This window comes from Hyperolius riggenbachi, chromosome 1 (genome assembly GCF_040937935.1).
Source record: "Hyperolius riggenbachi isolate aHypRig1 chromosome 1, aHypRig1.pri, whole genome shotgun sequence".
Lineage (NCBI taxonomy): Eukaryota > Metazoa > Chordata > Amphibia > Anura > Hyperoliidae > Hyperolius > Hyperolius riggenbachi.
The window spans coordinates 295,602,871-295,891,228 of record NC_090646.1 but is presented as its reverse complement, the minus strand read 5'-3'; the positions used below and the strand labels follow the sequence as shown (position 1 = coordinate 295,891,228).

Genomic DNA, 288,358 nt, shown 5'->3' with positions numbered 1-288,358 from the left:
CTCCAAGTCGCTCTGAAGTCATCGCCAGGAACCGGGACGGACCTGCGGGGAGAGCTGCAGCGAGGGACATCCTTGGAGCTGGAGGAAGCCCCCGGTAAGTACCACTCATTTTACTTTACGTTGCCTGATGACTCCTTTAAGGTAGTGATAAATACCGACCAAAATATCTCCATTTTGAAATTCACAATTTTTTTTTCTCCCTAAATTACTTCTTGTGGTATAAGTGTGGTAATTTCCTCAAACTGTATCTCCAATTTGAGATTCTCAATTGAATAGTTGCGGTTAATCAGGGCTGTGGAGTCCTCGGACTCCGACGACTCCAGGTTGGATTCCACCGACTTTGACTCAGACTCCTCTAATTTGCATATAACAATTTTGTTGATTGAAAGTATGTAACAGGAAATGCATCTCTTAACTGCCAATGCTTAGGAATTTTAAAATATGACTGAAGTGAGAGGGATATGGAGGCTGACATATTTATTCCCTTTTAAACAATACCAGTTACCTGGCTAGCCAGCTGATCTTCTGCCTCTAATACTTTTAGTCATAGACTAAAACTAGTCCTTGGTAAGAGTACTTGTAGAAGACAGGAACAAAAAACATCTATCAGGCCCTAAAGCGATGTAACTGTGGTTACATGTAATGCTAGGTACACATCATACAATTTTCTGTTAGATTCTTCTGTTAGCTTTTTTTCATGTTTTAGGTAAATCTACCTGGCAGGTAAATCTAAGAGAAAATCTAACAGAAAATTGTATGGTGTGTACCTAGCATTAGAGTGATGTGCAGGTACTCTGCAGGGGAATGAGGGGATTCTTCCTCTATTACACATTCTTCATGTACAATCTGAACGAGGTTTATGGGTGATAAACACCTCTGTGTTCAATGTGCACAACATTCTCAGTGGATTCCCTGCGGTTCTGTGGAGAGTGCATATGTAGAGTATAGTTCTACTGTGTAACAAAGAAAACCTGAGACAGATAAAATTAACGTTTATATACATACCTGGGGCTTCCTCCAGCCCCCTTCAGGCTAATCAGTCCCTTGCAGTCCTTCTCCGCAACCTGGATCTTCTGCTATGGGTCCAGGTACTTGAGCAAGTCTGGCGTAGAGCGCATGCACACACTCTGCCGCTGGAAGCTTACTACACTTGCGCAGCACTGTTGCGCAGGTGCAGAATGCTCCTGGCTGTGGGAGCGGCATGCATCCGGGCTGTGCTGACTGGCTGAATTACCAGGTCTCCTAGCATAAGATCCCGGTGGCGGAGGAGGACAGTGAGGGACTGATTAGCTTGAAGGGGGCTGGAGGGAAGACCCAGGTATGTATAAAACTCTTCTTTTCATCCATCTCAGGTACCCTTTAATTCGTAATCGCCAAACCAAATTTTAACGTATCAAATTATATTTAATGAGCAAAGGGAGTGCATAAATTTGCATAAACCAGCATCAACGCAGAATTTTCCCTTCTCATTGATCATCTCTATTAGGGCCTGTTTCCACTATCGCGTAAACGGCCGCGAATCTGCAGAGTTTACCCGCAGGCAAATCGTGCGGGGAAACTGCCATAGGGGATAACTGCGCCGCCGGCCGAATCGATTGCAGTAGCGATTCGGCCGGAACCCCCTACAGAATTCGCGGCGAAGGCTGCGATTCCCACAGCTCATGGGATTCGCCTGCGATCCCGCTCCACGAGAAGCATGCCGCACTAGTGGAAACAAGCCCTTAGTGACACAGCTACACATCGGGCTTTATTCTTACAGTATAGATGTTATTTAGTGTGTATGTATGTATGTATATGTGTGTGTATATATCTATCTATATCTATCATATATACAATCGCAATCAGATATGTATATCTGACTTTAAAAATACCGGGACTGCTTTATTGTAGTAACTAATTTTGATTGGTTTATTTCATTTTTGTGGACTAAGCACAACTATTACTGTTTATATAAATTATTTTTGATGACTATTTGAGAAATAGAACATTTTATCATATTTTCTCTTTTAATTAGTTTAAATTCATTAGGAGTCAGTGCATTGTTTCCCAACTCCGATTCCAGGTACCCAAAAATTACTCCAACTCCACAGCCCTGTTAATTAAGGAATTCTTTATCACCTACAAATGGTAGATGATAATTTTCACTTCTCTGCTGTTGGCGTTTAGGATGGAGCCTTTTGAGCTTTGTTTGCTTGAGTGTATGTCAATTTTACATAGAGGGCAGAGAAGAGGAGTGTGTCTAATCTCAAGGCGCACTTTCAGACCTTCTACAGTCTTTAAGATGATTTTATAGATGCCGAGGAGGAAATTCCTCTCTGCACTAAAAGATAACCAAACAGCATAATAACCTTTTAAAGAAAAACATTTCTTTGTAACTGCTGATACAAATCCAACAAAAAATCTCCAGTGTGTACTTCCTGCTTTCATGGAAGCAGACATAGGGATAACATCCTGTGTTTACAAATTAGCTGCTCTGCTGAGGCAGCCAGCTGGCACAGCTGAGAGCTCAAATCACAGTTGTGATTATTCACAGAGGAAGGAAAATTAGACAGCATAAATTATATACATACGGGGTGCATTTCTATAGGTTTTCCTTCTGTCCTGCGCAAGAGTTCAGGTCCCACTTTAAATGTGACAGGCTTTCCTTGGTCATCTCTGTCATATGAACGTATTCTTTTGGCACTGCTATTTGCCTGAGGAAGCGGGCACAGACCCGCGAAAACTCGTTGCCTGTGCTAAAATAAAAAATCTTTTGCATAAATTAGAGATTTCGTCATTGAGGTAAGCTACCTCATATCCTTTATCGTTTTAAGCTGTTTTTAGATGCTTTTATCAAATCGGGGCGCCTCTTTCCTCCAATTTTGCATAGTATACCCCCGTACTGCTACGGTTCGAGGGGTGGGTACAGACTGCCGGTGGTCCACACCCCGGAGGACATCTGTTCCCGTTGTTTTTCCTAAGAACGACCACCTCCAGGTCCTGGTCAGGACCACCCCGAGTGGAGTCAGGTTCATTGTCTCCACCTGCTTCCTGTAGTCAGTTGCCCCATGTAAACCCACCTTTGTGAGTAGTTATCTTACCATCTTCTCCAATTTACGTACTAAACATATTGCACTACTGGGCTCCCGTTTTTTGCCCCCTGTGTTTTTTCCTATAGGGTGCTGAGACACCCCACCATAGTTTCAATCTCTGTGTAATGGCTGGCAAACATATGGGCTGCCCTACAGTGGTCAAAAAAGCTTTTCCGTACATATTACGGTTTTATCACCTGGTTTTCTGTACTTTTATCAAACATTTATCACACTCAGTAAATTTTTAGTGAATACGGAAAAAAATCGGTCATCACTGGAGGTAATTTTCCACCCAAAAAAGTTACCACACATGTTGTTGTAATTAGAGCCCATTGTGACCAAACAGTTCCATTTTTGTTTCATCTGACCATAACACAGAAGGCCAGAAGTCTTCTTTGTCCAGATGAGCATATTTGCAAAGGCCAAGCCAGCTCTAGGCTTCCTCATCTTTAGAAGTGACGTCCTCCTGCAGATCTGCAGAACCCAGCAGTGTGCAGTGTCCGTTGGCTTGTCTACCTTAAGATATTGCCACTAGCAGAGCCCAGATTCACCAGGATGGCCTTGGTGGTGATCCTTTGATCCCTTTTCACCTCTTTCACTGTCCTCCTCGCCAGCACAGGTGTCGCTTTTGCCTTCCGACCATCTCCTCTAAGATTTTCCTCAGTGCGCACATCTTGTATTTTTTTTTTAAATACTTTACACTGTAGCCACTTGAACTTGAAAACATTTAGAAATGGCCTTGTAGCCTTTCCTGACTTGTGAGCAGCCACAATGCGCAGCCGCAGGTCCTCCTCACTGAGCTCCTTTGTATTAGCCATGACTGTCCACAAACCAACTGCAGAGAGCTGCTGGTTTTTCACCTGTTGAGTTGATTAAAACAGTTATTCTCAATAATAGGGTAATTAGGATGCTTTAGAACAGCTTGGACTATTTGGAATGGTATAAAACTTTGGATTTTCTCAGACTGTGACAGTTTGTGAAGTGTATCAATTTGGACCGGACAATTTTTGCTCAAATGTACATAAAAGCTGAGAATTTTTTCTTCTCAAAAATGCTTTTTGAACATAATCTTATTATCTTTTGGCAGACATCTATATAATTTCCCGTCATGTAATTGCTTGTTGGTTGAATAAAAGTAACTTTAAGGTGGACCCAAATTAAAAATACAAGATTTCAGAAATAAAATCTATTTTCTAAATTATAATAGCAGCCTTTTTTCAGCTGCATGATGACAAATATAAAATATTTTACATTTATTGGAGGAGCCCCTCCCTTCCTTTCAAATTGCCGGGACAAAATCCGGCAAACTGGTGGAGTAGGTGGTGTCAAGCAATGGAGGAATTGCTAATGGCTGCCCCCAGTATAATCCTAGTAATGAAAAGAGAAGGGTGAAAAGCATGCATTGAAATGATCATCGTTTTGAAGGAGTGTTTGTTTATCTTTGCATGTGTCAGTGGTGCAACTAAATATTTTTAATTAAAAAATAAAAAAAAAGTTTGGTTTGGGTCCACTTTAAGTCAAAATTTGCAAGGGGTATGAAAAAAATGTGGGCAGCACCTGCTGGGTGGCATGAGAAAGTAGCGGGGTCGGGCGAGATGAGAGAATGCAGTGCTGTTGCGTCTGTGCACAACTCTGCTTATAGAAGAAAAGGAGGGGAGCCGATGATAGCCGGGTGCTCACCAAAACTAGCCGGGTGAAGCACCCGGCTAAAAAGAGCCTGGGGAGAACACTGCTATATAGAGATAGATATATGTATGTCCCTAATTTTCTGAATCGTTGGACATTGTCCTGAGCATTGGCCATTGCACTGTATTGCTGTACCCAGCAAGAGGAGCTGTATATTGCTGAGACCTCTGACAGCCCCCTCACTGCCTGCACTGCCAGTACATTCACCTACTTGTGGCCGTGTCTATGTCCAGTTTCACTTTTTCCTGTGGCCCCGAGTGACTGGACATCCCCCATCCTCCCTGGCAGTGGTGCGGTGTGTTCCAGTCCTGACTCCTACTTGTGTGGCTGCCTGGCTCTCCCGTCATGTACTTTCACTCGCCACCCACATACTTGCCCACATCCACGGACCTGGTCTACGACAAGTTGGCACTGCTGCCACTTCCTGACAGCCCCCCTCACAGCCTACACTGCCTGGCATATAGTTAGACTTGAGATCAGTAATGGCCGGGGCTCAGTGTTGCGAGTGAGAGGTGCCATGCACAGGGCAGCGTGGTATATTTCAAAAACAGGAAGTGAGTGATGAAGTCACTTCCTGTTTACCCCACTGCCCTGTGCATGGCACATCTAGCTCGCAACACTGAGCCACGTCCACTGCTGATCTAAAGTCTGACCATGGGTGGATGTCTGGTCACACGGGGCTACAGGAAGAGGTGAGACTGGACACAGACACTGCCACAAGTAGGTGACTTGCCCCCCCCCCCCCCCCAATTTCTGTTTTAGGAAATAGAAGAATGTGAAAGTTGATTTGGTTACATGAAGTAAAAAAGATTGTTGGTGTAGAGGGCTTGTTTGTAATGACGCTCCACCTGCCACTGCAAAATGTTCCATACTAAGAATGTAGAGAATTGGGGACAGTGTCTTCTGAGCCATGTTCATCAGGGATATTGTTTTGAGGGTGTTAATAATAATAATAATAATAATAATAATAATAATAATAATATTATTATTATTATTTAATTATTAGATTTATATAGCGCCAGCATATTACGCAGCACTGTACAATGAATAGGTTATCCCTTGCCTCTTTAAATGGCACAAAACCTGCTTGATCATTTACTATATGGGGATATGCTCCTTTTTAAATTCTTTTGCTATCATTTTGGATATAATCAGAATTAGTTTATTCACCAAGTATAACAAACCCTGTACCTGGAATTGCTTGTGGTACACATGGCATTGGTAATGATTGCAAGGACAGACATTGCATTGACATTTCACAGGACATAGCATTGATTAAAGCATAGACACACAACTTCAAGCCTGGCATAGACGTTTATGTTGGGGGCAAGGTAACAGTCAGAGAGCACTTTCGACTGTTAGGGTGTCAAGCAGTTCTTAATGACCGGTAAGTGTTCAGTGGGCAGCGAGGAGATTATCGCTGTCTAGTGGTTTGAGTTCTGTGGGTGCAGATGATCATAGATGGCTGGAGGAGTTCAATTTGTGTACTGCTTGGGGAGAGAGTGTGGAAGGGTGTTTCCTATCTGCAACCAACTCAACAGTTTTTGCTGCTGAGGATGAGCTTATTATCCCTGCACCAACTGCTGATTCGCTTAATCTCGCTGTGGTAAGTGTGCTTGCCGTTGCTACCGATGAGGCCTATAATGGTTATGCCATCTGCAAATTTGGTGACCTTGACAGTCATCAGATGAGGTACAGTTCTTGGTGTACAGGGAGAACAGAAGCAGGAATGGTACGCACCCTTGCAGATAGTATTTTTATGTTAAGATTGATTAGTTGCCACAGTTCATGGGGACCTTAGCTTCTTTTGGAATTACTAATATTTTTACTAATATTTGAGCTTGCACAGCTTGAGGGGATAATAGTCATCAGAAATGGCATTGAATAAGGCTGTAAAGCTGGCCACTAATGGTCCAATTTGTAGCGAAAAATCGTTTGAGCGATCAGAAATTCTGATCGGACGAAAAATCGTTCACTACACCATCATTTAACCAAAAATCGTTCACTACACCATCATTTAACCAATCATTGCTTCCTATCTATCACGACCACCAAGAAAATCTAAATTTTCTTTCGACGAAATTTAATTTGGGCGACTTTTTTTTTTCACTTGTTCATAATCTATTGTTTCCACCAATGGAGATTATTTACAACCAATCCGATCAGAATTTCTGATCTCTTGAACGATTTTTCGCTAGAAATTGGACCGTTAGTGGCCAGCTTAAGAAATGAAGAAAGTTCTAGGGACAAGGTTTTATAAAATGCCTCTGTAAACCTGTTGAGTCCTGGGCTTTTTCCTGGTTTTAAAAATATACCAGCTGTAATTTTTAATGAGTTATGACTACATTGCTCCTTGGATTTCTCCAGCCCTGGTTTCATTATAAAGGCCTGTACACGCTAAAAACATTGTTGCCCAAAAAGATCATATGTAATAGTTTAGTGTGCTTTTTCAGTTTGTCTACAGGCATCCCCTGACTGTTAGCAATTCAGCATGCTTGGAAACTATACCTGACTATTAGGACCTGTTTACAGTGACTGTGCTGCGCCAGCGGATACATTGCTGAGCAGATTCTGTGCCTTTCTCAGTGTAACAGCAGTGGATGCACTGCTTGCAAGAAATGCATGCAGCAGTCCATGTGCTGCAACAGATACATTACCATAACTTATCAGCAACACGTGGCTAGCAACTGATGTGGACATTGACTGTAAACCTAGCCTTATTATTGTTCCCCACCACTGATACCAGTAACCGTTTTCTGCTCATCCTTTTTTACTGCGTAGAGCAAAACTTTGTTTGTTTTTGTATATTAGATGTATAGGTACAAGAAAGATAATGGCCTCGTTCACATCATTCAGCGCAGATGGCTGTGTGATAGGAACCAACGCGTACAATCACACTCAATCTGCGCTACTATGTGCTGCACTGCTGATCCCATTCACTACAATGAATGGGATCTGCGATGCGATTCCTGAAAATGCATGCAGCAGTGCGATAGCGCATCACACTACTGGGCAGCGCATATGATGAGCACAGTAGAAGGGCTGTCTTTTTTCCCTTCTACCGTTCTTGTGTGTCGCACAGTATGCACGCTGCCAAAATGCGCACTGAACGGGCCCAGGCAATCTGTATTGTCACTTTGTACCTAGTTTTTTGTTATTGGAACTGGCAAAGAGGAAGAAACGCATGCCTGACAAAACCATACAAAAGTATCTCCAGACCTGATACATTGGTTGTTTACATTTAGCTGTCTATGTGCTGCCAACTGTATCTTGCGTTTTAGTTTAACTGAAGAGTAACGCAATGCTTCTTTTTTAGAAGCATAATTTATTCTTATACTGCCAAAGTCTTAAGTGGCGCTTTAGAAATGAATCTATAGTACAACAATATAAAATGTTAACATGGGCATTACAGATGATATGGTTATATTGCAAACCTTTTAAAATGTTAGTAAATGATAAAGCAAGTTGATAGGGGGTTACCAGAATACCATAAGAAAATGAGCCCTGTCCATGCAAATATATTCTATCATGGGCTAATGGTAATGCTAGCCATAAACTACTGTATATGCAGTAGATAAGGGAGACCATTGGCACTGATCTCCACTTCGCAACAGTTGATATTACAATGGATGTCTTATCTGCTAGCTTTGAACTAACTGATCCATGACATCAGTTATGCTGGGAATACACCATGAGAAAATCGAGCGGACACTAAATCTGCTGAAAAATCTCAGTGTATTCCCAATGTTACATGCAACTGACCACATAAGCCTGCGGCTGCTTGATTTTGAGAACACCTTGGCCTTAATTCACATTTTTTTTCCCACAATCCTTCAGGGCAAGGTGAGACGCAGCACTTCCCCTATAAAACAATCACATGGTTAGTCCACCCTCAGTGCTGTTTGTTCCTGCGTCCAGGCAGGTCAGCATCTCCCCTGGGAGTTGGATCTGTGTGCTGGGCTGCAGGTTAAATTCCTTAAGGGTGGCTGAGACTGTGGAACCGAGGCAGTCTGGCCGTTTACCCCATGCTGGAATCTATGCGGGTAACCTACCTTTCTTTCCCAGATGGTTGGGAGGCAAGTGTGGAAGGCGCAAGGTCTCCGGGTCTATCGGTTGTCGGAGGTGGCGGGGATAAAAGGTGAGCGGCAAGCTGAGAGCGGTTCTGGGGCGGTGTTCATGCGACCTCGTGGTCGCGTTCCTCTTCCGCATTGCGTAACTTCCGGCGGGTATGCTGGTGTACGCTCTTTATGCCGATCGTCTCCATGATCTTTGCTCCCCGCCCACCGTAGACGTCATAGGCGGTATAAGGGAGAAGCGCGGGCTGTAATGGCGGCTGTAGAGGAGACGGCGTTTTGTGTTGCACATAAATATGTCAACAACAGACAAGACGGACAGCGCCTCAGCTGCCCAGAAGGTGAGATAGCTGGGTTAATCTCTTTCTGTGGCACCTTATGCTTTTTACTGTGGGTATGCAAGATACGAGGTTTGGTTAAAAGCAGATGTTATAATGTTACTTTTTAAACAGTATGTTCTTTCTGTGCATAGAATATGTTTGTGTTTATATTGCAGGCAAAAACAGGAGAGTCTTCAGACAGACCTAAGCCTCCTATATACAAAAGATGCCCTGTTTGTAACATTAAGATCCCTTTGCCATATGCAAAAACTTTGTCAATTATGTATGGAAAAGGTGTTAGGCGAACAGCCTAGTTCCTCTATTCAGGACACTTTGCAGGCTTTCAGAGAAGAAATCAATGCATCTCTGGCCTCATTTAAATCCTCCCTGACAGAGGCTGGTACATCTACTGCAAAAGAGGTTTCTATACCTACTTTGCCAGAGAAAGACGGGCAGGATCAGATAGGTCAGAATAGTTCAGAGGAATCTGATTCCAGGGAACTAGAGTCTGACATATCTTCAAGGTTTAAGTTCCGCATTGAAGATACTGAGACACTAATTGCAGCAATTAATGATACTTTAGAGTTAAATAAAGAGGTAGCTTCCACATTGTCACTACATGATCAATTGTACAAGGGTATGGAAGAGAAGGATGGTCTAGTGTTTCCGGTTCACAAATCGATTACTCAATCAATTGTGAAAGAATGGAATGAGCCCGAGAAGAGATTATTACTGTCAAAAGCTGTTAAAAGGAGGTTTCCGTTTGCAGCTAATGATACGATTCTTTGGGATAAATGCCCAAAACTGAATACTCCCTTTTTCTCAAGTAACTAAACAAGGGGATTTAGCTTTTGAGGATTTAGGGGATTTAAAGGATCCAATCGATAAAAAAATCGATGCTTATTTAAAAAGATCTTGGGAAGCCAGTGCGGCTACATTTAGACCAGCGGTCGCATCCACGTGTGTGTCCAGGACACTTGAACTGTGGATAAACCAGTTGAAAGCCAGTATCTTGGCGGAAGCTCCTATGGAACAGCTATTGAATTCCATTACTATATTGACAAAGGCTGCTGCTTATTTGGCAGATGCCTCGGCGGAGATTGTTAGGTTCACGGCAAGGACAACAGCCTTGGTGAATGTAGGCTGCAGGGCTTTATCGTTAAAGACCTGGACGGGAATCTAACATCAAAAAATAGGCTTTGTGGGGTTCCGTTTTCAGGTGATCTTTGTTTGGACCAGAGCTGGATTCAGCGCTGGAAAGAACGGCTAACAAAAAGGTTTTTCCGAAAAAACAGAAAACGACTCCTAAAAAGAGGTTTTTTCCGTAAACCAGGCAATGATCAGAAAGAATCCTTTAAGGATCAGAGAAGGGGCAGGAAATGGACGTTTGATAAATCAGGGAAAGGGGGTTTTAAAGGAAAACTTCTGCCTAAATAAACATACTGTCATTAAGTTACATTAGTTATGTTAATTAGAATAGATAGGTAATATAATTTTTTACCCACCCTGTTTTAAAAGAACAGGCAAATGTTTGTGATTCATGTGGGTTGCCATCTTTGTCATGGGGGCAGCCATCTTTTTGGTTGAAAGGAGGTGACAAGGAGCAGGAGACACAGTTCCAACTGTCCTGTGTCCTGATCATTCCTCCCAGCTGCACACGCTAGGCTTCAAATGTCAAATTCAAAATGTAACAAAAAAAAATTTGCACCAAAACAGCAGAATGAGAGCAACAACATCAGAAATCCCATCATGCTTTGCACAGCATCAGGGGAAATAAGCCCGGGCAGTTTTCTTCTGTGCAGCTAAAAATGAGGCTTGGATAAGAGAAACAAAGTTCTGATGCTGTGAAACTGTTAAAGAAACACCAGGCCTTTTTAGTGCTGCTGAGTCGCTTTTTAGTCCGGAGGTTCACTTTAAGTCTAAAATTCCCGAGACACAGTCCAAGCCACAATGACTCGTTCTTGGCGGTAGGAGCGAGATTAAAGTTCTTTGCTCAAAAATGGTCTCTGATGTCAGAGAGTCCATTTTATCAGACAACTGATAAGATTCGGTTATCGGATAGAATTTGCGACTCCTCCTCCGTCAAGATTTGTTATAACAAAAAATCCAAGAGACCCAGGTCTACTTCCAGAGATTCTCAAAATCCTAGAGAACATGTTAAGTCAGAAAGTGATTCGAAAGGTTCCAAAAGCGGAACAAAAAAAAGGGTTTTTACTTAACAGTGTTTGTTGTAAAGAAACCATCGGGCAAGTACAGACTGATTTTAAATTTGAAAAGTCTAAACCCGTTTATGAAAAAGAAAAAATTCAGAATGGAGTCAATTTTTTCAATAAGGGATCTTTTGTTTCCAGGAGCCTTTATGGCGTCTCTAGATCTCAGAGACACATATTGGCATGTTCCAATTCACTCGCAATCTCAGAGGTTTCTAAGGTTTGCGGTAAAGGTAAACGGAGTTGTAACACATTACCAATTCGTTTGCCTCCCGTTTGGGATCACATCTGCCCCAAGAATCTTTACAAAGGTTCTGGGAGAGGCATTAATCCCGTTGAGACAAAGAGCAGTGCAAATCATCCCTTATCTGGATGACTTATTGATCTTGGGAAGTTCAGTTCAACAACTGAAGGATCATTTAGAAATCGTCTCAGATCATCTAAAATCTCTTGGATGGATTATAAATTCGGAAAAATCCATGTTGGTACCAAACCAGGAGACTTTGTTTTTAGGAATGATTGTAAATTCAATAAAACAAATGATTTTTCTGCCTCCAGAAAAAGTAATGAATCTAGGATTGGCGGTCCAGTCCTTAATAAAGAATCCAGAAGTATCTCTACGAGAGATTTCTCGAGTATTGGGTATGATGTCATCAACAATTGTGGCAGTACCTTGGGCTTTGACACATATCAGACCTCTGCAGAAGTGTCTGTTGGAAAATTGGGACGGTCGTCCTCAAACATTGGATTTCAGGATTACAATTCCACAAATGGTTGTGTCATCTCTGCCTTGGTGGTTGGAGGAATCCAATCTGAGGAAGGGCAGGCTTTGGAAGGAACCTGTAGAGAAAGTCCTAACCACGGATGAAAGTGCGTGGGGATGGGGAGCTCATATAGGTCACAGAGCATTACAGGGAAGGTGGACCAAGTGGGAATCCCAAAAATCATCAAATTTGAGAGAATTAAGAGCAGTGAAACTAGCTCTAATTCAGAACCAGGACGAGATTGCACAGAGTCATGTATTGGTCCAATCGGACAACGTGACAGCTGTGGCGTTTATAAACAAGCAGGGAGGTACAAGATCCCAGTTATTACAGGAAGAGGCAGAACAGATTTTTTTCATGGGCAGAAAAGAACATATTGTCATTGAAAGCAGTACACCTCAAGGGTACTTTGAATGTGGAAGCAGACAAGCTGAGTCGGAACCAAGTGTTCTCCTCAGAGTGGTCTCTCAACAAGGAGATCTTTGCTCAGATAATAGGGAAGTGGGGGCTTCCGGATGTGGACCTGCTAGCCACAGAAGAGAATACTCAGGTTCAGAAGTTCTTTTCCCTGAATCCAATGGATCACTGTCTAGCAGTAAATGCTTTCAATCAGAGCTGGGATTTCCCGCTTCTATACGCATTTCCTCCACTGAAGCTGATATCAGCGGTACTCAGCAAATGGAGATCCTGTCGAAACCGGCTACTAGTGATTGCTCCCTTTTGGCCAAGGAGGAGTTGGTTCGCAACATTGAAATCCTTGGCAGTGGAAGATCCGTGGATACTTCCGAGCAGACCGGATTTGTTGTGTCAGGGTCAGCTTTGGCATCCGAATCCGGATCATTTGAAACTAGCAGTATGGATCCTGAATTGAAGTTGCTGAGAGGTTTGGGAGTATCAGACAAGGTAGCGTCTACTTTGATCAGTAGTCGCAAGGAGGTGACAAGAAAGATATATCTTAAGTATTGGAGAACATTCCATTCTTGGCTGAGAGGTTCAAGATTTAAAAGTTTGTCGGTCCCTGCTGTCTTGGAGTTCCTTCAAGACGGATGGGATAAGAGTATTTCTATCAGTACATTGAAAGTACAGATTGCAGCGCTATCTGCTTTTTCAGGTTGGCCGTTATCTTCGTCTCCATTGATTATAAGATTTTTCAAGGCCTTGTCTAGGAAGTCTCCAATTTTTAAACCTTATGTATCCCCATGGGATTTATCTACAGTACTTAAGGGGTTATGTAAGGAACCCTTTGAACCCTTAGGGGATTGTTCTCTTAAATTGCTCACATTGAAAACAGTGTTTTTAGTGGAAATTACGTTGGCTAGAAGAATTAGTGAAATTCAAGCTTTGTCGGTGAAAAGTCCATATTTTCAGGATTTCCAAGATAGAATAGTATTACAAACATATCCTAAGTTCTGTCCAAAGGTTATGACGAAATTTCATAGATCTCAAGAAATTGTGCTTCCTACGTTCTGTGTTAATCCGGGTTGTGAAAAAGAAAAGATTTTTCACACCTTGGATGTTAGGAGGTGTGTTTTGGAGTATTTAAAAAAGACATCAGAGATTAGGAAGTCTGATTCCTTATTTATTTTATTTTCTGGTAAGACAGCGGGTCAGAGAGCTTCAAAGTCTTCTATTGCTAATTGGATAAAGTTAGCTGTTAGCGAAGCATATAAGGCAAGGCAGTTAGATGCGCCAGCCTCATTTAAGGCCCATTCAACCAGAGCAGTGGCATCATCATGGGCAAATAATGCAGGGGCCTCGCCAGAGCAAATCTGCAAAGCGGCAACGTGGTCAAGTTTCTCAACTTTTATTCGCCATTACCGAATTGATGCAATGTCGGCTCATGACCAAGCGTTTGGAAGAAAGATTCGCCAAGCGGTGGTCCCACCCTAAGGTTGTATTACTTGTTAATCGTCTCACCTTGCCCTGAAGGATTGTGGGGAAAAATCAGTTAGTACCTGCTAACGCTGTTTTGAACAATCCTTCAGGGCAACGATCCCACCCGGGTGTTATTGTCTGTCAGATAGTGGCACGTATGTGGGTTAGTGGAGGTTCACCTGTCGGGTACTTGGTATAAAAGCACTGAGGGTGGACTAACCATGTGATTGTTTTATAGGGGAAGTGCTGCTTGTTCCTGCGTTGGGTGGAGCTGCGTCTCACCTTGCCCTGAAGGATTGTTCAAAACAGCGTTAGCAGATACTAACTTTTTTTTTTTTAAAGCGGATCAAGTAGACTAAAACGCTGCTCCTGTGGACCGTAATGGCCCACTTTCACTTTTGTGACCTCTGGGTCACGACACTGGAAAGAGAGATTCATTCTCTCACCAGCACGCAGGAAGGAGAGGGAGCAGCAGGAGGCGTGGCTAGCAAAAGCTGCCCAACGGCAGCTCTGAAGACCCTTTAGGAACGCCCCTGGCGGGTGTTTTGAACAGGGAATCCCTCACAGCCATAGACCCTGAACAAGCATGTAGCAGATCAGGTGTTTCTGACATTAGCTGCATGCTTGTTTCTGGTGTTATTCAGACACCACTGCAGGCAAATAAATCAGCAGGACGCCAGGCAAATGGTATTACTTAAAGGAATACTGTAGGGGGGTCAGGGGAAAATGAGTTGAACTTACCTGGAGCTTCTAATGGTCCCCCACAGACATCCTGTGCCCGCACAGCCACTCACCGATGCTCTGGCCCCGCCTCCGCTTCACTTCTGGAATTTCAGACTTTAACCACCCTGGCGTTCTGATTAAATCGCCAGGGTGGCTGCGGGAGGGTTTTTTTTAAATTAAAAAAAAACTATTTCATGCAGCCAACTGAAAGTTGGCTGCATGAAAGCCCACTAGAGGGCGCTCCGGAGGCGATCTTCCGATCGCCTCCGGCGGCAAGGAATAACACGGAAGGCCGCAATGAGCGGCCCTCCGTGTTTCGCTTCCCTCGTCGCCATGGCGACGAGCGGAGTGACGTCATGGACGTCAGCCGACGTCCTGACGTCAGCCGCCTCCGATCCAGCCCTTAGCGCTGGCCGGAACTGTTTGTTCCGGCTACGCTGGGCTCGGGCGGCTGGGGGGACCCTCTTTCGCCGCTGCACGCGGCGAATCGCCGCGCTGCAGCGGCGATCAGGCAGCACACGCGGCTGGCAAAGTGCCGGCTGCGTGTGCTGCTTTTTATTTGGTGGAAATCGGCCCAGCAGGGCCTGAGCGGCAGCCTCTGGCGGTGTTGGACGAGCTGAGCTCGTCCAGACCGCTCAGCAGGTTAAAGTCTGAAAACCACTGCGCCTGCGTTGCCGTGTCCTCGCTCCCTTTGACGTCTTCAGGAGTGTACTGCGCAGTCCCAGTATGGTCTGCCTCTATGCAGTACGCTCCTGGTGAAATCAGCGAAAGCAAGGACACGGCAACGCAGGCTCAGTGGTTTTCAGACTTTAAAGTCTGAAATTCCAGAAGTGAACCAGAGACGGGGCCGGAGCATCGGCAAGTGGCTGCGCGGGTACAGAAGGTCTGCTGGAGACCATTAGAAGCCCCAGGTAAGTTCAACTCATTCCCCCCCCCCCCCCTACAGTATTCCTTAAAATGGAAATAAGTATGGCAGCCTCCATATACCTTTCACTTCAGTTGTCCTTTAACTTCTTGCCGAATGTGGCGGTAGCCCCAGGACCGATCCATGCCAATTGGCGTGAACGGCTTTCTATGGGGCTAGCAGGAGAGCGCAAGTGCCGATGCGCCGACTAATATACCTGTACAGTGCTGCGATCTAAGGCACTGCTGTACCGGGGACAGCCATGCGTCGTGACTGTCCCCCTAGGGGACACAGAAGCAATTGGCTGTGATAGGCTACAGCCTATCACCACCGGTGGCAGCGATAGGCTGATGGAGGAAAAAAAAAACACATTGGGGGAGCGATCAGACCCCAACAACAGAGCTCTGTTGGTGGGTAGAAGTGTGGGGGGGGGGGTCGGGGGTAAATCACTTGTATGCTGAGTTGTGCGGCCCTGCAGCAAGCCCTTAAAGCTGCAGTAGCCCAATTTATGAAAAATTGGCCTGGTCTTTAGGGGGGTTTAACACCGCGGTTCTCAAGTGGTTAAAGCAGCAGGGTCAGTCATACTATCCCAGGGGAAAAAAAAACACACACACATAAGTAGATACTTACATAAGTATTGTACTGTGTACATTTTTGATTTCAGTGAATCGTATATAGTAAATAGTAAACTGTTCATGGCATTTTCCATTTTTACTTCTTCTGACTGAAACCGATCCTGATGTAATTTTCTCTTAGAAACTACACTGTCATATCTAGCTTGCTTTATAAACACGTGAGCACAGCATAGATATTATTTCAGCAGCTTTTCCCTTCTCAGCCTCGTGTCACACTGAATTGCCCTCAGCCAGTCATTGAGGAGCAGGTATGTGAGAGGGGAGATGGATGACAAGTTTCCATCTGGTTGGCAATGTACCAAATAGAGCCAGGCTGACTGAGATAGATTTATTATAGCATAAACATTTATGATTCGATTAGAATGCTTGCTATGCAGGGTTAGTTTTCAGGCTGCTTAATAACCACAGAAAAGTGGGTAAATGTTTTGTTGTGGCTGACAATCCCGCTTTTAAAAGGAGTTACGAGGTAAAAAAATTATTCACCTGTGGTTTCTTCCAGCCCCTAGAAGTCTGTGTGGTCTTTAGCTGCCCTACCTATTTCCTCAGTGTCACTTTTGGAAGGCTTCTGACCTAGGCCTGGGTTGTGAGCTTCTGCACATGTATAGAACACTCCTGGTGACAAGTGCATGATCGTGGCAGCTGCAGAAGCTCACGACCGGGGCCTGGGTTAGAGACCTTCCGAAACTGACAGTGGGACCCTTAGATGGGATCGGGAGGACAGTAAGGAACTCAAGGTGTGAAAGTATCACCTAGGAGAAAAAGTGAATTGAATAAGGGAGCGCATATCAATTGATGATCATTTAATAAAATAGTTAAACATTTCAATCTTTAGAAAATCTGGGCCATATGCAATTCACTTTTTTTTCTCCTAGGAGATACTTTTTCATCTTCAATTTACATTACATTTTTATCACTATGCAATGGAAAAAGTACTGTCAAAATTATTTTGAGTATTTTCTTGCTTACTGGTGGTATAAAAGGTATTTTATTTACAAGTTGTGAAAATATCACCTAGGAGAAAACACAGGAGAAAAAGTGAATTGCATATGGCCCCATGTGTGCAATGTATGGAGGATTTCGATCAGATAATGATCTGTGGGTGATCTATCAGTTGGCCACATCAACCAGTGTATGGCCAACTTTGGAGCTCACATTTTTATCTCTTTGAATGTCTAGTCTACTAAAAATGTTGTAAAGTGTATAGCCCCCTCAGTCTGGTACACTCACTGGAGTGTTGTTGGTCGGTGTCATTACTGACAAGAATTTGGCGCAAGTACGGCTGTCCTGATGCATCACTGAAAAATCTGTATTTTCTTAGGCGCCTTTCACACCAGACAAAGCATGAAGGACCTATTTTCCTACACGTGTTGATGGCCTGCGTCGTGTTAGCAGGTATCTGCGGTTGCGACGCAATCAGCGGCGGTAGCTATTGAACCCAACGGACCGAAACGCAGCGTCGGGTGTAAAAGGTAAAATGAAAGTCTATGGACTTTCATTTTTACCTTGGTTAACGCAAAGAACTGCCTTTGCGTTACAACACAGAAAAGGGCTCTGGTGTGAAAGAGCCCTTAGCCAAGGACATTTTCTCTTCCCTGCCTCTCCATCATGCTGTTGGGCCACCTACCCCCTCCATAGCAACAGCACTCATCCCCAAACTGTCAACTAAGGGATCATGTCACACATCCCATGATTGCGTCACGTGCAGGTTGCATGCTGTATATTTTATTTATTTATTGTATTTATAAAGCGACAACATATTACGCAGCGCTGAACATTAATTTAGGCTACAGACAATATTTAGGGGTGACATACAGCAATATGACAATACAGGAATACAAGAAAACCAGATCACACACCATAGTATGAGTACCAGGTAATGCTTAGTCATTCACTGGATGGAGCATGGAGATTAGGCAAGTTAGGTTCACTCAGATGCATAGCATGGGTTCACAGTAATGGAGGTGCATGATCAGGTAGGACACAAAAGGAGGAGGACCCTACCCAAAGGCTTACAATCTAGAGGGAGAGGTAAGGACACGAATGGTAGGGGACCAGAGTTCAGCTGTAGGTTTAGAGCACTTGTGAGGGGTAGTGGGCCAGAGTGAAAAGATGAGTTTTGAGGGCTTTCTTGAAGATGTTGAAGGAGGGGGCTGCCCTAATGGGTGGAGGTAGGGAGTTCCATAGTGTTGGAGCAGCTCTTGAGAAGTCCTGGAGGCGTACATGGGACTGGGTGATGCGGGGGGGGGGGGGGGGGCGGTTAGGCGAAGTTCATTGGAAGAGCGGAGTGAGCGGCTAGGTGTGTACCTCTGAGCAAGATCGGAAATGTAGGTTGGACAGGTTTTGTGGACAGATTTGTAGGTCAGACACAGTATCTTGAATCTAATTCTGGACTGGATAGGAAGCCAGTGGAGGGATTCTAGGAGGGGATCTGCCGTGGTGGAGCGATGGGAGCAGTGGATAATTCTGGCTGCCGCATTCATGATGGACTGCAGTGGGGCTGTTCGGGTCATAGGGAGACCAGACAGCAGGGCATTGCAGTAGTCAAGGCGGGAAATTATGAGGGCATGGATGAGGAGTTTGGTGGTGGCAGAGGTCAGGAAAGGGCGAATCTTACAGATGTTACGAAGGTGGAAGTTGCAGGACTTTGTGAGGTTTTGGATGTGGGAAGTGAAGGAGAGTGCGGAGTCCAGGGTGACACCCAGACAGCGGGCTTGAGAGGTAGGGCGAATGGTAGTGTGGTTAACAGTGACATGCACATCTGGGAGGTTTGTGGATGGCCGGGGAGAAGATCATAAATTCCGTTTTGTCTAGATTTAGTTTCAGGAACCTAGCGGACATCCAGGAGGAGATGGCTGATAGGCAGGAGGAGACCTTGTCCATGGTAGTGGTGGATCTGTCAGGGGGGTGGAGGTAGATCTGGGTGTCATCTGCATACAGGTACCTGCGTATAGGTACCTTTAAACTGAACCCGAGGTGAGGGGTATGGAGGCTGCCATATTTCTTTCTTTTTATGCAATAACCGTTGCCTGGTAGTCCTCCTGATCCCGTGTCTCTAATACTTTTAGCCATAAACCCTGAACAAGCATGCAGCAAATCAGGTACTCTGACTCAGGTTTTCCCGAATTAGCCATATGCTTGTTCCAAGGTTTTGGCTTATGCTAGGTGTTCACTTTGCGCGGGGGGGGGGGGGGGGGGGTTTGTCAATTTTTCGTCCGAAAGATTTTGCGATTGATTTTTTTTTTTTCCCGCTCAATTTCTTGCTAGATTCTTATCTTTTCTTATGAATTTCCATTTACTTCTATGAGAAATCAACCAGAAAAATGATCGGAAATATCAGACATGACGGAAATTATCTATAGAACCATCTTGCACTTAAACAACAAAAACAAAAGACCGAGAGCCCAAAATTGTGTGGTATTTTCAAGAAATTCAAATAATTAATTTAAAAATAGTTATACTCACAAACATGGGTTGCCCCTAGGCAACCACTCCATATGCAGGTGGGGAGAATTAGAACCTGACCCCACTCAGGTATAAGATGTCGCTCTCTGTAGAAGAAATGCAGGAAAGATCCTTGCCACCGTAGGGGGATCACTTTGTTAGGAGGATACGGACCAGAGGCGCCAAGAGTAAAAGCATAATGAATATAAAAATGGGGGGAGACTATAGTCACAACTCGCCACCCATAAAGAACCAGAAACCAACAGAACTTTCAATGTTCAGTAAGAACAAAAACAATTTAACCTGGGAGTACCATTAAATTGTTTTTGTTCTTACTGAACATTGAAAGTTCTGTTGGTTTCTGGTTCTTTATGGGTGGCGAGTTGTGACTATAGTCTCCCCCCATTTTTATATTCATTATGCTTTTACTCTTTTGGCGCCTCTGGTCCGTATCCTCCTAATAGAACCATCTGTCTAACACACAATTGTATGGCCTATGTACCTAGCATCAGACACTACTTATGCCGGAAGATCAATAGGGCTGCCAGGCAACTTGTATTGTCTACAGGTAAATAAATAAGACTGCCTCCATATCCCTCTCACCTCAGATTTCCTTTAAAGTTAAAGTGCTTCTGCCTGTAGCCCTGTACCATAGCAGAAGAGGTCACAGGTGCTTCTCTGGTTGGAGCTAGAGAAGTACCTATGACATCATCTTCTAGAGGGTGGGGCAATGGCCGGAAGGTGGACTTCAGGACACCCAGTAAGTTTATTAAACTTTATTCCCACAGCAAATTGAAAGCACTTTCCCTCACCATCTTCCTGATTCTTCTCCATTGTCCCAGTGGCAATCTGGCCGCTCCTGTGGCCGGCACCCCTTGGCCTACATGGGGCTTGAGGAAGCCCCATGTAACTATAAATGGTGCACTACTGTTTTATCTCAGTTGCACTTGAGGACCTTTTCCACTAGCTGTGATAATCCACTTCAAAAAGCGAATTGATGATCTCAGCACCGCAATAACATGTACAGTCCTGGCCAAAAGTTTTGAGACTCAAATATTAGTTTTCACAAAGTTTGTTGCTAAACTACTTTTAGATCTGTTTCAGTTGTTTACGTGATGTACCGAAATATAATTATAAGCACTTCATACATTTCAAAGGCTTTTATTGACAAATAACTTTGAGTTTCTCAGAATTAGTTGGTTTTTGTTTGTCCACCCGCCTCTTGAGGAATGACCACAAGCTCTCAATGGGATTAAGATCTGGGGAGTTTCCAGGCCATGGACCCAAAATTTCAACGTTTTGGTCCCCGAGCCACTTGGTTATCACTTTTGCCTTATGACACGGTGCTTCATTGTGCTGGACAATGCATTGTTCTTCACCAAACTGTTGTAGGATTGTTGGAAGAAGTTGCTGTTGGGAGGGTGTTTTGGTACCATTCTTTATTCATGGCTTTGTTTTTGGCAAAATTGTGAGTGAGCCCACTCCCTTGGATGAGAAGCAACCCCACACATGAATGGTCTCAGGATGCTTTACTGTTGGCATGACACAGGACTGATGGTAGCGCTCACCTTTTCTTCTCCCGACAAGCCTTTTTCCAGATTCCCCAAACTATCGGAAAAGGGCTTCATCGGAGAATATGACTTTGCCCCAGTCCTCATCCGTCCATTCACCATACGTTCTGCAGAAGATCAATATTCCCTGATGTTTTTTGGGAGAGAAGTGGCTTCTTTGCTGCCCTTCTTGACTTCCAAAAGTCTTTGCCTCACTGTGTGTGCAGATGTGCTTACACCTGCCTGCTGCCATTCCTCAACAACCTCTGCACTGGTTGCACTCCGATCCCACAGGTGAATCCTCATTCTGGCGCTTGCTGGACTTTCTTGGACGCCCTGAAGCTTTCTTAACAAGAATTGAACCTCTTTCCTTGAAGTTCTTGATGATCCTATACATTGTTGATTTAGGTGCAATCTTAAGGCTCATACACACATCGGATTTTAGCGAACGACCCGTCGTTTGAACGCTCCGTCGTTCGGACGTTTTCGCGTCAAATCCGACGTGTGTACAAACTATCGTTCGGGTGATAAGACTGGTTACCAGCAATCCGCCCGGCGGATCGTTGGTAACCAGTCTTATCACCCGAACGATAGTCTGTACACACGTCTGATTTGACGCGAAAACGTCCGAACGACGGAACGTTCAAACGACGGGTCGTTCGCTAAAATCCGACGTGTGTATGGGCCTTTAGTAGCCACAATATCCTTGCCTGTGAAGCCATTTTTATGCAATGCAATGATGGCTGTATGCGTTTCTTTGCTGGTCACCATGGTTAGCAATGGTAGATCAATGATTTCAAGCATCACTCTCCTTTTAACATGTTAAGTCTGCCATTCTAACCCAATTAGCCTGACATAATGATCTCCAGCCTTGTGCTCATCAACATTCTTACCTGGGTTAATGAGACGATTACTGAAATGATCTCAGCAGGTCCTTTAACCCTTTATACTCTGAGTTTTTTCCTAAAAGGAGTCGTTTCTGCTCTGAGGTTTTTTGTTTTTTTTACAGAATTGCACTCTCCCTCTTACTCTCTTTCCCATTATAACATGGAACATAACCTAGTAATATGGTATATCTTATTTTAAAGAACACATAACGTTTAATTTAATATCTTATTTGGACAGTTTTGGCATCTTCTATTGGCTGGTAGCAGAGAAGAAAGCAAAGGTATTGTAAATTTTACAGCAATTTCCTGGGTGTAATCCTGGCTTGCGTGAGCAAGTTTCGCAATAATAGGTGGTTTTATACCTGCCACCCGGTGTCTTCATGTCTCTACACACGATGCAATCTTTAGTATTTCGATTGGGATTTAGAGCAATGAAATTCTGGCTACTATTTAGACACTCCTCAACGTCCATTGCATAGGATGCCATTGATCCTCTATGCAACTTTGCAAGAAATCTGCAATGGAATCGGTAAGGAATAAGCAAGGAATCAGCAAGGAAAATTCAATGCATTGCGCACTTCCAGTTTGCGGCGGGGGGGGGGGGGGGGGGGTTACCACTTGTGTGGGCATGTACTCTTACATGCCCACTATACAAGGGGAGAGAGATCGGACTGTGCCCCGCAGATGTGCATGCAAACCGCCTCAGAAATTATGTCCCGCACAGCGGGACATACAAGTGCAATGGGAAATTTGCGATGTCCCGCCATGCGGCATACGAGTGGAATGGGTTAATGACAGCATTGAAATGCAGTGGAAGGGTTTTTTGGGGATTCCGTTTTTCATGGCCAAGACGGACTATGCAATTCATCTGAACACATCTGATTCATCTTCATAACATTCTGGAGTACTGTATATGCAAATTGCTATTATAAAAACTTAAGCACCAACTTTTCTAATTTTCCTGGCCAGGACTGTACTGTATTTTTCTGACCAATATTTGGTGGGTAAACGTGGGGGCATCTTATAGGGAACCTTAACTGAGAGGGATATGGATGCTTCCTTTTAAACTATACCAGTTGCCTGGGAGTCCTGCTGACCTCTTTGGCTGCAGTAGTGGCTGGATCACAGACCTGGAACAAGCATGCAGCTAATCCAGTCTGACTTCAGTCAGAGCACCTGATCTGCATGCTTGTTGAGGGGCTGTGGCTAAAAGTATTAAGAGACACAGGATCAGCAGGAGAGTCAGGCAATTGGTATTATTGTAAAAGGAAAAATCCATATCTTTCTCAGTTTAGGTTCCCTTTATGGTCCAAAGGTAAATTAATAAGTGTAAAGTGTGCAGAGAGCAACTTACCCATCCAGTGCCATGCTCTTCTCCCGCTTGTCTTTGCGTCTCTCTTCTCCTGCATCTTGGGCGTCTGTCTTCTCCTCAATGTCCATCTTCTGGCTTTGCTGTAAAGCGCCTGCTACTGTACAGCTCCGGGTCCCCCGTTCTCTTCCGCATGACCTCTGCAATGCAGCCTTTGTCCGGCTAATACTGGAGCACGAGTATTTCAAGCGTGACCCTGGCGCACATGCGCCGCTCATGTACCAGCAGGACCGGAGCGAGGTGGGAGGAGCGTGGCGGCAGAATCAGGTGAGATCTAAAGTTAGGTGAGGGCCCTTAATGTAGTGTATTGTAGCTTAGTCGGGAGGGCAGCAGGGGATTAGTGTAGTGTCTAGTGTGTAGTGTAAGTGGAAGATTGCGGCAGGGCTTAGTGTAGTGTAGCTTAGAGGCAGTTTATGGGGTAAACTGTCCATAACGCGCCCCTGCGCCATAGAGGCACCTAGGTTTTAATGGTTTTTGTCCCCAAAATTGCTCCGACTCCTCGACTCAGACTCCACAGTCCTGCTCTGTTCTCTTAAGGCTTCGGCACAAACGCGGTGAGTGGAAATTGTGGGCTGTGTGATCGCAGCGCGATTGCTGTTGCGATTATGCTTCCCAGTGGAAAATTGCCCTAAGAGGAAACCCAATAAATGCACTACCTTGTTAACCAAGAGGCCTGGGACCCACTAGCAGCACTTTGCGATTGATTGAAGTCTGTGATTCCTGAAGTAGTCTAGAAACCAAATGCCTCAAAATGACCTGTGAATAGGACGTTGGGCCCCTTAGCCTACACGTAGGCTGCAAAAAAGTGTCACATGTGGTATCGCTGTACTCAGGAGAAGCAGTATGTGTTTTGGGGTGTATTTTTACACATACCCATGCTGGGTGGGAGAAATCTCTCTGTAAATGGACAATTGTGGGTGAAAAAAATCAAATCTCATTTACAGAGATATTTCTCCCACCCAGCATGGGTATATGTAAAAATACACTCCAAAACACATTATACTACTTCTCCTGAGTATGGCGATACCACGTGTGACCCCTTTTTGCAGCCTAGGTGCGCTAAGGGGCTCAAAGTCCTATGAGCACCGTTAGGCTTTACAGGGGTGCTTACAATTTAGCACCCCCCAAAATGCCAGGTCAGTACACACACCCCACAAATGAGCCCATTTTGGAAAGTAGACACCCCAAAGTATCCAGAGAGGGGCATGGTGAGTCGTGGCAGATTTCATTTTTTGTTTTGTCACAAGTTAGCAGAAATGGAAACTTTTTTTTTTTTTTTGTCAGTGTCATTTTCCGTTAACTTGTGACAAAAAATAAAATCTTCTATGAACTCACCATTCATCTTAGTGAATACTTTGGGCTGTTTTCTTTCCAAAATGGGGTCATTTGGGGGGTATTTATACTATCCTGGAATTTTAGCACCTTATGAAACATGGCAGGTGCTCAGAAAAGTCAGACGCTTCAAAATGGGAAAATACACTTTTGGCACCATAGTTTGTAAACGCTATAACTTTTACCCAAACCAATAAATGTACACAATGTTTTTTTTGTTTTTTTTTTATCAAAGACATGTAGCACAATAAATTTGGACAAAAATGTATGTATATAGAAATTTTACTTTATTTGAAAAATGTCAGCACAGAAAGTTAAAAAAAAAACTTTTTTGACAAAATTCATGTCTTTTGATGAATATAATAAAAACTAAAAATCGCAGCAGCAATCAAATGGCACCAAAAGAAAGCTTTATTAGTGACAAGAAAAGGAGGTAAAATTCATTTCGATAGTAGAATGTATATTCGAGCAATAAACCGTTAAAGCTGCAGTGGTCTGAATGGGAAAAAAAAAGCTCTGGTCCAAAAGGGGCAAAAAGACTGTGGTCCTTAAGTGGTTAAAGCAGGGCTGTGGAGTCGGTACAAAACACAAGAACACCCGCCGCGATTACGTCACACTGCCGGGGACTACCTCTTCTGCTGCCATTTTTAATGCAGAGTTGGCGCAGCGGAAGGTAAATAGAGGACATCTAACCTATTCCATGGCTGTAGAAGGTCCCAGCGTGCTGCCTGGAAACTACGCAGCCCGTCTTCTCGCTCCGTCCACTGTCCTCCCGGCGGCTTCACATGTGTTGCATAATGGCGCAATCAGGAGAAGCCCCCTAGTGGCGGCGCCTGCTAATTCATCATTATGCGACATGTGAAGCCGCCGGGAGGACAGTGGATGAAGCGAGAAGACGGGCTGCACAGTTTCTACGCAGCACGCTGGGACCTTCTACAGCCATGGAACAGGTTAGATGTCCTCTATTTACCTTCCGCTGCGCCAACTCTGCATTAAAAATGGCAGCAGAACAGGTAGTCCTGATTTTTAAGGACGGATTCAGGTTAAGAACGAGCCGACAGTCCCTATCTCGTTCGTTAACCGAGGACTACCTGTACTTTTTAGTCATAGACTTGGGCCTCGATCACCTCATAGTGCTTCCGTGCACATTTGGAAGCATGTATGACGCGGTAACATGCAAGAATGGCAGAAGGGTATAGACAGCCCTTCTGCCGTTCACATCAAATGTGCTGCGCAGCAGTATGATTCGCTTGCGTACTGTATGCATTCTGCCCGCAAGCGCAGAGCTGACCCATTAAATGTCAATGGATGGGATCAGCAGTGCAGTGGGTAGCAGCGCAGATGGTGTGCGATCGTATGCGTTGCGTTCCAATCGCACGGCGCTGCATAGATGTGAACCAGGCCTAAAACTAGTACTTGGTAAGAGTACTTGTAGAAGGTACAGACAGGAACAAAGAACATTTATCAGGCCAGTGCAGGTACTCTGCAGGAGAATGAGGGGATTATTTCTCCATTACACATTCTTAATGTACAATCTGAACCAGGTTTATAGGTGATAGACAACACCACTGTGTTCAATGTGCACAACATTCTCAGTTGATTCCCTGCAGCTCTGTGGGGAGTGCATATGTAAGTTACACAGTAGTGCTATACTCTAAATTAAACCTGAGACAGATGAGTTTTATACATACATGGGGCTTTCTTCAGGCTAATCAGTCCCTCGCTGTTCTCCTCCGCCACCTGGATCTTCTGCTATGGGTCCGGGCACTTGAGCCAGTTGGGTGTAGTGAGCCTGCACACACTCCACCGCCAGGAACGTACTACACCTACGCAGCACTATTGCGCAGATGCAGAACACTCGTGGCACGTGGCCGGACTGCGCTGACTGGCTGAATTACCGGGACTCATAGCGGAAGATCCAGGTGGTGGAGGACGGCAGCGAGGGACTAATTAGCCTGAAGTGGGCTGGAGAAGGCCCCGGGTATGTATAAAACTCTTCTTTTCATTCGTCTTGGGTACCCTTTAGTCACCAAACCAAATTTTACATTTCAAATTATTTGATTTCATGAGCAAAAGGAGTTTATTCTTACAGCATAGATGTTTAGTGTGTATATATAAAAGATTCCTGTGTATATGTTACGGCCAAAACCAGAAATCGGCCAATTCTAGAATTGGCCGGCCGTTTCTAGAACTGGCCGATTTGACATCGGCCAAAGTCCAAAATGCTGGGAATTTCTGACATTGGCCGGCCAGTTTGCAAAGTGGCCAAAGTCAACTGGCCAAAGCCCAAAATGTAAAAGTCCCAGGTCCTTTCCAATAGCACGAAAGGCACTCAGAATTTTGTCTTGCTCTGAAAGATACAAAATAGCATAATAACCTTAAGGCTCAGGCACACTATAAACGCTTTTCTGAGAGCTGGCGATTGATTAGCGTTTTCTGAGCGCTTTTTAAAAATAGCTCCCATTCACTGTCACTAAAATTGCTGTAAAAATCGCCACGATTGCTTATGCGTTTTTACGCGTATGCATCCATTTTTTCTGCGATTTTAATGAAAGTGAATGGGAGCTATTTTTAAAAAGCCTCAAAGCGCTAATCAATCGCAAGCTCTTAGAAAAGCGCTTATAGTGTGTCTGAGCCCTTAAAGAAAAAACATTTGTTACAGCCGATACAAATCCTACAATTAATCTGCAGTGTGACTACTTTTTTCTTTCATGGAAGTAGACATATTGTTAACATCCTGTGTTTACCAATTACATCCCCTAGCCCAGTGTTTCTCAACATTTTATTGGTGTGTACCCCCTTTAAAACCCGTGTACTCATCAAGTACCCCCCTAGCATAATAACCATTATGAGAAGTACCCCTTAACAAATATATATTGAATCGTAGTGCATGATAATGGTTCTAAACAACTTCCAAGTATTTACTATTGCTTTTAATTAGCAAAACTACTAATTTGGCATTGTTTAAATAAGATTTATAATTTTCTAAAACTCTAAATTGGTTATTCTTGGTTAAGTGTATCAAGCCCAAGTAACCCCTGGAACCATCAGAAGTACCCCCTGGGGTACGCGTACCGCATATTGAGAACCTAGGCCCTAGCCGACCCAGCTGAGACATCAATTTTGAATGGTGATTAGTCACAGATAAGGAGGAGTTAGACAGATTAAACTGTAATACATACAGGGTGCACTTCTCTCTGTTTTCCGTTTGTCCTGTGCAAGAGTTCAGGTCCACTTAAATGAGGTGGCAGGGAGCAGCCGAAATGGGAAGGCAGACAGGTGGCAGAGAGGTGGTGCATCGTCAGGGAAACAGATGCAGACAAGCCGGGGAGCTGCTGAATGGTAGGGCAGGGAGCCGAACAGCCACGGAGACGGCGAGGAGATGGAAGGGGGCGGGGCTAGCTGACAGGAGGGGCGGGGACTTAGAACGTTGCAGCTGCAGTGCACATTGGTAGGGGAGACTGAGAGTGGGGAGCCGAACAGCCACGGAGACTGCAAGGAGACGGAAGGGGGGCGGGGGTGAGCTAACAGGAGGGACGGGGAGTCAGAACGTCGGGAAGACAAGCTGCAGTGCTCAGCGGTAGGGGAGACTGAGGGCGGGGAGCTGAACAGCTGGGGAGACTGCGAGGAGACGGAAGGGGGCGGGGGCGAGCTGACAGGAGGCTGCGGGGGGCTCAGCACTTCGGGACTTGGCCGGCCACATCTAGCCAGAATGCGTTCTGGCCGGCCAAAGTCCGCAAAAAGCCTCAGTTTCCCAAACTGGCCGCTTCAGCTGGCCATTTCTAGCTTTGACCGGCCAGAAACCGAAGTGGCCAGACTTCGGGTTCTGGCCGTAACATATATATCATATACAGTCACAATCAGATATGTATATCTGACTTTAAAAATACGGGAACTGCTTTATTGAAGCAGCACAAGTAACTATTTTTTGATTGGTTTATTTCATTTTTGTGGACTAAGCACAGCTATTACTGTATATATAATTGACTATTATCTGAGAAATAGAACATTTTATCATATTTTCTATTTTAATTAGTTTAAATTCATTCAGAGTCGGTGCATTTTTTCCTGACTATGACTCCAGGTACCCAAAAATTGCTCCGACTCCTCGACTTTGACTCCGCAGCCCTTGGTTAAAAAGGAACTCCAGTGAAAATAATGTAGTAAAAAAAAAGCTTTATTTTTACAATCATGTGAAAATTATTTAGTCAGTGATTACCCATTGTAAAATCTTTTAAATCCCTGATTTACTATGACATTAATTACATGGTGACCTTTTTACTGTTGGCAGGTGAAGTAGCTGCTGCATGATTTTTTGGCAGTTGGAAACCGCTGTAAACAGCTATTTCCCACAATGCAGCAAGGTTCACAGATGGGAAACTTCCAGGAGTACGTGCTCTAGTTTCTTGTGGGAGGGGTTTTACCACAATATCAGTCATACAGCGCACCCTGATGGTCTGTTTATGAAAAGGAATAGATTTCTCATGTAAAAGGGGTATCAGCTACTGATTGGGATAAAGTTCAATTCTTGGTCGGAGTTTCTCCTTAAAGTACCCCTGAATTGCAGGTGGGGGGAATTTATTAAACCCACTGGGATCGATTCATCATAAAAGGCTGTGCGGAAGAAAAAAAATCTGGTCGGGAAAATGGCGACAATGAACAGCACTAGGCTTCTCTAGAAAAGGTAATCTAGCCTTCTGTGTGCTTAACCACTTCACCTTCAAGGGTTTTTCTCCTTAAAGGACTTACGAAGGACGCCATCTGCTCCCTCCGTGCAGTTCCGCCGGGTCCCCGCAGGGCAATCTCCCCCTAAACCCCCCCCCCCCCCCCGTGCCGCTCCCGACCTCTCCTGCCTCTCCTATTTACACCGGCATTCCACAAAATAGTCAACGGCTCCTTACAAGAAGGGTGGTTTCCCTCTACTCTGAAAGAAGCAATAGTCAGGCCTCTACTCAAGAAACCATCCTTAGACCCAGATGCTCTAAACAGCTACAGACCTATCTCTAACCTCCCCTTTCTGGGAAAAGTTATTGAAAAGGCTGTCTACCTCCAACTTGAAGCCAGGCTCTCCAGAAACAACATCCTTGACCCTCTTCAATCTGGTTTCAGGAAATATCACAGCTGTGAAACAGCCCTCACCCATATTTGCAATGATCTGCTCATTGCAAGAGACACGGGTCAATGTTCCATCCTGATTTTGCTCGACCTCTCAGCGGCTTTTGACACAGTCAATCATGAAATCTTACTCAACAGGCTACAAGAGTACTGTGGCATAGATGGCATTGTTCTCCGGTGGTTCAACTCCTTCCTGGCTGGCAGACCACAAAGGGTAGCCTTAGGGCCCTTCCTCTCCAACCCTGTACCACTAAAATACGGTGTACCTCAGGGCGCAATATTATCCCCTTTACTGTTCACCATATACATGCTGCCACTTGGAGAAATCATACAAAAACATGGCCTGACATATCATTGCTATGCTGATGACACCCAGCTATATTTGTCATTCAAACCTGATGTCACAGACCCTACTCCACAAATAAACGCATGCTTAGCTGAGCTTCAGGAGTGGATGAATAATAATTGGCTAAAACTTAATGCTGACAAAACTGAGGTTCTTGTTATCGAGGGCCAGGGCTCAACAGCAAAGCAGCTCCAGTCTCAACCAACACCGCTAAGGATAGGGAGCTCAGACCTGAACAACTCAGACTGTGTGCGCAGCCTGGGAGTACTGATTGATGGGAAATTAAGCTTCAGGAATCAAATCTCAGCTGTTGTGAAACATTCCTTCTTTCACCTAAGGAATATTGCAAGGATTAAACACCTAAATCCTTCAGAGGATCTTCCAACCCTAGTTCATGCCTTCGTCACATCAAGGTTAGACTACTGCAACGTCCTCTACACAGGCCTGCATAAGAAAGACTTACGCCGCCTGCAATTAGTACAGAATGCCGCCGCAAGGCTGTTAACGAGCCAACCCCGCCATTGCCACATAACACCAACCCTGAGCTCACTCCGCTGGCTACCGATAAAATGGAGAATTCTGTTTAAGATTGGCTTACTGACATTCAAATCCTTGCACAATCTGGGCTCTGGATACCTGAAGGACTTGTTGCAACTACATCACACCCCCCACAATCTTAGATCAAAAGGACGTAACACCTTGGTCACCCCCAGAGTCCACCTCAAAACCTTTGGAGACAGAGCCTTTTGTCATGCTGCCCCTACACTTTGGAACTCCCTGCCGCACCCAATCAGGACAGCCCCATCCCTGGAAGCATTTAAGTCTAAACTGAAAACCTACCTTTTCAGTCTGGCATTCATGAACATCTGACTATCTCCTCTGTAACACAACCCAGCCTGAAACCCTGTATTAATCTGAGACACAGCTATGCGCTTTGAGTCCTATGGGAGAAAAGCGCTTTACAAATGTTATTGTATTGTATTGTAATATGGCCGCCGGAGCATAGACAGCTCTAGGGCCTCCACCATCCATGCTACCGGCTGTCTCCTGTGCGTGGATCGGGGGGGGGGGGGGGGGGAGGCTCAAGAGCTGCACAGCCGCACTCGCTTCTATGCGGACTACAGCTCCGGCGGCCATATTAGGAGAGGCAGGAGATCCCGATCAGGAGCGGCACGCGGATGGGGGGGGGGGGGGGGGGGGGAGATTGCACTGCGGGGACCTGCCGGAACTGCACGGAGGGCGCGGATGGCGTCCTCCGTGCATTTAAGCATGATGCAGGTACTTCACTTTTTTTTTTTTTTTATTGGCCTTGTAAGTCCTTTAAAAAAAACAGAGCAATTTTCACCTGTCAGTGCCCCTTCCATTCATACGCCTATAATGTATCACCATGAAACAACCTATATCTTGTTTTTGTCGCCACCAATTAGGTTTTCTTTGGGGGGTACTTTTTTGCTAAGAATAATTTTTTTCAAACTACATTTAACAAGAAAAAAAAATAGAAAAAACTAATTTCTCAGTTTTCGGACATTTATAGTTTTTAAAATACATGCTTCCGTAAATAAAACCCACACATTTTATTTGCCAATTTGTCCCGGTTATTGCAACATTTAAAATATTTCCCTAGTAAAATGTATGTCACCAATCTTTTATTTAGAAATAAAGGTGCATTTTTTTTCAGTTTTGCGTCAGTCACTATTTACAAGCCTATCATTTCATAATTAACAGTAATCTACCCTCTTGACATACATATTAAAAAAGTTCAGTCCCTAAGGTAACTATGTAATTTTTTTTTTAATACACCCCCCAAAATGGTTTGTTATGGGATAGTGTGGGAGGTAATGTGTTAATTTTAAAATGTATTTGTGGGTCTTTTTTTACTATTTGATCACACGATGTCCTTGCGCATTACTTCCTATTGCATCTCTATAGTACGCTAAATAGGAAGTAATGCGTGCATAGGTTCAGTCGGAAGTAAAGAAATGATCGCGGCATCTCTTTGACGCCTGCGTCCATTCATACCGGGACTTAGATTGATGATTGGGGACTGCAATCCCATTCATTCTTCTCCTGTTTAGCGATGTGCGGCGATAATGAGCGTGCGTATGTGGCGGTAAAGGAGGTAGTAGCTCTATCCCGGGGGAGGGCAAGTGGTTAATTTTTTTTTATTTTTTTTCTGTTTCAGGGGAACTTTAGAGTACTGTATAACAAAATAAAAAATGTTTTTTTTGTTTTTTAATACAACATTAATATAAATTATTTTATGATCTAAATTAATCAGTGTTTGCCCATTTTGAAATCTTTTCTCACCCTGATTTCAATTTCAGAATTTCTCAGGTGGTGACATCTTGGCATCTTCACTGCTGGCAAGGTGCATCAATGGGGAAAGTATGTTTTTTGTGTGGTCCAATTAATTCAGGAATAGCGCCTGGTCTCCCAGAGTGCACTGGAGCAGAAGGCTGCATATTAAACAGCCTAGGCTAAACCTCACTGGGAGGGTGGGAATACATACCAGTATATTGATATGGGAAGTGTTTCTGATGCGGAATCAGGAAAAATAACTTAGAAGTGGTTATCCTAAGTAATTTACTACATTCTACTATATGTCATTAGTTTCTCTTTTTAACTACCGTATATACTGGCGTATAAGCCGAGGTACCCACTTTTCCTTTTCCTTTAAAAAAAAAAAAAAAACACAGGAAAAAGTCATTGACTCGCACATAAGCCCCCTCCTGAGTATAACACACACACACACACACACACACACACACACACACACACACACACACACACACACACACACACACACACACACACACACACACACACACTATAAATAGCCATATGTGCCCCATTATGAGGTATCCCCCTCCCCTGTACAGTCAATCAATACTGGGAGCAGTATAGAGACACACTTGCATTGTCCCCCCAGTGCCCTCCCGACTAGTTATAGTGCCCCTCCGCTGTGTCCGTGCACCCCCGCGGTAAGAGTTTGTGGCCAGCACTTGGAGGACTGACCTGAGGTGCATCAGAGTGAAGAGAGCAACATCGTCACTGCCCTATGTGCTGGATGCACATGCAGTTCCAAACGGAGATCCCATTTCCTCATGGGCTCCCCGCTGTGACTATTTCCATGCTGGCTGCTGTTTCCTCATGGGCTCCCCACTGTTCTGTGCCACCATAGGGCGTAATAGGAATTATGGCTATAGCGGCACACCAGGAGTAACTTCGGCGCCGTCAGAAGACAGAGCTGAAGTTACTTTTAAAACCACTATAATTCGGCCTCAAGCAATTGCTGGAAGCCGAATGATTCCATTCCCCACTATCAATTGCGGCCTGGAAGGGGAATAGTATTTTACACAGCCGGGAACTTGTGCAGCAGCAGGATCAGCCATACCGGCTGTATCCTGCGCCCCGCGCCAATTTCTCTTGTACGCATTCTGTGCTGGCTGCGGTGTAGAAGAGCGGGGGCTGCCCGTTGTGACTTAATTCCGTTCTGGCTTGTGTGACAGAGTGTAGAGAGGGGCGGCATCACGTGCAGCTTTGGGGATTCCCTTGTCTCTCTCACAGTTCGCTGTGTCTCATATGACCCCCTCTAGTGGCACCTTGCGACATAGGGTAGGAATTCCTAAAGCTGCACGTGATGCCACTGCTCATAACACTCTGCTACACCGCCCAGCACAGAAATGGTCACAGCAGGCAGCCCCCGCTCTTCTACATCGCAGCCAGCACGGAACAGCTGGGAGCCCATGAGGAAATGGCATCTGTGTTTGGAACTGCGTGTGCATACAGCACACGGGGAAGTGACGATGTTGCTCTCTCTGCTCGATGCACCTCAGGTCAGTCCTAGTGCTGGCCACACAATCTCTTACCGTGGAAGTGCACGGACACAGCAGGGGGCACTATAACTAGTCAGGAGGGCACTCGTGGGACAGTGACTCGCATATAAGCCGAGGGGGAGACTTTTTAGCACCTTTTTTGTGCTCAAAAATCCGGCTGATATGTGACTATATACGGTAGTTCCATTTCTATGGCGTGTCTCGCATCCAAATTACTTATTCTTAGACGCGTCACTTTATAAAGTGTTAAAGGGAAGGTCCAAGCAAAATAAAAAAATGAGTTTCACTTACCTGGGGCTTCTACCAGCCCCCTGCAGCCATCCTGTGCCCTCGTAGTCACTCACTGCTGCTCCAGTCCCCTGCTGGCAGCTTTCCCACCTCGGAGGTCGACGGGCCGCAATGCGTACATTTTTACGCATTCCCGCTAGTGCAGGAACATTAACACATACATTTTTACGCGTTAGTGGTTCAACGCGTAAAAATTTACGCATTAAACCAGTACGTCGTAAAAATGTATGTGTTAATGTTCCTGCACTAGCGGGTATGCGTAAAAATGTACGCATTGCGGCCCGTCGACCTCCGAGGTCGGCAAGCTGCCAGCAGGGGACTGGAGCAGCAGTGAGTGACTACGAGGGCACAGGATGGCTGCATGGGGCTGGTAGAAGCCCCAGGTAAGTGAAACTCATTTTTTTTATTTTGCTTGGACCTTCCCTTTAACCACTTTACCTCCCTTGCTACGCTTATCTACTCCCCACAAAACTTTACTTGAATCTCAGGGGAGTAGATAGGCGTACTTGTGGTAAACAGTGTGATGTATGCCCAATAAGCTATCTGATTATGTATATAGGGTATCATTTTAACCGTGACAAGTGAGAGAATAGATTTTGTGGTGTTTGACAACTGAGGGATAAGTCATGTGATTATTTTTTTTTACCGGAAAACTGAATGAAAAGCAATAAAACTGTTATTTACATGTACTCTATACCCCTAAATAAATACTAGTAAAAAAAAACAAGTGACAGCATTGAAAAGAGAATACATAGTTACCATAGGGACTTAGCTTTTAAAATATGTATGCCATGAGAGTGTATTACTGTTAATCATGAAGATAAGGGCTTTTTAATTACTGATAGAGTACAATGAGAAAACAAAAAACACAAACCAGAAACTAATATATTATCGCCATACATTGTACTAGGAACATTATTTAAATGTTGAGATAACCAGGACAAATTAGCAAATACAATGTGTGGGTTTTACCTATGGTAACATTGTTTATTTGAAAACTATAGTGCATGGAAATGGAGAAATAGTGTATTTTTTTTCTTTTTTTTCCTCATTTTTCCCTTTAAAATGCACAGATAATAGCATAATTACTAAAAGCAAATATCACCCTCACAAAGCATAATTTGTGGCAAAAAAAACAAGATATAGATCATTTACATCTGATAAGTAGCAATAAAGTTATTGGTGAATGAATGGTAGGAGGAGAGGAAGAGGATCTACTCGCCATCCTGACGTTCCCCCGGCGATCGCCGCTCCCCTCCGCTCTGGCCGGCATCCCCGCTCGCTCTGCCCTAAGTGTCTGGTCCCTGCTTGATGACGTCATCAAGCTGCAACCCAGGACTTAAAGGGAACCTAAACTGAGAGAGATATGGATGTTTCCTTTTAAACAATACCAGTTGCCTGGTAGTCCTGCTGATCTTTGGCTGCAATAGTGGCTGAATCACACACCTGGAACAAGCATGCAGCTAATCCAGTCTGACTTCAGTCAGAGCACCTGATCTGCATGCTTGTTCAGGGGCTGTGGCTAAATGTATTAGAGACACAGGATCAGCAGGAGAGTCAGGCAACTGGTATTATTTTAAAAGGGAAAAATACATGGCCTTCTCAGTTTAGGTTCCCTTTAATGGCCTGTTCCTTATAGGGGGTTAGGCAGCCGGTCACGAGAGGGTTAAACCATACTACAGTATTTTTCGGACTGACACACACTTTCTCCCCCAAAGGTGTGGAGAAATAGTTACTGCGTTTTATAGTCCAAATGTTACAATGTACCTGTGCGGGCGCTTGTGTCAGCAGTGGGCAGCATGATCTGGTGGTGGTCCTGTGCGGCACAGCAGCAGCAGCCACTGCAATGCCTGTCCGTCTTGTAGTTTGTCCCCCAAGTAGCGGCAGCATCAGCAGCAGGATCTGTGTTCACAACTTCCTGGCATAGCGGCAGCCGCTGCAATGATCTGTAATTCCTGTGTCCTCTCATGTAGCTTGTCCTCCGAGCGGAAGCAGCAGCAGCACCATTGGTTTTCACAACTCCCTGGGTGGTATGGCAGTAGCCGTTATAGATCGGTAATGCAGGTCACCTCTGTAGCTTTTTGTCCCTGCATCAGCCCCGTGTCCGTGTAATCCGGACAGATCGGGATCTTTTCAGCTGCGGTGCTCGCAGTGTCCGTCAGAGGCTTCCATACTGCACTGTCTATTGGCCCCTTTCATGACATGCGGCTCATGGGAATCATTTAATGACATGCGGCTTATTGAACCAATGAGCAAGGCAGTATGGGAGCCTCTGATGGACACTGCGAGCAGCGCGGCTGAAGATATCCCGACACTGACACAGGGCTGATGCAGGGATCAAAAGCCACAGAGGGGACCTGCATTACCGATCTACAACGGCTACTGCCATGCCACCCAGGGAGTTGTGAATACCGATCACGCTGCTGCTTCTGCTCGGGGGACCAGCTACATGATAGGACACAGGAATTACAGATCATTGCAGCGGCTGCTGCTATGCCGGGAAGTTGTGAACACAGATTCTGCTGCTGATGCTGCCGCTAATTGAGAGACAAAAACCAGGGGAGAACACCGCTCTACTCCACTAGCCTTCACCACAGTGCTCGACCTGGGCAGCTAGTCCAAAATCGGGCAAGAAGGATGGTCCGCACTTGACAGTGAAGTATAGAACTTTATTGTGGGCGTATCCAAAATATCCACGGCAGGCTTTAGATAGCTGACCTGTTTCGGACTAACCGTATTTATTCATAGCTAACACATAACTGACAGCACATACATATATATCAAAATGTCAGTACAAAAATGCACGCCCCAAGTCCACCCCCAACATGGGAGTGGTCAAAGTGCAGGAGGAGGTACTAACAAGGTCCTCATCCACTACAAATACAATATAATATAAATACTGTTTAAAAATACAAATGTACATATGTTAAATGAAATAAATGAGATAAAAAGCAACACAAATGGAGCAAAACCCTGAATAATATTGCTTAGGGAAAGGGACACACTACAATATGTAGGAAGTGATTCAAGGGTAGGATGGCCAGGATGGAGGGAAGGAGAAGGGAGGGGGAAGGGAAAGAGGAAAGGGAAGAGGGGGGAACAAACCACGCCCCCGTCAAGGATGGTGCACATAGACCAAAATATTCAGGTAACCGTAGCTAGATCCCACCTTGCATTCAGGTCATGCGGAACTCTGGTGCCCAAATTAAAGATCCACATGGCCTCTCTTCGCAATAGTCTCTCATATAAATCACCCCATCTTGTGGACGGTACAACCCTCTCAATTCCACAGAAGGAAAAGCCCGTCATATCACCCTGATGGACTTCACGAAAATGTTTAGCTACGTTGGTGATGCTGAGGGTCTGCCAATTAGCTCCCAGGTAGTGCTCCGCTATTCTTTGTCTTAAAGGCCTAGTGGTGCACCCCACGTACTGCAACAAACAAAAACTGCAGGAAATGAGGTACACCACATAACTCGTACTACAATTAATAAATTCCTTTATTTGGTAGCTTCGGCCATTAGAGGCAGAGACAGCAACTTTGGATCTGATGTGTACTCTGCAATATTTGCAGGTAGACACCCCACATCTGAATGATCCAACCGTAGTAAGCCATGTTTTTCCCAGAAAAACCTGAGGAAAACAAACTTGGGAACAAAATCTGTCCCAAGGTTGGAGCACGTCTGCTCGCATACCTTATTCCATCCTTCAGGACTTTTGAAAGACCATCATTTGCCTGTAACACTGGGAGATATTTGGCAACTATATTGGTGACTTGTTTATATTCAGAGGAATAAGTAGTAACAAAAGTGGGCCTAGGGGATGCAGAATCGCGTGGCCTGGAAAGATTGATTAAATCTGCTCTAGATTTGTTCGCCACTCTAGTTCTGCCACGCCTAATACACCATCTCGGGTACCCTCTTGCCTCCAGTCGAGTTTCAACTATATCTAGCTCCTGCTCAAGGTTGCTTGCGTTTGAACAATTACGCTTAGCCCTTCTAAACTCGCCAACGGGTATCCCACGGATGGTGTGAGTAGGATGGCAACTGTCTGCCCTTAAAACTGTGTTTCCGCTACATGATTTCCTATATGTAGTAGTCAAAATCCTGTTCTGTTCATGATCACCTTTTAACACCAGGTCCAGATGGTGGTCTTGGATAGCACTGCATATAAGGATGAGGCCATTAGACAGTTGGAGGATAAGGACACTTATCTAATTTTGAAAGGTGATCCCACCATTGAATTTCAAACCAAATTGTTGAACCTTTTGTCATGCGGGGAGAGCATGGGTATCTTTGACCAGAGGCTAAGGCATTATCTGGGGGTGAAATCCCCTGTGGTGCAGATTTTTCATCTACCCAAAATCCATAAGCCAGGCTCTCCCCCGGAGGGCAGGCCCATAGTGGCTGGCATTGGGTCTCTGGGGGAGCGCCTGGGCTGCTGCCATCCTACCCACACCATCCGTGAGATACCCGTTGGCGAGTTTACAAGGGCTAAGCGTAATTGTTCAAACGCAAGCAACCTTGAGCAGGAGCTAGATATAGTTGAAACTCGACTGGAGGCAAGAGGGTACCCGAGATGGTGTATTAGGCGTGGCAGAACTAGAGTGGCGAACAAATCTAGAGCAGATTTAATCAATCTTTCCAGGCCACGCGATTCTGCATCCCCTAGGCCCACTTTTGTTACTACTTATTCCTCTGAATATAAACAAGTCACCAATATAGTTGCCAAATATCTCCCAGTGTTACAGGCAAATGATGGTCTTTCAAAAGTCCTGAAGGATGGAATAAGGTATGCGAGCAGACGTGCTCCAACCTTGGGACAGATTTTGTTCCCAAGTTTGTTTCCCTCAGGTTTTTCTGGGAAAACATGGCTTACTACGGTTGGATCATTTAGATGTGGGGTGTCTACCTGCAAATGTTGCAAAGTACATATCCGATCCAAAGTTGCTGTCTCTGCCTCTAATGGCCGAAGCTACCAAATAAAACAATTTATTAATTGTAGTACGAGTTATGTGGTGTACCTCATTTCCAGCAGTTATTGTTTGTTGCAGTACGTGGGGTGCACCACTAGGCCTTTAAGACAAAGAATAGCGGAGCACTACCTGGGAGCTAATTGGCAGACCCTCAGCATCACCAACGTAGCTAAACATTTTCGTGAAGTCCATCAGGGTGATATGACGGGCTTTTCCTTCTGTGGAATTGAGAGGGTTGTACCGTCCACAAGATGGGGTGATTTATATGAGAGACTATTGCGAAAAGAGGCCATGTGGATCTTTAATTTGGGCACCAGAGTTCCGCATGGCCTGAATGCAAGGTGGGATCTAGCTACGGTTACCTGAATATTTTGGTCTATGTGCACCATCCTTGACGGGGGCGTGGTTTGTTCCCCCTCTTCCCTTTCCTCTTTCCCTTCCCCCTCCCTTCTCCTTCCCTCCATCCTGGCCATCCTACCCTTGAATCACTTCCTACATATTGTAGTGCGTCTCTTTCCCTAAGCAATATTATTCAGGGTTTTGCTCCATTTGTGTTGCTTTTTATCTCATTTAACGTATGTACATTTTGTATTTTTAAACAGTATTTATGTTATATTGTATTTGTAGTGGAGGAGGACCTTGTTAGTACCTCCTCCTGCACTTTGACCACTCCCATGTTGGGGGGTGGACTTGGGGCAGGCATTTTTGTACTGCCATTATGATATATATAATATAGATATAGAGATAGATATAGATATGTATATATATATATATATATATATGTATGTATATATATAGAGAGAGAGAGAGAGAGAGAGACTATATCTGGAGAGGCTACACCACCACAAAGATAGACAGGCCTTGAGCCTGTACCGTCTGAGTGCCCACAACCTGGAGATAGAGACAGGACGACACAGACAGACATGGAAGCCCCGGGAGGAGAGACTGTGCAGGCAATGTGACCAGGGGGTCCTGGAGGATGAGGCCCACTTCCTGCTACACTGCAGCAAATATACACCGTTGAGGACCGCCCATTTCCAAAGACTCTCCGCCCACATTGCAGATTTCACCTCCACAGATGAGGAGAGGAAACTCTACATCATACTGGGGGAAGAGGAAGAAACTGTGCAAATAGCTGCCCGATATGTCACGGCCTGCCACCAACTGAGAGGAACATGATAACACATGGACTGTATAACCCCATACTCCCCTCCCCTATGGACTGTATGCCTATACCCCCCTCCCCTATGGACTATATACCCCATCCCCCCCATACCATCCCGTACATCCTCCTATGGACTGTATACCCATGTCCTTCCCTTATTCCCACAATCCCCCCCCCCCCCCGCCCCACATTAATGTTCTATTTTGCTTTGGCAATGCTAAATGTATTTGGTCCTGCCAATAAAGCTTTTTTGGATTTGGATTGAGAGAGAGAGAGAGAGAGAGAGAGAGAGAGAGAGATATCTATGAATAAGGACGGTTAGTCCGAAACAGGTCAGCTATCTAAAGCCTGCCGTGGATATTTTGGAAAGTCCACAATAAAGTTCTATACTTCACTGTCAAGTGCGGACCATCCTTCTTCTTCCGCTACTTGGGAGACAAGCTACAAGAGGGACAGGCATTGCAGCAGCTGCTGCTATGCTGCACAGGACCACCAGATCACTCTGCTGCAACCTCCTCATGATGGGTTAGAGCTCAATTCAATGTAGTGATAGTGTAGCTAGGTGGGGGGGCAGGGGTTTTAGTGTAGTGTAGCTGTTGTCTAATACGATTGACCGGAGCCCCATATCTGCTGGGTTCCACCGTGTAGGCCTGCCACTTTGCAGAAAAAGACCTCTACCTTTTCTATATCTGATATAGAAAAGGCCAGGGCCATTTTCTGCAAGGAGCAGATCTGTGTCTGTGTTCTCCCCAGAATTTTTTCCCAGCCGGGTGGCTTGAAAATGTAGCCGGGTGGCATGTAAAACTAGCTGGGTGGGGTGAGATGAGAGAATGCCGGACTGGTGCTTCTGTGCGCAACTCTGCTTACAGCATAGGAGGAGGTGAGCTGATAACAGCCGGGTGCTCAAAAAAACTAGCCGGGTGGAGCACCCGGCTAAAAGAGCCTGGGGAGAACACTGTGTACCTGAACCCAGCTGATACGGTGTGAATCTTATTAAACTAAACAATGGGCATGATTCACAAAGCGCTTTCACATGTTTTCCTCAGTTTTCACCTGATCTATGTTGCATTTTTAAGCTCCCAAAGAGCAAAAATATAGTGGGTATTAAAGTGAGAAAAGTAAGATTGTGCATGAAGAATGTGTAATAGAGGAAAAATCCCCTAATTTTCCTGCAGAGTACCTGCACGTCACTCTTTAGGGCAGACATACACTGGTCGATTGCCACCATATCGACCAACAGATCCCTATCTTATCACAGAAGGATCTAATGGCTTCCCATTACTGCACACAGATTTTGAATCTATTTCCGCTTGAAATCAATTCGCAACCTGTGGAGCTGCCGCCTGCTCGTCGGCGCGAGTCCCCGGTCCGTGCTGACGCGTTCTCCGGCTGGCCTGTCTCCTCTTCACTTCCTGTGATGCGCGGAAGTGCAAACAGTAGAGGGCGCTCTACTGTTTGAACTTCGGCAAGTCAGAGGAGGAGACAGAAAGTGAAAAGGAGGCAGGCCAGCCAGAGAAAGTGTCAGCACAGACTGGGGACTCATGCCGCTCACATGGTCTGGAGCGTTCTGCACAGTACACTCCAAGCCACGTGACTCGTACAGGCGCAGAAGATGCTGACTGGGCAAGGTTGGCATCTGCAACAGAGGGGATCCTGAGGCCCCAGAGCTGCGGCGAGGGACGGGCTTCCAGGGGCTGGAGGAAGCCCCAGGTAAGTAGATCTGGGGGCTTTTTTTTGGAGCTTGCACCTTCCCTTTAAGTGTCCCACTCTGTGACTGCACTGTCCTGTAAATTTTCCATTCTGTCAGATCGATTCTTTCAATCTATTTTGATTTCAAATGGATCAAATATCGATCGATCTGACATTTTGGGGAGTCAAGTCTGCAAAGTATAGAATAAGAAGAACTTTGAGGGTATGGCCACCTTTAAAACTAATTGTTATAATGTGAATTAACTGCTGATATCTGCCATTGTGAGTTGCCATGGTACGATTGCTGTGGATAACCTACAGAAGTCAAAACAAAATGTAAATTACCGTTTTGCAGTCTAAAGTGTCTTAAGTGATGTTTCATGCTTAATAACTCCCAGCCTGGCTACTCTTTGTAAAAGAATACAGGTATGCTGAATGGTTGCATTCTTTCTAGATTTTTGCTGTGTGTCTGTGTGTGCGTGTGTGTATCCACGCGCGCACACATATATAATATATATATGTGTGTGTGTATATATGTGTATATATTTTATTGTATATATTTTAGTACAGACCAAATGTTTGGACATACCTTCTCATTCAGAGTTTTGTTGACTATGAACATTGTAGATTCACACTGAAGGCATCCAAACTATGAATTAACACATGTGGAAGTATAGTACATAACCAAAAAGTGTGAAACAACTGACAATATGCCGTAGTCTAGGTTCTTCAAAGTAGCCACCTTTTTGCTTTGATTACTGCTTTGCACACTCTTGACATTATCTTGATGAGCTTTAACCACTTGCCGACCGCCTTAAGCCGATGGGCGTCGGCAAGGGCTGGGCCCAAACGACTGCAATACGCCCATCGGCGGCGGGCGTGGTTATGCGGTGACCGCGTCATTTGTGACGCGATCAGCCGCCAGCGACAGGCCCCGCCCCCTCGCGCTGTAACCCGCCGGCCGTTCAGAAGCGACGGCGGGTTACTAGCTGCCCGATCGCCGCATGACAAGTGTATAGTAGGCTTTGTAATGTATACAAAGCCTATTATACAGGCTGCCGCCTGCCCTGGTGGTCCCAGTCTGCACCCAAGCACACTGATCTCCCCCCCCCCCCCCTTCCCTTTGATCGCCCACAGCACCCCTAAGACCCCGCCCACCCCCCCCCCCCGACCACTGTTTGCACCCAATCACCCCCTTAATCACCCATCAATCACTCCCTAAACTGCCCCCTGCTCCCTCCTGATCACCCCCCCCCCCTGTGTACTGTATGTCTCTATCCCCCCCTGTAATAACCCACTGATCACCCATCAATCACACCCTATCACCACCTGTCATTGTTACCCATCAGATTAGACCCTAATCTGCCCCTTGCGGGCACCCAATCACTCGCCCACACGCTCAGATTGCTCTCAGACCCCCCCCCCCCCCCCTTATCAATTCGCTAGTGCATTATTTACATCTGTTCTTCCCTGTAATAACCCACTGATCACCTGTCAATCACCCCCTGTCACTGCCAGCCATCAATCAGCCCCTAACCTGCCCCTTGCGGGCAATCTGATCACCCACCCACACCATCAGATCGCCTGCAGACCCGCCGTCAGATCACCTCCCAAGTGCATTGTTTACATCTGTTCTCTCCTCTAAACACCTACTAATTACCCATCAATCACCCCATGTCACTGCTACCCATTAGATTAGATCCCTATCTGCCCCTAGGGCACCCAATCACCCACCCACACCCTCAGAACGACCTCAGACCCCTCCCCAGACCTCCCCAACCCTCCCCCGTGTTCTGTATACATCTATTCTCCCCTGTCAATCACCTGTTATTCACCACCTGTCACTGCCACTTATCAGATCAGACCCTAACCTGCCTCATACGGGCATCTGATCACCCTCCCACACCATCAGATTGCCCCAGACCTACCCTCAGATCACCTCCAAAGTGCATTGTTTACATCTGTTCTGCCGTCTAATCACCCACTGATCATCCATCAATCAGCCCGTCACTGCTACCCATCAGATTAGACCCCTATCTGCCCCTAGGCCACCCAATCACCCACCCACACCCTCAGAACGCCCTCAGACCCCAACCGTGATCACCTCGCCAGTGCATTGCTTGCATCTATTCCCTCCACTAATCGCACCTTGAGACACCCATCAATCACCTCCTGTCATCACCTGTCACCCCCTAGCACACCTACCTATCAGATCAGGCCCTAATTTGCCACGTGTGGACTCCTGATCACTCGGCCAAACCCTCAGATCCCCCTCAGACCCCCTTCCGATCACCTCCCCAGTGCATTGATTGCATCTATTTTCCCCTCTAACCACCCCCTGAGACACCCATCAATCACCTCCTGTCACCCCCCTAGCACTCCTATCCATCAGATCAGGCCAAATACAACCTGTCATCTAAGAGGCCACCCTGCTTATGACCGATTCCACAAAATTTGCCCTCTCATAGACCACCTGTCATCAAAATTTGCAGATGCTTATACCCCGGAACAGTCATTTTGAGACATTTGGTTTCCAGACTACTCACGGTTTTGGGCCTATAAAAATTCCAGGGCAGTAGAGGAACCCCACAAGGGACCCCATTTTAGAAAAGACACCCCAAGGTATTCTGTTAGGTGTATGACGAGTGCATAGAAGATTTTATTTTTTTGTCAAGTTAGTGGAAATTGATCTTTGTTTTTTTCACAAAGTGTCATTTTTCACTAACTTGTGACAAAAAATAAAATCTTCTATGAACTCACCATACTCCTAACGGAATACCTTGGGGTGTCTTCTTTCTAAAATGGGGTCACTTGTGGGGTTCCTATACTGCCCTGGCATTTTAGGGGCCCTAAACCGTGAGGAGTAGTCTAGAAAACAAATGCCTCAAAATAACCTGTAAATGGGACGTTGGGCCCCTTAGCGCACCTAGGCTGCAAAAAAGTGTCACACTTGGTATCGCCGTACTCAGAAGTAGTATAATGTGTTTTGGGGTGTATTTTTACACATACCCATGCTGGGTGGGAGAAATCTCTCTGTAAATGGACAATTGTGTGTGTAAAAAAAAAAAAAAAAAAAAAAAAAAAAAAAAAAAACCAAAAAATTGTCATTTACAGAGATTTCTCCCACCCAGCATGGGTATGTGTAAAAATACACCCCAAAACACATTATACTACTTCTCCTGAGTACGGCAATACCACATGTGGCACTTTTTTGCAGCCTAACTGCACTAAGGGGCCCAAAGTCCAATGAGCATCTTTAGGCTTTACAGGGGTGCTTACAATTAGGCACCCCCCAAAATGCCAGGACAGTGAACACACCCCACAAATGAGCCCATTTTGGAAAGTAGACACTTCAAGGTATTCAGAGAGGAGCATAGTGAGTCCGTGGTAGATTTCATTTTTTTTTCTTGGTCACAAAGTGTCATTTTCCGCTAACTTGTGACAAAAAATAAAAACTTCTATGAACTCACCATGCCTCTCAGTGAATACTTTGGGATGTCTTCTTTCCAAAATGGGGTCATTTTCGGGGGTATTTATACTATCCTGGAATTTTAGCACCTCATGAAACATGACAGGTGCTCAGAAAAGTCAGAGATGCTTCAAAATGGGAAAATTCACTTTTGGCACCATAGTTTCTAAACGCTATAACTTTTACCCAATCCAATAAATATACACTAAATGGTGTTTTTTTTTTTTTTTTATATCAAAGACATGTAGCAGAATAAATTTCGCGCTCAAATGTTTTTTTTCTATAAAATTCATGTCTTTTTTGATGAATATAATAAAAACTAAAACTCGCAGCAGCGATCAAATAGCACCAAAAGAAAGCTGTATTAGTGACAAGAAAAGGAGGTAAAATTTAATTTAGGTGGTAGGTTGTATGACAGAGCAATAAACCGTGAAAGCTGCAGTGGTCTGAATGGAGAAAAAGGCTCTGGTCCTTAAAGGGGAACTTCAGCCTAAACAAACATACTGTCATTAAGTTACATTAGTTATATTAATTAGAATAAATAGGTAATATAATTTTTTACCCACCCTGTTTTAAAAGAACAGGCAAATGTTTGTGATTCATGGGGGCTGCCATCTTTTTGGTTGAAAGGAGGTGACAAGCAGCAGGAGACACAGTTCCAACTGTCCTTTGTCCTGATAACCCCTCCCAGCTGCATGCGCTAGGCTTCAAATGTCAAATTCAAAATGTAAAAAAAAAATTTGCACTAAAACAGCAGAACGAGAACATCAGAAATCCCATCATGCTTTGCACAGCATCAGGGGAAAAATGCCCGGGCAGTTTTCTTCTGTGCAGCTAAAAATGAGGCTTGTATAAGAGAAATAAATTTCTGATGCTGTGAAACTGTTAAAGAAACACCAAGCCTTTTCAGTGCTGCTGAGTCGAATTTTAGTCTGGAGGTTCACTTTAAGGGGCGAAAAGACTGCGGTCCTCAAGTGGTTAAGAGGTACTTTGAAGAACTTAGAATATGACATTTTCAGTTTCACACTTTTTGGTTATGTACTATACTTCCAGATGTGTTAATTCATAGTTTGGATGCCTTCAGTGTGAATCTACAATAGTCATGAAAATAAATAAAACTCTTAGAGTGTGTCCATGTACCAGATAGATAGAGATTTATGGCTGGTGCACACCGAGCGGGTTTTTCGGCGTTTTTGCAGCCGCTTGCGGCTGCGGATACGCTTGGTCAATGTATCTCAATGGGGTGGTTCACACCAGAGCGGGGGCCGTTTTGCTGAAACGCATACTCCCGGGGTGAGGCATTTTTTGGATTGCGGAGGCGTTTCTGCCTCCAATGTAAAGTATAGGAAAAACGGCAGATCAGAGCGGATTTGCAGGCGTTTTTGTTACAGAAGCTGTTCAGTAACAGCTTTACTGTAACAATATATGAAATCTACTACACCAAAAACTCTTCCCTAAACCGCAAAATGCTAGGTGAAACGCTACAGAAAAATAAGAAAAAGCGTTTCAAAATCTGCTAGCATTTTGCGGATCTGCTAGCGGATTTTGGTGTGCCCCAGGCCAGAGAGAGAGAGAGAGAGAGAGAGAGATATATAGCTCTAGCTTCCAGAAATCTTCAGTGACACTTTTCTCTCAGCACTCTGCTGACAGACGGCACGGCCCATCTCAGAGCAGCCTGCAGCCTAGTGGTCGGCCTTGGCCCGGGGGTTGGGGACCCATGCTATAAGACACTATAAGAATACCTGATAAGACAAAAGATTAATCCCAGCGTGATTGTGAAATTATAGATTTCAACTAAAACTGTGGAATGGGATTCATGACTCCTTATGTTACATGATTGCCTTGGCTTTATGATCTTCAGAAACCTGCTGGATTTCATGTGTGCTGGCATGAACTCACTGGCTCCAGCCTGCTGATCACCTGACCTCTAACTGCTAAACCGTGACCAGCACAACTGCCATCTACGTGTTTACTATTTACCTGCATCAGTGTTTTACTTCGGTTAACATCTGGAAATATGCCTGAAGAAGGGGACTAGATCCCAGAAAGCTAGCATAATTTCACTGTATCAGTTAGCCATTAAAAGGTATTACTTTTACAAGACTTTTTTTTTTTTTTTTTTTCTAACTACATAATTTGTTTGGCTAACACTGTACCGAAAATTTTTTACAACTTAAGTATACTTGAGGTCAAGTTGTCAATGTGATAGTAGTGGATGATTGGTGTCAGGACACCTTCTGGGGAAAAGACCCAGGAAACAAAAAACACAGGAGCCCCATAGTGTAATATGTTTAGTCAAAATTGTCAATGTAGAAGATAAGAATCTACTCACAAGAGTGGGTTGCAAGGGGGCAACCGACCACAGGAAGCAGGTGGAGACAATTGGCAACAACAACAAAGAGTGACCGCCACTCAACGAACTATAAAAATACAAATCTTTATTGGTCAATAACTCATCCAATTCCCAGCTATTCCCCAAACTTCAAAAACCTCCCCCCCATAAAAACTGCATCGGTAACTCTTTCAGGAGCGCTCCTAACCTCACATCCATCACCAGTTACACCACAAACACGCAATCTAGATCGGCCGATCCTATAACTGACATCCTGTGGAAACTATGAGGTGCAAAGGAATGTCCACTTCCACTGGGCTATAAACACCAACTCGTCTGGTACCTCGATCTTCAGCAGATCACCAAGAACCCAAAGTACAACTTCATTAGCAAAACAAAGTCCGCTTCTTTAAACTGTCTTCGTGGTCGGATTCTGCCTTGATTAGAAGCCGGCGGCTGAATGATCAACCCAGCCCTGCCCGGCCAACATTAGACAATACAGTCATTCAAAACAGGTGCTCCTCTTCAAAGACGGCTACTAAGCGTAACATAAGCTTTTACCTTTATGCTTCAATGTGAGGAATTGTTCATGGATATGTTGCGGCGTCCCGCAACACCAGGTACCCGGTATGTGCTGCCCTGCGGGCGGACATTAGACTTGCGGTATCCGTGAGGTAAAGGAGCGTCCCATCAACCTTTTGCAGTAAGCCACGCCCACATACGCGTTACGCCCACATCACGTGGGCTTCTTCAGTGTGATGACGCTGTGGATCTAATCAAGGCAGAATCCGACCACGAAGACAGTTTAAAGAAGCGGACTTTGTTTTGCTAATGAAGTTGTACTTTGAGTTCTTGGTGATCTGCTGAAGATCGAGGTACCAGACGAGTTGGTGTTTATAGCCCAGTGGAAGTGGACATTCCTTTGCACCTCATAGTTTCCACAGGATGTCCGTTATAAGATCGGCCGATCTAGATTGCGTGTTTGTGGTGTAACTGGTGATGGATGTGAGGTTAGGAGCGCTCCTGAAAGAGTTACCGATGCAGTTTTTATGGGGGGGAGGTTTTTGAAGTTTGGGGAATAGCTGGGAATTGGATGAGTTATTGACCAATAAAGATTTGTATTTTTATAGTTCGTTGAGTGGCGGTCACTCTTTGTTGTTGTTGCTGATTATGGTTGGTGACCTGCCTTCCCCTTAATTGGGTGAACTTACCTATAAGGACCTGTGCACCAGATTACACAATTTTTTGCAGGTGGAGACAATTAACCCGACTCCACTCCGGGAGGTCACTAAGGACCTGGATGCGGTCACTCTCCTTGGAAAAAAGAAGGGAGGCAGATGTCCACTGTGGTGTAAACCACATATGTTCTGCCTCCACCCCTCACATGGGTATCGTATGAGGGTTAGGGATGCACTAAATGGTTTAAAGAGGCGCCCTGGTGGTATATAAAAGTGTTTTAAAAGCAGTTTAAAACAGAGAAAGGTTTGAGGTTTCTTACCTCAAGGATGACAAATCTTTGTAGGGACAAAAGATTTTATTGGTAGCACAGGCAACGCGTTTCATGGGTCTGAGCCCGCTTCCTCAGGCCAATAGCAGTGCCAGGCCAATTGTAATAGAAGCTCCCTTAGCTTGCTATTTCAATTGGCCTGGCACTGCTATTGGCCTGAGGAAGCGGGCTCAGACCAGTGAAACGCGTTGCCTGTGCTACCAATAAAATCTTTTGTCCCTACAAAGATTTGTCGTCCTTGAGGTAAGAAACCTCAAACCTTTCTCTGTTTTAAACGCTTTTATATACCACCAGGGCGCCTCTTTAAACCATTTTGTCAATGTGATATAGAATCTACTGAAAATCTTATCACACCACTAGTGTTATACTGTGTGCTGTTATACAGTCATTGTTGTGCTTCACTTGGGGCAACAGGTTTTCCACAGATTTGATCAGTGATAAAAATTGACCAGAAGAAAATTCAGTTGTCGGAAGGTCAGCTTAAGTTTTTGGGCAAAAGGGTAGATTGATAGTCTGGTTTGACTAGAATGGGCTGTTTCCCCAGGCCTGGTATCTCATGCTTGTCTGAAGATTTTTCAGCTAGGCACAGTGTTGAATAGGCAGAGGCAGAAATAATGCTGATCATTTCTGGTGACAAGTCCTCTATCCAGGGCTGTGGAGTTGGAGCAATTTTGGGTACCTGGAGTCTGAGTTGGCATCTGAGTCCATTTCATAAACTGAGGAGTCTGATGATTTTGCACCGACTCCACAGCCCTGGATCTATCTATACATAGCTTAAAGGGATACTGTAGGGGTCGGAGGAAAATGAGTTGAACTTTCCCGGGGCTTCTAATGGTCCTCCGCAGACATCCTGTGCCTACACAGCCACTCACTGATGCTCTGGCCCCGCCTCCAGTTCACTTCTGTAATTTTAGACTTTAAAGTCTGAAAACCACTGCGCCTGCGTTGCCGTGTCCTCGCTCCCGCTGATGTCACCAGGAGTGTACTGAGCAGTCCCAGTACGGTCTGCGCCTGCGTAGTACACTCCTGGTGACGTCAGCGGTAGCGAGGACACGGCAATGCAGGCACAGTGGTTTTCAGATTTTAAAGTCTGAAATTACAGAAGTGAACTGGAGGCGGGGCCAGAGCATCGGTGAGTGGCTGCGTGGGCACAGGATGTCTGCGGGGGACCATTAGAAGCCCCAGGTAAGTTCAACTCATTTTCCCCTGACACCGTACAGTATTCCTTTAAAGCAAACCTTAAGTGAAAAAAAACACAGCTTATAAGATGATTGATTGTATGCGTTTTACTAAAGGTAAATTTAGTATTATTGTTATGTGGAGTTTAAGTGCTTTGCTTTAGACTTCTTTCTAGAGAGCAATAATAACTGCCTTGCTGAACTGAAACTCAATAAGTAATGACCCTTTAAGCTTTCGAGCACTAAAACCTTTTCAGAAGCCGCCTCTCACTCAAACATAGCTGTGATGGCTTCTATTTACTTTTCAGGAAACTTAGTTTGACATGCTGATTTACATAAAAAACTCCAGTTTAATGCACGCTGTACTGGAAAACAGAAAAGGACTTCAGACAATTTCTTAGGGTTAACACCACATGTACCTATGAGTATTTCGTCATGTCACTTCAGGTACGCTTTAAAGAGAATCTGTACTCTAAAATTCTTACAATAAAAAGCATACCATTCTCTTCAGTATGTTCTCCTGGGCCCCTCTGTGCTGTTTCTGCCACTCCCTGCTGCAATCCTGGCTTGTAATTAACAGTTTTAGGCAGTGTTTACAAACAAAAGACTTGGCTTCTAACCAGAGTATCATAGGCTGAGAACTAGCTTACTGTGTGACTCATGCAGAGCTTGGAGAGGGTGTGTAAAGCTTCTGCCAATGACAAGCGGTGCTGCACATTCCACACATTCCAGCCTGATCCCGACAGAGCCGACAGAGGAAAGAAGATAAGATTTATTACAGAGACAGTGCAACTAGAAAAGGTTGCAGTAAGACAGACCACATTAGAACAGGTATAGAAACTTATAGGATAGACGAAATAAGGCTCAAAATTTTGTTGCAGAGTCTCTATAAGGCAAGGCTAGAAGTAAGAGATAAGCAGAGATGGTCAGTGAGATACTAATTTTTGCTTGCATACAAATTATATGCAGCTTGGAAATTGGCCGGAGATGCACTTCAATGTTGATTTTATTAAGCCCTATTCTAAGCTGCATGTAGTTTAAAGAGCACTAGAGTTCTCTTTAAAGTACACCTAACCTGGGACAAGGCCACCTAAGAAAAGCACAGAGGTATGTTCATGCTTGATCCCATAGTTCTGTGCATTGTCTGTTCCTCTCGTCGTCATTCCTGCCAGTCTCGGTAATCACTCACTAAAGTCAAATTATCAAATGGGCAGAGGCTGGCTTGTGGTGATCCCTCCTCTTTCCCACCTCTTTCCCACCCCAATTACGCCCCTTAAAGGTAGGAATGGAAGCACTATAAGAGGGAACGTTGCCGCAAACCTGCCCTTTCCTGTCTAAAAATTAGACTTTAACCAAAAGTCAATTTTTTCTAGGAGTGATTACGAGGTACGAAGTGAGGAACTAACGCACGCTCAGTGGTGTGTAGCTCCAGCATGAACATAACTCAGTGCGTACCTTGAGTAGCTTTGCCTTGGGTAAGGTATCCTTTCAAAGTAGTAGTCCCTTTACTGCTGCTGGTCCTCTGCTCCCAGTGAATGGCAGGTTCTTGTATGCATAACACAAATGTCTGACTCCCTCCCCCATCATTAGCTTTTCTGTCAAGATGGAGGGATTTGTATTTTTTTTTTTTTTTTTTTTTTTTTTTTAGGAAGACAAGGGGGCTTTACCACAGTTTATACTGTGGAAATGTATATTTATTTAAAACGTTGTGTGGTTATCTGTTTAGTGAAACTGATGTCCTATAACTGTGTCCTTGTCTTGCCAATTTTTCTTAACTGACAAGTGTTTTGTTTGTTTAACTTCCAGACAAGCCTGCCATAGCGCCTCCTGTATTTGTGTTTCAAAAGGACAAGACCCAGAAGGTAAGCGAAAAAGATGCACAGATGTGTTTTACGGTGTTGTGCTGCATAATTTTGCCTTCCACAAAAACAAATTTTAGGTTTAGCTTCTATAGTCATGCTGCTATTTCCTAACCTCCTTGGTGGTAGACCCAAGCCAGGCTCGGGGTGAAAAAAAAATATATGCCAAGCCTGTCCTGGGGTTTCTGCTGGGAGGGGAGAAAAGTGTAGGGGCTTCTGCGGACTATCTACGGTTTGATTTTCTTTTATTTTTTCCCCTTGCTTGTAGGACCTAAAAGCTCATGGAAAAATTGCACTGCTTTTACACCCTAAAATCCAGAAATATTCAAATATTCATACCGCCAAGAAAGTTAAACGGATATTGAGCACCTTTTAAAAAAAAAAAAAAAAAAAAAAAAAATTTTGTACTGGGGCTTCCTCCAGCCCACCGTAGGCCGCGTGGTTCCCTGGCATCCTCCTGGCTCCTCTACCGGTCCCACTGGTGGCTCTGTTAATCAGCAACTTCCGCCTGGAGTTGCAAGTACGAGTCCCCGTCGCACATGCTATGCGTAGTTACAACGGCCGGCGTGAGAGTCTTGCGCATGTGCAATTCTCTAACTCTGAACCGCACATGCACAATACTCTCATGCCGACTGGCGTGATCATGCGTAGCATGCATGACTGGGTTTCATACTGGTGGCTTCTGGCGGAAGTCACCGATTTTAACAAAGCTGCCTTCGGGACCGGGAGAGGAGACAGGAGGATGCTGGGGGACCTTGCGGTGGGCGGGAAGGAAGCCCCAGGTAAGTACAAATTGTTTTTTAAAGGTGCTAATATCCCTTTTATATCTCTAGGGAATCAGAGTAGTGAGGTCTAGCTGCCAGCGCTCCAATGTATAATCTTTGTGGCTTTTGAAAAGATAAGGTAGAAGTCATGATTTTTCAAATAGACTTCCATGGGACTGTCTACTGGTGGTGCACATTGATCTGTATGTACTATCTGAATTGCAACTATAAAATTTTTCAAGTAGATCTTGCAGAATTCGCATACCGCTATGCGATTAACATACAATGTATTTAATAGGAAATTCGCATGCGTTTTTGTATGCAAATTTTACCATGAATTTTACCGCGAATTCGTGGGCGTTTTTGCATAAAATCAATGTAAAAGCACACAGGCACTGACATGGTTAAATTCGCATAATTACTAATATATGCAAAGACGCCTGCAAATTCGTTTTGTGGTTTCCGCGACTAATTCGCACCGCACAAGTGGAAACGGGCCCTTAGGGATGCAGATATCATATTGTGCCTGTACATTAAAAATTGCTCTTCTGTAGCCCTGAACAGATATTCGATGCGACCCAAAATTATACTTTGTAACCAGACTAGGTGACTGTCATATCTGTACTGTACATGTTTTCCATTATCTGCATCCAGCCCACCTTGGGTAAACTGTGGTCAGCTGTTATAGATTTAATTAATTTTAAAGCATAAAGATGGCCACGAACAGTCCAATTTCTAGCGAAAAATCGTTCGAGCGAGCAGAAATTCTGATTGGATAGGTTGTAAATAATCTCCATTGGTGGACACAATCAATTATGAACGAGTGAAAAAAATGTCGTCCGAGTGAATTTTCGTCTAACCAAAATTTTGATTTCCTTGTTGGTTGTGATAGATGGGAAGCAAAGATTGGTTCGTTGGTGGTGTAGTGAACGATGTATTACAATATGTCACTTCCGATCAGAATTTCTGATCACTCAAACGATTTTTCGCTAGAAATTGGACAGTTAGTGGCCAGCTTTAGTGTTCCTTCTTATGCTACGTACACACATGCGACAACGATCGTTCGTTAAGAACGACGAACGAACTTTTAATTGATGAAAGAACGACCTAAGTAAAGGTAGTTTTAAAATGTGTGTAACGATCTGATCGTTAGAACGAACGTTACATCACAGAAAGCAACTATTGCGCCTGCGCATAAAAATGAGAAGTTCCATGGAGAAATAGTGAAATGCGCATGTCAAGCCTAGTACGAACGATCGTTTCCAACGATGTACTACTTTTGCAAACGATCGTCGTTGGTTAAAATCCGCCGAGACAGAACTTTCTTTTGTAGCGATTTGGCTCGTTCGTCGTTTGCCTTAATAGTCGGTGGTTCGTTTTTTGTAACGATCGTCGTTGGTAAAGATCGGGGAACGATCGTTACAAACGACTATAGTCGCATGTGTGTACGCACCTTTAGAGTTGACTATAAATCATGCATTTTGTTATCCTTTCCTGCATTTGTTATGGCAAAGTAGTACAGAGAAAAATCAAAAGTAATTACCAACTATAAATAACCTTGCTGGCTGCAACCAGGGGGTTCCTGAGAGGGCTGTGACACGAGCAAAACTCTGTCAAATAAAATTTCTTTTTCTTTCAATTATAGAGCAGTCAGTTTGCATATGTGTGCTGATAGCTGAACATTTTGATGCACCAACCGCTGGTAATATTGGCGTGTGCAGTTATGCTACTTGCATAAAGTGCATTATCTTGGCAACACGCATGTTATTTATGTACCATTGGTCATGCTAAGTGTAACGGGCAGTACACTGGTGGTGGTAGTAACCGTAATATTGCCTTTTCGTGCCTATATGCGACGTTACTAGTGTTGTGAGGCATCAACCCCTAGTTTCTATATCGGCGCTCAGCAGTAGTGTCACTGTTCAGTACTGCTGTGTGAAAGCGAGAAGGTCAACAAGAACAGTTGTGGAGCTGCAACAAGGCTTAAAAACGTGTAAAAATATTTCCTAATAAGTATACAGGGAGTGCAGAATTATTAGGCAAATGAGTATTTTGACCACACCATCCTCTTTATGCATGTTGTCTTAAGGTGCGTACACACGTCAGATAAAAGTCTTTGGAAAATAAAAGATCACAGACCAATTTTACCCCTTTCATGTAGTATGAGAGCCATAACTACACAGTCTATTCTATGGAGCTAAACTCCCCATCAGATAAAAATCTTTGCAAGATGCTGCACACAAAGACCGCTGTACACATGCAACAGATCAGTATCTGCAAAAGATCTTTTCCTGCTAAAGATCCATTCCTGCAAAACGCATTCATAGTCTATATCTGCAGATGTCGTACACACCTTGTTTAAAGGACAATTATCTGTAGATCAGATCCACCAGGTTGGATCTTCAGATCGGCAGATAATTGTCTGATCTGCAGATGAATGTCCATTAAACAAGGTGTGTATGGGATCTGCAGATATCATAGACTATGAATGCATTTTGCAGGAACGGATCTTTGGCAGGAACAGATCTTTTGCAGATACTGATCGTTTGTGTCTGTACAGCATCTGTGTGTGCAGCATCTTGCAAAGGTTTTTTTTCTGATGGGGAGTTCAGCTCCATAGAATAGACTGTGTAGAGTATGGCTCTCATACTACATGAAAGGGGGTAAAATTGGTCTGTGATCTTTCATTTTCCAAAGACTTTTATCTGACGTGTGTACGCGCCTTTACTCCAAGCTGTATAGGCTCGAAAGCCTACTACCAATTAAGCATATTAGGTGATGTGCATCTCTGTAATGAGAAGGGGTGTGGTCTAATGACATCAACACCCTATATTAGGTGTGCATAATTATTAGGCAACTTCCTTTCCTTTGGCAAAATGTGTCAAAAGAAGGACTTGACAGGCTCAGAAAAGTCAAAAATAGTGAGATATCTTGCAATGGGATGCAGCACTCTTAAAATTGCAAAGCTTCTGAAGCGTGATCATCGAACAATCAAGAGTGTAATTCAAAATAGTCAACAGGGTCGCAAGAAGCGTGTGGAAAAACCAAGGCGCAAAATAACTGCCCATGAACTAAGAAAAGTCAAGCGTGCAGCTGCCAAGATGCCACTTGCCACCATTTTGGCCATATTTCAGAGCTGCAACATCACTGGAGTGCTCAAAAGCACAAGGTGTGCAATACTCAGAGACATGGCCAAGGTAAGAAAGGCTGAAAGACGACCACCACTGAACAAGACACACAAGCTGAAACGTCAAGACTGGGCCAAAAAATATCTTCAGACTGATTTTTCTAAGGTTTTATGGACTGATGAAATGAGAGTGAGTCTTGATGGGCCAGATGGATGGGCCCGTGGCTGGATTGGTAAAGGGCAGAGAGCGCCAGTCCGACTCTGACGCCAGCAAGGTGGAGGTGGAGTACTGGTTTGGGCTGGTATCATCAAAGATGAGCTTGTGGGGTCTTTTCGTGTTGAGGATGGAGACAAGCTCAACTCCCAGTCCTACTGCCAGTTTCTGGAAGACGCCTTCTTCAAGCAGTGGTACAGGAAGAAGTCTGCATCCTTCAAGAAAAACATGATTTTCATGCAGGACAATGCTCCATCACACGCGTCCAAGTACTCCACAGCGTAGCTGGCAAGAAAGGGTATAAAAGAGGAAAAACTGACATGGCCTCTTTGTTCACCTGATTTGAACCCCATTGAGAACCTGTGGTTCATCATAAAATGTGAGATTTACAAGGAGGGAAAACAGTACACCTCTCTGAACAGTGTCTGGGAGGCTGTGGTTGCTGCTGCACGCAATGTTGATGGTGAACAGATCAAAACACTGACAGAATCCATGGATGGCAGGCTTTTGAGTGTCCTTTCAAAGAAAGGTGGCTATATTGGTCACTGATTTGTTTTTGTTTTGTTTTTGAATGTCAGAAATGTATATTTGTGAATGTTGAGATGTTATATTGGTTTCACTGGTAAAAATAAATAATTGAAATGGGTATATATTTGTTTTTTGTTAAGTTGCCTAACAATTATGCACAGTGAGGCTGCATTTCCACTTGTGCGGTGCGAATCGCCGCGGAAAAAATTTGCATGCGGGTCCATGCGAATTTTCATGCGAATTCGCACACGAATTCGCATGGATGATGATGCATGAGAATTTAACCATGGCAGTGCTGGTGTGCTTTTCCATTGTTTCTATGCGAATTCGCATGAAAATTCGCATACCCAAACCACATGCGAATTTCCTATTAAATACATTGTATGCGATTCGCATAGCGGTATGCGGCATGCAAATTCTGATGGCTCTGCCATGCAAATTTTTTCTGCACAGAAAAACGCAAAGGAATCCTGACAAGTGGAAACAGTCCCATTCGCTTGTATTGCTATGCGAATTCGCGATAGTGGAAATGTAAGCATGATGTTATCGGCTGGGCAGGCTTGGAGTGAGAGGGAGGGAGAGCTGTTGTCTCTCCCTCCTCCATAGTAACATGCTGCATAACTTGCACTGCTGTTGGGGAGCATAAAACCGTATAATCCACAGCTGCACTCGGCAAGAGGCATCACCTCTAGCATAATGGTCTGCCCCAATAACCCGTCGCTGTCAGTTTGTTCAGGGGACGCTGTCTACAAGGTATATTAAAAAAAGACACACTGCACAGCAGAAGCATATGCTGTGTTCGTTCTGACTCATATTGCCATATTGATTAATGCTGCTTCCAGAAATTAAGATACTTTAATAGTATTCCTTTAACCACTTGCTGACCGCCCACTGCACAGAGGCGGCCGGCAAGTGGATCCCACAAGGACCGCCGCATGCACAGAGGCGGCGGTGGTCCTTGTACGGGCATGGGCGGAGCGATCGCGTCATTCGTGACGCAATCAGCCACCGGCACCTGGCTCCGCCCCCCTCGCGCTGTAACCCGTCGGCCGTTCGGAAGCGCCGGCGGGTTACTAGCACCCGGATCGCCGCATACAAAGTGTATAATACACTTTGTAATGTATACAAAGTGTATTATACAGGCTGCCTCCTGCCCTGGTGGTCCCAGTGTCCGAGGGACCACCAGGGCAGACTGCAGCCACCCTAGTCTGCACCCAAGCACACTGATTTCCCCCCCCCCCCCCCCCCGATCGCCCACAGCACCCCTCAGACCCACCCCCCAGACCACTGTTTGCACACCCAATCACCCATCAATCACTCCCTGTCACTATCTGTAAACGCTATTTTTTTTTTTTATTCCCTAAACTTCTCCCTGCTCCCTCCTGACCCCCCCCCCCCCCCCCCGTGTACTGTATGCATCTATCCCCCTGATCACCTGTCAATCACCCCCTGTCACTGCCACCTATCAATCAGCCGCCAACCTGCCCCTTGCGGGCAATCTGATCACCCACCCACACCAATAGATCGCCCGCAGATCCGACGTCAGATCACCCAAGTGCAGTGTTTACATCTGTTCTCTACCCTAAACACCCACTAATTACCCATCAATCACCCATCAATCACTCCCTATCACCACCTGTCACTGTTACCCATCAGATCAGACCCTAATCTGCCCCTTGCGGACACCCAATCACCCACCTACACGCTCAGATTGCCCTCAGACCCCCCCTTACCAATTCGCCAGCGCATTATTTACATCTGTTCTTCCCTGTAATAACCCACTGATCACCTGTCAATCACCCATCAATTACCACCTGTCACTGCCACCCATCAATCACCCCGTCACTGCTACCCATCAGATTATAATAATAATAATGGCAGTATTTGTATAGCGCCTTTCTCCTGTCGGACTCAAAGCGCTTGCGAGGCAGCCACTAGAGCGCACTCAGTAGGCAGTAGCAGTGTTAGGGAGTCTTGCCCAATGAACTCCTTACTGAATTACTGGCTTACTGAACAGGCAGAGCCAAGATTCGAACCCTGGTCTCCCATGTCAGAGGCAGAGCCCTTAACCAGTACACCATCTAGCCATCTAGCCAGATTAGACCCCTATCTGCCCCTAGGGCACTCAATCACCCGCCCACACCCTCAGAACGCCCTCAGACCCCTGCCCTGATCACCTCGCCAGTGCATTGCTTGCATCTATTCCCCCCTCTAATCACACCTTGAGACACCCATCAATCACCTCCTGTCACCCCCCTAGCACTCCTATCCATCAGATCAGGCCCAATACAACCTGTCATCTAAAAGGCCACCCTGCTTATGACCGGTTCCACAAAATTCGCCCCCTCATAGACCACCTGTCATCAAAATTTGCAGATGCTTATACCCCTGAACAGTCATTTTGAGACATTTGGTTTCCAGACTTCTCACGGTTTTGGGCCCGTAAAATGCCAGGGCGGTATAGGAACCCCACAAGTGACCCCAATTTAGAAAAGACACCCCAAGGTATTCTGTTAGGTGTATGACTAGTTCATAGATTTTATTTTTTGTCAAAAGTTAGTGGAAATTGATTTTTTTTTTTTTCACAAAGTGTCATTTTTCACTAACTTGTGATAAAAAATAAAATCTTCTATGAACTCACCATACACCTAACGGAATACCTTGGGGTGTCTTCTTTCTAAAATGGGGTCATTAGTGGGGTTCCTATACTGCCCTGGCATTTTAGGGGCCCTAAACTGTGAGGAGTAGTCTTGAAACAAAAATGACCTGTGAAATCCTAAATGTACTCATTGGACTTTGGGCCCCTTAGTGCAGTTAGGGTGCAAAAAAGTGCCACACATGTGGTATCGCCGTACTCAGGAGAAGTAGTATAATGTGTTTTTGGGTGTATTTTTACACATACCCCTGCTGAGTGGGAGAAATATCTCTGTAAATGGACAATTGTGTAAAAAAAATCAAACCATTGTCATTTACAGAGATATTTCTCTCACCCAGCATGGGTATGTGTAAAAATACACCCCAAAACACATTCTACTACTTCTCCTGAGTACGGCGGTACCACATGTGTGGCACTTTTTTGCACCCTAAGTGCGCTAAGGGGCCCAAAGTCCAATGAGTACCTTTAGGATTTCACAGGTCATTTTGCGACATTTGGTTTCAAGACTACTCCTCACGGTTTAGGGCTCCTAAAATGCCAGGGCAGTATAGGAACCCCACAAGTGACCCCATTTTAGAAAGAAGACACCCCAAGGTATTCTGTTAGGAGTATGGTGAGTTCATAGAAGATTTTATTTTTTGTCAAGTTTGCGGAAAATGACACTTTGTGGAAAAAATAAAAATAAAAATCAATTTCCGCTGACTTGTGACAAAAAATAAAATCTTCTATGAACTCACCATACTCCTAACGGAATACCTTGGGGTGTCTTCTTTCTAAAATGGGGTAATTAGTGGGGTTCCTATACTGCCCTGGCATTTTAGGGGCCCTAAACCGTGAGGAGTGGTCTTGAAACAAAAATGACCTGTGTAAAAATACACCCCAAAACACATTATGCTACTGAGTACGGCGAAACCACATGTGTGGCACTTTTTTGCAGCCTAACTGCGCTAAGGGACCCAAAGTCCAATGAGCACCTTTAGGCTTTACAGGGGTGCTTACAAATTAGCACCCCCCAAAATGCCAGGACAGTAAACACACCTCACAAATGACCCCATTTTGGAAAGTAGACACTTCAAGGTATTCAGAGAGGAGCATTGTGAGTCCATGGCAGATTTCATTTTTTTTTGTCACAAGTTAGCAGAAATGCAAACTTTTTTTTTTTTTTTTTTTTCTTGTCACAAACTGTCATTTTCCGCTAACTTGTGACAAAAATATCTTCTATGAACTCACTATGCCTCTCAGTGAAAACTTTGGGATGTCTTCTTTCCAAATGGGGTCATTTGGGGGGTATTTATACTATCCTGGAATTTTAGCACCTCATGAAACATGACAGGTGGTCAGAAAAGTCATAGATGCTACAAAATGGGAAAATTCACTTTTTGCACCATAGTTTGTAAACGCTATAACTTTTACCCAAACCAATCAATATAGGCTGGATGGGTTTTTTTTTTTTAATCAAAAACATGTTTGTCCACATTTTTCGTGCTGCATGTATACAGAAATTTTACTTTATTTGAAAAATGTCAGCACAGAAAGTTAAAAAAATAATATAATAATAAAAAGTAAAAATCACAGCAGCAATCAAATAGCACCAAAAGAAAGCTTTTAGTGACAAGAAAAGGAGCCAAAATTCATTTAGGTGGTAGGTTGTATGAGCGAGCAATAAACCGTGAAAGCTGCAGTGGTCTGAATGGGAAAAAAGGGTCTGGTCCTTAAGGGGGGTAAAGCCCGCGGTCCTCAAGTGGTTAAAGAGTTTTAGGGTTGAGGCGCATGTCTCCTGTATTTTATTTTTTTTTGTCCCAAACTGAATCAAAAGAAATTTCGCATATTCTGTACCAAAATAAGACTTCGTAAAATGAAAACAAAGTGACAGAATGTGAAAGAAACATATATTGTTACCTTAGGAACCTGGCTCTTTAAATATGTATGCCATGAGGGTATATTACTATAATTTTTTTAAAAATAAGGCCTTGTAATCATTGATGGTGTACAACAAGAAAACAAAAAACAGAAATAGACCCCTTTATTTCCAAATACAATATTGTCACCATATTTTGTGCTAAGAACATAATCTAAATGTTGCAATAACCAGGATGAATGAACAAATAAAATTTAGTGGGTTTAACGTGTAGTCAGCACTGTTTAATGTAAAGTGATAATTGATGTAAATGGAGAAATTGTTCAATTTTTTCCCTTTTAAAATGCATAAAAAAAATAAGGTGATTACTAAACAAAATTAACACACATTAAAAGCCGAATTTGTCCTGAAAAAAAACAATATATAGATCATTTAGCTGCGATAAGGAGTAATACAGTTATTGGCGAATGAATGGGAGCAGCGCCTAAAAGTGAAAATTGCTCTCGCCTGAAGTGGTTAAATGCTGCTCTTCAAATGTTTGCTGTATTTGATCAGCTGTGACCACTTTATTGTTTGGGTGTTTTCCTCATTAGTAATTACCTCCCTGTTTCCTTACTACTTTTGTTGCAGAGGTCAGCAGATGGATCCAGTCCTGAGCAAGGAGACGGTAAGCCAAAATCTGGGGGAGTTCATTCTTGTATGTGTGGAAACAGATTTTCACGCATAATTTTTGCCAGTATGTATGGAACAACATGTGCGTATTTTTAGAGTTTTTAAATGATTGCGAATGACAATGCACACTGTGTGCAAAATTATGTTGCAGGTTGTTATATATTGGTTGTAAGTTCTAATGCTAATTTGAATGCTTGGAAAGCACAGGCAAAACCACGTGAACCCTGCTTTTATCAAGCTATTCATTTCCTACATCATATAATTTAATCTTCAATTTTTTTTAAGATTCTGATAAAGATGATGGCAGTTATTGCCCGCCACCTAAAAGAGAACGGACGTCGTCATTTTCCCAGTTTCCACCATCACAGTCAGGTATATATATTTTTTATATATGTATTTTTGAGGATTTAAAAAAAGAGTTGATGTATAACTGTTTGGCTACATCCTGGAAATATGCCTTGGTAGAATGTGCACAGCAACATACATAGTGCATACAAGTCCTTTGCGTAATACTGGTTAGGTCTACTTTACTTTAAAGAGGAGCTGTTAGGTATAGGGTCTCAGAGAAAATAAACACATATCAGTAGCTAAACATTGGCTGTGCTTACATTACATATGCATTTCACTGTCCACGTTTGGATTTCACAGAATCTTTATATAGTATTTGCAGAGAATGATGCTCCTGACAGCTCATGGCAGGGTCCATGCTTGTCTCCTATGAAGCCAAATGTGTCGTCATGTCCTGCCTGCTTCCTGATGATTAGACTCACACAAAAGATCGGTTATGTAAAACACTACTGTGCAGTGAATATTAATTAGCCATGTGGCTAGGAACAATAGCGGACTCTTGCAGTGTAGTCTGCCCGGAGTTTTTTCAGTGCTGTGAGCAGCTGCTGTTATAGCACGAGCCCTGTAACTTACCACTAGCAGCCGAGGGGAGGGCCCCAGAATGCTTTGCTGTATGGTATGCGGCTCTCGGCTTCTTAAAGAGGAACTGTAACATGAAAAGATCCCCTGGGGGGTACTCACCTCGGGTGGGGGAAGCCTCCGGATCCTAATGAGGCTTCCCACGCCGTCCTCCATCCGTCAGGGGTCTCGCTGCAGCCCTCCGTAGAGTCCGGGCAGCGGTGACGTCAATATTTACCTTCCTGGCTCCTGCGCAGGCGCTCTGACGGCTGTCGGCTCCGAACTACACGGAAATACCCGATCGCCGTCGGATCTGCTCTACTGCGCAGGCGCAAGTTTCCTGCGCCTGCGCAGTAGAGCGGACCCGAATGAGATCGGGTATTTCCATGTAGTTCGGAACGGAAAGCCGCCACAGCGCCCCCGCTAGAGCCAGCAAAGGTAAATATTGAACTGACAGTCGGCACAGTCGCCGGCTGTTCGGAGGGCTGCGGCGAGACCCCCGTGGGACAGAGGACGGCGTGGGAAGCCTCATTAGGATCCGGAGGCTTCCCCCAACCGAGGTGAGTACCCCCCAGGGGATCTTTTTAATGTTACAGAGTCTCTTTAAGAGCTTGGGTCTAACATCCTTGCAGTTCAGCACACATCAAAACTAAGAGAGATTTTTAACTTCAGTATTGCCTTTTTGGCTTCCTTCTAAACTGTAGCAAGGTGTGGGTGTCTATGCACCCTCTGGAAGAAAACACAGGAGACAGGGACGGGAGCCCAATAGTGGATATAAAGATGGAAAAAAAACTACTCACAAAGGTGGGTTGCAGCGGGGCAACCAACCACAGGAAGCAGGTGGAGACAATAAACCCGACTCCACTCGGGGTGATCCCTAGGGATCTGGATGCGGTCGCTCTCCTTGGAAAAAAGGTAGGAGACAGAGTTCTATCGTGGTGGCCCACGTGTATTCTGTCCCAACCCCTCAGACCATAAGGTATGGGGGTGTGGATGCACTGGTTGGTTAAAAGAGGCGCCCTGGTGGTTTATAAAAGCACTTAAAAGCAGTTTAAAATTTGACAAAATGTTTTGAGGTGGCTTACCTCAAATAACGAAAATCTTTGACGGAGCAAAAAGATTTTATTAGTAGCACAGGCAACGCGTTTCGCGGGTCTGAGCCCGCTTCCTCAGGCCAAATAACAGTGCCTACATAGCAGAGAGAGACTCCTTAGTATACTAACATCTTAATACAGAGAGAACAAAAAGTGTTTTTATACATTAAAGAGGAACTGTAAGCTGAAAATAATTTATTGCCAGCAGGTAGCCTATACCCAATTTATAGATGAAAACCCAGTATTTTCTGCTAGAAATCCAGCATTGATCATCCCTCTCTGCCCTGTGAAGCTGCCGCTGCCACTATCAGGTCAGCGACATGTGTTTAACTCTCCTCATCCCAGCTGGAATCCCTCTTGTCAGCTCTTCCTACAGCCTCCGATGATCTTATAGCTCTGCCTGCATGTCGGGTGAATGCACATGACATGCAGGCAGAGTTAGAAGATCATCGGAGGCTGTAGGAAGAGCTGACGAGGGATTCCAGCTGGGATGAGGAGAGTTAAACACATGTCGCTGACCTGATAGTGGCAGCGGCAGCTTCACAGGGCAGAGAGGGATGATCAATCATCCCATCGGAGGCTGCAAGATAAACTTCTTCTGCCTCGTGCACATGTCCCACCTTGATGAGTGAGGACTGCTGTTTTTTTTCCCCCTTAGCAACCCATGATGTCACTACCCAGAAGGCAGTGCGCACAAGCTTAATGAATATACAGCCGCGGAGCAGCCTCATGAGGGGGCGTGGCTTCCTACTTAAAGGTGTAATTCCAGCAAAATGCTGGATTTCTAGCAGAAAATACTGGGTTTTCATCTATAAATTGGGTATAGGCTACCTGCTGGCAATAAGATATTTTGAGCTTACAGTTCCTCTTTAACTTTCCTCTCAGTGGACTCATTTGTAAACGTGCAGTATAATCCATATATATATATACACACACACGTATATCCCCAAACCTCTATATATACACGCACATAAACAGTCGTCTCAGATTTAGCATAAATACATACATGAAACAAAATATTGATGTTTTTTCATATTAAACTCAATTAGGTTGTTATTGCTTTTTATTGTATGTTGCCATAGAATAAAAATTCATTGTTTAAAAAAACCTCGGATATATACATATATAATCAATTTCACCATTCACCGGAAACCCCCCCCCCCCCCATCCCCCTCCCCCTTTTTTCCCCATACATATATAATCAATTTCACCATTCACCGGGAACCCCCCCTCCCCTCCCTTTTCTTCCCCATCACAGGTTCCCTTCCCCTCACCACATACCATCACTCCCCCTCCCCATGCCCCTCCCCCCTCATGTAATCAGTCCCCTACAATTGATATAATTCATAATTCCATCTTAACACTAAAGTTCCCCCACAAAAACCCAATTTGCACTTATTTATAGTAAGAGAACTAATCTAACAGTGCCATGTATGTATTTATGCTAAACCTGAGATGACTGTTTATGTGCGTGTATATATAGAGGTTTGGGGATATACGTGTGTGTGTGTGTGTGTGTGTGTGTGTGTATGTATGTATATATGTATATATGTATGTATGTATATATATATATATATATATATATATATATATATATATATATATATATATATATATATATATATATATATATATATATATATATATATTTATATTATACTGCATGTTTACAAATGAGTCCACTGAGAGGAAAGTTAATGTATAAAAACACTTTTTGTTCTCTCTGTATTAAGATGTTAGTATACTAAGGAGTCTCTCTCTGCTATGTAGGCACTGTTATTTGGCCTGAGGAAGCGGGCTCAGACCCGCGAAACGCGTTGCCTGTGCTACTAATAAAATTTTTGCTCCCTCAAAGATTTTCGTTATTTGAGGTAAGCCACCTCAAAACATTTTGTCAAATTTTAAACTGCTTTTATAAACCACCAGGGCGCCTCTTTCAACCAACCAGTGCAGTTCCTTCTAAACTGTTTAACACAGGAGAATAGAGGTTTAAATTAGCTTTTGCAGCCTGACAGTTACTCTTTAAGCGCAGTTTATTTTTGTTAAGACTTCTGTTCATCTGTGTTTTTATAGCCCTAGTTTAGCTTCCCACCATTTTTGAATGTATATGATGGTAAATTTGCATTAATTAGCGGTACACTGTGTGCACAACAGTGTACTGCTAATTAATGCAAATTTACCATGGTATTCAATTATGGTGGCTGTATCTATGTACCTACCCACCCAATAAAGTACAGATATGCATTGAGCATATCATTGCCTATCTGTACTTTATTGGGTGGTTGGTACCATAATTCACTCCACTACAAAGCTGTGATGCACAATGAAGACCAGGAAAAGCCATGTGACCTGAAAGAAGTGGTTAGCTCCAGCCCAGGGAGAATAGACAGTGCCAACATTGTGACTAGAGGATCCTCGAGGATGAGGCTCACTTCCTGCTGCACGGCCCCAAATATATTGCAACTAGGGACACCTACTTTAATTGCTGGACCTTATCCCCTTCTTAGAGAATGAGAAAACTCCACATCTGGCCTGGCCAAGCTATAGCCCGTGGGTGATATGAAGGCAGCGTGTCGTTAGAGGCCCGCATTCCCCTCTCCCTTGTCCTCCTGCCATTTGTGAAAAAATACTTGCAGCGCACGTAACTCAGCCAATCGCTCATTTCATCGGCGATCTCCAAAGCAATGTTGGCGTCATGTGACCTGCTGTCATTATTTGCCAGTGTGTCACATAACGTCGCCATGGAGATTGTCGCAGAAGTCTGGAGGGAGAGGGAAAGGAGGGAGTTATGGACTATTGCAGCGGGCCCAAGGTGGGCCGTTTAGGTAAGTGGTGTGGAGCCCTGCAGCATAGAGGAGGCTTCTCCGGAGGAGGTGGCAGATTTAATCACGCAGGCACGCGCACTGGAAGTTCCGGTCTCAGAACCGGAAGTGGTCACGCGCCGGCGTCCCATGTGACCAGCCGGAAGTTCGGTGAATATCATTAGCGGCAGGGGCCGCGGCGGTGAGCAGCTGAAGGCCATTAAGGTAATCCGGACCTTATTTAACCCTCCTGGCGGTATATTAAATTCTGCCAGGAGGCAGCGCAGCAGTCTTTTTTATTTATTTAGTTTTTTAAATCATGTAGCGAGCCCAGGGCTGGTGGGGGGGGGGGGGGGGGGGCGGCGGATAGCGGCGATCGAGCGCGGGGCGGCGGCGATCAGTGTGCTCACGCAGCTAGCAAAGTGCTATCTGCGTGCAGCAAAAAAAAATTATGAAAATCGGCCCAGCAGGGCCTGAGAAAACCTCCTGCGTGGCTTACCCCGAACCATGGGGTTACCGCCAAGAATGTTAGAGCAGTTGTGCTTTTGGGCCATGTTTCATTCTGTTTGTTGGAAACGTGGAGGATGCTTCAGGACCTTCTCCAGCTCTGTCTGTGGAGTCAGGCTCCGATCCCTCTCTGGCAAGTGGTTATGGTGTAACACTGCTTTTCCAGTTCATGTATATTAGGGGGATTAGGCTAATTATGTTTTTTCTGTGTTTATCGTAGCCTAAAAAGACTGACAAGACGGATAAATCTGGGGCCCATTCCAGTCATGACAAATGTACTGATAAAGTGGATAAGAAATGTGCAATTTGCAATACTCTATTATCCTCTTCCTCATCAAAAAAGTTGTCAATACTGCTCGGAAAAAGTTATTAAAACTGAATCTCCTGTTATCTCCTGTTAGGAGGGAAAGAGAAAAAAAAACCCAGTTCTGATTCCTGTAATGGCTGCACAAATTTAGCCAGAAAGCGATCAGAAATTGGACTGCGCGGCTCCTTCCAATTCGCCCACGTTTCTCACGGCTGTTCCGTGACAAAGAGGACTTCTATATTATATTGATATCTGTCACATGCACATATCGCAGGTGTGTACACCTTTCTTGTACACACAGTAGAATGCTCTTAGCCAGTGTATCCGGTTGGGACTGAATCCTGCATTTTGGATGGCAGCCCTGATGCGTTTCCGAGGAAACCAGTGCCAAATCATTTTGACCAAGTGCACTGTTCTCCTACTTACTCCTTCCACTTACAGCTGCTCTGTTGGTCACTGTACTGTTCCTCTTCTCCCCTCCACAGCAACAGACTAGCGATGAGTCTGTACTGTAAGGCGCTCGGACCCAAACTGTTAACTGAGGAATCAAGTCACGATCTCCGTGGGTGACAGTACTCATACCTATTTATAATGGTCAGCATTTAGTTTTATAACTTAGTGGCATCTTCCATTTGACCCCCCCCTTCCCTTACAAGTCTACTCGCAAGTGTCCCCAATTATCTATGTGTTGTTTTAATCAAACTCCATAAGTGAAGTTCATAAAAGTGTGCCATTGGAGTGTGAGGCATTACTACCCTGCGGGAGGCTGCTCGTGTCATCTTGTTCTTGTGGTGGTCGCTATCTCCTCCGCACATCTATTCGGAGTCCCCTTATGGGTAGGTTTATTTAAAAGAAAAAAAAATTTTGGTGCTCGTCTGGCTTTAAAGAACACCAGAACTGAGGATATGGAGGCTGCCATATTTATTTCCTTTTAAACAATGCACATTGTCTGGCAGTCCTGCTGATCCTCTGACTCTAATACTTTTGGCTATAGACCGTAAACCAGGTCAGATTTTCTGACTTGATTAACTATATGCTTGTTTCAGGTGTTTGATCCATGTACTAATGCAGCCAAATTGATCAGAAGGACTGCTATGGAGCTGGTATTGTATAAAGGAAAAGGAAACCCTAATATGGCAGCCTCCATATTAGGGTTGCAGCGGTATACCGTATGGCGGTTTACCACGGTTTGGTTGTGCATGGTAATCCTACCATGCACAATCGCATTATACCGGTTTCCGCGGGGGAGCGTGACGGTGCAGCGGCGGGAGCACAAACAGCGGCTGGGATAAACACATACTTCACCGGGGTCCTGCGCGCCTGTACTACCTACTTCTTCCTCCTTCCTGTTCTTGCATTCTATCTCCGTGTAACAGCGCCCAAGTACGTACATGGGTGCAGGAACTCCAGCAAGTGATAGTAAATTGGAATTACGGCGATAACGGCGCTCAGTGAATAGTTTGGGCGCCGTCAAGGCAGAGCACAAATTACTATAAAAGCACTGTAATTCAGCAGCTGAATTACATCTTTTACCACTATCCATGGTGACCTGGAGGGGAGGGATAGTATTTAACATCACCAGGACTTTTGTAGGAGTAGAGTGAGATGTTTTACAGCTTTACCAAGCGCCCAAGTCTCCCGGCGGCTAAATCATAGATATGCTGTTTAATGTAAGGGGGAAGCCCAGGTCCAAATAATTGTATTATACATTTTTTTTTTGTTTATTTGTTGTTGTTTTTTTTAGACGGTTATCATACTGTGGATTTTCATACCAATGCAACCCTACTCCATATCTCTCTCAGTTCAGGTGTCTTTTAAGCTAGGTACACATGCTAGATTCGCCTCTCCCAAGATGGCTGTTAAAGCAGTAGGATTAGCAATACTAAGTATTTCCTTTTAAGCATTACAAGTTGCTTGATGTCCTGCTGATCCTCCGCCTCAGCTATAGGCCCTGAACAAGCACATGCATATCAAGTGTTTCTGACATTGTCGGATTTGACAAGATTGGCTGTATGCTTGTTTCTGGTGCAATTGAGACACTACTGGAGCCAAATGGATCAGCAGGGTGCCAGGCAAATGGCATTGTTTAAAAGTAAATAAATATGGCTGCCTCTATATACTTCTCACTTCAATTGTCGTTAAACTAATGCTAGGTACACACTGAGATTTTCTGGCTGATTTCCTGCCAGATCGATTATTTCCAACAATGTCTGATCTGATTTCCGATTTTCCATCAAAACCATGGAAAATTGATCGGAAATCAGTTTGGACATGTTGTAAATCGATCTGGCATGAAATCTGGCTAAAAAAAAATCTCATCGTGTACTTGGCATAAAGATCGTTGCGTGCAGAAGAACACTTCAATAATAGAACAATCGCTAGCACTTTTTTGCTTGTTTTATTATAAAACTCAGATATATCCCATTTATATAGTACTTTTGAGGGCAATCTCAGTTTAGCATTTATTTTATCCCCCCCCCCCCCTCCCCTTTCTAAATTGAAGCTTATGCTTTTGTAAATGGATCAGCTTAACCTGGTTGCCTTTGAGAGGCAGACCGTTAGAAAGGCCAATCGTGCTATGTAAATTGATGCATTCCAAGTGTGCCAAAAACTCAAGGGTAATTAAAATGACTAATTACCACATGGCTTGAGAAGTACTGCTGTTGGTTTGACCATTTTCAATTATTTCTGTTTTGAGGGGTTATTTTTTGCGTTGTATGCCTAATGATGTCTTATTTAATTTCAGGTTTTTTATTAGTTCTTATACAAGTGAGGCTAGAACCAAAAAAAAGTGTACTTAAATCTTTCATATACTGATATTTCAAATGGACAAAGCTTAAAAAAAAACAAAAAAAATAAAAACCCTCAGGTTTCTTTTACACTACAAGCTGCAATTCCAATTTGCGATTTTTACAGGATGCTAGCAACACAAAAAGAGAACGCAGAATTTTTTTTTTTTAATTTCTTAAGTCAGAATCTCATGTAAAATCACATTGGAATCACATGTATTGTAAAATAGCCCTCTGTCAGACTGGCAGTTGACAGACGGTCAGCTGCTTCTCGGCAATAGCTGAACACTTGTTTAGTGCTCGGAACCGGTGCTAGACTACCCTAACCCACCCCCACCCCCCAGTTTTTATAATATTCAAATGTTTATGCTAGACTTTAAGGCTTCTTTCCCTCCAGGACATTGCGTTTTAGGGGATGTTATAGGTCGCATAACGTGCCCCTAACGCAACGCCTGGTGGTGCTGGAGGACGACTCTACCAAGAGCTGCGTTATGCAGCTCTTAGTGCGCCTTTTTTGTGCTGTGCGATGCGGAGACCACGTGATCCATATCACGTGGTCCCGCCAGCCAATCGCCGCACAGAGCGGCCGCTCCAGGAAGTGTAAACTGCACGTCACAGTGCAGTGAATATTAATTAGCCATGTGGTTGGCCGCAGAGGAGGGGAGACCTCCTCCAACATCACTGAGCATGTGCAAACAGTCTAACGCGGCTTAGCCGCGTATAACGCACAGCATGCAGCACTTTCTTTTTACTTGCTGCGTTACAACGTGGGCACTGTGAACAGCCCATTGATTTTTCATTGCTGTGCGGTGGGCTGCGTTACAGGCTGCACTAACGCGCGCCTGTAACATCTTACTGTGAAAGCAGCCTCAAGTGAACCTGACATGAGATATATCAGGTTCTATACTTACCTGGGGCTTGTTAAACCTCCCTGGCGGTACGCAGTTTATAAGGCTGCGTCCGTGGGAGGGATTTTTGTGACAAAACTTGTTTTAATCTTCGTAGCTAGCACTAGGCTAGCTACCTGTGGCCCCCAAGTCCCCCGCCACCTATCTGCTCCCCCCGATCGCCGCCGGTAATATTTACCCAGACGCGATCCCGCAAGAGCCGCAGCTTCCCATTTAGCTTCAGACGTCGATATGGCAACGATCGGACATGTCATGCGCAGTCCCGATCCTCCCCATAGCGAAGCCTGGAGCTGATCGGGAGGCTGCGCCATCGCGGGATCCCTGGGGGGTATGTATTGCGGAGGCACTTGGGGGGCACAGGTAGCTAGCCAAGTGCTAGCTGAAGAAAATGGCACAAATTTTGTTAAAAAATCCTCCCGGGGCCATGCGATCCCCTGCGGCGGCTAGCCCGACATTGTCGGGCATACCGCCAGAGAGGTTAAAGGAAACTTCATGCGTTACAAAAAAAAATTACTTACCTGGGGCTCCCCCCCCCCCCTCTGGAAGCCTTTGTCCCTCGCCGCAGCTCCTCTCCTAGCCGTTGTCCCAGGGTTCCCTCCATAGCAGCCAGCAATCTGTTGCGGTTGCTTGTGCGGCCGTGCTCCCATGGCCGGGAGTGTTCTGTGCGCAGGTGCAGAAGCGACCGATTTTTGCCAAGTCGCCGGCTGCTACAGAGGGTACTCCCGGCTGGGAGCGGAGCTACAGCGAGGGTCAGACTGCCAGGGGAAGGAGGAAGCCCCAGGTAAGTAGATCCGTTTTTTGTTTTGTATTTGCCTTAAGTTTCCTTTTATGCCCGCTTGAGGCTGCTCACCATCACCCCATGTAACTCCTGTGCCCCGCAGTTAGGCTCGGTAGCCTGGCCAAGTCATGCATGTGCAGCCCTGCCACGCATGCTCCCTCATCGCTATCCAGTAATACTGCGCAGAACGCTCCCAGCTGCAGGGGATCATGCATGCCCAACTCAGCCAGGCTTTCGGGCCGTATTGCAGGGGACAGGAGCCACCCAGGGATACTGGGAGGGACTGACCAGCCTCAAGGGGGCTTAAGGAAGCCCTAGGTAAGTATGGTACCTGAAATATCTTTCATCTCTGGTACACTTTAAAAGCAGTATGTGTTTTTTTTTGTTTTTTTTTTTAAATTTACATATTAATTTCTGTGTTTACCTACAGTAACAAAGAACAATGTCTTCATGCCATCCAACTTCTCTCAGCCCTCCACTGGTAACTCAGACTCGGAACCAGGTAAGCTTCATCACACTTGCTTTAACATTCAAAATAAGGTCAGTGAACCTGAAGAAATTTGCCTGCCAGCCATATTAACCACTTAAGGACTGCAGTCATAAAACCCCTTAAGGACCAGACACTTTTTTTTTTTTTTTTTCCATTCAGACCACTGCAGCTTTAATGGTTTATTGCTCGGCCATACAACCTACTGTCTAAATGAATTTTACCTCCTTTTCTTGTCACTAATACAGCTTTCTTTTGGTGCTATATGATTGGTGCTGTGAGTTTTAGTTTTTATTATATTCAACAAAAAAGACATGAATTTTGTCAAAAAATTATTTTAACTTTCTGTGCTGACAAGTAAAAAAAAAAAGTTTCGGCTTCTGCTAACTTGTGACAAAAGAAAAAAATGAAATCTGCCACGGACTCACCATGCCCCTCTTTGAATACTTTGGGGTGTCTACTTTCCAAGATGGGGTCATTTGTATGGTGTGTTTGCTGTCCTGGTATTTGGGGGGTGCTAAATTGTAAGCACCCCTGTAAAGCCTAAAGGTGCTCATAGGACTTTGGGCCCCTTAGCGCACCTAGGCTGCAAAAAAGTGTCACACTTGGTATCGCTGTACTCAGGAGAAGCAGTATGTGTTTTGGGGTGTATTTTTACACATACCCATGCTGGGTGGGAGAAATATCTCTGTAAATGTCCATTTTTTTTTGATTTACACACTTGTCCATTTACAGAACAATTTTTCCCACCCAGCATGGGTATATGTAAAAATACACCTCAAAACACATTATACTACTTTTCCTGAGTACGACGATACCACATGTGTAGACTACTACTCATGGTTTAGGGCCCCTAAAATGCCAGGGCAGTATAGGAACCCCACAAGTGACCCCATTTTAGGAAGAAGACACCCCAAAGTATTCCGTCAGGTGTATGGTGAGTTCATAGAAGATTTTATTTTCTGTCACAAGTTAGCAGAAATTTATTTTTGTTTTTGTTTTTTTCCAAAGTGTCATTTTCCACTAACTTGTGACAAAAAATAAAATCTTCTATGAACTCACCGTACACCTAGCGGAATACCTTGGGGTGTCTTCTTTCTAAAATGGGGTCACTTGTGGGGTTCCTATATTGCCCTGGCATTTTAGGGGCCCTAAACCGTGAGGAGTAGTCTAGAAACCAAATGCCTCAAAATTACTGTTCAGGGCTATAAGCATCTGCAAATTTTGATGACAGGTGGTCTGAGGGGCCGAATTTTTTGGAACCGGTCATAAGCAGGGTGGCCTCTTAGATGACAGGTTGTATTGGCACTGAAGTGCAGGAAGCGCAAGATGTTCTCAAATCGTGACCTGGATATGGCAGCAGAGAACATGGGCATGTGATGTATTGGGTGCGTAGACCAATAAGACCGCAATACATTTTTTGACTAGACCCATGTTAAGGAGAAGGCCCCCAAAAATGTTACGTTTGGAAACTTGGAGTGGTTTCCACCAAAAAAGGCTGGGCATGGTAGCTTCTTGGATTGGCGGTTGCGTATTGTGTGGCATAACGGTTGGTCTCAGCCACAATTAAGTCGTAGAGACCAGCAGTGATCAGGAAAAAAAATTTCTGTCACTGCGATGGGGCGGGTGAGGGTTTGGCCGGGTGATCAGAAACCCGCAGGGGCAGATTAGGGCTTGATCTGATGGATAGGAGTGCTAGGGGGTGACAGGAGGTGATTGATGGGTGTCTCAGGGGGTGATTAGAGGGGAGAATAGATGCAATCAATGCACTGGCGAGGTGATTGGAAGGGGGTCTGAGGGGGATCCGAGGGTTTGGCCGAGTGATCAGGAGCCCGCAGGGGGCAGATTAGGGCCTGATCTGATGGATAGGAGTGCTAGGGGGTGACAAGAGGTGATTGATGGGTGTGTCAGGGTATGCTTAGAGGGGGGAATAGATGCAAGCAATGCAATGGGGAGGTGATCAGGGCGGTCTGAGGGTGTGGCGGGTAATTGGGTGCCTGCAAGGGGCAGATCAGGGGTGATTAGAGGGGAAAACAGATGTAAACAATGCACTTGGGAAGTGATCTGAGGGCGGTTCTGCGGGCGATCTGACGGTGTGGGTGGGTGATCAGGTGCCCACAAGGGGCAGGTTAGGGTCTGATCTGATGGGTGGCAGTGACGGGGTGGTTGACAGGTGATCAGTGGGTGACTACAGAGGAAGATCGATGTATACAGTACACGGGGGGGGGGGGGGGGTCTGGGGAGGATCTGAGGGTGTGTGTGTGTGAGGGGGGGGGTGATCTGGAGCCCCCAGGGGGCAGTTTAGGACCTAATCTAAAATATAGCGTTGACAGGGGGTGATTGATGGGTGATTGGGTGCAAACAGTGGACTGAGAGGGTGAGCGGGGGGGGTCTGAGGGGTGCTGTAGGCGATCGGGGGGCAGGATCAGTGCGTGTGTGTTTTACTACAAGAAGAGCTGCCTCCTGCCCTGGTGTTCCCTCGAGATTTAATCAGCAGTTTCCCATTGTAAAATCCTTCATCTCCCTGATTTACGTTCTGAAATGTATCACTGGTGGTGACCTCTTTAGTTCTGCCAGGTGAACTGTACAAGTCCATCCGGTATGTTCCATGAATGGACCTCAACTTTATACACACACACGCACGCACGCACACACACACTACTTTTAATATATTTTGCTCCTGTTGCTGTGTGACTAGCACGCAGCACCATCCTCCCCACTCCAGTGCCCCCTGCGGCCCTGTTCTGACATGAAATGTATGCAGGGAGGAAGTGGCAGCTCTTCCTCCCCTCTGCTGGCCTTTAGCCCCTCCACTCGCTGCTATAGTTCGCAATATGAATCACTGCGCACAGGGGATCTCACACAGTGTAGCTCCCCTGCGTGCTGTGTGCAGAGAATAATAAGGGGAACTATAGCAGCGAGTGGAGGGGGCTAAATTATAGACGGGCAGGGGGGAGGAAGAACTGCCACTTCCTCTCTGCCCATATTTGTTTTGATTACGACTGTTATTAACCATTTCTGCCGCCTGCTCACGTCCGGGCGGCGCTGCGCTCCCGCGCACGATCGTGGGAGTGCCTCTGTGCTGTCCCCCGGTAGCCCTGGGATCATTGAACGGGAACATGGTTCCCGATTACCGATCCGTGTTCCCAGCAGAAAAACCGAAGCACTTTTACAAGAGGCTTCAGTCTTTCTGCACGTAAAATTTTCCGCGTCATCCTTGTGCTTCCGGTTAGCGAGAAGCACAAGGAGGAAAAAAAAACCTTACTCAAATAGTAAAACTACATCTACATATATATTACATTTACACATGTATTAACATTAAAAATTAACTGTTTATTTCCCACACCAAAATATTACCCAAATAAAAATTTTTATGGGGAAAAAAAATTACAATTAAAAAAAGACATAAATAGTTACCGAAGGGTCTGAACTTTTTAAATATGCATTTGAACCTTTTTTAAATAAGCATGTAAATAGTGATGGATGCAAAACAGAAAAAATGCACCTTTTTATTTCCAAATAAAATATTGGCGCCATACATTGTGATAGGGACAAAATTTAAATGGTGTCATAACAGTCAAGAGACAAACGGGCAAATAAAATACATACCGTATATACTCGCATATAAGCCGACCCGCATATAAGCCGACCCCCCAACTTTTACCTAAAAAAAAACAGGGAAAAATGATTGACCCCCATATAAGCTGGGGGTAGGAAATGCTGGATTGGTGCAGGCCGCGTGATCCCCCCAGTGTGTCCCAGTATAGCTAGTATAGTGCTCAGTATAGCTAGTATAGTGCCCCAGTATAGCTAGTATAGTGCCCAGTATAGCTAGTATAGTGCCCAGTTTAGCCAGTAAAGTGCCCAGTATAGCCAGTATAATGCCCAGTATAGCCAGTATAATGCCCAGTATAGCCAGTATAATGCCCAGTATAGCCAGTATAGTGCCCAGTATAGCCAGTATAGTGCCCAGTATAGCTAGTATAGTGCCCAGTATAGCTAGTATAGTGCCCAGTATAGCTAGTATAGTGCCCAGTATAGCTAGTATAGTGCCCAGTATAGCCAGTATAGTGCCCAGTATAGCCAGTATAGTGCCCAGTATAGCTAGTATAGTGCCCAGTATAGCTAGTATAGTGCCCAGTATAGCCAGTATAGTGCCCAGTATAGCCAGTATAGTGCCCAGTATAGCCAGTATAGTGCCCAGTATAGCCAGTATAGTGCCCAGTATAGCCAGTATAGTGCCCAGTTTAGCCAGTATAGTGCCCAGTTTAGCCAGTAAAGTGTCCAGTATAGCAAGTATAGTGCTCAGTATAGCAAGTATAGTGCCCAGTTTAGCCAGTATAATGCCCAGTATAGCTAGTAAACTGCCCAGTATAGTCAGTAAAGTGTCCAGTATAGCAAGTAAAGTGCCCAGTTTAGCCAGTATAGTGCCCAGTTTAGTGATCCGCGGCCGCCGCTGCTATTACCTCTTCAGCCGGCGGCCGCTTCCTCTACTGCGGGTGCCCCTCTCACTCTGCTCTGGGCGCGCTGCTGTGATACACGGCGAGCAGAGCAGAGCGAGAGGGGCACCCGCAGTAGAGGAAGCGGCCGCCGGCTGAAGAGGTAATAGCAGCGGCGGCCGCGGAGGGAGCGAGCGGGCGGGGGGCGCCGCGGACCACCACAATAGAGACTCGCATACAAGCCGACCCCCCAACTTTTGACCCCCTTTGTGGGGGTCAAAAATTCGGCTTGTATGCGAGTATATACGGTGGGTTTTAATTTTCGTAGCGTGGATTATTTTAAAGATATAATGGCTGAAAACTGAGAAATAATGCATTTATTCCATTGTTTTCTTATTAATCCTGTTAAAATGCATTTCTAAAAAAATAATTCTTAGCAAAATGTACCACCCAAAGAAAGCCTAATTAGTGGTGGAAAAAAACAAGATATAGATTAATAAGTAGTGATAAAGCTATTAGCGAATGAATGGGAGGTGAAAATTGCTCTGATGCATAAGGGGAAAAATCCACACGGGCTGAAATGGTTAAAGGACAACCGAGGTGACATGTGACATGATGGGATAGACGTGTATGTACAGTGCCAAGCACACAAAAAACTAGGCTGTGTTCCTTTTTTTCCTTTTTCTGCCTGAAAGAGTTAAACATCACTATACAAGTGACAGGTTCTGTCCGGGTCGGGACTGGGTCAGACTATAGCATATCCCTCACTGATAAGGAATTACAGCCATAAAACACTTTCCTGTTAGTAAACAGCTTCTGAGAGCAGAAAAGAGATAAAAACCGTCAATAATTCATAGATTTGAGCTCTGGCATACTTCCATGAAGTTGTCATTGAGAAGAGACCATGAAACAGTAACATTTTAAAAACTAGATTTAAATATAAAATAAAACTGGGATATCTAAAATTTTTTGGAGGAGGATAGATACAATTGTTTTTCTCATAAGTTTATTTTCACCTCGGATGTCCTTTAAGATTACGACAGAGCATGCAGCTATTCCAGTCTGACTTCAGACATGCTTGTTCAGGGGCTGTGGCTGAAAGTATTAGAGACACAGGATCAGCAGGAGAGTCAGGAAACAGGTATTTCATAAGGAAAAATCCATATCCTTCTCAGTTTAGGTTCCCTTTAAGTCGCTACCCAGAATAAGCATGCAGATCAGATGCTTACTGGTTTCACTGGCTGCATGCTTGTTGTAGGTGTGTAATCCAAAACTAAAGCAGGAGTGAAGATGGCAGCTTCCATTTTCCTCTCTTCCATGTATCTCAGAAAATCAAGTACCATGCGGCGCGAGCAGCAGTGCCTATCTGGACGAGGGAGCTTGTCCAGATAGGCCGAACTGGATATGTTCCCCCTGCCAATGATGCCGGATGATACATTCTGCAACAGGTTCCCGATAGTCTCGGAGGCGGGACAACAGCTTCCTCACTGGAGCCAATCATTGCACTTGCTGAGTAGCAGTGACCTATCAGAAATCAGTGGGAGTCGTTACTTTGTTTGTAAACCACTTCAGCCTTCAGTCATGTTTTACTTTATGCATCCGAGCAATTTTCACCTCCCATTCATTTGCCAATAACTTTATCACTACTTATCACAATCAATTGATTTATATCTTTTTTCCGCCACTAATTAGGCTTTCTTTGGGTGGTATATTTTGCCAAGGGCTACTTTACTGAAAATGCATTTTAACAGGAAGAATAAGAAAAAAGGTAAAAAAATAATTTTCTCAGTTTTCGGCCATTATAGTTTTAAAATAATACATGCCTCCATAATTAAAACCCACATAATTGTATTTGCCTAATAGTCCCGGGTATTACACAGTTTAAATTATGTCCATATCACAATGTATGGCGACAATATTTTATTTGGAAATAAAAGTGCATTTTTCCCATTTTGCACGCATCACTATTTACAAGCTTATAATATTAAAAAAAAAATTTCATCTTTACATGGATATTTAAAAAGTTTAGGCCCTTACGTAAATATTTAATTTTTTTTCTTATTGTAATGTTTTTTTTTTCTTTATTAAACATTTTATTTGGGTATTTTTGGGAGGGCGGGATGTAAATGTTTTTTTTTTTTTTTTTCTTTGCATGTAGATGTAGTTTTACTATTTGGCCACAAGATGGCAACCATGAGTTTAAGCGTAACATGCACGTAGGGGGGGGGGGGCGTAAGAGACAGAGCGAGGCTTCCAAGAGAAGCAGTCGCTTTTTCCGCCGGGGAAAGGGATCAACAATCGGGCACCATGTCCCGATTTATTGATCCCTGGACTAGCGCGCGTGCAAGCTCTCGATCGGCTGCGGGAGTGCACATGGCCTTTTGGACGTAGCCTCTACGTCCAGAAGGCTTAAATGGTTAAGGAATGGCTCCCACTGACATCTGATAGGTCGCTGACACTTAAAGTGGTTCTGTGGGGGTTGTGGAAGAGAAAAACTGACACTTACCTTGGGCTTCTATCAGCCCCGTGCAGCGGTAATGTCCCACGACGTCCTGCTCCCATCCGCCGTTCCCCGCAGCCGGCACCGGGCTATTATTCGGCTGACATACAAACGAATAATGCACGTTGCCGTGCCTCCGCTCACGTCATCTGAGGCTTACTGCGCAGGCGCAGTACAACGGAGCCTTGTACTGCGCTTGCGCAGTAAGCTTCCGATGACGCAGGCGGAAGCGAGCGGGTGCGCGGCCACTCTAGCGCAGCCGCAGTTGGATCCCATGCCAATTAGACCGGGGCCGGCGGCGGAGAACGGCAGATGGGAGGAGGACGGCGTGGGACATTACCGCTGCACGGGGCTGATAGAAGCCCAAGGTAAGTGTCAGTTTTTCTCTTCCACAACCCCCACAGAACCCCTTTAAAGAGACACTGAAGCGAAAAAAAAGATATTATGATTTGTATGTGTAGTACAGCTAAGAAATAAAACATTAAGATCAGATACATCAGTCTAATTGTTTCCAGTACAGGAAGAGTTGAGAAACTCCAGTTATCTCTATACAAACAAGCCATTAAGCTCTCCGACTAAAGCTGGCCATACACTGGCCCGATTTGCCGCCGTTTCGACAGCAGATTCGATCACTGGGATCGAATCTGCTGCCAATCGTTCGCGCTACACGCCGAATTTCGATCCATTCCGTCCGATCGCGCCGTGCGGAAAATAACCGTCGATCGCCCGCGGGTAAAGAGCGCATCGCTAGCGGCGTTCGAGTGCCCGACGACCGACGCAATAGAGCCGCAATACATTACCTGTTCCGCCGGCGCGACTCCCGGGTCTCCGCTCTTTTTCTCCGCTCTGGTCTGGTCTCCGGCATGCTTCCCTTCTTCCTGTCCCGGCAGGAAGTTTAAACAGTAGAGGGCGCTCTACTGTTTAAACTTCCCCCAGACAGGAAGAAGGGAAGCATGCCGGAGACCAGACCAGAGCGGAGAAGAAGAGCGGAGACCCGGGAGTCGCGCCGGCGGAGCAGGTAATGTATGCAGGATGGGGGGGAAGCGGCGGCAGCACCACCACCACCACAGATTGTGAACGGTTTCAGGCTGAAATCGGTTCACAATCTGTTTGCGGTAAAGGTAGCCATACGATCCCTCTCTGATCAGATTCGATCAGATAGGGATCTGTCTGTTGGTCGAATCTGATGGCAAATCGACCAGTGTATGGCTACCTTAAGTCTTAGTCATGGAGAGGGCTGTTATCTGACTTTTATTATCTCAACTGTAAGTGAACTGTTTACTTTTTCTCTGCTAGAGGAGAGGTCATTACTTCAGACTGCTCTGAAAGACTCCTTTTGAATGCTGAGTGTTGTGTAATCTGCACATATTATAGAATAATGCAATGTTAGAAAAAACTCTATATACCTGAAAATAAAAGTATGAGAATATTTTCTTTGCTGCTAATCTTCTAGTAATTATTCATAGTACACAACCAATTCACTATATCATATATTTTTTTCGCTTCAGTGTCTCTTTAACAAGTGCAGTGATTGGCCTCAATGGGGGAGCAGTGGTCCCACCTCCAAGACCATCGGGACCTGAGCTGTGGCCGGGTAGCCTCGTGTGTGCAGATCAGCGGGAGAGCTGCTGCTGTTCCTCACTTTAGATCCAGACAGATCACCATGTGTGAATCACCTGATCATTGCTCACAACTGGACATCTCTATCTATGCTCTATGTTTAGAACCCCGGAATCCTGCTCTGTGTCGTCTCTCAGCCCCAGTCTTCCTACATGTCTGGTAAGCTTACATGACATGCAGCAAGTAAGAGGGGGCTGAGAGACTGACACACAGCAGGGTCGCAGGGCCTCTAAACACAGAGTAGAGAAAAGACGCCCAGCTGTGAGCCAGGACACACACACACACACACGCACGCACGCACGCGCGCGCACACACACACACACACACACACACACCCCTGCTGCTTTGCTCTTTAAGTGAACCAGAGACGAAGCACCCTCATGTATTTTATGAAGCACCCTCATGTATTTTACCATATATATCAGTGGGGACAGTAGAGAAAACACCTACCATGCTTTCTGTTTCATTCTGCACTGCACAGCTTGTTTCTTAAAAGCCCTGATAAAATCGCCGACTGAGCATTTATTCTGGCTTTGCTATAATGACTCAGATATGATTCCTGAGCAGAGCCAGCAGGGGGCAGGCTTGGACTTGAAAAGACATAAGAGAAAACAGACTGAGCTATAAATATTCCTGAACAAAGCCATACTGAATGCTTAGTCGGGGATTTTATCAGGGCTGATTAGAAGCGAGCTGTGCAGTGCAGAATGAAACAGTAAGCAAGGTAGGTGTTTTCTCTAATGTTCCCACTGATACATATGGTAAAATACATGAGGGTGCTTCGTCTCTGGTTCCCTTTAAAATCCAAATAAAATCCCAGCAAGCTACAGAGTGAAAAGGGGATCAGAGAGACCTATTATTTATGTCCTTATGGCAGTCAATAGTTGATTGATAACTATAATTTTGGATGACAGACCACTCTGCTACAGCCAACCATTCTGTTATGTGGAGAGAGGAGGGGGGGGGGGGGGGCAGTTGAAAGGCCACAGCGCTAACTTGTCATTTCACAATCTCTCCTACCAAATGAACCGCATAGCAGGACAGAAGGTGCATTACATTTAGCTATGTAGTATGTGTGGAGTACACCTGGCTCAGAGATGGCTTTTGGCATTAACACTGCAGTGCCCCTGTCCCTAGCTCTCAAAGCTAGAAAAATAAATGAAAAAGCACCATTTGACTATTAAACAAGCCCCAATTTTGAAGTTAGGTGAAGGTACAACATAACATTAACACTGTGAGAAAAAGGAAATATACACTTGTGCACCGGAAGGGGAAAGGCCAATACACTCTACACTGCTGGAATGGAATCTTATATATTGTTCAACCTCAAGTTGCCAGGAAATGAACATGAAGATATACCTATCCTGTTCAGGCTTGTGATTGCTGTAATCGCCACATATTGTCCAGGCAGCATATAAATGTCCAATCTGCCATCACTGTAACAGGGAGAAGCGCCACAAGACACCCCTGAACCATGGGCACACAAGCACACAAGGTTTAGTATGTATGTTTTTTTTTTTCCCCGCTGTTTTTTGCCTTCTAAACTTAGGTGCGTCCTTATGGTCAGGTGCGTCTTATGGTCCAAAAAATACCGTATTTATTCCTAACTGTAAAAAATGCATGTAGATGTTACTGTAGAATGTACAGACATCTTAGGAATATTTTTAAAATTATAATAATAAATGTATGGAGATGTAACTACTAACCTTGTAACCAATGTATTTTAGAAGAAAAATCCAGTGGTTTCAGACTAAAGCCTCCCACACTAATTCATGGACAAGCTCCCAGTGCAGGTATGTATCGCTTGTTTTGGCAACTGCAATAAAGTACTGTATATGCCAGACTAGAAGTCTTTGAAATGTAGGTATAACTTGTTAAAGAAAATCCTATGGGGTGACGTGTACGCAAGTCAGACCTAGATTTCTGACTTGTCCTGTAAAATGCAGGTTCTACTTTGACAATTTGCACTCTGTCGTTTTTCTATAAAGTTCAATCATAAAAATTACGTCAAAAGACCAAATCTGAAGGAAACATTGTACCATTAATGGGCAAGTTTAACCACTTAAGGACCACAGTCTTCCTTCACTGAGAGGGGCGGGGGAACGGCGGCGATGCGCCGCTGATAGACGCGACTGGAGGCAGGGCTGCAGCCGTTAGCCCTGCCTCCAGGAGCGACCAAGTATGCGACCGAGTGTCGCAGTGGGGGGTTTGGGGGTGAAGGGACCCCCGTTTAGCGGCGCTATAGCGGCGGTTTAGCAGGGGCACACGTGCCCCTGCTAACTATGAGCTCTGAAGCGAGATTTATTCTCGCTTCAGAGTCTCTTTAAAGTGGTCTGAAAATCCGACAAACCATTCAATAAAAATGTTTTCCAACTTTTTATTACTCGCACAGTTATCATATTTGCTTTTGTGCATAAGTAATTTTGTCTGTTTACAAATTACACATTTACAAAGTGTAGTTTATTCGTACCCTGAAAGCTGGCATTGCATTTAATTCATACTGCTTTTTATTATATATTAAAGTGAACCTCCAGACAAAATCTACTCCGCAGCACTAAAGAGGCTTGGTGTTTCTTTAACAGTTTCACAGCATCAGAACTTTGTTTTTCTTACCCAAGCCTTATTTTTAGTTGTACAGAAGAAAACTGCCCGGGCATTTTTCCCCTTATGCTGTTCAAAGCATGATGGGATTTCTGATGTTGTACTCCTTTTGCAGTTTTGGTGCAATTTTTTTTTTTTTTTTTTTTAAATGTTGAATTTGAGATTTGAAGCCTAGCGTGAGCAGCTGGGAGGGGTGATCAGGACATAGGACAGTTGGAACTGTCTCATGCTCCCTCACCTCCTTTCAACTAAAAAGATGGCTGCCCCTAACTAATGTAACTTAATGACAGTGTGTTTGTTTAGGCTGAAGTTCTCCTTTAACATTTTCTAATGAGCTTTTCTGAACTGTGTGTGTGTCTGAAGCAAGCACAGAGCTCCATTTTACTTGTTAAACTGTGTTTACACACATTGTAACAACATTGGAATGTAAACAAAGATACTGTTATCTACAGTTTATATGTGAATTGAAGCTGAATAGCAGGACAAAGTGCTTTTGTTTAACCATTTCAGTGATGTTATGCTAAAAAAAATTCTGGTGTAGTGGCTTTCAAGCTGTGAGGAATCTTTTAAAGCAAAGTAATAATGCTTTCAGACCACTTTAAGTTGGCAGTGATCTCACCATCTTACATTCATGCTTGTTTCAGTACAGGGGAGTCTTTCAGGCTAACAGAATGAGCAGGCAATTTTCAGCCTCTGGGTATCTAATGGTGGGAATACACGGTACGTTTCTGTACCGTGTATAAAGCCGCACAATGGATTCCGGCGCGGGCGCCCGGATCGATTCCCGCTCATCCCCGCGGGTACTTCTTATTTTCTTTTCGTTTTATTCTATTGTTCTGCCTGCGGAATCGTTTTGGCGGGGTATCGGACGCGTCTAATATTATCAATCGCGCCATCAGCGGCTCGATACACTGTACAGAAACGTACAGTTTATTCTCAGCATAAGGGTTAGACAGGAACGTTAGTTTTATTTTGTAAAAACTTTGTTTTTACTAAAATATTCTATGGATTGTAATGCTTTTTAATAGAATATACTGGAAAAACAAAACACTCAAGTGCATAGGCTGTGAATGTGCCATCATAGTGTTAAAGATGTGAATATCTATCTCAAAAACATGTGTACTTTAGGACTTCCAAGCCAGAAGCCTAAAGAGCAGCAGCGAAGTGTGCTACGTCCAGCAGTGTTACAAGCTCCACAACCGAAAGCTTTCTCCACAACAGGTTTGAAAAGTTACGTTGAATGTATATAGTCTATAGTAGAGTTTTAAAATTCTCATGTATTTTTTATTTTTTATTTTTTTTCTCTGATAGTCTTCAACAGTGGAACCAATGGCATCAGTGTATCCCCTGAGCCCTGTGTATCATCATCAAATAAACCTATTTTAAGTCAAGCTGCTTTAGTGCTTACCTCTGAAAAAGTAAGTTTTGGTGGTGTTGTGTTTTTTTTTTTTTTTGTCTTTTTTTTTGTTTTTTTATCATTTTCAATTTGTTATGCCTATTTTTATGTAGGGTCACCATCATATTCATAGTTCAGGCAGACCTAAAATGTAACCAGTGATTCAGTGCAGTAATGTATGCAAGCACACACAGTAATGTGTAAGGGCCCGTTTCCACTAGGGCGGTTTCGCCGGCGATTCTGCAGAGTTTCCCCGCACATGATTCGCATGGGGAAACTCTGCCATAGGGGATGACGGCGCCGCGGCTGAATCGCCTGCGGGATCGATTCGTCTGGAACCCCCCACAGAATTTGCCGCGGAGGCTGCGAATCCCATAGCCGTGCATGGCACGGCTCATGGGATTCGCCTGCGATCCCGCCCACCGGCTCAGTGCGGCGTGCGTCTGCGAGACGCACGCCGCACTAGTGGAGACGAGCCCTAAGCGTTTTAGGTAGGTGTGAAAACATGCTGTAAACAAAGAAAATATTTCAGAAATCTAAATGATTGTTTATTAATTTACAAAATGCAAAGTGACCGAACAAAAGTAAAATTGAAATCAAATCAATGTTTTGTGTTATTACCTTTTGCCTTGAAACCACCATCAACTCTCATTTGTAGGTACACTTGCACAGTCAGGGATTTTGTAGGACTATACTCAGGTGTATGACAAACCTATTATACCAAACAGGTGCCAATGATAATCAATGTCACATGTAGGTTGAGACGGTCATTAACTGAAACATAAACAGCTGTGTAGAAGGCTTTAAAACTGGGTGAGGAACAGCCAAACTCTGCTACCAAAATGAGCTTGTAGAATACAGGTTCATGTCATGGTAAGATTGATCACAGCAACAAGACACAAGGTAGTTATACTGCATCAGCAAGGTCTTTCCCAGACAAAGATTTCAAAGCAGACTGGGGTTTCAAGATAAAGAAATGTTAAAGCGGACCCAAACCAAACATTTTTTTAATTAAAAATATTTAGTTGCACCACTCTGACACATACAAAGATAAATAAACACTCCTTGAAACCTATGATCATTTCAGTGCATGCTTTTCACCCTTCTCTTTTTTCATAGCTAGGGTTATACTGGGGGCAGCCATTAGCAATTCCTCCATTGCCGGACACCATCTACTCCACCAGTTTGCCGGAAAAATCCCGGCAATTTGAAAAGAAAGGAAGGGGTTGCTCCAATAAATGTAAAATATTTTAGGTACTTATCCGTTAGCCGGGCACATCCGGCAGGTGGCGACAAAACTCCACCAGAGTTACATCTTTCCCTACTATCCATGTCGGCCTGGAGGGGGAATAGTAATTAGCGCCACCTGCCGGATGCGCCCGGCTAACGTATAAGTACCATATTTTATATTTGTCATCATGCAGCTGAAAAAAGGTTGCTATTTATAATTATAATTTAGAAAATGGATTTTATTTCTGAAATCTTTCATTTTTAATTTGGGTCCACTTTAAGGATCATAGACTCATTGGTCGGCCAAGGAGCTTAGCGCAGCAGATAAAAGATGCATCAATCTTCTTTCCCTTTAAAATCTGAAGATGTGCAGCAGTGCCATCAGCTCTGAAAGTTCAGAAACCACTGGGGCCCAGGTACACCCATCTACTGTCCAGAGAAGTCAGTGGTCTTCATGGAAAAGTTGCAGCCAAAAAGCCATACCTCTGACGTGGAAACTAGGACAAGCGATTCAAGTATGCACTGAAACATAGGCACTGTGGTGCAGGAAAATGTCATCGGGTTCTCTGGACTGATTATTCAAAATGTGAAATATTTGTCTGTAGCAGAAGGCAGTTTGTGGGTCAGAGGGCTGGAGAGGGGTACAATGAGTGTCTGCAGGCAACTGTGAAGCATGGTGGAATTTCCTTGAACGTTTGGGGCTGCATTTCTGTAAACTGAGTTGGAAGTTTGGTCAGGATTAATGGTGTTTTCAGTGCTGAAAAATACAGGCAGATACTTCTCCATCATGCAATACCATCAGGTAGGTGAGTGGTTGGCCCCAAATGTATTCTGCAGCAAGACAACACAACAACCCCAAACATACAGCTAAAGTCATTAAGAACTATCTTCAGCGTAAAGAAGTTGTCCTGGAAGAGATGTGTGGGAGGTCCTATGACTGGATGCCTTGAAGGAGACTCCACAGTGTGATAACATAGGCTCGCTGCAGCCCTCAATTTCTCAGCAGGGTGGAACTGGTCCCTGGTAGCCACAACAACCTGTAAACCCGTCTGACTATTTCAGGGCAACTAAATTGCTGCTGCCATTATTTATTTACATAGTGCCAACATTTTCAGTGCTGTGCATAGTACAAAACAAATAGTGGGGAGCATAGACACATGAGACGTTCAAAACTCTTTACAATCAGGACTTTCAGAAATACAAATACATACGTTGTTGTGTGGTTGGAGACATCACCAATACTGGTGCATATTGATATGATAAATTACATCAGAATAAGAAACACTAGAAGGGGAGGTCCCTGCTGTTGTGAGCTTACAATGTAGAGGAATGAGAATGTCAGAACTAGGCAAGAGAACAGACATGTCATCGGAGGGTCCCCACTGCACACTGGGCTCAAGAGCTTACACTCCATCTGCTCCTTGCAGGGATTCCCAGACACCCCCTGGGGAAGAGCTGCACGGACTTTTGACACTTTCATTTCTCCACCCAAAAACACCCAGCATAACTTATTCCATCCCAAAACATCATTTCTTCCACCCAGAAGCACAAAGTATAATTTCTCCCATCCAGAAGTGCTCAGCAATCACACAGCAGAGGAGTACACTTGTAATTTGCACAGTCAATTGGGGGGAGGCCTTGGGAAAATGCCCAGCTTGCCCCTATTGAAGTGCCGGCCTTGTATTTCCCTGTCCTGCCCCACCTGGCTTTTTTTTTTTTTTTATGCCACCAAGCTTGAAGAAATAACAAAAACAAATCTGGATAAAACACTGAAACTGCAACACTAAAAAGTATAAAACATTTGTAAGGGAACACATTTTAAAGGATACCTGAGCCAAAGAAGTGGCGGCTGTATGTGGACATCAGTTCTGAGTCTTACCGATCACTCCCGTGCCACTCTGTTCTGTTGCAAAAGGTCTAGTGGCTGCAACTTGGTAAGTCACTGACCATTAACCTGAGACCTTGCCATTGGGTCTAAAGCAAGGTTGGTAGATTGTTAAAGGCTGCAACAGTCTTCTGTACTGGGTTACACACCAGTGGAGGCTAAAGCCCCGTTCACATCACAAACGCGGATGGCCATGCGTGCGGACCGCAACGCATGCGAACGCACGCCATCCGCGTTTGTGTGCGATGCGTGGCTGATCCCATCACTGAAAAGTGAATGGTACAGCCACGCGTTTTTGCAAAAAATGAGTGCAGCATGCGTTCCCGGACCGCACAGGTCTGGAATGCATGCAGTGTGAACATGAGACAGTGCACTCTATTCACTGTCTGATGTCGTGCGTGTTGGCCACCTGCACACGTTTCCAAAACGCGGCTGGAAACGCATGCAGTGTGAACGGGGCCTGAGACTTTGTGGAGAACAGCACTGAATATATGATCTGGGTTCCTCTGCCTTAATGCTGAGACTAGTATATGCTGTTTTTTCGCCCTAAATATTTTAAAAGTACAAAGTTCATTTATAGCATTAATTTTTGACATTCCTAAGGGTATAAAATAAAATGGAAAAAGTATAGCTGTCCTTTATCATATTTATAAACTAAAACTAAAGCTCTATTGCTCAAATGCATTTATAGCAGACTGGTTTTCTTCAGTGTTGACATGAATTCTAAAATGTAGATTAAATGGCTTGTAAATTATGAACTTTTAGGCCTCTTTCACAGTGGGACGTTAAAGTCGCACATTATAAAAAATAACACAGACTAAGGGCCCTTTTACACTTAATCAGTTGCTCTCAGTTAAAACGGAAAGAAAACTGATTTTCTAAGTAATGTCCATGTTTTCCTATGGCCTCTTTTACACTTAACGCGTTTTAACTAATAATGTAAGAGTGAACAGAGGCGCCAGCAGGATAAAAGGTTCTAAAAGGCTTAAAATCCCTCAGGAGGTGGTGGTGGACTCGCCTCCCTGAAGCAGACAAGATACCGTCAGTTTTATGACAACCGGTTTATTCATATACTCCAAAACAAACAGTGCAACGCGTTTCACGGGTATGTTCCCCGCTTCCTCAGGCAATAAACAGATAGGAGTACACAGTATAGTCTCAAGGTCACGAATAGCGCCTCAGTGTTGCCCCTTATTTCCTTATCTACAGAGAGCGACTTTTAATCCTGAGTGAGGACAGGTCTAATCTCCTCACCTGCCTATACAGTGGTTACCTAGGAGGTAACACACGTTTGTGTATATACAATATATACTTTTCATTTCCAACCCCTTGTTTTGCATACTCCACTATATTGGGCTCTCTTTCTTTTGTCTTTAGCGTTTGACTGAAATCTTCTTCCCAATGCACTGCTATGGAAAAAACGCGTTTTCTTTCAGTTATAACTGAGAGCAACTGATTAGGTGTAAAAGGGCCCTTACGCACAGCAATACAAAGTCTGTGTGACATTCAGTGCACACGTTGCGTTGTGTGTAACGTGTAGCAATATTTAGAAAGTGCTGCATGCTGTGCGCTTAGCAATAAATGTGCTGCGTTGTGTGTTGCACATGCTCAGTAATGATTTTTTTTTTTTTAATGTAAAGCATGCACTGTTTTTGTTCCATCAGTATGCGATGAAAATGGCGCACCAAGAGACACATAACGGTACAAAATAACGTCCAGTTTTATTACCTACATGCGCTGCGTTAGGGGCACGTTGTGTGACTTTAACGTCCCACTGTGAAAGAGGCCTTAAACTGAAATACGTGATTTATTTTCTACTTCAGGCCAATGAGATGCAACCAGATTCTTCTGCGAGTCTGTTCAGCACTGAAGGCGTTGAGAGAGTGGAGCAGAATGCACAGCAATCATTTGTCTTTGGTCAAAATCTTCGAGATAGAGTAAAAGTATGTTGTCCTGTAATTTTTAATTGAAAGGTTGTGAAGGTAACCATGTAGTTTAATCCCGACATTTGTTTTCAAATTTGTTTTTATTTAAGTATTTATATAGCGCAGACATATTACGCAGCCATACATAATTTAACTGGTTTAGGTTTATGCATTTATAAAGCATACGTGGCTTATAAAAAGACTGGGAACACTGTGGAAATGGCTTAAACCAGTGCTGGGCAAACTTTGTGTGGCCCTGGCCACATGCTGTGGGCCAAATTCCTTAAAGGGGAACTGAAGTAAGAGGTATACGGAGGCTGCCATATTTATTTCCTTTTAATCAATACCAGTTGCCTGGCAGACCTGCTGGTCTGTTTCTCTGCAGTAGTATCTGAATAACACCAGAAACAATCATGCAGCTAGTCTTGTCATATCTGACTTTAAAGTCTGAAACACCTGATCTGCCGCATGCTTGTTCAGGGGCTATGGCTAATGGTATTAGAGGCAGAGGATCAGCAGGGCTGCCAGGCAACTGGTATTGATTAAAAGGAAATAAATATGGCAGCCTCCGTATACCTCTTACTTCAGTTCCCCTTTAAATTGCTCCCTCCCTGCAGAATTGCGTGTGGGCAGAAAGAGAGGAACTGAACACTCGCCTGATTGGAGAGGAGGAGTAACAGCGCACACGGGCCATAGTTTGTCCAGCACTGGCTTAAAATGTTTTTTTTTATACTCTGAGTTAAAGGAACTTTTGAAGTCTTTTTACAGTACTGGCTACAAAGATCTAATGTCTCTTAATGATAGGAGGTGGATTGGCTCAGTTAACCCAATTGGCATAGCAATTCCTGATATGGAGGATGAAAGGAGGTATTGGATGTAAAGTGCCCCCCCCAAAAAAAGCTTTGAAAATTTATAATGAATGCAAATCCAGATGCTTTAAAGTGGAGACTCTTCTTGGAGCTTTAGAGTGGGATGTCCTCGCCTGCTTGGGGTATTGGGGCAGTTTTTCAGGCTCATGCCTATAATCTGTTAACTGTCAAACTTCCTTTATGCTGGATACACACGGATCTTTCCCGTCGATTCATTTATTTCCGACATGTCCGATTCGCGTTTCGATGGATCATTAGATCGATTTGCTATACTTTACATGGCAATCGACCTAAAAATCATCGAAATGCGCTCGGAAATGTTTGGAAATAATCGAATCGTCGGGAGTCGAGCGGCGCATTCGATGCGGGAACGAACCGTGTGTATTCACCATTAGTTCACCACATTACTACTTACTGTGTGATGCCTTTTGCCTCCCCTGCTTTTTTGCTATTAGTATTAAACCTCAAGCTGAATGGATCTGGGTACATCCATATATAAAGGGACTAAGATTAGTAAAAAATACAAGCTATAAAGCTTCATTATTTGCCAGCTGATATTTTGCGATTAACCTTGCCCTTGATTTCTGTACCCAGCCTACACAAGTTTATCCATGAATTTTGTGGTGTTTCAGAGGCCTATGTTAAACACTGAGACAGAAGCATTACTACTTCATACACCAAAATTATTTTGCAATTGATGTACTTAAATGAATCATCAAGCATATTATGCTACCTACCTATTTACCCAGGGCTTCCACCAGCTCCTTGCAGCCGGCATGTCCCACGCTGCATATCCGCCCGGGCTCCCAGCCGGTGCAGAGGTCGTCCTCCTACTGCGCCTGGAGTTAGCCCTACCAACGAGACCCTGTATTAATAAAATGAATAAAAAAGTTATATATATATATATATATATATATATATATATATATATATATATATATATATATATATATATATATATATATATATAAATATTTGCCGTTTGCCTGAGTTCAATGCTTTAACTGAAGATGACCACAGTCAGCACACTTGGAATAAGCAATGGTAGGAAAAATAATAACACAGCACACACTGATTAAAAATCTCCCACTGCTCTGTGTTAATGGATGGCCACAAGAGCAGGAAGAAGGGTCCTTCCGTGGAGCCAATCACTGCACTGGCTCAGTAGCAATGACGTATCAGATCACTGACATCTGATAGGCTACTGCTACTGAATAAGGGTAGTGATTGGCCCAGTGAAGGAGCTGTGGTCCCGCCCTCAACACTATCGGCAACTCTTAGCTCACACAGCAGTAGGTGATCTTTATTCCTTATGTCTTGTGGTCCGGTTACCATGCTGGGCAGCAGGCGGCTGTGATCTTTAGCTGCAATATGTATTTGTGGGGGACACCTTCTGACTATAAGACGCACTAACTTTTCCCCCCCACTTTTGGGGGAGAAGTGCGTCTTTATAGTCCGGAAAATACGGTAGATGACCTAAGCCTGTTTAAAAACGGGCTCTAGGTCTGTCACCGCCGCCACATGTCATTGTGCATGCGTGCGCCCGCCTGGCTCCCTGGCCTGTCCTGCTCCTGTCCCAACAGCTGTCCGTGCGGCACATGCGCATATGTGTGCGTGCGTACATACATACGGTACAAAGGTTTAGACACACATTCTTATTCAAAGGGTTTTCTTTATTTTTATGACTATGAGCATTGTAGATTCACACTGCAGGCATCCAAACTATGAATTAACACATGTGGAAGTAAAGTACATAACCAAAAAGTGTGAAACAGCTGAAAATACAGTGATGTGAAAAACTATTTGCCCCCTTCCTGATTTCTTATTCTTTTGCATGTTTGTCACACTTAAATGTTTCTGCTCATCAACAAACGTTAACCATTAGTCAAAGCTAACATAATTGAACACAAAAACCATCATTTAAAACTGCATTTTATTATTTAGTGAGAAAAAAAACTCTAAACCTACATAGCCCTGTGTGAAAAAGAAATTGCCCCTTGAACATAACTGGTTGTGCCACCCTTAGCAGCAATAACTGCAATCAAGCGTTTGCGATAACTTGCAACAAGTCTTTTACAGTGCTCTGGAGGAATTTTGGCCCACTCATCTTTGCAGAATTGTTGTAATTCAGCTTTATTTGAGGGTTTTCTAGCACGGACCGCCTTTTTAAGGTCATGCCACAACATCTCAATATGATTCAGGTCAGGACTTTGACTAAGCCACTCCAAAGTCTTCATTTTGTTTTTCTTCAGCCATTCAGAGGTGAATTTGCTGGTGTGTTTTGGGTCATTGTCCTGCTGCAGCATCAAAGATCGCTTCAGCTTAAGTTGACGAACAGATGGCCGGACATTCTCCTTAAGGATTTTTTGGTAGACAGTAGAATTCATGGTTCCATCTATCACAGCAAGCCTTCCAGGTCCTGAAGCACCAAAACAACCCCAGACCATCACACTGCCACCACCATATTTTACTGTTGGTATGATGTTCTTTTGCTGAAATGCTGTGTTACTTCTACGCCAGATGTAACGGGACACGTACCTTCCAAGAAGTTCAACTTTTGTCTCGTCTGTCCACAAGGTATTTTCCCACAAGTCTTGGCAATCATTGAGATGAGCCTTAAAGAGAATCTGTATTGTTAAAATCGCACAAAAGTAAACATACCAGTGCGTTAGGGGACATCTTCTATTACCCTCTGTCACAATTTTGCCGCTCCTCGCCGCATTAAAAGTGGTTAAAAACAGTTTTAAAAAGTTTGTTTATAAACAAACAAAATGGCCACCAAAACAGGAAGTAGGTTGATGTACAGTATGTCCACACATAGAAAATACATTCATACACAAGCAGGCTGTATACACCCTTCCTTTTGAATCTCAAGAGATCATTTGTGTGTTTCTTTCCCCCTGCAGCTATCTTCCACTGAAGTGTCAGGCTGTTTCTTCCTGCAGAGTGCAGACAGCTCTGCCTGTATGTAATTCCTCAGTATGTGAAAGCCCAGCCAGCTCAGAGGAGGATTTATCCAGCTTGTAAAAGATAAGAGAGAAGCTGCACTAATCTAAATAATACACAGGCAGTGTCCAGGGGCCTGGAGGGGGGAGATGCATCACAGAACCACAACACTGAAGAACTTGGCAGCCTTCCAGACACAGGCTGACAAGTCTGACAAGAGAGAGATAAGTTGATTTATTACAGAGATGGTGATAGTAGAACGTGCTGCAGTAAGCCAGAACACATTAGAATAGCTTTTGGAACTTGTAGGATGATAAAAAACAAGGTGCAATTTTTGTTACGGAGTCTCTTTAACCGCTTCAGCCTATATGGACGAGCAAGCTCGTCCAGGCAGCGGCAGCTGAAGCCTATCTGGACGAGAGTCCGCGTCCAGGCGCACTTCCGCGTGTGCGCGCGCATGGCCGCGTGGTGCGCGCGGTGCGTGCTTGTCCCCGACGGCTTACAAGCCGTGCTGTTTGGTGAAGAGGAGCCAGCGCTCCTCTGAGCCAATCAGAGCAAAGGAAGTAAAGAATTCACATAGTTACATCCAGTAACAATGTGAATTCTTAATAATGTTTGTAAATAAAACGTTTCCCTCTCTCTGTCTCTCAGCTCCTGTCACACAGATCAATCACTGTTCTGTGGTGACAGGAGCTGAGAGACAGACTGACAGATAAACTGGTAGGACTTTCTTTTAATAAAATTTGCCCCCCATCCCTGAATTTTTAACCCCATAACTGCCCAGAATCCCTGATTCTCCCTCTCCTTGGCCATTTATTCCCTACAGATCTATTGATCACTGATCTATTGTGATCTTTTTCTTCCTATCTGTTACTATCTATACTCTACTGTCCCCCCCCCCCCCCCTCTCTACCCCCTCTACAACCCCCCTCTACAAAATCTTTCTATCACTTTTTTCATCTTTATCATCTTTATCTATCCCTTTCTAAATAATGGCGAGGAGGCTCTATTCTGTGGTGGAGGCAGCTGCCATCCTCCAGCAGAGCAAGCAGCGAGGATGAGTCAGGTAGTGATTGGCTCCCTCCGTCCGGCTCTGGTTCAGGATCTGAATCTTCAGAGTCCGAAGGGCCGCCATCACGCCGCTTGAGGAGGGACCCAAGTCCTGAGTCCGCTGATGAGGGACCATCAGGACTGTCCACAGCAGGGGGCTCCGTGGGCGACCCAGCATCGGGCTCCGTGTGTGACCCAGCATCGGGCTCCGTGGGCAACCCAGCAGAGGGCTCCGTGGGCAACCCAGCAGAGGGCTCCGTGGGCAACCCCGCTGCTGCTAGCAGCAGTGCGCCAGGGGGAGCTAGGCGCAGACAGGGTAGGCAGCCACAGGTACCTTGCAGGCAGGAGGTACCGCTTCATATGTTAAATGGCACCTGGGAACCCCCTAATTATGCTGCGCCCAACATCCCACCCTTCACAGCCACCGCTGGTGTGTCAGTGCCCATTGTCAATCAGGCACCAATTGACATTTTCCAGCTTTTCATGACAGAGGCAATGTGGGAGCATTTAGTAGAGCAAACTAATTTATTTGCTCTACAATTTTTAGCTGACCACCCCACCAACTATATCGCCAGAAAATGGCACCCCACCAACGTGCCTGAAATGAAGGCTTATGTAGGCCTCACGCTCAGCATGAGCATCACCCCAAAGCCCCAGATAAAATGTACTGGTCCAGGGACCTTTATCATAATGCACCCCTCTATCCAGCAATAATGCGCAGGCAGCGTTTTGAGCTGTTGTCAAAGTTTTTCCACCTGAATGACAACTCTCAAGATGTGGAACATACCGACCCTGCCCATGACAGACTGTTTAAGTTGAGACCCCTGTTGACCCACCTAAGTGCAGTGGTCATGGATGTATATACCCCACACCGGGAAATTGCTGTGGACGAATCCCTGGTACCGTTTCATGGGAGACTTTCCATGAAACAGTACATCCCAAGCAAGAGGGCAAGATGTGGGGTGAAAAGTTATAGGGCATGCGAGAGTGGCACTGGCTATACCTTCACTTTTAAAATTTATGAAGGCAAAGACTCCATTCTGCAGCCAGCTGGGTGCCCTGAGTACATTAGCACCAGTGGCAAAATAGTGGTGGACCTACTGAATCCACTTCTCCACCAAGGCTACCACGTCTACTTGGACAACTTTTATACAAGTGTGCCACTGTTCAAGTTCCTCTTCTCAGTCCAGACTGGCGCATGTGGGACGGTGAGAGCAAACCGTAAAGGCCTCCCCCCCACAGGTAGTAAATAAAAAACTATGCAGAGGAGAGTCCTACGCACTCAGATCTGAAGAGCTCCTGGCATTAAAGTTCCACGACAAGCGGGAGGTGATGATGCTATCCACCATCCATACTGAGGCCACAGTTGTTGCCACATCCAGAACGGAACATCGTACAAAGCCAGAGGCCATAGTCGCCTACAATAAAAATATGGGAGCAGTGGACTTATCAGACCAAGTCTTGGCGCCTTATTTATTAAGAAGAAGAAGGAAAGCATGGTACAAAAAAATAACATTCTTCTTGTTGCAGATGACCATGCACAATGCATTTGTGGTCTATCTAAAAACCACCACAACACCAACAAGCCAACAGATGACCTTTCTTGAGTTCCAGATTCAAGTCCACAAGTCCCTAATGTATTCCCCTGGCCAAATTGCACAACAGGATCCTATCCATTTGGAGAACTCAATTAGACTGAGGGAGAGACATTTCCCTGAACTAATTCCCCCCAATGAAGTGAAAAAAGCCCCCCTGAGAAGATGCAGAGTGTGTGTGAAACACAAGAGACGGTGTGAGTCACGGTATTTTTGCCCAGATTGCCCCTCAGCCCCAGCACTGTGTGTTATCAAGTGCTTTAGGGCATACCACACACTTGCAGATTACTAATTTTTTTTTTTCCTTTTTTTTTGTGTTTTTGTTTCTCTCTTTTTTTTTGTGGTTTTTTTTTTCTTTACCTGGACATATTTGACTGGCATTTTCCCCCTTCCTATATATTCATGTAACTTACAGACCCTCAAAGGAGCTCACATTTGGCATAGCCCTATGTTTTTGGGGTGTTGGCAGAAACTGAATTTTTTGAGGAAAAAGAAAACACAAAGTAAGTTCAAAATTGAACTTTGGACCCTGCTGCTCCCATCTTCTGACTCTTGGATCTGCTTGACCCCTGGCTTATGGCCTCTGGCTTTTCTCTAATTCTGCAAGACATCCAATGGTAAGTTCCAATGTATTTATCACTGTGAAGAGAAGTGATATATTCAAATTAGCCACATTTTGGATTTGTTATAACCAGGGCAATGTGAAAATTCCTTTTGCAGTGTTCCTTTGAGAAGGTAGCTCACAAAATACCTACTGATGAATAGCCCTGGTTGTTAGCCTTCTATGATGGTGTCATGTGCGGTCTTTGTTTGATTCCAATCTCTCCTGGGAATATGCAAACAAACAATAGCTCTGCAACAATTAGTGCAAAAAAAAAAATAGTGCACATTGGATATAATTGATTGCTGCACACAACCATTTGTTACTAAGTAAGGTATATGTTGTATCATTTTAACCGTGATGAGCTGTAGAATACATTTTGGTGTGTTTTAGGACTGAGGCCTAAGTCATCAGATTTTTTTATAGTGCCAAAGTGAAAAAAAGATGTAAAAAATATCATTTTCCAAGTTATGATTCAATTTTAGCAAAACCGCAGAAGTCCAATTGTTTCAAAATATGTGTATCTCAGTAGGCCTGGGTCTCTAGTTTTCAAAATGGTGACATTTGTGACCTGTTTCAAATGTTCTGACACTCCAGGGGCTTTGCGAACAAAGAATGACTATTACTTTTGTTGCAAAAAATGGCCTTGAAAATTGCATTAGTGCTGCTCATGGTTAACAGAGTATTGCGTGGCCAAGAAGCTATCTGATTATGTGTATAGGGTATCATTTTCACCGGGACAAGCAAGAGAATAGTATTTGGGGTCTTTGAGAGATTAGGCATATGTGATGTGGTTTTGTTTTAGCAGCAAATGAAATGAAAAGCAATGCAATTGTTATTTTCATATACTCTGCACCAAACTAATACACTTGTAAAAAACACCAAAAGTGACAGAATTGAAAAGTGAATACTTAAATAGTTACCTTAGGGACTCAGCTTTTTAAATATGTATGTCATGAGGATGTATTACTGTTTTTTTTTTTTCAAATAAAGGCTTGTAATTATTGGTAGTGTGCAATGAGAACACAAAAAACACAACATAGAAAAAATGCACCTTTATTTCCAAATAACATATTGTCACCATACTATGTACTAGGGACATAATTTAAATCTTGTGATAACCACGACAAATAGGCAGATAAAATGTGTGGGTAAAATGTTCTGTAGCATTGTTCATTTTAAAACTATAGAGGCTGGAATTGGAGAAATAGTGTATTTTTTCATTTTTTCCCTCGTTTTTCTCTTTAAAATACATAGACATTTTAGTAGTTACTAAAAACAAATGTCACCCCCCAAAAGCCAAATTTGTGGTGAAAAAAACAAGATCTAATTAATTTATGTGTGATGAGTAGTGATAAAGCTATTAGCGAATGAATGAGAGCAGCGCTGACAGGGGAAAATTGCTTCAGTCCTTAAGGTGAAAATAGCTGTGAGGCTGAACCGGTTAATGTTCTTTTTGCTTAAAAGTGGTTCGCGCCTTGGATATTTGCCATGCAGGCCGTTTTTTCCCAGTCTCTTTCTTATGGTGGAGTCGTGAACACTGACCTTAATTGAGGCAAGTGAGGCCTGCAGTTCTTTAGATGTTGTCCTGGGGTCTTTTGTGGCCTCTCGGATGAGTTTTCTCTGCGCTCTTGGGGTAATTTTGGTCGGCCGGCCACTCCTGGGAAGGTTCATCACTGTTCCAAGTTTTTGCCATTGGTGGATAATGGCTCTCACTGTGGTTCACTGGAGTCCCAAAGCTTTAGAAATTGCTTTATAACCTTTACCAGACTGATAGATCTCAATTACTTTTGTTCTCATTTGTTCCTGAATTTCTTTGGATCTTGGCATGATATCTAGCTTTTGAGGTGCTTTTGGTCTACTTCTCTGTGTCAGATAGCTCCTATTTAAGTGATTTCTTGATTGAAACAGGTGTGGCAGTAATCAGGCCTGGGGGTGACTACAGAAATTAAACTCAGGTGTGATAAACCACAGTTAAGTTATTTTTTTAACAAGGGGGGGCAATCACTTTTTCACACAGGGCCATGTAGATTTGGAGGTTTTTTTCTCACTAAATAATAAAAACCATCATTGAAAACTGCATTTTGTGTTCAATTGTTATCTATGACTAATGGTTAACGTTTTTTGATGAGCAGAAACATTTAAGTGTGACAAACATGCAAAAGAATAAAAAATCAGGAAGGGGGCAAATAGTTTTTCACATCACTGTATGTCATATTCTAGGTTCTTCAAAGTAGCCACCTTTTGCATTGATTACTGCTTTGCACACTCTTGGCATTCTCTTGATGAGCTTCAAGAGGTAGTCACCTGAAATGGTCTTCCAACAGTCTTGAAGGAGTTCCCAGAGATGCTTAGCACTTGTTGGCCCTTTTGCCTTCACTCTGTGGTCCAGCTCACTCTAAACCATCTCGATTGGGTTCAGGTCTGGTGACTGTGGAGGCCAGGTCATCTGGCGCAGCACCCCATCACTCTCCTTCCTGGTCAAATAGCCCTTACACAGCCTGGAGGTGTGTTTTGGGTCATTGTCCTGTTGAAAAATAAATGATGGTCCAACTAAACGCAAACCGGATGGAATAGCATGCCGCTGCAAGATGCTGTGGTGCCATGCTGGTTCAGTACCCCTTCAATTTTGAATAAATCCCCAACCGTGTCACCAGCAAAGCACCTCTACACCATCCCACCACCTCCATGCTTCACGGTGGGAACCAGGCATGTAGAGTCCATCCACTCACCTTTTCTGTGTCTCACAAAGAAACAGTGGTTGGAACCAAAGATCTCAAATTTGGATTCATCAGACCAAAGCACAGACTTCCATTGGTCTAATGTGCATTCCTTGTGTTCTTTAGCCCAAACAAGTCTCTTCTGCTTGTTGCCTGTCCTTAGCAGTGGTTTCCTAGCAAACATTCTACCTCTTAACAGTTGTTCTAGAGATGTCTGCTGCTAGATCTGTGTGGCATTGACCTGGTCTCTTATTTGAGCTGCTGTTAACCTGCGATTTCTGAGGCTTGTGACTCGGATGAACTTATCCTCCGCAGCAGAGGTGACTCTTGTTCTTCTTTTCCTGGGGCGGTCCCTGCATGTGAGCCAGTTTCTTTGTAGCGTTTAATGGATTTTGAGACTGCACTTGGGGACACTTTCAAAGTTTTACTAATTTTTGGACGGACTGACCTTCATTTCTTAAAGTAATGATTGCCACTCGTTTTTCTTAGCTGCTTTTTTCTTGCCATAATATAAATTCTAACAGTCTATTCAGTAGGACTATCAGCTGTATATCCACCTGACTTCTCCACAATGCAACTGATGGTCCTAACCCCATTTATAAGGCAAGAAATCCCACTTATTAAAGGGGAACTGAAGAGAGAGGTATATGGAGGCTGCCATGTTTATTTCCTTTTAAGCAATACCAGTTGCCTGGCAGCCCTGCTGATCCTCTGCCTCTAATACTATTAGCCATAGCCCCTGAACAAGCATGCAACAGATCAGGTGTTTCAGACTTTATTGTCAGATCTGACAAGACTAGCTGCATGCTTGTTTCTGGTGTTATTCAAATATTACTGCAGAGAAATAGTCCAGCAGGGCTGCCAGGCAACTGGTATTGATTAAAAGGAAATAAATATGGCAGCCTCCGTATACCTCTTACTTCAGTTCCCCTTTAAACCTGACTGGGCACACCTGTGAAGTGAAAACTATTTCAGGTGACTACCTCTTGAAGCTCATCAAGACCATGCCAAGAGTGTGCAAAGCAGTAATTAAAGCAAAAGGTGGCTACTTTGAAGAACCTAGAATTAGACATACAGTGAAGGAAATAATTATTTGACCCCTCACTGATTTTGTAAGTTTGTCCAATGACAAAGAAATGAAAAGTCTCAGAACAGTATCATTTCAATGGTAGGTTTATTTTAACAGTGGCAGATAGCACATCAAAAGGAAAATCGAAAAAATAACCTTAAATAAAAGATAGCAACTGATTTGCATTTCATTGAGTGAAATAAGTTTTTGAACCCTCTAACAATAAAAGACTTAATACTTAGTGGAAAAACCCTTGTTTGCAAGCACAGAGGTCAAACGTTTCTTGTAATTGATGACCAAGTTTTCACACATTATGTACTATACTTCCACGTGTTAATTCATAGTTTGGACGCCTTCAGTGTGAATGTACAATGTTCATAGTCACATAGGTACGTGCACATATGCGTACGTGTGTGTATGTATTTTATTTTTTAATAGAATTCTGCATTGAAGCTTATTAGAATACATGACTTACCTTTGTTTTTTTCTTAGTTAGGAGCAGAAAACAGTGACTCGCTTGATGGAGAGAAAATTGGCCCACAGAGTGCAGAAGCTCCTGCGCAAACAAACTACTTTCTTCAGTACATTAGCTCTAGGTGAGATTGAGGTTACACTATATGAGATGAATAGAATTTAGGATGGTCTGAAGTCCATTAATTGTAAAGAACGCTAGATTGGATCATAGGTCTGTCTAGTATTTCACAATGGTTACCTAAAATGTTAGAAGAGTAACAAGTATCTGGGTATACTATGACCCCAGGAATGTTAATGTTCACGAAGGAAGTTAAAACCGTTTCAACTGCACTTAATGTTCTAGAAGAATATTTTGTCCTTCATAAGTGTTCTCTCCAGTTTAGTTGAAGTGGGGGAATATTTAGATTTTTCCCTCACACAAAATGATAGTTCACTCATACCAAAAGTGTAGTCTAATTTGAGACTTCCCATGCATGTGTTAATTATGGTTCTTTGGATGGGCTTGTGAGCTTCTGTTAAAAAACTGTTTTAACCGCTCCCCCTTTCCTAGTCAGAATGACCCCCAGAACACACATATGGTCCCCAAGTTTTAATACACATACTGGAGTGACGTTGAGTAGCAGCCTGGTTTTTAGCTTTTACCGACAGCCCTGCCCTTTGCTGCATGGTCCCTCTTTGGGAGGGTGGGCCACCACTGTGACGGAACAGTCTGTGTATAGAACACTTTGGCGGCCCCTGCCTGCATGATGTCACTGGTGCATCTTTACTAGATCTCTTTAATTCTGTAGTGAGGGGTTGACTAACAAAGTTGACTATTCCAGCAAATTACTTATAAGGTTCAACATTGTCCCCTTGCCACCCCCCCCCCCCTTTTCTTTTCACTGGTGAAGACCTGCTGTTCTTAGATTGACAGTCTTTAGATGCGTAAAGTAGGCATTCCAGTTAAGCCAGAGCAAATATGTCTAGAAGACCATTTCTTCCAGAATTCACTTATTATATTGTTATTATATTGTCTCTGGAGCTTACAACCTGGTGTTTCATCTTTGTCTTGGGTGCATACACATGCACAAAGGTTGTCACCAGAAGGGATTAGGACTAGATTCCTTGGGCAACAGGACAACAGAGGGCCCATAGCTAATACAGACTTCTCCCTCTGCTACAGTAGAGCGGTGCAAAGTGTTGCTAAGATAGAGGAGGGACGCCACCGCAGCGAAGGACAGAGTGACTTTGGTGGCAGGGATAAGGAGGACACTGAGTCACGGCTATTTAACAATAGCAAGTGTATGCACCTTAAACTCCATGGGCTCTTATTACAGTAGTAACTAGAAAATATAGTTTAAATTAGAGGGAGCCAAAGGTGATAGGGATAAGCAAACTGCCATATTTTCTTATAAACAATGCCAGTTGCCTTGGCAGCCCTGTTGAGTTTCTCATATAAGTAGTGTGTACAATTCAGCAGAGTCAGTGTACCTGATCTGCTGCATGCTTGTTCAGGGTCTACCGCTAAAATTAGAGACACAGGATCAGGACCACTGCCAGGCAACTGGTATTGTTTAAAATGAAATGTATATAGCAGCCTCCATATAACTCTCACTGCGGGTTCCCTTTAAAAACCTTTTGTGGATGATTACTTTCCAGAATAAAATTGTATGCATTCAGTGCTCAAACTAAAGAACCTCTTGGAGGTTTCCTTTTATATGCTCCATTTTATATACTTAATACTGATGTCTGTATTGAGAGCGTCTTCTCTTCTACAGTGACAGTTAGATTTAAATCCTATTATGTTAAGTCATTGCAAATTTTGATTGGCTAATGAATTTTAAAGGCGCATACACACGCCATACCGCCAGCAACGACTGGTCCATCAGGCCCTCCCGCTGGGGGGATGTTCAGAAACAGCCTTATGAGTCTGCCGATAGCGCGTACGCACGTGCTACTGACTGCTAAAAATCCGCCCAGCGGGAGGGTCTGACGGACCCGTTGTTGCCGACGGTATGGCGTGTGTGCGCGCGCCTTATCACCTCCATGAGGGCTTACCTACACAATGAACCGGTAGTATTTAAAATCTGTTGGTAAAATTGGCCAATCAAAATTGGATGTGTATGCACACTTATTCCACTTTTTGTGAACAATATTTTTGCATGTTTTCCAGTTTCTCCTGTCCTCAAAATATTATGTATTTTTATTTTTGTCTCTTTGTAGCCTAGAGAATTCAGCACACAAGGCAGAAGCTGCCAGCAACAAGTTTGTATTTGGACAAAACATGATTGAGAGAGTTCTTGTGAGTTTCACTGATATGCTTAATGTGGGGTCTGGATGAGGGCCAATGTGATAGATACTGTGATATTCACAGTACACTGAGACAAAGCTTGAGTGACAAATTGCAGACACTATGGCATTGGTCTATTAAGTGAATGCTTATGCTTTGTGTATACATGAAGTGTGACAGGTCAGGGGAAACATGCTTAAAGTAATCCCGAGCCGCAAAGCTTGGGTTCATTATAAAACATTACCCTAAAGAGAGGGACACCCCAGAAACCTATTGAGGCTTCCCTCGGTGGTCTGAAGCCCTCCTGTTAACTATAGCTAAATTTGTAAATGTATACTCTCAAATATAAGCAAATTCGTAACCGTTGCTATGTCCCCAACATCAAGGATTGCCAATTTCAATCACAGCTATTGCCTGTTGCCATGTCCTTCAGTCTTGTCCCCAGTATCCCCTGACCTTGGTTTTATTTACTGTTAGTGTTTCAGAGTGGAGACTGGAACTCCTCACTGGTTTACTGTAAAAGGTGGAAAGTACTGTAGAATATTTCTCTGGTAGAATCTGTAGTGTATGCTGCCTCATGTTATAATACATTTGAATGTACAGTAGACTTTCATTCAGCCTCCAGTAGATACAGGCTTCCAGAAAGTTATGGCGGACCAACCACTTTATTACTGTACATTGCTTGCTCATAACTGATATGCACCTAAGCTGATAGTCTATTTGCTTATAGTTTCAAGTGGCCTTTCACCATACAAATGCTGGCAATCTTAGCAGCTTTGGGCTGGTTGCCCTTTCTCAAGTGCCCAGTGTGATTGAGGAAAATATTCCATTAAATGCAAAAAGAGAAGAGTATGCACCCATGTGGGCGGGCACCCAACTTAATCCCATCATTAACCCTTACAGGCAAATACAAGAGCAGCAATAGCCAAAATCATAGAAAACATTTTAACTAGAATTCATTATTTAGCCCCATTGACATTATAGTGTACCAGAGACAGTGTTATACCAAGATTTTTTTATTTACCCAGGGTTTTCTCCAGCCCCATAAGCACGTCTTAGTCCCTTGCCACCCTCTGTTCAGCATGCGCAGAAGCCCCCAACTGACGGGACTGAGCCAGTTACCGGGGCTGATTGCCGCTGAATGGAGGACGGCAAGGGACTTAGACATGCTTATGGAGCTGGAGGAAGAAAAAATCTTGGTTTAATACAGTCTCTGTTTTCTTTTAAAGTAACTGTATTTCTGTAGATTAGGAGACCAGCTAAAAATGTATCCTTAGTGGTGCGCCACTACACCAATTATTCACTAGTAGATATTAGTATAAGTACATAGTAAATTCATTGAAGTGCTAAAAATTGGTTCACAAATTATCAGATTCTTTTGACACGACATCCCATTAAAAGATGCAACAACAAAATAGCAAGATCAATTGTTTAGAAAGAAGATGTCGATTTGTTTCAGGTAGACCATTTTTCAGGCCTTCATAACGAATTGTGTACATCTGCACTAGATGTAATGACATCCAGACCAAAACTAAGCCAGGAATATCAAACTAGTTTTCTCTAATTGGCATCCGGGACAACACGAGATCCGGTCCCGCCCAGGATCTGGGGAAACATAACCCCAAGAAGATTAAAAGCCCCCGCCCTCCCTCCAACCTCAGTTAATCTGTGTTTCCGCGTCGGAAACACCTAAGAAGAAAGCTCCCGAGTTTTGTTATTTTTGCACTCACCATTCGGTGAGTCCTTCAGGAGGTAGCGTGGCTTTTGCGGAGCAGGAGGTGACGCGGGCTACTGTCCTCCGGTGTCGGTGTATGCGGCCTAGGTGTCTGGTGTTTCTGGCCGGCATTACGCTTGTCCCCCCGTCAGACGCCGGCTCTGCAAGAGGCATCCGCGCTCTGGCCGGCGCCCGGAAGTGACGTCAGTGGAGGGCGGCCGGAAGTGGGGCGGACCTAGGAGAGCCAGGAAGGAAAAGAGCGTGCTCCTGGCGTCTCCATTGCGCTAACCAAACCTCCCGCACTATACAGTGGTATTGCGGGGGAGAGAGAGGATGTCACAGCCGAAGGGTGAGCAGCCACAGCAGCGGGAGGCAGAGGCTGTAGGCACACCTTCCAAATCCTCTGGGCAAGCGCAGCCATCGGGTACAAGTCTGGTAAGCCCTCCAGTGGAGGATGGACTTTGTGGTTTTTCTATGCTGTGTACCGATGGTTTATGGAGTCTGTTGTCTTTTCTTCTGTTTTTTAGACAAAGACTGATCCTAAGACAGCTGGTCAAGTTAAAAATTATAAACGATGTGGCTTGTGTAATAGCAAGATAGCTTTGGAGGCCCCAAGGAATTTATGTCAGGGGTGTACCGATGCTATTGTAGCCTCACATTCATCTGATATATTGAAGGGGGTAATGGAGGCTGTTAATAAGAACATGCAGGAAACTTTGGATAAATTTAAAGAGTCTTTTATCCCACAAGCTTCTGAGCACCTCCCAGGCCCTTCTTCAGGCCTTTTATCCCAATCTTCCGCCCTATCTGATATCTTGGAATTGGAGAGGAGGGAGAGGAGGAGGGGGAAGAAGAAGAGGAGGAGGAGGGGGTTGCCGTCTCTCAGGATGAGGGTGAACAGCCCCATTCAGAGGGTTCGGATAGAGAGGGAAAAGTTAACACACCAAGATTCCTTTTTACTCCAGATGAATCTTCTGAGTTGCTCAAAGCAGTGTATACTACGGAACAAATTAAGGAACCCGTACCTGAATTAACTCCTCAGGATCAGGTCTATTCGGGTTTAGGTCAATCCAAGGGGAGAGTTTTTCCTTTTCATAAAACCCTTCAGGATATTATTACTTCTCAATGGCAAAATCCTGAAAGACCTCTATTCATACCTAAGTCAGCAAAAAGGAAGTATCCCTTTGACCAATCAGAGATTGATAAGTGGACAAAATGCCCTAAATTGGATGCATCTTTGTCAAAATACTCTAAAGACTCAGATTTATCCTTTGAAGACACTGGTGTTCTAAAGGATGTAATGGACAAAAAGGTTGATGCTCTCCTTAAAAAAGCTTGGGAGTCAGCAGCCTTCGGATTCGTCCCAGGTGTTTCAGCCACATGTATCGCACGTAACCTTAGAATTTGGATGGATAATTTATTCGAACAAATCTCTAAGGGGGTTCCACTCAAAGACTATTCTGCCTCTCTGCCAGTTGTACTGAGGGCAGTCGCCTTTTTAGCGGATGCAGTTACAGAACTTATTCGCATCTCTGCGCGTACTACAGCCCTTGTAAATTCAGCGCGTAGAGCAGTGTGGCTGAAAACCTGGGAGGGAGATCAAACATCAAGGAATAGGTTATGCTCAATTCCGTTTGAAGGTAATCTTTTGTTTGGCTCAGGCCTTGACGATGTTTTATCTCGCTCTGCTGAGAAAGGCAAACAGTTCCCCAACAAAAAGAGAAGTTCTAGAGGCAAAAGACCCTTTGTCCCTATTAAACAATCTCCCGAACAATCTAAGAAAAAGAACGTGCAGAGAAAATGGTCCTTTCCTAAAGGAAGAGGTAGGGGAGGGTTCACACTCGGTAGGACTGAACCCTCCAAGCCCACTAAATGACTTACCGGTGGGAGGAAGGCTGAGATTTTTTCTTTCAGAATGGGAGAAGTTAAATCCCGACCCCTTTGTGTTATTAATTATAAAGCGCGGTTACCGGCTTCAATTTTCAGTTCAGCCTCCTCCCAGAAGGTTCGTGAATCCCCTTCCAAAAGACCCAGAAAGTGCCAGGGGCCTACAAGTGGAGATCCAAAAACTTTTAGCCAAAAGAGTAATTTTGCCGGTGCCCCCGGAAGAGGTATTCCAGGGGTATTATTCCCATGTATTTCTGGTGAAGAAAGCAAACGGGGAATTCCGCTTTATCCTGAACCTCAAATCCCTCAATCCATTTCTAATTTACAAGAGGTTCAGGATGGAAAGTATTTTTTCGGTAAAAGCCCTATTGCAGGGCAAGGAATATTTTGTTTCAATAGATCTCCGCGACGCCTACCTGCACATACCGATTTTTCACAACCATCAAAGATTTTTGAGGTTTGCAATCAGGATCCAGTCTCAAATTCATCATTTCCAATTTCAGGCCCTACCTTTTGGGATAGCATCCGCTCCGCGGATCTTTACAAAAGTTCTGGCCGAGGTTATGAAAGCTCTGAGGATCCAGGGAATATCGATTATTCCGTATCTGGACGACCTCTTGATTTTTGCAGAGACAATGGATTTGGTGTTGCAGCACAGGGACATTGTGATCAACACCTTGAGGTTGGTTAATGAACTACGAGAAGTCGAATCTAACTCCTGCCCAGGAAATCACATTTTTGGGATACAGGATAAATTCCCTAGACAGAAAAATCTATTTACCCTCGGAAAAAATTACAAAGATTCATTCCGAAGTAAACAGATTACTTTTTCAAGAGACTTGCTCGATTCGCCAAATCATGAGGGTACTAGGTCTATTTTCCTCTTCAATTCCGGCAGTCACCTGGGCCCAATCCCATGGCAGGGATCTTCAATCCCTTCTCCTACTCCACTGGGACAAATCGCAGGGATCTTTGGATCTCGTGATCAGCATACCAGATCAGATCAAAGACAGTTTGGCCTGGTGGCTAAATCCACACAGTCTAAGCAGTGGGAGAATTTGGAGACAATGCGATCCGATAAAGGTTTTTACGGACGCAAGTGCCTGGGGCTGGGGCGCAACAACAGAGGGTCAGCATGCGCAGGGGGATTGGACCGATTCAATAAGAAGGAAATCGTCAAATTTCAGAGAGCTGCTGGCGGTTCAAAGAGCGCTCCTATTTTTTCAGTCCCTGATAGAAGGAAGACACGTACGAATTTTTTCGGACAATATCACCACAGTAGCATATCTGTCGAAACAGGGGGGCACAAGATCCAAGGATCTAATGCTTCTCTCGTCGGAAATTTTCGGTTGGATAGAACCGCGTATTCTATCAATAACGGCGATTCACATAAAAGGGACCCTCAATGTGGAAGCAGACTTTTTGAGCCGCCGGCAGATCAGTCAGGCGGAATGGGAACTACATCCGGAGGTTTTCAGTTTAATAACAGAGAAATTTGGAATCCCGGAGGTGGACCTGTTTGCTTCACCAACAAATGCAAAGGTGAAGCACTTCTTTTCCCTACACAGGTGTCAGGGCTCCCTGGGGCTAGACGCCCTAAGTCTGCCATGGGGATTCAAGTTGAGTTACGCGTTCCCCCCAATAACCCTTCTTCCACAGGTTCTAGTGAAACTTCAAAGAGAATCAGGGAATCTGATTCTCATAGCTCCGCTTTGGCCAAAGAGGCCATGGTATGCGGCTTTGCTGAGAATGGCGACAAGTCCACCATTTCTGCTACCGGTTCGGCCGGACTTACTGATTCAGGGGCCGCTGGTCCATCCCAAACCCCACTTATTCAGACTGGCCGCATGGATCCTGAAAGGGTCATATTAAGGAATAAAGGTCTTTCTGACAGTGTTATTGAGACTCTTCTTAAATGTAGGAAACCAGTAACTCAGAAGATCTATCGGAAAGTTTGGAAAGTGTATATAGCCTGGTGTATTTCTCACTCCAGGAATCAGGGCCTAACTAGCTCGGTATTAGAATTCTTACAGAGTGGGTTTGATATGAAGCTAGCACCCAGCACTTTAAAGGTGCAATGTTCAGCTTTATCTATCCTTCTAGACAGACACTTAGCTCAGGAGGATTTAGTAAAAAGTTTCTTTAAAGTTTTAAAAAGGTCTACACCAGTCAGGCAAAAGATTTTTCCACAGTGGGATCTCTCTCTTGTCCTTAATGGCCTCACGAAGTCCCCCTTTGAGCCAATAGAAGGGATTGACATTAAATTTCTGACGCTCAAATTAGCTTTTCTGATCGCAGTCACATCTGCGAGGCGGTTGAGTGATTTGCAAGCCTTATCAGTTAAAGACCCCTTCCTAATCATATGTCCAGATAGTGTCAGACTTAGATTAGATCCGGCTTATCTACCTAAAGTGGCATCCGAGTTTCATAGGTCTCAAGAAATTATCCTACCTTCCTTCTGTTCTAATCCTTCGGGGGAGAGGGAGGAGAGATTTCATTGTTTAGACGTCAGGAGATCCCTGTTGGTTTATTTAAAGAGAGCAAGGGAATTTCGAAAATCCACCAGCCTTCTAGTTCTATTTTCGGGGAAGAATAAGGGTCTTCAGGCATCAAGGCAAACCATAGCCAGGTGGGTTAAACAGGTTATTTCATTAACATATGAGAAAAGTGACTGTCAGGTACCAGATAATATTAAGGCACATTCTACCCGATCATTATCCACATCCTGGGCAGAAAGGGCAGGAGCCACCATACAGCAAATATGCCGAGCTGCAACATGGTCGAGTGCATCAACCTTCATCAGACATTACAGGGTGGATGTACTATCCCAACAAGATCAATCGTTTGGCAGAAAGGTGCTACAGACAGTGGTCCCTCCCTAAAGGTGAGTCTTTAACCTTATTAAAGACTTACTTGTTTATCTCTCGTGTTGTCCCGGATGCCAATTAGAGAAAGACTCCTATTAGACCTACCGGTAATGGAGTTTCTGATTGGCATCCGGGACAACGGCTATAACCCTTCCCTTTCCTATCTGGCACCTTTCCTTTCTGAATTAATTCATGAGGAGGATTTTTTATAATAGTCACGGGAGAGATCTATTTTTTTACTTCCTTCATCTTGGTGTTCGACTTAGTTTCCTTTAGAAGCACTGAGGTTGGAGGGAGGGCGGGGGCTTTTAATCTTCTTGGGGTTATGTTTCCCCAGATCCTGGGCGGGACCGGATCTCGTGTTGTCCCGGATGCCAATCAGAAACTCCATTACCGGTAGGTCTAATAGGAGTCTTTCTTGTCTATGCTACATAACAGTGAAACTAGATTTCATACCCACGAATACTTAGTTATACCCCCTCACTTACCGCCCATGAAGTAAAGCTCTCTGTCCTCTGGTTCAGCTAGTGTAAATTGCATTGGGCCCGGCAACTTAGTAAAGTTGTACTGTGACCCTGGAAGCGGAAGTCGGGTCATGCGGTCTGCGCATGCTCTGGCTTCCATCATCCTCCTCTAAGCCATCCCTGCATGAGCAGCACGTCATTGTCATGTGTACCAAAAACAATTCCGGCTACGTCATTCCGCGTACTTGGCGAATAAAGCTGATTCTGATTGTACTCGGTGCAGGAGAGGAGGTCCGGGGTCACAGCACGACTTTGCTGGTGCCCCCTGCTGGCCATATAGCCATTTTCTATATGCAACTGAAGCCCTCTCCAACGACTGGCTGAATTTGCTCAGCCTCTGCTTAATTGATTACTGCAGACTAGGTGTAACGTGTGTGTGCACTTCTTATTGGCTTATAAGCAGCCTGCAGGCTTTATATAAGCAGCAGAGAACTGTTTGGGAAGTGAGTACCGTATTTTTCGGACCATAAGACGCACTTTTCTTCCCTCAAAGAGAGGGGGAAAATATTGGTGCGTCTTATGGTCCAAATGTGCCAAAACAGACCTGCCTCCCCTTAAGAAGTGGAACATTCCGATCTGCTTGTCGGCAATGTCCCCAGGCGTTTATCTTGTTTTCCCCCGGCTCCTTATGTGGTTCACTTGTGGCTGCCCTCGGTGAACTTATTGCTGCCCCCCCCCCCTGTACTTATAGCTGTCCCCCGTGTAGTCATATCGGCTTCCCCGAGCGCCGCTGTGTCCCGCCTGCCTCTATGTAGCGTTATGCTTACCCCCGTGTATTTATAGCTGCCCCCGTGTAGTCATGCCGGCTTCCCCGAGAGCCGTCCTTAATGCTCTGTGTCCCGCCTGCCTCTATGTAGCGTGAGGCTTACCCCATAACGCCGCTATGAGTAGCGGTAATCCTCCTTGTAAAGCCGCTGAGGGATTCACGCACGCAGGCAAAGTATTTCCCTCTTCACTTCCGCATATGTCACTAATGCGGAAGTAAAGAGGGAAATACTTTGCCTGCGTGCGTGAATCCCTTAGCGGCTTTACAAGGAGGATTACCGCTACTCATAGCGGCGTTATGGGGTAAGCCTCACGCTACATAAAGGCAGGCGGGACACAGAGCATTAAGGACGGCGCTCGGGGAAACCGGCATGACTACACGGGGGGGCAGCTATAAATACACGGGGGTAAGCATAACGCTACATAGAGGCAGGCGGGACACAGCGGCGCTCGGGGAAGCCGATATGACTACACGGGGGACAGCTATAAGTACAGGGGGGGGGGGGGGGGCAGAAATAAATACACCGGGGGCAGCTATAAGTGCAGGGGGGGACAGCTATAAGTACAGGGGGGGACAGCTATAAGTACAGGGGGGGACAGCTATAAGTACAGGGGGGGACAGCTATAAGTACAGGGGGGGACAGCTATAAGTACAGGGGGGGACAGCTAGAAGTGCAGGGGGGGGGGCAGCTAGAAGTACAGGGGGGGGGGCAGCTAGAAGTACAGGGGGGGGGGGGCAGCTAGAAGTACAGGGGGGGGGGGGCAGCTATAAGTGCAGGGGGGGGGCAGCTATAAGTGCAGGGGGGGGCAGCTATAAGTGCAGGGGGGGACAGCTATAAGTGCAGGGGGGGACAGCTATAAGTGCAGGGGGGGACAGCTATAAGTGCAGGGGGGGACAGCTATAAGTGCTGTCGTGCAGGGGGACAGCTATAAGTGCAGGGGGACAGCTATAAGTGCAGGGGGACAGCTATAAGTGCAGGGGGACAGCTATAAGTGCAGGGGGACAGCTATAAGTGCAGGGGGACAGCTATAAGTGCAGGGGGACAGCTATAAGTGCAGGGGGACAGCTATAAGTGCAGGGGGACAGCTATAAGTGCAGGGGGGCAGCTATAAGTGCAGGGGGGCAGCTATAAGTGCAGGGGGGCAGCTATAAGTGCAGGGGGGCAGCTATAAGTGCAGGGGGGCAGCTATAAGTGCAGGGGGGCAGCTATAAGTGCAGGGGGGCAGCTATAAGTGCAGGGGGGCAGCTATATGAATAGGGGGGCAGCTATATGTAAGGGAGGCAGCTATATGTACAGGGGGAGCTATAAGTACAGGGGGGCAGCTATAAGCACACTGGGGGCAGCTAAATGTACAGGGGGCAGCTATAAGGACACTGGGGGGCAGCTATAACTACAGGGGGAAGCTATATGTACAGGGGGTCAACTATAAGTACAGGGGGCAGCTATAAGGACACTGGGGGCAAATATAAAGGACACCAGGGGAATAGATAATGACGCAGGGGGCAGGGATGAGGAAACAGGCACATATAGGGAAACATCAGGCACATAGGACAAGGACAGGGGCAGAGATGGGGACAGAGGACACAGGCAGGGCAGAAGAGGACAGAAAGGAGACACACAAACTACAAAAGGGGGACATAATTAAGGGAAGGAGAAGATGCACAAGATGCCCCTGCTCCATGGATGCACCAGGTTTAATAAAACATTTTTTTCCTGGTTTTTGTCCTCTAAACCTGGGTGCGTCTAATGGTCCAGAGCGTCTTATGGTCCGAAAAATACGGTATTTCCCTTTGCTGAGAGTCGCCCGCACCAATGTAATTTACACTGGCTGGATCGGAGGACAGAGATTTACTTCAGGTGGTAAATGAGGGGGTATATCAAAGTATTCGTGGGTATACTTAAATGCATACGCACGTGCTGTGCCAAGGTTCCCTTTAACCTGCCATATATTTGGAACAGCAAACAACCATAAAATCTTAATTTGTAAAATTGTCTATTTTTAAAACATTTTTAATCAGGAAAATATTCAGTTTATCTTAAATCCAGTAAATCAGAATTGAGCAATAAATCCTAAAGCTCCTTTCACATCTAACAACGTGTGCAGGAGCCGTTCTCCTGCTCGCGTTGACTAGCCTGTGGCTGTCGTCGGGAATCTGTGGTGCAACGGTAGTAATAATTCCCGACGAGAAACAGCTCCCGGATGCGTCGTAACGCACCGAAACGCAGCGTCGGGTGTGAAAGGTAAAATGAAAGTCTACGGACTTTCCTTTTACCTTGGTTAACGCAAAGTATAGACTTTGCGTTAAAACGCTGAAAAAGGGCTCTGGTGTGAAAGAGCCCTTATTAATTTCCTTTATTTTTTGTTTTTCTTGCCGTATCAACAATTTTTTTTTTTCTCCTCATATCTTAACAAGTTTTAGTTGATCTCTTTTCTAGAGCCCACCCAGAGTAGAAGCAAGTTCTGACAGCAATAAAGAGAATGCGGGTCTAGAGTCTGGGTCAGAGGGGTCTTCGCTGGAAAATACCCCTGAAAAATGTGAGCAATTTGTGTGTTTTATTCCCCCTCTCCCCACATCATACAACTGTATCTTTTCATAATAGTCTAAGCCAGGCCTGGGCAAACCGTTTTGGATGCGGGGCACATTCCTCTAGCAGCCCGCAAGTCTGCGCTCTCCTCTCTTCCCTCCCTGCAGAGCTGCGAGCAGGTACATAATGATAGTTTTAACTCACCTAATCGTATCTTCTAGCGACAATCTCCATGGCTACGGTGGCAACATGTTGATATGTACTGATGGTGAGTCTCATGACGCCGCTGTGGGCATGGAGTTTGGCGCTAGGAAGTGCAGTTGGGTGAGTTAAAGTTCTCATTACATGCCGCACACAACTTTGCATGAAGAGAGGATAGAGGGCCGGATTCCAAAACACCAATGGGCTGGGAAATACAGTGGCTTGCAAAAGTATTTGGCCCCCTGAAGTTTTTCACATTTTGTCACATTACTGCCACAAACATGAATCCATTTTATTGGAATTTCATGTGAAAGACCAATACAAAGTGGTGTACATGTGAGAAGTGGAACTAAAATCATACATGATTCCAAACATTCTTTACAAATAAATAACTGCAAAGTGGGGTGTGTGAACTTATTCAGCCCCCTTTGGTCTGAGTGCAGTCAGTTGCCCATAGACATTGCCTGATGAGTGCTAATGACTAGAGTGCACCTGTGTGTAATCTGTCAGTACAAATACAGCTGCTCTGTGATGGCCTCAGAGGTTGTCTAAGAGAATATTTGGAGCAACACCACCATGAAGTCCAACGAACACACCAGACAGGTCAGGGATAAAGTTATTGAGAAATTTAAAGCAGGCTTGGGCTAGAAAAAGATTTCCAAAGCCTTGAACATCCCATGGAGCACTGTTCAAGCGATCATTCAGAAATGGAAGGAGTATGGCACTGTAAACCTACCAAGACAAGGCCGTCCACCTAAACTCACAGGCCGAACAAAGAGAGCGCTGATCAGAAATTCAATCAAGAGGCCCATGGTGACTCTGGAGGAGCTGCAGAGATCTACAGCTCAGGTGGGGGAATCTGTCCATAGGACAACTATTAGTCGTGCACTGCACAAAGTTGGCCTTTATGGAAGAGTGGCAAGAAGAAAGCCATTGTTAACAGAAAAGCATAAGAAGTCCCATTTGCAGTTTGCCACAAGCCATGGGGGGGGGGGGGACGTGGAAGAAGGTGCTCTGGTCAGATGAGACCAAAATGGAACTTTTTGGCCAAAATGCAAAACGCTATGTGTGGCGAAAAACTAACACTGCACATCACTCAAATATGGTGGTGGCAGCATCATGCTCTGGGGGTGCTTCTCTTCAGCAGGGACAGGGAAGCTGGTCAGAGTTGATGGGAAGATTGATGGTGCCAAATACAGGGTAATCTTGGAAGAAAACCTCTTGGAGTCTGCAAAAGACTTGAGACTGGGGGCACAGGTTCACCTTGCAGCAGGATAACAACCCTAAACATAAAGCCAGGGCAACAATGGAATGGTTTAAAACAAAACCTATCCATGTGTTAAAATGGCCCAGTCAAAGTCCAGATCTAAATCCAATCGAGAATCTGTGGCAAGATCTGAAAACTGCTGTTCACAAACGCTGTCCATCTAATCTGACTGAGCTGGAGCTGTTTTGCAAAGAATGGGCAAGGATTTCAGTCTCTAGATGTGCAAAGCTGGTAGAGACATACCCTAAAAGACTGGCAGCTGTAATTGCAGCAAAAGGTGGTTCTACAAAGTATTCACTCAGGGGGCCGAATAATTACGCACAACCCACTTTGCAGTTATTTATTTGTAAAAAATGTTTGTGTATGATTTTTGTTCCACTTCTCACATGTACACCACTTTGTATTGGTATTTCACGTGGATTTCCAATAAAATTGATTCATGTTTGTGGCAGTAATGTGACAAAATGTGAAAACCGTCAAGGGGGTTGAATACTTTTGCAAACCACTGTACCGGTAGTTTGTCCAGCACTGGTCTAAGTAACAAAATCTATTAAAGTTTCTCATTGGTGATACCACTTTGAATGTTTTGCAGCTAATAACATCTCTGAATCACTGGCAGAATCTGCAGCTGCATATACAAAGGCCACCGCAAAGCGATGTTTACTGGAGAAAGTGGAAGTAATTACAGGAGAAGAAGCGGAGAGTAATGTTTTACAAGTAAGAGGAACAAATTAGTTGAAGTCGTTTTATTCTAGTGGGACCTGAAAATTTGTTATGGCTATAGCTGTTTGGCCTAGCTCATGTACTTTGAGTCTGTCACTGGCCAGATAAGCATATTAGTCTTTTTGGTTTGCTGTTCTAAGTAGTTTCAACCACTGTAGAGACTTGCCACTGGAAGTTTCACTAGCTGCAGACTGATTAGACAGTGCAGGTGTCTGATTTATATAGCAGAAGGTATGCAAAAGTGGTCAGTAACTAGTAGTCTATAATCCAGGGAAAAAATACCAGGAAGTATGCAGTAGCAGGGTCCGTATGTAATCACTGGTCAGAAATAGGGGGCTTACAAGCCAGGTGAGATACCAAGGGGAAGGCAGGCTGGCCCAAAGTCAGTACCTGGCAAATAGTCTACAAACCAGATTAATTCCCAGGGAGTATGCAGGATGAAAGTCACAATGTAGCTAGTAGTAAACCGGTAATTGGCAGAGAAAATGAAGTACCAGAGGATAGGCAGTAAGAGTACAGGCAAGAACGGAGTAAGGAAGATGGCCAGGAATTTCAGTTACAAAACAAACAGCTCAAGAATTCCAGAAACAAGCTCAGGACAGAACCTTGATGGACTAGGAAGTGCTCATTTAGGCTGTGAGTATCACTTATTCATAGATGTCAAGGAAACTTGTTAAAGGAAATCTGAGACATTAAGAAGTGCATCATTTATACTTACCAGGGACTTCCTCCGGCCCCATGCAGGCTAAGGGCTCCTTCGACGGCTGCTCAGTTATCCTGTTCTCTTCTCCGATAAATTTGGCAAGTCGCACTACACTGCACATGACTCGTCGCATTTCCATGGCCAAATGCTCCTGGGCATGGGACTATAACAGGAGAGTTGCCTTGCATGCACAGTGTAGCATGACTGGAGGTGACTGGCTAATTTATTGGAGCGGTCAACTGGGAGAAAGCCCTCGGTCTGCATGGGACTGGAGGAAGCCCCAGGTAAATATAAATAATATCTAGACTACATAATGTCTCAGGTACACTTTAAGGCCACTGAACACAATGTAGAGGCAGCAAGTCAAAAAACAAAAACAAAAAATTGCTGTGTGAAATCTCAGAAAATGGCATCTCATCAGGGCCTGTGGTTTATCAGCAGTGCACACTGAGGCAGAAACAGTCCCTAGAGGAAATCCAGGGAGCCTTGCAATTTAAATTGTAAGATTGACATTTTGAGAACAATGTGTAATATGTGACTAGCACATTTTATTTTAGAAAAAGTGGATCCATTGTATTTGCAGATGTTTGTGACTGTATAACATATAAAACAGAAAAAAATAAAAAGTGAACAGAAAAAAACGCAACATTAGCAACACTGTGGGTTACAGGTCAAGCAAACGCGAAGGTTTGTGAAAGTTTTCTCCTAGTAGAAAATGTTTTAACTCCAGTCAGACACATCTACATGCTTGCTCAGTGTGTAGGGCTAAAAATATTAGCCAGGCATTGTTTAAAAGGAAATGTCAGCCACCATATCTCTCACTGCGGGTTCCCTTTAAAGGGCAACTGAAGTGCGAGAGATATAGAGACTGACATATTTATTTCCTTTTAAGCAATACCAGTTGCCTATCTATCCTGCTAATCTTCTGCCTCTAATACCTTTAGCCATAAACCCTGAACAAGCATGCAGCAGATCAGGTGTTTCTGACATCAGGACTGTGGAGTCGGTAAAAAAAAATCTTCTGACTCAGACTCCTCAGTTTAAAACCTTCGACTTCATGGAACCCAAAATGGCTCCGACTCCATAGCCTAATACTTACCAGGGCTGTGGATTTTGTACAAAATCATCCGACTCAGACTCCTCAGTTTATGAAATGTCCGACTCCGGGTACCCAAAATTGCTCTGACTCAGACTCCTTGACTCCGACTCCACAGCCCTGTCTGACATTGTCCGATCTGAAAGATTCATGCTTGTTTCTGGCATTATTCAGACACTATTGCAACCTAATAAAGCAGCAGGACTGCCAGGCAACTGGTATTGTATAAAAGGAGATAAATATGACAGCCTCCATATATTTCTCACTTCAGTTGTCCTTTAAGACAGTTGTCCTTTAAGTAAGACACGATTGCTATAAACCAAAAGGCCAATACTACAACACAACTTACAGTTGTACCTGTCTTAATGAGCACTAAGAAACTTTTGAAGTATATATAAATGAATAAGAGGCTGACCTCTAGAGAAGTAAGCACTTGCGGAACACGTTTGGGAGCATATTGGGGGGTCGGGTCTTGGGTCCAGCAAGATACTCATATGCAGGTAATTGAGCTACTTTGCAGATGCAGACATTTGGTCAGTTGCACATACTGTTCATATAGAGCAGAGGACTAGCCATTAGTAGATCCCTGATCAGGTGGCTACTGCTTATTCATTCATATAAGGATAATTGGCTGCAGCTTACCTTTCCTGCAGCACCTTACTTGGCAAAATAAAATTGATTCTGATATATACTTCAGTTGTTTCTTGGTGCTTATTAAGGCAGATACGATATATATATATATGTGTGTGTGTGTGTGTGTGTGTGTATGTATGTATGTGTATATTTATATATATATATATATATATATATATATATATATATATATATATATATATATATATATATATATATATATATATATATCTGTTCACAGCAGAAGTGAGAGGAGGGAGAGATACTCTCGCTCCTGCAACACTATTGGCCAGTCAGGATGGGAGCGAGAGTGGTTGTCTCTCACTCCTAACGCACAAGTTATTGCCGCTGCTCACGCGCATCATAACTTGCTAAGATGTGGGGGAAGGATGAATATGGAATACTCCAGTATGTTCCTATCTTAAAGAAAATCTGTAACGAAAAAGCTCCCCTGGGAGGTACTCACCTCGGGTGGGGGAAGCCTCCGGATCCTATTGAGGCTTCCCCCGTCGTCCTCTGCCCCACGACGGCGGCAATAAAGCGTCTCGAACAGCGGGGATGTAAATATAGCAGTTGGCTGATGGTGTAATGGTTAAGGGCTCTGCCTCTGACACGGGAGACCAGGGTTCGAATCTCGGCTCTGCCTGTTCAGTAAGCCAGCACCTATTCAGTAGGAGACCTTTGGCAAGTCTCCCTTACACTGCTACTGCCAATAGAGCGCGCCCTAGTGGCTGCTGCTCTGCTCTGGCGCTTTGAGTCTGCAAGGAGAAAAGCGCAATATAAATGTTATTTGTCTTGTCTTGTCTTTTTACCTTCCCGACTCCAGCGCAGTATCGGCTCTCCGCTCGGAGATAGGCGGAAATAGCCGAAAGTTGTCGGGCCGCTCTACTGTGCAGGCGCAAGTCGCCTGCGCAGTAGAGCGGACCCGACGGAGATCGGCTACAAATGGAAATTATGCTTATGGATTTGATCAAAGACTTTAAAAGGCCTTTTGGAAAGAATACATGGTTTAGTTTAGTTTTTTTTTTACTGTCTTACTTGCCCTAAAGCACCTCACCCATGCTTTTTCCTTGTGGGAACCATTTTTAAAGTGAGAAGACTATGGAGATTTCCATATTTATTTAAACAATACTGGTTGCCTGGTTTATTTGGCTGCAGTAGTGTCTGAATCGCAACAGAAACGACCAAACAGCCAATCTTGTCAGAATTGACACTGTCAAAAACACTTGAACTGTTGCATGCTTGTTTGGGGTATATGGCTTAAGGTATTAGAGGCAATGGATCAGCAGAATAGCCAGGCAACTGGTATTTAGGCGGCCTCCATATCACTCTTGCCTCAGTTGTCCTTTAAGTCAGGGCTTTTCAACCAAAACATGCACTGTTGGTGGTACTTGAGGACAGGGTTGAAAAGCCCTGCTTTAAAGAGTAACTGTTAGCCCCAAAAATCAAATTTAAAGCTCTATTGCAATGTTTTAATTACTTTGTAAGGGAGCCAAAAAGGCAATGCAGAAGTTAAAAAGCAATCCCCCAGGACCAGGTGCCGATGTCTGGGGGGGAGTGGACAGACATCAGCACCTGGTCCTGGGGGGGGAGGGGGGGGTGGGCAGACATCGGCACCTGGTCCTGGGGGGGGAGAGGGGGTCGGGCAGACATGGCATGCTCTGCAGTATCTGTTATGCGGCTCTGCAGTATCTGTTATGCGGCTTTGCGTCCTCCTTAGGAGCTTGGGGAAAAGGCTACACAGTAAAAAAATTAGATTGCTTTTTAACTTCTGCATTGCCTTTTTGGCTCCCTTACAAAGTAATTAAAACATTGCAATAGAGATTTAAATTTGATTTTTGGGGCTAACAGTTACTCTTTAAGTGATTCAGAGAAAAAAGCATTGATGGATAGATTCTGGATGCATAGGTGAAACCACTATATATTGCACTTATGCCATACAATTTTCTGTTAGATTTTCTGTAATGCTGGGCATAGACTAGTCGACCCGGTGGCTTGATTAGCCACCGGATCGACTCCCGCTGCATCCCCACAGGCGGCCGGATCGATCCCCGCTCGTCCCCGCAGGCGCTCCTCATCTTCCGCTCGATTCCCCGCTATTGGCGGCCCTCGGGGAACGAGCAGGGAATCTATCTGGCGGGTCATCAGACCTGTCAGATATTATCAATCGAGCTATTAGCGGCTCGATTGATAAGGGACAAACGCTCCGTGTATGCCCAGCATTAGATTTACCTGCCAGATAGATAATTTCCAACATGTTGGAAATTATCTATCTAACCATCTATCTGCCTAGCAATTAGGCATTGTTCCACTCAGCAGGAGATAACCAGAAGACAATGCACCAGAGATGATGACCAGTCTCTACAGAAAATAATCTAAAGGTGGCCATAGACTGGTCGATTTGCCATTAGATTCGACCAACAGATAGATCCCACTCTGATCGAATCTGATCAGAGAGGGATCGTATGGCCACCTTTACTGCAAACATATTGTGAATCGATTTCAGCCTGAAACCGATCACAATCTGTGGAGCTGCCGTGCCCCCCCCCCCCCCCCCTCCCCTTGCATACATTGTCTGTTCCGGCCGACGCACAAGTCCCCGTGTCCCCGCTGTCGTCTTCTCCGCTCCGGGCTCCAGACCGTTCCTGCAGCTGCTGAACTTCCTGTCCAGGGGAAGTTTAAGCAGTAGAGGGCGCTCTACTGTTTAAACTTCCTGCCGGGACAGGAAGTTCTGTGTAGCTGCAGCCGGTCCGGAACCCAGTGCGGAAAGAAGACAGCGGGGATGAGGGGACTTGCGCCGGCCGGAACAGGTAATGTATACCCGCTGTATTGCGTCGGTCGTCAGGCATTCGAACGCCGCTATCGATGCACTCCCGACCCGCCGGCGATCGAGAAAAAGCTTCCGCACGGATGGATCGACGGGAACGATCGATTTCGGACTGAAATCGATCGTTCTGTCAGCGGTGTGCGTGGTGATTACACAGCCGATTCGATCACTGTGAAAATTGTGTGGTGTGTACTAGGCGTAACGCATGCTGTGTGTCCTCATGGATAATGGAAAATCTTTATGTTGTATTGCCAGAGATGGCGTTTGATCCTTATTTTTTTTTTTATTCCCCGTGTCACGTGACAGATTCAGTGCAAACTGTTTGTGTTTGATAAAGTGTCACAATCCTGGGTGGAGAGAGGACGAGGTCTTTTACGACTGAATGACATGGCCTCAACAGAAGATGGCACTTTGCAGTCTAGACTGGGTGAGTCCATGTGTTTTTGATAAGCACAACATCTCATCACATCGCTAGATGTGTGTGTTAAAGGATAAGTAAAGCAAAAAGGCATAGGCTGCCATATTTATTTCCTTTTAAGCAATACCAGTTTGCCTGGCAGTCCTGCTGATCCTCTACCTCTGATACTTTTAGCAATAGACCCTGAACAAGCATGCAGCAGATCAGGTGTTTCTGACATTGTCAGATCTGACAATATTAGCTGCATGCTTGTTTCTGGTGTTGTTCACACACTACAGCAGCCGAATCGACCAGAAGGGCTGCCGGGAAACTGGTATTGTTTAGGAGGGAATTAATATGGCAGTGTCTATAGGCTTTTCATTCCAATTGTTGTCCTTTAAAGGGTGATGCCAATAATTATCCATCAAATGCATCTCCAAGTACAGTTATGCAATAAGTTTTTATTTTATTTTTTTATTCTGTGAGATAAATTAGGATTTGTTTATATTGATCTGACAGGAAGTCTGTGGCTGGAATTAAACCTGAATTTCAGGCTACAGTTCAACATATATGAAAACTGTGTGTCAATAGTTGAGTGGTATGAAACCCCAAAATTAATTTTTTGCTCTAAAACCTTAACGAAAACCTGAGCTGAAAATTAAGTCAAAATAACCATACACAGGTCATACTTGCCTCCTGCGTGGTCTACTCCTCAATCTTTCTCCGCTCCTGTGTCCCGTTTGTCCACTGTGATCAATGGGATTTTTCATCCTCCATCTTGAAAATAACCATTACCTCATAACCACTTTCTGGTCAGCACACTGTTAAACTGTAACATCGCCCACTTGTGCTATAGAGAAACCTGGACATTACCTGGCACATCAGTTGTCATCTCGGCTATAACTGACAGCAACTGATATATTTCGGTTCTGACAAAATGTTGTCAGGGATTGTTGTCAGAAGAAAATGGTGAGCTTCTGAGAGGTACTGATGGCAAGGTAACTATGTAATTTTTACTTATTTTAAGTTACCTCATGTGTTTATTTCAATTTTTACTCAGTTCAGGTTCACATTAAACGCCGCAGAAAACCGTAAAAGACTGATATTATGTCACTTGAAGACATATTTACACTTCACTGAAGTTGATTAATAACATTACTGGTTGCAGGACAAATTACTCGATTGGCTTGTAATTTAATTCAAACTTTAGTAAGAATAATGCAATGAATTAGTTAGCTGAAACCAGGAAAATGGCCATAAAAGTGGGTACCCTGAATAATGTACTGCATTCTATTGTATGGCCCTCAGTGCCTCTTTAATGCTGTATAAAGAAAATAGAGAGTTCTCTGCTCCCCGGGATACAGCAATACAGCAGAAGCTAATCTACGTTCACGCAGCTTGGTGTAGCTCAAGTCGATTCATGTGGTAGACGACTTGCACGCAGCGCTCCTGTTGAGGTGCAGAGTATTTAGCATGGGCCAACTCCTGTAAAGCCTTGGTTTCGTTTTGGATCCTGCATATTCTGGCAACCAGATGCCATCAGCAAATCTTTATTTTATTATTAATGCAATATTCAAATACAAAAAAAGAGACACCAATATAAAAATTGCTCTAAAAATATAGGTAAAACAATACATCCACTCCCCCATACCAGTACCAAATAAACCAGTAAAGGGAGAGAACATAGTCTAGCCAAAGAAGGCTAGGGGGGAAAGGACAGTTAAAGCACTCTCCACCGCCCTTGCCCCAACTATCCCCCCACCCCTAGAAGGCTGTTAGCATGAAGGAATGGACCACTGCCGCCCCATATAAGGGGGGGAAAAAAGGAAACGAGGAAAGGAGAGGAAAAGGGAGGAGAGAAGAAAAAAAGGGGGGGGGGGAAGCTTATCAGTATTGTTATCTCAGATTGATATTTAACGCCCATAAAGGCCATCCCCATCTACACCTGGTCACCAATAGAAGTCACTGTACCAAGTCTCTCTAAATTCTAGCCATGCTGCCCATTGGCTATGGAACTTGGCCATTTGGTTCTGTGCCGACAAAACCTATTCCTCCATCCTCATTGTATCATTAAGGGCTTCAGCCAGCTCTATAGCCCCTAATTTGGCATCTATTTTCCAATTTTTGGCTATCAGATACCTGACTGAGCTCATTAGATGCCCCAGGAAAGACCCCTTTGTGTTTTATTGTCCCAGGAAACATATAAAGTAGCGCACTCGCCGGGAAGCAAGATATTTTATACTAATTAATTTTTTCAAACCACCCAAATGCTAATCTCCAAAGATTGGATATACTATCACAATTCCACCACATGTGTTAATAATCCCCTGTTTTTTTCCCACATCTCCAACAAGCATCTGACACCTCCTCCCGCCATCGAGATATCTGAGCTGGGGTACGAAACCATCGGGTCAGAAGCCTATAGTTTCTTTCCCGTACTTTACATGACCTAGGATCCATGCGTCAGTGCAAATGCCTTTTTCCAGTCCCTAGATGAGAACTGTTTACCTAGATCTACTTCCCATTTTACTTGGATGTGATTAAACTGGCAGGGAGAAATGTCCAGAAGAATTTTATAAATTTTTGATAGAACATGATCTGGGCGATGTTCACTGATGCATAGATTCTCAAAGGCCGTGCAGCTTCGCCTTAGCTGAGACATTGGAGAAAGTGTTTTAATAAAGCTGCAATGCTGTTGATATTGGAACCACTCCAACAGGTCCGGACTTCTGCTATTTTTAAGCAACAGGTCCTCAATGGCAGGAATGGTCCCATTTACCAAAAGTCTCCGCATTGTCGGCCAGTCCCTACTATCAAGGCCCATAAAGGTCCTGGCTCTAACTGCGGGCAGGAATCCCAGATTATCAAAAATTGGAGTTAGAGGGCTTGGTATGGATGATAAAAGATGTGAAGGATCCTGAACTGAGAGTAGACCATCCCAGTTTTGCAATAAATTTCTTACCAATAAGGGAATAAAACCTAAAGACCTCCTAAGATGCACAGGGATCCAGGGCAGGGCTCTAACATCCAAGTCCATAATCTGTGACTCTGATTCAACCCATTGTTTTGCCTTGCAGCTATCCGTCCTGTGCAGCCTGTGACAGGATGTCCTCTGTCACATGGCGGCGATCCCCGGCCGCTGATTGGCCTGGGATTGCCGATCTGCCTTACGGCGCTGCTGCGCAGCAGCGCCGTACAATGTAAACAAAGGAGACAAATGTCTCCTACGTTTACATTTAGTCTGCGAGCCGCAATCAGTGGCTCGCAGGCTATTCACGGAGACCCGCTCCGTGATCTAACAGGAAACTGCCGCGCACGCGAGCGGCCTTTCCTGATTAATTAGGGAGGCACCTGGCGACGCAGATCTGCGTCGCTGGTCTTCCAGCTACCACTTTGCCGCCGCACGGTATGAGTGTGCGGTCGGCAAGTGGTTAAGCACATTGGCCCATATGCAATTTACTTTTTCTCCTAGGTGATATTTTCAAACTTGTCAAAATCCCTTTCAAACCATAGCCTGCAAGAAAATGCTCAAAATAATTTTTAGAGTACCTCAACTACTTTTCGGTAATTTTTCAATTGCAAAATTCTGAAAAGTTATTTTAAATAAAAGATTAAAAATTATCACCTTGGTGAAAACTCAGGAGAAAAAGTTAATTGCATATGGGCCATTGTCTCTCAATTCTCTATGGGGGACGAATCCGGACTGGTCACCATGTATCAGACGTGGTATTAACGGTCGTAGCCTGTTTGCTATCAAGCTGGCAAAGAACTTCATATCCAGGTTGATCAGGGAAATGGGTCTAAACCCGGAGCAATCCATTGGGACTTTACCGGGCATAGGTAAGACAACGATATGTGCCTGTAAAGCCTGGGGGGGGGGGGGGGGGCGGTGGAAGCCGAGATAGAATTAAAATATTCAAGTATCACTGGTGTCAATTCTTTCTGAAAGGTTTTATAGAAAGGGGCCGTGTAACCATCTGGTCCCGGGCTTTTTCCATTTTTTGAAGCCTGAATTACTGCCATCAGCTCCCCTTCAGAAAAATCCCCCTCAAGCAACTGATTCCTCTGTTGAAATCCCCCGGTTTTTACTCAGCCCCATATACTCCCGAATTTTCTCCCTCAATTAACATAGTGTAAGGGTATAATATTTACTTTGAATATTATACAATGAGCTATAATACTCATTAAAAATGTTGGCTATTTCCTTTGATTTATATGTCACACCCTTTGAATGTGAATTTATCTTTGAAATGTAAGGCGTTTTTTGTCTAGCATGGATAACTCTTGCCAACGCCCGGCCGCTTTTATTTCCCATCTCATATAACCGAGCTGATAACTTTTCTCTATGAAAAGAGTCTTAGCATCTAAGATTTTCAGAAGTTCGTGTCTCGCTCTTGATAATTTAATGGCTATTCCAGGATCCCTGTGTGTCTTATGTAAGGTCTCCAAGCTACCTCTCTCCATCAGCATTGTGGATATTTGATGGGTACGTTCCCTTTTTATACGTGTTCCATGTGAAATAAGAATTCCACGTAAGACACATTTCAGGTTTTCCCAAATCTTAATTAAGGTGGGTACACACATAAGATAAAAGTCTTTGGAAAATGAAAGATCACATACCAATTTTACCCTCTTCCATGTAGAATGAGAGCATACCTACACAGTCTATTCTATTGAGCGGAGTATCCGATAAGATAAAAATCTTTGCAAGAAGCTGTACACAAAGATCCTGTACACATGCAACAGATCAGTTCCTGCAAAAGATCAGTTCCTGCAAAATGCATTCATGGTCTATGATTTCTGCACATCTCATACACACCTTGTTTAACAGACATTCATCTGCAGATAAGATCCACCAGGATGGATTTTCAGATCTGCAGATAATTGTCTGATCTGCAGATGAATGTCTGTTAAACAAGGTGTGTATGATGATCTGCAGATATCATAGACTATGAATGCATTTTGCAGGAACGGATCTTTTGCAGGAACATATCTGTTGCATGTGTACAGCATCTTGCAAAGATTTTTATCTGATGGGGAGTTCAGCTCAATAGAATAGACTGTGTAGGAATGCTCTCATACTCCATGGAAGGGGGTAAAATTGGTCTGTAATCTTTCATTTTCCAAAGACTTTTATCTGATGTGTGTACCCTCCTTTTCGACAATAGAGAATCAGGCAGCCAGTATATAGTCAGGCAAACCTCTCAATTCGTGTTTTTTTGGGGGGGGTTTTGGGGGGGGGGGGGGGGGGTGCGAGATATGTGATGTATCAGATTTTGCATTGTTTATATTGTGTCAATATATATGGAACAAAAAAAAAAAAACATTGTTTGAAAAAGCAAAAAAAAACAAACACATTTTATTTACCCATATGTCCCGGTTAGTGACACGATAAAAATATTTCCCTAATATAATTTGTGGCGCCAATATTTTATTTGAAAATGAAGGTGCTTTTTTTGTTTTGTTTTGTTTTTTGCGTCTCTCGCGAATTATAAGCCATAATTTAAAGAATAGCAGTAGCCCCTTGACATGCATATTAAAGTTTAGTCCCTAAGGTAACTGTTTTTGTTTCTTTGTTTTTTGTTTTTTTTTATGTAAAAGTTTTTTGGGGTGGGGGTATTTATGGGAGAGTGTGGGAGGTAAGGAGTTAACCTGCCTGGCGTTCTATTAAGATCGCCAGGCAGGCTGCGGGAGGGTTTTTTTTTAATAAAAAAAAAACTATTTCATGCAGCCAACTGAAAGTTGGCTGCATGAAAGCCCACTAGAGGGCGCTCCGGAGGCGATCTTCCGATCGCCTCCGGCGCCCAGAATAAACAAGGAAGGCCGCAATGAGCGGCCTTCCTTGTTTTGCTTATATCGTCGCCATAGCGACGAGCGGAGTGACGTCATCGACGTCAGCCGACGTCGTGACGTCAGCCGCCTCCGATCCAGCCCTTAGCGCTGGCCGGAACTTTTTGTTCCGGCTGCGCAGGGCTCAGGCGGCTAGGGGGGCCCTCTTTCGCCGCTGCTCGCGGCGAATCGCCGCAGAGCGGCGGCGATCAGGCAGCACACGCGGCTGGCAAAGTGCCGGCTGCGTGTGCTGCTTTTTATTTCAGCCAAATCGGCCCAGCAGGGCCTGAGCGGCAGCCTCCGGCGGTACTGGACGAGCTGTGCTCGTCCAGACCGCCCAGCAGGTTAATTGTGTAGGTCTTTTTATTAAAATGTATGTAGGTGTAATTTTACTATTTGACCACAAGACGTCCTCATACATTTTCTTTCTGCAGCGTATGAATAATAGTATGCAAACGGGAAATCCTGCGTGGCTGTGTTACTTCGGTAGTTTATAACCGCAGGCATCTCATTGACACGGGGACTTAGATTAATGAATGGTAACTGCATTCCCATTTATTGATCTCACCTCTAATTATTGGCGAGAACTAGCGCGGCAGTGAGCAGGTAGAGGGATTTTGAAGGGACGTGGATACTTGTCCCGAGGGAGAGGAAGTGGTTAATTGAATCAGTTGCTGTGCGTTCATGATCTGCTTTTCTTTGGATTGGTTCCACATGCACACAAATGTTGCAGGCTGTATTTTGTGACAGTTTTCAGTTACAATGCGTAGATGTAAACTGTCCCTTAGGAAATGTGGAACATTCCTTCTCGTGCTGTGCATCAGTCGTGCGCTGCATCATAGATGACAGCAATTGACTGTGTAACCCAGCCTCTTAGATGGACCTTCAATATTGGTACATGACATTGCATGTCAGTCTGTTAGGCCACGTTCACACTTGCGGTTCGAGTCCGCAAGTGTCCGGGTCCGGGGGCCGCAAAGAGACCGTACGGGTCTCTGCGGTGGCCACAAGTTGCGGATCTGGAATTTATCAGTTCCAGCTACAATAAAGTAGCCGGAACTAGATACATTGCAGTGCCGGAAAGGCACCGCAAGCATGGGGGATACCGGCGTGTAGTCTGGGCCCCCCAAGTGGCATAAGACCGGTGCTGGAAGCATCCGGTCCTATTGCCAGTGTGATGAGAAACATCCGTTTCTCATTGCACAGCATGGCCGCATGTTCGGGTCAGGATCCGGCCCGAGTCCGCAGCCGCACGCGGACGTACGGCAAAAATGCAGCAAGTTGGAAAAAAGCCGAATCGTCCCCAGGCTGCGTTCCCGGATCGGATCCGGACGGTCGCACGAGTGTGAATGGATACATTGATTAACAATGTATCCATTCACCATCCGCTGTGTACAGAGCGTTCCGGGTCCGGGGAGGCCGGACCTGGAACGCTAATGTGAACCAGGCCTTAGGCTTCATGTAAGATCTTCCACCTGATTGATTTTGTGGATTTAAACGATATACAGTTAAGGCATACTTCTAAACATAAACGTAATCATTGTTTTTTGTTCTCTTCCCCCCTTTCAGTGATGCGCACTCAAGGCAGTTTACGATTAATTCTCAACACTAAACTCTGGGCCCAGATGCAGATAGACAAAGCTAGCGAGAAGAGCATACGTATTACTGCAATGGACACAGAAGATCAGGGTGTAAAGGTCTTTCTCATATCTGTGAGTATCAAACATTTTTTTTTTCTTTCGAATACAGATTTGTCCACAGATGGGAAGGTTGTAATCAATTTTTGTCTTTTCCTTTCTTGTAAAGGCAAGCTCTAAAGACACAGGTCAGCTTTTTGCTGCAATCCATCATCGCATCCTTGCTCTAAGGAGCCGTATAGAGCAAGAAGTGGAGACCAAATGTCCTGAGCCAGTCAGGGAGGTCGCCCAGTGCAATGAGGAAGACAGTGATGATGACGATGATATACTTAACCCCACTGTTGCAGCCACAAGTGGTAAATATTTCTATGCATGGGATGGCATAGCTTGTTTTATTTACTTGTTGCAATTATTGTGTTTTAACTACCACTGCCTTATCTATCTTTTTTTCTTTTCCCCTCTTTACCCCCACAGCACCTAGTGATGAAGGAGAAAAGCCACCTGCCTCAAGTACATAGCACCTGCTTACCTCATCCCCAAAATAATGGTGGTCTTCACCTGGCAGGGTGACAATCCACTGCTTCCCCTTTTATGCCTCATGGAGTATTTAATACCAGCTCCTATTTGCAAGGCTGGACTTAGGACACAGACTTTACATCCACCCCAGGAACTGTTCTTTTTTTTTTTTTTTTTTTTTTTTTCATATTAAGTAAACCAGATAATACATGCAGTTCCTCATGAATTAAATTTTTTTTTTAAACTATTAGAAGGGTATCAGGGTGGTATCAAACTAAACATCTTGTATATTGCTTGCCTGGACGCTGACAATGAATCATCTCATCATATTGATGAGTTGAAATGAATTCCTCTTCTCTCCTGTTAACCGCTGTGCAATCTTAATTGCCTTTTCCAAAATTTAACTTTCTTTTATACGTGGATATTTTTAGTTCCCCTTCCCCCATCCCTCCCAACTTAGTGTACAGATTGCCTCCTCCTGTAGTGGATTTTTAAATTTGGATTCCAGTCCTGTGCAGGAACAAAGTGGTTATTGAACGTGTACAGGAATTTCTCGTCTGGATCCACTGACTTCTGCATACTCCCAAGTGACTGCCTTCAGATTGGAATACATCTTTCAACAGACTTTTTTTTTAAAAAGCTCTTAAACTAAGAGCTTCTTCCTTGAAAGACTTGATAGTCAAATATTCCCACTTTTGGTTTTCATTTCCCTCCCTCCTTTGGTAATTTTCTGTTATTTTTTTAGTTTAACATTAATATGCTTTTTTGTGTGCGAAAAAGTGAAATGTTATTTTTTGTATCCATATTTAAGGGAAAGAGTTAAGGAATACTGTATCCTAATCCTTGTGTTCTTTTGTGAGTTTTATTTTTGTCTGGTGAATCAAGCTTTTATCCAATCGTGAAAAATTGGGCACATCCCAATTCTCACTCTCTAACTATTTGAAAGTTTAGCCTGACAAATTTAAACACATAATCAGTCCTGTTAGCTCAATGTGTAAAAAAAAAAAAAAAAAAAAAAAAAAAAAAAAAGCTTCTGTTCACAAGCTTATCCACTGGTATGTATACAGTTGCCTTGCCGCGACTATGGTACAATATTCTCATTTTCAACAAGACATTACTCACAGGGGCTGCCTTCTCATTCGATTTTCTCTACTTCAAAGAGATCTACAGTAAAACAAAGTATTTTATGAATTTAGTTTTCTTTGCTACAGGATAAAAATGCACACTAAATTTGTATGTTTGCCAATACATGTTAAAACTAGTAGATAAAAAGTACACAAACTTAACTAGTACTGTTAAAATTTAAGCAGCTTCATTACAGATAAATTTCAGAATTACATTCATGAAAACCTCAAACAGCCCCCACCCCCACCTCCTGGCAATAGTGATTACAAGTTACTTTTTTTTTTATTTTCAACACAGGGAGAGGAAATTGTATACATCAAAATAGTTCAGATATTTCATCTTTTTAACAAATGGCTAAAGGTGATGCAGCAATTCATGCACTATTAACATTTTGAAAGTTATTGTGTAAATTATAAAAGTTTTATTTGTAGAAAAAAATTAAGTACATCCCTTTATTTATCACCGGATCAAACATTTCAAATCTGGTGCAAATGATTAGGGCACATAATACACTGCTTTATTTTTGTTTTTGTTTTTTTGTTTTTCAGTCGATTAAACATTGGGTTCAATGAAAACCTCAAATCTAATGAAAATCAAGGCCTAGTTGACCGAACATTGATTGGGAAAGGCCATTCTTGAAATATAATGGAGTAGGCCAGAGAGCAGGAATTGCAGGCGGCAGCAGTATGCAATCAGTGCCTGTATTAACTTTGTACTACATATAGCGTTACAAAGCTTGCAGCTGGTCATGTGGACTGTATTGGATTAGACCTTTGTGATCTGATTCAATATCATGTAGGGAAAGGTGGTAAACAAGTGATGTCTAGTAGCTATAGACTGTAAATTTTAGTGTACAATGGCCTTAAAGGAGTCATCAAGCAACTAATGCTAGCCAAAGTACTACTTACCCGGGGCTTCCTCCAGCCCTCGGCAGCTGCTATGTCCCGTGCCACAGCTGCGCTCTCAGCTGTTGTCCCCCAGTCACAGACTCTGTGCAAGATGACCTCCAGGTCGTTGTTCACTGCGCCTGCACGAACGCTGCTGTCAGTCACCTCCACATGGTCCGCAGTGTACTGCGCAGTAGTTCTGCGCCTGCACAGTACGCTCTGGACCACAAGGAGGTGATTGAAAGTGGAGTGTGTGCAGGTACAGTAGCGGACACCTGGCGAGGCACCGTCGGGGACCGGGAGTCATCGGCGGAGAGTGGAGCTGCGGTGAGGGACATAACGGCTGCCATGGGCTGGAGGAAGTACCAGGTAAGTAGTACTCCGTGTACTATCAGTTGCTTGATGACTCCTTTAAGGTCTGGTAAATGCTATACAATTTTTACTTCATGTCTGATATAATTGAGAAAATGCAAAAAAATTCAATCTACTGATTGCCAGCGACCGATCAAAAGCTCAAAATGGATTTCTCAATCGGAAGCAGACTGGACATGTTTGAAAATATCGATCGAAATACTGGTTATCAGTTTGTGTATATATGCTTTTGATTAATTTATCTGATCAGAATTTGAAAAAAATGCATCTGTGTATTCTAGCCATATACCAGCAATTTTTGAATATCGATCTGATCACTTGCTTGAATAGGATCTGAAGTGAAAATTGCATGAGCGGGCGTGCATCCTGTAGTGATGCGAGTAGGCATCTAACTGCTTGTAGCCATGCCATGCACGGCTTTAGGGATTTGGATGCATGCTGTGGTAAAACGCAGCATGCTGTCTGAATCATCCCGGCATGTGTTTGGACAGCAAAACTATATTAGCGGAATGGGAAATGCTGCCTAACTCTAGCCACTTGCAAGGAAATGCTACGGAATCTACAGAAGAGGAAAAAGGGCCTTAAGGTACATAGGCAAGGAGGCAGTGCAGCACTTTTTTATTTTTATTTTTTTCAAATCATGTAGCGAGCCTAGGGCTCGCTACATGATAGCCGCTGAGCGGCGGCATCCCCCCACCCACTCCGATCGCCTCCGGCGATCAGAGTAAGTAGGAAATCCCGTTCAGAACGGGATTTCCTGCATCGCTTCCTCGGTCGCCATGGCGACAGGGCGGGATGACGTCAGAGGGAATCCCAATCCACCCCTCAGCGCTGCCTGGCACTGATTGGCCAGGCTGCGCAGGGGTTGGGGCGGCGATCGCGTACCTCACGCAAAGTGCTAGCTGCGTGTAGGGAAAAAAAAATTATGCAAATTGGCCCAGCGGGGCCTGAGAAATCCTCCTGCGCAGGTTACCCCGAGCTGAGCTCGGGATAACCGGCAAGGAGGTTAAACGATTTGTTGTTTGCACTTCAAGGAGTTTAAACGACAATCAGGCGTAAAGTTGGATGCGTGTACACACGTTTAGGTATCTTGTTATAGGGACTTATCTTGTTAAGGTCTTAATTGCTCTTTGTTGTTGATGGGTGTGGAGCAAAAGACCTCTGAGAGACTTTAATTTGCAGGCTGTGTATGTACCTAGAAGTTAGGGGACAGATTTACAGATCAATCCAGAAAATCATGTCAGTTGTAAAAATGTTAATGTGAACATGAGGCGGCAGGTAAAACATATTTTTTTTTTTTTAGATATTTACCTAGGCAGAGCGGAAGCTTCTGGATAGTCCAGTGGTTTCCTGTGTTGCCCCCTACACTCACTGTTGCCGTGCATTGACCTTCTGAACATATCAGATAAGAGCTTGCAGGATATGCCTTTGCTGTAAGCTAAAGCAGCTTGTCAGCTTGTCCACGTGCGGCTCCATACTACTGCGGAGGCACGACAGTACTTGTACAGGCACGGTGCAGCACTGCATGGTGGGGAGACCAGGTTGTGGGGTCGAGGGAGGGAGGGGGGGGGGGTTAGTTTGCCGCCTTGGATTTGCTTTAAACAGGAAACCAGGGTTTGCATTCTGGAATCGGGCTGCACCAGCAAGTTCAGCCCAAAAGCAGAATGCAAAATTCTCAAAAACCTCTATGGGAATCTGTTTTTCATTGTAAGATGTACAGGTTGCGTTTGCTGCTACTGATGTCATAATGCATGTGAGTATTGTTAAGGGCCCTTTTACACCAGGCATGTATAATCCCCTTTTGACGCAACATGTATCACGCGTGGTTTCAAGTAAAATGAAAGTCCATGGAGTTTCATTTTACATTTCACATCTAGTAATGGGTTGGTGTGTGTTGTGACGCTGGGAGCATTTACTCGCATGACGCAACTGATTTCCCTTCGAGTTGTGTTTCAGCGCTAGTTTGCGCTGAAACAAACCTACCTGCCCTCAAGCCCTGCATTGTTACGTGTGCACAAATCGGGTTCATGTACACGTTAGCTATTGGTAGACAGTTCGAACAAAGAAGCTACACAGATTGCTTCTATAGGAGAGGTGTACCAAAAGCAAATACATTTGCTCATGAACACCTAGGCAAAGACCAGGACTTATAAAACAGGGTGTTGTGGATAGAGGCGGTAAAGATAGGTATTTTGCCTAAATCCCAGAAAACTTGTTTGTCAAATATCAAAGGCCACATTTAACAATAGTGCTCAATACCAACTTTTAAGGTGCCATACACTCGTTAGATTAGCAGCAGATAGATCATCAGATAGATTTCTGATCTATCTGATGTGTTTAGGAAATTTTTTTTTTTTTACTAGGAACAGATTTCCAATAGATTTCAGTTTGAAATCTATTGAAAATCGATCTGATGTCCATTTTTTACCCATCAGATTTCCATTAGGGCCAATGCAAAAAGATAAGCAATCTCAACAGATCGGCCTAGATTTTCCAGCCTGCCAGATCGATTGAAATTGATCGAAATAGGCTGATTGGTCAATCGATTTGCAGTCAACTGATCGATTTTGATCGGCCAAAAATCCGCTGTGTATGGGCCCCTTAAAGCTTCTGGGTGGGAATTTTAGGGTTTTTTTTCTGTCTTGAGTTGTTTATCTAAAGAGTGGGTGTTTAAAGAAAAGGAAACGCAATCTGATTAAAAGAAAAAAAAAAAAAAGGAAGCTTAACCAAAAGTGATCCTTACAATATGACAATCATTTAAAACATTCCAATAAGTTCTGTAAAGAGTAGTAGGAAAAATGGAGTGTTCTAGAATGCCAAAGCCTAGGTGTACATACCATTGAGATGCTGTGGGATAACTTGAACACGTGACAGTCCTTAAAGCGGATTTGAGATGAAAAACAAGTAACTTGTCTATATAGCTTATCTCAAGTTAAGATAGTTTACACAGAAAATCTAGCTGCAAACTGCTTCAGCAGTATATGATTTCTTCCTGTGATACAATGAGAGCAGCCATGTTCTGCTTGTGATTACACACAGGCAAGCTGCTGTTCATCTCCACACCTCAGCCTGTGAAAACTTCACTCTCTCCTCCTCCCCTCTCTGCCCCCTTGCCTCAGAAATCTCTGGCCAGTAACACCTTCTCCTCCTCCTGCCCAGACTGAGCTCCCATAAGCCCTTGTTACATAGATCTCAGAGTGCCAAGGCACTGGAGAAGCTGAGGCTTGTTTAGTTTATAGGGAATTAGAGTATTAAAACAAAAAAGTATTTGGCTTAAGGAATGCCCTATAAACTATGAAATTAACACAATTATCCAATGAGTAAAAGTTTATCTCTGATCCAATTTAAAGTTAACCCGATGTGGGGGAAAAAACGGATGAGATAAACCATTATTTTTGTACTCCTAAAAATGACCTTTAAGTATCCCAGGGTTTTCTTTTACATATAAAAATTCAGAGTAGGTTGAATGCGACACAGTCTCTAATCAGTGGCAGCTTATTAAATGTTCCAGAGTTAAAAAAATACATCAAAAATGTACCTTTTTCTATCTCTCCCTGCCCTCAGAAGTTGTATTCTGGCCCCATTCACACTTGCAAGCGCAAAACTTTGCGAGAGTGATTTTTCTGCGATTTCATGCAGAAAAAAAAAATCAATGGACACTGCAGTGATTTTTCCTGGGATCGTGTTTAGCGCTTCTATAGCACTGAAACGTGATTGCCGGGAAATTGCCTGAAAATGGTGCAGGCTACGTGTGTGGGTTTGGCAATTTGCGTTAATCGCTGGCAATTAACGCAACTCGCCCAAGTCAGAACGGGCCCGTAGGTTTCTATTGCACTAGTGCTTTTAAAAGCACTAGCGCTTGAGTGTTTTGCAAAAATCGCCGGCAAAAGCTCTAGTGTGAATGGGGCCTTAATGTGGGAATATACGGGTCGACCGGCGGCTCGACCCCAGCCGCGTCCCCGCCTGTTGTCGCTTGTCCCCGCCGGCGCTTCCTTATCAGCGCTCGATTTCCTGCCATTGTCCGCTAGCGGGAATCGAGCGGGCGCGGGTTAAGCGTCTTGATTGGGCCAGCTGAATATTATCAGCTGGCCGGATCAGCTGGTCGATGCACGGTACAGAAATGTACAGTGTATCCCCAGCATTAGACTGGAAAATGGTTGTAATTTGCTTATCCGTGATGTTTCCTATATTCCCGGCAAGGCAGAAGCCGTCACTTCCATGCCTAGAAATTAACACTCCTGGGCAGCAAAATATAGCAGGCTGGTTATTGTTTTATACTGTACATGCATACAGATGTTTATCTCATCATGTCACAGATTCCCTCGAGTACACTTAAAGGTTGCACAGGTGAAACAAAAAATATGCAAAATGAAATGTGAAAACATTCTCCCAGTTGAGGTTAAACACTGACAGAAATATTCTCAAGTTGGAGTTTCTATCTATCAATGGGGGTCACACATGGTATTAGGGTAAAGGGTGTACTTCACTTTTTCAGCAGACAAAATTGGCAAGTCTGTGAATGTTTTTGTAAAATAAATTATTGCAAAGTCAGTAATTCCGTTTTTTTTTTTCTGGCATTTTACCTTTATCTTTACATATCGTTTGACTGAAGATACAATATTGACAAAAATGTACATGGAATCTATTTTTTAACATAAGTAGTTGTACTTTAATGCTCTTGTTTAAGAATATAAAGGGAACAGTCAGTAGTGTCTGAATCACACACTTGAAACAAGAATACAGATAATCTTATCAGATTTTTGTCAGAAACATTTAGATCTGCATGCTTGTTTAGGGTCTATGGCTAATGCTGAGGATACACGGTACATTTCTGCACCGTGTATCGACCAGCTGATCCGGCCAGCTGATACTATTCAGCTGGCCTGATCATGCCGCTCGACTCCCGCCCGCTTGATTCCCGCCGGTGGACAATGGCAGGGAATCGAGCGCTGATAAGGAAGAGCCTGCGGGGACGAGCTGGGATGTGCATAAAACTAACCGTGTATGCCCACCATAAGGGCCCTTTCACATGGGTTACTGAACTGCACCCTCGGTGAGCAGCTACCAAGCAGAGTGAGCGGTTGCCAGGCAGCAAGCATTTGTAAGAGTTCAACAGGCTTTTCACTACCAATCGACTGCTTGTGTGAAAGGGAAGAGGACTGCCAGGTAACTTTTAATGCTTAAAATTTTAAAAATATGTCAGCCTCCAGATCTATCTCACTTCAGGTTCCCTATAGGCTTTCTTAGTGGTAATACAGCTGTACAAGTGACCTGTAGGTATTGTGAGGAGGCACTAAAGTACATTTTATAGGAACAGAGCAGTGTAGAGAAAAATACAGTGATTTTTGTGGTTTCTGACAGAATTTAGAGTTTGTGACCACCTAGCTTGTTTATATTTTGCACTGTTGTAAACATTGCTTGACAGGATTTTGAGGTAACTTTGACATGTTTACATGCTTCCTGTGATTCCAGATTCCCATTCAGGTGGTGATCTCCAGCAGATAATGCAGTATTTACTTGAAATGTTGCTGTGATAAACAAATGCACTTTCCTCTGGCCAAAAGTAATTTTTTAAATGCTTCCACTCTACTGCTTCTCGCTAGCCTACTTAAAAGATGGTACTCTTCGCAATTATTTCGTATTTGGAAACTTGCAAAATTTCTAATCCAGTATGAATATTTAACTCCAGTCCCTGAGTACTCCTGAAGATGGGTGGCTCTGTTAAGGAAAGGTAAACTGGTGAGTAATACACTGAAGACCATGGTCCTCTATCTCTCCTTGAGAGGCAAGACACTAATGCTAGGTACACGCCATACAATTTTCTGGCAGGTAAAGGCCCATACACACGTCTGATTTTTGCAAACGATGGGTCGTTTGAACGTCCCGTCGTCCAGTCGTTCGCACGCCAAATCGGGCGTGTGTACAGACTGTTGTTCGGGTGATAAGACTGGTTTTGAGCGATCTGCCTGGTGGATCGTTTAGGACCAGTCTTATCACCCGAACGACAGTCTGTACACACGCCCGTTTTGGCGTGTGGACGACGGGATGTTCAAACGACCCGTCGTTCGCAAAAATCAGATGTGTGTATGGGCCTTTACCTGCCAGAACAACTGTTTCTAACATGTCCAGTCTGAATTTAGATACATTTTTCATTTTTCTGATTGATTTTTTGATAGTTTTGCTGATCGATGTTCATAGAAGTGAATTAAAATTGATTGAAAAAACTATTGGAAAATCCTTCAGAAAATTGATTGGACATGTTGGAAATAATCGATCTGGCAGGTAAATCTGCCAGAAAATTATATGTTGTGTACCTAGCATAAAAATTGGTGAAACATTACCTAGTAGCAGTCCACACGCAAGAAATTAATGTATGCCACTTCGTTTTTGAAATGTAGAACCTGATCGTTTAGTAAAAAAAATAAAATTCCTGTCCTGGTTACGAGAGGTTACTGAGCTTTTCTGCCCACTTGTCTCCAGTTTCTTACCCACTTAACATCTCAGTCGTTTTCAGCTTATGCATCCGAGCAATGTTCACCTCCCATTCATTAGCCTATAACTTTATCACTACTAATCACAATGAACTGATCTATATCTTGTTTTTTCCGCCACCAATTAGGCTTTCTTTGGGGGGTACATTTTGCTAAGAGCCAATTTACTGTAAATGCATTTTAACAGGAAGAATAAGAAAAAAAAATGAAAAAATTCATTATTTGTCAGTTTTCGGCCATTATAGTTTTAAAATAATACATGCCTCCATAATTAAAACCCACGTATTGTTATTGCCCATTTGTCACGGTTATTTCACCATTTAAATTATGTCCCTATCACAATGTATCGCGACAATATTTTATTTGGAAATAAAAGAGCATTTTTTCCGTTTTGCATACATCACTATTTACAAGCTTATAAAAAAAAAATAAAGAGAAATATTTCATCTTTACATAGATATTTAAAAAGTTTAGACCCTTAAGTAAATATTTATGTTTTTTTTTTTATAGTAATGTTTTTTTTTGTTTTTTTCTATTAAACATTTTATGTGGGCATTTTTGGGAGGGTGGGATATAAAAGTGTTTTATTTGGGGAAATATTGGTGTTGTGTAATGTTTTTGGGTATTTGCTTGTAGTTTTACTTTTTGGCCACAAGATGGCAATCTCGATTTTTTTTTACATGACGTCACTCTAAGCGTACAATGTACGCTTAGAGGGACACAGCTTCAGAAAGAGCGAAGCTTCCGAGAGAAGCTGTCGCTTTTTCAGCGGGGGAGAGGAATCAATGATCGGGCTCCCCAGCCCGATACATTGATTCCGTGGCTACCGACTCCGCGGCCGGGAGTGCGCGTGCACGCGCGCGATCGGCCGCGGGAGTGCGCCTGTCCTCCTTGACGTTTTTATACGTCAAGGAGGACAAAGTGGTTAATAGATCGTTCGCCAAAATTCCAGTCCAAGTATTGTGGATGCTGGGGAATGTCAGTCAGAAGAGATACACACGAGACAAATTCAACTTTTACAGTGCCTAGTCTAGCACTTTCACAGGCATGATAAAAGACCACCAATTAAGTCCCACACAGCATAATGCTTAGGATCTTCCCATTTTTGAAGATTGTAAGGGGCCCATACATTGGTCGATTTCAGCGATCTATCAATCCATTCTTTCAAACTGATCAATTTAGATGGCTTTGATCTATCTTACAGGATGGAAGATCTAGATCTATCTGCTGCTGGTAGCAGATCCATGGGCCATAGAGTTGCATTGGATCTAATGGTGCAATAATGCATTTAGATAGATTTCCAATAGATTTAATTCTGAAATCTATTGGAAATCTGTTCTTAGTGTGTGCCACACATCTGATGGATTCCTGTCATATTCGACTTGACATGCATCTGACAGAAATCTATCTGATGGTTGAATCTGCTGCAAATCTATAAGTGTATTGCCACTGGTGGTTAGGATGGAAATTATAAATACAAATAAGAATACATGTGCTTTGCATGTATGCAAGTTAAGTCATGGAGCAGATGAACCAGCATCACACAAAAAAATGCCATTTCAGGTCATATCTTTAATGAATAACCACATACTTTATTGCAAACTTTGAAAACTTTAAGTTTCTTCTTCAGACATATTTCAGAACTGGATCAGAACTTTTTTTTTTTAATACAGGTCTATAACCGGACGGTTCTAGAAAGGCACATATGAGGGGGCAGTCAGAAATGTGAAGGGAGCATCATGTTTGAGCACACTTTTCTTCAGTAATGGAAGTGCGGCACGCTGTGGCAAAAAATGGGTGTGGTCATGTGGGTGTGGCTAACTGTAATGTAATGTGTAACCGTGAGTCGGCAATGCAAGAACCATTACTTCCAATACTTGAAATGCAAGAACCATTACCTCCAACACATAACATGCAACAACAACATAACTTGCTCAATCTGTGGCTTCGACACAAGTGGCATAGGCGTTAAAAACAGGCGTTACAACACACGCACAAAGAGAGTAGTGAGAGGAAGCAGGTAAGGACTAAAAAAAAAAAACTTCCACCAATATTGCGGTTTTTTGCATTGGTTAGAATGTGCTTGTTGTGGTGTAGTCTTTAAGTTTTTTGAGGACTCCACCCCAGCTTCATTTACTCCCCCTCCTCCATCCCAACTTCACTCATTCCCCCTCTTCCACCCCAGCTGCACTCTCTCCCGAAATTCACTCTCCCGTTTCATCTTTTACCGCCACAGTTTACGTTAAATAATTTTTCCCCACACAATAGTCATCATGTTGGACAATGCAGTACAGTGTACATCCTGCAACATGTATGTATGCATGCCTTGCTCAGCGGATTGAGGGTGTTTACTGTTGCCCTGGGTGTGTGCGTGTTGCTCAGGTAGAGGCAGAAGTCGCAGAGCTAAATAACCATCTCGCAACACTGAGACGCATACACAACATGGAGATGGGCTTGGATCTCACGATCCAGACACTGGATGGAACTGGTGAAGATAAGGTGGGTGGAGTAAAGCCGGAGCAAGAAGCAGAGGTAGCCGCTAGTTGGGTCACAGTTAAAAGGGGTAGGGGGAAAAAGTGGCAGGGAGGCTAGTCCCGAGTTGTCCCTCACTAATAAGTATGCATGTTTGCGTAACATTGGGGAGGATGATGCAGACTGCTGTAACCAGAACGGGAATAGGAGTGCAGCTAAGGCTAGACAGGTACTGGTGGTAGGGGATTCAATTATTAGGTGCACAGATAGGGTAATTTGTTGAAACCGTGAATGCCGTACAGTCTGTTGCCTCCCGAGTGCTCGGGTTCGGCATGTAGCGGAAAGAATTGACAGATTATTGGGTGGGGTTGGGGAAGACCCAGCTGTCATGGTACACATTGGCACCAATGGCAAAGTTAGTGGGAGATGGAAGGCCCTCAAAAATGATTTTCAGGTACTTGGAGATAAACTTAAAGCAAGGACCTCCAAGGTGGTGTTCTCTGAAATACTGCCACGTGCTACATCTGAGAGGCAGAGGGAGCTTAGGGAGTTAAAGTGAACCCAAATTAAAAATACAAGATTTCAGAAATAAAATCTATTTTCTAAATTATAATAATAAATAGCAGCCTTTGTTTAGCTGCATGATGACAAATATATTTTACATTTATTGGAGGAACCCCTCCCTTCCTTTCAAATTGCCGGGATTTTTCTTGCAAACTGGTGGAGTAGATGGTGTCCGGCAATGGAGGAATTGCTAATGGCTGCCCCCAGTATAACCCTAGCTATGAAAAGAGAAGGGTGAAAAGCATGCACTGAAATGATCATAGGTTTGAATGAGTGTTTATTTATCTTTGTATGTGTCAGAGTGGTGCAACTAAATATTTTTAATTAAAAAAATGTTTGGTTTGGGTCCGCTTTAAATAAGTGGCTGAGAAATTGGTGTAGGAAGGAGGGGTTTGGGTTCCTGGAGAACTGGGCAGACTTTGCAGTCGGCTACAGGTTCTACAGCAGGGATGGGCTACATCTTAATGGGGAGGGTGTAGCTGCATTGGGGGAGAAGATGGCTAAACGGTTGGAGGAGATTTTAAACTAGGAGCTGGGGGGAGGTGGGAGGATAAAGTCTCAATATGTAGACAAGATAAGGTAAAAAGACAGTGGGAGCCTAACATTATGGGGGGGGGGGGGGGGGGACAGTGTAAAGATTAAGGAGGTTGGTAAACCTTCAAGTAGCCCATTTCATGTAAACAAAATTGGTAAATGTGGTGGTAAAAAATATAATGGTAACCAATGCTCGGAACCTTGCAAATAAAATAGACGAACTAGAGTTCATTCTGAATAACAAAGGCTATGACATTGTGGGAATAACCGAGACATGGATGGATGAAAGCTATGACTGGATAGCTAATTTAAAAGGATACAATGTGTTTAGGAGGGATAGAACAGGGAAAAAAGATGGAGGGGTTTGTCTTTAAGAATTCTTTTACAGCTGTCCTCAACGGTGAGATGGAGGAAGATTGCGAAGATGTGGAGTCCGTTTGGGTAAATATTCATGGTGGAAATAAAAGTTGCCAATTGCTTATTGGTGTATGCTACAGACCACCTCATATTAATGAAGCTGCTGAACTGCAATTACTACAGCAGATTGAAAAAGCTGCAAGTAAAAATGTGGTCATAGTTTTGGGCGACTTCAACTTTTCCAGACATTGACTGGGGTATTGAGGCTACCCATTCTGGTAAAAGCAGCAGATTTCTGGCAGCACTACAGGACAATTACTTGACTCAAATGGTAACGGAACCAACTAGGGGGAATGCGTTACTGGATCTGATCATTTCTGTTAGACCAGATAATGTATCAAATGTGCAGGTTCAAGAACATTTGGGAAATAGTGATCACAACATGATAACGTTTGATCTGGTGACTGATAGGCCATGGGGCAGCGGGACCACTAAAACTATGAATTTTAGAAAAGCAAAGTTCAATCAAATTAGGCAGGCACTAAGTTTGGTGAACTGGGATAATGTACTACAAGGGGAGGACACTGAAGGGAAATGGCAAGCTTTTAAACTTATTCTAAATCAATATTGTAGTATGTATATCCCACATGGAAACAAAATGTCTAGGAATAAAAAAAGGTCTCTATGGATAAATAGAAAGGTTAGGGATAAAATGAAGAGGAAAAAGAATGCCTATAAGGTCCTAAAACAGGAGGGGACCGAGGCTGCACTAAGCAATTATAAGGAGTGCAATAAAAATTGTAAAATATAAATTAGGCTGGCAAAGATCGAAGCTGAAAATCAAATCGCTAGGGATATCAAATCTAACCCAAAAAAGTTTTACAGTACATCAACTCTAAAAAAAAAAGAAAGGTTGACTGTATAGGACTCCTAAAGGATGAGGGTGAGAACTCAATGGTGGATGACCAAGGTAAGGCAGAGTTATTAAATGCTTTCTTTGCTTCTGTCTTCACAAAGGAAACAGCACTGTTGCAAATTACAGAGGCAGAAGAGTCTCAATCTTCTAACTGTAATATTAAATACTTAATGCAGGAAAAAGTGAAGGCAAGACTAAATAAATTAAAAATAGACAAGGCACCTGTCCCGGATGGCATGCATCCTCGGGTCCTAAGGGAATTAAGTTCAGCTATAGATAAACCCCTTTATCTTATCTTTTGTGACTCTCTTTCAACTGGCAGTGTCCCAGTGGATTTGCGTACAGCCCACGTTTTCCCATTATTTAATGCTGGGAATACACGGTTCGTTTTTGCCTTCGTTTAAACCTTCGATTCGTTCGGTAAACGAATCGAGTGTTGAAAACGTATGTGAAAATAGTCATAATCTCATTATAGTTTCGATTAATAGACCCCAAAAACGAACGACTAGTGATCGAACATGTTTGATATTATCTCTCTTTATCCATCTAATCGAGCCATTGGTAGGCTTGATGGCTGTTCAGATCGATTATACATTCGTTTATGCTAGTCCGTCCCTGTAAAAAGGGATTTTCGTTTCGTTTCTTTGCAGCCTTCGATCATTGGAAAAACGAAACCATCAGAATCGGAAAAAAAAACTAAACCGTGGGTGGTGATATTAACCGTATGACTGATTATTTCGGGATCGAAAAGGACAAAAGGCACAATCGAAACGAAGGTTTAAACGAAGGCAAAAACGAACCGTGTATTCCCAGCATTAGAAGGGCAAAAAATCAGATCCAGGAAATTATAGACCTGTAAGCTTAACATCAGTTGTATGCAAACTATTTGAGGGGTTACTAAGAGATACTATACATGACTTCATAGTAGAAAATAATCTTATTTCTCAGCATCAACATGGGTTTACTAAAGACAGGTCCTGTTTGACTAACATGCTCAGCTTTTATGAGGTAGTGAATGCTAATATGGATATTGGGAATGCTGTAGATGTGATATACTTGGACTTTGCAAAGGCCTTCGACACTGTTCCCCACAAAAGTCTGGTGCAAAAGTTGAGGATGCAAGGACTGGGGAAGAGTCTGTGTGCATGGATAGGGACCTGGCTAATGGACAGAAAACAAAGAGTTGTATTCAATGGATCGTACTCAAAATGGGAGACTGTTAGTAGGGTCCCGCAGGGGTCTGTACAGGGTCCAGTGCTCTTCAATTTATTTATTAATGACCTAGTAGATGCAGTAGTGAGCAATGTTGCTATTTTTGCAGATGATACAAAATTGTGCAGAATCATCAACTCTCAGGAAGATAGTGTCATATTGCAACAGGATCTGGATAGGATGGCTATATGGGCACATAAATGGCAGATGAAATTCAATGTTGAAAAATGTAAAGTCATGCATTTTGGTCGTACCAAATGGTCTAGCACCATACAAAATAAATGGGATACAGTTGGGAACATCAAACTTGGAGAAGTTAGGAGTACTTATCGACAACATGTTAAATAATCGTACTCAATGCCAAGCCGCTGCAGCTAAAGCTAACAAAATTTTGGGATGCATTAAAAAGGAAATAAAAACTCGATATGCTAGCATAATATTGCCCGTTTAACTCGCTAGTAAGGCCACATCTAGAATATGGAATTCAGTTCTGGGCACCACATTACAAAAAAGATATTGCAGTTTTAGAGCAGGTGCAGAGACGAGCAACAAAATTGATACGTAGATGGAAGGTCTTGCTTACCAAGAAAGGTTAGATAAACTGGGTTTATTTAGTCTAGAGAAAAGACGCCTTAGAGGAGATGTAATTAACATGTATAAATACATCAGAGGGCAATATAATAGCTTGGCGGATGAGCTTTTTGTCCCTTGGCCTTCTCAAAGGACTAGAGGACATGATCTGCGCATGGAGGAAAAACGTTTTAGCCATTTATTTAGGAAAGGGTTCTTTACAGTAAGAGTGATTAAGATGTGGAATGCATTGCCACAGGAAGTCTTTATGGCAAACTCTATACCTGCATTTAAAGGGGGCTTAGATGCTTTCCTTGCGTTGAAAGACATCCATGGCTACAATTACTAGGTAATGCCTAATGATGTTGATCCAGGGATTTTATCTGATTGCCATCTGGAGTCGGGAAGGAATTTTTCCCTTTTGGGGCTAATTGGACCATGCCTTGTAAGGGTTTTTTCGCCTTCCTCTGGATCAATAGGGATATGTGAGGGAGCAGGCTGGAGTTGTACTTTGTACTGGTTGAACTCGATGGACGTATGTCTTTTTTTCAACCAAAATAACTGTAACTATGTAACCGTTATCTCCGACACATTAAATGCAAGCAGTGCTTCACCATAAAATAATTGTAATGCAGCAATCTTTCACCATAAAATAATCGTAATGCAGCAATCTTGCACCAGAAAATTGTAATGAAGCAGCATTTCACCTGAAAATAATCGTAATGCAATGTTTCACAAGAAAATAATCGTAATGTGGGCAGCGGTTCACCAAAAAATGATCATAATGTGGCCAGCGGTTTACCATAAAATAATCATAATGTGGCCAGCATTTCACCATAAAATAATCGTAATGTGGGCAGCGGTTCACCACAAACTGACCACCTGTAAAAAAAAAAAAAAACCTACAGAAGACCCCTTTCCCTGGGCACAGCTTCCCCCAACAATCTGCAGCGGTGCAGCCGGCCTGCAAAAGTCCTGTGCTAACTAGTAGAGAGCAGGGCTACAGGAAGATGGTGTCTGAAGCCCTGTACTGAAGACGCGAATAGTCTCCAGTACAGGGCTTCGGGCGCCATCTTCCCATAGACCTGCCCTGCCTGCCCAGAAAACTATGCAGGCTGGAGCGGTGAGCTACGGGCTGCAGGGATGAACTGGCGCGGTGTCTATTAGAACGCCAGTTCACCATGGGGGTCCCACAGTCTGGTGGGGGGGGTGAGGTCGGCACGTCCCCTGCCCGCTGTTCCGCTGTCCCCCACCACCCCTCCCTGCTGCTCTGTCTGGAACCATTGAGGGAGCAGGACAATTCTCGCCCCATGCTAAAGCCGGCCCTAGTCTATAACATGCCTAAAGAAGAAACTTAGTTTTGAAAGCTTACAATGAACTATGCACAGTAAGTCATGAAAAGTATTACAGTACCTGTTTTGTTGGTTTGTCTGCATATCAGAATGCATGTTAAATGCAATCACACAAACACACTCGTACAATATCCCTTACTGCAGTGCGGTAGTATTCTGCTGAGAGGCAAATTCTAACATCTCAATAGTTTACCATCTACCTGGGGATCCTGAAATTTAAGAGATCTGTAAGCATTCAAGTTGGAATACCATAAGGTATCCCAAAAGTTAGGATGGATTATGGGTGGTACTCAAGTAAGCAGCATAAATATTTAAAAATTATGATATTCTTTTTCAATTTAAAAAAAATAAATAAATTGCAGCATATTCTGGTCCAGACAGCATGTGATGGAATAGTTGGCACTCTGAAACAGAGAAGGAAGGCTTTACAGCAAACCAAACTCCAACTGCCCATTAACACAGGACAAACACTTCTAAAATACTGCTCTGGTAAATGCTAGTACTTGCCATTTAAACCATTAATACCTGAAACAGGGTTACAGCTCTACCAGCAATTTCTCCACCTTATCAGACGCTGTATGTTTAAAATTAGGCTGAACAGTGACCATCTTTGTTGTTGGACTACTAACTTAACGGTTTCATTACACAAGAGGGGTAATTTTGTATTTTAATAAGATACAGAACACATTTAAAACTAAAAAAAAAATAAAAAAATTATTTGTAGTAGCTCTTTTTTTCCCCCACATTTTTGATTTATTGTTGTGTAACACCAAGTCTCTGCAACATGAATAACATTTTATGTGCTACAGAAGCACACGAGGGAAAAGCTGAAAAGCAGAAATTGGTACTCTAGACGCCACTTATTTTATTCTGAAGGCCTAATACTGTATATTTATCAAAGTTTATGATTTCATAGCATATTAAAAAAAAGTCTCTTTTTATACACCGGTTTCATATTTTGACACTTACAATGGGCTTGATTCACAAAGTCATGCAAACTGTTTAGCACGGGTGTGCTAAACACTTAACACGTAAAGTGCCGTTCGTGGACTTTTGCGCTCGCAAAGTGCCGCGATTCGTGCGATCGTGGACTTTTGCATGTGCATTTTGCAAAAGTCAGAAATCGTGCGAATCGCGGCACTTTGCGCGCGCAAAAGTCCGCGAACAGCACTTCACATGCTAACACACGGCTTTGTGAATCAAGCCCAATATCTGTAGATGGATGGATATATATAGATATATATACAGATAGATAGATAGATATAGCTTTTTTTTTTTTCTTTACAGTAAACTATACAGCTTAAAGAGTAACTGTCAGGCTGCAAAAGCTAATTTAAACCTATTCTGTGTTAAACAGTTTAGAAGGAAGCCAAAAAGGCAATGCTGAAGTTAAAAATCTCTCTTACCTTTGATGTGTGCTGAACTGCAAGGCTGTTAGACCCAAGCTCTTAAGAGGCCGAGAGGCCGCATACCATACTGCAAAGCATTCTGGGGCTGCTTCTTCCCACCTTGGGTCCTCCCCTCTGCTGCTAGTGAGAAGTTACAGGCTCATATTACAACAGCGTGTAACGCAGTCCAGCTCACAGCACTGAAAAATCACAGGGCAGAGTATACTGCAGGAGTCCGCTATTGTTCCTAGCCACATGGCTAATTAATATTCACTGCACAGTAGTGTTGTCTTTTTTCTGAGTTCATCAGGAAGCAGGGAGGACATGACGACACATTTGGCTTCGTAGGAGACAGACAAACATGGAACCTGCCATGAGCTGTCAGGAGCATCATTCTCTGCAAATACTATATAAAAATTCTGTGAAATCCAAACGTGGACAGTGAAATGCATATGTAATGTCAGTACAGCCAATCTTTAGCTACTGATATGTGTTTTTTTCTCTGAGACCTTATACCTAACAGCTCCTCTTTAACCTCCCTGGCGGTAACCCCGTGTGTGACACGGGGTAAGCCGCCGGAGGGTGCCGCTCAGGCCCTGCTGGGCCGATTTTCATAATTTTTTTTTGCTGGACGCAGCTAGCACTTTGCTAGCTGCGCCAGCACTCTGATCGCCGCCGGCCCCTGCCCGATCGCCGCTATCTGCTGCGGCGCGGCCCCCCCCCCCCCCCCAGACCCCAGCGCTGCCTGGCCAATCAGTGCCAGGCAGCGCCGAGGGGTGGCCCGGGACTCCCAATGACGTCCCGACGTCAGTGACGTCGGTGACGTCATCCCGCCCCGTCGCCATGGCGACGGGGGAAGCCCTCCAGGAAATCCCGTTCTATGAACGGGATTTCCTGATCGGAGATCGCCGAAGGCGATCGAAGCGGGCGGGGGGATGCCGCTCAGCAGCGGCTATCATGTAGCGAGCCCTCGGCTCGCTACATGATTAAAAAAAAAAAATTTAAAAAAAAACTGCTGCGCTCCCTCCTGGCGGTATTTTTCATACCGCCAAGGAGGTTAAAGCAAATCTGAAGGCAATTTTAAAATAAAAAAAAAGATACTTACCTAAGGAGTGGGAAGGCTCTGGGTGCTAATGAGCCTTCCCGTTCTCCTCCCGGTGTCCTCATTCCCCCATAGGCTCCACGGTTTGAATCCCCCGCTGCAGGAGACTTCGGTAGTCTTCGGAAGCGCTCGGGCTTCTGAAGACTGGTGGCGCTGTACAGTGGGATGCGAGAGTTTGGGCAACCATGTTAATTGTCATGATTTTCCTGTATAAATCATTGGTTGTTACGATAGAAATTGTCAGTTAAATACAGGGGCGTTGCTAGGATCCTAGGAGATCTGGGGCACCAGATGGGAAAAACCTGCGGTGCGCTGAGCATGCCGCGGCAAAAAAATGAGCGTGGTCATGCAGTGAGTGGGTATGGCCATGGGTGGGGCCAAATGTACATGAACTTAGCATGCAACCTAAAACGCAAAATGTTGGCTAGAGCCCCTTATCCTTTTACTTAGTTTACTATTCGTATACGCATAGAGTAAAGATGCATACACACATTCAATTTTGATTGGTCAATCACTGACCAATTTTATCACCCCCATATAGTATGAGGGCTAAAAGACTGAATACTATAAACAGAGCTGAGCTTTCATGATACCTGGAAATAGTAAAATTGGATAATCAAAATTGTATGTGTGTACCAGGCTTTACAACTAATACTGTACATAGTGGAGGTAGCAGGGAACTGCACACAATACAGTGGGTTTACATTCAGTAAAGACACAGAGTAACAGCTCATAATGTACATACTGAGGGTAGAAATGAACAGCATACAGTACAGTGAGCATAAGTATAGGCACAGAGGAACAGCTTATACTGTACATACTGGAGGTAGCAGAGATCGGCACACACTGAGGCTATTTTATGGTCAGGTACAGGCACAGAGTAACAGCTTATACTGTACATACAGGGGGTAGCAGTGTTTAACACCTGCTGTAAATACACAATATAAAGAAAAAGTTTTATACATTCCTGGGGCTTCCTCCAGCCCCATAAGGACAGATTGCTTCCAATGCCGCTTTCCGCTTCCTGCAGCTCCGATACCGGCTTCCGCCACTTCAGCCAGTCGGGGCCAGTGTACACAGGAGAAGTGCGCCCTCTACACATCTCTCCAGCGGCTGCTGGAGAATTATGAAAAGAGTGCACTTTTCTTACGTCAGACTCGCTCCGATTGTTAGAAATGACAGGACCCAGTACCGGCGCTGCAGACATCGGAGGACGGTGGCGTGGGAGCGATCCGCATAGATGGGGCTGGAGGAAGCAGCAGGTATGTATAAAACATTTTCTTTATATCTGCTCTGGTATACTTTAAATGAGGGCTGCTAAGGTATCCAATAAAGCTGTACTACCGCTGATGGCAAAGTGCTTACTAAAAAGGTAACAGAACAGACAGACCCAGCCAGACCACTCCTAGGTGTTGTTTGGGCTGGTTAGTGGCTACTACTGGGCTGGCTTGTGTGGCTGCACTCCTGTTCCTGGCCTGCTGCTCCAGCTCTACTACTGTCTCTATGTTTGTCTCTCTCCTCAACCCCCCACCCCTTGCAGATGCTGTGCTTCCCAATTACTTTTGTGATTTTTGCTGCAAGTTCCCTGTGCCTGCCTGCCTGGTGGTTTCTCTTCTGAGGGGGTGAGGTAGTCTGTGGCTGGCTGCCTGTGCCTGGGGCCCCAATCTGATGGCGGCAGGCCAGGGAGGGAGGCAGGAGCCAGGGCAGCTCCTGTCTGAAGTGGAATGGCACCTGAGCACGGTGGGCCACTGTGGTGAGGCGGTCTGTGACTTCTGCTGGCAGGACTGGAGGGTGGTAGGGAGCCAGGCTAAGGAGTCAGGACAGGAGGACCAGTCCAGGGCCGGGATGGTGCCACGCAGAGTCACCAGCCGAGTAAATGCGCCTAATATGCTACACATACAGGGGGTGGAGTTACTCTCGCTCCAGCCCCCTGCCAGTCTGCTCACTCTGAGGAAAGCCGGAAGCGTGTGGCCGGTGCCACCCACAAAAGGGCCACAATACACCAAAATAAAGCAGAGGGACACCAAGAGCCCCAATTGTGTAATTCGTCTTGGGGACAACAAAATAAATGAGAAGTTAAAATTATACTTACAAACCAGGGTTACCAACAGGCAACCACTGTATAGGCAGGTGGGGAGAACAATCCTGACCCCACTCAGGAATAAAAAGTCGCTCTCTGTAGATAGGAAAATAGGGTAACAACCCTCCACCCAGGGTGGACTCAATGTAGTGTACAAGATACAGAGGCGCCAAAAGAATAAAAGGTAATTAAATGAACTTAAAAAACCAACTGGTTAAACAGAGGAGGCAGCGGTGGTCTTACCCCCTCCAAACAGACACAGGCAAGGACTGGAATTCAGACAGTCAACAATTTATTCGGAACTCCAAAAAACAATGCAACGCGTTTCACGGGCCATACATCCCGCTTCCTCAGGCAAAATACAGTAGGAGTCACAGCTGCAGCAAATACACAAACAGGCAACCAGAGGCATAAAATCGTCAAAGTGCTGATATGAATACGTAAATTTACATTTTGCAATACATTTTAGTGACAAGTTGTGCGCGGGTTATAAATATTAGTTTCAAACTGATAGTAGTCTCAAAGGTATGCTTGACAGCTATAGAATGGGTAGGGGGAATGTTAAAGGTGCATTGTGCTGAACAGAGTAAGACCAATGATAAATACAAACAAATATGCAAATACATAAAGCAAAAATTGGCTGGGTTTGCTGCCGGTTGTTGCGGACATCATGTAGAACAACAGTGAATAGTGGGTGAAATTGGGAGAAAGGGTTGACGTGGTCTAGAGGAGGGAGGGAGGGTGTTGGAATGGCTAAAAAACAGGTGGGGTGTTTTTGGCAGCAAGTAAACAAGGGTATAAGGAGAAGGCAGACTTACCATCTGTATTATATCAGCGAGCTCAGCGCCTCTGTAATGCCAGAGGACACCTGAGTTCATTAAGTAGCATGGATCAGTATGAGGAATGTGAGAGTACTTCCAGGCGGAAGTGTGTCATAGAGGGGCGGGGCCATCATGTGTGTATACTTTGTAAATAAAGTTGAAGAAAAAAAAAAAAAAGAGGGAAACGGTTAGAAAAATTAGTTTCGAACTGATGGAAGTCTCAAAGGTATGCTTGACCGCTTTACAATGGATAAGGGGGGATGTAAAAAGTTGCATTGTACTGAACAGAGTAAGACCAATGATAAATACAAACAAATATACAAGTATTCAACATAAAAATGGTAGAAAGACATGTAAAATGCATAAAATGTATAAAAATCAAAATAAAAGTTATATATCATAAAATTAGAATAAGCATATACATTATTAGAAGGATAAAAGAGAGGACTATTAAAAGACTGAACGGATTAGGTAAAGTGCTTAAAGGATACCACAGCCCAAAGGCTGTGGTAAAATCAAAGTTGCACTGTGGAGGGAAAGAAAGATACATACTTGCCGCTTCCCTCGTTCCCTGCCGATGGGTCCTGCTCATCTGTTACAGCTCCCGGTACCGACCCGACTCTCCTGACCCTTCACCCGGACATACTGTGCTGCGCATGCGCAGTATGTCACTATACTCTTCGCTTCTGCCGTCGCATCGTGACGGCAGAAGTACGGACACTCCCCCGCCTCCTCCTCTCCCAGCGTGTGCGCTCCAATCTAAAGCTAGCGTGACATGCTAGCTGGAGTTCGCACTGGGACAATCGATGTGGAGAGAGCGGAGGGGGAATAAGTTAAAAAAAACCACACTGCCGGCTGGAGGGAGGGAGCGAGTGAGTGGGCGGGCGAGTGGGCGGGCAGGCAGCGAGTGGGCGGCGAGCAGGCAGCGGCAGTACAGCCCAAGCATTCTGTACATAGATGCAATGACATCTATGGTACAGCAAGAAAATTATCCCCACATTTATCTCTGCATATGTGCATGTATATACATGTGTCACCCAGACTGCACACCTCACACACACCCACACAAACCGTCCTTGTAACTCCCGGGAGTGATGAAAACACCAATTACAATCCTTTGATCAAGGGGTCTGGTGAGGAGTGTGAATCAAAATGGCTCTTCATGGGATACTGGAACCACTGTAGCAACATTCAGTATCGTACATCCAAATGCTTATGTAAAGCAAATTGCAGTGATACAGTTCTAAGCAGCAGCTCAACCGGCCATAGAAGCTTCAAGCATATGCAGAGCAAGCAAGCAGGCACCCCACAGCGTGTATTGGAGGGCTCTCACCACCCCTTATCCGCGGTGCCCCGGAGGGCTCTCACCACCTCCTGCAGGGCATCCACCGCGCTGGTATCCGCTTAGAAGACATCCGCTCTGCCGCTTGTACGCTCAGAGTAGCTGTGTCCAACCGGCCATCCGCCGACACTGTTGCTCGTATTGTCCAGTTCCACTCTGTCCATACACGTGTGCAGCCGTGACGTCACCACGCTGCTCTCAGCCCGTGACTAGTATCGCCCGCCTATCCGGGCTTCATCAGACGGTCATGTGACCGGCATCATCAAGTTCATTAAGTAGTCTCTCTACCCCTCTTTCTTTACTCACAGCCACTCCCATGGTTATACTGATTGGTCCTTCTTCGTTTCTATGACTTCAAAGAGCACTGTCCTCATAAACAGGCAACTCACTCAGTCCTATTTCAGCGTAAATGCAGGCATGAAGGTGATGGAGCACAGTCAGACAGGTCAGTGAATTTTTTAGATTCAAGTGGCGAGGACGAAGGACTCGAGGGAGGAGGGGAGGAAAAAAGAGGAAAAATCGGAAAGAAAAGGTCAAAGAAACAGAAGGGAGGTCAGAGAGATCCAAAATCAATCCTGAAAAGGAATCAACCCCCGAGGGAAGCCAAATTACAGAACAAGAATCAGACATAGGGGCTAATATTCGACTCAATGAGGTGATCACAGGAGATGACAACCAAAATATTGTTAATCTTTCTGATTTTGAAATCAACGACTCACATAGGTCTCTGTTAAACAGAGGCCTCTCATTTTGCCCAACTCGCCATGGTGATCACTTTGAGGTCTACAAAGATATAAGATTATTTCTTAGGAGGGTCCTGTTTAAGGTGATGTGGGCGAATAAAGGGCAAACTCAAGGCAGTGATAATGACAGTCTAGAGACTATAGAGACTGAACTGACGTTAGCAGACAGAAAAACACTCATAGAACTAGAATCCCTGGCAGATCAGACGAACATTGATCCAGATGAAATTGATGATCAACCGGCTATTTTTTCTGATTTAAGACCTAAATCGAGATACTTTCCCCCGCTTTCCCTCGCTTTCCCTGAATCCCCATTTGAAAACCTTCGCCGAGGCTGTTGAACATGATCTAAAGTATATTAATTGGCATCCCTCCTCCATTGATAACTTGTCCTCTGAGGAACATTAGGCCTTGATGGATTTGAAACAATCCCAGGCAATGGTATTGAAACCTAGTGATAAGGGGGGCAATGTTGTGTTATGGGGGAAGGATTTGTACGTAGCAGAAGTAAATAGACAACTCAAGGATGGTGACATTTATAAGAAACTGAATTCTGATCCATTTCTCGATATTGTTAAAAAATTGAATAGTCGTCTGAATGTTTCTTTAGACGATAATGTCATTAGTCATGATGAGTGGAGTTTCATGAAAGTCAATCAGTATAGAATACCAGTGCTGTACCTTCTGCCCAAATTGCACAAGAACGTAGACGTCCCCCCAGGTCGTCCGATTGTTTCGGCGGTCGGTGGTCCGTTTGAAAAAGTGTCCACGGTTTTAGACACAAATCTAAAGCATATAGTGAATGATTTACCTTCATATGCGCGTGATACGCGGCATGTACTGTTTTTGTTGGAGGATCTCGTAATACAGCCGACGGATTTGCTGGTGGGAATTGACGTCGAGGGACTGTACACCTCAATCCCACATGATGTGGGATTGAGTGCTGTGGAGTTCTTCTTGAAACATGCGGGTATGGTACAGCCTGGGAGGAGTCAGGTTATGATAGACTTATTAGAGATGGTCCTTACCCTCAATTGTTTTAGGTTCGATGGAGTGTACTACCGTCAGACCAGGGGGACGTCAATGGGCGCGGCGTGCGCTCCGGCCTATGCATGCCTCCAACTCTGGCAAGTTGAGGACAGTGACTTATCGGAAACCAACAGCAGGGAATACTCTGCTTCACGCCTCTAGCTTCCATCCACCCTCCCTCCTGCAGGGCATTCCAGTGGGCCAACTATTGCGGGTTAAACGCAACTGCAGTGGGGAGGATGATTATATAAGGGAGGCAAATGAGATGTGTGGCAGATTTTCCAGACATGGCTATGGGGAGGAAGTTTTGGATAAAGCAAGGTCTCGCAGTGATGCGACACCTAGAAATGCATTATTGGCACAAGGTAGTAAAAAGAGGAAACCAAAAGATGAGAATCTGCGTCTAATTACACAGTACGGTACGCATTGGAACCAGCTGAGGAGGGTGCTGGCTAAGCATTGGCACATCCTGAGACTGGATCCTAAAATAATAGAAGTGGTTGGGGAGTATCCCAGGATGGCAGCTAAGAGGGCTCCCAACCTTCGAGACATGTTGGTACAATCAGAGTTTCGCTCTGTAACGAGACAGTCAACGAGAATGTGGTTGGGCCCCTCCACGAGGCCTCCTGGGATGTTTCCATGTGGTAAGTGCAGCGTCTGTCATCTGGCTCATCGATCCAACGTGTTTGCTGATGCGAGATCAAGGCGATCGTATGACATTCGGACGTTCATTAATTGTAAAAGTAAATTCACTGTTTATATGATCGAGTGTCCGTGCGGTTTGAAGTATATCGGAAAAACTACGCGTATGATTAAGCAACGCATGCAGCAACATGTTGGAAACATAAAGGCAGGTGACGAGACAAGCCCTTTGGGCTTACACTTTAAACTCTACCATGACAAGAATCCGGATTGCCTGAGGTTTAAAGGCATTGTAAAGATGCAGGTGGCCACAAGGGGAGGAGATCTGGATAGGAGGTTGTGTCAAATGGAATCCAGCTGGATTTTCAGACTGGGTACTGTTATACCTGATGGTTTAACCGCTTGCCGCCCGCGTCACGCCAGTAGGCGTGGCCGCGGTGGCAGCCCCAGGACCAGCTAACGCCAATTGGCGGAAAGTCCTGGGGCAGCAGTTTACGGGAGATCGCACGCACGGTGCACGCGCATCTCCCGCTTGGTGGGCGGAGCTGAGCTCCGCCTTCAGTCTCCGAGCGGCGATTGCCGCTCGGGAGACTGTTACACGGCGAAACCGCCGTGTATTTACATGTGCAGCGCTGCGATCAGCAGCAGCGCTGCACTGGGGACAGCCGTGTGACACGGCTGTCCCCATGGGGGACAAGAGAGCGATCGGCTCTCATAGGCAGAAGCCTATGACAGCCGATCGCCGTGATTGGCCGGCTGGGGGGAGGGAGGGGATTTAGAAAAAAAAAAAAAAAGAAAATGTCAAAAAATATTTAAAAAACAAACAAACAAATATTTATAAAAAAATAAATAAACACGGGGGGGGGGGGGGGGGGCGATCAGACCTCACCAACAGAGAGCTCTGTTGGTGGGGAGAAAAGGGGGGGGGGGGGGAGATCACTTGTGTGCAGAGGTATACGGCCCTGCAGCTTGGCCTTAAAGCTGCAGTGGCCAATTAATGTAAAATTAGGCTGGTCACTAGGGGGGTTTACCACCATGGTCCTCAAGAGGTTAAATACTGATCTACCATTAGCACCTTTTCTGCCAATCTAGATTGTATGTCTGGTGTGATTGGTGTGTAATGTGCATGTGGTTTCGGTCTTGTACATAGTATAAACTGACAACGCTTTTGATTGCATTCCCTAGAATAAAATAAAATATATGTTTCCTCCATTGCTGATATGAACTTTATCTAGGAATGGACATTTTTATCAAGAGAGGAATTTAATGCAAAGTGTCTGATTTGCAGCAGCATGGTCACTGCGCTGCTTCAGAAATGTACAATCATGCCTGCATTTACGCTGAAATAGGACTGAGTGAGTTGCCTGTTTATGAGGACAGTGCTCTTTGAAGTCATAGAAACGAAGAAGGACCAATCGGTATAACCATGGGAGTGGCTATGAGTAAAGAAGGAGGGGTAGAGAGACTACTTAATGAACTTGATGATGCCGGTCACATGACCGTCTGATGAAGCCCGGATAGGCGGGCGATACTAGTCATGGGCTGAGAGCAGCGTGGTGACGTCACGGCTGCACACGTGTATGGACAGAGTGGAACTGGACAATACGAGCAACAGTGTCGGCGGATGGCCGGTTGGACACAGCTACTCTGAGCGTACAAGCGGCAGAGCGGATGTCTTCTAAGCGGATACCAGCGCGGTGGATGCCCTGCAGAAGGGGGTGAGAGCCCTCCGGGGCACCGCGGATAAGGGGTGGTGAGAGCCCTCCAATACACACTGTGGGGTGCCTGCTTGCTTGCTCTGCATATGCTTGAAGCTTCTATGGCCGGTTGAGCTGCTGCTTAGAACTGTATCACTGCAATTTTCTTTACATAAGCATTTGGATGTACGATACTGAATGTTGCTACAGTGGTTCCAGTATCCCATGAAGAGCCATTTTGATTCACACTCCTCACCAGACCCCTTGATCAAAGGATTGTAATTGGTGTTTTCATCACTCCCGGGAGTTACAAGGACGGTTTGTGTGGGTGTGTGTGAGGTGTGCAGTCTGGGTGACACATGCCGGCTGTGTATGTGGTGTTATACATCATAGGCTGCTCTTTTTAGTGGGGACAGTGGGGGATTTGTATGCAATTGATTAATAAATAGAGATTGTTTTTTGAGACTCCAGTGGATTTTTTGGTGTATTGTGGATGTAGTCACCACTGTGAGGCTCCCCTATTAGGGTGAATACAATCCAGAGTATTGCCTAGCGCTTGGTACTGTTTGGTTTTGACCCACAAAAGGGCGGCCGCCGTATCGAGCGAACGGCGGCCGCGATCACCGGGGATTCGGGCCACTTCAATTGAGGCACCCCAAAGCCATATCCGGGGCACGAGCCCCGTATAAATAGCGCTAGCGACGCACCTGGTTAAAGAAAACCTGAACTGAAAATTAAAAGTCAAAATAAGCATACACAAGTTCAATCCTCAATCTCTTTCTCCTCTTCAATCCTCAATCTCTTTCTCCTCTTCCACGTCCTGTTTGTCCACTGTGATCAAGGGAATTTTCTGTCCTCCATTTTGAAAATGGCCATTACCCCATAACCGCTTTCTGGTCAGCACACTGTTAAACTGTAATATCACCCACTTGAGCCACAGGGAAACTTGGACATTACCGGGCACATCAGTTGTCTGACAGCAACTGATATATAACTGACAGAAACTGATATATTTCAGTTCTGACAAAATATTGTCAGAGCTGGAAGGGATCATTGTCAGAAGAAAATAGTGAGCTTCTGAGATGAACTGATGGCAAGGTAACTATTTAACCACTTAACTCCCCGCGGTACGAATTTCTCCGTCCCCTTTTTTCCCACTAAAAAACCAGGGACTGAGAAATCCGTACCTTCCGCGCTACCGCCACTGTCCCCGCTCCCGCCGCTCGTGCACGCCACCGCTCGCTTGCCCGGAGATCAATGAACGGGAAAATCCATTCCCGTTCGTTGATCTAAGCCCTCGCAATGATCCACTGCTTCTATTAGAAACAGCGTGATCATTGTGATCTTCTCAGCCTCGTACTGCTTCCTGTAAGCGTCCTTCCGGACGCTTACAGGTCACATGTAAACAAACACACTGTGGCCATCTTGTGGCCAAATAGTAAAACTACACCCTAAAGCATTTTACATATACAAACACATTACATTTACACAATAAATTAACTCATTACCTCCCACACTCCCCAATTTTTTTTTTTTGTAATAAAAAAAAAAAAAATTAAAAAAAAAAAACCATAAATAGTTACCTTAGGGACTGAACTTTTTAAATATTTATGTCAAGAGGGTATAACACTGTTACTTTATAAACTGCGGGCTTGTAATTAGGGATGGATGCAAAACTGAAAAAAATGCACCTTTATTTCCAAATAAAATATTGTCGCCAAACATTGTGATAAGGACATAATTTAAACGGTTTTATAACCGGGACAAATGGGCAAATACATTTCATGGGTTTTAATTACAGTAGCATGCATTATTTAAAAACTATAATGGCCGAAAACTGAAAAATAATTTTTTCCCACATTTTTTCCTATTTTCCCATTAAAACACATTTAGAATAAAATAATTCTTGGCATAATGTCCCACCTAAAGAAAGCCTAATTGGTGGCGAAAAAAACAAGGTAAAGTTCATTTCATTGCGATAAGTAATAATAAAGTTATAGACGAATGAATGGAAGGAGCGCTGAAAGGTGAAAATTGCTCTAGTGTTCAAGGGGTAAAACCCCTCAGTGGTGAAGTGGTTTGCATTTGAAGTTACCTCATGTGTTTATTTTAAATAATTTTAGTCAGTACAGGTTTCCTTTAACTATATCATATAGGAGACACACGGTGATATTTGAGAAGTGAAATGAAGTTTATTGGATTTACAGAAAGTGTGCATTAACTGTTTAAATAAAAATTAGGCAGGTGCATAAATTTGGGCACCAAAAAAAAAAAGAAATGAAATCAATATGTAGTAGATCCTCCTTTTGCAGAAATGACAGCCTCTACAGTAGCCCTTTAAGAGAGTGGAGTGTGATGAGGAAATGTATTTAACATGTGTAATGTAATATTAGCATGATAGTCTAAAATTCGCCTTGAGATTTAGCACTGTGGAACTAAAACAGTGCATAGAGGCCTAAAGCGAGCATTTGGTTGCATGATTTGCGTTGCTAGGTGACCATAGACACAAAGCAGGGAATCTTCCAGAAGCTGCGTGAGCTGGTCGCAGGGAGCAGCGCAGACGCAGTGGTTACAGTGGCACGAGACACAGGCTGAGAGAACTGGTTTTAACCAGTTCTCCTCACAGCGTTCAGTCAGTCAGGCGGCTGAGAGGGGAACAGAGGCCCGCAAAGGAGCAGCCATAGCAGCCACCCCATAAGTTAGAGAAGGGTCGCGGTGGCAGCTAACCAGACACGAGAGAGCATAGTCAGAGGTGACAGAGACCAGGCAGCGACCGGAGACTGTTAAAGAGACAGCAGGCCAGATCCAAGCCAGTGCAGAGAAAGAGAGAGACTGTTGAGCCAGAAGTGTATAAGCGTTGCGCCTGTATTAAGCCACAGATTGTAATTGGAGAAGTAGCCAGCAACAAGGTGAAGATAGCCAGAATTCAGTGGTGGTTGTCTAAAGGTGGCCATACATGGTACGATTTTTCATTTTTTTCGATTAGATAATTTAGTTTGATTATTCCGTTAGATCAAATATAAAGATTTTCCCAGCATGTCTGATCTGATTTTTCTCGAAAAAACGGCATAATTGTTCGAATTTCTTGATTGGAAAAAAAAATAGTTTCAACTTTTTATTCGATTCAATCATTTAGATCGAATAAACGGGGTAATCGAACGTTTTTATTGTACCATGTATGGCCACCATAAGAGACGTGACAGTTAACCCCAGCATACTGAATGGTATCCTCTGATGAAGGTGGTGTGATTAAGATCTGCCTGTCTGATAAAGTCTTAAAGAAACCATAACCTTGTGATGATAAACTGTTCATTTCTGCAATATAGCACTGTATTGCCTAAGAAACAGAGACTGTGCCCAAGTTACAGCCAGAGAGTAAATGGCCTCTGTCAAACCCCTCATTTGATGTACAGCTCAGCCGCTTGTATCGATTGTGATCCAGAGACATTCTGCCTGTCGGCCTGTATCATCTCCTCAGTTTATATACCAACAGCCTGATCTTCAAATAAAGCATAATTTATATCGGTTATACCTAAGTGAAAGGCCTGTGGAGGAGAAAGAGAGAGAGCATTTGAGATAAAGAGAACCTGTCAGTTGAGTATACAAGTTCTGTTAACCTACCAGCAGAAAAGGAGAAGATTTGTGATGGAGTCACACTGCATCCAGTGACACTAAAGGAACTACAGTAAAAAGGAAAATAGCATCTGATAGAAAAAAGTCAAACAGAGTTGGAGATTCAAGTATTGCAATTGCATAAGTTGGAGCTTCATTTAGGCCTAGTGTACACCAGAGCGGTTCGGCAGCGTTTTCAGATCAGATTGCGGATGTGGAAACGCTAGGGTAATGTATTTCAATGGGGTGGTGCACACCAGAGCGGGAGGCGTTTTGCAGAAACGCATACTCCCGGGCTGCTGCAGATTTTGGATTGCGGCTGCGTTTCTGCCTCCAATGTAAAGTATAGGAAAACCGCAAACCGCTCTGAAAAACGGCAGTTCAGAGCGGTTTTGCAGGCATTTGTTACAGAAGCTGTTCAGTAACAGCTTTACTGTAACAATATCAGAAATCTACTACACCAAAAACGCTTCACAAAACCGCAAAATGCTAGCTGAAACGCTTCTGAAAAATAGGAAATAGCGTTTCAAAATCTGCTAGCATTTTGCGGATCTGCTAGCGGTATTTGGTGTGCACCAGGCCTATGTGTGAAATCTAGACAGAAAAAAGAGAGAGTGATCTTGATTTCTTTGGGGGTTTTTTCTTTTTGTTTATTTGACCCCTTAGCCGGTTATTTCATTATTTTTATTATTATTTTATTTGGGGGCCTATAGGAGGAGAGTCTGAGAAATCCTCTGAGCCAAAGAGTGGAGATTATTTTAGTGCCTTAAATTAACAAAAGAAAAGTGAAAGCTGTGTCAGTACCATAACAAAGGGAAATTTTAACACCATAAGGTTTTGCTGAGCAATATAGCTTGGACTTGGTAACAAGGGACAGAGACTGTATAGAACTGAAGTTGCTCAGTAGACCTGTTCTACCCAAATCCCTATATATCAGCCTATGGTACTGTGATGACGGTTGTTGTATTGAGTAGTGGTTGGAGATTGTAAGAGAAAGAAGGAAGATCTGTTGTAGCTCAATTGTATGTGAGAAGTGTTATAAGTAACCTGACTTTTATTCCTCAGCTTTTACCGGTGCACCAGCTATGAAGAGGAGAAGATTGTACTGATTTGTTATGTGATAAGAATATATATTTGTGTTGAGAGTTAATACTGGTTGAGAAGTGACCAGTTGACCATTGTTAGGTCACAAATAAATTCTTGATATTCGCATTTAAGTCAGTGTCTGGTGGATTCCTCTCAGCCAGGGCTGAACACAGAGACTAATTGGGTTACACCTGCTCTAAACGCTTCCTGTAGGTTCCAATGAGAGTCTGGATTCTGGTTGAAGGTATTTTGGACCATTCCTCTTTACAAAACATCTCTAGTTAATTCAGATTTGATGGCTTCCGAGCATGGACAGCTTTCTTTAACTCACACCACAGATTTTGAATTATATTCAGGACTGGGGACTGAGATGACCATTCCAGAACGTACTTGTTCCTCTGCATAGACACCTTATTGGATTTTGAGCAGTGTTTAGGATCGTTGTCTTGTTGAAAGATCCAGCCCCGGCGCAGCTTCAGCTTTCTCACTGATTCCTGAATATTGGTCTCCAGAATCTGCTGATACTAAGTGGAATCCATGCGTCCCTCAACTTTGACAAGATTCCCAGTCCCAGCACTGGCCACACAGCTCCACAGCATGATGGAACCACCACCATATTTTACTGTAGGTAGCAGGTGTTTTTCGTGTTATGCCCAAATAACTTTTAATTTCATCAGTCCACAGCACCTTATTCCAAAATGAAGCTGGCTTGTCCAAATGTGCTTAAGCATGCCTCAAGCGGCTCTGTGCTGTGGGTGGAGAAAAGGCTTTCTCTGCATCACTCTCACATACAACATTTCTTTGTGTAAAGTGTGCCAAATGGTTGAACGATGCACAGTGACTCCATCTGCAGCAAGATGATGTTGTAGGTTTTTGGTGCTGGTCTGTGGGTTGACTCTGACTGTTTTCACCATTCAACGCTTCTGTCTATCCGAGCTATTTCTTGGTCTGCCACTTCGAGCCTTAAAGAGACACTGAAGCGAGAAAAAAAATATGATATAGTGAATTGGTTGTGTACTATGAATAATTACTAGAAGATTAGCAGCAAAGAAAATATTCTCATACTTTTATTTTCAGGTATATAGTGTTTTTTCTAACATTGCATCATTCTATAATATGTGCAGATTACACAACACTCAGCATTCAAAATGAGTCTTTAACTACTTCCCGACCGCCGTATAGACAAATGGCGGCCGGGAAGCTGACGCCGCAAGGACCGCCGTATAGACAAAATGCGGCGGTCCTTGTATGGGCGTGGGCGGAGCGATCGCGTCATCCGTGACGCGATCCTCCGCCGGGAGTCGGAAGCCTGGCATTTTGCCTCTGCTCGCCGGCCACTTAGCAGAGCCGGCGAGCGGAGGAATCCGTAACAATGGCCAATCAGAATGTATAAGGCACTTTGTTAAGTAAACAAAGTGCCTTATACGTGCTTCCTCCTCGCCTCGTGGTCTCATTGTTGCAGAGACCACTAGCGAGGAGGAAGCACTTTGTGAGTATTACAGCACACACGTTTTTTTTTGCCTACAGCCCCCCTGATCTCCCACCCCAGGCCTCATACCCCCCCTGATCACCCCAGCAGACCCCTGCCAGCACCCTTGCACCCCTTTAAAAACCCCAACCCCCCCACCTATCACTAACTTTAAACGCTATCCCCTGCGTTAGGTCCCTAACTGCCTCCTAGTCACCCCTGATCCCCCCCCCCTACCTTTAGATCACCCCCAGACTCCATCCCAGACTACCCCCCTGTATACTGTATACATCTGTATACAGCTACCTTACCCTCTGATCCCCCTCTGATCACCTGTCTATCACCTGTCCATCACCCCTTGGCACCCCCACCCATCAGAGCAGACCCTAACTGCCCCGCGGGGGTAACCGATCACCTGCCCAGGCCCTCGATTGCCCTCATACCCCCCTTCTGATTACATCCCCTGCTCTTTGTTTACATCTGTCCTCCCCAGCAATCACTAACTGATCTGCGATCAGTAACCCCCTGTGTCTGCCTCTCATCAGATCAGGACTCAGTTTGCCCCGTGCAGGCTCCTGATCAACCCCCCACTCCCTCAAATCGCCCTCAGACCCCCCCCCTAATCACCGTCCAAGTGCATTGTTTTTGACTGTGCTGCGCTTGTATTCGATTGTGCTGCGCTTGTATTTGATTGGGCTGCGATTGTATTTGATTGTCCCGTGATCTGCTTCGATTGTCCCGTGATTGTTTGATTGCCTGAGACCCCACTTCCCACCACACCCAACCCCACCCACCCCCCCCCCCCCCCACACCCAACCCCACCCTCCCCCCACCACCTCCAACCACCACCTTCCGAGTGCATCAGATTTGCTTGTGCTGTGATTGGAGTCGATTGTGCTGTAATTGTATTTGATTGTCCCGTGATCGGCTTCGATTGCCCCGTGATTGTTTGATTGCCTGAGACCCCACTTCCCGCCACACCCAATCCCACCCTCCCCCCATCACCTTCCGAGTGCATCAGATTTGATTGGGCTGTGATTGGAGTCGATTGTGCTGTAATTGTATTTGATTGTCCCGTGATCGGCTTCGATTGCCCCGTGATTGTTTGATTGCCTGAGACCCCACTTCCCGCCACACCCAATCCCACCCTCCCCCCATCACCTTCCGAGTGCATCAGATCTGCTTGTGCTGTGATTGGAGTCGATTGTGCTGTAATTGGATTTGATTGTCCCGTGATTGTTTGATTGCCTCTGAGACCCCACTTCCCACCAACCCCAATACCTCTCAAATACTCCCTTTTTGCTAGGTAGGTGCTCTTTTTTTCTGGGTAGTCTCGGAGGAAAACCCCATAAATTTAGCAATCCAAAATGGCAAGAAGGGGGCTTTCCGATGACGAGGTATACAGGTATATGGACCAGTCGGATGAGTTCTTTTGGGAAGAATCATCCGTCGAATCTTCCGGGTCCAATTTTGAACCTGTAGAAAGCAGTGGTTCCCTGACCGATACTGATGACGAGGCTATGGTCCCGGCTACAGCCAGGCGTACCAGACCCCAAGTCGTTAGACCGCAGGTGGCGCAGGATCCGCCTCAAGGGCAGCAGGGTGGTGCTAGCGCTGTTGATAGTTTTCTTGGTGAGGCAGGCACCAGCAGCGCAGCATCTCCTGGACTTAGTGCCAGTGCTTCCGTAGACCCTGACGAAGTGGTGAGCGTCAGCATGGAAGTGGAAACTGGTACGGTGGCAAGTGCAGTAGTACCCCCGTCGCAGCCACCAAGAAGAAGACGGGCCCGTAGTACCCATAGACTCCCAGAGGTGCTGGCACAACCAGATTGGCAATCCCCTGATTCCGCCGCACCCGTAGTGCCCCCTTTCACCGCCCAGTCTGGAGTCCAGGTGGCGACAGCTCATCTAGGAACGGCCCTAGACTTTTTGCAGCTGTTCATCACCCAGGTTCTCCTGGACTTAATTGTGGTTGAGACCAATCGTAAAGCCACACAATTCATCACCGAGCACCCGGAGAGCATGTATGCCCAGCCTTTCGGGTGGAAACCAGTCCAAGTTTCCGACATTAAAATCTTTTTGGCCCTTATCCTTCACTTGGGACTAATGAAACAAAATGTATTGCGGTCGTATTGGTCTACGAACCCAGTACATCATGTTCCCTTGTACCCTGCTGCCATGTCCAGGACACGATTTGAGTCCATCCTGCGCTTCCTGCACTTCAACGACGACGAAACCTGTCTTGAAAGGGGAGACCCTGCTTATGACCGGCTCCACAAAATTCGGCCCCTCATAGACCACCTGTCCTCAACATTTGCAGATGCTTATATCCCTGAACAGAACATCTGCGTAGACGAGTCCCTCTTACGCTTTACCGGGCGCCTTGGCATCAAACAGTACATCCCAAGCAAGCGCGCCCGGTATGGGGTGAAACTGTATAAGCTCTGTGAAAGGGCCACAGGCTATACATGTCGTTTTAGGGTCTATGAGGGAAAAGACTCAAAATTGGAGCCGGTCGGATGCCCTGACTACCTGGGGAGCAGTGGAAAGGTTGTGTGGGACTTGGTGTCACCCTTGTTCCGGAAGGGGTACCATCTTTTTGTGGACAATTATTACACAAGTGTGGCCCTCTTTCAGCACTTAAAGTTAGAAGGAATCCGATGCTGTGGCACTGCGCGGCCTAGTCGGCAGGGCTTCCCCCAACGGCTCGTTACCACCAGACTTCAACGGGGGCAGAGGGCCGCCTTGCGTACTGAAGACCTGCTCGCGGTGAAATGGAAGGACAAGAGGGACGTTTACTTTCTGTCCACCATTCACACAGACACGACTGTCCAAATTCAACGGGCAACTAAGGTCATTGAAAAGCCCCTTGTCGTCCACGAATATAATGTCAACATGGGAGGGGTGGACTTCAATGACCAGAGGTTAGCGCCCTATTTAGTTACCCGGAAAACAAGACGCTGGTATAAGAAAGTGTCTTTTTATCTGATTCAATTGGCAGTTTACAACAGCTTTGTTCTCTACAGTAAGGCTGGGAGAACTGGATCTTTCCTCCAATTTCAGGAACAGATCATTCTGGACATCCTGTATCCAGGAGGTGCCAGGCCCCCCCCCCCAGATGCAACTAGCCGACTGCATGGTAGGCATTACGCCTATCAGATTCCGTGTGCCCCAGGTCAACGCATCCGAAGAAAACGTTGTCGTGTCTGCAGCAGGACTGGAAGAAGGAATGACACCAGTTTTTATTGTCCCCGCTGTCCTGACCAGCCTGGCCTATGCGTAGGGCCGTGTTTTGAGAGGTACCACGAGCAGGTACACTATTAGAACCTAGGGAACTCCAGACACAGGAGTAGGCACACACTCAGTGGTCTTTTGCACATTGTCGCAGGGAGAGGAGAGGTAAGCTTGAAGACCAAACGGGTAAGCATAAAAGTGGGAAGAAGGATCGGTTTCCATGCTTGATATTGCTGATCTGTCCTGGATTGGCGATATAAGACGGCATGTTTGAATTTCCCTTGAGTGTGGACACCCCCGGTTTATATGTGATTTGGGCCGATGATGATGCTTTAATGCCACACAGAGTCATCTCTATTGGCAGGCATATTGCTGTATCCTACAGGCATAATGCTGTATACTAAAGTTCTGAGGCCCAGTCACATAAGTTGGTGGCTCACCCTGAGTGCAGGGTGGCACGGGGTGTCTCTCTCCTGAGGTTATCACTGCCATTGATGTGGAGGAAGATCTGCCATTGATGGGGAGCAAGGTATGTTTGCCGTTCATTTTTCCTTTCAGCCCAGAGTGCATTACTTGTATACCCAATATAAGGAGTATAGCAGAAACTCCTAATACTGGCCATACATGTAATGATTGCAGAGACCCTAAAATGCCAGGACAGACTCCACAAATGACCCCATTTTGGAAAGAGGACACCCTAAAGTATTATGTGAGGTGCACAGTGAGTTCATAAAAGATTTTAATTTTTGTCACAAGTTAGCAGAATTTTTTTTTTTATTTTTTTTTAACAAAGTGTCATTTTCCGTTAACTTGTGACAAAAAATAAAATTTTCAATGACCTCACCATTACCCTCATGGAATACCTTGTTGTGTATTCTTTCCAAAATGGGGTCATTTGTGGGGTTTGTTAACTGTCCTGGCAAGTGGGCGGGGTGCTAAATTGTGAGCACCCCTGTAAAGCCTAAAGGTACTCATTGGACTCTGGGCCCCTTAGAGCAGTTAGGGTGCAAAAAAGTGCCACACGTGGTATTGCCGTACTCGGGAGAAGTAGTACAATGTGTTTTGGGGTGTATTTTTACACATACCCATGCTGGGTGGGAGAAATACCTCTGTAAATGACAATCTTTTGATTTTTTTACGCACAATTGTCCATTTACAGAGTTATTTCTCCCACCCAGCATGGGTATGTGTAAAAATACACCCCAAAACACATTGTACTACTTCTCCCGAGTACGGCGATACCACATGTGTGGCACTTTTTTGCACCCTAACTGCGCTAAAGGGCCCAAAGTCCAATGAGCACCTTTAGGCTTTCACAGGTCATTTTGCGGAATTTGATTTCCAGACTCCTCCTCACGGCTTAGGGCCCCTAAAATGCCAGGGCAGTATAGGAACCCCACAAATGACCCCATTTTAGAAAGAAGACACCCCAAGGTATTCCGTTAGGAGTATGGTGAGTTCATAGAAGATTTTATTTTTTGTCGAAAGTTAGCGGAAAATAGATTTTTAATGTTTTTTTCACAAAGTGTCATTTTCCACTAACTTGTGACAAAAAATAAAATCTTCTATGAACTCACCATACTCCTAACGGAATACCTTGGGGTGTCTTCTTTCTAAAATGGGGTCATTTGTGGGGTTCCTATACTGCCCTGGCATTTTAGGGGCCCTAAACCGTGAGGAGTAGTCTGGAAATCAAATTCCGCAAAATGACCTGTGAAAGCCTAAAGGTGCTCATTGGACTTTGGGCCCTTTAGCGCAGTTAGGGTGCAAAAAAGTGCCACACATGTGGTATCGCCGTACTCGGGAGAAGTAGTACAATGTGTTTTGGGGTGAATTTTTACACATACCCATGCTGGGTGGGAGAAATATCTCTGTAAATGGACAATTGTGTGTAAAAAAATCAAAAGATTGTCATTTACAGAGGTATTTCTCCCACCCAGCATGGGTATGTGTAAAAATACACCCCAAAACACATTGTACTACTTCTCCCGAGTACGGCGATACCACATGTGTGGCACTTTTTTGCACCCTAACTGCGCTAAAGGGCCCAAAGTCCAATGAGCACCTTTAGGCTTTCACAGGTCATTTTGCGGAATTTGATTTCCAGACTCCTCCTCACGGCTTAGGGCCCCTAAAATGCCAGGGCAGTATAGGAACCCCACAAATGACCCCATTTTAGAAAGAAGACACCCCAAGGTATTCCGTTAGGAGTATGGTGAGTTCATAGAAGATTTTATTTTTTGTCGAAAGTTAGCGGAAAATAGATTTTTAATGTTTTTTTCACAAAGTGTCATTTTCCACTAACTTGTGACAAAAAATAAAATCTTCTATGAACTCACCATACTCCTAACGGAATACCTTGGGGTGTCTTCTTTCTAAAATGGGGTCATTTGTGGGGTTCCTATACTGCCCTGGCATTTTAGGGGCCCTAAACCGTGAGGAGTAGTCTGGAAATCAAATTCCGCAAAATGACCTGTGAAAGCCTAAAGGTGCTCATTGGACTTTGGGCCCTTTAGCGCAGTTAGGGTGCAAAAAAGTGCCACACATGTGGTATCGCCGTACTCGGGAGAAGTAGTACAATGTGTTTTGGGGTGAATTTTTACACATACCCATGCTGGGTGGGAGAAATATCTCTGTAAATGGACAATTGTGTGTAAAAAAATCAAAAGATTGTCATTTACAGAGGTATTTCTCCCACCCAGCATGGGTATGTGTAAAAATACACCCCAAAACACATTGTACTACTTCTCCCGAGTACGGCGATACCACATGTGTGGCACTTTTTTGCACCCTAACTGCGCTAAAGGGCCCAAAGTCCAATGAGCACCTTTAGGATTTCACAGGTCATTTTGCGGAATTTGATTTCCAGACTCCTCCTCACGGCTTAGGGCCCCTAAAATGCCAGGGCAGTATAGGAACCCCACAAATGACCCCATTTTAGAAAGAAGACACCCCAAGGTATTCCGTTAGGAGTATGGTGAGTTCATAGAAGATTTTATTTTTTGTCGAAAGTTAGCGGAAAATAGATTTTTAATGTTTTTTTCACAAAGTGTCATTTTCCACTAACTTGTGACAAAAAATAAAATCTTCTATGAACTCACCATACTCCTAACGGAATACCTTGGGGTGTCTTCTTTCTAAAATGGGGTCATTTGTGGGGTTCCTATACTGCCCTGGCATTTTAGGGGCCCTAAACCGTGAGGAGTAGTCTGGAAATCAAATTCCGCAAAATGACCTGTGAAATCCTAAAGGTACTCATTGGACTTTGGGCCCCTTAGCGTACTTGGGGTGCAAAAAAGTGCCACACATGTGGTACCGCCGTACTCGGGAGAAGTAGTATAATGTGTTTTGGGGTGTATTTTTACACATACCCATGCTGGGTGGGAGAAATAACTCTGTAAATGGACAATTGTGTGTAAAAAAAATCAAAACATTGTCATTTACAGAGATATTTCTCCCACCCAGCATGGGTATGTGTAAAAATACACCCCAAAACACATTATACTACTTCTCCTGAGTACGGCAATACCACATGTGTGGCACTTTTTTGCAGCCTAACTGCGCTAAGGGGCCCAAAGTCCAATGAGCACCTTTAGGCTTTACAGGGGTGCTTACAATTTAGCACCCCCCAAAATGTCAGGACAGTAAACACACCCCACAAATGACCCCATTTTGGAAAGTAGACCCTTCAAGGTATTCAGAGAGGGGCATGGTGAGTCCGTGGCAGATTTCATTTTTTTTTGTCGCAAGTTAGAAGAAATGGAAACTTTTTTTTTTTTTTTTTGTCACAAAGTGTCATTTTCCGCTTACTTGTGACAAAAAATAATATCTTCTATGAACTCACTATGCCTCTCAGTGAATACTTTGGGATGTCTTCTTTCCAAAATGGGGTCATTTGGGGGGTATTTATACTATCCTGGAATTCTAGCCCCTCATGAAACATGACAGGGGGTCAGAAAAGTCATAGATGCTTGAAAATGGGAAAATTCACTTTTGGCACCATAGTTTGTAAACGCTATAACTTTTACCCAAACCAATAAATATACGCTGAATGGGTTTTTTTTTATCAAAAACATGTTTGTCCACATTTTTCGCGCTGCATGTATACAGAAATTTTACTTTATTTGAAAACTGTCAGCACAGAAAGTTAAAAAAATCATTTTTTTGCCAAAATTCATGTCTTTTTTGCTGAATATAATAAAAAGTAAAAATCGCAGGAGCAATCAAATCGCACCAAAAGAAAGCTTTATTAGTGACAAGAAAAGGAGCCAAAATTCATTTAGGTGGTAGGTTGTATGAGCGAGCAATAAACCGTGAAAGCTGCAGTGGTCTGAATGGAAAAAAAGTGGCCGGTCCTTAAGGGGTAGAAAGCCCTAGGTCCTCAAGTGGTTAAGAGCAGTCTGTGAAGTAATGACCTCTCCTCTAGCAGAGAAAAAGTAAACAGTTCACTTACAGTTGAGATAATAAAAGTCAGATAACAGCCCTCTCCATGACTAAAGGTAGCCATACACTGGTCGATTTGCCATTAGATCGACCAGCTGATCTGATCAGAGAGGGATCGTATGGCTGCCTTTACTGCAAACAGATTGTGAATCGATTTCAGCCTGAAACCGATCACAATCTGTGGAGCCGCCGCTGCCGCCTGTCCCCCCCCCCCCCCCCCCCGCATACATTACCTGACGCTGGTTCCCGGGCATCTTCTCCGCATCTTCTCCACGCTGCACCCGCTCCATCCCGGCGCTTCCTGTGTCACTTCGTGACCAGGAAGTTCAAATAGAGCGCCCTCTATTTGAACTTCCTGGTCACTGCAGTGACAGGAAGCGCCGGGATGGAGCGGGTGCAGCGCGGAGAAGATACGGAGAAGACGCCCGGGAGCCAGCGTCAGGTAATGTATACCTGATCGGATCGGCCGCCACTAGCGACGCGCTCCCTACCCGCGGGCGATCGAGGGTAATTTCCCGCACTGCGCGATCGACGGGCCGATCCGATTTCGGGAGGAAATCGGATCGGCGGGTGCGTTTAGCGCGAACGATTGGCAGCAGCTTCGATCCCAGGATCGAATCTGCTGTCGAAACGGCCGCGAATCGGGCCAGTGTATGGCCACCTTAAGACTTAGCTGGAGAGTTAATGGCTTGTTTGCATAGAGATAACAACTGGAGTTTCTTAACTCTTCCTGTACTGGAAACAATTAGACTGATGTATCTGATCTTAATGTTTTATTTCTTAGCTGTACTACACATACAAATCATAATATCATAATTTTTTTTCGCTTCAGTGTCTCTTTAACTTGAACTGAGCCTGTGGTCTTCCATTTCCTCAATATGTTCCTAACTGTGGAAACGGACAGCTAAAATCTCTGAGACAGCTTTTTGTATCCTTCCCCTAAACCAGGCATGGGCAAACTTGGCCCTCCAGCTGTTAAGAAACTACAAGTCCCACAATGCATTGCGGGAGTCTGACAGCCACAGTCATGACTCATAAAGGCAAATGCATTGTGGGACTTGTAGTTCCGTAACAGCTGGAGGGCCGAGTTTGCCCATGCCTGATCTAAACCATGATGGTGAACAGTCTTTGTCTTCAGGTCATTTGAGAGTTGTTTTGAGACCCCCGTGTTGCTATTTTTCAGAGAAAATTAGAGGAGGGAAACTTACAACTTACCCCCTTAAATACTCTTTCTCATAATTGGATTCACCTGTGTATGTAGGTCAGGGGTCACTGAGCTTACCAAACCACTTTGAGTTCCAATAATTAGTTCTAAAGGTTTTGGAATCAATAAAATGACAAGTGCCCAAATTTATGCACCTACCTAATTTTGTTTAAACAATGATTGCACACTTTGTCAATCCAATAAACTTTATTTCACTTCTCAAATATCACTTGGCGTATCTCCTATATGATATATTTAACTGACATTTTTTATCGTAACAACCAACAATTTATAGAGGAAAATCATGACGATTAAAGGATTGAAGGTTGCCCAAACTTTTGCATCACACTGTAGAATGAGCAAGTCTATCAGTTTCCATCAAAACATTTAGTCGCTGCTCAATTTGAGCATGCGGGAGGGTAGAGGATTTCCAATTAACAGCTATTACCCATTGTGTGGCTAGGAGGCAGGTATGATAAAACTTTTTAAAGGCCCTAGGTACATCAGGGGCACCTGCCTAATTTTATTTAAACAATTATTGTGCATTTTCTGTAAATCCAATAAACGTCATTTCACTTCTCAAACATCACTGTGTGTGTGTCTCCTATATCATATATTTAACTGAAAGTTTTTATCGTAACAACCAACGATTTATACAGGAAAATTATGACTATTAAGGTTGCCCAAACTTTAGCATCCCACTGTACTGCGCACGCGTGAGTGCGCCAGAGAGGGAGTGTGCACAGTATGGAGCAGCCCATCTTTGGAAGCCCTAAGGCCCCATTTACACTTAATCAGTTGCTCTCAGTTATAACTGAAAGGACAACTGATTTTCAAAGTAAGTCCCATGTTTTCCTATGGCACCTTTCACACTTAAAGAAAACCTGAACTGAAAATAAAAGTCAAAATAAGCATACACAAGTCACACTTACCTCCCGTGTAGTCTACTCCTCAGTTTCTTTCTCCTCTCCCACGTCCTGTTTGTTCACTGTAATCAAGGGAATTTTCCGTCCTCCATTTTGAAAATAGCCATTACCCATAACAGCTTTCTGGTCAGCATACAGTTAAACTGTAACATCGCCCACTTGAGCCATAGGGAAACATAAACATTACCTGGTACATCAGTTTTCCTCTCAGCTATAACTGACAGCAACTGATATTTTACTGACAGCAACTGATATATTTCAGATCTGACAAAATATTGTCAGAACTGGAAGGGATTATTGTCAGAAATAAATGGTGAGCTTCTGAGAGGAACTGATGGCAAGGTAACTATTTAATGTTCATTTGAAGTTACCTCATGTGCTTATTTTAAATATTTTTACTCAGTACAGGTTCTCTTTAACGCGTTTTATCCGAAATCTTTTTCACAATGCACTGCTATGGAGAAGAAAAAAAACGCGTACTAACTGATTAAGTGTAAACGGGGCCTAAGGCTGCTGAAGTCTCCCTAACCTGGAAGAGAGCAGTCCATGACCAAATTGGTCATGGACTGCTAACTGGGTAGCCTGCGGTGGAACGTGGATGCCAGGAGGAGACCAGGAAGGCTCATTAGGTCCCAGAGCCTTCCCTCTCCCTGGGTAAGTACGGTATCTGTTTTTTATTTTAACATTGCCTTCAGACTCTTTAAAAATCACGTGGGCCTTTAATAGAATTATGCAAGATAAGCCACCAGTATGATGTATTGTTTCAGCACTAGTAATACTGTATACTAGGCATATGTCTTTCTGGAAAACATGGCTAATTTATTATTTATTTATTGTATTTATAAAGCGCCAACATATTACGCAGCACGGGACAATAAATAGGGATACATACAATATTTAGGGGTGACATACAGCAATGAAATATGTCCTTGAAATGTCGGTCCCACTGCACTGTATTCTGCTACTGACAGAATAACTGGTGTAGGTTGTGGAACTGGTGTTTGAAACTATGTAAAGGCTCATACACACCTACCAACTATCTTCCACACTTGGTCTGTTGGAAGACAACAATTGGGCGTTTACAGCTGGCAAACAACCAAATGACCAACTGATAAGAGGTTGTTTGCCATATCCAACCGGAGGATCAATCTGACCAACTATCATGCAGGTTGGTTCAAGTGTGTGTACAAGTCTTTTAGAACAACTTTGTTTTTAAATGCAGACATGTGCAGTTTGTCGTTTAGTTTGTGTGCATAGTATTTTCGTTGGTTGGTTGGTTAGTCGGTTGGCGTGTGTACATACTTGTCATGTAAACAACTTGTATGGTTGGTCATGTATGCAGGGGCGCCTCTAGCCATTTTGTCACTCCAGGCGAGAAAACCTGTGGCGCACCCCCTCCCGCCCCCATGGCGACAGAAGGACAAACGGGGTCAGACATGGCACATGGGACAGAAGGAGGCACAAGGAGACAGAAGGAGGCACAAGGAGACAGAAGGAGGCACAAAAGGGGAAAGAAGGATGCACAAGGCACAGAGGTGTCAGCTGCCTGCAACTTACACTGAGTAGTAGATGCAGCAGAAGCAAGTAATAGAACACTCATGGGGGCGGGACCTAGTCTGGAGTGGGGCTTAATCTTGGGGCGGGGCTTAATCCAGCAACATGGCACCCCCCAGGACCAATGGCACTCCATGCAATGGCCTGTACTGCCCATGCCTAGAGGCTCCCCTGCATGTGTGGTTGGTTGTGCATTAAGTTGGACATGTGTATGAGACTAAAAACTTGACCCTGTGTGATCAGTATCTCACATGCTGTATGGATTTAACATGCAGCTCATACTATTGGAACATGCTGCTTTCAATCACTGAGCAGGGGCCATGCACGCACGCACGCACGCACGCACGCACGCACGCACGCACACACACACACACACACACACACACACTTCAGAGGATGAAGGGGTGGCCAGAAAGCAGGGACACAAGTGCAAACAGCAAGGTTATCATCTGTGTGCAGGAATGACAGGACATGTGCCTGATCAGCTTGTTACATTACTGTGCAATCCAACTGTGTGTCAGTGTGAAGGTCATTTTTTATGTTAATTGCTATCTTATGATTTTTTTCTAAATGTAAAGAGACAGAAGAAAGAGGGGTAAAGAAAAAATCCTCTTCTCCTAAATGATCTACCTATAGTGTGGAGCATGGGCGTCCGCACATACGGCAAAACCGGGCATCTGCCCGAGCCTGGCCGCCCGCTGCCCCCCCTGGCCGCGTGCCCGTGCAGCCAGAAGGAGGGGAGCAGCGCAGAGAAGAGAGAGAGCTATGGGCACAGTGGGGAAGGGCGGACGTCTCCCCCACCCTTCCCTCACCTTAGGGGGCTCTCTCTCCCTCGCTGTCCCCTCCGGAATGAAGTGTGCAGCGGCTGGGCAGCGGGCGGAACTTACCTCGTCTCGCTCCTGCGCCGGAAGTTCTTGTGCCTCACTCTGGTCTGGATCAGACCAGAGTAGCGGCTAATCCATCCGGCACGTGCGACGAGAGGAGGTAAGTTCCGCCCGCTGCCCAGCCGCTGCACACTTCATTCCGGACTCCGGAGGGGAGAGCGAGAGAGGGAGGGAGAGTCCCCTAAGGTGAGTGCCCATAGCTCTCCCTCTTCTCTGCGCTGCTCCCCTCCTGCTGGGGCACATATGGCCACTTTTTCTGGGGACATATACCCCTGGCTACATATACTGGGACATATCCCCCTGGCTACATATACTGGGACATATACCCCCTGCCTACATATACTGGGACATATACCCCCTGCCTACATATACTGGGACATATACCCCTGCCTACATATACTGGGACATATACCCCTGCCTACATATACTGGGACATATACCCCCTGCCTACATATACTGGGACATATACCCCTGCCTACATATACTGGGACATATACCCCTGCCTACATAAACTGGGACATATCCCCCTGGCTACTTTTTCTGGGGACATATACCCCTGCCTACATATACTGGGACGTATCCCCCTGGCTACATATACTGGGACATATACCCCCTGCCTACATATACTGGGACATATACCCCCTGCCTACATATACTGGGACATATCCCCCTGGCTACATATACTGGGACATATCCCCCTGGCTACATATACTGGGACATATACCCCTGCCTACATATACTGGGACATATACCCCTGCCTACATATACCGGGGCATATCCCCCTGGCTACATATACTGGGACATATCCCCCTGGCTACATATACTGGGACATATACCCCCTGCCTACATATACTGGGCACATAAACCCCCTGCCTACATATACTGGGACATATCCCCATGGCTACATATACTGGGACATATCCCCCTGGCTACATATACTGGGACATATCCCCCTGGCTACATATACTGGGACATATACCCCTGCCTACATATACTGGGACATATACCCCTGCCTACATATACTGGGGACATATACCCCTGCCTACATATACTGGGCTCATATACCCCTGCCTACATATACTGGGCACATATACCCCTGACTACATATACTGGGCACATATACCCCTGGCTACCTGTTCTGGGGACATCTCTACCCCTGGCTACCAGTTCTGGGGACATCTATACCGCTGGCCACCTATTCTGGGGACACCTATAGACCTGGGGCTACCTATTTTTGGGGAACCACTGCTGTCAGATTGAGTGTATTTTGGGGAACTGCTGCCAGGTGAGAGGTGTCTACATATTAAGGGGGCATTCTGCCTATTTATGTGAAAAGCTGTCTATTTATGTGCCTCATGACTGCTGAATTTGTCTTGTTGCGGGCCTCATGGTTACTGACTTTGTCTTGTTGGGGGCCTCATGATTTGTTGGGGGCCTCAAGATTGCTGAATTTGTCTTGTTGGGGGCCTCATGATTGCTGAATTTGTCTTGTTGGGGGCCTCATGATTGCTGAATTTGTCTTGTTGGGGGCCTCATGATTGCTGAGTTGGTCATGTTGGGGGCCTCATGATTGCTGAATTTGTCTTGATGAAGGGGGGGTCACATGATTGCTAACTGCGAGACTATGGAAAAAGCTGAATCATCATCATATGAGACAATAGCATTAAACCTACTTTTTCCGCTTTTTAAAACAGAAAATGAAACTGGGAGGTTCTAAATGAATGAATATTTTTTTCAGGAGTACGATGGATGAAATTGTTTATCTTCACAGTTTATTTTCAACTTAATTTTCCATAATGTTCATGTATGAGTTAAAACATTTGTATTTAGTTTAAATTGCTGTTGGCACTTTGTGATAGTAAAGTGACTTTGCAGTTTGGACACTCGACCTCCAAAAGGTTCGCCACCACTGTCCTAATCTAATGTCCCACCATTGCTTAGTTCATGTAAACTTGTCTCCACCCACGACCACACCCACATTCTGGTTCATGACCAGACCCATTGTTCGGCGTGGCGCGCTACGCGCGCTGCATGACGTAGCTCCATTTTTTGGCGCGCCACACAACACCAACCCAGATTTGCGGCGCGGCACGCTACTCGCGCCGCCCCACTTTTTGCTCCCCACTTTTTGCCCCCCCTGGAAAATTTTCTGCGGACGCCCATGGTGTGGAGGTGAGCTGTATAGATAGATGTCAGACAGAAGCGGAGTGGGGATGTTCTCCCTGTGATTACTTCTGGTTCACTGTGCTATTGTAGGCCATTTATCTTTAGGTATGGTACACATCCTGGTTGAAACTTGGATGTTGCGGTCAATAAACACAACCTCCGTAAAAAAAATCTAAAGTGAATGTAGCATGCATACAGCAGTTGCCCAACGTTTCTTACAAATGTAGCATGCTAGAATGATCACAGGCCTGAGCGCATTGTTATACCCACTCACACTGCCCATGGCACGCTGCACCGCCAGCTTCCCAGCTAGTTACTCCACGACACCCCCCCCCCCTCCATAGCAACAAACTTATCACCAGCGTGTAGGCTAGAGATGTCTCTGAACTGTCTGAGGGATTGAGTCCCAAACCCTGCCAGATGTGCCAGTAGTCAATAAAGAGTGTGTGGAGCTTTTTACAGCCATGGGGAAGGTATGACATAGTTATTTGGGTTGAAAAAAAGACATACATCCATCGAGTTCAACCAGTGCAAAGTACAACACCAGCCTGCTCCCTCCCTTATCCCTGCTGATCCAGAGGAAGGCGAAAAAACCCTTACAAGGCATGGTCCAATTAGCCCCAAAAGGGAAAAAAATCCTTCCCGACTCCAGATGGCAATCAGATAAAATCCTTGGATCAACACCACTGGGCGTTACTTATTAACTATAGCCACAGATGCTTTCCTTGCGATGAAAGACATCTAAGCCTCCCTTAAATACAGATATAGAATTTGCCATAACTACTTCCTGTGGCAATGCAGTCCACATCTTAATCACTCTTACTGTAAAGAACCCTTTCCTAAATAAATGGCTAAAACGTTTTTCTTCCATGCGCAGATCATGTCCTCTAGTCCTTTGTGAAGGCCTAGGGACAAAAAGCTCATCCGCCAAGCTTTTATATTGCCCTCTGATGTATTTAAACATGTTAATTAGATCCCCTCTAAGGCGTCTTTTCTCTAGACTAAATAAACCCAGTTTATCTAACCTTTCTTGGTAAGTGAGACCTTCCATCCCACGTATCAATTTTGTTGCCCGTCTCTGCACCTGCTCTAAAACTGCAATATCTTTCCTGTAATGTGGTGCCCAGAACTGAATTCCAGATGTGGCCTTACTAGAGAGTTAAACGGGCAATATTATGCTAGCATCTCAAGTTTTTATTTCCTTTTTTTAATGCATCCCAAAGTTTTATTAGCTTTAGCTGCAGCGGCTTGGCATTGAGTACGATTATTTAACTTGTTGTCGATGAGTACTCCTAAGTCCTTCTCCAAGTTTGATGCCCCCATCTGTATCCCATTTATTTTGTATGGTCCATTAGTACAACCAAAATGCATGACATGAATTTTTCAACATTGAATTTCATCTGCCATTTATGTACCCATATAGCCATCCCATCCAAATCCTGTTGCAATATATCACTATCTTCCTGAGGCTGCATTTCCACTTGTGCGGTGCAAATCGCCGCGGTAAAAATTTGCATGCAGATGCGAATTTCGCATGCGGGTCCATGCGAATTTTCATGCGAATTCGCATGGATGGTGATGTATGCGAATTTAACCATGGCAGTGCTGGTGTGCTTTTCCATTGTTTCTATGCGAATTCGCATGAAAATTCGCATGCCCAAATCTCATGCGAATTTCCTACATTGTATGCAATTTGCATAGCGGTATGCGAATTCTGATGGCTCTGCCATGCAAATTTTTTCTGCACAGAAAAACGCAAAGGAATCCTGACAAGTGGAAACAGTCCCATTCACTTGTATTGCTATGCGAATTTGCATGCGAAAAACGCATGCGAATTCGCGATAGTGGAAATGGGCCCTGAGAGTTGATGATTCTGCACAATTTTGTATCATCTGCAAAAATAGCAACTTTGCTTTCTACTGCATCTACTAGAGCATTAATAAATAAATTGAAGAGCACTGGACCCAGTACTGACCCCTGTGGGACCCCACTGCTAACAGTGGGGTCCCACAGGGGTTTGAATATTTAGAATATGATCCATTGACCACAACTCTTTGTTTTCTGTCCATTAGCCACGGATCCATGCACACAGACTCTTCCCCAGTCCTTAAATCCTGAACTTTTGCACCAGACTTTTGTGGGGAACAGTGTCGAAGGCCTTTGCAAAGTCCAAGTATATCACATCTACAGCATTCCCAATATCCACATTAGCGTTCACTACCTCATAAAAGCTGAGCATGTTAGTCAAACAGGACCTATCTTTAGTAAACCCATGTTGATGCTGAGAAATAAGATTATTTTCTACTATGAAGTCATGTATAGTATCTCTTAGTAACCCTTCAAAGAGTTTGCATACAACTGATGTTAAGCTTACAGGTCTATAATTTCCTGGATCTTATTTTTTTTTTTTTTGCCCTTTTTAAATAATGGGAAAACGTGGGCATGTACACCAATCTACTGGAACTCTGCCAGTTGAGAGTCACAAAAGATAAGATAAAGGGGTTTATCGATAACTGAACTTAATTCTCTTAGGACCCGAGGATGCATTCAATCGTCTATTTTTAATTTATTTAGTCTTGCCTTCACTTCTTCTTGCGTTATTTAATATTACAATTAGAAGATTGGGACTCTTCTGCATCCGTAATTTGCAACACCGATGTTTCCCTTGTGAAGACATAATCAAAGAAAGCATTTAATTACTTCAACTTACCTTGGTCATCCACCATTGAGTTCTCACCCTCATCCTTTAGGAGTCCAATACAGTCAACCTTTCTTTTTTTAAAGTTGATGTACTTGTAAAACTTCTTTGGGTTAGATTTGATATCCCTAGCGATTTGATTTTCAGCTTCAATCTTTGCCAGTCTAATTTCTTTTTTACAACTTTTATCGCAGATAATTCAGATTCAGACTTATTTTTCAGATAAGTTGGCAGGTGTAAATTTATGGAGCTAGATTTTTATTAGAAGTGACGACAGAGCGAAGGGCCTGTGGCGATGGGAGAATGGTCTGACTGGCAGGTATGAGCTGCGATTTGTTAGTTTGTGCCCTTTTGTAGTACCAGCAGGAATAGGGAGGCTGCCATATTTATTTCCTTATAAATAATACCAGTTGCCTGGCAGCCCTGCTGATCTATATGACTGCAGTAGTGTCTGAATAACACCAGAAACAAGCATGCAGCTAATCCAGTCAGATCTGACAAAAATGTCAAAAAACCTAATCTGCTGCATGCTTGCTCAGGATCTATGGCTAAAAGTATTAGAGGCAGGGGGATCAGCAGGGTAGCCAGGCAACTGGTATTGCTTAAAAGGAAATATGGAAGCCTCCATATTCCTCTCACTTCAGTTGTCCTTTAAAAGAGGAGCTGTCAGCAATACTACAATACTATCTAAAAAAAAAAAAAAACACACACACATACACAGTATAATCTCTGTATAGTAAACTCCAAGGGACCAGGAAAAGTGGTTTACTATGTCAGAAATTATCCTAGTAACAGCCAAACATGCCCTGGTACATTCTCTGCTGCAAAGGACTAACTCTGTCCTCCCACTGTAGGTACAGTACAAGCAGTTGCACATTTCGTGGACTGCAAGGTTATGTATACCTTGGGGCTGTATAGCCAGGCAGGACAAATCACTAGTACAGTAGCCAGAGCTCTTTAAAAAATGCAGCGTCTCTGAATAGAGGCAGCCACCACTTCCGTGAGTGGCTCCAATAACTCCGTGGGTGGACTTGCAGCACATGTCCTGAAAAACTTTTTGCTCACACTTGAGGCAATCATGAAGCCTTTTTTTAAAATGCAGCCACTCATAAGCCATTCTTGGCACCAGTACTTCCGCGGATAGAAACTAGCACTCACGTTGGTGCCGGGGAGAGAAGCCGTGGTCCCACTGGCCATCGCTGATTGCACGCGGGACCCAGTAAAACAGCAGGAGTGGTGGTTTCAGGTAGCCCCGCCCGAGCTGAGCTCAGTTTACCGCTCTCAGCTCCTATGACTCAGCCCGAGCTCAGCTCAGGATTACCACCATGGAGATTAAAGGGGGGTAAGAGAAAGTTATCAGCAGCAACATGAATTCAGTTTTCTGCAGCTGTCATGTGCAAGGACATGTAGAGGCACACAGCAGGCACAGGCAGTCTGCACTAGGAAAAAGCGAGGAAGAGAGTAGGAAGGAGCAGACATATAGAGAGAGGAGAAGCACAGAATGCAGCAATCACATGGGTTGTCAGAGACAAGGAGCATCTAGCAGCCAGCAACTCTACTTATCTAAATAGGCAGCAGGACTTCCCTCTCTGGCTGTCACTGCAGTCTCCAAGTATGGGCAGTCCTCATCATTATCCTGTGTCCACTGACTGCTCTGCACTACGGATAGTATATGGTGTTGCAGGCTTCAGCAGTCACTGGCTGTGGTTAAAGCCGATACTCTGCAGTGTCAGGAGAAGGAAGCCATAAAACAGGTCCCGATAACTATTTAGATAAGAACCTAGCAGTAGCCAGTACACTGCTCTCTAAATACCAGTAAGGGTCTCCTTCCTGACAGCAGATCTGTCTCCTGTCTCTGACCGTCTTCTTCCTCTTCTCCTCCTCCCGGCAAGCTTTAAACTCTTACCCTCTGGCTCTGGCCAGGGAACTTGCAGCATGTTTCCGAGTCTGACTCACTTTCAAAAGCAGCCGAGAAGAAAGGGGGCATAGTGTCGCATCCAGTGTGTGTGTAGACAGCCCACACTGTGAGCTGCCTGCAGACTTCCATGCTGTGCCAGCTGGGGCAGACTGTGGATTGTGCTAGAGAGTAGTGCCAGCAACATGGTAACGGATGCCGACACCACATGAGAACCAGGGCACGATAAGCACTGCTTGCCCTGACATACGGTGCACAGTGGGAGTTTCAGGGCTAGAGCCCCGGATCTTCAGCCCTAACGACATGTCTGGGCAATACTATGCAGGTCTGTGTCCAGCACATCTAGCATACAGAAACAATCTTCACTAGCAGTAATCCTGTGAGTAAAATGTGTTCAGAATGATAGAAAGCAGAAATATGGCTTCAAATGTGTGTAAATAATCAGCTGAAGCAGCTCTGTGTGCCTGACCCTGTGTCTCACTCTCTGCCTCGCAGTATAAAGTAAAGTTACAGTCAGGGAGATATCATTCTGAATGAGGGAGGAAGTATCCAAGTAAGGAAAAAATACAGGTCCTTCTTTTCAGATCCTTCTCTGTATCTAAAAATCCCTCAGCTGTTCTCATATCATCGGTGAGAAAGCAGTGTGTGTGTAAGCAGGGCAGAAACAAACAGTAAATCATTCCTCTGTGAATAGTGACAGAGAAGTGGAACCTAGCTACATGGTTCAGCTCTACCTCCCCCCTGATGCCGACACAAACACAAGTTGTTTCAACAGTTTATAAACAAAACATTATTTTCAGGAGCCATAGGTAGCCATGAATAGATGCCCCCAGTACAGGTAGCCAGGTGTAGGTACTGCCAGTACAGGTAGCCAGATATAGGTGCAGCCAGTATAGGTAGCTACATTGGTGCCACTGGGGGAGGGGGGCTAACATCATCCTCTCCCCTCTCCGTGGACCCTCTTCCTGTGCCCTCCTGCACAGCTGGAGCAGAAGTGCGGTGTGTAGTTAACTCACCCAATTGCTTGTTCCATGAGGTGTCCCTACCGGCAGCAGACTCCTCTCTGGCCACCTAATCTCTGTATGATGTGTAATCACGCGTCATACAGGGAACAAGGAAGTAGAGAGGAGACGGCTGCTGGCGCAGACACCGCATGAAATGAGCGATCGGGTGAGTTAATTACACACTGCACCTCTGCTCCAGCTCTGCAGGGGAGCCCATGGTGAGGGAGGGAGGAATGATGTTGGCCCCCCTCCCCCCTGCAGAAATGCCAAAAAACATACGTTTTTGGCACTTAAAGCCTTGGCCTGCCAGCAAGTACTATGTACGTGCTTGGCAGGCAAAGGGTTAAAATAAGTAAATAATAGCTTTCTGTATATTTTCAGAACCAAAGGATTATATGAAGTATTTCAGAGTAATGACCCTACTCGATCTGCATAAATGCACTTACAAAATATTTATACCCTTGCTATAATGAAATAAGCATTTATTTAAACTTTGTTACATATTTTGTGCTGCTAGTCATGCAATATTTAGTTTAATATGAACTATTTGCCCCAGACTAAGGATCTTCTTCAATGTAGTACCGAATGATTCCTACACAAGCATCTATCATTTGAAATATTTCTTTTCACGTAATAATATTTGTATAACACATCTATAAGTACTGATTCATAAGACATGCAGGACATTCCTAGATTTTCCATTCATTCTTCATCATGACGACAAAATATGCATCGCTGTCTATGGAAGCGCTAACACCACTGTAGTAATTCAGGAATTCTTCCACTGTAACCTGTATTTAAAAGAAAAAAAACAAATTACCCCTAATATTTTCTTCCAAGCTGTAAATTAAATCTCTTTTTAAACAATACCTGTTGCCTGGCATGGAATCAATACCGTATGTTACATTTTGTCACACCTTTTAGTTTTTGAAATTTACTACCCATTAAAATACTTCCAAGCATATTTTGTTCTTAGAAAGCTTTTGATTTTACGCACTCGTGGGGTTTTTATAGGTTTCCATGATGTTTTACAGTAATGATTAACTAAAATAAAATGTAAATATATTTTAATTTAAACTTGCTTAGACGGGAAAGATTTAAGTGTAACTAAGAGTATTTCTTTTGTGCCTAAAGTTTTGTTTCGTTACTTTCTAAGACCCCTCAGACCTACCTTCATTGAATAATAAAAATAGCTGTGTGACATTATTATTATTATTAGAATTATAGTTTTTCCAGTGCCACCGATCATTCTCGGCACGTATTTGGGCTATCAGAAGAAATACGCCTCTTTCAAAAGCCATTTGTGTGACCAGTTACTGCTTGTTGCATGCACATTTGGGGAGTTAATCCTGTAACTAAAGAGTAACTTTGAGAGAACAACTCCTAGCACGTTCCCAAATATATAATCTGATAAGCTAATAATATATGTGAACTGAAGCAATTGACAGGATCTGTGGGTAGGGGATCTGCTACTACTTTGGTATCATTATTTTGTTCAGACAGCAAGAGAATATGACACAAAGCTTTTAAAGAAGGGGGTAACCTGCAGATTTGGTAATCTGAGCTATAGGAAATATATTGTGAAAGGAATCAATGTTAAATATTTTAAAGGGAACCTAATCTCATACGAACAGGGGCTGCCATCTTTATTTATTTTCAAATAAATGTCAGCTGTGTAGCTGTAATGTCCATCTTTGGTTAGATTACTTTAAAAGACACCTGAAGTGAGAGAGATATGGAGGCTGCCATATTTGTTTCCTTTTAACAAGTTGCCAGGATTGTGACTGTATATCTACTCCCTTAGGGAGTCCACATTCCATCCCAGGGGTATAGATACTCGTCTTCTGAGTATTACGAGCGGTGCGTGTTCTCCTACCTGGTGGGGACAGTTAGTGGACAGATTGGTGAATAAGCCAGTCTTAGTGCCCAATTAAACAATCTCTGCTGCAATGAACAGCAAAGATTATTCATTGAAAAAGTATATTAAAAAAAAAAACTTCACTTCACTTTTGTTAGTATACTGCAGAAGACAGTGATTGAGCTTTCTATACTGGATGGCGCTATCTAGCGGACAAATATAATAGTGCACTACACTATTATTAGCTTAATAAGGAAGATATATATATATATATATATATATATATATATATATATATATATTCTTGTCTATAAGTCAAGAAATTTAAGTCTGAATCATTAAGGCAAAACATAGGGGTCGCCTTATACTCAAGTCATAATTAAATTCCCTAACTTATAGCTGGGGATTGGAGCGCCTCTCTCTCCTGTAAGCTCCGGCTTAACCCCCTCCCTTCCCACTCTGTCCTTCTCCTCCCTATATTGACCTGGCCAATACTGTAGAACTTTAAGAACGCTCCATCTTCCCAGCCGCCCGACCCCCTTCTCTCTCCCCTTGTGTGCTATGCATGGTTGTATAGTGTGAAAGCAGACGTTACCCAGTCCACCACTGGGCTCTCTGTCCTCCAATCTTTTCCACATGCCACTGAGCATGCAATAGCGTCACCATGGAATTCGGCTCCTGTGGTGACGCTATTGCATGCTCAGAGGCATGTGGAAGGTTGGAGGACACAAAGCCCAGCAGTCGACTGGGTAAGGTGTATCCGCTCTGCTGCTTTTACACTCTGTATCCATGCATAGCACATGGGGAAGAAAGGCAGGTGGGCGGCAGGGAGTTTGGAAGATCTTAAAAGTGGACCTGAACTCAGAACTTCCTCTGTTCTAAAACACATGCAACAGCATAATAACCTTTAAAACAAAACATTTATTTATTACAGCTCATACAAATTCTGCAATAGAATTGCATTGTCTCTACTTCCTTTAATGGAAGCAGACATATTGTTAACATCCTGTGTTTACCAATTACCTTCTCTGCCATAGCAGTCAGCTGACACAGGTGAGAGATCAAATTACAGCTTGTGATTAGTCACAGATGAGGGTGGATTAAACAGGCTAAACTCTCTAAATACATATATACCCCTCCTGGTCCCCAAGTTCAGCCAGTAACCCTTATGGACCCCACTTGCAGACATTAACTTTCTTGAGATGACTTATACTTGAGTCTTTAATTCCAGATTAAGGGGGTAAATTTTTGACGTCGACTTATACAAGAGGTGGACATATTTAGGTATATACAGTATATATAAATATTAATACAATTAACCACTGGTATCTCCCATAGTTAAAAAAATAAAAAAAACCTATAAAAAAAATAACCAAAGTTACAGAATTAAAAAAAAAAATCCTTTTGAACACTGGTCAAATGACCACTTCATCAGAAGGACCCGCTGACCACAGACCACTTCATCAGAAGGACCCACTGACCACAGACAGTGGAGCCATCTGATAAAGTGGGTCATCTGACCACTGTCAGGGTACTTGCGGACTGTCAGGGTTCTGTTGATCCCGTCACTGGTATCAAGGGGGGAGCAGCCCCGGGGCATGGGGTCTAAGCAAGCACGGGCCTTCACCAACGCACCCTGTAAGGGAAGATGGGCCGTCACCCCTAGTGGGTGGCGGACTATTTTGCTGCCTGGTGCCTGCCAGGTTACGATCCCCATGACTACCGCACCAGTGATGGGAAGAACAGAGGGTACCTGATGGGATAGGAGGCGGCTCGTGCAGAGTAGACCGTTGAGCAATAGGGCCAGGATAGGTTAGCAGGGCAGGAAGGCCTAACCTATTGGGATCCCAGGTAGGATACGGAGAGAAGGAGTTCCCAGAAGTGGAATGAACAGACTGGATAATCCCGGGTAGGGAGCTGACTGAGGGGCTCCCAAGAGGGCAGCAGACAGGCAGGGGGAATCCCAGGTAAGGAGCTGACAGCAACAGATCCCAGAAGGATACTGACTGACAGGGTAGGTCCCGGAGATTCTGGCAGTCTAGAGTAACCTCTGGAAAGGGAGCTGACAGACTAGGTACCCAGAAGGGGAACAGACAGGCTGGAGGAAACCCCAGGAAGGGAGCGGACAGAGAAGTGAGGCTGGGAGTCAGACAGGTGACTACAGGGAACGAGGGATGGAAGATCATGACTGCAGGGAGACTGACAGGGAACCAGGGAAGGATGGCTGACAGGAGACTGACAAGTAGTGCAGGGATCCTATGTCTAAAATTCAGGCAGGCAGGAAACAAAAGGAAATGCCAACAGGGATTAGCCAAAGGGAATCCTGGAGGAATCCTGGTTGAGAGGGAACAACTTGGAAGGGGGAATGACGGTGGAATGCCGTGGCTGTGACCAGGGATGCAACAGCATCCATCTGTGAGAGCGCAGGGTTTAAATACCCCGCCTCTCAATTAAAGGGGCACTATGTCTAATTTCTTTGTTTTTTGACACTTTAACATACATATTTGTATATGGAGGAAAGTTAATAACATGTATTATGGAAGATCAGAAGGATTTTCTACACTGCCACTGTTGGAAAACCTTACGGTATCTACCTCTGTAAGATCACTAACTCAGTAAAAGGTATAACTTTTACAGCGTTGCGATCAAAAATATTGGGTATAGTGGAGTTCCTTCCCTCTACAACAGTAAAAGTTATAGATGATGGTTTCTCTTGGAATAATCTCAAAGCACTCAGTTTGGATTTTTATATAAATTTGTATTTTTCAAAAAGCAATATATTTACAGCGGAAAAATATGAATCTTCAAGATATTCAAAGTTCACAGTTCCATGAAATAAACTTTATCATGCAGATATTGCATTGTAGATCTAAGGTTGGTTAATGTTGCCTATTTCTGAGTATCTCTAGTAGTTGCTGAGAGAAAAAATATTCAAAAATAAGGCTAATAAAAAATGCTAACTTTCAATGCTTAATAGGCTTAGCTAAATATTCAATGCTAAGAATCACCAGAATATAATATCAATAAGGCATACCTCTCCTCAATTATGTAGAAGGTCTCACCCCAAGGTAGCTGTTGTCAAGATGTGTAAAACCTGCCCATCCTACCTCACTTTTTATACCCAATTTTCAAAAATGGCTGAAAAATTGGAATTTCCCACTGACGTATATTCCATATCTTGGAATGTTTTGTGCGTCATTCAACGTATCTTATTTACAAAGTCTGACATTTAACTAATGAGGGTGATATCTTAATTAATTGGGTACATACGCAGGTAGACATCTTGACTACGTTATGACCTCCCGATAAGAGAAATGTCATGAGACACTGGGTCTCCAGAATTAAAAACATCTCCCATATCGATGTTCCATGCTTTATTTACTTAATATGACATCTGTGTCTTAATTGGCCTGAGGTATGCCCATTTCTTTCTGAAATGCTGTCGGCCATCTTGGCCCACCAAAATACATAGGCCTGTAACCAACAGTATTCAGACTTACAGTACATTAATACTTATTTAAACACTATACTATCCTTAAAGAGTAATCAAATATTGTATATACTGATCAGCAATCTAAATAATTTCATTCTATAATTTTTTTATGAAGAAATCATTAATTTTATAACTTATAAAAGATTACAAAAAACCACCAGATGGCAGTGTAAAATATATTCTGAGCATTTTACTATTTGCACTTGTTTAAGGATTAACTCTATCTGGCATATAACTGACACTAATTCTTGAAATGCATACATATCAGGCTTATTTGAATCATCATAGTTAACTAAAAAATAATATAGAAGACAGGGTTTCAGTGTGGTTATAACAGAAATCTGACACCACTATGCCTTTATAGCTTTAGAGTCACGTCGGCAGATGTACCTTTCCGACGCGGCTCAGGCTAATCCATTTTGCAGTAGGAGGCATCTGTATTTGTAGTTTGTGCTGCCGTTAGATTTCCCCTCTCTGCTCAGCTCAGTTAGGTTTGTTCCAACTTGTAACTGTTACTTAGCTAAATGCGGTTGCAGCCTAACGTAGAGCCCAGGATGGCCCCGTACGGCTCTGTAGTTTTTCTCCCCGCTAAGGACCCCTTATCTAAAGCTGGCACAGTGACGGACACCTATTGTCCGTTGCTGTGGTAACCAGCATTCGGCTTTCCAATTGGCAAGAAAGCGGCAGCATCAGCAAGCAGACACAAGCGATATAGCTGTGTCCTGCTTTGTATCTCGTAGGGAGGACGTTTTTTTATTTATATTGTATATTTTTTGTTTCTAGGAAAAAGGAGGAAGGAGGTAGTTATCAATTTGTACATGTATCTCCCTACCGCCCTCAGCCAATGCGTGAAAAGGGGAAGTGGCGTGTGTGCCTAGCAACAGCAAGGAGCTGCGTGGGACTCGGCGGCTGGAGGGTAACGAGCGATTGTTACAATCACGCTGTGCATTAAGGCCGCTGTATTGAACAGCAGAGCTCTACCCCACCAGACTGACTATTGGTTTGTATGGGTAACCTCAGGTTAACCTCAGGCTACCCCTCCATTTTCACTCCCTCCATTTTCACTGTCATTGCAATTGATTGCTCTTAGAAAGAATCACAGGTAAATAAACACCCATTCATTACATTGCACTATGCATTAGCACTAGCACCATATGGAATCATAGTTTGTGTTTTCATTGATTCAATTCCTTACTGCTTTGTCACTTTTTATATCACTGTACTGCAATTGAATTAACCATAGTAATAATATATTTGGGATTTGTTCCTTTTAGATATAGAGAAAGGAAAAAAAACTTTTAGTCCCTTTTAGAGTCATCCACTTGACCCACCATAGACCATTTGTAAAGTAGAAAGGACCGTAAATAGTTCATGCAAAGTCGTTTTCAGATACAAAAAATTATCAAAAAATTCTTTATTGACACGGATAAAAAAAAGACAGTTTCCAAGCAATTACTCTCTGTGAGAGGCTCCTTGTAAATATATAAATATTTTCCAAAACAGGAATATGACAGCTTAGTGCAAATAAAAAAAGGCAGGCCTTTTTTATTTGCACTAAGCTGTCATATTCCTGTTTTGGAAAATATTTATATATTTACAAGGAGCCTCTCACAGAGAGTAATTGCTTGGAAACTGTCTTTTTTTATCCGTGTCAATAAAGAATTTTTTGATAATTTTTTGTATCTGAAAACGACTTTGCATGACCTATTTACGGTCCTTTCTACTTTACAAATTGAATTAACCATAACCAGGGTCATCCCCATTCAGGGTTTTTATTAGCCCTTATTGGGGGATGTTAGCTCTGCCTATACATACATGTTTAAACCCCCTATATTTGTGGCGTGGACCTTCTGGTCCCTGTATTTTTTATTGTATTTAAGGTTGTGTGTCTATTTTTGGCTGATTATTAATAAAGTTGTATGTACTTTGATAATATGAGTGGATGCTTGACTGTTCTCAGGTAATCCCTGATTATTGCAGTGGTGCTGGAATAATTTTGCCTTTTTTGTACATTGATCTTCTCTATTCCTAGCACACAGTTTTCTGCCAATATAATAATAATATATATTACATAGTGCACACCCTTTTTATTGTATTGTGATGTGTCTCATTGACCGCATGCTAATGGAACAGAGGGTCATGCATGGAAAGTGTGCTTTTTAAAAACTGTACTGTAGCAACGGATCAGCTTTTATGCAGATCAGTTTCCCATCTGTGCCAGTGTGAACCGGGCCTTATAAATTCTCTGCCTAAAACACCAATGAAATATGTATGCTTACTGGAATTTGTATCTCAGGGCCAAAGAGCCATAATGTAAATTATATAAAAATTTGACGGGCACACCCAGGCTGATAGATATGGCTGCAGGCAATATGTGAGATCAATTAACCACTTTACCCCCGCCCGTACGAATTTCTCCGTCCCTTTTTCCATCCTTTAACCCCCAGGGACGGAGAAATCCGTACTTTCCGCGTTCCCGACGCTGTCCGCGCTCCCGCTCGTAAACACGCCGCCCGCCGCTAGTAAACACGCCGCCGCCCGCTCGCCCGGAGATCAATGAACGGGAAAATCCATTCCCGTTCGTTGATCTAAGCCCCACAATGGTCCGCTGCTCTCCTATGGGCAGCGCGATCATTGTGAGAAAAAACTCACGTGTCCAGCCTCCTTATACTTCCTCCAAGCTTCCGGAAGGACGCTTGGAGGTCGCATTAAAACAAAAAGTTACTGTGGCCATCTTGTGGCCAAATAGTAAACTACACCCTACACATTTTTCACATACAAATAAATGATTTTTACACAAAAAATTAACTCATTACCTCCCACACTCCCCCTTTTTTTTTGGTAATTAAAAAAAAATTAAAAATTTTACAATTAAAAAAAATACATAAATAGTTACCTTAGGGACTGAACTTTTTAAATATTTATGTCAAGAGGGTATAACACTGTTACTTTATAAACTATGGGCTTGTAATTAGGGATGGACGCAAAACTGAAAAAAATGCACCTTTATTTCCAAATAAAATATTGGCGCCAAACATTGTGATAGGGACATAATTTAAATGGTTTTATAACCGGGACAAAAGGGCAAATAAATTTCATGGGTTTTAATTACAGTAGCATGCATTATTTAAAAACGATAATGGCCGAAAACTGAAAAATAATTATTTTTTTCCCCACATTTTTCCTATTTTCCCATTAAAACACATTTAGAAAAAAATAATTCTTGGCATAATGTCCCACCTAAAGAAAGCCTAATTGGTGGCGGAAAAAACAAGATATAGTTTATTTCATTGCGATAAGTAATGATAAAGTTATAGACGAATGAATGGAAGGAGCGCTGAAAGGTGAAAATTGCTCTGGTGCTCAGGGGGTAAAACCCCTCAGTGGTGAAGTGGTTAAAGTATACCTATCTAAGGTAAGCTCAGAGGTATATTCATGCTGGATCAACATACCTCTGTGCATTGTCTGCTCCTTGCCTTATTATTTTTGTCCTCCGTAATCACTCAATGGAAAATTGCATTTTTGGCTAAATTCAAATTTTCAGTTAGTAATAGGCATGCTGTGATGATCTCTCCTATCACCATTCCATTCCCTCCCTTAAAGGACATCTGTAGCAAGAGGTCTATGGAGACTGCCATATTTATTTCCTTTTCAGCAATACCAGTTGCCTGGCTATCCTACTGATCCTTTGCCTCTAATACTTATAGCCATAGCATAGGCCCTGAACAAGCATGCAGGTATTATTCAGGCACTACAGCAGCCAAATAGATCAACTGGGCTGTTAGGCAGCTGTTATTGTTTAATAGAAAATGAATATGACAGCCTCCTCCTCTTCTCACTTCAGTTGTTGTTTAAATGGTTGTTAAGTAGGTAAGGAAGAGGAGGGAATGGAAAGGCCTGCCACTTCTTGTTTAACCGCTTAAGGACTGCTGCACCCCGATTGGCGTGAACAGCGTGGCAGCCCCTGGACCACTCCACTCCGATTGGCGCGAATGGCTGCAGGCGGAGATTGCTGGAGATCGTCCGCATGAGTGACGGAGCTCTGCTCTGCCAGCAGTCTCCCAGCGGTGATCGCTACTGAGAGACTGTTAGATGGCGAAACTATCGTCTATTACCACTGTACAGCGTGCGATGTAAGGCAGCGCTGTACTGGGGACAGACTTGTGATACGGCTGTCCCCCTGGGGGAAACAGGAGCGATCCACTGTGATAGGCTGATGGGGGGAGGGAAGGTTATTAAATTAATAAAAAAAAAAAAAGGCAAATTTTATTTTAAAAAAATGAAATAAATATTTATAATAAATAAATAAACAATCCTGGGGACAATCTACTTTAAATGAGGCATACAGTTCTCACTGTCTAAGTGCCTGAGAGCGATTTAGCTTGACAGGACCCACTTTATCGGTATTCTTGGACTAACATGAGCTTTGCTCTGGGGGACCTCATCTTAAAGGAATACTGTAGGGGGGTCGGGGGTGTCACAGGAGCCCTAGTGGCTGACCGCACTTAGCCTTCTAAACGGTGCCAGCGCACAGATCGTGCGAACTCTGGTCGCAGTCAATGCACAGGAACCGTTAAGAATTAGCCGCAGACAACTCGGAAGGGAGCCTGTGAGACACGGGTGATTACAACTTCACCCACTGGTTCAGAGTAAACTGCCACCACCGCGGTTACCATGGGACCGTGGAGCCCACTAACTGACTGACTAGTCCTGCGAATAAAACGGTTAAACACACGGTATTCTGTCTAGCCAACAACAGACAAACAGTAGCGTATCTTCAGAGACCCGGGATCAGTTCTGTGTGTGCTGATAAGCAGGGTAGCGGACAGTGAATGACTTGGAGAAAGTCGTTTATTCACGCAATATAAATAATTAATATATACAGACAATTATTAAAATCACAATTATTAAGACAGTAATAGCCAGTATGAAATAAAGAGGGAGAAAATACTTATGGTTTGTGGAAATATGTCCTTCTGTGGGAAAATCATCAAGTTCAAGCAAAACCGTTTCAAGTTCTTAGAGTTCTTTGTTTCAGAGTAAAGTTCAGCAAGATTTAGAATCCAAACAAAATGGAGGATGTCCTTTGTTTCAGCTCTGGCAAGATGGCCACCACTTGTTCCTCACAGTGGCCGTGTGTCATGAAGATGGTAAAGGGAGGAATTGATGCCCTCCTGCTGGCCAGGTGATTTTGATGAAGCTGGTTTGGGGGTGTGGCAATGCCGGCCCCTCTGAGTCACCCACCAATGACAGTTCATTCCCTCTGAGAGATTTTAGGGCTAAACTTATGAAATGCTGTAACTCCTGAACCATACACGTTATATTTAGGGGGGTAACAGCTTCAGACTTGTTGGAAAATACAGATTAATATGACATCAGACACGGCTAAGCCAGCGGGTCAGGCTCCTGAGAAGATTCATATCTCGATAACCGGACGGTCTATCCCAAGGAATTTCATATCAGCACGATGGCCAGATTTTACCGGACAAGACGATATGAATTTTATAGCTGTGCGACATACGGTTTTCGTATGCCGACAGGAAATCATATCACCCATGCTTTCCTTATGGCCCATGCTCGGTGCCGGATCGGCTGGCTTTCTATGGCCCCCCTGTGGAGCCAGTTTCCTGGTCCTTTTCATGGGGACATCTGCTGTAGGGGGAATGAGCTGGGCCCTGCAGGGAGTCCAGCCACGTGCGACATTCCGGAGGGGTGAGGGGACTGCTCTGGCTCACAGGGGAACATATCTCTGGATTTAAAATAACACAAAATGTCATTTTCGGATCGCTTGCACGACTGCTCAGATCCGACAGGGAGCGATCAGGAAAGCGACTGTGAATTCTCTAGATTCACCTGCGTTTCTCACGGCTATTCCGTGACACCTCCCTTTCCTGACGCTGTGTAGGGGGTGGTCAGCAAGACATTCGCCGTAGCAGCTATTGGCGCTGTTGGGTCTAGTTCCCCCTGACACCGGGACAGCCCATCGGCGTTTTGGTGTCGGCTGCCTGCTTTGTGTTGGATCGTAAAGTCGTACTGTTGCAATGACAGGCTCCACCGTAGGAGCTTGCCATTGGTCCCAGCAGTACGGTTTAGCCAACTGAGGGGGTTATGGTCGGTAATGATCGTGAAGGAGCGGCCGTACAGATATGATTGTAGTTTCTGTAGGGCCCACACGATCGCTAGGCACTCCTTTTCAGTTGTGGAGTAGGCTACCTCTCGGGGCAGGAGCTTCCAGCTCAGGTAGAGGATAGGGTGTTCATCTCCCTCTCCGTCCACCTGGCTGAGGACTGCGCCGAGACCGTAGTCAGAGGCATCGGTTTGCACAACAAACCTGACGACTGAAATCCGGGGCTTGAAGCACAGGGGCACTCGCGAGTGCCTGCTTCAATGCTTGGAAGGCGTTCTCACAAGCGGGGGTCCAGCTAACAACCTTGGGGTGTTTCTTGCTAGTGGCATCGGTCAGGGGCTTCGCCAGGGTACTATAGGCTGGAACAAATTTCCTATAGTAGCCGGCGGTCCCCAGGAACGCCTGGACCTGCTTTTTCGTGATAGGCCGAGGCCATGCCAGGATGGCGTCAACCTTTCCCGTGTCAGGTTTCAGGGTGTTACGCCCCACCAGGTGACCTAAGTACTGCACCTCGGTCATACCAATCTGACATTTACTCGGCTTAACTGTCAGATTGGCTGCGGCCAGCCTCTCTAGTACCTGGGACAGGTGTTTGAGGTGTTCCTCCCAGGTGGGGCTGAACACCGCAATGTCATCCAAGTACGCTACAGCGAACCCTTGCAGTCCCTCCAGCAGGTCGTTTACGGCCCGCTGAAACGTGGCAGGAGCGTTCTTCATCCCAAAGGGCATCATCGTGAACTCGAAGAGGCCAAAAGGGGTGATGAAGGCCGACTTCTGCCTCGCGTCAGGTGCAAGTGGTATCTGCCAGTACCCCCGGCTCAGATCCATGATTGATAGGTACCTGGCGGACGCCAGCGTATCCAACAACTCATCGATGCGAGGCATGGGGTAGGCGTCTGTAGTGGTGATGGCGTTCAACTTCCTGTAGTCCACGCAGAACCGAGTTGTCTGGTCCTTCTTGGGGACCAGGACAACAGGGGCTGCCCAGGCACTACAGGACTTTTGAACCACCCCTAGCTCCAGCATCTCCCTCACCTCTTTCTGCATGTCCGCTTGCACCTCAGGGGAGACGCGGTAAGCGGATTGCCTGATGGGGGGATGGGTGCCCGTATCTACCCTATGCACTGCCAGACTGGTCCGCCCCGGGACACCGGAGAAAGTGTGCTGGTACGGACCCAGCACCTCCTGCAACTGCTCTTGCTGGGACGAGGAGAGTTGTGGGTTGACGCTTAGGTCGCTGTCCACATCTCGTATGTCAGCCAGCAGGTCTAACAGGGGGTCTGCCTCTCCCTGCTCTAACCGGCTGCACACTGGCAGCACATACTTGGTCCTGTCATGGTGGGCCTTCAGCATGTTGACATGGAAGCTTTTCTGTTTCCTGCCTCCCATGTTCACCAGGTATGTCAGAGGGTTTAACCGTTGCACTATAGTGTAGGGTCCCTCCCAGGCCGCTTGCAGCTTGTTCTGCCTCACTGGAAGAAGGGCATACACTTTGTCACCTACTTCAAATGACCTCTCTCCAGCAGTGCGGTCATACCAGAGTTTTTGTTTGGCCTGAGCCTGGGCCATGTTTTCCGTTACCATTTCTGTGAGGGACTCCATCTTGTCCCTGAACCTGAGAACGTAATCAACTACAGAGACATCTGTGGGGTCCCCCTTGCCCTCCCACGTCTCCCGCATCAATTGTAGGGGTCCTCGGACATTCCTACCATACAGGAGCTCGAACGGGGAGAACCCGGTAGATTCCTGCGGCACCTCCCTGTATGCAAACAACAGATGAGGCAGGTATCGTTCCCAGTCCCCACCTTGCGACTCAACAAACGTGGTCAGCATTTGCTTCAGCGACCCGTTGAACCTTTCACACAGTCCATTGGTCTGCGGGTGGTAGGGACTGGAGACAATGTGCGTCATCTGTATCTTTTTGCACAGGGCCTCCATGAGTCCGGACATAAACTGGGTTCCCTGATCAGAGAGCATCTCCGCAGGGAACCCGACTCGGGAGAAAATGTTAAGTAGCGCGTCGGCTACCTTGTCCGCCCTCAGGGAGGAAAGTGCCATGGCCTCAGGATAGCGGGTGGCGTAATCCACCACCGTCAGGATGTACCTTTTGCCACTGCTGCTGGGAGTGGGCAACGGTCCAATTATGTCGACTGCCACTCTGTGAAAGGGCTCACCTATGATTGGCAGTGGACACAAGGGAGCTTTGCGGTGATTCCCAGCCCTTTTTACCTTTTGGCAAATGGTACATGAGCGGCAGTAGTTCGTCACATCTATCCGCATTTGAGGCCAGTAGAAATGTCCCCGGATACGATCAAGTGTCCTGTGGATCCCCAAGTGCCCGGCCAGGGGAATGTCATGTGCGGACTTCAGCACATGCCCCCGGAAGGCACTAGGTACCACAAGCAACTTGGTACCCATCCCCATTTCACCTTCGGTGGGGTGTACAGGCTCACTGTACAACTTCCCACCTTCCCAGTATACCTTGAACGTAGCCTCGTCTGTGAGGGGCTCAGAAGCCTGTTTTCTGAGGGCCTCGAGGTTAGGGTCAGTCTGGAGTGCTTGCACAAATGCAGCACTCTCACTCTCAGCCAGCTGGCCCGTGGCGTATGAGGTTAGGGGCTGAAGGGTACCATCCCTGTGGTCAGAGGAGGGGGAGGAGGCCGGAACCTCCTCCACCTGTTCTGAGCTCAGGTTCTGAGCAGTATGGCTGCGTGTTACCGCTAGCACAGGTATCCCTTCAGAATGGCACATATTGGCATTACCTACATCATTGTCACAAGCATTAATAACAGTAACAGGAACATTTTCATCACAGACAGTTGGTACATCAAACACAGGTACCCGTGAACTGGGCACGTTCAACCCACCTCCCCCCTGTTCTTGCCCCTGGGTGCAAAGTACCTGGGTGTGGGCAGAGAGTCCGTCTCTGTCCTGGCATTCCACAGGGCTTGGTGCAGGTTCATAGTACGACACCAGCGTGCCCAAGTCGGTCCCCAGCAAAACAGGGACCGGCAGTTGGTCCAGGATCCCAACAACCTTCTCGTGGACCCCCACCCCCCAGTCGATGGACACCCGAGCTTGGGGAATGTGAGAAAGAGTGCCCCCCACTCCAGTGAGGGTGAGGTACTGGTCAGGAATGATGGCCTCTGCGGGGACAAGGTGTGCACGCACCAGAGTGACATCTGCTCCGGTGTCACGGAAACCCGTGACAAGCTGGTCATTCACAGTAACCAGCTGGTGATTGCTTGTGATGGGGGAGTTCCCTGCACCCTTGGCAAACATCAGGTTGGATGCGGCTCCTGGTTGGGGTACACTGGCGGTTGGTGTCTGCCGCGGGCGAGGTGCGGGTGGTCCAGGTGCTGGGGTGGTCTGCCTCCGCTCCGGACAGGTGAACTTCATGTGTCCCGTCTTGTGGCAGTAGTGACAGGTGACCTCTCCAGAGGCTGCAGCCCTGGGTGCAGAAGCTGTGCTGGGTGGCCTCTGTGGCTGACGGCTCACAGGGGCAGGGGAGTCTGCCGAGGTATTGGGCTGACCTCCTCTCCAGCTGGATGGGACAGTTCTGCGGGTATCAGCCACCCGGGTAGTTGCAAAAGTCTCAGCAAGGTCTGCAGCGACAGTGGCTGAAGCCGGCCTGCGTTCTAACACAAACTGTCGTACATCAGCAGGGCAAATGTTCAGAAATTGTTCGAGGACTATCAAGTCCTCCAGGACGCCATAAGACCCTTTGGTGAGGCCCAGAGTCCACTGGCGGAGTGTGGTGAGCAAGCTGCTGACCACATCTCGGTATGAATCAGAAGACTTTTTCTGCCAGGCCCTGAACTTCTTCCGATAGGCTTCTGGCGTCAGCTGGTACTTAGTAATGATAGCGTCTTTTATAGCAGCATAATCATTATCCTTTTCCGCAGGCAATTCTGCGAAAGCATCAAGCGCTTTGTAGCGCAGCAATGGTGTCAGATGTCTGGCCCACTGGTCTTGGGACAGACGATACTGACGGCATGCTTTTTCAAAAGACCGCAAAAACAAGTCAATGTCTGTGTCTTTTTCAATATTAGCAAATTTAAATTTTGCACTTACGGGTGCTGCAGCTCCTTCAGCAGGGAGGCTGGGCGGTGAACTCCGGCTGGCCTGTTGAACCTTTGCCATGTTGAGCTCATGCTGTCGTCTCTCCCGCGCCTCTGCAGATTGACGCTCCCGTTCCTCTCGCTTTTGCTCCGCCATGTACTGCAGGTACTTGTCCAGGTCAGTCTCCATCAGCTTTTGTAATGCCTGCTGCATTACCGGGTCAGCACCCATGGACAGTCCAGTACTGGCCGTTTCCGGGCGAGTACTTTCAGAAACTCTGGGATTGGGGTCCACACTGACAGTCTCTGGCGTAACTGTTGCAGCAGGGCCCGCAGGATGCTCAACCTCCGTATGCGCAGAATCTTCAGTCTCTGGTTCCCCTTGACTTGGGTCAGATGGGCTGGTATCCACTTCAGCAGACACCCCCGGCTCCCGCAGTTGCTGGGTATCCCATTGAAACAATTCCGTTACCAGGTCCCGTTGTGTCTTGCGGCCGACATAAATGCCTCTCTCTTGGCAAAGATTTTGCAGGTCCGCCAGGCACATTTTCTTGTAGTTCCCGGACATTTCCATGCCAAATAAAATAAAACTTTTGGGGAGGGGTACTGGCTACACAGTCTCTCTGTATATATAAAAAATATATTGCCTTCCAGCTACACCAACGAATTAGTTCGTTTCTCGATAGCGCTAGCGCTATCGTAGATACTTTCAGCACAACACAGGTCCCAACCGCTGCCTAACACTGTCACAGGAGCCCTAGTGGCTGACCGCACTTAGCCTTCTAAACGGTGCCAGCGCACAGATCGTGCGAAGTCTGGACGCAGTCAATGCGCAGGAACCGTTAAGAATTAGCCGCAGACAACTCGGAAGTGAGCCTGTGAGACACGGGTGATTACAACTTCACCCACTGGTTCAGAGTAAACTGCCACCACCGCGGTTACCATGGGACCGTGGAGCCCACTAACTGACTGACTAGTCCTGCGAATAAAACGGTTAAACACACGGTATTCTGTCTAGCCAACAACAGACAAACAGTAGCGTATCTTCAGAGACCCGGGATCAGTTCTGTGTGTGCTGATAAGCAGGGTAGCGGACAGTGAATGACTTGGAGAAAGTCGTTTATTCACGCAATATAAATAATTAATATATACAGACAATTATTAAAATCACAATTATTAAGACAGTAATAGCCAGTATGAAATAAAGAGGGAGAAAATACTTATGGTTTGTGGAAATATGTCCTTCTGTGGGAAAATCATCAAGTTCAAGCAAAACCGTTTCAAGTTCTTAGAGTTCTTTGTTTCAGAGTAAAGTTCAGCAAGATTTAGAATCCAAACAAAATGGAGGATGTCCTTTGTTTCAGCTCTGGCAAGATGGCCACCACTTGTTCCTCACAGTGGCCGTGTGTCATGAAGATGGTAAAGGGAGGAATTGATGCCTTCCTGCTGGCCAGGTGCTTTTGATGAAGCTGGTTTGGGGGTGTGGCAATGCCGGCCCCTCTGAGTCACCCACCAATGACAGTTCATTCCCTCTGAGAGATTTTAGGGCTAAACTTATGAAATGCTGTAACTCCTGAACCATACACGTTATATTTAGGGGGGTAACAGCTTCAGACTTGTTGGAAAATACAGATTAATATGACATCAGACACGGCTAAGCCAGCGGGTCAGGCTCCTGAGAAGATTCATATCTCGATAACCGGACGGTCTATCCCAAGGAATTTCATATCAGCACGATGGCCAGATTTTACCGGACAAGACGATATGAATTTTATAGCTGTGCGACATACGGTTTTCGTATGCCGACAGGAAATCATATCACCCATGCTTTCCTTATGGCCCATGCTCGGTGCCGGATCGGCTGGCTTTCTATGGCCCCCCTGTGGAGCCAGTTTCCTGGTCCTTTTCATGGGGACATCTGCTGTAGGGGGAATGAGCTGGGCCCTGCAGGGAGTCCAGCCATGTGCGACATTCCGGAGGGGTGAGGGGACTGCTCTGGCTCACAGGGGAACATATCTCTGGATTTAAAATAACACAAAATGTCATTTTCGGATCGCTTGCACGACTGCTCAGATCCGACAGGGAGCGATCAGGAAAGCGACTGTGAATTCTCTAGATTCACCTGCGTTTCTCACGGCTATTCCGTGACAGGGGGAAAATGAGTTGAACTTACCCGGGGCTTCTAATGGTCCCCTGCAGACATCCTGCGCCCGCGCAGCCACTCACCGATGCTCCGGCCCCGCCTCCGGTTTACTTCTGGAATTTTTTAGACTTTAAAGTCTGAAAACCACTGCGCCTATGTTGCTGAGTCCTTGCTCCCACTGATATCACCAGGAGTGTACTGCGCAGACCCAGTATGGTCTGTGCCTGCGCAGTACGCTCCTGGTGACATCAGCGGGAGCGAGGACACGGCAACGCAAATGCAGTGTTTTTCAGACTTTAAAGTCTTAAACTCCAGAAGTGAACCGGAGTCGGGCCGGAGCATCGGTGAGTGGCTGCGCTGGCACAGGATGTCTGCAGGGGACCATTAGAAGCCCCGGGTAAGTTCAACTTATTTTCTCCCGACCCCCCTACAGTATTCCTTTAAGGCATGAGAAACACAACAAAAGTTCCCTCTGTGTAGTGATCGTATAACTAGCTGTCGTGATATTTAAAGTGTGCTATATGTAAAATGAATATACCTGTCCATCCTTGTTGTTTGGTGAATCAAAGTTGTCTAGGAAATGCTGGAACACTTGCCTCTCATTCCATTCTCCATTCTGGTATTTCTGATGACATTTGGGATTATAAACACCCTTGAGATCTTCAACCGTTATGACTCCATCACCTGTTTTGTCCATTTTATGAAAAGCTTCTAGTATGACTTGTCTGCGGGCACTAGACATTGGAGGCTATAAAGACAGTATATGGTTATTTCATTGTTACAATTTAAAACAGTTATTCAATTACAAAGGGAGTTATATATGTTACAGCCAGAACCCAAAGTCTGGCCACTTCGGGTTAATCCTTTCTGCTCAGTTCTTCTTTAAGGATCTGGCTCCTCCACCTGCCCACCTCCTACTGACTTCTGTCAGCTGGGGGGTACACGCTATGCAGCCAGAGCCATTTGTCGCAGGGATCTGTGAATTCATTCCTGCAGAGCAGATGCTGGCAGAAGCAATGTCTGCAGCGTTCCCGCTCTGCTTCCCTGATGCTATGAACGACTCTGGCTGCATAGCGCGTTCCTCCCCCTCCCCCGGCTGACCGAAGTCAATAGGAGGTGGGCAGGGGGAGGAGCCAGAGCCATAAAGTGGATCCGAGATGAACTTTTACTCATTGCATAATTGTGTTCCTTTCCTATTGTTTATAGGGCATTCCTCAAGCCAAATCCTTTTTTGTTTTAATACTCTAATTCCCTATAAACTGAACAAGCCTCGCCCACAGTTTTTAAGAGAGCCTTGGCAGTAGCAAGGGCTCATGGGAGCTCAGTCTGGGCAGGAGGAGGGGGAGGTATTATTAGCCAGAGATTTCAGAGGCAGAGGGGAGGAGGGAGGGGGAGGGGGGATTAGGTTTTTTCACAGAAGAAGCAAATAAGCTTGCCTGTGTGTAATGTTTACAAACAACATGGCTGCTGTCAATGTATCACAGGAAGAAATCCATACAGGGAGAAGGGGGGGGGGGGGGGGGGGGGCGGCACAGTCACGGGCAACAAGGTATGGACACTGTGAGTCCTCAGCATGCTCAGGCAAAAGAAGTATTTATATGCAGAGAGAAGGAGGAGAGCGCCGGCACTGCTGTCATTCACTTTATTTGAAATTCCATCATAAAATACAGTACATATACGTGGAATTAAAAAAGGGTTACAACACATACCAAAGTTGTGATGGTTAGGGAGGCAGATTCTTCAGCGGCGAGACGCCGCACGGCGACTTGGTAATTATATATAAGTCAGCTCACGGCAGTACCCTCTTGCAGCCTCCGTAGAAGCGCAAGCGTGTGAAACGGCTGTAAGGCTCTTCACCCCCTGCACCCACCGCACCTACCCACAGTTTACTTTGGTATGTGTTGCAACCCTTTTTTATCTGCACATATATGTACTGTATTTTATAATGGAATTTCAAAGAAAGTGAATGACAGCAGTGCCGGCGCTCTCCTCCTTCTCTCTGCGTTATATGAGTTTGCCTATGATTTTAGTATTGAGACTTTCTATTGCTTTTAAAAAATATTGTGTGCCCTTATTATACTGCCGGCGCCGCAAAAGCCACTAACAACATTGTGCTCTATGCGGCTTTGCATTGTGGAGACTACTGCACTGTGTAGAGAAAACATAACATATACTTTGTAAACCACTTTTGAAAGACAGTCAACCGCAAATATCTTTATAAACAAATTGGAACTGACTGTAGAGCAGCCATTCAACAATCACAGAGAGTTTGCTTTGTTTGTAATGCTCTTTGCTTTAACCTGTTCCCTACAGTCCACTGGTGGCAAAAAGCGTTTTTGCATTAACTAGTTAGCAAATGTTTCCCACATTTGCATGTCTCCTTATTTGTGTATCTTTTAAACATGAATCAAAATATGTTAATTTCTCAGTCACCATGTACAATGAAGGTCTTGTGATTTTCAGCAATTAGTAAAAGAACTTCTCCAAGTAATTTTTTGTTCTTTCTTTTTAATTTTTTGTGTTTTCACATCCTGCAACCATGGTAAAATGTGCCTTAAAGTGGATCCGAGATGAACTTTTACTCATTGCATAATTGTGTTCCTTTCCTATTGTTTATAGGGCATTCCTTAAGCCAAATACTTTTTTGTTTTTATTTTAATACTCTAATTCCCTATAAACTAAACAAGCCTCATCCACAGTTTTTCAGAGAGCCTTGGCATTTTCAGACAGTAGCAAGGGCTCATGGGAGCTCAGTTTGGGCAGGAGGAGGGGGAGGTATTACTAGCCAGAGATTTCAGAGGCAGAGGGGAGGAGGAGGGGGGATTATGTTTTTTTCACAGACTGAGTGCTGAATATGCAGATAAGCTTGCCTGTGTGTAATGTTTACAAACAACATGGCTGCTGTCATTGTATCACAGAAGATAAAGCTGTGTGCAGCTAGATTTTCTGTGTAAACTATCTAAACTTTAGATAAGATATATAGACAAGTTACTTGTTATAGTTAGTTTTTCATCTCGTATCCGCTTTAAGAAAAACAAAGCGTCTAAGGTTCGTAAGTACAGTATAAAGCTACGTTCACAGTTCCCTGTAAAAGCAGGAACACATCAGTTAATGAAAAGTATGCTTCACGATCACTGTTAAAGACGCGTTATGCGGTAACGCACTGCATGCAGTGCATTGTGATGCAGCACTGTTAGTTTGCATCACAAAGGCCGAACTGTAAACGTCACAGATTTTGCATTGCAATCCGACTATCCGCATTACAATTCTGCTGTTATGTTGCATTGCAATGCCCCGCTGTGAACGTATGCCTAAATTTTCAGTCTTGCAAAAGCACAAATAAGAAAATCCAGCAGAAAGATAGCTGTGGAAGACATTTAGTCACAGTCAAACCTGATGCAGCTACCCTTAGTTTCTGCAGGCTTGCAGAAAAGCATTTGACTGAGACGCCACCGGACGCCCTGCCATGTTAAATTTTGGATAACCTGTTGACAAACTGTATTTTTATGCTCACTCTGTGGTGCAGATTTTTTGCCAGGCTGTGCGATCTTAAAGAAGCACATGTTAATCCTTTTTTTATTAAATTAATTAAGTTTAAAAAAAAAAAAAAGAGTTTGAGGAACAATGCCATTTTTAGGCTCAGTACCTCTGTATAAAAGAGATCTCTCCTTCCCAGGTGACAAGTTACACGCATTGTACTCAGCTGAATAATTCACAGCACGTTTTCTTCATTTTAAATTATAACCTGTCAAAATTATCAATGACGATAGTTTTCATGCTAAAGTAAGTTGCAGGCCGGCTGAGAAGCATTAGCCATTTAGTTAGCTACCTCTGGCCAGAATGGTTGGCAGACTGGACAGACGAAAAGCAAGATGTCAAACAGGTGCTAAAAAGTAATTTATGCAGATAGGCATGTCTTGACATTAAAGTTTTATGACATTAAAGATTTTAATCTTTAAGAGAATGTAATGTCATTATACAAAGTGATATCCATTTCAACCATTTGCACTGAATTAAAATAAAAAAAAATACTCACTCTGATTGTGGTCAAGAACTCATCAAAGTTAATGGTTCCATTTCCATTTGTGTCAAACCTCTGAAAAATATCTTGCACTTCTTCTGCACATAGATTGACCCCATAGTTTTGAAGTCCTTTGGAGAGTTCTTCAAGATCCAAAGAGTTGCTGTAGTTATCATCCATTATACGAAAAGCCCTGTGTTATATTAATACAACGTACAGATGAAAAGCTACTTATTAAACAAGATGGGCATAAACTACACTAGATGTGGCCGACAATCAATATCCACCTGATCATTTATGACCTTGCCAAAGTACCCCACTGTATTTCGGATCAGATCTTAACAGAACTCCAATTTAATAGCCTAGCAGTAAAGCTCACATATTGTAATCCACATGGATATGTTACAACATATACAGGTAGTTACTGCATTACATACAAAAAAGACATTCGTCCATCAAGTTCATCCAGAAAGTATGATACAATAGCCTTCACCCTCACATATCCCAGTTCATCCAGGGGAAGGTGAAAACCCCTTACAAGGCTTGGACCAATTAGCCCTAAAAGAGAAAAAAATTACTTCCCAGCTCCAGATAAAATCCTAGGCTCAACACTCTGCCAGGAATGACCTAGTAATTATAATCATGGATGGCCTTCAATGCAAGGAAAGCACCCAAGCACATTTTGAAAACAGATATACACAATAAAATTGGTACAACTGCAACTACATAAAAGAGAGTGAAAGGCTCATTAAGGAACTAGTATAAGTTATCGTATTTATTTTGTAAATATTTATAATCCAACTAAAAACATGTGCAGGTGTATACGAGAACACAAAAATAAGTGTTATTTTCACCTCACAAAAATTATTATTGGGTGGCGCTAGAGAAATTATACATATTTCTGTTACCCTATAAAAGGGGAGTCACCTCTTATCACAACCTTATCACAAAAAATACTATAAAAGGTGTCTACTTAAACAGATATCACTTGCGGACTGATTAAAAATTCTCACACACCAGGTTGTGATGAAGAAAAGTCAGAGTGATGGTAGGAGTGTTGACTAAACAGCTGAAAGCATGCGGTACATCATACCCAATTGTAACTAGGAGTTTGACACTGGTACTCTGAAAAATGGCGTGCAAAAAATGTGCAATAGTGCGATACCTACCATCACTCTGACTTTTCTTTATCACCAAGGAACTGTATGTTATTTTGGACTATTTTGTGGATCCATATAGTGGTGTTATCCACTTGATTTACAGTTGTTTGAACAACCTGGTGTGTGGGCATTTTTAGTCAGTCTGCAGGTGATTGTATGTGTGGTGTCAGCTGACCAGTTTTTGTACACACGGCCGTGTATCACTGATTTTTAAGGGGGGATAAGGGAATTTTGTGTCGTTGTTTATTTGGTCCTTGATAAATTTTGATATCTGTTTACGTAGACACCTTTTATAGTGTTTTTTCTTATTTTCACCTAACACAAAGAAAACAGTGTCATCTCTTGTAGGTAATAACTTCACCATCAAGTACCCTAATTTAACTGGAAATAAAAATGGTGATAGAATGAATATTGTTATACTGTACTTATTTTAAAAAGCTTTCTGTACCTGCCCAGACCTTTTATTCCCGATGCTCCTCTTGCAAGGCACATCAGCCTCAGCTTCTCTATTGGATCCTGACATTGTGGAATTTGACGCTGCGCCTTAGTTATCATTTCACGTTCCAGTTGGGTTACAGAAGCCATATTGTCTATGGTAAAACAACAATGGTTACAACATGTGAATAAGCATGACCTACATTTTCAACACATTTCATAAATTTATAGACTTAAGGGCAGTAAAGCAAAATAATATCCTTCAAGCAATTTTTAGTTTATCTTGTTATAAGCAAATCTTTTTAGTCTAGATTAAATATATATATATATATATATATATATATCAAAATGGCAAAGTCAGTAACCATTCGCACACTCACATGCAAATGTTCACACAAATGCATTCACAGAAATCAATCATCCAGGAACAACTGCTATCCCTACAGCTACGTTAAAAGTCGGGGTCTTGGTACAAAAGACTTAATTCGCTTGCGTAGTCACCTACACTGCTTTCTTACCTTTACCTGTGCCACTAAAACCATGGACTCACTTATTTATAGATTTCATTGTGGATTTACCTGGATTTACCTAGTTTCAAAGGTTTTACAGTTGTTTGGGTGGTGGTTGATAAGTTTAGTAAAATGGCTCCCTTTATTCCATTACCCAAGTTACGTACAGCGCAGGGATTGTTTATACAACATGTTTTCTGTCTTCATGGTATTCCAGAGAATGTGGTTTCTGACAGGTGAGTTCAGTTTGTGTCACGTTTTTGGCGTGCTTTCTGCAAACAGCTGGGGATCTCACTGTCCCTTTTCTTCTGGATTTCATCCAGAGACTAATGGCTGGACGGAGAGAACCAACCAGTCATTGGAGCAGTACTTGCACTGTTTTACTGCCAAAGGTCAGGAAAATTGGTCTATTTACCATTTGCAGAATTTGCCTTTAATAATGCAGAGAGTGCATGTACCAGGTTCTCTCATTTCCAAGGTATACGTATTATTCAACCACTAGTGAGTTGGGCGCAGAGTGAGCCTAATGATGGCAAACACCACTGCCGCTGAAATTCCCAGCTGCGTTAAATACCATTCCCCCTCCAAGTCATAGCAATTTGGAGGGAGAAGTAATTTGGGGTCTGACGACATTGTTATATAGCAGCGCACAGCTCAGGCGCTCGGCAGTCTGCACCAAGTGTGGAAAAAACCTGCTTTGCTTCCAAGTTGTCACTGGACAGAACCCAAGATTATCTTCCCTAATTGGTCCCTCTTCTAAGACAAGTTAGCATTAATATCTTCAATGTAGTCCCAAGTTCAAGCGAACCTAAAGCAAGCTACTGAATATCAAACAATTATTTTCTGACCGTCATCGCATTCCCGAGCCTGAGTTCTTTCCAGGAGATTTGGTATGGATTTCCACACGCAATATTCCTATCTGTTAGCCTTCAGCAAAGTTAGGTCCTGAGTTTATCAGACCATTTCCTGTTACTGAAAAAATTAACAGTGACATACAGGGTGTCACTACCACAGTCTGTGAGAGGAGTCAATGCCTATCATGTTTCTTTGTTAAAGTCAGCCGCCAATGCTGATGAGTCAGCTTCTCCACCTCTTTCAGTAGAAATTGATGGAGAACCTGAATATATGAAGTGGAAAAAATTTCCATCGGATACAAAATTCTCTCTAGTATTTGATAGATTGGAAGGGATATTGGCCAGAGGAGAGATCTAGGGTTCCAGTTTGCCAAATGAATTAATAAGAGATTTTTTATTTGAATAATTCTGGTAAAACTCATTTGGAGTGTCCAGAGGCAACTCTTTGGAGTGGGGTGGGGAGTAATGTAAGGAATTTGCCCAGGGCCGCCACCAGAAATTTTGGGGCCCCTCACACATCATCAGGCCTGGGCCCCATCTCCCAGGGCCCACCCACTGGTTGCTGTGCCCACCCACTAGCTACCCCACCCCCATGTCCGTGCGCAAAGTGCGCTGTGGCGAAAAATGTGCATGGATCCAACACTGAAGAAAGTGGCATGCACAGCGTGATGCGGCAAAAAGTGGCATGTTGTGGCTGGAGCCAAAATACAGGTAGTCCCTGGTTAACAAATGAGATAGGGACTTTTAGGTCCATTTTTATCCTTTCTCCGTTCACTTTTGTCCCCCTCTTTTCTTCCTGTGCCTCTTTTGTCCCCCTCTGTCTCACCTCAGTTTGTGCCTCTTGTGTCCCTCTGTGTGACCTCAGGTTCCCGTCTCATCTCTTTTCTCTCTGTGCCTCTTTTGTCCACCTCTGTTCCCCCTGTGCCTCTTTTATCCCCCTGTTTTACCTCTTGTCCCCTTCTGTCTCAGCTCCTCCCCCTGCCCTAGCCAGGTATAGGTGCCCCTCAGTATAGGTATCTAGGCATAAGTGCCACCAGTATCAGTAGCCACTGGTATAGGTTCCCCCCAGTATAAGTACGCAAGCTACACCAGGCTAGCTATACTGGGGCACTCCCCAGTATAGGTAGCCTAGTGTAGATGCCCCCAGTATAGGTAGCCTGGTTCAGGGGAGGACTGGGACCTTTTGGCCTGGGGGGACAACACAAACTAGAGGCCCGTTTCACGGCATCCCCAGCCCAAAGCCATATCTTTCTTGTGTGCAAATCTTCAAATTGTGATGACTAACAGCCCCAGCCACACACACACACACACACACACTATGTACCTGATGCCTAACCCCATTTCTCCGCACAATCTACCTGTCTGTGTCTGATGCCTAACCTTAAAGGAGTTATCAGGCTTTTTTTTTTTTTTTATGAAAATAAGTGCTACTTACCCAGGGCTCGTCCAGCCCCAAGCTCCCAGCATGTCCCTTGCCGCAGCTCTGCAGTCAGCTGTTCACTGCCGCTGCCTCCCAGCCCCCGGCGATGACGTCAGGCCAACTGCGCCTGTGCAAGCGGCGCTGTCAATCACCGCCACATGGACCAGAGCGTACTCTGCAGACGCAGAACTACTGCGCCTGCGCAGTACACTCCGGTCCAAGTGGCGGTGATTGACAGTGCTGCTTGCACAGGCGCAGTACAGGCCGACATCCAGGTCGGACTGGTGCTATCGCCAAGGACTGGGAGGCAGCGGCAGCGATTGGCTGACTGCAGAGCTGCGGCGAGGGACATGCTGGGAGCGTGGGGCTGGAGGAAGCCCCGGGTAAGTAGTATTTATTTCATTAAAAATGCCTGATAACTCCTTTAAACAACCCCCCCCCCCCCCACACACACACACACACACACACACAAACCTACCTACCTGGTGATGCCTAACCCCACTCCTGCCCACCCACCATACAAACTACTTGTCTGACACCTACTCCCCCCCCCCCCCCCTCCAACTACCTGTTTGACAGTGCCTAACTGGCTGCCTCCCCCCTCCCCTGCCGCCAATCACACCACAAGAAGAAAAAACATTTCCCCTCAGGCCAGGGTCAGAATGGGGATGATTATCACAAAAAAAAAACTCAGAGGGCACTGGCCTGGGCAGAGAATTGAATTTGACAGCAGTAGCAGGCAGGCAGCAAAGTGTGAGTAACTCAGTGACAAGAAGGGAGAAGAAGTACAGAAACAAAATTTATAAAAAACACCTTCTCCTCTGGCAACCTGGACCCGACCTCCTCTATCCTCCTGTCTCCTCAGTCCTACACCTCCTCCTCCTCCACAGCAGCAAGTAGCTATAGGTGGCATCTCCAACTCCCAGCCCCAAGAGTGTCCGACTCCTCCAGCCAGGACAGCCAGCCAGCCACTCGTAGCCGCAGCTCCAGGCCCCCAGCCCCCCCAGCACAGAAAGCTGAAGAGTGAGACAGCTCACTCCGACGACACCTCAGGCACAGCAGCACAGGGGAGGACTGTGTCCGACTCCTCCAGCCAGCCAGCCACTCGTAGCCACAGCTCCAGGCCCCCAGCCCCCCCCAGCACAGAAAGCTGAAGAGTGAGACAGCTCACTCCGACGACACCTCAGGCACAGCAGCACAGGGGAGGACTGTGTCCGACTCCTCCAGCCAGCCACTCGTAGCCACAGCTCCAGGCCCCCAGCCCCCCCAGCACAGAAAGCTGAAGAGTGAGACAGCTCACTCCGACGACACCTCAGGCACAGCAGCACAGGGGAGGACTGTGTCCGACTCCTCCAGCCAGCCACTCGTAGCCACAGCTCCAGGCCCCCAGCCCCCCCAGCACAGAAAGCTGAAGAGTGAGACAGCTCACTCCGATGACACCACAGGCACAGCAGCACGTTGCGGGCGGCAATGGCTCCAGGGGGGGTGCGGAGTCAAGCAGTTTCAACCCACCTGGCCGGAGAGGACCTAAGCTATTTGTGTCCTTGTGCCGCTCACATCCACCGCAGGCGCAGCCACGCACAAGGGCACACCACGGCCGGCCGCCTCAGCCCCTTCTTTGATTGGATACTTCAACTTGCCGGGAAATATCGCGCGAGGTTGCGATCCCCACTGCGAACCTGTCACCTGTGGTATGTCTGCGGCCGCTGCGTATAGCAGCGGCCAGCCCTAATTACTTAAGATTCGGGCAGCCCGGGGGGCAATTGCCCCCCGTCCCCCTGGGCCAGTCCTCCCCTGGCCTGGTTATAGCTGGTGCCCCAGTATAGGCCAGCAAGATAGAGGTGCCCCAGTATAGGCCAGCAAGATAGAGGTGCCCCAGTATAGGCCAGCAAGATACAGGTGCTCCAGTAGAGGTATTCAACTATAGGTGGTGCCCTGGTATAGGTGGCCTGGTATAGTTGCCCCCAGCATAGGTAGCCAGGTATGGGTGGTGCACCAGTATAGGTTAGCCAGGTACAGGTGCGCCCAGTATAGGTAGCAACTATAGCCGACCCAGTATAAGTAGCCAAGTATAGGTGGTGTCCCAGTATAGGTAGCCAGGTACAGGTGGTGTCCTCAGTAAAGGTAACCAAGTATAGGTGGTGCCCCAGTATAGGTAGCTAGGTATAGGTGGTTCCCGCACCAGTATAGGTAGCCAGGTGAAGGTGATGGCCCAGTATAGGCATCCTGTAGCCAGATATAGGTGGTGCCCCAGTATAGAAAGTCCGCTGTAGCTGGCTCACTAATCTGCTCCCCACGTGCTGGAACGCGGTGTGCTGGTTAGTGAACCACAGGCACACAGCCTGCACATGCGGCCCTTCCAACGCTTTGTGGGGAGCCCAGGGCCCCCAGAAGCTCTGGGCCTTTCACTGCAGTGTCAGTGCCCCCCCCCCCCTCCCCCTGATGGCTGCCCTGACCTTGCCTTCAAATCACTCCCACAGCAAGTCCCCATCCACCGAGAGCTGGCTCATGCAGCTGGCTTCTGGGTCAAGCTGGCGTGTAGTCTCCAGGGGCTATGCATACAGACATATAGACAAGGACACAAAGCTCTTCCCTCGTCTTAGACCCTTAGCGTCAGAAAGTAGATACTGCAGGCACAAATTGCAGTATCACTGGCACAGCCAATAGGCTGTTAGGATTTTTGGTCATATGATGCTCCTACTTAAAGAGACACTGAAGCGGAAAAAAAATTATGATATAATGGTTTGTATGTGTAGTACAGCTAAGAAATAAAACATTAGGATCAGAGAGATACGTCTAATTGTTTCCAGTACAGGAAGAGTTAAGAAACTCCAGTTGTTATCTCTATGCAAAAAAGTCATTAACCACCCTGGTGTTCTGTTACCTGCGCCAGGGTGGCGGCACAGCAGTTTAAAAAAAAATTTTTTTTTTTAAATCATGTAGAAAACCATTATATTTTATCAGGAAATAAAAACAAAAATAGACTGAGTAAAACAGGGAACACCTCATTAAAGGGATCATCTTTCTAAGAATTACCCAGAGCCTCAAAATTGTGTGAGAACATGTTTCTCTCCCATAGACGATGCACCCTGAATCCATGGCTGCCAAACTTTGGCAAAATGGTGGTTCCTGTCAATAATGTTAGCCTTAATTTTTTTTTCAATACTGTATTTTAAATGAAAAGTGCCAGTGTTTATTATTCTATACCATGACATTTTAAAGGTGCAAGTTTTATCTTTTTTGTGTACTTTTCATAACTTATGTCCTTTAAAAATCCTCTTTAGAGTCCTTTCATATTTCTGGTCTCTCAACAAGATTGATCTCACTATGACAGAGTCAGCACTTAGCGGGCTACCATCTGTTTGCAGAGTGTAAAGAAAACTGTTGGGAGTCTTAAATGTAGGTCAGGTCACTCAGCAGTGGATTAAACTACATTTCATGATTGCCAATATTAAACAGTTCTAAATCTTCACTCCCCCTAGCTGAAGTTAATAGTAAGTGCTAACAGAGTGCACACATGCACTTTATAGATTCGTGCTTTCCAACAATCTATAATAGGTCCAGTGATTTCTTAAAGATTCAATCATGATATCACCATTGCTGATAGAGTACAGAAAATAAGTTGATGTCACAAAAATTTTACCACATGCATTTTTTGAACAGCAGATAATATTGCTAATCATTTGATGAATGGCACACCTCCACTTTATAACAGCAGAAGAAGTAGACAAGACAAGAGACAAGATAAATAACATTTATATCGCGTTTTTCTCCTGGCGGACTCAAAGCGCTAGAGCTGCAGCCACTAGGACGCGCTCTATAGTCACTAGCAGTTAGGGAGACTTGCCTAAGGTCTCCTACTGAATAGGTGCTGGCTTACTGAACAGGCAGAGCCAAGATTCGAACCCTAGTCTCCTGTGTCAGAGGCAGAGCCCTTAACCATTACACCATCCAGCAATGGACTCCACCAGCAGTATGGTGCATACATCAATACAGATACAATACTGCTCTGTCACAATGTAAACCTGGCCTATGAGTGTCCCCCCCACCACCATCACACAGTATTTTCCCCCCAAATAACAATCAGGCAACAACATGTGTCCACAAAAGAACAGTCAGGCAGCATGTATCCCCAAATAACATTCTCCCAAATACCTATTAGCAGTGCTGCTGATAGGGCATCAGAGACGGGACAGGAGTCTGGGGCCCCACTGATTCTGGGGCCCAGCCAGGGAACCCTACCGTGAAACAAAGTGAAGCACATGAAGGCACTTAGCAGACACTTGACCAGAGCTCCAGGTTCTTCGGGGGATGCTTGCTAGTATAATAAACACATACCTTTTCCTGCTGAGCTGTCTATCACAAAGCCCCCTTATCCCCTCTCACCTTCCCTCTTCCCTGTTGTGAGTGTATCTTCTCATCATTATTCACTTCATTCACCAACCCTCTCCATGTGCAGTGCTGAGACTGTTAGCAGAGTTATGTAAACTCTACACTTGTAACTCCTGTTAACATTTGTACATGTGATTCCACTAGTGTGTAGATAGGTCCAGGCTAATGGCCCATACTCACGAGGGACAAATGTCGCCGCAACACGCGGCGCGCGCGTGTTGCGGCGACAGGTCGCCCGTGAGTATGGGCCGTCGCACGCGCGCGCACCCCGAACTGTCGCCCGTCGCTCATGTCGCCATGCGATTGAAAGTTTCAATCGCATGGCGACAGTCGCCGCTGCACCTCCCCCGCAACTGTCGCTATTCCGCGTGAGTACGCAGACTAGCGACAGCAACCTCCATTGTGGTAAATGGAGCTTCCGGCGGGGGGAGGAGGAACGTCGGCGACAGCTTCCGTCTCGCCGCTGGTCCCTCTTCCGCGTGTGTACGCGGAGGGACCTGGCGAGGAGCTGTCGCCGGCCTGTCGCCCACACGCTCACGTGTGCTGGCGACAGGCCACTTCTGCAGCCCGTGAGTACGGGCCATTAAGGAGAGCAGAGGCAACCTGGTCTGCTTCTCTCTGCTGTCCTTGTTTACAGCTCTGAGCCTTTTACAAATTAAAAAGTACCCAAAAGTAGGTGAAAAAGTGCTATCAAATTTATTTTGAGTGTTTCCTTGCTTGTTGGTGGCTTAAAATGCATTTTACGACAAGTTGTGAAAATATCACCTATGAGAAAAAGTGAATTGCATATGGGCCCCTGCGCCTTTGTACTCTAGAAAATGAACTATTTTCCAAAAAAGCAAGAGATGAGTGTGTCATCTGGTAGAAATGCACATTGTCATGTGGTAATGCAGAGGATAGAAATGCTTGTTAATATGAAAGTTTCATATGTCCATGCACATCAAAGAGCCAAGGGCGTCCGCAGCAGGGGGCAAGGCGAGGCAATCGCACCCTCCCTCCCTCTGGACAAACAAACCAGTAAGTACAGAAGGAGCCAACCATGCAGCGTTTCACTGCAGCCTGAGAGGAGCATGACTGAGGCTGCGAGGCTGCCTGTCACCTCACCTGTGTGTGTCATCTCTCTCTCTCTCTGCAGTTTCTAGATCATGCCTGGGGCGGAGTCTGATGCTGGGGATACACGGTATGTACCGTGTATCGACCAGCTGATCCGGCCAGCTGATAATATTCAGCTGGCCCGATCAAGCCGCTCGACTCCCGTCCGCTCAATTCCCGCTGGCGGACAATGGCAGGGAATCGAGCGCTGATAAGGAAGTGCCGGCGGGGACGAGTGGCAATCGATCCGCGTGCACACGCGGACGAGCAGGGCCGCGGCTAGGGTCGATCCGCCGGCTAATCGGCTGCCGGATCGACCCGTATATTCCTAGCATTAGAGGCAGCTTATCATGATCGATCCCTGCAGTTTCACTCTCACTACTGTGCAGACTGATGAGAGAGGAGCTTACATGCCTGAGAGGCTGCCTGTGTGTGTTGCTCTGCCATCTGCTCATCGCACTCAATTACTGCAGCTCCAACTGAGCTCTGAGTCCTGAAATTGAATGGCATGTCAGCTGACATCAGCGCCTGCTCTTGGCCTAAAAGCACGGTCCCACTCGGCCCCATCTTCCATTTTCAGCTCAGCCCCCGACGCCATTCTAGAGAAGGAAAGGGAAGCCTAACAGTCACAAACAGTTTGTGACTGAAGTGGGGTGTGGAAGGAAGGGGTGATGGGGGACATGCTATCACACTATGTTTTATTCGGCTCTAGAAGGAAGAGGGGTGGATTAGAAGCGCCCTATCAGTATGTTTTTTTGGGCAGGGGGTAGAAGGAAGGAAGGAAGGTGGATGGGGGCTAGGGGGAACCCTAACAGTATTTCTTGGGGGGTGGGGTGTCTGGAAAGTAGGGATGAGAAGCACCATATCAGTATATTTTTTTGAGGGGGAGGGGGGCAGTTAGCGCTATTAGTATGATTTTTGGGGTGCCTGGAAGGAAGGAGGGATGGGGGCACCCTTTCAGGCACCCTATCACTCTATCTAATCCTACCATAGTCATAGTCTAATGTCTTATACCATATTATCGTTATGTATTTGTATAGCACTGACATCTTCTACAGCACTTTACAGAGTTCATAGTCATGTTACTGAGTGTCCTCAGAGGAACTCACAATCCGATCCCTGACACTGACCTTTTTCAGCTCAAGTGTTCAGCCGTTGCTCATGACAGGCTCTCTACAGACTCCGCCCACAGTATGTCATGGCCACACACCCTTTCTGCATGACACCTGTGTATAATCAGATAATCTTGACGCCAATCCCCCCCCCCCCACCCCACCCCGCCGAAAATTTTCTGTGGGCGCCCATGCACAGAGTGTGTGTGTCTATATATATATATATATATATATATATATATATATATATATATATATATATATATATATTGTGGGTATATATATATATATATATATATATATATATATATATAGCAGTGGCTGGATGGTGTACTGGTTAAGGGCTCTGCCTCTGACATGGGAGACCTGGGTTCGAATCTCGGCTCTGCCTGTTCAGTAAGCCAGTAATTCAGTAAGGAGTTCATTGGGCAAGACTCCCTAACACTGCTACTGCCTACTGAGTGCGCTCTAGTGGCTGCCTCGCAAGCGCTTTGAGTCCGACAGGAGAAAGGCGCTATACAAATACTGCCATTATTATTATATATATACATATATGCATATGTGTGTATATATATATATATATATATATATATATATATATATATATATATATATACATACATACATACCATATTTTTTGGAATATAAGATGCTCCGGACTATAAGACGCACCTAGGTTGGAGGGCAAAAAAGCAAGAAAAAAAATCTATACTATACCTGGTGCGTCTATAGTGCAGGGGCATCTTATGGACCTTTTCCCTCCAAACTGTCTCTATCTAAGCTATACTGCCCAGCTACACTAACCTCCACTGCCCCCATCACTAACTACCCTACACCTTGCTACACTACTAAAGATATGCACATAAACACACATACAAGCTTTGTTACCTGAATGTCAAAAGCGTTATTATTTCCCATGCTTAGTGTAGCCAATGCATGCAGCAACACTATATATACCAACATCATGTTATGTGCTATAAGACGTTCCATGCAGCATAAGCTCTAAACATTATTGCCCAGATATCAGTGATGGATTAAAGATAGACATATATCACTCTCTTTTCCCATGCTTGAATAAGTTTGTAATTATGTAGTAGTCAGGTCTGAGAATACTTACCTGCTTGGACTAAAGATCCCCACTGTAGTGCAGTATCTCCTCTTCCTGCAAAGGGCCTGGCTGGCTGCTACACAGACTATGGCAGCACTACCTAGGGACCCCATCCTTACCCTTTAAAAAAGCATTTGCGAAACAGCGCTGTCAGGGTAAATTGCATTGCTTACTATACAATCTTTGTCTTTCCTCACGACGCTGCCAGTTACCCTTCACTTTGGTCTGCCGCTGGGCGGATACATAGCACTGTCATATGGACATTTCTGGCAGCAGTGAACTTTTGTGCATTTGATTGTTTTTCTGATCCCTCTTGCTGTGTATGCCTCCATTGTGTATTTTTGCTAGTGCATTGTATCACAGTTTGGGCTACTCTCTGTTGTTCAGAGCCCATTGTTTGTAATTTATATGCAAATTTCCTTTGTGTTTATAATATAACTACATTTAAGCATCTTCAACTGCGTGGTGTGCCAGTTATGCTTTGTATATAGGATTTTGTAAGACCTAGTGTTAGGTCTAGTTTATTGACTGCGCACCCTCTCATAATATTTTCACTTGCTATTTTGAAGGTGTGCATACCAATACCCATTTAATGTTGCTACACAGACATCCTCACCACAAGCCAGTCATAGAAATCCCCTCTGCAAGCAGGTTTCCACCTTCCCAGGCAAGGCAAAGTCTCCCAGTTAAGAAGGCGCTGTGGAACTGACTAAACCCCACGTCTTGCAACCCTTCCTGCATTCAACCTCGCCACTGCCCTCTAATTGCGTTACCCGGCAGTGCAACAGACTCCATTCAGAGAGCTGGTCATCAGCGAGGATGGTAGCAGGAAGGCACTCAAGATGGGGAATTTGGCACGCAATAATGAAGAATCAGGTTTAGAAGGCGGAGGACTGGAAGCGCGCACGAGGATGGAGGATTGGGTTTAGAAGGCGAAGGACTGAAAGCACGTATGCCAACGGAGGATTAAGTTTAGAAGGCAGAGGACTGAAAGCACATATGGCGATGGAGGATTCGGTTTAGAAGGCGGAGGACTCAAAGCATGTATGGGGATGGAGGATCGGGAGTGATAGATGGAGGACCATCTATATATATATACGCATACATATATAATGCAGATTGTGATTTGGCTTGATGGGGGCCCAGTAGGTTTTCCCAGTATGGGGCCCAGAAATTTCTGAAGTAGGCCCTGCCTATTAGGTAGCAGATGAGCCCCGAATGACAATCAGTTAGCATGTATCTCCCAAGTAGTAAGCAGTCAGCATGTGTAACACAAATGATGCTCTGAGAAACATTGGTGCTTGGTGAATACCTGCAAATAGAAGGCCTGATATTTACCAAGTAGTTTGCTTGTCTCTTGCATCCTGGTTTCCTCATCTCCTGCAGTGGCAATCCTCTCATGCACAATGTGCCAGGGCTATAAGAATATCGTTGTATTAATCCCCCACCACAGGACTACTAAAAATGGGACTTTAATTTATTAGAAGGGCTCTGGTCATGGGGATGCTTTGCTGGTGCTTAGAAGATTTATGGAAGTGCTATAGCACCAGCAAGCCCCCTCCACCCGGGCATCATCCCTGTTCTATTTAATAGTCCATATGGAGCATAATAGACATAGTATGTTGTTGATGATTAGGGGTGCTTATGAGAACTCATGGAGTGGCATATGAATTGATTGTTTAACTGATAATTTGCAAAGCTGTAATTTGCAGTGATTAGTTCCTACTTTAGCCCAAGATAACAACCAGCAGAGACTTACAAATCTATCACCTGATATATTTGTCATTCAAACCTGGCGTCACAGACCCTACTCCACAGCTAAACGCATGGTTAGCTGAGCTTCAGGAGTGGATGAATAATAACTGGCTAAAACTGAATGCTGACAAAACCGAGGTTCTTGTTATCGAATGTCAGGGCTCGACAGCAAAGCAGCCCCAGCCTCAACCAACACCGCTAAGGATAGGGAGCTCAGACCTGAACAACTCAGACTGTGTGCGCAGCCTGGGAGTACTGATTGATGGGAAATTAAGTTCCAGGAATCAAATCTCAGCTGTTGTGAAACATTCCTTCTTTCACTTAAGGAATATTGCAAGGTCCGAATCCCAGCCAGGGCACTATCTGCATGGAGTTTGTATGTTCTTCCCATAAAACAAAAAAGACTGAAATGCGTATTATAATAGAGTTTTCAACTTACTAATATACAGCTCTTTACACAGTAAATGCCCTGCCTATCTGAAGGATTTGTTGCAATTGCACTACACCTCCCACCTCCTACTTCTGTCATACAGGCTATATCCTCTGTAACTCCTTAGCACAATCATTTAGGGCAGCTCTGGACATATTTAAACCTAGACTGAAAAGCCACCTGCTTAGTTTGTCATCAAGGGTGTAGCCACCAATCATGGTGCACCCCATCAAAACTTTGATGTGGCCCCCCAATTTTCACACCAAAGGTCATAAAACACGTGTGGACATCATGATTGTCATACCCATAACAAGTGTAGCCACAAATCACCTGATCTAAAGGATAGACCCCTTTATTGGAGGGAGTGAAGTAGTGGTTGGGGCTCCACTAGCAGCTCTGGGCACCCCTGCGGTCACAGGCACTGCTCCCCTGTAGTTATGCCGCTGTTTGTCATTTACATGTAGCCTTCTTCTTCTGTAACATAATCCACCTCACCACTAATTGCTGATCTAAAACAAGCCATGTGCTTTGAGTCCTATGGGAACATAACAAATGATGTTGTTGCTGAACATGGAGGAGGGGGGGTTAATGCATATGGAAGAAGATGCAGCAAAAGGAAAGTAATGCATGGAATACGGTAAATATCATCCAGCGCTACATGGATTTTACATATGAAAGATGGGACTAAACTAGTAATAGACATAGCCTACTGCTGCATACAGAAGGGCAGCAGCTTTAAACAAAAGTGAGGCAACCCTTTGGAGAAATCAGCAGAAAAACTTGGACTGGGGCAGAAAACGTATGAATGTGCTCTTGCTAATACTTGACCTCCATAGTTAGTTTAGCTGAAAATAAAACAGGAAAAATAAATAAATAAACAAAATAAAATAATTTTTTCAACACTGTCCTGCACCCACACATATGCCAGTTGATCAAGATAAGGGCAAAAAAAACCCTTGCAAGCCTTGGGCCAAATACCTTAAAAAATAAATCTTGCTTGTGCTGGACTCCGGCAGTCAGATAAACTCCATGGATCAACACCACTGGGAATGAGTACATATAGCGGCGCCATTTGGTGAGTTGGGCACTGGGTAATGTTCATAGTGAAAATATTGGTAATCCGCTCTTACTGATATTTAAATTGATCCTACAAAGATTGTTTAATGAATTTGTAAGGTGGTCAGCTTTAATACGATTATGTAATAAATTGATATTAAAGGACAATTATAAAAGTTAACTAAAATTCTAAATGTCACATGTATTTCCAGTAATTACTAGCAAATAGCCTTTGTATTGGGCTTTTTTCATCTTTTCATTTCCTGTGTGAAGATAATATGACATTTTGTCCCATATGCAATTCATTTTTTCACTTGAGTTATCTCCCAGGGGATAATTTTCATCTTCTCTGTATACTAAATTTTGAGCCTTTAACAATTGAAAAAGTATCTAAAAGTTTGTGAAAAAGTACTATCAAATTTATTTTGAGTATTTTTTTGCTTGCTGGTGGCTTAAAAGGCATTTTATGACAAGTTGTAAAAATATCAACTAGGAGAAAACTCAGGAGAAAATGTGAATTGCATATGGGCCTTTGAGAGAGCAGTTTTCACTGTGGGCATTACTATGGAGGACTGTGTCCAGAACATCCAGCGTACAGAAACAATGTACACGGGCTCTAAATTAATACTTTGAGTAAAATGTGTTCAGAATGTAGAATAGAATAGTAGCATGTGTTAGAAAGCAGAAACATAGCTTTAATTATTTGTGCCTGATCCTGTGTCTCTCTCTTTCTGCCTCGCGGTGTACAGTAAACAGTTTACAGACAGGAACAGGAATAAAGTACAGAGAAGGCTCTTCAGATCCTTTCTCTGTTGCTGACAAATCCCTCAGCTGCTCTCATATGATCTGTGAAGAAGCAGTGTGTGTTTAACCCTCCTGGCGGTTTGCTAAAAAATCGCCAGGGGGCAGCAAATCTTTTTTTTTTTAATTTTTTTTTTTTTCATGTAGCGAGACAAAGTCTCGCTACATGATAGCCGCTGCTCAGCGGCATCACCCCAGCCCCTCCGATCGCCGCCAGCGATCGGCGATCAGGAGATCCCGTTCAAAGAACGGGATCTCCTGGAGGGCTTCCCCCGTCGCCATGGCGACGGGGCGGGATGACGTCACCGATGTCATCGACGTCGTGACGTCAAAGGGGATTCCTATCCACCCCATAGAGCTGCCTTGCACTGATTGGCCAGGCAGCGCACGGGGTCTGGGGGGGGGCGGCTGCGGCGTGACGGATAGCGGCGGATCGGCGGGTAGCGGGTAGCGGCGGCGATCGGGCACTGCACGCAGCTAGCAAAGTGCTAGCTGCGTGCAGCAAAAAAAAAATTATGCAAATCGGCCCAGCGGGGCCTGAGCGGTGCCTTCCGGCGGCATAGCCCGAGCTCAGCTCGGGCTTACCGCCAGGAAGGTTAAGCAGGGCAGAAACAAACAGTAAATCATTCCACAGGCTGTGATGAGAGACCTCTGGAAAGCTTTCTACTGTTGCTGGCTAAAGCTCTATAGGTATGTGAGGTTTGCAGAAGGACAGTTTCTTTGATAGTTGTTCTTTAAACATTCACCAGATATATAAAATTCAGCCAAACAGAGATACTCTCTATTAGTAGCCAGTGAGATACCATCTTTAATTTACTCAACTAGCAGTTTGCTAAGGTAAAAACCACCAATTACCTTTCAAGAATATTGTATTTCAAACAGTCTATATGATAGCAATAACAGATAAGTAGATGTTGAGATAATAACAGTACAGCTAGTACACATGGAGATGTGCAGAGTGACTAGCTTCCACACTGGGATCAATTATTTGTGTCAAGAGACTACAGCATTTGATAAATTGGAAGACAAACGTAAGATTCTATTTGGTCACAACTATGTTTACCAAGTGATTAAGCTTTCTATCTTTAATAAATAAATTCATTAATTCTGTACTAAGCCTTCATAATCAAAAAGCAACATGAAATATGTACACATTAGAATTTTACCTTTCAACAGTCTACAGAACTAGACCATAAGCTGCTATAACCTTAACAAGAAAAACAAGGGAAGGGTATGTACCTCTAAGCCAGAATCAGAATTGGCTTTATTTGTCAAGTACGATGGATGTCGTACCCAGAATCTTTTGTGGGACACACGGTATGGAGTACTGTAGTGCAAGTAACAGGCATTTAGACATAATCAGAAGTATATAAAAAGATACAAACTTAACTGAGACAGCAGTACAAGACTAGGGAATTTTTTTTTGCAGGGGTGATGGCCCGAGTTCAGTAGGAGGACAGCTTGTGTCTTGAGGTTTTAGTGATGATGGATCTATAGCGTTGGCCCGATGGGAGACTTTTGGAGTAGCGACTGCCTGAGTGGGTGTGGTCATTCACTATCCTGATGGGCCTGGACCTCAGTCTGGAGGTGTGTAGGAGATCCAGTGGCGGGAAGGGTGACCTGATGGATCTTCTCCTCAACATTGATTACCCTTTGGAGTTTGAGCTTGACGCTTGCAGCAGCGCCTGCATACCAGATGACAGTGGAGGAGCAGAGGATAGACTCAATGGTGGCATTGTAGAAGCTGGTTATCAGTTCACGTGGCATGCCGAATTTCCTCAGTTGCCTCAGGAAGAACAACTTTTGCGGAGCATTCTTCTGGACCATGGAGGTGTTCTCTCCCCACTTCAGGTGGTTGGTGATGGTAGCGCCTAGGAACCAAACGCTCGATACCATGGAGACATTGGTGCTATCAATGGAGATTGGGTTGAGTGTGGGAGGGCACTTTCTGAAGTCGACTATCAGAGTGTAGTAATTACAGAAAATTTAAGGTGAATCTATACTCACCAGATGCAGAATGGCACAGTGATTACTGGTAGAGTAAAAGGAGAGATTATGTCTCTACTTTCATCGGCAATCTCCAAAAGAATGCTAGCTTTTGGTCACACCTCATATTCGCAGTAAAAACTATTCTAGCAGTTTGCTAGAAAACACTAGACTTACTAATATAACCATATTACAGTATGTGGAGGCACCTCTAAAAATATTATAATAAACTTATTATAAAATCATAAACTAGTACACAGAGCTACTTACCCCCCAACAGGGTCTGGACAAGGTTCTCCAGCACTAGAGGAAGAGATGTCAACCTCCGTCCCCCCCCCCCCCCAAACTATGCTCTTCCCAGTATAGGTAGCAGATGTGCTTCCATCATGAAGCAGATCCACCCCCACCCCCTTTACCATTATGGGTAGCCCTATGCAACAGTGGAAAATATAGATGCTCGCTCTACTGATACTGCTTTGCTTATATAGTACAGTGTATATACTAAATAAGCCTAATTTTGGGCCCAAATAAGTCTTGGCTTATATTTGAGTCACAAATCTTTGAGTAACCTCCACAGTGCCGCTACTATATGCACAGTGGTGCAGCATCTGAGGTAGACCACACACTTGACATTTCCATGGGTGGTACCAGCTAACTTCATCTCGAGTTATAGCTTTGGAAGGCATACAGGGACAGTGGCCTCAATTCACTAAGCTTTATCAAACACTTTATCAAACGTTTGATACTTTTCCTCATGGGTAAAATCTAATTTTGAATTCACTAAGTTGTTATAGATTTATTGATCATTTCATCAATAAAACATTTGAAAATTATCAAACGTTTGATAAAGTGTTTGATAAAGCTCCGTGAATTGAGGCCAGTGTCTAGTAAGTGGTGAGAATCGTTGCATTTCTTTATAAAATTTTAGATACATGACAATGTGGCTCTGCATTCCTTGCTTTATCTTTATGCCAGCTTAACCTTTACAACATGTCCATCTCCATTGTAGGCCTATGTTCTGGCTTATTATTGCAATCTGCTGAATTTATGCTGCTTTTCTAATATATGGTTGTGGCCAGCCATGGCTGTGAGTGGTGTTGTGTTTGTGGCTTTTGCCACCCCCGGCTTATACTTGGATCAAACATTTTTTTCGGTTTTTTAAGGTAAAAGTTGGGGGGTTGGCTTATACTCAGGTCAGCTTATACTCAAGTATATAAGGTACTTCATTTACTCCTTGAATACAGGTAACCTTCCCATACGTGGGTCTCTGTCCCTGACTGGTTGTCACATTCCCTCATACTAGGAATAGGTTCACTTGGGCAATAGTACATTCCCGAGGAGAGATCATTGACAATCTCACCATATCATGCCTCTTTCTTCAAGAGGCAGCTAAGCTTATGCACTTTCTTGAGGCAGTTTCTAGGCTAAATTGCACACAGAGCAAGTGTTTAAAATGTATGCCCCCCCCCTTACTCTTTAGGGACAGTCAGTCACACAGCCACAGGTCACAAGTAGATCTGCCTACTTAATAGTGACCAACCGCTCATCGAGGAGGAAGCAGGGACCAGGAAAATACACAGGCGAAGAGAGCCCAGACAGCAGACTCCTCCATGGGCGCCGCACACTGACAGACTGCACTACCACTACAGGACATCTGGTGTCATCACGCGGTGGTGACGTGATGATGACTTGATGTTTGATACAGGCAGCCCAGGAGGAGTCAAGAAAAGTGATCGTGCTGGTAATCCTCTTTCTTCTTCTCTTTGGCTGCAACACACGTCATCAGCTCCCTAGCGGTTATGTCCTTCTGCCTGCACCCCCCTTCTACGTGCCGGTCTGCACCCAGAGCGGTCGCCCTCCATGCACTGCCCAAGAAATGGCCCTGCTCTTTCTGCAAGTCAGAAGACAGGTATTAAAGCACAGAAGTCCTATAAATGTTAAAGGATACACAAAGGGCTTGATTTAACAAGCTAGCGATTGCAAATTGCAATTTGTGATCCTTTGGCATGTTTCCTCTGTGAAGAAAGGCAGAATGGTGTTCTTTATACCTGTCAGGTGCCATGCATATGAATAGGGAAACAGGTTCACACAGTGGACATTTATGCAGGGATGCTTTTGAATAAGCTGTCAAGCATCCTCATTCATCCAGAAACTGTCAAATATGAAAGTGTAGTTTTTAAGTCTTAAAAAAAGCAGTTTAACTTACCTGGGGCTTCTTGCAGCTCTGCATTCATCCTGTGTGTGCCATCCTTCTGCAACCCTTCAGCCAGCACCGGCGACCCCTTCAAAGCTGGCTGGCCACGTGCTTCCTCATTGTGTCCCCATGCATGGCAGCATTCTGCACGTGTGCAGTACAGTAAAATTACTACTGTGCATGCGCAGAACGCCCCTGGTAATGGGAGTGCGATCAGGATACACACAGCTGCCATTCTCACAGTAATAAAGCATGGACATTGAGTGATTGTGTCAAGATTAGAAAAAGTGGCTGGACCCAACAACAACCAAATACGTTTTGGTTGTTCGTGGATTCGAATCCCAATTACATTTTCCACCAATCGAATCCACGAGATATCCCGAAACTGTGTTCCTGTGCATTTGCCACTCCCCCTGCCCTCCTCTGCTCACCCCTGTCCTCCTCCGCTCCCCCATGCCTCTTCCGCTCGCCCCCCGAATAAGCAGCTGCTTACCTAGTGCATACGTTCCAGCAAGAAGTGCAGGCCTCTCTCTCCTTCCTCCTCACCGTTGCTCTTGTGCTCGGTTTCTGCTGATGAGGCGATCAGCACCTATACCTTGTTACCTAGCTACCTATACTTAAGGCACCTACTGTATATCTAGCTACCCATATTAGAAGCACCTATACCTAGCTGCCTATACTGAAGGCACCTATAGCTAGCTACTTATGCTGAAGGCCCCAATACCTAGCTACTTATACTGAAGACACCTATATGTAGCTACCTATAATGAAGGCACCTATACCTAGCTACCTATACTGAAGGCACCTTTACCTAGCTACCTATACTGTTGACACCTATAGCTGGCTACCTATATTGGAGGCACCTTTACCTAGCTATCTGTATGAGGAGCAATTATACTTGGCTAGATATACTGGGGGCACCTATACCTAGCTACCTATACTGAAGGCACCTTACCTAGCTACCTATACTGTTGGCACCTATAGCTGGCTACCTATACTGGGGGCACCTTTACCTAGCTATCTGTATGAGGGGCAACTATACTTGGCTAGATATACTGGGGGCACCTATACCTAGCTACCTATACTGGAGGCACCTTTACCTAGCTACCTATATCGGGGGGGGGGCAACAATAACTGGCTACCTATACTGGGGGAAACTATACCTGCCTACCTATGTCTGGCTACCTATACTGGTGCACGTATGCCTGGCTACCTACAGAATACTGAAGGCTACTATACCACAGATCACACAATTCTTTTGTAAAGGATTCGTAAGATTCGAGATTCGAAAGATTCAAGATATTCGAGAACCTTTTTAAATTCGAATTCAAAGAAATAGTGGATTCGTCCCACCTCTAATAATGAGCTTGCTGCCTTTTAAAAACTGCAAATGTGAAGATTTATGATCCTATTTTTTATTTTAAACTGTTTTAGATCCATAATAGTGTGATGACATTCAGAAAAGAATAAAGAAAGGAAAGAACATGACAGCTTGCTATAGATCTTAGGAACTCTTCATGCTACAGCTGACTAGCAAAATGACTCAGCTTCTTCGTGTTTCTTAGTTTTTGTTGCTATAGCTACTCTGACACATCTTCATTCTTGCATCAGTTCCCATGTTGATTTGTGTGTGTTTGCATTTAGGAATGACAAGTTTGGTTAATATAAATAGCCCATGTCCCCCAGAGGGATTATTATTACTTCAGTGTCTTGTGTGTTTTGAATCTATATACAACACAGTTTTACATATAGTAATAACAAGCAGTATATCGCTATACTAAAACATATTCAGACCTAGGAGAATACATTGTTTAAATTTCACATTATTTATATGCAAATCCATGATTAAATAAAATTGGTCCAACCCTATAAGCAACATCTCAACTGTAATAATCCTGTTAAAGCGGATCCGAGATGAAAAACTAACTATAACAAGTAACTTGTCTATATATCTTATCTAAAGTTTAGATAGTTTACACAGCAAATCTAGCTGCACACAGCTTCAACAGTTTATGATTATTTATTCCTGTGATACAATGAGAACGGCCATGTTCTGTTTGTCACATTACACACAGGCAAGCTGATCTGTATCTCAAGCCCTCAGCCTGTGAAAACTTCACTCCCCTCTCCTCCTCCCCTCTGCCTCTGAAATATCTGGCTAGTAACCTCCTCCTCCTGTTCAGACTGAGCTTCACTAAGCCCTTGCTACATGAGTCTGAGAGTGCCAAGGCACTCTGGAGAAGCTGTGGGTGAGGCTTGTTTAGTTTATAGGGAATTAGAGTATAAAAAAAAAAGTATTTGGCTTCAGGAATGCAGTATAAACTATATGAAAGGAACACAATTATGGAATGAGTAAAAGTTTATCTCGGATCCACTTTAAAGAAAAAATACTGTAAAGTGACTCCCATTTATGTGAATTGTCTCCTCCTGTTTTTCCCTGTCCTCTATGGCTATTTATTTTTTTAAATAACTAATTTAGCTCATGGTTGGTCATAGTTACATAGTTAGTTTGGTTGAAAAAAGACATCCATCCATCAAGTTCAACCAGGGAAAAAAAAAACAACAAAAAAAACTCCATCCTAAACCTGCACATATCCCAGTTGATGTAGGGGAAGGCGAACAACCTTACAAGGCCTGGGCCAATTAGCCTTAAAAGGGAAAGATTCCTTCCTGACTCCAGATGACAGTCAAATAAATCCCTGGATCAACTCTACTGGGAATCACCCAATAATTAGAGCAGTGGATGCCCTTCAATGCAAGGAAAACATCCAAGCCCTCTTTAAATGCAGATATAGAGTTTGCCATAACTACTTCCTGAGATAAGATATTCCAGATTTTAACCACTCTCACTTTGAAAGACCCCTTTCTAAATAGATGGGAAAAACTTTTTTCCTCCATACGCAAATGCTATTCCATTGTCCGTTGTACAACCCTAGGGACAAAAAGCTCATCTGCCAAGCTTTTGTATTGCCCTCTTATGTATGTATACATGTTAATCAGGTCACCTCTCAGTCACCTTTTTTCCAAGCTAAATAAGCCCAGTTTGTCCAGCCTTTCTTTATAAGTGAGCTCTTCCATCCTTCTGATTAATTTAGTTGCCCGTCTTTGTACCTGTTCCTGAAGGTCAATGTCCTTTCTATAGTGTGGTGCCCAAAACTGTATCCCATACTCCAGATGTGGCCTCACAAGTGATTTATACAGAGGGAGTAGTATACTTGAGATATTATTTCCCTTTTTATGCATCCCAGAATTTTATTTGCTTTAGCTACCACTGCTTGGCATTGTATACGATTACCTAACTTGTTATCAACCAGTATTCCTAAGTCCTTCTCCAAGTCTGATGGTACGTCCCAGGTGCATGACTTTTCATTTATCAACATTAAATTTCATCTGCCACGTGCCTGCCCATATGGCCATGTTGTCAAGATCCTGTTGTAATATGTCACTAACCGTCTTAGTGTTGATAATTCTGCATAATTTTCTAGCATCTGCAAAGATGGCTACATTACTCTGTATTCCAACTACGGAATCATGAATAAATAAATTGAAAAGAATACTGACCCCTGTGGTACCCCACTGCTCACAGTTTCCCATTTTGAGTTCCGTTTACCACCACTCTTTGCCTTCTATCCCTTAACCAGTTATCTATCCACATACGCACATTTTTTCCTAGTCCCTGTATCCTCAGCTTCTGTACCAGGCTATTGTGGGGAACAGTATCAAAAGCCTTTGCAAAGCCCAAGTACACTACATCTATAGCTTTCCCAAGATCTAACTTTTTATTCACCACTTAAAGCGGAATATAACCCTGCATTTCAACTTTGCTCTAAAACATTATTTACCGTATATTATATGCAACCAGCATTTTTTTTTTTACTAGACCAGCATTGGAAGGGTTACACAGAGCTTTAAAGTTCCTGGAGATTTCTGCAGACGCATCCGAAGCTGACATAGATACATTTTGTTTACATAAATGTATCTAAGGGCCCTTTTCCACTAGCGGCGTTTGCGATGCTGAATCGCAAAATCGCAAACCGCTAGTGATTTTGAAATCGCTACGGTTTGCTTTTTAACATAGGAATCGCGGTAGGTAATTTCCACTACCGCGATTCGTTTTTGACTCAAACGCGATCGCACCGCGGAGCGATCTTTGCCGCGATTTTGCTATGCAGTGCATTGCATAGCAAAATCGTGGACGCAATCGCCGGGAAGTTTCCAGCACTTGCGATTCAGCAATCGCTAGCGTTTAGCGCGAACGCTAGCGATTGCTAGTGGAAAAGGGCCCTAAGTGTTGAATGTGACTCACTCTCTCTGACTGAGAAGGAGCTGGAGGACAGCCAAAGAGTGTGTAACATTTCTCAATAGATACATTTAACTAAATAGAATGTAACAATCTGAACTTCTGCATATCTCTCCACGGAACTTTAAACCTCTGTGTTTAACCCTTCCAATGCTGGTCTAGTAAAAAAAAATGCTGGTTGCATATAATATGCTGTAAATAATGTTTTAGAGCAAAGTTGAAATGCAGGGTTATATTCCGCATTAATAAAAGCTGAGCATGTTGGTGAGACAGGACCTGTCTTTAGTAAAACCATGCTGTTGAATTGAAATAAAATTATTCTATGCTACATAATTTTGTACTGCATCCCTTAGGATACCTTCAAACAATTTACACTTAACTGATGTTAATCGTACAGGTGTATAGTTTCCTGGTTCTGATTTTTCCCCTTCTTGAATAAAGGGAAAACATCAGCTGTACGGTGTACGACAGTCATTTTGTAGATGTTTAATGTGAATAATTAGTTAATAATTAATTAATTAATTAACTGAAATTGTATTATATGCACCTAAAATAATTGGTACTGAGCTAAATCTATGAAATAATCCAGAATCATGCTTATTTAATGCATGTAGGACCTAATCGTCAATTTGCATATATTAACCACTCTTGGAAGATTCCCACTTGAACCACACCCTGATAAAGACCCCAGGCATAGTTGTAGATTAAGAGCATTCAGGTCCTCTTTGGGTGCACCTGCATCTCTTTCTGGACTTGCCATTCTATGTCATCCTTATCATATCACATCCAGATGTTAAATAACCCCAGCAGTACAATGAGCCTCTCCATTAGGGCTAGTTCATACTGGGCACTTTGGCAGTGCTTTGCTGATCGCTGGTGATCAGCAAAGTGCTGCTGCTAATGCAAGTCAATGTTAGTGTTCACTCTGTAGCAATCACCAGTGATTAGTGATTTGCTGAAATCTCAAACATAGTGCAGCATTTTTGGAGTGATCTTGGAGCAATTGCATTTCAATGTAAAGAATCACAAAATGCAATCACTCTAAAATCATTTACCTGTACATTGAGAAACAGCATTCAAAGCGCCCAATGGGAACTAGTCCTAGTTTGTATGGTAACCAGTTTCAACCACTTACAATTCAGAGGAAAGACAAAGTAATGAGCTGCTTTATCACCCTCTCCCCCCCCCCCCCCCCCCTCCTTTCCACCATCTATACTGTACATCATTTATCGAATAGACATTAGCATTTTCCATTTCCTGTTGGTAGAACATGTTTCTTTGCTATTTTGAAGATTTATGAAACTGGTAATATAACAAGTATGCAACATTATTACTTTTGTTGCATAGACTTAAAAAAGGGGCTGGAAAACCATGTAGATTCCTCTCTACAAATGCTATTTCTTTTTTCATTTCAACTTTTTATTTGCTTTTTTCATTAAAAGCTATAGTAAAAGCTTGTAAAAATGAAAACCTTATTATAAATACATATACCACAACATTACGTAATACCATCAAACACCCCCCTCCACCTTCCTTTTTTTTTTTTTTTTTTAAAGAAAGTTACAATTGGCATTTGTAAACTCTCATCAATACAAAATATTGCATAACATTTTCATTTTACATGGTTTTAAACAATAAACATGAAGGCATATAATTATAATCCAACAGCAATATCTTGTAGTTTCCCAGAAGAATTTCAAGGAGGCTTCTACTATTTCTGTTACTAGATTTATCACAAGCAATCAGAAATATGTTAATGAGTAAGGGGTGCCACTCCCACAGGGGTTCAGACCTCTTGTTTTAATATCCATATCTGCTCCCTAGAATTAATTCCATTAGGGCCTAATTCCAGCTTAGATGCCTACAAATGTAACCCAAAGTATTAACTATATACAATAGCATGCCTAAGATCTCCTTTTGTAATGTTTGTGAATATCTGTTGATACCATATTGGTATATTTAAATGGGGGTGATCAGCCTTGAATATTATAGATACTTTGGTGCTTCACTTGCTCTGCAATGAACAGAAAATTGCACAGGACTAATCAAATTTAGAAGGCTTATTATTGATACCTGTCAACATTGGAGCAAGGATGGCGAATTTGAAGCTCATGTCTACTGGTACCTATATAGCATTATCTATATGCTATTTTGGGTTTAAAACGATGCCATACCTATCAACATCTTGAAATAAGGAGGAACACTTTAAGACACATCTCTTATCACACATCCACCACAGCCCTAGTCATGCACACCTTAAAGCACACCTGAACTTGCCCAGATAATTAATAATAATAATAATAATAATCCAAACATTTGTATAGCGCTTTTCTCCTGTCGGACTCAAAGCGCTCAAGAGCTGCAGCCACAGGGACGCGCTCAAGAGGCCACCCTGCAGTGTTAGGGAGTCTTGCCTTGAACTCCTTACTGAATAGGTACTTGACCTAGCCAGGATTCAAACCCTGGTCTCCCATGTCAAAGGCAGAGCCCTTAACCAGTACACTATCCAGCCACTGTTGGATTTTTACTTACCTGTGGCTTGTTCCAGTCCCCCGTAGTGGGTCAGGTCCATTGGCATCTTCTTTCTCCTGTGTTGTGGTGTTGCCAGTTCCGAAATATCAGCGACTGGAGCTCCAGTTGCACCTCCTGCTTATGCTTGGTCCTTTCCATGAGCACCCCTGATCGCACCCCGGCACCGAGAGCGCTCTGAGTATGCATATGCATAGTTTACAAAAGAATGAATCGTGCATACATAGAATGCTTCCGGCCACAGGAGCGCGACTGTGGGCACGCACAGATATTTCAGAGCTGGCAGTGGTGCAAAGAAAGTGACTCAGAGGACACCAAGGAACCTGATACACTACCAGGAGCTAGAAGAAGTCCCAGTATGAAAGGAATCAAATTTTGGTGGCAAGTTCAGGATGTGCTTTAAAGTATTCATAAGAAAAATATGTAATTTTATCATTTAAACCACACTTAGAGGGCGTAACAATCGCTGATGCATGTGCAGGGGGCCGTGGAGGGTGAAGAACTCCGTCCTCGCTTGAAACGCAGAAGAGGTAAGTTCACCCCTGCTGTCAATATTTCTGGAGGGGAAGGTCGGGAGCACAGAAGTGGGGCCAGGTGGGGGAGGGGGGAGTTGGGCCCCCCTCTGTGTGCCTGCTGTGCTGCTCCTCCCTCCAGGCTACCTATACTGGGGGTACCTATACACCTGACTAACCTATACTGGGGCACCTATACACCTGACTAACCTATACTATGCAGATGTGCATGTCACTGTTAACCACATTACCATTCGCTCTACCTCTCAAGCCCGCTGTCTGGGTGTCACCCTGGACTCCGCACTCTCCTTCATTCGCCACTTTCAAAACCTCACAGAGTCCTGCAACTTCCACCTTCGTAACATCTGTAAGATTCGCCCTTTCTTGACCTCTGCCACCACCAAACTCCTCATCCATGCCCTCATAATTTCCCGCCTTGACTACTGCAATGCCCTTCTGTCTGGTCTCCCTATGACCCGAACAGCCCCACTGCAGTCCATCATGAATGCGGCAGCCAGAATTATCCACTGCTCCCATCGCTCCACCACAGCGGATCTCCTCCTTGAATCCCTCCACTGGCTTCCTATCCAGTCCAGAATCGGATTCAAGATATTGTGTCTGACCTACAAATCTGTCCACAAAACCTGTCCAACCTACATTTCCGATCTTACTCAGAGGTACACACCTAGCCGCTCACTCCGCTCTTCCAATGAACTTCGCCTAACCACCCCCCGTATCACCCAGTCCCATGCACGCCTCCAGGACTTCTCAAGAGCTGCTCCAACACTATGGAACTCCATACCTCCACCCATTAGGGCAGCCCCCTCCTTCAACATCTTCAAGAAGGCCCTCAAAACTCACCTTTTCACTCTGGCCTACTACCCCTCACAAGTGCTCTAAACCCACAGCTGAACTCTGGTCCCCTACCTTTCGTGTCCTTACCTCTTCCTCTAGATTGTAAGCCTTTGGGCAGGGTCCTCCTCCTTTTGTGTCCTACCTGATCATGTACCTCCATTACTGTGCACCCATGCTATGCATCTGAGTGAACCTAACTTGCCTAATCTCCATGCTCCTCTCCAGTGACTAAGCATTACCTTGTACTCATACTGTGCTGCATGATCTGGTCTTTCTTGTATTCAGGTATTGTCATTTTTGCTGTATGTCACCCCTAAATATTGTCTGTAACCTAAACTAATGTCCAGCACTGCGTAATATGTTGGCGCTTTATAAATACAATAAATAAATAATATACTGGGGGAACCAATACACCTGATTTACTTATACTGATGGCACTTATACAACCGACTAACCTATACTGGGGGCACCTATACACTTGACTGATCTATACTGGGGGCACCTATAGCTGGCTACCTATACTGGGGTCACCTATAGCTGGCTACCTATACTGGGGTCACCTCTGCCTGGCTACCTATACTGGGGGTACCTATGCCTGGCTACTTATACTGGGGGCACCTATAGCTGGCTAACCTATACTGGGAGCACCTATGCCTGACTAACCGATACTGGGGCACCTATAGACCTGACTAACCTATACTGGGGGCACCTATACACCTGGATAACCTACAGTGGGTTTCAAAAGTATTTGGCCCCCTTGAAGTTTTCCACATTTTGTCATATGACTGCCACAAACATGAATCAATTTTATTGGAGTTCCACATGAAAGACCAACACAAAGTGGTGTACACATGAGAAGTGGAACGAAAATCATACATGATTCCAAACATTTTTTACAAATAAATAACTGCAAAGTGGTGTGTGCATAATTATTCGGCCCCCTTTGATCTGAGTGCAGTCAGTTGCCTATAGATATTGCCTGATGAGTGCTAATGACTAAATAGAGTGCACCTGTGTGTAATGTCAGTACAAATACAGCTGCTCTGTGAGGGCCTCAGAGGTTGTCTAAGAGAATATTGGGAGCAACAACACCGTGAAGTCCAAAGAACACACCATACAGGTCAGGGATAAAGTTATTGAGAAATTTAAAGCAGGCTTAGGTTACAAAAAGATTTCCAAAGCCTTGAACATCCCACAGAGCACTGTTCAAGCGATCATTCAGAAATGGAAGGAGTATGGCACAACTGTAAACCTACCAAGACAAGGCCACCCACCTAAACTCACAGGCCGAACAAGGAGAGCGCTGATCAGAAATGCAGTCAAGAGGCCCATGGTGACTCTGGACGGGCTGCAGAGATCTACAGCTCAGGTGGGAGACTCTGTCCATAGGACAACTATTAGTTATGCACTGTACAAAGTTGGCCTTTTTGGAAGACTGGCAAGAAGAAAGGCATTGTTAACAGAAAGCATAAGAAGTCCCGTTTGCAGTTTGCCACAAGCCATGTGGGGGACACAGCAACCATGTGGAAGAAGGTGCTCTGGTCAGATGAGACCAAAATTGAACTTTTTGGCCAAAATGCAAAACGCTATGTGTGGCGGAAAACTAACACTGCACATCACTCTGAACACACTATCCCCACTGTCAAATATGGTGGTGGCAGCATCATGCTCGGGGGGTGCTTCTCTTCAGCAGGGACAGGGAAGCTGGTCAGTGTTGATGGGAAGATGGATGGAGCCAAATACAGGAAAAACTTGGAAGAAAACCTCTTGTAGACTGCAAAAGACTTGAGACTGGGGCGGAGGTTCACCTTCCAGCAGGACAATGACCCTAAACATAAAGCCAGGGCAACAATGGAATGGTTTAAAACAAAACATATCTATGTGTTAGAATGGCCCAGTCAAAGTCCAGATCTAAATCCAATCGAGAATCTGTGGCAAGATCTGAAAACTGATGTTCACAAACGCTGTCCATCTAATCTGACTGAGCTGGAGCTGTTTTGCAAAGAAGAATGGGCAAGGATTTCAGTCTCTAGATGTGCAAAGCTGGTAGAGACATACCCTAAAAACTGGCAGCTGTGATTGCAGCAAAAGGTGGTTCTACAAAGTATTGACTCAGGGGGCCGGATAATTACGCACACCCCACTTTGCAGTTATTTATTTGTAAAAAATGTTTGGAATGATGTATGATTTTCGATCCACTTCTCACATGTACACCACTTTGTATTGGTCTTTCACGTGGAATTCCAATAACATTGATGCATGTTTGTGGCAGTAATGTGACTAAATGTGGAAAACTTCAAGGGGGCTGAATACTTTTGCAACCCACTGTATACTGGGGGCACCTATAGACCTGACTAACCTATACTGGGGGCACCTATACACCTGGATAACCTATACTGGGGGCGCCTAAAGACCTGATTAACCTATGCTGGGGGCACCTATAGCTGGCTAACCTATACTAAGGCACCTATATGTGGCTAACTATACTGGGGGCACCTATGCCTGTCTACCTCTACTGGGGGCACCTATAGTTGGCTACCTATACTGGTGGCACCAATGCCTGGCTACTTATACTGGGGCCACCTATACCTGGCTACCTATACTGATATATATATACTGAGCTGCGCTCCCACAGTTCCTATAAGAATAGAATCAAAATGCACATAGCGTGATCCTGTATTTAAGTATTCACAAGCACCCTGGTGAAAAGTGAAAATAGTGCAGCACTCGTGCCTCCTCTCCCCAATATAGCTTGCGCTCACCGGATGGTCACCACCTCAAACATCAGGTGGATCTAGCGTATGTGTTTAAATCACCCACTGGCACTGTAGACTCTTCTATACTTCTTTAATATTCTGATAAAAGCTTCATAACATAAAATACATAAACATAAAACCATCATAGTGTGATACTGTTTGAACAGAGATAGCTTGCCTGCGTGTAAATTGCGCACTCACGTGTGTCGTCTTGTTATAGCGCATATCATAAACATCCTAGCAGCGGGGTCTTTCCTGGCACCGAGATGAGGAATGACGGCGTCCTGTATCCCCTTAACTTTCTCCGGCCACCCAGGTCTCGCTCCCACGCTAGGATCACGCTATGTGCATTTTGATTCTGTTCTTATAAGAACTGTGGGAGCGCAGTTCAGTATATATATATCATTTGGAACTCTGGAAAGACGAAGCAGCGAATCCACGATTAATGTTATTGGAATTTGGAGTTTACGTTCACTGCATAGAGACTGTTTGGCTGCTGTAAGGTCTGAAAGGACATTGAGTGACTTGGTGTCAGCTGGAGTATAGTTTGATGCTGGCTGCAGTAAGGTCTGATTAAGTCAAAGCTGTGTATTGGGATCTATTGTATGTAGGCCTAAATATCCCTGGAGCAATTTTAAAGGCAGAGCAGCCCTAAAAGACATTTCTTTGGCTACCTATACTGGAGGAATCTATATTTGGCTAACCTATACTGGATGCACCTATGCCTGGCTAACTATACTGGGGGGCACCTATACTGGCTACCTATGCTGTGGCACCTATATGTGGCTACCTAAACTGGCGGCACCTATACCTGGCTACGTATACTGTAAGTATGTTTTTTCTGTTTTGTTTTTTTAAATATCCCACCTGGCCTGTCTTTCCAATTTTCATTCCCTCACCTGGGGCCCCCACTTCAGCGCTTCCAGCTCCCCATTCAGAAATGTTAGCAGCGGCAGCGTGCTAGGCACTTACCTCTTCCGTGTTCTAAGCAGCAATGGAGCACTGTGTGTCTCTGCCCTCTATGTCTCCAGCCGCTAAGTCCACTTCCTGTCAGCAGCTGGAGACATAGAAGAGGTAATTTGCCTGCACGCTGCCAACATTTCTGGAGGGGGTGCTGAAGGGGGGGCCAGGTCAGGGAGGGGGGAGTTGGGCCCCCGTCTGTGTGCCTGCTGCACTTCTCACCACTCCAGGTTACCTATACTGGGGGCACCTATACACCTGACTAACCTATACTGGGGCACCTGTATGTGAACCATCTATATTGAGGATACCTATGCCTCGCTACCTATACTGAGGGCACCTATAGCTGGCTAACCTAAACTGGGGCACCTATACTGGGGGCACCTATGCCTGGCTACCTATACTGGGAGAACCTATACCTGGCTATCTATACTGTATGTTTTTTGTTTTTTTTAACTATTTGACATTCCTGGACGTGAAACTCACGTCCAGGAAGCCATGTGCGCTCCTGCGCGTCCACGCGGCCGATCGCGCGCGTGCACGCGCGCTCCCGGCCGGCGGTTTGTTAGCCAGTGAATCAGTGAATCGGGCAACGGTGCCCGATCACTGATTCCTCTCCCCCGCAGAAAAAGCGACAGCTTCTCTCGGAAGCCTAGCTTTTTCTGCTTCCTATGTCGCTCTAAGCGTACGTGGTACGCTTAGAGTGACATCACTGTAAACAACTCATGGCTGCCATCTTGTGGCCAAAAAGTAAACTACATCTAAATGTTAAATAAAAATAAAAATACACATATATTTACAAAAAAAAATACAATTTCAATCCCACCCTCCCAAAAATACCCACATAAAATGTTTAATTAAAAAAAACAAAAAAACATTACAATAAAAAAAAAAAATACCACAAATATTTACCTAAGGGTCTAAACTTTTTAAATATCTATGTAAAGATGAAATATTTCTTTTTTTTTTATTATTATAAGCTTGTAAATAGTGATGAATGCAAAATGGAAAAAATGCACTTTTATTTCCAAATAAAATATTGTCGCCATACATTGTGATAGGGACATAATTTAAATGGTGTAATAACCGGGACAAATGGGCATATACAATACGTGGGTTTTAATTATGGAGGCATGTATTATTTTAAAACTATAATTGCCGAAAAGTGAGAAATAATGATTTGTTTCCGTTTTTTTCTTATTCTTCCTTTTAAAATGCATTTACAGTAAAGTGGCTCTTAGTAAAATGTACCCCCCAAAGAAAGCCTAATTGGTGGCGGAAAAAACAAGATATAGATCAGTGCATTGTGATAAGTAGTAATAAAGTTATAGGCTAATGAATGGGAGGTGAACATTGTTCGGATGCATGAAGCGAAAAACGACTGAATGCGAACTGGTTAAACAACCCACCTGGCCTGCCTTTCCAATTTGGGGGGGCGGGGGGGGGGGGGGGAGAGGTTCGGCGGAGAGGTGGGGGCAGTGATTTCTAATTACGCCCCTGCCACACTTTGTCAACTTAAAGGATATATTTTTTTATGCTGCTTGCTGCTTGCTCACCTCTCCTATTGCCACACTCCACCCTCCTCCAGTCTTCTGTGTGGTGCACATATTGGGCTTGATTCACTAAACCGTGACCCTGAGACAAATCGGAACGGACAATCTAGAAGGCTTTAGATCGTGTTGAAGGAGTAATCTGCACGGAGGGGGCCCCATGTATGTATAAAACTTTAGGCAAGCCGTGTCTCTGGTGTACTTTATGGTGGCCAAACACCATACCATTTTTTAAATATCTTTTCTTTTCAAGAACTGCAATCAGTTTTTCTGATAGATTGTAACATTTCAAAAATCTGACCAATGTACCACACACGTATTTTCCGTTTTTCCCCAATTATGAAAAAAATGATTGACAATTCAGAAGAAGAAAGTAAATGACAATCTAACACACTATACAATTTTTATAAAAATTGATCAGAAAAATCCAACACTCCCTTCTTTTATCGAATAAAAACGGGACATTCGATCAGATTTCACAAGCGAATTTTTTTGGGACAACTAATCGTTTTTATTGATTTGAAGTAAAATTGGATCTTTTAATTGTATGGAGTGTGGCCACCTAGGCTTCACAACGCCCTGAGCGGAACTTGACTTTGGTGCCCCCCTTATTTCGACTCCTACACTGGGTAATTAAAATAAGCAGAAAATCCACACATTGGGGCATATTCACTAAATAGAGGTAAAATTACCTTACATGTGAAGCACACAGCAATTTTAACATTAGACCAGCTGCGTAGTGCATGTTACACTAGTAACATTCACTTTACTTTGAGAACGCTGGTTGTGCTAATATGCCTCTGGTATAAGTAACTCTGCCTGCGCATGGCAATTTTACCACTATTTAATGAAAATTAGAGGCTACTGAGAATGCAATGAATGAAAGAGGGGCAAGGAGAGAGGGGGGTTTACTGGGGGTCTAGGGGGCAGAGATGGACTAAGATGTAATGCTGCCCTAGGCAAAGTAGTAGTTTTGGGTCCCCTTGTGGTCCTTTTGGTAAGCTGAAGTGAAGAGAGGTCAAAGAAGGTGGCAGGTGGGCCCCTTGACACCCACTAGGCCCCAAGCACCTGCCTAGGTTGCCTGGTTGATAATCATGCTCTGCCAGGGGAAGAGAGTAAGGCTAATGAGATTGCAAGGGTGTGTGTAACGAGATGGGGGCTTACTTGGGGTCTGGATGGAGAGAGTGAGAATGGGGGGGGGGGGGGGTGGGTAAGGAGAGAGGGGGATTTATTTGTGGTCTGAGGGGAGAGAGTAAGGATGCTGGGGTGTGAGTTAGGAGAGGGGGGGGGCTTACTGAGGGAGTGGGGTATAAGACTACTGGGAGTGAGAGACTCCAAGACTTCCCACTCTGCTGTCGAGCGCGGAAGTGCCCCATACACACAATGCAATTACAATCGTATACAGTAGTGTTGCTCAATCATACAATCAGGCATGGACTTATACACCCTTACACTTCAGTCTCTTCCAGGGGGCGTAGCAATAGGGGTTGCAGAGGTTGCGACCGCATCGGGGCCCTTGGGCCTGAGGGGCCCCGAAGGGCCCTCCCTCAACTGCCTTATTAGCTCTCTATTGGTCCTGTGCTCATAGTAATGAATTCTATAGATACTTTGAGTAGTAGTAATCATTAACAAACTGTTCCCCATCCCCTTCTTGCACCTCTGACACTGTAGTTGCCGTTGGCAGGTTTTGGTGCACTGTATCAATTGTTATGTATAGAGTGTTTGGGGGCCCCAATGTAAAACTTGCATCGGGGCCCACAGCTTCTTAGCTACGCCACTGGTCTCTTCTACTAGGCTATGAGTGTTAGTTTAGTACAGCAGGAGTCAAACTTATTAAATAACGATTTAATATTCCAGGAAAGAAGTGGAACAATGCAGAAAATAATATATACAAAAGATTTACAAAAAAACAAAGTAAAAAGTTACAACAATAAAAGTTTACAAGGATACACAGCAAGACAAGTTTGCACAAAAATAAAATGGGATAAACGTTAATTGAACTTTTACCAGCGCAAATGTCCAACCGTGGAGAGACACAAATTTTCCGATTCCCTCGGGATCATCTCTAGCGATGAGCTACTCTCGGGAGAAGATGATCTGTGACTGTCCCAGTCTGGTTCTTATAGTCCCAAGGGTTGCCCCGGGCAATGGATGTTCAGTCCCACAATCTAATGCAATTTCCCCAAAGTGTGACATCACCTTCTGCCGAGCCCCCTGTCACATCTGGGCTAGCTGTGACATGCAAATGTCAAGGCTTTTCCTGCCCCCGGTTACAGGTGACAAACACATTGGTGCCAACTTCGAGCAAGGCTTTTCATTATTCCATCAGGCTGTCATATGTAAATTCCAGAGTTTCCTGATAGCCTATGAAGTTGGCAGACTCAATTAGTCCGATTGTATTTTGGGACAATTGGGTGTCTACATGTCACAGAGTTCAAAAGCTATGCAGACAATCCAATTAGCAGTGACCCACTCTCAGAGGAACTGCATACAGAAACTCAAAGTACTTCCTATTGTCATACAGACCATCACATTAGCATTATGTTTCCTCTGGCCAGGTGACCAATTACCCTGAACCCCATCTGGCTTCTTCAGACATACACATGACATAGGCAGAAAAATGAAAGAATATGTTCCTGCATTATCCTTAACATCATCAGCACCCCAATATATCACCACAGCGTGTAGCTAGAAGTACTACTAAAAGTATTAGATAGACAGGCCCACCAATACCAATAGGTAGTCAGGTGTGTCCCCTAGTGTAATGTAGCCTGAGGTGCCCCAGTATTAGATAGCCAGTTGTGTCCCTCCATGATAGGTAGCAGGAGATTTCCTCCCAGTATAGGAAGCACAAAATCTCCCCTCACTATAGGTTGCCAGAGTTAGCCCCCCGTCATAATTCCTCACAGGTAGCCCCCCAGTATAGGTAGTCAAAGGCACCCCCAGTATAGGTAGCCACAGGCAATCCCCCAGTATACGTAACGAGAGATCTCCTCCCCAGTATAGGTAGCCAGAGGTAGCCCACCAGTATAGGTAGCCAAAAGTAACACCTCAGTAAAGGTAGCAAGAGGTAGCCCCCAATGTATGTTGTCAGAGGTGTCCTTCAGTATAGGTAGCAAGAGATATAGATAGAGGTAGCCCCCTAGTTTAGGTAGCCAAAGGTAGGCGGCAGGATAGGTAGCCAAAGCTGGTCCCAGTATAGGTAGCCTCTAGTATAGGTAGGTAACCAAGGGCCTTTCCCCCAGTATAAGTATCCAAGGTTGTCCCCTAGTGTAGGTAGCCAAAATTGTCCTACCAGTACAGATACCCAAAGGTAGCAAACAGAATAGGTAGTCAAAGCTGTCCCCCAGTATAAGTTACCCTGCAGAATAGGTAGGTACTAGGTAGCCAAAGGTCCATCCCAGGGGCGTAGCAATAGGGGGTGCAGAGGTTGCGACCGCATCAGGGCCCTTGGGCCAGAGGGGCCCGAGGGCCCTTCCCTCAACTGCAGTATTAGCTTTCTATTGGTCCTGTGCTCATAATAATCACTTCAATAGATACTTTGAATAGTGGTAATAATTAACAAGCTGTTCCCCATCCCCTTCTTGCACCTCCGACCCTGTAGTTGCCATTGGTAGGTTTTGGTGTGTCATATCAATTGTTATGAATAGAGTGCATAGGGGCCCCAATGTAAAACTTGCATCGGGGGCCACAGCTCCTTAGCTACGCCACTAGTCCATCCCCTCAGTAAAGATAACTCTCCCCAGTATAGATAGACAAGATTGTCCCCTCAGTATAGGTAGCCAAGGTTGTCCCCACAATATAGGTAGTGAAAGTAGCCCCTTTCACCATTCCCCCCCCCTTCCCCCCATGTGGTGCTGCTTCCCCAACACTCACCAACCTCAGATCAGCGGCAACTCAAATAGTAGAGCTTAGCTGACTCACTTCCTCACCCAAAGTGGTAAATAGGCACTATGCTCCACTCTCCTCTTTTCAGTTCACTGCATTTCTGAGGTCTGTGAGTGTTGAGGAGGCAGTGCAGCACCAGGGAGGAGGGGTCAGGGATGATCCTCATGGCGCTTGTGGGACCCATAGCACGAGCCATGCGGCACCTCTGTCGATCTGCCTCTGTCTGCTTATGGTGCTTTTTTCTTTCACTGACTTGGAACAAGTGTACAGAATGTCTTAAGTCTGACTTTGCTGGATGCATGCTTGTTCAAAGTAGGCAACTTCAATTGCTGGAGCCAAACAATCAGTATAACAAGAGCCAGCCAATGTTGATTGGATAGACTAAACAGCAGCCTGTGAGACGTGCAAACTCCTTCCACACCCAATCATCACTTACATAAGGTAGTTAGGGAAAAGCTGTGAGGGGGGCACCTGCTAATGTTTTCCCTGTGAACATAGAGATGATTATGCCTGCCTGCTATTGGCTGTTGAAAGATGAACTCAAGAGTCCCAAAATTAATGGGAATCTAAAGCCTGAGCCAGGTAAAAATGCAGATACTGCTGCCAAATTCAAATTGTTTCTGACATTGGCTGCTGTAGCCTGGTCACTTTTGCATACTGGCCATCCAGAACTCGAAGTACCCAGACTTTGGGTTCTGGCCATAACATAACATTAAAGTGGAACTATTGTGAAAAGTTCTCCCTATGTTTCAGTGCTGCAGTATTAAAAGTTCCAAGAACAACCTAAGTGTCACTGAAGCAAAAAAACAAAACAAAAAAACAAGTATGATATAATGAATTGTATGTGTAGTACAGCTAAGAGATAGAACATTAGTTTCAGTTATATAGCTTTTTTTTTTATAACATTGCATCATTCTTAATATTTGTAGTTTACAAACTACACTCTGTATGTTAAACTATGAAACAGAGCAGAGCGAATGACACTTTGAACTTCCCTGCACTAAAATATTATCTGAAGTCTTTCACTGTTTCTTTGATGTATAAGTGCTTCAGAAAATAGCACTGCAGCTGATCAGTAACAAGTGAAGTTTCTTAACGTTTCCTGTACTGGAAACAATATGAGACTTATATCTTTGCTACTAGTGTTCTATTTCTTAGCTGTACTACACATACAATTCATTATCTCATTAGAGTATTTTCACTTCAGTTCCTTTTAACCAGTGGCGTACCAGTGGCGTACTGCTGATCACGGGGATTCGCTGGCAGGGGGGGGGGGGAGGGGGGCGTACATTAGTTTTAAAAAAAACAACACATTTTTTTTATTAAAAAAAATACACAAATAAACATAAATAAACAAACAAACATCTGGGGGGCGATCAGACCCCACCAACAGAGAGCTCTGTTGGTGGGGAGAAGGGGGGGAGAGGAATCACTTGTGTGCTGTGTCGTGTGGCCCTGCAGCTTGGCCTTAAAGCTGCAGTGGCCAATTTAATGAAAAATGGCCTGGTCTTTAGGAGGGTAGAACACTGTGGTCCTCAAGTTAAAGGACCACTATTGAGAAAAACTGTAAAATTGAAAATTCATGTAAACACATAAGAACTGTTTCTCCCAGAGTAAAATTAGCCGTATATTACTTTTCTCCTATGTTACTGTCACATACAGTAGTTAGTACAAATCTGACAAACCTGGTTTTTGACTAGTCCATCTCTTCATGGGGTATTCTCAGTATTTAATTTATTCTTTAGAATTGCAACTCCCTAGAAAGAATATATACATAGATGCAGGCCATCCCTCCTACCTGTTTGTACACTATTCTGGCAGTTGAACTGCGCAACTGCCATTCACTAAGTGCTTTTGACAGTAAAGAGAACCCCAAGAATCTCACCTGAGGAGATGGGCTAGTCCAAAACATGTCAGTTATGTCAGCTTTCTTCTACCTACTGTGAATGACAGCAACGTGGGAGAAAAGTAATTTAAAGCACATTTTGTAAGAAACTATACGTTGGTTGCTATTGGCAACAACACTACACCTTTGTTCCGGCACCAGCAACTCATTAGAGCTGCAACTCACAGGAAGTGAGATAACTTGACTCTCATCACAGCAACAGCATAGGAGATAGAACTTCTTAGGCGTCCTCAAAGTTTAGGAGTTTATTCAGTAAAACAGATATACAGTACATGTGATTACATCTTAGCGAAGCAGATTATTCTGTAGTAAGTCCTTCGCGGTACAGCTCTTGGCTCCCTTGCATGGAAACCAGGTTTTAGCTTATGTTCCATCTATACTAAGTTACATCTAGACTACGTGATATCTAGACGACGTTGCTCTTAGTCCTATATACAGCATATACAGTTAGATAAAATGACAAGACATATTATAAATAAAAGTAAAGGGTTAAAGCCAGCAGTCACAGGAAGCAGAAGTGCCTCTCTGCAGCCCGTCCCCGGCTTTAATACTGATCACCAAAGAGTTAAATGTGACCTCATCTGAGCCATACCCCCAAGCCTACAATTGGCGGGCATGGGCATGTGAACCACCTCATAAATTAATATTCCATTGCTTTATAACCTAGTTGCAAAGAATGCAATGTTTTGTAAAAATCGGCTTTGTTTACCGTTTCTGTCCTCTAACGGTCGGAGCAGTTAGACCTTACACCTGATAACCCATTATGTGCCCTTCCACAAGGAACAGGTTCCTTGTTACTGACTGCATCATTTCTTCTCCGAGAAACTCTGCTTAAAGGGAGACTCTGCAAATCAAGTCCTTTGACTAAACTCAGTTAAAGCAACTGAGGCCTTACATTCTAACAATCCCCCCTGAAAAGGCTTGATATGCAGATCCCTTCTACTAGTTCGGACAGCACCTGTTTTCTTTTCTTTATGTTTTCGATGCTCGTGCTCACACACTTCCTCTGCTCTAGGTGGTTATCCCTGGGAGAGAAAGCAAGACCTTTTGGAATTCCTGTAACCAGGCTATCTGGAGATGCCCTACTTCTAGGTCCCTATATTCCACATTCTCAGCATTTGCGTCACTTACGTATCACTTACAAACTTGTATGTTCAAGTAAAAGTGAAATTTGTTTGTCTGTTAAGCAATGGAGCAGTGCCAGGTGTCTTCTAAAAGAGCACCTTTATACAATAAGCTCCATCATAGGTACTGCTGAAAGCTATAGACCTATCCTTGTATGTCGCTTAGCTTGGAAATTATGAGATTGTTTATCTGACACCAATCTCTTAACCATGTTGATTTGTTTGCATAATTTCACACACAAACTCACCTGTGTAATGATGCCTATGATTGTCATCCCCATCATTACGACCAGTGGGTGTAGAAAGAAATTTTGAACTGCGGAGGCCCAGTCCGAGTGTTCCTGGAACATCGCCAGAAACCTTCTCCACCAGATCAGACTGGAACTCACCTGATTATATTTGTGTTCAACCTCTTTAAGATCCCCTTGATCATGGTGAAATATCACCTCTAGTTTAGTTTTCTGTTTGTTTAACAGTTGTAACAAAGTGTGGTCTTGTGTCAAAACCTGTACTCATTTGTCTTATGGCGTGTTATCCCTCAGGATGGGCACTTCCTGTGGAGCTTTGAACTTTAGAGTTCTCTTAACAATTTGAGGAATAACGTAGTCAAACCTTGCTGACTTGATCCATATGGGATCTCCGCTCACACAATAAGTTCCCCTTGTAAGATCAACCTTGTTGGAACAATTATGAAAATGTACCATGAATGTGTCAGTAGACATCATGTTTAAAAAACAAACTTTTCCTTCAGCCACCGGAAATATTGGTTTGGCTTCGGGATGGATCTTTTGAATGGCAGCTGCGCATTCTGTGTTATTGAGCCAGCATGCTTCCTCACTAAATCTGACTTGCCCTGGCAAACACAGGTACTCCTCTGAGAATTGCCAGCATAAAGAAAAATCTACTTGTTTCACCTCCCCGTCTAGCACCAAAAAATCTCGACCTCTCAGGTCATGGTGTAAGACATGTGTGGAAGAAACAGGTGTCCCCAGTGATACTACTGGAAAAAACTACCTGGGTTTTTCCATAGGTAGGAAGTAGCGGTGCATAAACAATTGTCGCACCCTCTCCACCTGTTTACTCAGACATCTCGGCGCCTCCATGCAAAAGATCCTTCCCCAGGAAAATCGATAAATCTCTCCTTGTCAAGTCTCAGTTGTAAAGGAGTTTAACCTTCTGATAAAGCTTGAGCCATTATCTTAAAATCCGCTGTTAACTCGGTCTGCATAGACAAGCATGCTGTTTCCCATGCAGTACCCCTAACATGTGCAATCATCTTCTGAAGAATTATTTGAATGTGCCTTTGAGTGTACCCCTGAACTTTATATGTGTTGTGCGTTAACTGTTCCAAAACCAAGTTCAGATGATGTTGGGTACCCACATTCTGTTGTCCCAATGTGCCTAATTGTTGAATGACCTCTGTCATACCTTCTATTTCTACACTGTTTGCTACCCCCAATCCAGCGCCCATGCCTCCCAAGATTGTATCTGCTAAATCCCAGGACCTTCTTCTGGCTACACTGTTCCCTGTGAAATGTGCCCATGACATAAAAGCCTGTACCAGGGTGGCAGTGACAGTGCTGCAGTTAGGGTAGATATTAGATATTACCCACTCTTCTAAGTTAATCTGCCAAGTGATCAATTGAAGCTGGGCCTCCATGATAACTGGAATAGCCCTCAGTTGATTTAACAGAAAAGGGCCACTTTTTACAACTTGATGTGTACAGTGGCTTGCAAAATTATTCGGCCCCTTTGAAGTTTTCCACATTTTGTCACATTACTGCCACAAACATGAATCAATTTTATTGGAATTCCACGTCAAAGACCAATACAAAGTGGTGTACACGTGAGAAGTGGAGCGAAAATCCTACATGATTCCAAACATTTTTTTACAAATAAATAACTGCAAAGAGGTGTGTGCATAATTATTCGGCCCCCTTTGGTCTGAGTGCAGTCAGTTGCCCATAGACATTGGCCGATGAGTGCTAATGGCTAAATAGAGTGCACCTGTGTGTAATCTAATGTCAGTACAAATACCGCTGTTCTGTGAGGGCCTCAGAGGTTGTTTAAGAGAATATTGGGAGCAACAACACCATGAAGTCCAAAGAACACACCACACAGGTCAGGGATAAAGTTATTGAGAAATTTAAAGCAGGCTTAGGCTATAAAAAGATTTCCAAAGCCTTGAACATCCCACGGAGCACTGTTCAAGCGATCATTCAGAAATGGAAGGAGTATGGCACAACTGTAAACCTACCAAGACAAGGCCATCCACCTAAACTCACAGGCCGAACAAGGAGAGCGCTGATCAGAAATGCAGTCAAGAGGCCCATGGTGACTCTGGACGAGCTGCAGAGTTCTACAGCTCAGGTGGGGGAATCTGTCCATAGGACAACTATTAGTCGTGCACTGCACAAAGTTGGCCTTTATGGAAGAGTGGCAAGAAGAAAGACATTGTTAACAGAAAAGCATAAGGAGTCCCATTTGCAGTTTGCCACAAGCCATGTGGGGACACAGCAAACTTGTGGAAGAAGGTGCTCTAGTCAGATGAGACCAAAATGGAACTTTTTGGCCAAAATGCAAAACGCTATGTGTGGTAGAAAACTAACACTGCACATCACTCAGAACACACCCTCCCCACTGTCAAATATGGTGGCGGCAGCATCATGCTCTGAGTGTGCTTCTCTTCAGCAGGGACAGGGAAGCTGGTCAGAGTTGATGGGAAGATGGATGGAACCAAATACAGGGCAATCTTGGAAGAAAACCTCTTGGAGTCTGCAAAAGACTAGAGACTGGGGCGGAAGTTCCCCTTCCAGCAGGACAACGACCCTAAACATAAAGCCAGGGCAACAGTGGAATGGTTTAAAACAAAACATATCCATGTGTTAGAATGGCCCAGTCAAAGTCCAGATCTAAACTCAATCGAGAATCTGTGGCAAGATCTGAAAACTGCTGTTCACAAATGCTGTCCATCTAATCCGACTGAGCTGGAGCTGTTTTGCAAAGAAGAATGGGCAAGCATTTCAGTTTCTAGATGTGCAAATCTGGTAGAAACATACCCTAAAAGATTGGCAGCTGTAATTGCAGCAAAAGGTGGTTCTACAAAGTATTGATTCAGGGGGCTGAATAATTATGCACACCCCACTTTGCAGTTATTTATTTGTAAAAAAATGTTTGGAATCATGTATGATTTTCGTTATACTTCTCACGTGTACACCACTTTGTATTTATCTTTCATGTGGAATTCCAATAAAATTGATTCCTGTTTGTGGCAGTAATGTGACAAAATGTGGAAAACTTCAAGGGGGCCGAATACTTTTGCAAACCACTGTATCACATGACGGTAGGTGGGGTTCCTGGGTAGTCACTGGCAGGGTGACTACCTGAGCTTTGGGAGTCGTGGGAACCCCCACTTTCACTGTCACGGTTCCCCTTCTCATTATGCAAGATCTATTTGGACCTTTAAACTCTATGGACTGTGGGATGAAAAAAAGTATGTCCATGGTCCTTCATCCTCCCGGACTAAGGGCGCTATTTTAAACTCCCTCTTTTTAGTCCCAGAACCCTTCCATCATAGAGAGTCCCCGGGGTGCTACCTGATGTCTCCCAGGATTCTACCTCTCTACTCCAAAAAGTCCCCTGATCCATTAAACTCACGTCCCATGCTAACCCTTGTGGCCCTCCCCAGAAGGATACGGTAGGTACTCTTTCTTCTGGGAAATTGATTAGCATCTCAATGACAAAAGATGTTCCCAAATGTCCTGATTGGACCTTTGCCCCCCTTATGTCCCAAGGCAGAATGCGTACCTTAGGTCGGGAAGAATGTACTCTCTGCAATCTTTCCATTAAGAGCACCTCCTCACTTACCCATCTAGAATGAGGATAAGTGCTTGAATATGGACTGTGTGGTATTGTCTCGTATTGTGACCCGTGTAGTGAGGATGGTGTTACCTGTGTTAGCTCTCCCTTCCTCGGGATCGCTCTCCCTACCCTCTTTGTCACATGAAAATGTGGCTGGATCTCGATGTTTACTTCTCGTTCCGAGAACCAAAACCCTTCTGCTTTCCAGCCTTTACGCGTGTATAATTGTCTCAGAGACACCCTGTTAAACGAGAAGTAAAAATCGAGATCCAGCCACATTTTCATGTGACAAAGAGGGTGGGGAGAGCGATCCCGAGGAAGGAAGAGCTAACACAAGTAACACCATCCTCACTGTTGGTTGCTCCAGAGTGTAATATTGTTCCCTACGTCTCTCCTGGAGGAGAAGTGACGCTTACTGCTCGCTCCTCTCCAATCTAGAACCATCTCACTCCAGAGAACCAAGACAAGGTAATCCTGAACAACACACTCCACCTTTTGCATGTACCCATTGCACTGCAATGTACCTTTTAACAAAACTTTGGATCGGTGCGTTGGTTCCAGGAGTGTGACATTCCAGAGCAGATTTAAGCTGCTGTTCACATCACACTTCCAGCACACCTGACCTTGCATACCTTTCACCAACATTGTGCCATGCAATTTGTTTCCACCTGGCACGAGTGATCTTTTCTATCTTCCCGGTTCGGTCCAGTCGGGCCAATCAGAGGGAAGCGCAAAAGGATCAGTACCTTTTTCTCCAAACATTAACATGCTTGGGCCTTGTGTTCTCATTAACCCCTTATTGTTCATGAGAATGTCCATTCCTTGGTCTCCTAGGACGAAATGGCAGCCTAGGATCACCATCAGTACAGTACTCTTCATTATGAGAGCATTTCATGTATTATGCTTTGCTCAGTCAGTTTTTTTAGTCTCTTTGCGATCTCGGAAATCTCGCTGCTCTCCAAACCCGCAGGGGCATAGCAATAGGGGGTGCAGAGGTAGCGGCCGCATCGGGGCCCTTGGGCCAGAGGGGCCCCGAAGGGCCCTCCCTCAGTTACAGTATTAGCTCTCTATTAGTCCTGTGCTCATAATAATCACTTCTAATAGATACTTTGATTAGTGGTAATCATTAACAAGCTGTTCCCCATCCCATTCTTGCACCTCTGACACTGTAGTTGCCATTGGCAGGTTTTGGTGCGTCGTATCAATTGTTATGTATAGAGTGCTAGGGGGGCCCCATTGTAAAACTTGCATCGGGGCCCACAGCTCCTTAGCTACGCCACTGCAAACCCGGATTGGCCTTTGGAAACCTTTGCTTATCCGACTGGCATGTCTGTCTCTGTCTGGTAGAAATGTACTTTTTATTTATGTGCTTTCATGTATTTTACAATTTCTAGTGATACTTTTAAACATTTTTTAAGTGCCTGAAAGAATATTTAGGTCTAGTTTCATTCTGTCCTGGGAGCATTATCAGTGCCAAGACAATTGTATAGCACTGACTGCAGGAGGTAATGTGTTCATTTATAGCAATGAACTTCTGTGTGCAAAGTAAATAAATTGTAATGATCTTTTCCTGACTGCAAAGTTTTCAGATTGAACTGGATATTACATTATATTGCAAGGAAGCTGCTTCCACACTAGGGAGGATAACTGTATAGACACTGAAGATTAGAGACAGGTGTTTAATCGTATGTGTCTTTCAGACTGTAGTTCTACTTTAATTATAAATATATTAGTGGTATTTGAAGACTGTTTTCTGCTACCGCATGTTGTGAAGATGCATTTTTTTTATAATCTCAGACCGTTCTAAATATTTTGTGTGAAATAACACCACAATTAATACAAAAGTTTATTAAGTGTCAGATAAGTTTACATTTACTGAGTAGGCAGACTTTTAAAGTAAGCATGCTTTTTAAGGGACAGCTAGTATATCCCACTGTTGATCATAAACTTAAAAATAGTGGACTTGGTCGGAACCACAACGTAGTAAAAAAAAAAGCTCTTTTATTCAAAGTCCATAAAAATTATTTCAGCTTCTAAGCTTTACAAAGGGCTAACCTGAAACAGTGGGATGTTGCTTCATGTTTAGCTGTATGTCGGATTGGATCAAGCTTCTTCACCTGTTTTAATGGACTTTAAATAAAATAGCTTTTTTATACTACGTTATGCCGCCAGCCCAATCTACTCATTTTGAGTTCATGTCACATCAGGTATTGGGGCGTGGATCTTGGCATATAACTATTCATTTAAAAAATTCTTAATACATGGGTGCTTTTCCATTCATTGGCTCATCATGAACCCTATACAGTTCTCTGGCCACAAACATCAATGAATAGTATGCAGAATCCCACATTAAATTTGTATATGTGTGTATTAAATATGTATATATGCATCTATCTATCTATCTATCTATCTATCTATCTATCTATCTATCTATCTATCTATCTATCTATCTATCTGTCTATCTATCTATCTGTCTATCTATCTATCTGCAGCTATTTATGTTTCACCTGCAGTGAAATGTTATTACCCTTTAGGAGTGCATTTCTTATATTATCTGAACATGGTACACAGTGTATTAAAACAAAAATAAAATTAACTACAATAGGTTAACACAAAACCCCTACCTTTTTGAGTATTCCTTGCAACTGAACCTTCTATATTCTTCAAGCCGGTGAACTTCTCTAGCATTCAGCGATGCTCACTCAGCACTTCCAGCTCACTGAGGCTGCAGCTGTGAGGATGTGGATTGTGTCCTGTATCTCTAGTAACATCAGTATCATCCTGCGTCATGCCCATTTATGCAGAGTCACAGCGTGATTCTGCCCTCTACAGAGTATCAAGAGAAACCATACAGAATTCTTGGAAGATGCTCAAATACAAGAACAGAATAGCCTCATATGCTTGTGAAAGATGTTGAGCTTTCAAGCATGTACTAGTAATGACTATCCCAATAAGGGCTGGTTGACACTGGGGTGTTAGCGATGCACTTAAAGCGTTAGTGCAGTGTGATCCTATGTGGGTGTTCCCAAAGCAGCGTTGTGATTTGATGAAAATTGCAAACATGCTACATGTAGCTTTTTTTATTTGGAGTGATTCAGCATGAATGAATGTGCAGAAATGCACATTCATTCAAAAATTGCTCTGAATATTGCTTTGCAATTGCGATTGACTTTTGTGGTGTGAATTAAGGCTATTAAGCAAAGCATTTGTGAACCACTGCTTAGAGCAGTAATGTGACAGTTCAATGCCATTTCCATGTATACATCTGATCTGATCCGCCGTATTCATCTGATTTTTGGATCACACGCATTTTCAGTTGATTCACAAGGGCACCATGATTATAATGAAGCTCCTTTTTACACTAATGCAGTGCATACAGTATTTTTCCGGAATTGTGTTTTATTTTCATATGACCTGATGATAAAAACGCAAATGCAATCTCACTGTAAAAACAACCAATTGCACAAAAATCAAGCTGAAAAAAAACCAGAAATTAAAAGTGCGTTTGTAGTTTTCAATGTAAAAGGGGTCTTAGGATGCTAAATTCTTCAAAATTTTGGGTCCCCCGCAGACATCCTGTGCCCGCGCAGCCACTCACCGATGCTCCGGCCCCGCCCCCAGTTCACTTCTGGAATTTCTGACTTTAAAGTCAGAAAACCACTGCGCCTGCATTGCCGTGTCCTCGCTCCCGCTGATGACACCAGGAGTGTATTGCACAAGTCCAGTATGGTCTTTGGTCTGCGTGGTATGCTCCTGGTGCCATCAGCGGGAGCGAGGACACGGCAATGCAGGCGGAGTGGTTTTCTGACTTTAAAGTCAGAAATTCCAGAAGTGAACTGGAGGCGGGGCCGGAGCATCGGTGAGTGGCTGCGCGGGCACAGGATGTCTGCGGGGGACCATTAGAAGCCCCGGGTAACTTCAACTCATTTTCCCCCGACCCCCCTACAGTATCCCTTTAAAAGGGAAATAAAAACTCGAGATGCTAGCATAATATTGCCCCTGTTTAACTCTCTAGTAAGGCCACATCTGGAATATGGAATTCAGTTCTGGGCACCACATTACAGGAAAGATATTGCAGTTTTAGAGCAGGTGGAGAGACGAGCAACAAAATTGATACGTGGGATGGAAGGTCTCACTTACCAAGAAAGGTTAGATAAACTAGGTTTATTTAGTCTAGAGAAAAGACGCCTTAGAGGGGATCTAATTAACATGTATAAATACATCAGAGGGCAATATAATCGCTTGGCGGATGAGCTTTTTGTCCCTAGGCCTTCTCTAAGGACTAGAGGACATGATCTGCGCATGGAGGAAAAACATTTTAGCCATTTATTTAGGAAAGGGTTCTTTACAGTAAGAGTGATTACGATGTGGAATGCATTGCCAAAGGAAGTCGTTATGGCAAACTCTATACCTGCATTTAAAGGGGGCTTAGATGCTTTCCTTGCGTTGAAAGACATCCATGGCTACAATTACTAGGTAATGCCTAATGATGTTGATCCAGGGATTTTATCTGATTGCCATCTGGAGTCGGGAAGGAATTTTTCCCTTTTGGTGCTAATTGGACCATGCCTTGTAAGGGTTTTTCGCCTTCCTCTGGATCAACAGGGATATGTGAGGGAGCAGGCTGGTGTTGTACTTTATACTGGTTGAACTCGATGGACTAACTATGTAACTAATTAATATTAGCATCAGCAGGTAGAAGGAAACTTGTAGGACCCACAACACACTGATATGGTGTTAAAATACTGAAGCTGAAACAGTTTATCTTCAGTCTGGTACAGGGCTTGCCTAATCTTGCATCACTGTTGCTTGTCCTTTATCCTCTGGCTTTGGCCTTTTAGAATTAGCAGGTGTTTTAACTTTTATAAACCTAGAAAGCTTTTACCAACTATTAAAAAAGGGGTCCTTCACAGTGAGAGTGGTTAAAATATCTTATATCAGTAAGTAGTTATGGCAAACTCTAAATTTGCATTTAAAGAGGGTTTGGATGCTTTCCTTGCTTTGAAGGGCATCCCCAGCTAAAATTACTAAATAATTCCCAGGAGAGTTGATGCAGGAAGTTATCTGACTGCCATCTGGAGCCAGGAAGGATTTTTTCCCTAGTAAGGTTAATTGGCCTAGGCCATGTAAGGTTTTTTTTTCTTTTGCCTTCTCCTGGCTCAACTGGGGTATGTTTGGGTTCAGAATGAATCCCCCCCCCTTCCCCCCTCCCCCCCCCCCTCACCCACTACCCCGGTTGAACTTGATGGACGGATGTCTTTTTTCAACCAAACTATGTTACTGTGATGCAGCACTCTTGAATATGGAAATGATCTCTTTATGCCCCTGATTAAGGCTTACTTCCAGAACTGCTGGTGTATAGCAAATGTATAGCTTATATATTTTTCAGAGTCACATCAACCCAACTTGCAGAAAGTCTGAAAAAGGCTGTGTGCATGTTTGGTTGATGTGGCTCTGTAAAATGTATAAGCTATATAGGCTTGCTATACACCAGCAGTCCCAGCAGTTTTGTATTTAAACCTGGCTTCAGGGGGCATAAAGAGATAATTTGTATATTCAAGAGTGATCAAGGGAAACTGCAGTTGGTTTTGTAGAGAATGAGAAGGGACGACTTTATGGTCTTGGACCAGGTAAAATTTAAACCATTTGGCCCTGAAGTCACGTTTAACAGTGTTAGGTGGCCCCCCTAATACCTCTGGTGATTAAAGGGGCCCTAAAATGCAAAGAACACAAGGGCCCCCAAATCTACCAGAAGTCACATGTGGCCTTTCCTTACCCCATCTCTCATATATCCTCCCACTCTTTATGTCACTTCTCCTCACCAAATCCTTAACTAGCCTTTCACTCCCCAGGTGTTTTCTGCTGCAGCCACATATTTTTCCTACTTCCTCCTATTTTATGAAGGAACACTGCCATGTGGCAAAGTTTCAGATGCACATTACACAAGCAGCATGACCATACTACACTGTACAAGTGTATCTTCATCTTTTACCTTCAAGTCACCTGTCTACCTACCTTAACAGTCAACACACTGGCCAATCCCACCAGGGCCTATGTATACCTTATCTATTCTACAATCTCACCATGACCATCACCTTTCTCACCTCTCCTTCCTATTCCCACCATCATATACCCAGCCCTTATTGATCCTACGTCCCCACTATGAGCTTATATTTGTTCACGTCCATGGCCTATCCCCAGTTTATGTTGCTCTTACATCTCTTACATCAAATAAGTTGTAATATCTTTCTGTCCATTTATTTCTCCAATCGCATTCTGTGACTCTTCGCTTGATCTACACTCCACAGAACCCCTCCATCATCTACATTCTTTAGCCAGCCAATTATCTTCCAGTCTGCAAAGTCTGCCTGTCTACCCGGGACAAGGTTCTCCAGCACCCAAGGCTGAAACACCAAAGTGCGCCCCTCCATCCCTCCCACCCTAGCCGTCACACACTGATTGCTATTAGACTAAGAGGTGCCCCAGGGCCCCCAACACCTTAATCTCTAGTTATCTGGCTTACAGTCACTGTCATGTATCCCCTTTCCTTAATTTTCCCTTCAAACTCAGTAGGGGAATAATAGCTGATTGAGTAGTGCACCCCCTCCCACACTGTGCCCTGAGGCTGGAGCCTCTCTCGCCTCTGCCTCGGCCCAGCCCTGCCACTGTCAAATGTGTGCTGTGATCAACAGGCAAATATTTGCTAATGTCTGGTCTCATAACTCACTACATTTTGTATTGTCTGTAAACCACATGCCTTGATAAAGGGGGACCCTGCGAGGCCCCTGAAACAATTGTTTGACTAACTGTGGCATTTTGCAAAATAAAAAGCGTGCTTTAACCACTTGAGGACCGCAGTGTTAAACCCCCCTAAAGACCAGGCCATTTTTTAACAAATAGGCCACAGCAGCTTTAAGATCTCGCTGCAGGGCCATCCAACTCAGCATACAAGTGATTCCCCCCCCCCCTCTTTTCTCCCCAACAACAGAGATTTCTGTTGGTGGGGTCTGATCCCCCCCCCCCCCTCCCCCACCGTGTTTATTTATTTAGTTTTTTTCACAAATATTTATGTTATTTTTTGAATACATTTTACTATTTATCTATTTTTTTATTTTTTTTTTACTCCGTCCTCCCACCAGCCAATCAGCGTGATTGGCTGTCATAGGCTTCAGCCTATAACAGCGGATCACTTCTGCAGCTACAGAGGGGACAGCCGTGCCACACAGCTGTCCCCAGTACAGAGCTGCCTTAGATCGCAGCGCTGTGCAGGTCTAACAATCTCCTAGCGGGACTGATGGTGGACTTATGGCTCCGCTCAGTCATTCATGCGGAGATGCGTGTGCATTAGAGCACGCAATCTCCTGCAATACCCGCCCCAAGGAACTTACGCCAATCAGCCTTAGGCGGTCCTGGGGCTGCCGCAGCGGCCACGCCTATCGGCATGATGCGGTCGTCAAGCAGTTAAACTTGCAAACTAGTGTGCTGATTTGTTACTGAAATGAAAAATGGGCAATGTAGAAAAGGTATTAAATGAACAGTCTCATGCAGGGATATGTATGGACCTGGCTCTATGAATTTAGTGCAGTGGCAGAATATCTGTTACTTCTCCATTGATCTCCCAACCCCAACTAATCTCTTACTGATCAATATGTTTTAACATTAACCCCTTCCTAATGCCTAACCCTAATCTCAGCTGAAATTAATACTTCTGAATACTGTAGCCTGACCTATTTCCTAAAAGAACCCTTCCCCAGTGCCCATCTCTAACCTCCTCCCACTTAACCCTAACAGCTCTCCTAATGGTAACTCTTCCTTCTGATACCTAACCTTAATCTTGTAATCCAAGCAACTAAAACTAGATCTTATCTACCCTTCTATTGTACCATCTCTTAAAACTCACCTTGCCAATCCATACCTGAACCTTAACCAATACTCACCATTTGTCATCTTCGCTGGGTCACCCAGTCAACCCCCTTTATCCAATAAATGTATTGTTTATGGTGTAAAAGCAGATAAACCCTATGTTCAGCTGTGACAATACATTTTTATGTAGCTGATATTTTTTCAATTTAGTAGCACTGTCAGGCTGATAAATTATACGTTCAGAGCAGCATCAGCATTGAATCCACAGCACCAAATTGACCTGCTTTATCATACAGCTATGACAATATATTGCAAGACAAAATAGATTTATTAAAAGAATGCTGCATGGAGCTGTAAAGACACAACCACTAATTCACAAAACTCTCACCAACCCTGACTATGATTCAATATGACCCAAGTGAGGGTGGAAAATAAAATCCTAACCACTTCTTTTTAGCAGTCAATTTCATTCATTCACTTCAGGTTTGCTGGATCGCTTATCCTCACTAAACTTCTTTAGAGATCTCTGGAGATGCCTTATTAAATTAGGCCTGATAAATGTTTATTCTGTAAAAATTGTCCTTTATCTGTCCTTTATCATGCACTGTAAATATACCCTTTGTAGAAAATGTATTTGTTTAATATATTAAAAAAAGGCATGGTCATAGATTTACAGCTGTGAAAGCTGGTGGGTTTAATTATCTACTGGCTTTCAAAATGAATAGTAATAATGTTACGGTAATAAATACATTTTCAGCATTGTGTGTGGTGCTTTATTACATTTTTTCTTCTGTTTTAAGCCATCTCTTTAGAGTGAGATCAGCACCATGATGTGAAACACAATATAAATGTAATTATAATTTCTTGGTCTAGTGGAAACTTTTTATGCACATAAGAATATGAGTGTAAATCTGGTTTGACACTAGTTTATTCCACATGTTGTCAGCTTTAGATTTGGTGTAAGTTATGTGATAGTTACTGGTAGAAGAAAATCAGCAAGTAAAGAGTTAATCTAGCTCTCTTCATAGTCAGCTTATCCCAAGCTGGTTTCTCTAGCAATCTAACCAATGAGCTGCCTGAGCCTGCCCCCTGCTGCTTACCCAATCACTATACAGCACAAAGACGCTTCCTGCTTCGACAGCTGCTGAAAGTTAAATATTAAGTTTTCTGCCTACATACATCCTAATTGGCAACTAGATTTCTGGCCCACTGGCAGAATATTAAGACCGGCAACTCCGCTTTGTTCTGGTTTTAGGATCACATAATCTCTTTAATATCTGAATCCTGGATATTGTGGATCTTCACTTCTCACAGTTTCATTCAGGCTGCTGAGCCAGTTTGTGAACTCGTTCTATGCAGTGATTGGTCTTTTGCTTTAGCCAAACTGGTATCTGGACACAACTGCTTATTTTCAGCTTGTCTGTATGCATTGTATGACTGCTGGAATTTATGTATACTTGCATTTATTGCCTTTAGAACTTGACAAAAGTATGTAGAATGGATATTTTATTTCACAAAGAAAGGCACATTTTGACCTATAAAGCAATACAGTATTATACTGCATGGTAGTAGCATACTACCAGAGGACAAGCTGTCATTTTTATTTTTTTGCTATATGTGTCTTGATCTGCCTCCTTTGAAGAGCTGTACTGCAAGACTGACATCTATAAACAGAGACAGACTTTGCCAGCACGATCGCTAAAACAAAAGTGAGAAGAACTTTGGAAGTCATGCTAAAAGTTTTAGACGTTAAAGCTGAGTAAATTTACATTTTGAAAAAATATATATATATTTATAGAAGACACAAAGCTGTTTCCATGTCTGCTTTAAGCGCAGTCCAAATTAAAGAGGCAAATGCTCACTTGGCAGCGTTACACCACCGAGTAACCGAGCTGGAAGGTACAATACGGGAACAGGCAGAAAGCCTTATTCGCAAAGATGAGCACTACCAAGCTGTTATAAAGAATATTGTGGATACCAAAGACAGGTGAGTTACTTTTGCCATTGTGAATATGTTAGTGACATCTGGCCAATTAATTTTATCAGTACTAACTGCAGGGGAGTCGTGCGTGTTACGCAATTAATGCGCGATGCAAGGGTAATGTGAGCATTGCTATGGTAATGTGAGTATGCTACTTATGTTCCGCACATTTCCATGACAACGTGCGTGTCATCCAGGTAACGCATGTTGCGTTAATTGCGCAACGTGTGCTACTCCCCTGGCAGTGGTACACTGGTATAATTGCCACACGCTACCTCCGTGTGTGTTCCCTACATTTTTACTGATGTATTTTCAAACATTCAGGAAATATATATTGAACCAACTAGATTACACACCTTAGTAAATGCGAGGTTCAGGAAAAGATGAACAACAATGACAACTATAACATACAGTGGTTTGCAAAATTAGCCAGCCCCCTTGACGTTTTCCACATTTTGTCATATTACTGCCACAAACATGAATCAATTTTAGTGGAATTCCACATGAAAGACCAATACAAAGTGGTGTGCACGTGAGAAGTGGAACGAAAACCATACATGATTCAAAACATTTAAAAAAAAAAAATAACTGCAAAATGACCTGTGAAATCCAAAAGGTACTCCTAGGACGTTGGGTCCCTTAGCGCACCAAGACTGCAAAAAAGTGTCACACATGTGGTATCGCCGTACTCAGGAGAAGTAGTATAATGTGTTTTGGGGTGTATTTTTACACATACCCATGCTGGGTGGGAGAAATATCTCTGTAAATGGACAAGAGATATTTCTCCCACCCAACATGGGTATGTGTAAAAATACACCCCAAAACACATTATACTATTTCTTCTGAGAACCGTGATACCACATGTGTGACACTTTTTTGCAGCCTAGGTGCGCTAAGGGGCCCAAAGTCCTATGAGCACCTTTAGGCTTTACAGAGGTGGTTACAATTTAGCACCCCCAAAATGCCAAGACAGTAAACACACCCCACAAATGACCCCATTTTGGAAAGTAGACATCCCAAAGTATTGTTGTCACAAAGTGTAATTTTCCGCTAACTTGTGACAAAAAATAAAATCTTCTATGAACTCACCATGCCTCTTAGTGAATACTTTGGGATGTCTTCTTTCCAAAATGGGGTCATTTGGGGGGTATTCATACTATCCTGTAATTCCAGCATCTCATGAAACATGGCAGGTGCTCAGAAAATTCAGAGATGCTTCAAAATGGGAAAATTCACTTTTTGCACCATAGTTTGTAAACGCTATAACTTTTACCCAAACCGATAAATATACACTTATTGGATTTTTTTTAATCAAAGACATGTAGTACTATAAATTTGGACAAAAATGTATATAGAAATTTTACTTTATTTGAAAAATGTCAGCACCGAAAAAATTCATGTCTTTTTTGATGAATATAATAAAAACTAAAAGTCCCAACAGCAATCAAATTGCACCAAAAGAAAGCTGTATTAGTGACAAGAAAAGGAGGTAAAATTCATTTAGATAGTAGGTTGTATGACCGAGCAATAAACTGTTAAAGCTGCAGTGGTCTGAATGGAAAAAAAAGTGTCTGGTCCTTAAGGGGTTTTATTACTTCAGTCCTTAAAGAGAACCCGAGGTGGGTTTGAAGAATATTATCTGCATACAGAGGCTGGATCTGCCTATACAGCCCAGCCTCTGTCGCTATCCCAAACCCCCCTAAGGTCCCCCTGCACTCTGCAATCCCTCATAAATCACAGCCACGCTGCTGACAAACAGCTTGTCAGAGCTGGCTGTGTTTATCTCTATAGTGTCAGTCTGCTGCTCTCCCCGCCTCCTGCAGAATTCCAGTCCCCGCCTGCATCCCTTCCCTCCCTGCTGATTGGAGGGAAGGGACGGGGGCAGGGACCGGAGCTATGCAGGAGGCGGGGGAGCAGCTAAGACTGACACTACAGATGTAAACACAGCCTCACAGCATGGCTGTGATTTGTGAGGGATTTCAGAGTGCGGGGGGACCTTAGTGGGGTTTGGGATAGCAACAGAGGCTGGGCTGTATAGGCAGAAAGAAACAAACCTGATTAAAGATACTAAACAAAGGTATACCCTAATAGAAAAGTATATAAAACTTAGCTTTTATTAAGATCGCATTAAAACGTTATCATATTTACATATTTGCTAGCTATACTGTTAACTGTGAATAAAGTGGACTGGAGGAAACAGGGTTCTGAGTCAGAAGACCATCCTCCTAGTTCACACTAGTAATCATTATGAACCCTACACCAAAACTCGACATGTTTCATTTCCTAAATTGGAAACTTCGTCAGGAGTGCATATACCCTAGTGATAGAGTGATAAAGTGCTACACACAATAAATACAATATACATTTCACATATTTACAAAAGTTAGCAAAGTAGCAGAGTAACGGCCACCTAAACAGGCTGCCGGTTTAGGTGGCCGTTACTCTGCTACTTTGCTAACTTTTGTAAATATGTGAAATGTATATTGTATTTATTGTGTGTAGCACTTTATCACTCTATCACTAGGGTATATGCACTCCTGACGAAGTTTCCAATTTAGGAAATGAAACATGTCGAGTTTTGGTGTAGGGTTCATAATGATTACTAGTGTGAACTAGGAGGATGGTCTTCTGACTCAGAACCCTGTTTCCTCCAGTCCACTTTATTCACAGTTAACAGTATAGCTAGCTGTATAGGCAGATCCAGCCTCTGTATGCAGATAACATTCTTTAAACACACCTCGGGTTCTCTTTAAGTGGTTAAAGTCACACACCTGCAAAAAGCATGCAGAAAGCGGAGTCAAAGGATTTCATCTGCATGCTTTTTCTGGTCCAGTGACTTAAAGTGTACCTGTGATAAAAAATGGAACAGATAGATACTTACCTCAGTAGAGGGGAGCCTCTGGATAGTTCCCCATTCCCCTCAACCTCTCCCTTGTAATGCTGGGACCCTCTGGACATATTTGACAAACCTTGTTAAATATATTTTCTCAAAGCCATGCTTCCGTCTGTGTACAAGCACAGTGCAGGGGAAAGTAAGGCCTGCACCTGTGCAGAAGCTCATGGGTGCTTGCACCAGGAGGTAAAAGCAAATGGCTACTGCACAGGCGTGGGCTGTATTTGCACCTGCGCAGTTCAGCAGCACTCATAGGAAGACAGGAGTGCAGCCAGGAAGAAGAACAGAATCGTTGGTGAGCAACGGTGGGGTGCAGGAGGAGCGGAGAAGCCTCTGGCTCATTCAGAGGCTTTCCTCTATTGATGCCAAAACGTAGACACAAAGCCTGCCACTGAATGCTGCAGGGGATGCTAGGAGGGTTACAGCAACAGGAAACATGCTCAAGGTATGTGCACTACAGAAACCAGTTCATCACATCATCAAAACAAGGCACCATACCTTGAATAAGAGCACCTTTATTCCTTAAATGGGTGCAGACACAGTGACATGACAGTGGGGTGAGAGCAGTTTCATGGATAAACTGCTTCCTTATAGACCAATGGTCTCTGAGGAAGCGATTTATCTGCAAAACGGCTGTCAGACCTTCTCTCACCCCACTGTCATGCTACTACAAGTGCCTGTACCACTTGTCACCGCCACATATACTAACATCACTACATGCAGCAGTGTCGAGGGGTACATGTGCTTGTGGTGGCATTTAAAAAAAAAAAAAAAAAAAACCCAGGAGGAGGCTTGGAGTTGCGCTTCACCACGGGCCTGGAAGGCACACATTAATTATAGGAGGGGCGCCTGGGAGAGGTATTGGCTCGGGAGCTAGGACGATTTCCAATAGGTTTCATGCTTGTAGTGTTCATACTTCTGACCTGTAGATGACACTGTGATTACTGTGATACTACTGTGATACTGCATGAGTTTACCTATGCCATTTCTAGTTTTGTTGATTCCTACTCCTGCCTATCTGCTTGTATTGGATGCAAAGCATGGCTTGATGTTTTATAGAGCTGCAGTTACTTGTAAATAAACAATTCCAGTTATTCTGCATCAGTGATTACTGAAATCTGTTGGAAATCTGTCTACAGTATGTGGGAAGGTAATAGATCCCTATCTGATCAGATTCAATCAGAGCGGTGTCACATACCTGGGGAGTGAGAATCCTCTGTGTGGCCAGATGAGCGCAGCCCTGGAGACCAGGTGGGTGCGCCCGAAGGCGACTGCTGAGTGCAACTGGATAATCCAATGCGAAGTACAGATACAACAGACAGTAGACATAGTCGGCAATAAGCCAGGAGTTTGTTAACGGGAAACAGTCCGAAACAGGTGAGGTACAGGAACGTAGGATAAATGAGTAGTCAAGGTATTGCCAAGGATCAAAGCCAGGATATCAGTTCATAAAGGGATAAGTCTTTCAGGACACAAGGAACCTACCAGGAAGTCTTTTTAAAACATAGTCCAGGGAGTGAGCTCACATGCAAACAGGGATGCATACCCCATTCCAGCCACTGGATGGCGCGGGAACGTCTGAAGGTCCTAGAAGGGAAAACTGTTCTGTAGTCAGACCCCTGAGCTGGTGAGTTGCCATGGGCAACCACTTGCTGAGGCGTGATGAGGGGGGTCTATATGATGGTCGATCTGGTGTCCATCATCTAATGTATGGCTTCCTTAACAGATTTCTCCATTATGTTAATCAGATAACATTTTGTCATCCATTGTGTCTATCCCTCATTCACTTACATCCCTCTCCATTCTACAAAGCGTGAGCTGAAATACCCTTTTCATTTCCATCACTGTCATTTTAAAAGGTAAGACGTTAAACTGTAATTTTAGTAAATCTACCACGTACTGGCCTTGACTTTAATTCTGGTTTAGTGTTTGCTAATTAGCTACTACAGGTGCTAGGCCCCAGTACCTGTGAGACAGTCTGGGTCGGGGGAAGCAGGCATTTGGGTGCCTTGTAGGTGGATATTGGTGGTTAGAATTAAGAAGTCATTGTACAATATTTAGTTTACAATACAAAACTTATCAAAAGTTACATATCAATGGTATTTTCTTTGTCTTTACTAAGCAATATGATATTGCCATCTATAAGGATTTTATTTTTTGTCACAAGTCAGCGGAAATTGATTTTTATTGTTTTTTTTTTCCCACAAAGTGTCATTTTCCAGTAACTTGTGACAAGAAATAAAATCTTCTATGAACTCATCATACACCTAACAGAATACCTTGGGTGTCTTCTTTCTAAAATGGGGTCACTTGTGGGGTTCCTATACTGCCCTGGCATTTTAGGGGCACAAAACCGTGAGGAGTAGTCTGGAAACCAAATGCCTCAAAATGACTTTTCAGGGGGTATAAGCATCTGCAAATTTTGATGACAGGTGGTCTATGAGGGGCCGAATTTTGTGGAACCGGTCATAAGCAGGGTGGCCTCTTAGGTGACAGGTTGTATTAGCACTGAAGTGCAAGAAGCGCAGGATGTTCTCAAATGGTGACCTGGACATGGCAGCAGAGAACATGGGCATGTGATGTATTGGGTGCGTAGACCAATAAGACCGCAATTGTAACGGTTGGGTGTAGCAACTCAGATGTCTGATTATTAGATGATCTGCAGAATCACCAATAATGTAGACACTATACCTGATTATGTGGTGATCTGCAGAATCACCAATAATGCTAGTGTAGTAAGCAAGGATACAGAGTGAATAGTGCTTGGTGCAACCGTAACTCAATAGTTTTGCTAGACCTTACCAGAGGAGCTGGTAAGGTACTATCAGAGTAAGTGACTGAATAGTTTGAGCAGGCCTACCCAGAGGAGCTGGAAAATGTACTATCAGTTACTGTAAAGAAAGATAAGCAATACCTCACCAGAGGAGCTGGTGGGCAAATAGATACCTCACCAGTGGCGAGGGCCCACTGGTGGGTAGAGAGGTCAGGCAGGCAAGGTTCGGCAACAGAGAGGTAAGTATCAGTACAGAATTGTGAGACAGAAGAGTAATCAGTAATCAGGCAGAGATTCAGCAACTAGTCAGATAGGCAGAAGTACAGAAACGTTAAGCAATAGCAAAGTCAGAGGTTTAGCCAGAATCATACGCAGGTAATCAATAACAATAGCAATTCCTAGTCCGGTGTGAAGTCCTTGGTTTCAACACCTAGATACTAGTCTAAGGTCTGAGCGCTAACACAAAGTATTCATGGCAGCAGACACTGAGCAAATGCAGAACGAAGGCTTAAGAAGCAGAGGGAGACTCTCAGCCACTCCCACCTCGGAAATCCGCCAATCCGAGCAGCGAGAGTCACCTCTGACGTCAGCCAACCGGCAGGTCAGCTGACGCGCCTTCTCCGAGCATAAAGGTCCTGTCTCTGCATGCGCCAGCGCGAGACAGAAACCCTGTGAGCTGGAGATAAGACTGCTCTCGGCGTGCTAGACGCCGAGAGGAGAAAGAAAGCCTGAGTGCAGGGGACATAGTCGGCTGCGGACATACCCTGCTCGTCCGCAGCCACCAATTCATTGATAGTTACAGTCATGGGCGTCCGTAGAAAATTTTCCAGGGGGGGGGGGCAAAAATGGGGGAGGAATAAGTGCGCGCCGCCATGGCGAACATCTGGGGTGGCGTTGTGTGGCGTGCGCAGCACGCCAAAAAATGGGGTACGGCATGCGAAAAATGGGTGTGGTTATGAACCAGAATGTGGGTGTGGTCGTGGGTGGAGACAAGTTTACATGAACTTAGCAATGGTGGGACATTAGATTAGGACAGTGGTGGCGAACCTTTTGGAGGTCGAGTGCCCAAACTGCAAAGTCACTTTACTATCACAAAGTGCCAACAGCAATTTAAACTAAATACAAACGTTTTAACTCATACATGAACATTATGGAAAATTCAAGTTGAAAATAAACTGTGAAGATAAACTATTTTATCCATCCGACTCCTGAAAAATGTATTCATTTTTTTTAGAACCTCCCAGTTTCATTTTCTGTTTTAAAAAGCTGAAAAAGTAGGCTTAATGCTATTGTCTCATATGATCATGATTCATCTTTTTCCATAGTCTCGCAGTTACCAATCATGTGACCCCCAACAAGACAAATTCAGCAATCATGAGGCCCCCCCAACAAGACAAATTCAGCAATCATGAGGCCCCCAACAAGACAAATTCAGCAATCATTAGGCCCCCAACAAGACAAATTCAGCGATCTTGAAGCCCCCAACAAATCATGAGGCCCCCAACAAGACAAATTCAGTAACCATGAGGCCCCCAACAAGACAAATTCAACAGTCATGAGGCACATAAATAGACAGCATTTCACATAAATAGGCAGAATGCCCCCTTAACATGGTAGACACCTCTCACCTGGCAGCAGTTCCTCAAAATACACTCAATCTGACAGCAGTGGTTCCCCAAAAATAGGTAGCCCCAGGTCTATAGGTGTCCCCAGAATAGGTGGCCAGTGGTATAGATGTCCCCAGAATAGGTGGCCTAGGGGTATATGCGCCCAGTATATGTAGGCAGGGGTATATGTGCCCAGTATATGTAGGCAGGGGTATATGTGCCCAGTATATGTAGGCAGGGGTATATGTGCCCAGTATATGTAGTCAGGGGTATATGTGCCCAGTATATGTAGCCAGGGGTATATGTGCCCAGTATATGTAGCCAGGGGTATATGTGCCCAGTATATGTAGCCAGGGGTATATGTCCCCAGTATATGTAGCCAGGGGTATATGTCCCCAGTATATGTAGACAGAGGTATAGATGACCCCAGTATATGTAGTCAGGGGTATATGTGCCCAGTATATGTAGCCAGGGGTATATGTGCCCAGTATATGTAGTCAAGGGTATATGTGCCAAGTATATGTAGTCAGGGGGATATGTGCCCAGTATATGTAGGCAGGTGTATATGTCCCAGTATATGTAGGCAGAGGTATATGTCCCCAGTATATGTAGCCAGGGGTATATGTCCGCAGTATATGCAGGCAGGTGTATATGTCCCAGTATATGTAGGCAGGTGTATATGTCCATGTCCCAGTATATGTAGCCAGAGGTATATGTCCCAGTATATGTAGCCAGGGGTATATGTCCCCAGTATATGTAGCCAGGGGTATATGTCCCCAGTATATGTAGCCAGGGGGAATATGTCCCCAGTATATGTCGCCAGGGGGTATATGTCCCCAGTATATGTAGCCAGGGGGTATATGTCCAAAGTATATGTAGCCAGGGGTATATGTCCTAGTATATGTAGGCAGGGGTATATGTCCCAGTATATGTAGGCAGGGGTATATGTCCCAGTATATGTAGGCAGGGGTATATGTCCCCAGTATATGTAGGCAGGTGTATATGTCCCCAGTATATGTAGCCAGGGGTATATGTCCCCAGTATATGTAGCCAGGGGTATATGTCCCCAGTATATGTAGCCAGGGGGTATATGTCCCCAGTATATGTCGCCAGGGGGTATATGTCCCCAGTATATGTAGCCAGGGGGTATATGTCCAAAGTATATGTAGCCAGGGGTATATGTCCTAGTATATGTAGGCAGGGGTATATGTCCCAGTATATGTAGGCAGGGGTATATGTCCCAGTATATGTAGGCAGGGGTATATGTCCCCAGTATATGTAGGCAGGTGTATATGTCCCCAGTATATGTAGCCAGGGGTATATGTCCCCAGTATATGTAGCCAGGGGTATATGTCCCCAGTATATGTAGCCAGGGGTATATGTCCCCAGTATATGTAGCCAGGGGTATATGTCCCAGTATATGTAGGCAGGGGTATATGTCCCAGTATATGTAGGCAGGGGTATATGTCCCAGTATATGTAGGCAGGTGTATATGTCCCCAGTATATGTAGGCAGGTGTATATGTCCCCAGTATATGTAGGCAGGGGTATATGTCCCAGTATATGTAGGCAGGTGTATATGTCCCCAGTATATGTAGGCAGGTGTATATGTCCCAGTATATGTAGGCAGGTGTATATGTCCCCAGTATATGTAGGCAGGTGTATATGTCCCAGTATATGTAGCCAGGGGTATATGTCCCAGTATATGTAGGCAGGTGTATATGTCCCAGTATATGTAGGCAGGTGTATATGTCCCCAGAATAGGTAGCCAGGTGTGCCCCAGCAGGAGGGGAGCAGCGCAGAGAAGAGGGAGAGCTATGGGCATAGTGGGGAAGGGCGGACGTCTCCCCCCCTTCCCTCACCTTAGGGTGCTCTACCTCCCTCGCTCGCTCTCCCCTCCGGCGTCCGGAACGAAATGTGCAGCGGCTGGGCAGCGGGCGGAACTTACCTCGTCTCGTCGCAGGCGACGGATGGATTGGCAGCTACTCTGGTCTGGTCCAGACCAGAGTGCGGCACCAGAACTTCCCGGCGCAGGAGCGAGACGAGGTAAGTTCCGCCTGCTGCCCAGCCGCTGCTCACTTCGTTCCGGTCTCCGGAGGGGAGAGCGAGCGAGGGAGGTAGAGCCCCCTAAGGTGAGGGAAGGGGGGGGGGAGACGTCCGCCCTTCCCCAGTATGCCCATAGCTCTCCCTCTTCTCTGCGCTGCTCCCCTCCTGCTGGCCGCATGGGCACGCGGCCAGGGGCAGCAGCGGGCGGCCAGGGTCAGGTAGATGCCCCAATTTGCCATACGGGCGGACTCCCATGGTTACAGTACCCCCCCCCCTCTAGATGTGGACTCCGGACATGAACTCTGGGCTTTCTCCCTCACTCTGCATACCCCAGCTATCTCAGGGTAGGGGGGAGGGGAATGTCCCTGCTCAGGGTGGGAGGGAGAGGACTGTCCCCACTTTACCAAGCCCGGACGAAAGACAGGGAAAGATCTTGACCTCCTAGACCTAGGTGGCAGAGCCCAAATTAAGTCAGCTGGACTGACTTTCCAATCCTCTATTTGACCTCGACTGTCCAACAAAGAGGAACCTAAACTGGTAGTCTGCCCCACTTGAAGTCTCATGGCTGCAACAACAATACGTTCCGGAAGAATGCCAACTGGAGTGAGGGACTGCACAGACTCAGGCTCAACACATCTGGACAGAGCGTCCTCTTTCACATTCTTGCTGCCTGGCCTGTAGGTGATAAAGAACCTGAACCATGTAAAAAATAGGGACCACCGAGCCTGTCTAGGAGTGAGCCGTTTGGCCCCTTCAATATACTCTAAGTTTTTATGATCTGTGTATACTGTTATGGTGTGCTCAGCCACCTCAAGCCAGTGACGCCACTCTTCGAATGTAAGCTTGATGGCTAAAATCTCGCGATTCCCAATCTCATATTTTTTTTCAGCGGGCGAAAATTTTTAGAAAAGTACGCACAAGGATGCAATCAGCCCGCAGGCCGGAAAGTTGTGATAATACAGCTCCTACCCCAATTTCTGAGGCATCCACTTCTACCACAAAAGGAAGGGACACATCCACATGCTTCAAGATGGGGGCGGAACAAAACAACTGCTTGAGTGATGAAAATGAGGCCTGAGCATCTGACGACCAGTTGTAGGTGTCCGCCCCCTTCTTGGTAAGATCTGTAAGGGGTGCAATTATAGAAGAAAACCCCTTTATGAATCGTCTATAATAATTGGCAAAACCTAAGAATCGCTGAAGTGCCTTCAATCCCACAGGCTGAGGCCACTCGAGTACCGCAGAAACTTTTTGGGGATCCATGGATAATCCTGCTGTGGATATTATATACCCCAAAAAGGGACCTCAGAAACCTCAAAGAGGCATTTTTCAATTTTTGCAAACAGAGTTTTGCCGTAATTTGTCCAAAACATTTTTTACATGTTCCCTATGTTCAGACAAGGTAGGGGAAAAAATGAGGATATCATCCAAATAAACTAGCACAAATCGCCCCAAAACCTACCTGAAAACCTCATTGATGAGCTCCTGGAAGACGGCCGGTGCGTTGCACAACCCGAAGGGCATAACAAGGTACTCGTAATGCCTGTCGGGCGTGTTAAACGCCGTCTTCCACTCATCACCTTCTCTTATATGAATCAGGTTGTACGCCCCCCTAAGATCAAGCTTGGTGAAAACACCAGCATCCGTACCCTGAGAGAATAAATCGTCGATCAGAGGCAGAGGATAACAATTTTTCACAGTAATCTTGTTCAAACCTCTGTAATCGATACATGGTCTAAGACCACCGTCTTTCTTTTTAACAAAAAAGAAACCAGCCCCGGCCGGGGACTTAGATGGCCGAATAAAGCCTTTGGCCAGATTCTCGGCTATATACTCCTGCATAGCGAGTTTTTCAGGTCCCGACAAATTATACAGATGGCCCCGAGGGGGCATACAACCTGATCTTAAATCTATGGCGCAGTCAAAGCTTCGATGTGGTGGAAGCTTGTCAGCAGCCTGAGGACAAAATACGTCTGCGAAATCAGAATATTGACTAGGTAGCCCTTTCACCTGAACCTTGGTAGTACATACATTGACTTTACCCAGACAGTGATTTTGACAAAAGGAGGACCAGCTTAACAATTGTTTGGAACTCCAGTCAATCCGAGGGGAATGTTTCTGGAGCCACGGCATACCAAGGATAACTGAGGTGGTGGCCATCTTGATAACAAGGAACTGAATGTTCTCTTTGTGGAGGGCTCCAATCTGACATAACAATACCGGAGTCTGTGAGGGAGATCGTTTGCCCTACAGTGGTGAATTATCCACTGCAGTAACAACAAAGTGTTGACCCAATGACTGGAGAGGAAGACCCAGCCGAAGCGCAAAATCGTAGTCCATAAAATTAGCTGCTGAGCCTGAGTCCAGAAAGGCCTCTGTCTCCTGGACTCAATCTCCCCAACTAATAGTACAAGGAAGAAGGAGTCTATCATCTTCCGAGGGAATAGCTAAGTCGCCAACCAAGGAGCTACCGGCCATAAAGGAGCGGTATAACTTGCCTGATACTTGGGAACAAACTGGACTCATATGGTCAGAATCTGTCGGAGAACAAGATCCCCTCCCTCTCTCAGACCTGGGAGCCACACAGTGTTCAGGGAATTCCGAATCACCCTGTGCTGAGGGAAGAATATCCCTAGGTTCTCTGAGTTTACCGCGAGTCCGTCTCTGGAATCGAACTCGACGGTCAATCTTTATGGCTAATGTTATAGCCTCATCAATAGACCTAGGTTCGGGATGACCTAACATCAAATCAGCCACTGAGTCAGATAATCCCGACAAAAAACAATCAAGCAAAGCATGCTGCCCCCACCTGGCTGTCACTGCCCACCTCCTAAACTCTGCCGCATACATTTCAACAGTGTTATGGTTCTGTCTGAGGGACTTAAGCTTCCGCTCTGAAGTTGCTGCTAAATCGGGATCATCGTATATCACTGCGATTACTTTGAAGAAGTCCTGTACAGATGCCAAAGCTTCATGGTTGTCAGGGAGACTATAGGCCCATGACTGCGAATCTCCTGATAATAATGTCTTTATTAGAATGACCTTTTGAGTCTCTGACCCTGAAGCCTTTGGACATAAATCAAAGTATGAGAGGCACCGATTTTTGAAATTCTGAAAATCGGTCCTATGCCTAGAAAATCTCTCTGGGAGAGGTAGTCTGGGTTCCAGAACCAAGGGGGATGACACTGGTGCAGTCTGTGTTGGAATGTTTTGTAAGGCCTCAGATAGCTGGAAAATCTGAGTCTGCTGGGTGCTAACCGTGAGAGACAATCGGTCAACAGCCGTAATCAACACCTCCACATGACCAGCCAGTGTATCCATGGTGTTTGTGGTCTGCTGTTCTGTAACGGTTGGGTGTAGCAACTCAGATGTCTGATTATTAGATGGTCTGCAAAATCACCAATAATGCAGACACTATTCCTGATTATGTGGTGATCTGCAGAATCACCAATAATGCTAGTATCGTAAGCAAGGATACAGAGTGAATAGTGCTTGGTGCAACCATAACTCAATAGTTTTGCTAGACCTTACCAGAGGAGCTGGTAAGGTACTATCAGAGTAAGTGACTGAATAGTTTGAGCAGGCCTACCCAGAGGTAGAGGTGTACCGAACGGTTCGCCGGCGAACGGTTCCAGGCGAACATTAGGGGTTCGCGTTCGCCTGCGCCAGGCGAACTTTTCCGGAAGTTCGATTCGCCCCATAATGCACTATGAGGGTCAACTTTGACCTCTGCATCACAGTCAGCAGGCACATTGTAGCCATTCAGGCTACAGTAAGCCCTGGAGCCCCACCCCCCCCCCTTATATAAGGCAGCCTCCGGCGGCCATTACAGTCACTCGTGTGCCTGCTAGAGAGAGGAAAGGGACAGCTGCTGCAGACTTTTTCTCTTAGGGACAGATTAGTTAGGTTCTAGGCTGCTTTGCTTGTTCCTGACTGATTAATATTGCTTTTAAAGCACCCAGCAACAGCTCTTTTCAGAGCTCAACCTGTACATTTTTTTTTTCTGACACTTTTGTTGCATGCACAGCCTTGGTAATTGATAGTGTGTGTGCCACTGCCAGCAGCCCAGCACATTCAGTGACTGACTGCCTGTGTGTGTGACAGGGAGCTGCACATTGTACTACCCAGTACTGCATATACCCCAGTACCTGTTGTGTTTACTTAACCCACCTCATCACTGCATATACCTAGCTTTGTGTTGAGTGAACCCAGCTCACTGCATCTAACTACCCAGTACCTGTTGTGTTTACTTAACCCACCTCATCACTGCATATACCTAGCGTTGTGTTGAGTGAACCCAGCTCACTGCATCTAAGTCTAACTACCTGTTGTGTTGAGTGAGAACCCACCTCACTGCATCTTAAGTACCTTTACTGTATACTGTTCAGTGAACCCAGCTCACTGCATCTAACTACCCAGTACCTGTTGTGTTTACTTAACCCACATCATCACTGCATATACCTAGCGTTGTGTTGAGTGAACCCAGCTCACTGCATCTAACTACCTGTTGTGTTGAGTGTGAACCCACCTGGCCACCTCACTGCATCTAACTACCTGTTGTGTTGAGTGAGAACCCACCTCACTGCATCTTAAGTACCTTTACTGTTGAGTGTACCCAGCTCACTGCATCTAACTACCTGTTGTGTTGAGTGTGAACCCACCTGGCCACCTCACTGCATCTAACTACCTGTTGTGTTGAGTGAGAACCCACCTCACTGCATCTTAAGTACCTTTACTGTTGAGTGAACCCACCTCACTGCATCTAACTACCTGTTGTGTTGAGTGAGAACCCACCTCACTGCATCTTAAGTACCTTTACTGTTGAGTGAACCCAGCTCACTGCATCTAACTACCCAGTACCTGTTGTGTTTACTTAACCCACCTCATCACTGCATATACCTAGCCTTGTGTTGAGTGAACCCAGCTCACTGCATCTAATTACCTGTTGTGTTGAGTGTGAACCCACCTGGCCACCTCACTGCATCTAACTACCTGTTGTGTTGAGTGAGAACCCACCTCACTGCATCTTAAGTACCTTTACTGTTGAGTGAACCCAGCTCACTGCATCTAACTACCTGTTGTGTTGAGTGTGAACCCACCTGGCCACCTCACTGCATCTAACTACCTGTTGTGTTGAGTGAGAACCCACCTCACTGCATATAGCTAGCATACCCCCGAGATGGACAAAATGGACAAACCAGGTAGAGGAAGAGGTAGAGGCAGACCCAGAGGAAGGCCACCAGGCACCGGCAGGTCTGTGGCTGTGCGAGGTGGTGTTGCTGTGATTTCATGCGGACCTGCCCCAAAATACAGTGCTCAAAAGAAGGCACGTGCCATCACTTCCCAAAATCGTGAGGAGGTGATTGAGTATTTAACACAGAACACCTCATCTCCCGCAGCCACCAGCGCTACAACAAGCACCACATCCGCTGAATTTGACACTTCGCAGGAGTTATTTGGTGGTGGTGGTGAAATCACTGATTCCCAGCCACTACTGCAACAACAACAAGAAGGCGCAGGTACACCACCTCATACGTCTGAGTTAGGTGGCGATAGTATGGACTTAACGTGTGTGGATGGGGATGATGGTGGACCACCTGAAGTTGGTGCACTTGAGGAGGTGTCTGAGGAAAGCGCAGCTGGCCAGGAGGATTATGATGATGATTTTACGGATACCACATATGTTCCCGGTAGAGGAGATGACCAGGGGGACAGTTCAGAGGAGGAGTCAGAGAGGAGTAGGAGGAGACGACTCCATGATAGAAGCAGAGGGAGCTCGTCCTCAGAAACAGCTGGGGGCAGTGTCCGGTTCCATGTATCGCCAGCTATGGCCAGGGAGCACACATGCCCTTCAACGTCAGCTGCTGCTGATGCCACCGTAGCGCCATCACCCCAGGGGGGCTCAGCGGTTTGGAAATTTTTTCACGTGTGTGCCTCAGATCGGAGCAAAGCCATCTGTTGTCTCTGCCAGCAAAAATTGAGCCGTGGAAAGGCCAACTCTCACGTAGGGACAAGTGCTTTACGAAGGCACCTGGAGAGAAGGCACAAACAGCTTTGGCAAGAACACCTGAGGAAAAGAAACACCCCTCAAAAGACAAGCAGCGGAGAACAACCGTGGCAGCCGTCACAGGGGGCTTCTGCTGCTCCACGTTCCCATGGTATTGTTCGTGGCTGGGGGGAGGAAGAATGGATACACTTTTAAACAATTTAAAAATACAACCATCTAAACTTTCAAACAATTTAAAAATACAACCATCTAAACTTTCAAACAATTTAAAAATACAACCATCTAAACTTTCAAACAATTTAAAAATACAACCATCTAAACTTTCAAACAATTTAAAAATACAACCATCTATCATTTTCAAAAAATTTAAAAAAAGGGCAAAAAAACTTGCCCTCCGTAAAACATTCTTGGCAAATGCTTTTGACTTGGTTTGTCTTCCGCTGGCTCAAGGGTCCATCTGACCACAGATGCCTGGTCTGCAAAGCACGGTCAGGGCAGCTACAGCATGGGTCTCAGCAGGCTCCCACTTCGGGCCGCAATCCAACCTTCATTCCCCGCGGTGACAATGGCAGACTTGCCCTCCATAACGGATTCCCGTTAAAGGATTTAAAGTTAATTCATTTCAAATACACAGCAGGGCCTCGAAAGTCTGCCTCCTGTATTGTTATTTTTGGTCACTACCTCGAGGCGGGCGTGCATGCCTACCTGCTGCCCTCCTTGGATGTGTAGTGGTAGCCGTTTCTCAGGCTCCACACCGGATTCCATCCCTCATTCCCCGGCCATTACCCGGGGTCACAAATGACAGACTTGCCCGCCTCCATATGATTCTCGTGAAAGGAATGTGGTGTCATCTTTGCCCGCCATAACTGGTTCTCGTTAAAGGATTTAAAGTACATTCATTTCAAATACACAGCAGGGCCTCGAAAGTCCGCCTCCTGTATTGTTATTTTTGGTCACTACCTCGGGGCGGGCGTGCATGCCTACCTGCTGCCCTCCTTGGATGTGTAGTGGTAGCCGTTTCTCAGGCTCCACACCGGATTCCATCCCTCATTCCCCGGCCATTACCCGGGGTCACAAATGACAGACTTGCCCGCCTCCATATGATTCTCGTGAAAGGAATGTGGTGTCATCTTTGCCCGTCATAACTGGTTCTCGTTAATGGATTTAAAGTACATTCATTTCAAATACACAGCAGGGCCTCGAAAGTCCTCCTCCTGTATTGTTATTTTTGGTCACTACCTCGGGGCGGGCGGGCGTGCATGTCTGCCCGCTGCCCTCCTTGGATGTGTAGTGGTAGCCGTTGCTCAGGCTCCACACCGGATTCAAACCTCTCATTCCCCGGCCATTACCCGGGGTCACAATGGCAGACTTGCCCGCCTCCACAGGATTCTCATTGTAGCGGTACTGAACAAGTACACAGCAAGTAGAAAATGTAAATTAAAAACAAAACGTAAGCTTTTTAACAATGCCATGGAAAGTTGAGAAGGAAGTCACACATTACCTGACATCACTGAGTGAGGAAGAGCAATCACGCCATGTTGCGCAGTAGTCCAGCATGGCCGTCACTACACAAACAGCTGTTTGCGGTGCGTTACACAGTGAGTTTGGTGTGTCAGTGTGAAGCAGTACTCTAATTACACTCCCTGTTTGATGTATACACATGCAAGATGTTTGAAAGCACGTTAGGCCTGCAATTTAGCATTCAATGTGATTTCTGCCCTTAAAACGCTGCTTTGCGTCACATCCAGATTTTTCACCGGGACTTTTGGCATGTATCCCACTCCGCCATGCCCCCCTCCAGGTGTTAGACCCCTTGAAACATCTTTTCCATCACTTTTGTGGCCAGCATAATTTTTTCTATTTTTCAAAGTTCGCCTCCCCATTGAAGTCTATTGCGGTTCGCGAATTTTTCCGCGAACCGAACCTTCTGCGGAAGTTCGCGAACCCGGTTCGCGAACCGAAAATCGGAGGTTCGCAAAATCTCTACCCAGAGGAGCTGGAAAATGTACTATCAGTTATTGTAAAGAAAGATAAGCAATACCTCACTAGAGGAGCTGGTGGGCAAATAGATACCTCACCAGTGGCGAGGGCCCACGGGTGGGTAGAGAGGTCAGACAGGCAAGGTTCGGCAACAGAGAGGTAAGTATCAGTACAGAATCGAGAGACAGAAGAGTAATCAGTAATCAGGCAGAGATTCAGCAACTAGTCACATAGGCAGAAGTACAGAAACGTTAAGCAATAGCAAAGTCAGAGGTTTAGCCAGAATCATACACAGGTAATCAATAACAATAACAATTCCATCTAGACTTTACCCCAGGGCTGGATCTACATCCATGGACAATATGGGTGAACAAAGGAATAATATGTGTTAAGGATCTATTAATGGATGGCCAAGTACTCTCCTGGGGAGACCTATCCAATAAACATTCTCTCCCCCCAACAGAGATCTTTCGATACCTGCAATTAAGAGGATTTGCCCTATCCCTCAAAAGGAGAGGCCTCAGGCTTGAATTAAGTGAATTCGAGAAAGAATTTTTAAGCAAAATAACTCGGAAAGGCCTCATATCTGAAATGTATTCAGTTATATGGTACCAAACACTGGAGGACAACACACTAGCAATGCTAAAATGGCAAGAGAGACTACAATGCTCTTTAGATGATAATTCTTGGCTCTCTATTTTTAGCAACATGTCCAAATCTTCTATGAACGTCATCCTTAAAGAGCGCTCATATAAAATACTATACGACTGGTATCGTACACCCTCCAAATTGTTCCAATGGGGCTTAACACCCTCTGATTCATGCTATAGAGGTTGCGGCCGAAGAGCTGACCAGGTGCATTGCTGGTGGGAGTGTCATGTAGTAAACTCATTCTGGCTTATGTGCTTTCAACTAATCTCGGAAATACACGAGAGTGAGGTCCAGCCAGACCCCTGGGTGGCTCTCTTCCATAGATACATCCCCAGATTCTCTAAAAACATAAATGCGTTCATCTCTCAGGTCTGCAATGCAGCCCTCTCTTTGCTGGCTAAAACTTGGAAAAGTCTTCCTCCTCCTAAAGATACCCTAATCCTCAAGATTAAGGATATATACTCGCTAGAATATATCACTTCGTCTCTTACCAATAAGCCAGACCATTTCCTAGGCACTTGGAGCCGGTGGTCGGACTGGACGTCCTCTCGAGAGAACCACAGGAGAAATAGTCCTCAAGTTTCATAGAGGAAGTTGTGTAGTGGATGCTCCAGACTAGCATGTCCTAGGGAACTCACGAATATTGATTTAGCAAGTTGTTATGCACAATTAACGTGCAATGGACACTTTCCCTTTTGTTTTGTTTTGTTTTTTTCCTTTTTTCTTTTTGTTTCCAATTAGTCATTTTATGTTTTATGATCGGGCCACGCCTCAGTTCACTATTGAACTATGCAACAGCCTAATCAATACAGAGAAAGATGGACCCTTTAAAGCTCCTCTCTCTATTTGTGAACCCATAATGTAAAAAACATCTTCAGCAACTGTTAACTACTGTTTTAGTTGATGAGACTGTACATAATTGTTAACTTTACTCTTCATTGAACTGTAAACGTGATATATTCTTATTTTTCAATAAAAAACAAAGTTTAAAAAAAAATAACAATAACAATTCCTAGTCTGGTGTGAAGTCCTTGGTTTCAACACCTGGATACTAGTCTAAGGTCTGAGCGCTAATACAAAGTATTCACGACAGCAGACACCGAGCAAATGCCGAACGAAGGCTTAAGAAGCAGAGGGAGACTCTCAGCCACTCCCACCTCGGAAATCCGCCAATCCGAGCAGCGAGAGTCACCTCTGACGTCAGCCGACCGGCAGGTCAGCTGACGCGCCTTCTCCAAGCATAAAGGTCCTGTCTCCGCTTGTGCCCGCGCGAGACAGAAACCCTGTGAGCTGGAGATAAGACTGCTCTTGGCGTGCTAGACGCCGAGAGGAGAAAGAAAGCCTGAGTGCAGGGGACATAGGTGGCTGCGGACATACCCTGCTCGTCCGCAGCCACAAATTCATTGATTGTTACAGCTATACATTCATTTTGACTAGACCCATGTTAAGGAGAAGGCCCCAAAAATGTTACGTTCGGAAACTTGGAGTGGTTTCCACCGAAAAGGCTGGGCATGGTAGCTTCTTGGATTGGTGGTTGCGTATTGTGTGGCATAACGGTTGGTCTCAGCCACAATTAAGTCGTAGAGACCAGCAGTGATCAGAAAAAAAAAATTCTATCACTGTAGTGGGGCGGGTGAGCAGGGTCGTACTGACCCACCGAACTTCCGTGGAAAAATTCGGTGGGCCCCCTTTAACAGGCGTGACGTCACAGTCACATGGCTAGAGAGGGCCCTTCTCTTATAGGTCTGCGCACCTGCCGCAGCCCGCAGACCTATAAGAGGCAGGCCTGATCATTGTGGGACAAGCTCCGCCTTACGCCGCATCACGCCGCCTGGCACCAGACAGACTGTGAGTCTGCGGCCTGTCTGGAGACGCCGCAGCTCGCCCCAGCCAGCTGCAAGGGGAACGCCTGGCCAGTGCAGTAAGTGGGAGGAGGCAGCTGCTTGCCACACAACGTCTGACGCCAGCCGCGGCCCGCCGGGACCTGCTGCCACGCTGCCAGTCAGGCTCAGCAGAGCTGCCCTGCACACGGCGGGCTCCTTTGTGTGTGTGGTGTTAGGGGGAGGTGGGGAGGGGAGAGGAGACTCACTCAGCAGCCCACTGAGCACAGCCAGACCCTGTCACTCACTACCTAACGGCCGGGGGTCCCTGTCACTCACTACCTAACGGGGGTCCTGTCACTCACTAATGGCCGGGGGTCCCTGTCACTCACTACCTAATGGAGGTCCTGTCACTCACTACCTAACGGCCGGGGGTTCCTGTCACTTACTACCTAACAGGGGTCCTGTCACTCACTAACGGCCGGGGGTTCCTGTCACTCACTACCTAACGGGAGTCCTGTCATTCACTAACGGCTGGGGGTCCCTGTCACTCACTACCTAACGGGGGTCCTGTCACTCACTACCTAACGGGGTTCCTGTCACTCACTACCTAATGGGGGTTCTGTCACTCACTACCTAACGGCCGGGGGTCCCTGTCACTCACTACCTAACGGCTGGGGGTCCCTGTCACTCACTACCTAATGGCCGGGGGTCCCTGTCACTCACTACCTAACGGCCGGGGGTCCTTGTCACTCACTACCTAATGGCCGGGGGTCCTTGTCACTCACTACCTAACGGCCGGGGGTCCTTGTCACTTACTACTTAACGGGGGTCCCTGTCACTCACTAACTAACTGGGGTCCCTGTCACTCACTAACTAACTGGGGTCCCTATCACTCACTAACTAACCTGGGGTCCCTGTCACTCACTACTTAACTGGGGGTCCCTGTCACTCACTACCTAACGGGGTCCCTGTCACTCACTAACTAACCTGGGGTCCCTGTCACTCACTACCTAACTGGGGGTTCCTGTCACTCACTACCTAACGGGGGGATATCTGCCGCCAATCTAATTGTATCTTGGGGGAAATCTGCCGCCAATCTACTTGCATTTTGTGGGGATATCTGCTGTCAGTCTAATTGCAATTTGTGGGGATATCTGCCACCAATCTAATTGTATTTTGTGGGGAAATCTGCCGCCAATCTAATTGCATTTTGTCTGGAAATCTGCTGCCATTTGACTACTTGATGAATTATCATGAGGCATGTAACTACCGTACTTGATTATTTTTATCTAAAATGTATCTGGTCGGACCTAATCTCTGTGAATAACACCGCTACTTATTTTGTGTTTTTTTTTGTCTGCCTATGACCCATCATGAGCACGCCCATGTTCCAGTGCGTGGTGACACCCATCTATTTTTGCTGCGGCGCACTTTGCGCGCCGCATGTGGACATGTCCTTATTGGAGACTGTCCTCAGAAGTGCTCACAATCTACTCCCTACCATAATCATGCAAAATTTCTAGAGTACATGTGTATGTGAGCCCAAAATGGGGGGGAGTGATTGGGGGGGGGGGGGGGCGAGCGGGCCCCAGGCTGAAACTTTCTTGGTGGGCCTTTGGTGTCCCAGTCCGACCCTGCATGTGAGGGTTTGGCCGGGTAATCAGAAGCCCGCAGGGGGCAGATTAGGGCCTGCTCTGATGAATAGGAGTGCTAGGGGGTGACAGGTGGTGACAGGAGGTGATTGATGGGTGTCTCAGGGGGTGATTAGAGGGGAGAATAGATGCAATCAATGCACTGGGGAGGTGATCGGAAGGGAGTCTGAGGGGGATCTGAGGGTTTGGCCAAGTGATCGGGAGCCCACACAGAGCAAATTAGGGCCTGATCTGATGGGTAGGTGTGCTAGGGGTGGCAGGTGGTGACCAAGTGATCGGGAGCCCACACAGAGCAAATTAGGGCCTGATCTGATGGGTAGGTGTGCTAGGGGTGGCAGGTGGTGACAGGAGGTGATTGATGGGTGTCTCAGGGTGTGATTAGAGGGGGGAATAGATGCAATCAATGCATTAGGGGGAGTTTGAGGGTGATCTGAGGGCATGGGCGGATGATTGGATGCCCGCAAGGGGCAGATGAGGGTCTGATCTGATGGGTATGATGGGTAGCAGTGGCAGGTGGTTACAGGGGGTGATTGATGGGTGATCAGTGGGTGATTAGAGGGAAGAACAGATGTAAATAATGCACTGGGGAGGTGATCAGGGGGGGTCTGAGGGTGAACTGAGGGTGTGGGCGGTGTTTGGGTGCCCGCAAGGGGCAGATTAGGGTCTGATCTGATGGGTAGCAGTGACAGGTGGTGAAAGGGGGTGATTGATAGGTGATCAGGGTGTGATTAGAGGGGAGAATAGATGCAAGCAATGCACTGGCGAGGTGATCAGGGGGGTCTGAGGGCGATCTGAGGATGTGGGCGGGTAATTGGGTGCCCGCAAGGGGCAGATTAGGGTCTGATCTGATGGGTAGCAGTGACAGGTGGTGACAGGGGGTGATTGATATGTGATAAGTGGGTGATTAGAGGGGAGAACAGATGTAAATAATGCACTGGGGAGGTGATAAGGGGTGTCTGAGGGCAATCTGAGGGTGTGGGCGGGTGCTTGGGTGCCCGCAAGGGGCAGATTAGGGTCTGATCTGATGGGTAGCAGTGTCAGGTGGTGACAGGGGGTGATTGATGGGTGATCAATGGATGATTAGAGGGGAGAACAGATGTAAATAATGCACTGGGGAGGTGATAAGGGGGGGTCTGAGGGTGATCTGAGGGTGTGGGCGGTGTTTGGGTGCCCGCAAGGGGCAGATTAGGGTCTGATCTGATGGGTAGCAGTGACAGGTGGTGAAAGGGGGTGATTGATAGGTGATCAGGGTGTGATTAGAGGGGAGAATAGATGCAAGCAATGCACTGGCGAGGTGATCAGGGGGGTCTGAGGGCGATCTGAGGATGTGGGCGGGTAATTGGGTGCCCGCAAGGGGCAGATTAGGGTCTGATCTGATGGGTAGCAGTGACAGGTGGTGACAGGGGGTGATTGATGGGTGATAAGTGGGTGATTAGAGGGGAGAACAGATGTAAATAATGCACTGGGGAGGTGATAAGGGGTGTCTGAGGGTAATCTGAGGGTGTGGGCGGGTGCTTGGGTGCCCGCAAGGGGCAGATTAGGGTCTGATCTGATGGGTAGCAGTGTCAGGTGGTGACAGGGGGTGATTGATGGGTGATCAATGGGTGATTAGAGGGGAGAACAGATGTAAATAATGCACTGGGGAGGTGATAAGGGGGGTATAAAGCCGATCTGAGGGTGTGGGCGGGTGTTTGGGTGCCCGCAAGGGTCAGATTAGGGTCTGATCTGATGGGTAGCAGTGACAGGTGGTGAAAGGGGGTGATTGATAGGTGATCAGGGTGTGATTAGAGGGGAGAATAGATGCAAGCAATGCACTGGCGAGGTGATCAGGGGGGTCTGAGGGCGATCTGAGGATGTGGGCGGGTAATTGGGTGCCCGCAAGGGGCAGATTAGGGTCTGATCTGATGGGTAGCAGTGACAGGTGGTGACAGGGGGTGATTGATGGGTGATAAGTGGGTGATTAGAGGGGAGAACAGATGTAAATAATGCACTGGGGAGGTGATAAGGGGGGTCTGAGGGCAATCTGAGGGTGTGGGCGGGTGTTTGGGTGCCCGCAAGGGGCAGATTAGGGTCTGATCTGATGGGTAACAGTGACAGGTGGTGATAGGGGGTGATTGATGGGTGATTGATGGGTGATCAGTGGGTGATTAGAGGGGAGAACAGATGTACACAATGCATTTGGGATGTGATCTGAGGGCGGGTCTTCGGGCGATCTGAGGGTGTTGGCGGGTGATCAGGTGCCCGCAAGGGGCAGGTTAGGGTCTGATCTGAAGGGGCGGCAGTGACAGGGGGTGATTGATGGGTGATTGACAGGTGATCAGTGGGTGATTACAGGGGATAATAGAATGTCATTCTGGTATAATTGTAGAATTTGTCTGGGTGTCTGTGCAGATCCTCATACAAATTCCAAAACTGGCCCTTGTCCATTCTGTCAGCAACTATAGGATGCACCCAGTACCTCCTTGTCCTTCTCCTTCTCCTCATCAGTATAGCATTAACTAGAATTACTGCTAGTACAGCATACATTTTCAAATTCCACACAAAACAACCTGTCAGATAGACAGCTACTGTGTACAGGATCAGCAGGATGTGACATCAGTGAATAAAAAATAAAAACATTTGAAAGTTAACAGGAACCTGTTATTCATCCTGAAAAATGCACAAATCAAAAAACACATACCAACGCATACCAACGCATATGCACAACGCACAGAAACGCGTATCTCAACGAGTACAAACACGTACTCTACACACATACGCTTCTGTCAGGTTTTTCCAGCGTTGTAGTCTGAACGAGGCCTTACAGGTGATTGATTGGTTAAGGGGAACAAGTGTTCCCCTGAGCCCCTGTGAATGAATCAACATGCCTCGAATTGCCTTATGGTAAATCTAACCCTGGGTAAGATGATGTGGCTAACTTGGATTTAGAGAAGCAGGATAAACTCAGAAGTGGTAGAAAGCCTTATGGTGGCCATACATGGTACAATAAAAACGTTTCATTATCTCGTTTATTCGATCTAAATGATCGAATCGAATGAAAGTTGAAAATATTTTTTTTATTTCGATCAAGAAATTTGAACGATTATCCCGTTTTTTTTGAGAAAAATCAGATCGGACATGCTGGAAAAATCTTTATATTCGATCTAACGGAATAATCGAACTAAATTATCTAATTGAAAAAAAATGAAAAATTGTACCATGTATGGCCACCATTAGAGTGATTGCAAGAGGTTTGTGTAAGTCTATGCCTTGGGGGTAGTCAGTATTGGAACACTGATAGGAATGGATGAAAGTAGAATGAATTATAGGAGGTGGTGGTCATAGAATGAGAAAGTAACATTAGATAAATATGAAAAGAGCAGAGGACAATTAAAAAGAGGTCAGGTGAGTCTCAGCAGAGGGCCATTGTGAAAGCGTAAAGGAATAGATGTTTAGTAGCAACCAGGTTGTTGGTGTCAATGGAGATTTTGGAGCTGCCTCAGAAGATTGTCATAATGTCAGTGGATAGGCAAGGGGACATCAAATCAAAGTAGAAATTGAACCAGCAAAAGAGTGAGTGAGCCTGGGGAATGGTAAATAATAGCAATTTTAAGGTAGAAGCGTAATTAACTTCATATTGCAAAAAGAGAAAATAGGGTATGGATGGCTTTGTCATCAAATGTTAACAGTGCTTAGATTAGATTAGCGTATGCCATCCCCACCATCTTGATTATTATCTGGTCTTGGAGTATGGCTAAACTGTAGCCTCTCTACAACAGTGCAACATCTGAGCAGTAATAACATATAACAGATATACATATTGGCATGACATTTGACCACATTTAACACTTATTTTGGTGCTCTTTGATACAATGTTATCATTAGCGCTTACAGAGTTCATTAAAATTAATTAGTATTATTCAGGACTGTGTATACCTGCAATAGAATGTCTTGTGTGGTATTATCAATTGGAATGAAAAACAGTATTGTTTTTGTGTAGTCTTGTTTTTTCTCATGCACACTACTCACCTCATGTTCTCATCTTTCTATAGGGAGATAGCAGAACTTCAGAAGAGACTAGCAAAGTCTGAAGAAGAAGCACAAAGACTCATCGTCTCCATCAAGGATAAGGACAGGGAGCTGAAGCGTGCTCAACACCATAGCAGCCTTCTAGTCCAGATATGCCAGAGACGGCCACTCTTGGATACTTTGGTTTCTCTCATGGCTGAAGCAGAAGGGATCCCTTGTGTGCCATCCTCAGGGTTGGAAAGAAGCAATGGTCTCCTGAATGCTGCAGATTACTCTTCGAGAGAGGAAGACCTTGAAGATTCAGACACTGACAGAACACTTTTTGGAACTACTGTCTGAGGCAAACACATTTTATGTAAATGTACACTTTTTGGGAATTGAAGCCAGTATCTACTTGAGTATTATTATTATTTTTTATAAATCTATATATTCAATCAGAGAAAATATATAATGTAGATTCATATCATATACTGTAAGTGCATAATGGCCACATGAAAAAGTTAAAATTTACCAAAAGGGAATTTAAAAAAAGAAACAAAAGTCCGCATGTTACAACTGATGTTGACATATGTTTTCTTATATTATTTACTTTCAGAGCCATATGGAAAGTTTTGTACCCCCTAAAAAATTAAAAATCTTTACACTTCAGCCAAGCTGCTCTTAAAGCAAGATAAGTCCGGGCCTTCAATCTGGTTATTGGGTAAAAAAAAATCATGTGTCAGAAAAATATACAGCAAAAGAAGGAGAATGATCTAACTTTGGGAAGCAAAAATATTGCCAAGTATGCTATTAGTGATGTAGCGAACATTACATTTTCGGTTCTCGAACGTGAATTTTCTGCAAAAGTGCGCAAACAGACGAATCTGGCAAACCGCCATAGACTTCAATGGGAAGGTGAATTTTAAAACCTATAGGGACTATTTCTGGCCATAAAAGTGATGGGAATGTTGTTTCAAAGGGCCTAACACCTGGACCGTGGCATGCCAGAGGGCGACCCATGGAAAAAGTCCCACCAAAAATTACGTAGCTGACGCAGAGTTTAGTTTTAGGGCCTGTACACACTGAAAAACGCAGGCAAAAACGCAAGCGCATGCGTTTTTAAAGTGCCTGCAGTTTTAAAAACGCATGCGCTTTTGCCTGCGTTTTTTGTGCGTTTGCGTTTTTCTTGTAATTGCTGATTGGCTAAAGAATCCTTTGTTTTTTTTCTAGTTTACATTTCAACAGGAATCAGGAGATTGCAGAGTCTTCTGGGATACTGACTTCTGAAAAACGCAGGCAAAAACGCAAGCACATGCGTTTTTAATGCGTTTTTCATGCGCTGCGCTTAAAAAAGCGCAGCAGGCACTGCGTTTGCGTTTTTTTTAAAAACGCATCGCACCAGTGTGTACAAGTCATCACGATTTTCATTCTTTTTCAAAAGACCTTGCGTTTTTAAAAACGCATGCGTTTTTAAAAACGCAACGCAAGCGCAGCAGTGTGTACAGGCCCTTAATCTCTAAAGGGCAGAAATCACAGTACATTCCTAAATTTGTGGAATTAAGTGCTTTAAAATGTCCAGTTTGCATATACGGCGATATGGTAGTGTAAGGGTTATGCCCGGTTCATACTGACAGTCGAAATGCCGAGTTTAACGCACTGCAAACAACCGCAAAGAGCTTTAGTGATGACGTCAGGTGAGCAAATCATTTTTACTAGTTGACACCCCTAGGACATAAATGTTAGCTCTCTCGGCGCAGTCTTTGTGTAGTGGTGTGTAGTAGCCGCCGTGATTGTGCGCATGTTTGCAGGAGTGCAGGCGATTGCAGTTTACCAACCCCTACGGTCGGGCTGAGGTAGTTCAGTGACAGTTAGGTGACCACAAAACACTGATTATGCACTGAGGCCTTATACAGGGGGCAGTAGTGGATACTAGATGCTGGTAGTGGTGGTGAAGGATTATTGGGTTATGGTCGGTGCACTACTGGGACCAGACGACCTGTCTCCAACAGCTAACGTGTGCACTAGACACACAGGGATGCAATACAATAACAAGAAAAAGAAAAACAGCCCTCAGAAGGGTGAACTACTGAAGTACTAAGCACTGACTGCACCTGTCTGTAACAGATAAAGTGCACTGAGTGGACACACTGAACATCAACATCACAAGGTCAAAACAGAGCCTTTAGAAGGGCTCTGGGGTTATGTAGATGGTGAATTGGTATTGTAGCAGCAAGAAACTCCACTGGGGACACAGAACACAGGCCTAACTAATGCTTTCCTTATCTGCAGGCAGCACACTTTCCCTGATCTGCCTAGCACAGAAACCAAACACAGACTGCAAAACAGCGGCTGTGCTGGCTTTCTGATAGGTGTGCGTGTGTGGGGGGGGGGGAGGGGGTGTCAGGTGGGAGGGATAGCTGATTGGCTACCATGTGTCTGCTGACTCTGGGGTGAGGGGTCAAAGTTTGGCTCCATTATGGTGTATAGGGGGAGGGTCAAACAAACACGCCATGTGTTCGCCTGAGGGGGCGAACGTGAACACCCATTGTTCGCTGCAAAACAGTTCGGGCAATTTCTATATGCTATACGTGTATCCATCTATCTGGTTATAAACCATAGCCAAAAGGTCAGATATATTATTGATTTAATCTCTTGAGTACT

General features: G+C 44.6%; 3 protein-coding genes across 4 annotated transcripts in view; 2 read left to right on the top strand and 1 right to left on the bottom strand.

Annotated features, from left to right (window-relative positions):
• The window catches only part of RANBP3 (RAN binding protein 3), a 139,726-nt gene extending 7,940 nt beyond the window's left edge, over nucleotides 1-131,786 (top strand). The window contains exons 2-17 of one of the 2 annotated variants that reach the window (XM_068233743.1): nucleotides 52,547-52,602; nucleotides 62,377-62,413; nucleotides 62,704-62,790; nucleotides 72,939-73,010; nucleotides 83,282-83,347; nucleotides 85,284-85,376; nucleotides 85,467-85,573; nucleotides 90,490-90,609; nucleotides 101,934-102,037; nucleotides 104,118-104,196; nucleotides 114,380-114,479; nucleotides 116,530-116,654; nucleotides 122,226-122,346; nucleotides 129,715-129,857; nucleotides 129,952-130,138; nucleotides 130,257-131,785. In XM_068233743.1, coding sequence (XP_068089844.1) covers nucleotides 52,547-52,602; nucleotides 62,377-62,413; nucleotides 62,704-62,790; nucleotides 72,939-73,010; nucleotides 83,282-83,347; nucleotides 85,284-85,376; nucleotides 85,467-85,573; nucleotides 90,490-90,609; nucleotides 101,934-102,037; nucleotides 104,118-104,196; nucleotides 114,380-114,479; nucleotides 116,530-116,654; nucleotides 122,226-122,346; nucleotides 129,715-129,857; nucleotides 129,952-130,138; nucleotides 130,257-130,300 — 1,541 coding nt within the window. In that variant the 3' untranslated portion in view covers nucleotides 130,301-131,785. Of the gene's footprint in view, nucleotides 1-52,546; nucleotides 52,603-62,376; nucleotides 62,414-62,703; nucleotides 62,791-72,938; nucleotides 73,011-83,281; nucleotides 83,348-85,283; nucleotides 85,377-85,466; nucleotides 85,574-90,489; nucleotides 90,610-101,933; nucleotides 102,038-104,117; nucleotides 104,197-114,379; nucleotides 114,480-116,529; nucleotides 116,655-122,225; nucleotides 122,347-129,714; nucleotides 129,858-129,951; nucleotides 130,139-130,256 lie in introns of both variants that reach the window. The other variant, XM_068233744.1, reaches the window with a different exon arrangement.
• Nucleotides 131,787-184,639: 52,853 nt separating this feature from the next.
• CAPS (calcyphosine) lies at nucleotides 184,640-253,161 on the bottom strand. The gene is made up of 5 exons (XM_068271166.1): nucleotides 253,060-253,161; nucleotides 207,499-207,640; nucleotides 205,906-206,083; nucleotides 202,408-202,617; nucleotides 184,640-184,978 (listed from the first exon to the last, which is right to left on the bottom strand). Exons 1-5 carry the CDS (start codon nucleotides 253,121-253,123, stop codon nucleotides 184,877-184,879), a joined length of 696 nt encoding a protein of 231 aa, XP_068127267.1. The 5' UTR covers nucleotides 253,124-253,161; the 3' UTR covers nucleotides 184,640-184,876.
• A 6,262-nt stretch (nucleotides 253,162-259,423) lies between these two features.
• Nucleotides 259,424-288,069, top strand: VMAC (vimentin type intermediate filament associated coiled-coil protein). The gene is made up of 2 exons (XM_068271165.1): nucleotides 259,424-260,285; nucleotides 285,742-288,069. Exons 1-2 carry the CDS (start codon nucleotides 260,116-260,118, stop codon nucleotides 286,055-286,057), a joined length of 486 nt encoding a protein of 161 aa, XP_068127266.1. The 5' UTR covers nucleotides 259,424-260,115; the 3' UTR covers nucleotides 286,058-288,069.
• Nucleotides 288,070-288,358: the final 289 nt, after the last annotated feature.

What these genes read in the sequence shown, in the direction of transcription:
- VMAC (XM_068271165.1), top strand. Translation starts at nt 260,116, where the DNA reads ATGTCTGCTTTAAGCGCAGTCCAAATTAAAGAGGCAAATGCTCACTTG. An exon ending in ATTGTGGATACCAAAGACAG is followed by an intron (nt 260,286 to 285,741) that starts GTGAGTTACTTT and finishes ATCTTTCTATAG; the next exon opens with GGAGATAGCAGAACTTCAGA.
- CAPS (XM_068271166.1), bottom strand. Translation starts at nt 253,123, where the DNA reads ATGCTAGAGAAGTTCACCGGCTTGAAGAATATAGAAGGTTCAGTTGCA. An exon ending in AGTTCTTGACCACAATCAGA is followed by an intron (nt 202,618 to 205,905) that starts GTGAGTATTTTT and finishes CTGTCTTTATAG; the next exon opens with CCTCCAATGTCTAGTGCCCG. An exon ending in CAAACAACAAGGATGGACAG is followed by an intron (nt 184,979 to 202,407) that starts GTATATTCATTT and finishes TTTTAAATACAG; the next exon opens with GTTACAGTGGAAGAATTCCT.